Source organism: Maylandia zebra, linkage group LG6 (assembly GCF_041146795.1).
Source record: "Maylandia zebra isolate NMK-2024a linkage group LG6, Mzebra_GT3a, whole genome shotgun sequence".
NCBI lineage: Eukaryota > Metazoa > Chordata > Actinopteri > Cichliformes > Cichlidae > Maylandia > Maylandia zebra.
In genome coordinates, this window is record NC_135172.1 from 7,564,842 (window position 1) to 7,816,750 (window position 251,909).

At 40.3% G+C, this 251,909-nt stretch overlaps 6 protein-coding genes across 10 annotated transcripts; 3 read left to right on the top strand and 3 right to left on the bottom strand.

The window, feature by feature from the left end:
- The first annotated feature begins 16,982 nt into the window (after positions 1-16,982).
- LOC101479044 (aspartate aminotransferase, cytoplasmic) lies at positions 16,983-23,973 on the top strand. The gene is made up of 9 exons (XM_004571787.3): positions 16,983-17,222; positions 19,974-20,155; positions 21,015-21,138; positions 21,274-21,386; positions 21,523-21,627; positions 21,781-21,931; positions 22,070-22,235; positions 22,539-22,681; positions 22,996-23,973. The coding sequence occupies exons 1-9, from the start codon at positions 17,114-17,116 to the stop codon at positions 23,133-23,135; spliced, it is 1,233 nt and encodes a 410-aa protein (XP_004571844.1). The 5' UTR covers positions 16,983-17,113; the 3' UTR covers positions 23,136-23,973.
- A 458-nt stretch (positions 23,974-24,431) lies between these two features.
- LOC101479798 (metal transporter CNNM1) lies at positions 24,432-47,938 on the bottom strand. The gene is made up of 10 exons (XM_004571790.4): positions 46,385-47,938; positions 37,523-37,666; positions 37,284-37,424; positions 36,964-37,133; positions 36,764-36,854; positions 33,623-33,768; positions 31,578-31,860; positions 29,229-29,321; positions 28,720-28,824; positions 24,432-27,276 (listed from the first exon to the last, which is right to left on the bottom strand). The coding sequence occupies exons 1-10, from the start codon at positions 47,811-47,813 to the stop codon at positions 27,197-27,199; spliced, it is 2,682 nt and encodes an 893-aa protein (XP_004571847.1). The 5' UTR covers positions 47,814-47,938; the 3' UTR covers positions 24,432-27,196.
- On the top strand, positions 47,923-109,128 carry hoga1 (4-hydroxy-2-oxoglutarate aldolase 1). 3 transcript variants are annotated; one of them, XM_076884598.1, is made up of 8 exons: positions 47,923-48,786; positions 53,975-54,252; positions 56,603-56,731; positions 58,101-58,228; positions 59,213-59,347; positions 77,090-77,186; positions 96,959-97,092; positions 105,299-109,108. In XM_076884598.1, exons 2-8 carry the CDS (start codon positions 54,039-54,041, stop codon positions 105,446-105,448), a joined length of 987 nt encoding a protein of 328 aa, XP_076740713.1. In that variant the 5' UTR covers positions 47,923-48,786; positions 53,975-54,038; the 3' UTR covers positions 105,449-109,108. The 3 variants fall into 3 exon arrangements, with proteins under 3 accessions (XP_076740713.1, XP_004571846.1, XP_076740712.1); XM_004571789.2 differs by lacking the exon at positions 47,923-48,786 and adding an exon at positions 53,661-53,752; XM_076884597.1 differs by lacking the exons at positions 47,923-48,786; positions 53,975-54,252; positions 56,603-56,731; ... (1 more) ...; positions 59,213-59,347; positions 77,090-77,186 and adding an exon at positions 89,909-94,029 and having other exon boundaries at positions 105,299-109,128.
- LOC143419026 (uncharacterized) lies at positions 65,628-71,570 on the bottom strand. Its single transcript, XM_076885073.1, has one exon. The coding sequence runs from the start codon at positions 71,544-71,546 to the stop codon at positions 65,628-65,630; it is 5,919 nt and encodes a 1,972-aa protein (XP_076741188.1). The 5' UTR covers positions 71,547-71,570.
- Positions 109,129-119,078: 9,950 nt separating the features above from the next.
- Positions 119,079-152,702, bottom strand: LOC101480080 (MORN repeat-containing protein 4). 3 transcript variants are annotated; one of them, XR_013098828.1, is made up of 6 exons: positions 152,568-152,702; positions 150,998-151,072; positions 138,508-138,622; positions 134,254-134,363; positions 131,748-131,965; positions 119,079-119,175 (listed from the first exon to the last, which is right to left on the bottom strand). XR_013098828.1 is itself a non-coding variant. In XM_004571792.3 (5 exons), exons 2-5 carry the CDS (start codon positions 151,062-151,064, stop codon positions 131,817-131,819), a joined length of 441 nt encoding a protein of 146 aa, XP_004571849.1. In that variant the 5' UTR covers positions 151,065-151,069; positions 152,568-152,702; the 3' UTR covers positions 124,092-131,816. The 3 variants fall into 3 exon arrangements, 2 of the variants coding, with proteins under 2 accessions (XP_004571849.1, XP_004571848.1); XM_004571792.3 differs by lacking the exon at positions 119,079-119,175 and having other exon boundaries at positions 124,092-131,965; positions 150,998-151,069; XM_004571791.3 differs by lacking the exon at positions 119,079-119,175 and having other exon boundaries at positions 124,092-131,965.
- Positions 152,703-154,948: 2,246 nt separating this feature from the next.
- lcor (ligand dependent nuclear receptor corepressor) lies at positions 154,949-238,314 on the top strand. The gene is made up of 7 exons (XM_004571793.3): positions 154,949-155,165; positions 197,420-197,485; positions 204,402-204,481; positions 208,523-208,655; positions 219,916-220,395; positions 224,980-225,070; positions 229,633-238,314. Exons 1-7 carry the CDS (start codon positions 155,069-155,071, stop codon positions 230,768-230,770), a joined length of 2,085 nt encoding a protein of 694 aa, XP_004571850.1. The 5' UTR covers positions 154,949-155,068; the 3' UTR covers positions 230,771-238,314.
- The last annotated feature ends 13,595 nt before the right edge of the window (positions 238,315-251,909 follow it).

Consider the following 251,909-nt stretch of genomic DNA (forward strand, 5'->3'; position numbering starts at 1 on the left):
TTTTTGGTTCTGTGCATCTTTTCAGTGAGGCTGTGTATATTTCCCCCCATGCATTGTTTGTCTGCTTAGACTGCCTGCAATCATGCATTCACGGCAGATGCAGTGCAAAGCACAGCAATTACAGCAAAATTGCTGAAACAACTTTTTTTGTGTGTATTTAATTAATTAATTAAAGGAAAACCATCCACCTATAAGTCAGAATCCCCAGCTTCCTGTCTGACACTGCGCAGCCGGAGACTGTCCTTCAGCTGCTTGAGGCCTCCACCCTGCTGTAGTGTCCTTGACCAAAATACCGAACCCCTCACAGTTCCTACACCCTGCTGCTGCCGACTCTCTGAGCGAGTAAATACCAAACAACATTATATATGAACTCACCTCTATCAGGGAATCCTACAGCGCAAAATGAAATGAGTCAGACACTCTCGGGGATTCCTTCTGATCATTTCTTTACTGAGTCTGCAGAAAAAAAAAAAGAAATCACTGAGAAAAACACAGCGACACTTAAGTGCTCTCCTGGACAGAGCTTAAGTACCTGAGAGCTCAGCTGTCGCAGGATGTGGGAAACCGCAAGTCTCCCACAGGACCAACCAGACACCCACAGCCAGCAGGTGTTTTGAAGCAGGAAGGCTGTAGTGTTGATGGTAGTCGCTATGTTTGCTCTGCTGCTCTTGAGATCAAGAACGGAATTTTATTTCTTCCTCCACGTTGAGTTTCACACACTTTATGAGGTGCAAGGTCACGACCATCAAAACTGCAAGCAGCACATGTTTTCTTCATTTTTTTCAATTTGCTTTTGTTCAATTTTCATTGAGAAATTTTACAAAGGCATCAAAGTATTAATAGCTTTAATAAATGTTTTATTTTTATTCAACGTTCATGCTGCAGTGTGAGTTTCGTTATTATTAAGACGTGTATAAATAATATGATCATTCATAATTCTGATATGTTTAAGCTGCATTTGGAATTTTTGCCAGTTTGTTGTATCTTAATGTGGCCTTGCACCAGTTTCTGTACCTTTGTTGTGGGTAACAGTGATGGAAATAGGTAACTTTTCTTTTTTCCCCCAGAAATTTTAATTAAAAAAGGTTATTGTCTTTGTACAGAATTATACATAAAGCATATTGCATTTTGGTTAAAAAAAAAATCGGTCTGTCATGTGAAGCTGTTTTAACTCCTTTGACAAGACTGTAGCCTTGGAGCCAGCATTTAAAAGAATCATGTTTGCTATGTTTTAGGGTTTTGACTACCATTTAGTATATGAATGGTAATGATTAATATCATAAAGAACAGGGGCTTACCTCTTAAAATAATTTTACAAAAGTGCTCATTTTTCCTCTTCCTCTGATCCTTTTCCAAAGCTTCTGAAAAATTAAGACCTGTCATTGGCTCTCTTCCTCACGATTACACTCACTGTGAATGAAATCTGACTAACAATGATTTAATTAAACAACAATAATGCCTTCTAATATGAGGCATCACAGCTAAAGAGTACACTAGGCAAATATGCAATAAATGCATGAATTATTCAGACTTCACGTTGGCTCTCCGACAAATACAACCTAATTAAGGGATTGATGTTATTTGAATACTCCCCATGAGCATCATTATTTGTTGAGTAAACATGCGGCTAATTAACCTGTTTGAAAAGGCTCAAAATATAACAGCATATATGATTATAGCCTTTTGCTATGAGATGCACAAATGGTTTAATTTCATAGTGATAGTGGCAAATTAGGGTTAATTACAGTATGTATCATAGAAAGGTGACTCAGAGTGTATTTTGTGCACATTATGAATTTGAAATGATGAATTTGTTTATGCACACACAAGTCATGCGAGCCGTACTGAAGCAGGGGAAGAAGAGGAGAACCCTGGATGAAGGAGATTCACTGATATAATTAAAGTGCAGACGGGGTGATTTCCACTTGTGGTTTCAGATTAGGCTGTTTGTGGTGAATCCAGCTTCCCTTCCCAAGTTGTACCAAGCTTTGGATATACTAATTATTCCACACAGGCATTTATCTGTGTTACTTTAGTCTTTAATCCCGGATTCACCCTCTTCTGTCAGAGGAGATTTGAATGGAGAATCCACATTAGATATACAGAAACAAACCGAGCTCCACATTCTACTTACCGACTTATTCTCATAAGCAGCAAAGCAGCTACAAAATCTGGGCCTTCTCTCGGCTGTTTTGGGACATGAAACCATAAACACCAGTGATTTGTGGCATGCTCCAGAATGTCTGTTATTATTTGGTGTCCTGGAGCCATTTAGCTTGACACTCATGTATGATTTCATAATTGAGCTATGTGCGTGCTTCCTTTTCTCATCGTGATGAATGTAAGCCTACAATGTGCTGACAGTATGAAAGTATTTAGACATTCATTTGATTATGAGGTAACACTATCTAAAGCTAACACAGCCTAACACAGCATTCATGCAACGATCCCAGCCATCACAAAGGTCAAACTGTCTGATTTTTGGAGGATGTAGTTTGCGGTAACTTGGACTTTATTGCATTCACCCATTAATATGAATTGGGCGCATGAAATAATATGCCTCTGAGCATATATGGAGCGTGTTTATTTAACACAAGAAATGGCTTTGAGCTAAATTTGGTACAACTTATCAGTGGCAACAACCTTTTAATACTTTTAACAATAAAAACACACAAATCAGAAAGCAAGGAATGGCTTATGGTGGCACCAAATGATTTGCATAGTACTCTTTTTTAAGCTGTGCTGCCAGTGTTACTGGTGTGGAGCCAGTTCTGCTTTAGTGTCTTCATTAGAGAGACTAGAGTTTTCAGGCCCCTCTTCGGTGGAACCAGTTTCCAGTTTGGATTTGGGAGACAGACATTATCTCTACTTTTAAGATTAGTCTTAAAACTTTCCTTTTTGCTAAAGCATATAGTTAGGGCTGGACCAGGTGACCCTGAATCCTCCCTTAGTTATGCTTCAATAGGCATAGGCTGCTGGGGGATTCCCAGGAAAGGGAAAAGACTCCCAGTTTTTCCTTTTCAATCACCTTTCTCACTCACTGTGTATTAACAGACCTCTCTGCATTGAATCATACCTGTTATTAATCTCTGTCTCTCTTCCACAGCATGTCTTTATCCTGTCTTCCTTCTCTCACTCCAACTGGTCACAGCAGATGGCCCCGCCCCTCCCTGAGCCTGGTTGTTCCTGTTAAAAGGGAGTTTTTCCTTCCCACTGTCACCAAGTGCTTGCTCATAGGGGGTCATCTGATTGTTGGGCTTTTCTCTGTATGTATTGTTGTAGGGTCTACCTTACAATAGAGAGCGCCTTGAGGCGACTGTTGTTGTGATTTGGCGCTGTATAAATAAAACTGAATTGAATGGAATCACATCGCTGCAAACGAGGCATGAGTGGACCATTTTAGAACAAAAGAATTCTTCTGGTGTTGATTTACAGAGCCGTAAGCTCCTTCTGTGACCAGTATCTTCAGAGTATAAAACCAGTTATTGGTGTTAATAATAATGTGTTAAACACGTGTTTCCCTCCCGTGTCGGACTCTGTCTACGTGGAAACTTTTTTGCGCACATTGAAAAAACAAAAAAGAGAAAAGAATTATATCATGTCAGTATAAGGCCGTACTTGTATATCCATTGCACCAGCATCTTTCCAGTGTTAACATGTTTCTCCGGATTGGTCAGACATAAATCACTCTCTCTCCTCAGCTTCTCAAACAGGTGGCGCCCTGCAACATCAGCCCTGGACAAACACCGTCTGCTCCGGTTTTAAACCTTCTTAGAGCTGTCTATTCACTGCCTCAATGGTATGAATGAAACCAGAAGTTTGTGGTGCATCCCCCCGCCGCCGCCCCCCAACCAGAACTGAAAGGTCAGTGAGGGGTCACCGTTGTCACCAGTGCAGAGATGGGAAACTATTATTGGAGCTATTGTGGAGTGACTATAATTCATGTGAGAGGAAGTTGTCTTGTTGTGTATAAGTGTACATCTGCATGTTCTAATGACTGCACGTTTACACAAATCTATCTTTAGACCCCACGAGGTTTATGATTCATCATCCTGCAGTGGCACTTTAAAAAGTTCCATGTATCCTCACTGCTGAACGCTGAAATACACAGAATAATGAGCTGAGACACCCAGTGATGATAGATAACTGACATTTCCTTTTCAGGCTATTTTACAAACCTGCTTAATAACATTAGGAGCTTTGGCTCTTTATTATTTAAAGAGATAAATGAGCATTTGACTCAAACACTGTGATGAATATTCATATAGAAAATGTAAAGATTTCCCATGACCGTCTTCATAAGTGTGCACATGTCCTAGCGCTCTGATGTGGCCTTGTGACCTTCCAGGAAGTAAACAGTATTTCAGTGGGATGAATTCAGGCTGTTGCGTTCTGTCCGTGTGGCGTCGCCATCAAAATGACAATCTGTTATTGGGATAGACGGCGTGGCTCCTCCATCACACGCCAACGCTGTAAATAAAATGTTTCCAGAGTCAAGCTTTTGGACCTGAGCGCCGGGGTTTTGGTAAAGAAATGCTTTTCCCAATATTGTTTAGGAACACTGAGCTACGCATTAAAATGCGTAAAGGAATTCTGGGCCATAAACACAAAAACACAAACATAGCGGACATATCAGCGAGCGCTGCACAGAGGATATTCACGATTCCTGTGGTAAGCTGACACCAGCAGGGCATTTTCAAGAAAATACTAGATATCAGATAAAGTCTTCCTCTTTCATCCTCACAACTTGTTTTTCAAGTTTGAAGATTTCCGTTGATCTCACCAAGTCTAACAGCATCACAGATCATACACGGTTCTTCAGTTTCTTACAGCACGTCATTCATATTCACATTCACGGTGTTCATACACTTTTATATTCTCAAATATTCAATCACATTTGATCCTTTTAAAATGAAAAAAAAGCAAAAAGAACTGGACAAGTTATGTTAAAGTAGACTAAAAATACAACCAATCCAAAAACTTGCCACTAAATTTTAAAACCAGAAAAACACAGAAACAAAAAAGCTTGCACTGTGACAAATTCACATTCAAAATGACCAAAATGTGATATGTCATCCAAAGAATCAGCTCATGCAAAAAAGGAGACTGAAGATCTTGAAACAAGACCTGAAAGAAAAGACACAAAACTCGATTTGACACATTTGCATTTTGTTTTTTAATCTTGGTGCTTTTTGTAATTTATTTAGTGGCTAAATTTCATCACATTTTATTTTTGTTGTTTCTTTCTTTTCCCATTAGAAAGTATAATAATATATTTTTATTTCTAAAGACTTGTTGAATTTTGAAGTGTTGGAGTGGAGGAGAAGAGGACCTATAACACTAACATGAGAAGTAAGATGGTTTTCCTAAGCTGTGCTAATAAAGATAACGACTAGTGGAAATAATGTAATAGTTCATGTCTATAAACATCCTCATTTTCATACTTTTTTTGCTGCAGAATCCTGCTGCACTACAAAGAGGTGGAGATGACTGGTGCTTTTACTGAAGTTTAAAAGCACACACACACACACACACACACACACACACACACACACACACACACACACACACACACACACACACACACACACACACACACTTTATCCATTTCCCATCAGCTGCTATGCAAGGCCTTGCCTCTAAGAAAGTGGCCCTGAAGACCCCAAAATAGGAGCTGACTGTTCCCAGACTTCAGCCATCTTGCAGCTCAGTAACCTTGACAGCAGCCGGCCGGCAAAGCAACAATGAGGCCGTCAGTCAGCCGAGGCCCGACACCGACCGCCGGACAGTTCAGGGATACGCGCCTGCATCTGCATACCAGGACTTTATGTTCAGCGAACAACTGGCATTTTGTTTGGTCGCACACACACAGATAAGATGACTGAACCGTCAGCACTTTGCTGTTGATGTAAAGCTAAAACCACTGAAACCTGCTGCCAGAAAAAGTCTGAGTAAGAGGAGTCTTAACCATGAAGCCAAATGAGGAACTGATGTGGTGAAGCTGTTAAACTCGCAATGTCTTTTTCCTCATTTGTTCCATTCGGTGATGTTTGAGTCTGTAAACATGATAGCTGGATTTTTTTTTTCCAGATAAAAATTTGTAGGGGTGTAGAGTGCAGTCATTGGAGTAATTATCCATTAAAATCTGGCTGACATCCAAGGTCAGCTTCATGATTTATTGGTCAGAAACGGACAAAAAGTTTTATAATTTAAAAACTGCGGTACTTACAAGTGTGGTGTGTATATTATCAACATATAAAAGTACTGTATAAAAATGCAGAATATAAATGTTAAATTATGTCAGAGGTCACATCTGACCTCTGACCTCTCCTTCAACATCAACAGACTGATCTAAAGGTCAAAGTGATAATAATGGTATACAGAGATATTGAAACTGTGTTTCTTATTGCTATTCTTTGTACTGACATTATATAGGGATAAAGGCAATGATTCTAAATATCACATAATTGTAGTATGACTTTGTTACATGCATTACAGAAACAGGTTCTAAATGTTTAAATACAAAACAATTTGAACAAATGATCCAAAAACCTTCATATTTCTTACAAAACATTTAAACAGATTGTTTTTTTAATGGATACTACACATGTGGCCTTTGCACTTAGTTTAACTGCACTACAAATTGATTAAAGTATGTTTAAGAATAAGAAAACAAAATGACTACAGAGGAAAAAATACAACGCTATTGCGTTAAAATTAATAAAGTGGGAGTGCACTGCCTTGACAGAGGTTTGGAGCACTTCTTGTTAAATTACTGTATTTTTCCATTTGTTTGTAACTTTAAAGTTGCAGTGCTAGAAAAATGGAGACGTAGAGAGAGACTCAGGGAAAAAGCAGCAGGTCATCATTTTAGGAAATGAGAATAGGAGAAGGTTCCTCTCTGATAAAAACTAAAAAGAAAGGAAAAACCTACAAAGAAGACATTTCTCTGACCAAAGTGTCCTTGCCTGACTGAAGTTTCAAGCTGTCAGCCAATCACTGAACAAGACCCCCCACCCCCTTTAAAAAAAAAACTTAAGCAGGATCACCCCCTCCTCCATCCACCCAAAAACCCATCTCTGTCTTGTCTCCTCTTCACTATCAGCCTGAAGCCTGATGACAGGACCGGCCTCTAGTCAAACAAACAGCAGACATGCTCCAAGTAAAGGCCGTCAGTCAACAGTCTCCTCCCACTTTGACCCCTGACTTTGTCCACCACCTCCAACACCACCTTCTCCTCCTTCTTCTCCTTGCAGACCCAGGTCCTGTTTGTTGATGTGTACACAGACACGGATCACTTCCTGTCAGAGATCAGCCAGACTCAACACAGACACGAAAGCAGGGAGTGAGTACTGGCCTTGGTGTTCTTGTACTCAGACATACAGTACACACACACACACACACACACACACACACAGTGTAAATTACTGTGTTGACAAGTTGTTGTGCGCACAAGTTTGACAGAGGAGGAAATGAGACCTATAGTTCACCGACAAACCACACTCCATTAACAGTCAATGGCAAACCACAGACACACAGAAACAGTACAGGAGGTGACGACCAAAGACGCTTCCAGCAACACACGAGGCCCCCGGAGAGGCTGACAGGGTATCCTCAGAAACAGGAGCGGCAATGTTTCCTACACGTGTCAGAAAGGTGCTGTTTGTTGTGCACCTTCAGCAGGACTTGTTGTAGAATTTTCGACACGTTGCTGATGCTTCTGGTTTGTGCTCTTAGTGCAGTGAAGAAATGAAAAAGCTTGCATGAAATTAAGACTGAGAGAAAAGGGATGTGTAATAAAGAGTCTCAGCTGGACAAAGTGAAACTTCTGATTATAACTTGAGTTAAACTGAGGTAAAAGTGAGCTCACATGGGTTTATTTCTGTTTACTGAACTGAACTAAAGTAAACTTAACTGCAAATATGAAGTCGAGTGAATCATTACCTTTTAATTTAATGCAGTGCACTCGATTGCAAACATTTGTTTTTGTCTCATAAAGAAATATTATAACAACATTAAATTAGCTTTATATATTATTTTTATATATTTTACATATTATTAGGTTTATTATGGCAACTTTTTTGAAACTCTGTTAACATAAGTCACAGAAAAGTGCTGCGCAGTACTCATGAGCTTGAACTTTGATTGATGTTTTTTCTGCAAAGCAGACAAAGTGGACCGAGGGTTCTTATAGCTCTTGCACTAAAGCAATAAACAAAAACAAAAAAATGCCAGTTGCAGATTCACTTGTTACAGTTTTTTACAGACGCTAGGACACATTTCTCAATACTTAGGTCACGTTTGCAAAACTCCTCACACAGTGAGCACAACAGAAGTCTATGTGGGCTAAACTGAGGACCAGTTATCATTGTTTTGGCACAAAATGCATTCAATGACTACATCTCTCAAATTTCATGAATTATCTTCTCACTCAGACACAACAACTGCCAAAAATCTTTGTACGGACAGGACATTTTGCATGTGCTTACATACTGTTTTCAAAACTGTTAAACTTATAGCCAAAACAATAACACAATGCAAAACTTGAAAAGACAGCAAAATCCAACAGCAATATTTTATTGAAACATATTTTAAATCTAAAAATGCAGTTTAACCAGCCACAGCTTATTCTCATTGTAGATGAACATCTACACAGGTGTTACTCCTTCAATTTTTCAACTCCTTCAATTCTGGCAGCCAGAAGATTCTTTCCTAGGTGTGTTGCCCTAGATGACATAAGATGTGATGTGGATGAGAACCTGTGGCCAAATGGAGAAGACCGAGTAGATTAGCATTACTATTGTATGTGTATCAGTGGATGGTGTGTATACAAATTCTTGTATTTTGGGATTACTTAGTGCAAAAAAATAAAAATACATAAACAAATATTAACGAATTCTGCATGATGTCTGATTCATTCCAGTAACATATATTGAAATTATAAACAGAGATGTGTCCTTGTTTTACACAAGAAAACACTGTGTAATGCTACATGTTGTTAGTGTTTTTTAGGTCATTGTTTTGTGGGTGACAAAGTGTGTTTGTCGGCTGTCAACCTTTGCTAGTGTTCTGGAAGAATGAGTTTATTTGAGACCTGAATGAAGTGTTTTGGTAGTTGTAGTGCATTTTGAATGTGAAATGAACTGCTTTGCCAAGCTGACGGTCAGTTAGGAGGATTGTGTGAAGAGTTTTGCAAAAGTGACCTAAGTATTGGGAAATGTGTCCTAGCGTCTGTAAAAAACTGTAAATATCATTAGGCTCATCTTCAGAGTGATTTCTTTAACAATGCATGGAAAGTCCTGGAAACTCCAGGCAAGGGCTATAGCAAAGGGTGGATTTTGTCTTTAAAACCAGGCCAGCTATTTGCTTTGCTCCCTGTTGCTTCTGATGGCCTTCAAGTACCCGCGGCACAATCTGGCAAACGACATGAGGGAAAGACGACAGAGTGCTAGCAAACACAGTGTGCTCTGAATCCTTTGTGCATCGTTACCTATGGATTCTGCTCACGTAAAGTTCATTAGTTAATCATATACCCACATGTGTAAATGCTTTCCTGTGCATTGTGTGTGTGTGTGTGTGTGTGTGTGTGTGTGTGTGTGTGTGTGTGTGTGTGTGTGTGTGTGTGTGTGTGTGTGTGTGATGCGTGTGTGTGCGTCTTTGTGTCAGAGTTGGGTTGAGTGTGTGTTTCCGAACATGAGCAGGCAGAACTTAACACTAAGCAGCTGTCAGAGAAGCGCTGGCTATCGTCTTCCCCGGGGGGTCGACCTATCAGCTTCTCCCACTGATGGCTCTCCTCTCTCAGCCTCGCCTGGGCTGGCCCGGGGGTGGTGTAGGTGTGTGTGTGTGCAAGTCCTGCTTCTGCTGGGGCCTCAGCAAATCTGATAATTACTAACCTGACAATGATCTACCTCCCACCCACTGTCTCCCTTCTCCCAGACCTCCCTGATGAACAACTCTAAAAAAGTTGTACAGTGGTTGAACACATGAAAGGTTACATTAGAAATCTCTTTAACATTATCACACACACACACACACACACACACACACACACACACACACACACACACACACACACACACACACACACACACACACACACACACACACAGAGAGAGAGAGAGAGAGAGAGAGAGAGAAAGAGAGTGGAGGGATTTTCCCCATTCCCCACATGAAACACACATGAATGAGAACATCTGAGGCTGATGGTGTGTGTTGGAGAGCTACAGCCTGACAGTGACTGTACAGGTGCTTTGCCCAGGCTGTTAAATACACACACAGCACAGTCCAGTGCTGTTATGTTGGCCTTGATACGATTTACAGTTTTTTACAGCCGCTAGGACACATTTCCCAATACTTAGGTCACTTTTGCAAAACTCTTCACACAATCCTCCTAACTGACCGTCAGCTTGGCAAAGCAGTTCATTTCACATTCAAAATGCACTACAACTACCAAAACACTTCATTCAGGTCTCAAATAAACTCATTCTTCCAGAACACTAGCAAAGGTTGACAGCCGACAAACACACTTTGTCACCCACAAAACAATGACCTAAAAAACACTAACAACATGTAGCATTACACAGTGTTTTCTTGTGTAAAACAAGGACACATCTCTGTTTATAATTTCAATATATGTTACTGGAATGAATCAGACATCATGCAGAATTCGTTAATATTTGTTTATGTATTTTTATTTTTTTGCACTAAGTAATCCCAAAATACAAGAATTTGTATACACATCATCCACTGATACACATACAATAGTAATGCTAATCTACTCGGTCTTCTCCATTTGGCCACAGGTTCTCATCCACATCACATCTTATGTCATCTAGGGCAACACACCTAGGAAAGAATCTTCTGGCTGCCAGAATTGAAGGAGTTGAAAAATTGAAGGAGTAACACCTGTGTAGATGTTCATCTACAATGAGAATAAGCTGTGGCTGGTTAAACTGCATTTTTAGATTTACAGTTTTTTCTGATTGCTTAAGCACATTTATTGTAACTATTGGCTAATTTTGCAAAACTCTTCACACAAATAAGAAAACCTGTCACCCAATAATCAAAACATTGTAGTTCTCTTGCAAAAGCAAACACAGCTAGATTAACTCTTCACACCTTCGTAAAAATGGTGTTTCCGTATCAAACAGTACACACAAGCCATCATCTACTAAGCACACAATGCGCCAACTGCACACTGATGGTATGAATACAAAACACATCTGGCTTTTGCTTTCCCTGTGCACAAGGTAGGCTATGTCAGTTTGAGCTCATACTTCTGTCATAGATCCATAAGCATAGAGGGATCCAAACTTCAAGTACTGGTGTTTATTCAAACACATCAAAACAAACACAAGTGTTTATTTCCAAGTATAGGATTATTTGCAATCGCCATAATGACTATATGGGTTACTTGGTCTGCAGTGAACATGCTTCCTCTGCCCCCAGCATCTGGTCATCTAGCAATTCTGTAAAGTAACAATTTCAGTATTTTTACATCAATGGTATTGGTGTGTTTCTCATTGGCATATGGCAGTGCTACAAATCTTTGTGCAAAGTGACTGTACTAACCGATTCTCACTTCAAGATGTCCTTATGGTACTTGCTACAGTGTAGCGGCTCGAGTTAGGCTGGACCCGTTGGCCAGCTACCCTCAGGGTCATTCCACGGTTGATTACATGGTCCACTATTGTAGCTCTGATGTCATCAGCAATTCTATTTCTTACTCTTCCTACCCTTCCTCTCCCCCCTCCTCGTCTTCCTCTTGCTCCTCCTTGTCCTTGTCGTCCTCTTCATCCTACTTCTTCACCTCCACGTCCTCTTCCTCGGCCTCCTCTACTTCTCACTCTTTCTGCTCCCTCCATTGTACTCCGCACACACAGCTTACCTGTATTATAGTGCTTAGGCTGATTGCAAAGTGAACTAATTATCTAAAAAAGTTTTCACATGTGAAAGTGTGCCAGACAGTTGGCAAATTAGTGTTAATGATAGCCATACATGTGTATACTTTTGCTAGGAGTGTGTTGGAAATTTGGTAATTGAGTGTTGTGCAGTGAATTGTGCCTACAGTTTTGCAAAGTGTGTGTTACAAAATTGCAAACTGAGTGCAAAGCAGTTTTTGTGCTTTTAGTTTTGCAAACTCAGTGAGTGGTTTTGCTATAAGTCTGAATAGTTTTAAAGATTGTGCTACAGGAATCACAGTTAGGGTTTAAGCATTCAGAAAAAACTGTAAAATATGTTTCAATAAAATATTGCTGTTGGATTTTGCTGTCTTTTCAAGTTTTGCATTGTGTTATTGTTTTGGCTATAAGTTTAACAGTTTTGAAAACAGTATGTAAGCACATGCAAAATGTCCTGTACGTACAAAGATTTTTGGCAGTTGTTGTGTCTGAGTGAGAAGATAATTCATGAAATTTGAGAGATGTAGTCATTGAATGCATTTTGTGCCAAAACAATGATAACTGGTCCTCAGTTTAGCCCACATAGACTTCTGTTGTGCTCACTGTGTGAGGAGTTTTGCAAACGTGACCTAAGTATTGAGAAATGTGTCCTAGCGTCTGTAAAAAACTGTAACAGGTACTGAGTGAGAAAATCCAAATGTAGCAGCTTTTCTGGCTGGGAAAATCACATAATCTAACAGGTCTCGTTTGGCTGAATTTTATTATTACCTTTTCCTGGTTAGTATGGATCTAGGTTTTAAGCTGTTTGCAGTTTTAGAATGTAGTTTTAAAACATGATTTATCATCATCACATATCCACTGTAACAAATATCCGAGCTCCCACCAAAGTAGCTATAAAAACTGCTATTCACACATACACAGTATTTCCAAAAGTATTCAGTCAGCATCCCAAATCATTCAGGTGTTCCAATCACTTCCATGGCGACAGGTGTATAAAATAAAGCGCCAAGGTCAGCAAGCATTTATGAAAGAATTAGTTGAACTCAGGAGATCAGAGAATTCCGGCGTCTTACTGTGATGCCAGCTGTGCAACCATTCCAAACATGAAATTTCCCCGCTACTAAATATTCCACAGTCAGCTGTTAGTGGTATTATAATAAAGTGGAAGCAATTGGGAATGACAGAAACTCAACCGTGAAGTGGTAGGCCACAGAAAATCACAGTGTAGGGTCAGCGGATGCAGAGCAGTGTGCAGAGCCAATAGCTACAGAGCTCCAAACTTCATGTAGCCTTCAGATAATCTTACATGTGTACAATGAGAATTCACAGGATGAGTTTCGATGGCCAAGCAGTATCCACGCCTTATATCACCAAGCACGATACATAGTGTCGGATGCAGTGATGTAAAGCATGCTGTAACTGGACTCCAGAACACACTGGACACAGGAAGCCTGCTCTCTGACAAATATCTGGCAATCTGATGGATGAGTCTGGGTTTGGTGGTTGCCAGGAGAATGGTACTGGTCTGACTGCACTGTGCCAAGTGTAAAGTTTGGTGCAGCAGGAATTATGGTGTGAGGTTGTTACTCAGGAGTTGGGCTCCAGATCCACTGGAAGGAACGTTTAAGGCTTCAACATACCAAAACCATTTTGGATGATTTCAGGCTCTCAGCTTTTTGGGAACAGTTTGGAGATGGCCCCTTTTTGTTCCAACATGGTGGGGAACCGGTGCACCAAGCAAGGTCCATAAAGACATGGATGAACGAGTTTGGTGTGGAAGAATTTGATTAGCCTACACAGAGTCCAGACCTCAACCTGACAGAATTCAGACTGTGAGCCAGGTCTTCCTGTCCATCAGCATCTGACCTCACATATGTGATCCAACATTCCCATAAACGCACCAACACTAACCCTAAACCTCGTGCAAAGCTTTCCCAGAAAAGCTGAAGCTGTGGGCTCATCATATTAATGTGTGTGTGTGTGTGTGTGTGTGTGTGTGTGTGTGTGTGTGTGTGTGTGTGTGTGTGTGTCCAAGCTACCTTGATAAGTGAGTTCTTGTGAGTTTTTCTTTTGTCTTTCCCAGGATGTCCTTGTAAATATAATGATAATGTTCAGTGCAGCTGCCATGTTGTTCTCCTAATGCATGTTTATGGATGCGAGTGCTCTGCCCACAATTAAAATCAGTTCAATGTTAAATCAATGATTTAAAATGATTTAAAAGTGATTTTTCTTGTCATTTCTGAGACACCAGGCCTCCACCCTCTAACTGTTTCTTTCCTCTCATGTAAAAGTAGTACTTGATAGTTAGAGAAATTTGTATTCATTGTTTAATTGATGATAGATAGAAGGATCGCGCAGTTTGACTTAGTTCCAGTAAAGACGATCAAGCTGATCTTACAGAGGGTTTTTTTGCCATTTCAACCCTTATTCAGAGTTGATTGTTTATTTTCATGACATATCTGAAATATATAGTTTTCATTTTCATGACCACAATTCACTAAGCATAAAAAAACTACTCTAGTACTGCTTGGCATTCCCCTTCCCATCAGATTCAATAGTAATTACTTGACGCTCAACTTTCCACACAGGGTCCTCATCGGGTGAAAATGACTAATAAATAAAAATTGCAAGCAAACAACAAAGACCAAATGCTGAGTTGTGAGGGTGTTAGCATGCTGCTAATGTTTCTGTAGCCTGTTTGATTTCAGTGGAATTTAAAATGCTAAACTTTTGCACTTTTTCTTTTACTGAAATAGCATTTTTTTATTTTATTTTGCTGACCAGTTGTTGAAGATTGAAAGGGAAAGATACATCAAAGTTGTAAATTATAAATAGCTATGGGTTGTTAATCAATGTGCAAAATGGTTTTAGATTGACTCTAACAACCAAGTGTGTGTGTACATTTAGCTATTGTGAACCTGCTTCACATTCTGACTTGTCAAATTAAGGTTTCATCCAGTGGGTTGTCCCCTCTGCCTCTCAGTAAGACATCTTACTCTTTCTTTTTTTCCTTCCTTTTTAAACCTACCTAAAAAGCCTCTGTGGGCCCTGCAGCCAAGCAGGAAAGCAGGAGCTGAGCTAAGGCCACAAAACGTCCATCATGTCGACAAATTGACTCAGTCAGCTTCATCCAGGAGCATTAGCCCCTCGGCCCTTTGAAATTTTACCCCGTTGATGGTTCAGTGGAGTGCTTTATGGAGAAGCAGAGAGAAAAAGAAAAAAATGGAGGAGAGGAGGAGGCCTCATCATGTCTGGTAATGACAGGATGAGAGAGGAGCAGCAGTGTCTGTGTGTGTGTGCATGTGTGTGCAAACATGTGATGTGACCCGATGTCCATCTAAAAGAAAAAGAAAAAAAAAAAGAAAAATCGATTTTAAGTTTTTGACCTGCAAGTGGAGGCTATACAGGAGTGAAACCGAGGCTATTCATCAGACACTTCAGACCTAACAGGAGAGACTGAGAGAAGAAACACGAGAGAGTGAAGGGAAGAGGTAGGAAGAAGAGAAAAGAAAAACACACCTGGATGTTTACAAAAAGTTTATGAGGAGAGGCCGTGTCTCTGTGTGTAATGATCTATGCTTTAAGTGTGTTGTGATGGACACTTACTACGCAAGTCGGAAGTAAAAATTTTGAAGTGAGACTTGAACATTTTCAATGCATGATTTTTTTTTTAACCTAATACTTTTTATTATAATTTACAAGCAGATGTTACACTTTTTAATGACAGCTAAAGTAACTTGAGACTTCCTATACCTGAAGACACATCAGTGTATGATATTTGAAACAGTGATATAGATTAAACTACACAACAGTATATAAAGGTGGTAAAAGTTGCTCCCACTAGACCATCTCTATCACTCTATAAGAGACTAACAATTATGTTATCAGTTAATTAAAAAGGATATGAATTCATCATTCTAATTATTTATCTAAACAAATTTAAAGAGTGAAAAATAAATTCAAACACTTATCAGTTAAGTTATTCTATATTGATAAGAGTGTAACAAAAACTTAAAAATATTCTGTATATTTTTGCAGGACTACTTGTACTGCTAAATAGTCCAGTACAAACTCCATAAAAGTGAGATGGACAAATTATTTATTTACTTTAAGAAAACTGCCAAAAAGATACTTAATGCTCTATGACGTAAGACAAGTAAAGTGGAAAAATAAATGCAATAAAGGATTTTATTTGCTACCATTAATTAAAATCCTAACTGTTGTAATTTGACAGATTTTACATTTTAATTTGTACTCATTTACTCTTGACAAATGACTGGAGGTTCCCTTAATAATCAAAAAAAGCTACAGACTCAAAAAAGGGGTAAAAAAAGAAGAAGAAGGAAACATGCTTTGGCCAAACCATTCCAGTGTTGTGTGTTGGTATAGTTTTTACTGCTGTGAAATCACAGGTCCAAACTGATGTTTTAGCCCAAGTTTAACTTAAACTACAACAACAATGAGACGCCACTAACTCTGCATATTTCTCTGCAGAGCAACACTGACCCCTTGTGGTAGATTGCAGATCCTACATCAACGCACTATCAGACTTCAATTTCGAAGATGGTTTGATAAGAAAGTCTGATTATCTGAAGCACTTACTCTTATCACGAATTGTTTATGAAAAACATACATGAGTTTATATAGGTTGGATGTAACTACGGAAGAAGAATAGTTATAATATTCTCAATAATGTCATTCACGACAGCTAAAAATGTGCATATAAGGCACACAGCATTGACCCTAAAGATAAGCTAAGTTCATTCTGGTGGTCTGAATTAATGCAGCAAGACTGCACAGCGTCCAGTTGTCGGCAACTATGCGTATGAATTATGTCACATCATTTATCTATTTATAGATTACTTTTAAAATGGGACAAATCCCTGTGGCACGAATATGTCCAGTGAGATGGTCTTATTTAGACTACAAAGACTATAGACTTATTATCACTCGTCACAGGTTTATTATCTTCTTTCTTATGGTATAATTGTAGTTTTTTCTACAAGATATTTCTCCGCTCTCATTGGCTACTTGACAGGCTGCGTCAGTTTTCTGCCCCTTCCTATTGGTAGCTGATCTGATGCCTATTTCTTGCGTCCTGGTCCAGTTTGAGTGAAGGTGAACCTGTGAACCCGGTTAGTCTCTAGAAACACCCATTCCTCATTTGCTCCTCTTGCACAACACCGGGATCATCGTCTATTTCATCCCGAGCCATGTCCCTGTTTAGCGACGTCCCCCAGGCTCCCCCGGTAGCCGTGTTCAAACTGACCGCTGACTTCAGAGAGGACACCCATCCACAGAAGGTGAATCTGGGCGTCGGAGGTAAGAGATGCTAGATGTCAGCTAATGCTAAAGCTAGGTTGGCTTGCTCTCTCTTGTAGTGGCACTGTAAAGCATAAACACATCGCATCAGCTGTGTTTCCTGTCTTTTTGTAGCTTACATTGTTTGGTACATTCGGGCTATGGCGGTGATATCATGTTCGCACGCGTAAGCAGCGTTTGATATATGACCTTCGCTGCAAGCTGCTAGCGGCAAAGCTAGCATTAGCTTCTTCTCATGTTGACAAGTAAATTGCTCGGATTTTTTCATTGTTAGTGCAAATGTTACACCTCTCACTGAAAGAATTGACAATTCCAGGAAGTAGGGCTTCATGTCGTACCACAAAACACTTCTCATTTAAAGACTTTAAAATCATGATGTTAAAACGCATAGCATGGCTGTGACTTGTTTTACTTGTCCATCTGTCCTTGAACTCATCAATCTCCACTTACACACTGACATCCTGTCAAAGCAGGAACTTACAGGCTGAAGTTTTCTTACGTAGTACCATCAAAGTAGTTTACTGTTTTTTAATATGTAATCTTACGAGTCGTGTTTGTTGCGACGTTGTCAATCATTATGTGATACATAATTGGTAAGTCCTTGAAACTGTCATTAGTTTGCTTGGTTGGTTAGGAAAGTTTTGTAAGAAAATGTGTTCAGTTTTTAGAATGAATGCTAAAGCCGTGTGTCATTTGGAAGGTTTTGTGCTAGTTTGGTTTGTGTCCCTTACTTAACGTGCACTGTAGAATATCTCTTTAATGTTATTTTATCCTCATTCTGACTATTTATGCTAAACTGTAATAAACCAGCAGGAACTCTTTAGTCATCTGTAATAGGTTAACAGGTTGACACTTGTATCCCAACAGTTTCAACATTAACCCCAATGTGCCAGATGTGTCATCTCGTATGAGCCTAGTCTATCCTCCTCCTAGCCCAATGCTTCTGGCTAAAGTGAACTAATACTTAGTTACTTCAGGTCAGCCAGAATAAGGCAAACCTCTGATGTAGCTGCTGTTAAATCTATTAACATATTCTGCCTTTAGGATGTAATGTAGAGCTAGCAGTTTGTCACCTTTTCATGTGCACAACCTGCATGTACACTTTATGGCAAGAGTCAGAATGCAAAATATGAATAGTAAGTAAGTAAGTAAAATTTTATTTATATAGCACATTTCTAGATAGAGATCACAAAGTGCTTTACAAGATATAACAGATTAAAAAGACAAAATACAAACAAAGTTAGCAAAAGGCAGTTTTAAAAAGATGTGTTTTTAGCTGTTTTTTAAAAGTAATCAATGAATCAGCGGATCGTAAGTCCTGAGGAAGGGAATTCCACAGTCTGGCGGCCACAGTAGCAAAAGCTCTATCACCCCTAGTTTTCAGTCTCGTATACTGAATGACAAGTAGGCCCTGACTACTCGACCTCAGAGACCTACTAGGGGCATAGGGCTGTAAAAGTTCAATGATATATGGTGGTGCTTGTTGTTGAAGAGCCTTGAAAGTTAAAACCAAAATCTTAAACTGGACTCTAAATTCAACAGGAAGCCAATAAAAGCTAATGGGCAGAATATGCTTTAACGATCAAAGTGGTCCCTACAGGATTATTAAGATTCACTTTCTCTGATGATTCATCGTGGACTGAGACAGTAGTTGCACTTTTTCCGGTCGTTGCCAAAACAAACCTGAGCGCATAAAACCAGTTTGGCCTGGAGAAACCATTCCAGTAGTTTTATATTAACTCTATAATTTAGTGTCTCTCTCTGTGTGAAAATGGATCAGTTAATAATAATGGATTGGATTTATATAGCGCTTTTCAAGGCACCCAAAGCGCTTTACAATGCCACTATTCATTCACTCTCACATTCACACACTGGTGGAGGCAAGCTACGGTTGTAGCTACAGCTGCCCTGGGGCAGACTGACAGAAGCGAGGCTGCCATATCGCGCCATCGGCCCCTCTGGCCGACACCAGAAGGCGGTAGGGTACAGTGTCTTGCCCAAGGACACAACGACCAGGATCGAACCCTAATATGTTAAATTATGTTGAAAGCGAGTCCACAAAAGCAACAGGAAGAGTTTTCTGGGTTCCAGATTTCTCCAGGCCTGTTTGCCACTTGATCTGCGTCTCAGGTAAAGTGATGTCAGATTGGGCTCTATTCAGATTTTGTACTGGCCACACACAGAATTATTTTGCATACCCCAAAGCCACCATAAGCATGTTTGACCTTTTAAGTGTGCTCGCCTTTGGACCCTGAGTGACTGTGTACCGCCGCTGCCAAACCCTGATATGTGATCCTGCTCTGCTCATGCTCCAGACCAGTATGAGGGAGCACAAGTTCCTAAGGAGTCAGATATGTGCTACACACGTTTGCCGGTGACCTTCAAAGTTTATATGGCATCATATGAAGTTAAATGGCAGTTTATTCTTTCCTGTGCGCATTTTCTTCTATTCACTTTACTATTTGCAGACTGCAGTGCTGTGTTATTACCATTTTTATCTTTGAAGTATTATCTAGAATTTTGTAATACTCGGTGATATGGCGCTATACACAGTGACACAAGCAGCAGAAACAAAGTGTTTGTATTTAGTTATGTAGTATATCAGCTGTAAATATCTATCAACGTCATACTAAGCATAAAAAAGCTTTTTTGTGAAGTGCAGGCACGAGTAATAGTCTACACAACCTGTCCCTAAGAAGCAATACCTGTGCCTTCTGGATTAACATTTGCTTTGCTTTGTGTCCCCTCCAGCTTACCGTACTGATGACTGCCAGCCCTGGGTGCTGCCGGTGGTGAAAAAGGTGGAGCGGCTCATCGTGGAGGACGAGAGCCTGAACCACGAGTACCTGCCCATCCTCGGTCTGCCAGAGTTCCGCTCCGCTGCCTCAAAGGTCGCCCTGGGAGACGATAGCCCTGCCATCAAGGAGAACAGGGTGGGACATGCACATTGACACATGGAGGTTTTTGATCAGTTGGAGCAAATGTAATAAATGTTGTTTATTTTTGCAGTGAAATAAAAAGGAAATAAAAGCACATTTTACATTGATTAAAAGTTCTTTCAATTTTAATCTGTACCTCAGCTTTCCATTGATTAATGGACATAACTGGATGAGTATCAGCTGATCAGGTTTGCCTGCGTCTTTAATCTCTTTTAAACATCCTTAGAAACCCTAATTTAAAGCTCCATGTTTTTATTTCTCAGACTCCAGTAGTGGTGGTGTATTAGTTCTGAATACACTGAACCCCTCAGTTTATCGTCTTTCACACCCAAGCACCTTTATTTCCCCTCCTTTTAAGGCAGATTTCTTCTGATTGGCTGCCCCTTGCAAAGTTTGAACAGTAGGTGGGTGGAGCTGTTGTGCTTACGACCATAGCTGTGTGAAGGAGATGGCCTCTCATCTACATGAGGTCAAGGAAGAGTTGAACAAGCAATCTGAAGCCTGAGATTTTGACTCACAGGGAATTCTTGTGCGCACACGTCCCTGCAACCTCATTATTTAAAACTTAATTTATATTAAATATGAGCATTTACCACTGCAACAGTTTAGGTAGAACAGGGAAAAAAGTGAAAAACAAGACAATAAGGGCAGGAAAACCTGTGAAGGCAAGGTCTGAAAGACCAACAAGTCTTGGTGTATTAAGTTGGTGCATATTAACAGCAGTGTTCAGAAGCAGGCATGACCCGCAGCCTTATCACAAAATTCTCTGGCCGAACTGTGAAAAGCAACATGTATTTAATATCATACGTATATTTCTCTGATTGCGTTTCCCACTGCCCGCTTCCTGTCACAGGTTGGAGGAGTCCAGGCTCTGGGTGGGACAGGTGCACTGAGGATTGGGGCAGAGTTCCTGCGGCGGTGGTACAACGGCGTCAACAACGCAGCCACGCCCGTCTACGTCTCGGCACCCACCTGGGGTTAGTGAAAAGTTTTAGGATGCAGGAAATTGTAGTTGAGAAAGTTTGACTGTTTTTCGATAATGAAGTGAACGTCTCAGTGGGTATCAGAGCAGATTTAAGTGGTAAATACCTGCTGAACGTTTCTTCTTCCAGAGAACCACAACGGTGTATTTGCTGATGCTGGCTTCAAAGATATCCGCCCCTACCACTACTGGGATGCTGCCCAGAGGGGCCTGGACCTCACTGGGTTCCTGGATGATTTAGAGGTGAGATTGGAACGATGACTCCTGTTTAGTTACAAGAACCCAACAGACAGTGATATGAAAACAAGAAGACTCTTTGGGAGCATTTTTATTCATTTATTTTGAATATTTTTACTCATTATTTGTCTTCTCTGAGCAGAAAGCTCCAGAGTACTCCATCTTTGTCCTCCATGCCTGCGCACACAACCCCACTGGCACCGACCCGACCCAGGAGGAATGGAAGCAGATTGCAGAAGTGATGAAGGTACAAAGACATTATTTTACCATCATCTGATGGCCTTGGTGGTGTCTAACTCACCATGAATATCTTCTTCTTTTGTAAAATTGCTTTAATGTGTAATTAAAAAAAGAAATGAACTGAATTTTAATGTATGTATTTCGTCTTTTCCTTCTCCAGAGGAGGAAGCTGTATGTGTTCTTTGACTCCGCCTACCAGGGCTTCGCCTCAGGCTCTCTGGAAAAAGACGCCTGGGCCATCCGCTTCTTTGTCTCCGAGGGCTTTGAGCTTTTTATAGCTCAGTCCTTCTCCAAAAACTTTGGCCTGTACAGTGAGTACTCATGGTCCACGTACATTCATGCATACAGTCTTGTGTGTTTTAGCCAAAAATAAGTTTATACTGTTTATACCTCTACTTACCCTCGATTAGTTTTATGTGAAGCCATATTTTGTCTGTCTCTACTTACAGATGAGAGAGTGGGGAACCTGACTGTGGTTTCCAAGGACAACGAGAACCTAACCCGCGTTCTGTCCCAGATGGAGAAGATTGTCAGGACGACCTGGTCCAACCCACCTTCTCAGGGAGCACGCATTGTCAGCAAGACCCTCAACAGCCCTGAGCTGTTTGAAGAATGGTACGCTCCATCAGTCAGCGCTTTAATATTAGCATACTAGCTCCTGCTAACCCTTCATCTTTTACCTGATTATTCAATTAATATTAATAACTTACCTTCCTCGTCGGTGCATGCACATGGATGCTTGTTACCAAATGTGCATGCTAGCATGGTTTTGAAATTTTGGAAACACTTGGCCTTTCTCTCATGTGCTATTACTTTTAGAGGTTCATAGTCTTTGTCAGCTGACTTTTACTCTCATTTCCTGTCTTATGTCCTTTTTTAAATATCCCCACTTGTCTCCATCCCGCCTCCCCACTTTAGGAAGGGTAATGTGAAGACCATGGCAGACAGAGTTCTGTTGATGAGGGATCAGCTGAAGGCCAAGCTGCAAGCTCTGGGCACCCCGGGGACCTGGGACCACATCACTCAGCAGATTGGCATGTTCAGCTTCACCGGCCTAACTCGTGAGTGAAAACACACATACACGCACTAATGTAGAAGCACATCCTGCTTTTAACATACTGGGATTATCAGAGATAAGTGTCACAGTGGTGGAGGGACCTGCAAGATACCCAACACATGCTTAAAGGAGACGTATTAAACTTGATATTTCTGTTCTTGGACTCTGCTCTTCACAGTTAAAGTATCTTTATATGTCTTATACTTGGCTTCTGTGCAGCCCCTCAGTTCATATTCTGTTTGAAACAAGCGGTCTTGGCTCACTTTATCTTCACATCATTTATGAAGTTCACTCACTCTGTTGCAATTTGTGCTACAGCCAAACAGGTGGAGTACATGATCAAAGAGAAGCACGTGTACCTGATGGCTAGCGGCCGCATCAACATGTGCGGCCTGACCAGCAAGAATATCGACTACGTCGCTCAGTCCATCCACGAGGCCGTCACCAAAGTCCAGTAAAGGCCATTTGTGCTCGTCCACTTCCTGCCTCCTGTACGCCACAGGACGTTTCATCGAGTCTGTGCCCCTCTCTTTGCTTATCCTCTCCTCCTATTGGTCAAACTGCGTCCTCACAATTTGCAGTTGAACCAACGGGAGGAAGGATGTGTTTTTGTTCTCACATGACGGCGTCATTTTATGGGAGGTACAGTGGTTTTTGGAAGAGCCAGGTATGATCGAACACGCAGACGTGACAACCCCATCATATGTTTGAATTGTTGCCGCAAGCTTCTGTGCAGTCCAAATCATTCCACTCAAACTGGACACCAGAATGTGGACTGGGAAGATTTGCGATGAAATTATGCTTCCTACACAACAGTAGTACTGAACAAACTGCAGCACAGGAAAAGTTGTGTAAATAGATGTAATTACTGTTAGTCCTGCCATTTCATTTATAAGCACTGAGACCACAACAAATCACTTTCCTGTTTTTAGCCATTAGAATATAAAAGCTGGTACTGTAATCTTGATTTTATTTTGTTGTGTTAAAGTTCAACGGTCATCATCATCTCAAAGGTAAAGCACATGCCTGATGCTGTGTTGCCTTGCTTTAGACATACGGCAGAAGATAATTTGTTTAGCCACTAAGTCAACAAAATCGCCTTCTGTGCCATCATTGAACAAAAGTCACCTTTTTCCTCTCTCTGTTACTTTGTTTCCACCCTGCAGTGCCCTTATGTTGTTACACAAAGCCGCTGTAAGAAGCCACTGATCACACCTCAGAACCTGTTCTATGCCGCAATCACATGTTAACTGGTGTTTGTAATGGCGTTCACACTAAATTAAATTATGAACTCTGTGTATGTGTTTTGTTTTTTCCCATATCTATCATCTTGTGAGACAGTGGATTTAAAATATCTTCATATTTAAAGGCAAAAACAGACATCCAAATATGATATAATCAGCAGTTTAACACCGTACATTGTGTAGAAAGTGTGGAGATGTTGGCGGTAGTGATGTGCGATACCAAGGGTGGTGTCAACGATATTGATCTGATACCGATACAAAAACTTAATGTTTCATTGTATTTCATAATACAATATATAATTGCATTATGTAATTGTAACTGTAATAATAATATAGCTTCATCATAATAATAATAATAATAATAATAATAATGCACCAACGACACTTGTCAATAAGATCATGTTGGTTGGTTTGGTCTTGTGGGAAATGTTTAAAGCAAGAAAAATAAACCATAATATATCATCACCAGATTTGTCTTTAATATAAAATAAACACATCAGACTGTTAAAATTCAGTATTTTGTGGAACTCTGTATTTTTGTATATTCTGATACAAAAAACATCACATAGTTGCTTTTCTATTTTACAAGTACTAAACTCTCATATTTCCAAGGAAATGCTGTCTGTACATGTCTGCAGCTCGGCTCCTTCTGTTAGAAAGTACAGTGAAAACAGCTGAAAACAAATTTGCACTCATCAGCTGACATTACCTTGTCTCATAGCAGAAATAGTGAATATACAGAACTGATCTCAGACATGTTATGAGCGCATCCTGATCTCCGAAGCTCAAATAGATGTACAGCAGGAAGCATGAACCGACCTAACAAATCAACAACGTCCTGCAGCAGAATCTGTTATTGTCTGGATTTGACCTCAAAGGATGCTGCTGATTGGCTGAGGCTGGTGCCCCAATGCAGCAAAATGATTCAGCAGGTTTCATGTATTGTACTCAGGAGGGATGTTTCTCTCTGCCTGGCCTCCTGTTACATTAACCAATGAGCAGAGTTGAAAAGCACCCCTCCCACTAGTTCCTAAATATGTGTTTGTACTGCTGGGCGAGGCTGTTTGATGCTAATGCTTCTCACTAATTTGTTGACTGTCTTTCAAAATTCACTTTAAACAAATCAAGGTCTTTAATCCTCCCCTCCAACCAATTATGCAAGTAGAGTTTTTAAGTGCAGATGACGCAGCACGATAACATTTTACAAAGTAATGCAGCAAAGTGGCTTCAGTCAGGAAACAAAACTGTATCGGCGAGTCAAATTTTAGGCCTTTAAGTGCATTTTCCTTCTTTTCACATTTCTTCCTCCTCCTTCTGCTCCTCCTCCTCCTGCTCCAGGTCTATGCTGCAGTGGCACAAATCTGATCCTGAACCTCAGTGACAGTGCCACACCCTCCCATCCCATCCCTGCTGTACCATGCAGACAAACAGAAAGCGCAGGTTCAGAGGCAGCTCTTCACAGATCACCAAAAACCTGAATGATTTGGGCCGTCAGACATTATTACTGAATCTTTTTCCTACACAATAAGAGTTGCAGGATATTATACTTCACAAAAGTGATCAAAAAAGCGACATGTCTCAACAATCAAAACCGAGAAGGAGCATGATTTCAAGCGATGATGTCATCCACAAACTGGCACTGGGAGTTTTCAGCACTGCTGTCGTATGAACTGTAGGTGGATACATGAAGGAAAAAGAAAAACAAACAGAGCCTTTTAAAGACCGCACCACCACCTCCGCTAACAACGTTTAAGGAGAGTTATATAATCATTACATCCTCTTTGGCTCTGTGGCTCAGCAGCCACAGTTTCTCATACACTCAGCACTGCCTGCAGCACATGTAGCAAATATCAGAGCAGAACAATATTTCAATGCTGGATTATTTCCAAAATAACACTTTCCTGATGTTCTGAGCCATGAGTTTAAAACATGGCATCCATGAAACCCGCATAACCCCCAACAATGAGACTTCTCTAACAAATAGATGACATCATGGTGGCCATTTTTTGGCCGTAGTGTCTACCAACTAAATGCTCACTAGCCCTTTGCTAACACCTCTGCATGGGATGTTTTATTGTTACCACAACAAAACGCTGATTTTAGCCGCTTAAAGCAAATTGCGCCAGACTCCAGGATTTAGGCCAAGCTAAGCTAATCGCTTTCAGCAAGACAGGGAATGACTTTGTGTTTGACATTCAACAGGAGATTTGTCTCCAGCCCACGTTTTACAGACACTTAAATGATTCTCAGACTCAGTGATGAATAAAATGAACAGGAGGTTTAGAGCTCCAATCGTAATACCCACATGCAGTTGAAAAATATATTATCATAACCATATATTTGTCTTCATCTACTGAATCGATTCACCGCATGGGTAGAAACACGTGGGCACATCGAAAGGTTTACATTATATTCGTACATGGCATTCATCCCTATGGATGTGAATTCACTGCTGTAATAGCCTACACCACACAAGCATCAGCAATGCTGGGCACTGATGTTTTCATTTCTTTCTTTCTTTCTTTCTGTTGGCACTTCTAGGCCTCCATACCATCAGGAATCGCTGTATGCTATTTCACTATTTCTCAGTGTGACCACATTTTGTGAGCAACTGGTGGAAAATGCGTGCATATTTCATTTGCAGTATATAAAATGCAGGTGTTAACAAATAGAATGCAAATAGATAGTATTTCTGCACTGTAGGCTGAAACTCTAATTATTATTTAAAGGGTGCTAATCAGGCTGCCTCTAAAAGAACCTTTACTATAATTTCACTTGTGCATTTGGAGCAGTACGTACAAAACAGCAACATCTTTGGTGTCTTCCCTCTGTTTCCCGAGCAACATCAGTGTCTTTAGCTCCATTGAAGAAGTGGTCTTACGTGAGTAAAAAAAACCCCTATTTTTCTATAAATCTTTTACATTCACAGTCTTTTCTTTACACATGTGCATCCACACAAGAACCTGGAGATGAGAAGCCATGGCATAGAGCTGAAGCTTGTGTTCTTTGATACAGTGAATCAAAGAGCGAAGGGTTTGGTGCATGTTGCTAAAGCTGCACCCCCGCTTTTTGTTAGGATGGTGTCTTCCACCCACAGGTTCTGTGCATTCTTGGAAACTGGCCCACTTTACGGTCTCCAACAGTGCGGGCTTTTGGAGTGTGTTTTCAGATAAAACTCTGAGAGCTGTAATTCAGCAGCCACATTTGTCTTTACAAACAGCTTAAAGAACCATCACATGATGGAGTGTATTCTGGGCTGTTTCACACACACTCTGCTAGGTTTTCACCAGCGGCTGCTCTGAAATGTCCTCTGGTGTTTTTTCCCCTTCACGAGATTTTTTCCTCTTCTTGTGGCCTGAGGAAACAAAACACATTAACAGTTAAATGCAGAAGGACCGGTGTACCTGTCATACACCTACTAGAAACTACCATACTGTTGTTAGATTTAAATTTAAAGACAGCATTTATTTTGGCTTCTAACTAAGGTCACATATTATTGCCAGTTACTAGCATTGTAAGGCTTTGGATCTTAATTTAATGTGTAATTTTTACTAGAAACACATTGAAATGTTTCTGTTTATCAATCGCCTGTCTATGTCCAGACTTTCTGATAAATCAACATGGCTGAGGCTTTTGTTGTTGTTGTTTAAAATAAAATTCTTTTCTTTTCTTTTGGGTTTTTAAAATTGTTTTTAGTTTCTCGTAAAAAGATAAAAACACATCATTGCGCTTGAGGATGAAGTATCATAAAGTAACAGGTTTCTATGAACCAAAAAGTAATTTTCTCAACAAAAAGAAGGAAACACTTTGATCTAAACAATCAGTGGAAACCAAAAGCATCAATTCTTTGCAAACTGGAATAAAAATCAGTCAAATTTGTTTTATACACCAGATGGAGATTGTAGTTTTCACTCATATTAAGCATACATATGTGGAGCATTACATTTAGTTCTATTTTACTCAATCAATCAATCTTTCAGTTTCACTCAGTTTCACTTTAAACGTCCTTTACAGGCTTCTGTAAGCATTTGTTAAGCTGTATCCACACAGGCAGCAATCTGCTCATGGTGTATTGCTTTGAATGGTGAGTTCCAGGCTCCAGTTACTTAGGTAACAATCTAATGTATTTACTGCCCTGTGTCATGTCAATTACCCGTATCCTGTGATCTCATTGGAAATCGCCTCAATCGGTTGCCTTGAAGTTGAGAAAGGTTTATCTCAGGACTGATTCACTTCTCATTAACAGTGATTTTTCACCTGTATTCACTTTAAATATTCACCTAAAGTTGTTGATTATCTTTGACTTTCTATTGTCTCTAATTTCTGCAACGCTTTTAATCCTGCGTGCACAAAGCTTTATTTCTTTGAGGTTTTCATTTCAGTTTGAAATGAAGAGAAGTAAACGATTTGCATAGAAATACCCAAATCAACAAAACTCAAATGTCATATGTCGTTGTTTGTGTATAGTTTTACTTTCATGAAGATTTGTTTTTCAAATTCAGCAGCAGCAGCAGCAGCCTCCTACACATCGATCTGACACAAAGCGCTGGAATCATCGTCCAGAAACAGCACGAGAATACAGAGCAGGCAAGTCCAAAACACTAATGTATGTTTAAGTGTGTGTGTGTGTGTGTGTGTGTGTGTGTGTGTGTGTGTGTGTGTGTGTGTGTGTGTGTGAGCGCGCGCGCGTGTGTGTGTGTGTGTGTGTGTTTGAGTTTGCATGTGAATCAAATCCAAGTAGGAAGTGAGTGAAATGAATAGAAAGGGTTGGTGAATAGGTGGCTTGTGTGTGACTGACTTAGTTTGAGCAGCAGTTTCTTGCCCAGTGTGTCCTCTGAACCACTCAGCGACAGGCTGCTGATGAAAGGGGATGTGTCCGTTTCTATGGGAACAGAGGCCATGTCTGAGAGGGAGAGACAGAGAGAAAGAGAGAGAGAGATTATGACCTGTCAGTGATAAATAGCTTTGGTCTCTGCTAGAGGACAGACTAAAGTCCTGTGTGACTCTGTGCTAAGTTTGAGAGCCATGTGCTAAAACTATCTGTTATATTATGTTTGTGTTTGGAGATTTCAAGCTTTTTTCAAGGATTCAAGCTGGTGGTAAACCTGCCTTACATGCATTAATGCAGAAAAAGATTTTCCGTGATGATGTGTAGTGTGACGAGTGTGTTCTTTTGGAATATTTTAGTGTTGTATAGGTTTCATGTCTGCTGTCACCGTTAAAGACATGGACGTGACTTCCTCTCTGTACCCGTGTCTATATTTTGTGTGGAAGCGTTTATTTTTTAACATAAACCGTTAGACTAACCAGGCTCACATCTGTCCTCTCTGATGTAGGGGATCTCATCCATCCTCAGAAACACCGAATCACTCGGACTCTTCTGGCCATCAGACTTGCTACCTGCAGAAGACACATCCACAGAAACATGTACATCAAAAAACACATGATGTAGTTTGTTTTACTGGATTTTTTACTGGATTTACTGGACATTTAAAAGATGTGAAATCTTTTACTGATTAGTGAATAAAACTGTTTTTAGCAGAAATATCATGTTTTTCTTGGTTTTGGGTTTTGAAATGTTTGAATCCCATGTTAGACTCTGAGGAAATCGCATTTTTAAAAAACTGGATAACTTTACAGAGTAGATAATTTAATATACCAAATGTTGAACAATAAACTATACAACATAATTGTTTAGTATAATAATTATGAATGAAAATAAAATAGCAACCACTCACTGAAACTCTAGATTAGATAGTAGGTGACAATGGCTCTAACCTTTCAGTTTCCTGGTACAAAGTCTCTCCAATTTCCTGTTTGCTATATGCTAGTAGAGTTGATAAAGGTCACCAGTTAGCAAGTGAGTGAATCCTACAGACTTTAGGATTCACTGATCCTAAAGCTTTTTGAAGTATTTGAAGTAGTTTCCAGGGAAATACTTCAGCCAAACTGAATATTTCCAGCAATGACAGCAGGTCTGCAGTGGGTTAACTTTGTCCTACATGTGGAACAATGTCCTGACCCTCCAATGGACTCCATTGACTAGAGTCCATTGGCGGCTCTATCACTACAGGTAGGTACCATCTACTCCTTGGGCAAGATACTAACACCATGTCTCTGATGCATCCATCGGACTATGAGTGTATGTGAAAGCACTTATGTAGAAAAGGCAGAGAAAAAGCACGTGTATGAATGGGTGAACGAGCCAAGATGTATAAAGTGCTTTGAGTGCTCAGGTAAAGTAGAAAAGCACTATATATTACCAATTCTAAAAAAAGCTTATGTTAACTATCCTAATATTGGTTTTAACATGACTTCTTAATGGCTCAGTCACACTAGAGGAAAAAAATCAGTGGCTGATGTTTGCATTGAATGTTTTCACATTTGGAGCAAATTTAAAGTAGATGCAGTCACAACTTCAGTGCCCAGAAGTTCAGCGTGCAACGCCACAAACTGCTGTGGTCTGAGCTGCACTGACAGCAATCGGCCTCAGGCAATTTGGCAAAGGTAGGCTAATTTATAAATGCAGACAGATTTCCAACAGGCTTCAATCTGTCTAAGTCAGCATGCACCAAGGCATCTGTTTGCAGTAGGACACTCAACTCAGTTGGTTGTGATGTGGTTATATTCCTGTAAACCGCTGCAGAGCACCTGTGTCATTTTGCAGTTAAATTGTTGTCTTGCAGCAACAGAATTTCTGTTGCTGACCTACCAGGTGGGTAGCCTCTGAACGTAAGTAGTTAGTTTAATGTTCAAGTCGTTTAATATGAATTTCTGTGATTGAAGAATGCAGCACATCGGTACTTTTCACCAATTTATCTCAGTTATACTATCACTATACTAGCTTGCATGTAACTGTCAACCCATTCAATCTCAAACTGATAGCAGACTGATGACGTCCTATTGTTGTTTTATTGCTGTCTCGATGCACTAAAATCACTTTGAAGATGGCAACTGACTGTGAGTGACTGCAGATCTGGTCCCAGCCTTCAAACTGACCATTTCAAAGGCAGAAAGTTCATTTTGGTCGAGCTGCAGTCTTCAACCAAGACTGTAGAGACTCTGTGTCAAAAGCATTTGTCGCGACATGTCAACATACATTAAATAATAAGTCAAAAGAAGCGTTTACTTGAATAATAATGACATTAAAAATTAGAAATGGAATAGTAAATGTGGTCAGTACATGTTTACCTTAATGTTTTACCTCATCTAACCAGAAATCCTTTAAACTTTGATTTGCCATCTAATGTTTAATTTTAATCCAAAAACCAGAAATTAATTACTTAAGGAAATTAATACTTACACAGCTCTCAGGGCCGACCCTACACTTAAACTTTTTCTCAAGTAGAAAAAACGAAGAAACCCACACAGCTCATGTCATTAATATTGTCTCTATCATTTCACTCTGTGGTTTTATCTCTCACTCACTCGTTTTTAAACATGCTGTTTTAGGGAGCTCAGGGTATTCAATTCCAGTCATACTGAATATTACACCCTTATTGATTTAGGAAAAAACTCATTTGCAGGAGTGGCATGGCTTTCTACCTCTGATGGCTCACATAATCTCTTACTGACATCACTGTGACATGAAACCTGCTTCAAGTCATCCCTGTTGTCACGGTATGACTCCATGTCTCTGGAGTCGAGGATACTTACGGACAATGCGGTTCTTCTCATTCAGCAGGGAGGTGCTGTGTGGCACACTGGACTGCTGTCCCCGGGTTCGGGCTGAACTGGGCCGACTTGGCTCCCTGGGTGGGGGCATAAGGGTGGCAGTAGTGTGGTCTGGGGGCATCAGTGTGGTGGTGGTGGGCTCTGGTGCTGGAGGCCCGGGGGTCGGGGAGTTGCTTTCTGTCAGACGGGTGTCAGCATCAGGGGTCTGAGGGGAGCTGTCCATCCGGGTAGCTGTTACTGCATTCTGGTAGTGACTCCGGGTGATCTGATACATAGAAGCAGAGGATTATGGGTATTATTAAGAGTTGAACGTGAACCTATTCTTTTCTAAAAGTTTTTGTGTAATTCGATTTTATTACACCCTGTTATATCTAATAATTAATAGTGTAAAAATCTCTTATTTTTGTCCATTTTTGACTAAATGTTTTTTCCTTATTCAGTGTGATGTAACGCCCATCATATCAGACTTGTCTTTACTTGTCATGGTCAACTTTCTTTTTGTCTTTTGCTACAAGTGAGATGAAATCAAGGACAATGTTAATGAGGACGGTAACGTCTGCTGCTTAGTTCGAGAGATCTCATTAAATATTCATTGTCTCAAGATCATTTGTGTCATCGTTAATGATCCTCAGGCCTTTTGTGTTGCACCATTGTCACAGTATAGCTTTCTTTCAACACTGCGAGAAGTCGTCTGAGAAAACTGAATTTCATCACTAGTACCTCGTCCACTCAGACACCGATGCCCTCTAACCACTGCCAGGAAAGGCAATCATTAAGTTACTGTTTAAAAAAACTGAAGCTTTAAGGACAAGCTCGCTTTAGCACTCAGTGGTGATGTTAAATTTAGGAGTAAGTGATTTGGTTATACAATAATGTCAGTGAATGTTCTGCATCTGATATTTGATATCCAAACAAATATGGCTGTGAGTGTGTGTGTACACTGTAATAGCACTGTACTGCCAAGGTTGAAGGCGACTGGATGATTGTGATGATTGAGATATGTAAAGAACAAAAAGATGGAAATGAAGAGAATTCTCCCGTCATTAGTTACACTGTGACTTTGCATGGTCCTCTGAAGGACTGATCCTAATATTTTTCCTGAAACTTAGTTTCTTCATATTGATCAGAACTCAGTTTGTAGTTTACCATAACAGGGATTTTAATATATCTGAGTCTATCCCAGTAACATTTGTTGTATACTGTGGGGGTGGATTTAATTTTGGGGTTTTTTTTCAATTCAATTCAATTTTATTTATAAAGCGCCAAATCACAAAAACAGACGCCTCAAGGCGCTTTATATTGTAAGGTAGACCCTACAATAATAACACAAGATTGTGGGCAATCTTGTGTTACACTTTCCCCCGTCTGTCTTTTATCTGATTTCATTTTGTTCTGATAGCTGACGCCTAAGTGACCAGAGTTTTTTCAGTCCGAATTTCAGTCAGGGAAATATTTCTTCCAAGGATCTATGAGCAAAAGATTTTGGGAATGTCAGACTTCCTCCAAACATGCTCTTCATTAATACAGTTCTTCAGCAAACTCAGAGCAGTCACATAAGCCTAAGAACAAACCAGAAAACTAAATATTTGTTCCTTGACCAATGTGATGTAAGAGCCCATCATACCAGAATGTATTAATCTAATGTTATATTATGAATGAGATGGAACACAGATGCTGGCAGCACAGTTTTTATTTACTTATGTATTATGGTAGATCTACAATAAGCGTTCAGACATTTCAGTAATTCTGTAATTTTATAAAATAATCCCGTTATGAAGTTCAGTCTCTGGTTTGGTGCCGATAATGGTCCTTCAACAAAATCCCCAAATTAAATGAAGTAAGAAAATTCCAACATGTAGCCTCATATTTAGTCTCAGCAAAAAGTTAATAAATGTAATGAACTTTTTTCAGTCATGGTTATACCGTCTCCCTCTCCATTCAAGTCAGAGTACATGTGCATTGTAAAGCATGTCGTCTTTCCAAATGAAAAGAACGCTTTCAGACACCATGTGAGTTTCAGGTTTTACCTTGATGAGCTGAAGGTGAGTGAGCTGCCTTACAGAGTAGTCTGGCAGGTAGACATTCCCCCCTCCATTCAGCTGGCTCATACTTCCCCCATAGAGCATCGACTCAGAGCGGTCCAAACCGCTGCTACGAGAGGGCGATCTGTGGACTGCAAAGGAGGATATGATATCAAACATGTATCTTTTAACAAGGACAGAAAAATGGTAGAGGAGTGTCAGTCAAATCACGAAAGATCTCAGGGATGTCGCTGCAGCTGCATGGCAGTTAAAAGACTCAGAAGTGTTCACATTACGCCCTGTTATATCTAATATTTAATACTGTTAGACTCCTTACCACACAAATCTTACAATAATATTTAAATATTTAAATGCTGCCACTCAGAGCATTTAAATGCTACAACTGAAGATTTTTGAAGAGTTTCAGAGCATTTTCACAAATACACTATGTGTTTGCACAATTTCACTCAAGCAGTATATTATGCATGTTTAGGGAACTAGTGTTCATTCACTACACAGTGTTTGCTTCATGGTGGAGTCACTAAGGGACACATGCAAATGGCAGATCTCACATTTTACATTTAACCTAATATTTAAATACACCGCGTTCCAAATTATTATGCAAATTATATCTTTCTCTAATTTTTCTAAATAGTTGGTCAAGTGACAGTCAGCATAATTTTCGAGTCATCAACCATTAGAGTATAATTCAAATGTTACTCAACAAAACTGCCAATAAAAACAGTATGTTTTTCAAAAATAAAAAAGTTAAAATGCACTGTTCCAAATTATTACGCACACAGAGTTTCAAAACATTTTATAGGTTGTAGAGAAGTGAAAATGGTCATTTGTTGAATTTGCAGCATTAGTAGATCAATTTTACTGAAATCAAAAGCTATTTCAATCAAAAACATCAGGTCAAGTTACATATTAACATTGGAGCCCTTATTTGATAGCAGTTTTACAATTCTTGCATCCATGGAACTTGTGAATTTTCAGAAAGTTTCTACTTTGTCTTTGCAGGATGTCAGAATAGCCTCGCAGAGCTGCTGTTTGGATCTGAACTGCCTTCCACCCTCATATTTTTTTTTGCTTGAGGATGCTTCAAAGGTTCTCAGTAGGATTGAGGTCAGGGGAGGATGGAGGTCACACCATGAGTTTCTCTCCTTTTATGCCGATAGCAGCCAATGATGCCGAGGTATTCCTTGCAGGAGATGGTTCATTGTCTTGCATGAAGATGGTTTTGTTGCAGAAGGCACAGTTCTTCTCTTTTTACCATGGAAGGAAGTGGTCAGTCAGAAACTCCACATACTTTGCAGGGATCATTTTCACACCTTCAAGGACTCTAAAGAGGCCAACCAGCTCTCTCCCCGTGATTCCGGCTCAAAACATGACTCCACCACCTTCTTGCTGACGTTGCAGCCTTGTTGAGACATGGTGGCTGTCCACCAACCATCCACCACTGCATCCATCTGGACCATCCAGGGTTGCAATGCACTCATCAGGGAACATGACTATTTGAAAATTAGTCTTCTTGTAGTTCTGGGCCCACTGCAGGCATTTCTGCTTGTCAGAATTGGTTAGGGGTGGCCGAATAGAAAGTTTATGCACAACTGCGAGTCTCTGGAGGATCCTACACCTTGATGTTCGCAGGGCTCCAGAGGCACCAGCACCGTTTGCTGCTTTGCTTTGGCCTTTTAGCAGCTGCTCACTTAATCTCATGTATTTGTCTGGCAGAAACCTTCATCATTGTGCCTTTATCTGCACGAACCTGTGTGTGCTGTGAGTCAGCCATACATCTCTTAAAATTATGGTGATCACACTTAAGTTTTCGTGAAATATCAAAGGTTTTCATTACGTGTCCAAGGCATTCAACTATTGCACACGTTTCAGCAGCAGAGAGATCATTTTTCCTTCCTATATTGCTTGAAAATGATGGTCTGCTTAATAATGTGGAACATCCTTCTTTAGTAGTTTTTCCTTTAATTGGGCTCACCTGGCAAACTAATGATCACAGGTGTCCGAGACTGATTTCAGTCATCCAAAGAGCCCTGAGACACAATTCCATCCATGGGTTTAATTGAAAAACAACTTATTTAATCTTTATGACACAATTTGCATAATAATTTGGAACACGGTGTATGTTTTTATTCAATTACAATGAAACAAAAATCTGTGCCTTTAACTTTATGTGCCTAACAAGCATATATAACTGCACAACTGAAAGCATTCTATCATAATCTTTAATGAATAAACTGTGAATTATCACTATACTCTTCAAAGCAGACAAATACAATAAAATACAAATTTTCTTATTATCAGTCTTCTTGTTGCTTTAAAAAAACATTCATCAGCAAACTACTTAAAAACATGCCGAGATTTTTAGAGTTTCAACTAGAACTAAATCTTTCAAATTTGCTTTGATTTTAAAATCCTCTCACTGATCAAGGAAAGGTTTGATATCTGGCAACTCATTTGTTTATATCTGATAGAAAGTGCGTTACAGTCTAGGGTGGAGGTTTTACATCTTCTGTATACTCTTTTTTGGTGTGTCATGATGAATTTGCAGTATTTATATTTATAAATGGTGAAGCTGTTTCAGAGTATGTGGAGTTCTGGCTTCATGCTCGTTGGTTTATAAACTCATTTTTAGTTTTTCTGTGAATTTGTGTTGATTTTTGCTTCTATCATTTTGACAGCAGATACTAAAGGTTAATAATCAGGCCACACACAGTGCTTAACAAGTTTATTAAATCACCTGTGATACAAAAAACAAACCAAACAAGACAAATGTTTTAGAAACTTAAAAATGAAAAATGATTAAATTGATTTGACTGAATTCATATTTTATACCCACGATTTTATGTTATTATGAGGGTAAGTAAGTCCAATTTGGCATGATAATAAAAAAGTGCTTTACTATTTTATTTCTGCTTTTTCTAAAATAGTAAGTTTAATAGACAATAACTATGTTTTAGCATTAAAGAGCGTGGGCATACTAGCGTATTAACCATTATAGAAACATAAAAAAACGATGTTGCAAATTAACAATAATGTTAATCTAAGACTGCTGTGGTATAAACCTTACATTCGGTGGTGGTCTAATATATTTGTAAGTTCAATGATGTTTGGGAAAGTCTTTTGTACCTGCTGGCATGATGGCCGGGACCCCGAAATAAGAGAACGCTCCATTCTCGAACTTCAGTGCCTCCTTACCAAACTCTACTTCAACTCGACCCTGCAAAATAATATTGGAGAAATATAACGTGATCTGACTGACTGGCACACAGGATATCATAGCCATAGCTAATTACTGCCATGGCGGAAGGTCAAATTCTTACAGGTACCTGTAGCACTAGGATGAAATAGTCCACTGGCTTGTTGCGCTGGAACAGGAAATGCTGAGAGGCTCGTTTGTTCTTCTCATCAAACTTGAGTTCTTGAACCACACTGGGGTGTTTGATGAGCCTCAATAAGATCTTCTCTGAGATGTGTGTTGGTTTGAAGGGCTCCACTTCTGAAAAAAAGCAAAAAGATACAGGATTGGGTGAAGACAAACGCTGCAAATATTCTTGTTACAGTTGCTAAAACACTGATGTTCTTGTTGCATATTATGCAGAAATGTAAGCGCTCTGACAGACAGAGAGGCGATTTGATTGGCTGCTACCTGTGGAGAGGAAACGATGTGTTGCCAGGAGAAGCTGGGGGGAAATCTTCACTTTCATCTCATTTTCTGACAGTTTGAAGATGGAGAAGTCCTGCTGCTTTCGCTCATGATGAGAAACACGACGCTTTGTGCGATTATCAGCTTAGACACATAAAAACAGCCTGATTAACTCTTACATTTCCATGTATTTTGACCACGTACGTACATTTGAGCTTATGCACGTGTGTTTGCACACATACTGTAGAGATCTGTCTCATCCAAGATCTCTGACTTGATGATTTCCTCAATGACATCCTCCAGGGTCACGATGCCCATCACCTCGTAGAAAGGGTCACCCTCACCCTCGTTGTTAACACGCTGCACGATGGCGAGGTGGGACTTCCCTGCATGCACAGTGAGTCTCGAATCAGTGTCACTTTTCACTCAAAGCCATTTGCAGTATGTATAAATACAAGGAAATCCATTCAGATTACCCAGCTGTAAATATAACCTTTTTTAATATTTAAAACAATATGCAATATGGTCCTGTTTAACTTTTACACAGCTTCACAAATATCACTAATGGAAAAGAAATTTCAACAGCAGCGTGCAAAGTCATTACCTTTGACTGAACTATTATTTAACAACCTTGTATGAAGATGAGTATCAAAGTGATAGTAGCTTCTATCCCCAGTGTTTCATTTTTTATATGGATGTTCTCCAGTAAGATCCATGACTGGTTGTCACAGTAAACTGTGTGGAGTGTGATGATTGTTAGTGGACCCACATGCAGAACACAGGTGGAATTTAACATATGCATTTAATGCTGGAGCAGTCAAAAAAAGCACAGTCTAAAAACAAAAAATAAAATCCAAGAGTTATGAGGAATTACTACACTGGGGTACACACAGCAATGTGGGACAACTCGACAAAGGCAAGGGGAGACTGAGACAATAAATACCAAAGGTACTGAGGCTTGAAAAAGCAGGTGGGAAACACAGCAGAAACAAATCATGAACAACAAGACAAGGGAAGTAGAACTCAATGTAAAGCACCGGTGACAAAAGACTACCAAAGTAAAAGAGGAAATACACAATCAGTTGACAACAGACTCAAACATATAAACTTTACACAGCAGGGCACAAGGGAAAGAAAATAACAATAGAATATAACAAAATAAACCTAAGGCAGAAAGTTCATGAAAATAACTAGAAAAAAAGGGAAACACAGAACTAGAAGTCAGTGAAGTCAAATGTGACAAACAAGAATACACAATAATGAACAAACAGAGAACCAACAGAACATTAAAGAGCACTTCCCCCTCAAGGGCAACAACTTACAACTTTGCTTTGTTTTTATTACATTTTCTTTTTATTGCAACATGCTGACGTCAGTCTTTTTAAAAAATTACGATACGATGATGTCACAAACAAACAAACACAACTTCGTAATATGGTCATCTCATTCACACTTCTCTGGCTCTAAGCACAGAAGCCTCGCCCACCTGCCGATTAACTCTGTAATGTTTACGAGGAACAGGCAATCAGAACAAAGTAAAGTCAGAAGGAGAGGGGAAGCTCCTAAAAACCCACCTCTTAAGGGAATTATGGGCTGCACAAAGACTCAGTATAAGATAAACAAGGATTATTTTGAAGTATAAGTCATGCAAAGCTACCCTAGTACAGACCCTTAAAATTGAGGCAATCGATTGCTGGAAACAATTTTATAAAATGATGATTGAATTTGTTTAACTTGACTTACTAACAGTAGACCTTTTGATTCTTGAGATGTGAGACTTGGAATACAGTTATCCTGTAAAGTGTTGGTGTGTCAAATAAGATGATTAGATTTCATATTTAGCCTCTGGATTAGATTTAAGTAATGCTCCTTCCCTTTCCACTGCACAGTATGAGGCATAATGACTGAGTGGAGCTGTGCTGTCTGATGTTCAGTAAGTGGAGCGCCAGCGGGAGCTGAATGGAGTGGGTGTAACAGCAGATGGGATTTAATACAAAGGGCGCTCTGGATGCAAAAACACAATCCATCATATGAAAGTCTGCATGCTCCTGCTGTGTTTACTTCCAGGTTGATGAGTGTGCGCTTTTGGAGGTAGCATCTTGTGGCGTTCCCAAAGATAAATGGCATAATTAATAATCCATGCACTGCTGGATGAAAATCTTGTTTGGGAGCATATTTTACAAAGGAGAAAAACAAAACAAAATGATGAAGTGCTTAGTCAGGCTGACAGGATTGTCTTTTGATCTTATTTTGTTTGAGATGTGTAGGAAACATAATGGAAGAGCGAGTTCACCGAGTAAAGAGTGAGCCCTTGTTTGTAGCCCCTCCTATTCTCAGCAGCCTGGCTTCAAATGAACTTCCTCGCTCTCTGTTCTTACACTCTTTGCCTGCCAAATACTACCTCGCACACACTGATGCACAAACACAGACTAACACAAATGCACACGATTCTGGATTCTGGCAGTGTTTCTTGTAGATAAATAGGTCAGGCGTACATCCAAAGTGGACTGAGAGAGGCTCATGTGCAGTGCGTTCTCTCACAGTATTCTGTTTTTTAAAGACGGCAACTATGTCTCAGTGTCTTTCCTTGCACAATTACATCTTTCATTTATTCAAAGCAAGTGTTTTGGAATTTAACATTTTTATTCTTGACTTTTAACAGCTATATTGTAAAGGCATCAATCATATCATTAAAAACGAGCAAAGTGTTATTTCAGGCCAGCCTCAAAACAAAGCTCAACTGCCATCCTGGTGAATAAAAAAAAAGAACGAAAGAAAATGGCTGCCTTCATTTCACTTGGGGAGATGGCGTTGGGTTAGCTTCCTCCGTAAGGTCTCAGGGCAAACTAAAGTAGCTTTAACTGGTCTACATAAGTCAAAATATAGACATATAAAGCATCTTTATACCATATAAAGCATCATAAAAGATAAAACAATAATTTATTGACAATAGAACAGAAACACAGTTGACCTGCGATTATTGTGTTCTTCTTTTGTCTTTCCTTTTCTTCCTCCTATTATTATTGTTATTGTTATTATTATTATTAGTTGTTGGGTTTTAGTTGTAATAGTAGTGGTAGAAGTGTATGTGATAATTAAGTACATTTTAAACAAAACATTTTTTAAACATACTTTACTAATTTATTTATTATTTATTTATTTATTTATTTATTGTCTATAGCCTTGCAACTTTTTTTAGACAAACTAATCTTATCAAAAGTTTAGGATTCCTTTAAACCTTCAACTCCTGGAAACAATGTCTCCTTGCACCAGCTGTTTTAAACTATGTCTTCTTATGGCAGCTGACATGTCTGAACTGAGCTCATCCTACAGGTTTCATTCCTGTAAAGAGGGACTGACTACAGCAAAACCAAGACACAAGAAACGATGCATAGCATTCATAAGGTTCAATTCTTCAGATCTGAAGAAGCCTCATGGATGACAGGTGAAATGTCCTCATGTAACTTGCCTTTCTTCCCAAGCCACTTATGGGGAAGTTCAACATAAGGTCAAAATTACAAGTTTTACATCTGGCTCCTAGCGTTATTTATGTTAGATTTCCCCCGTTTGGAGATATTGGCTGTAGAGATGTCTGCCTAACAAAAAGGCACTCCCCTTGAGAGGATCAAATTGCCAAAAATATGCATTTATTAAACATCTAAGGCTCTTTCCTGAAACCATTACTCTGTTATTTTTTTTAAATCCACAAATGTGGCTGAACAGATTTATGTAGGCACTATTTTCTTTCTGTTTAACTACATTTTCAATCCGAAAAAACAAAACAGAAACCCTGTGCTGCTAGCTAATGTTACAGTTCAGCCATATCAATAACATGAGCCTCTCTTCACAGAAAGATGTACTCGTCTCTCTGCACAGTTTATGGTTGGAGCATTACAGCGCTGTGAATAAATATTTATCCTCTTCCTGATTTTGTAGCTGTTTTTGGATCTTTGTCACCATCAAATCTTTCAAATCACCAAAGAAATGTCCAGTTTTATTATGCTGTTTTTAAATATAGCTTACTTTAAAAAAACATAGCAAAAAGCAGAGAAAGGAAAGAATTATATAGCTGGACCTTGCTATTGTGTTTCACATGATCGTCCTGCCACATAACTCAAGACCTCTTGAGCTTCAACTCACTAACTGATGTCCGGACATTTTCCATTAGGACAGCAGAATTCATGATTCCATCAATTACAGCAAGTCATCCAGCAACAAAGTCCCAGGCTACCTACCACCGCCATGCTTGACCTTTGGTATGAAGTTCTTTTTATGAAGCACTGAACTAGTTTTATACTCGATGTAACAGGATGTAAGCCTTTCACCAAGTTCTGCTTTTGTCTCGTCAGTCCATAAAATATTCTCCCAAAAGACTTGGAGGGCGTCAAGATGTTTTTTTAGCCAATCTAAGATGAGCCTCTGTTTTCTCTTGGTCGACAGTGGTTTTCTCTCCCACGGATGCCATTTTTGTTCACTCACGTTCTCACTGTTGAATCGTAAGCACTGATCTTAACTGAGGCGAGTGTTCTTTTGAGTTCTCTGAGTTCTCGATGTGCTCTTAGAGTAGTGTTGGTAGGCCAGCCACTGTTCCAGATTTTCTCCATTTATGCATAGTTCACTGTAGTCCCACAGCTTTAGAAACTTCTCTGTAACCCTTTCCAGATACAGTTGGCAATTACTTTTCACATAGGGCCAGGTAGCTTTGAATAACTTCTTCCCTTGATATATGAAGTGATAATTTAAAAATGACATTTTGTATTTACTAAAATATTACAATTTGTTTGATGATCTGAAAACAGGCAAGTATGACAAATATGCAAAACTAAGAAATCATATAAAGAAAATAGTTCCTATTTGAAAATGCGTCATTCTAAAATGTCTCTTAAACAGATTATGGACTGAAATGTAAGAAGTGGACATGAGAAAGAACAGATGGCGGAGAGACAAACTAGAAATACAGCACACTGAATATTTTATACTCTCCCTCCTTGGAGACTGCATACTGAGGGGAACTGAGAGAAGGGAGAGGATTCAGAAAAAGAAAAAATAGTGTAAAGGGATGAAGAATTTACACTAGAAGGACAGCATAACTTGATGCCTGTCATTAGATAAAGCTGACCTAAACTAACATTCACTTCTTCTTTTTTTTCACTGCATGTCCATCAGTGAAAACTCATACTGTAGTGTTTTTGGTGGTAGTAATGAAATCTGACTTTCACTGACAAAACTCCTTTCCTAGTTTCAGTTCTCTGTTAAACCCACTTTGATCAAGCTTTCTGTGCAGGGCTCTTATTCAGCTTCCCACCTGTTTAAAGAACCCTATGCCTGGCAAACTAAAGGTCCCCTGTACTGGTGCTGCCGTTGTACACAACAGGAAATGTGTTACTTGGCTGCTTTCATTTGTGCCAGACACACTGCTTAGCATTCCGGCCAAAGAATCCCTGTGCAGTCTCACCAGACCAGCAGACTCTCTGCTGCAGCTCTGACCTGCCTTCAGATGCAGTCACATCAATGTTTTACTTACTTTCAATCAATTATCACCTCTGCTAACCAGCCCTCCTGTTACTCTGTTCTGCACTGCAGCTAATGTGCTGCAGTTCTGCACTGCAGCTAATGTGCTCTCTCTCATTAAACACTGGTTAACTATTTTCCCTGTTATAGTCAGAATTTAGGTCTGAAGTGTAATTTTAGCAATAATTACAATGTTTTAAATGCACTCGAAAGAAAAGGTTGGATGTAAACTGACCTTTCAGCCAGAGCTGAGGTTTAATGTCAACATCTTTTGCGACCAGGCTCTAGCTCCGCTCATATTCATCTTTGGTAACTTCAGTACTTCTACTACTCCTCACAACTGAAAACACAAAAGTAACCGTGAGTGTGTATCTAGAGCTTTACGAGGGATGGCATCTCCTGCTAAAACATTAGAATTACCCAATGATATAATGTATATACCTCTGAAAATGGTCACTGCAAGCATATTAGATACTTTAAGTATATTTTGGTACTAAAACTACTAAAACTGTGCCTTTTACTTCTTTTTTAAAAGAATACATAATACTCAAAAAAGCCAACATAAATCTGGCTCTTATGAAATCCTGCTCTACATATGATACCATCTGCATGACGACAAGGCGGCACATAAGCAAGAAAATTGTACAAAAGGTTTTCTACACCAGATTTCAACACTGTCCTTATTGCTTTGTGCTTATTGCTGAACAAATATGCCTGTGGCCTGCAGACTGCTCTGTTTAATCATCTAAATGCTATGCAAATAAATATGGTATGATCATGCTTTAAGGCTAAAGTGCAAAACTGTGTTTGCATAAAAGATAATCAGCCCTTTATTTGTAGTTATTCCTTAGAATTTCATTTCTTTAGTTTTATGTTCCTTTTTCTTGATGATTGAAAGAGCTCTGGCTCAAATCAGCCCACAAAGCCAGCAGGCATATGTCGAGCAACCACTGATGCATTATACAGTACTGTGCAAAAAGACTTGAGGCACTGCTTATTTTTTAGTATTTTGCTTCCAAGCAGTCAGACTTTCTTGTCATTTTTAAAGCGATAATTCTTCAGGCTTTCTAAAAGATCTTTTAAAGTTTTTATTTGGGATTTTTTCCACTCATTTCCAGTTCAGTCTTTGTACCTAACCGTTTTCAGAGGGATGTTTTTGTTTTTTCCAAGGATGAACCAGGGTGGTGTCTACACAGAACAAATCAATTAATAAAGAACCAGTTTTGAGTTGTACCTTTAGACACTTTGTTACTACCAACCTGCCACAAAAACACATCATTTTCATGTTTTAATGGGATCAATAAAAATGCCAAAAATAGCACAGTTTAACAGGCATAAAATAGTATATTTAAATTAACAAGTTGATTCCCAAAGAGTTATTAGCCAAACACGTCATATCTCATCTCCTCACATATTGTGCAGTGTGTCCTTAAAGAATCCGAGGAAACCTACAAAAGAAGAAGAAGGCCTAGAAATCTATCGACAGTTGATGAACAGTATATGAGAGTCATGTCTATAAGAATTTTTTTTTGGAAAGATTTAACAGGAGAGATCTAACAAATCACACGAGAACTGAAAATGAGCAGAAATCTGGTCTTCTGGAGTGATGAATCCAAATGTGAACCATCATCAATATGCAAGAAGGAAGACAGGAGAGAGGTGCAACAATGCGTGTCTACAGCCATCGGTAAAACATGTTTTGCAGTTGCTTTTCAGCCAATGGTGTTTGCAATTCACAACTGATGGAATTATGAATAAAGACAAAGCACATGATGATTTTGACCCGCTGTGAAATACCATCTGGAAAGTGTCTGAATCCCAACAGCTTCGTATTTCAGCACAAAAATGATCCCAAACACACCGCCAATGCAGTATAAGCATGCCTGGATAGTAAAACCTCAATATTATTGAAGCAGTTTGGGATCATTTTAACAGAGGACAGAGCAAAAGGCAGACCCTGAAGACTACTTAAAGAAATGAGAAGAACATCTGCCTAAGAGAGTTCAGGCTGTGTTAAAGAATAAAGGTGATCATTGACTATTGCTTTTATTACTATTATTTGTTCCCATTTCCTAGAAAGTTTTAAAGAAATGAAGGGTGCCTTAAGACTTTTACACGGTGCCATAGATCACCCTGCAGCTGTGTGTTTCCTGCAGCTCTCTTTGTGAGCACCAGCTACTGCAGGAGTCTCACTGAAATGAATAAAAGGGCCTGAGTTTTTCTGCTGCAGTGCCTACACAGAGACAAGGAGGCACAGGGAGACACACACACACACACACACCAAGGACAGACCTTGTTTATAATCCTCTGACTGTGTAGATTATCTCATCCAGATCCCTTTGTTGCAGAGCGACACAAGAACTATATTTGTGTTCATCCTGCAGCTCTGATGGCATCTGGCTTCATACAGTACAAGCTACTACATAATCCAAATATATGCAGCTCATTTTAAATCCACACACAGGTCTTGCTTGTCTGTTACAGGATGTGTAAGACAAGACAAACTTTTTGTGCTTAAAGCTAAAGAGTCAAACAGCTTACATTTCTGGAAAATTCTACCATTACCAAGTTTATAAAATGTTTCCAAAAGCATTTCACTACAACACGCTTAAAAAGATGTTCAGAATAAATAGAAACCCCTCTGTGACATTTGGCAGTGAAAGCTTTTCGCTGTTTTGTGCCAAAACAGACAGAAATACAAACGTCTCCCGCAAACAGAGTCTGCCTGGGCCAAGGTGTCCTCTATTTATCTTCCTCTCCTCACCACAAACACAGCAGAAAAAAGTGCTGACTTTGCAGGGTCCCTGAGAATGCAGGAAGGCGGTGATAAGCAGCAAGGTCTGTGATTGGCCAATTCGAACCCCACCCATTTAAAACTAGAGTAAGATGGAACAGCCTGCTGCCTGCATGCAGGGTGGAAGACTGCTTCGAATCTGCAGGGGAAGCTGTGCACACTGCAAAAACACAAAAAGGGGGAAAAGAACAGCTCCTTTTCAGCTTCAGATTGCAACAGTGCATATTTGCATTCCATCTGGAGATGAAAGAGGTTTAAGCACTGCTGCTAAAAGATAGGTCAGCTGTCTCAGCTGCAACTTCCAGGGCCCATATCATTCTCGAATTTAAAGGTGGCAGAAAACAAATTATGTGTCAGTACACAAGTTGCCGTCTCAAGTTCATACATTAAATACTAGTTTATTAGAGGGTTTGATTTCCCTGTGTGAATGCCACAAGTGCCGCAGTGAGACATTGAGTCCTTCCTGCTCCCTTTCTCAACTGTAGCACTTCAAAGCGCCGGAAAACATCTGCAAAGCATCACAAGTATGATGAACTGCAGAAAAAACTTTCTTGTTAAAAACAGGACTCATGAGTGCAAAGATAAATCAAGTTCAAGTACACAACAGGAATGTTTCGGGGTTGTTGGGTTTTTTTTTGTTGTTTGTTTGTTTGTTTGTTTGTTTGTTTGTTTTTGCCACCTCTCACCTGCTTTTCTCACCCAGGTTACTTACAGAGTCTGTTACAGCTTAAGTTATAAACTTGAAGCACCAGCAACCTGCTAACATGCCACACCCACTCCCTTCTAACACCCTTCTCACCTTTCTTGAACTCCTCCAGCATGGCGTCCAGTTTAGTGTCGTTAAAGACGCAGTGCAACGGGTGTTTGTAGAACTGGGTGATGGTCTTCAGGGGGGTGCAGTCGTCCGGGTCCACAAACGCCAGGTCCTTCACAAACAGAATGTCCACGATATTGGATCTCTCGTTCTCAAATACCGGAATCCTCGTGTATCCGCTCTGCATGATCTCGGACATGGTGTTGAAGTCCAGCACCGCGTCCGAGGCCAGCATGTAGCAGTCGGTCAGCGGAGTCAGGACGTCCTCAACAGTTTTGGTGCGCAGTTCTAGTGCTCCCTGTATGATGTTGAGCTCTTCTTTTACCAAGTCGTGGTACGGGTCGGTGACTCGCAACATTTCCAAGAGTTTCTCTCTGGTGTAGAAGTTGGAGATCTCCTGGTTTAAGATGAGGTCCAGCAGCTTGCTGATGGGGTATGAGATGGGGAAGGAGAGAACCATGAGCAGCCGTGTCACCCAGATGGTTTTGGATGCGATGGCCAGGCCGTGGCGCGATGCGACCGAGTGTGGAAGAATCTCCCCGATGAAGAAGATCCCGAAGGCGCAAATGACCGTGGAGAGCCAGGTCATGCCCAGGATCTGGCACATCCACACGGCGAGCGAGGCGTTGATGATCGCGTTCCCCAGCAGTAGAGTGCACAGGACATAGTTACCATGCCGACGCACAGACTCGATTTTCCGCGCGTAGTTCTGTTCGGTGTCGGTGCCGCTGTTCTGGAGGACCTGTAGCTCCACTGGATCGAGCGCCAGCAGGCTCAAGTTCAGCCCGCTGAACAGAGCTGACAGCCCGAGCAGGAGGACGGAGACCAGCACTTGCAGCCAGAGCTCCGGCACTGCTGAGCGCTCCTTCACGGCCACCCAAAAATCTTTAGTCCGGTAGTGTTCCCATTTGGATCCGTCAAAGGCGCACATGGAATAATATTTAATCTTCTCCCCTCTCCGCAGGTCTTTGGCCAGCAGCTCCACCAGCACCGAGTTCTGACTGGAAGCAGACTTGAAAGAGCCCAAAACCTCGATGTCGGAGGTGCTGGCGTTCTTGTCCATGCACATGTTTCGCTTCGGGTGAACTTGCCCCTCTCTACCGGGAGTTGGCTCTTCGATGAAGGCGATCCAGGGCGCGGCATTGTTGGCACGAGCACGATTGAGCTTCTGCGAGGAGGTGGAATAGTAGACCCGAAGTATGAAGCGAGTCCCCTCGGTGGCTTTCAGCACCCCGTCCTCCACGGACAGCTCCGTCCCGGTCTCCTCTGGTCGAAAGCCGAGCAACCCGAGCGCCGGGGCTGGCAGCAGCGAGCAGGCGCAGAGGAGCAGAAGCAGCCGGCTCAGGGAGAGCGGAGCCCCGTAGCAGAGCAGGGAGACGGCTCGGTATCGCGCGGCCGCATTGGATGCAGCCATGATGCGGTGTGAGAAGCTCTCTCAGTCCACGGTCTCCGGGTCACGTGCCGCGCGGTTCCGGTCCATGTGGAAGAAGGAGGGACCACCAGCGCTCCGCTGACTGCGGTGCTGACAATGATGTTCGCCAGCACACACACACATACAGAGGGGCGGGGTGAGGGCTCGCCACCTTGCCCTGACGCAACTTTCTAATAATAGCCTCGTGGATTTCACTGTGGAGTTTACATTACATATGTTGCGCTCAGCAAGTCCAAGCATCCTTTTCAACCTTCATCGAGGTTTAAATAATGACTTTATCCTCAGCAACATCACTGGGTATAAAACGAGCATCTCAGACAGGAAGAGTTTCTCAGAAGTCAAAATGGGTCGAGATTCACCAATAAGTAAAAGAACAACAAAAAAGAAGCAGGAAAAAACACATTAACAAATCGTGGAACAATTCAAAAACAATATTCATGTAAAAATGTGTAAAACTGCAAACACTTTGAATATCTCATATTACCAGAAGATTCAGAGAAATCTCAAGAGATCTCTGTGCAAAGGAAAAGACTGAAAATCAGTATTAATTGGCTGTGATCTCCAGGTCATAAGACAGCACTGCTTTAAAAATGGACATGGTTCTGTCATGGAAGTCAGGAAAATATCCAGAAATGACTCTCTGTGGACACAGTTCGTTGTGCTATTCACAAATGCCACCCAAAGCTCCAAGAAGCCAGAAACCCAGTGATTCCAAAAAGACTGAGCTAAATTGTAAAACTGTTCTGTGGTCTGACACATTGAAATTTAAAATTCCTTTTGTTTGGAAAACATGGATACTCTGCAAGCAGAGAGGGACCATCTCTGATACTATGGGAATGCATTCATGTCTGGAAATGACTGGAATTCACAGCATACACACCTGGAGATGAATGCTAAAAGACTTAAACAAGTTGTAGAGCAAGATTTTCTCCAATCCGGATGATGTCATTTGCAGGTGAGGCCTTACATATTTCAGCAAGACAATATTGAACCTTCTGTAATGAAATGAAAAATATAAAGAATACTCAGGACTGTTGAGCAAGCAGAAGCCCATATCATGCACCTTGACTCTGTGTTAGCTAGTTCCCTGATTCCTGAAATAATAACGATTACTCCCTAAACTGCTGCCTTAAAACAAGCCCATTGTCTGCACTATCACTATGTGCTTTTCAGTGAAAATAATGGGATCAAACAGCAAAACAGAACATCACAGCAAAAGAACAACAACACACCCAAGTTTCAGTGTTTAGTCTATTACAAAACAAACAACCTTTTTAGTTTGTTTGTTTTGGGTGAGCGTTAGAGTAATGATCAGCAGTGATGATGACAGACCTCACGGGCTAAAAGGTGCTAACAAAAGTTGGTTCAACAGCTTTCAGCGTGGGCCGATTTTGAAACACTGCTATTATTGCTTATTATTTTATTAATTGTAGTTTCTACATGGAAATAAAAACAACAATGGATGACAAAAAATACCAAAAGTAATCAGACTTTATCAGTCTGTCACATTACTGTGGGGGAATTAAGGCCCCTCGAGGTTTGGACTTTGACTCGTCCATTGCAACAGCTTTATTCGTTCCTTTTTTTGCCTGTTCTGTTGATTTGCTGCTGTGCTTGAGATCATTGTCCTGTTGTAGACCAGGCCTTAGCTTTTGGTGTCATGTTGAGCTGTGTGGCAGGCAGGGGTTGGATCCAAACACAGGACTCCAAGACAAAAACTTGACTGAAAGCAGCAGCTTTTTTTGGAAAAACAAACTAACAACGAAGTACACAAACATAAGAAGAAACAAACAAAAGAACAAACAGACGAAGACTGAAGACTTAAATACACAAGCAGGACAAGCAGGGGATGGGAAACAGGCGGGGACTAATTAGACATAACAAGACAGTGAGGATGCAAAACTGAATACCCTGAATACAGGACAAATGACTATCAAAATAAAACAGGAAACAAGAGACATGACAGGGAAACAGATGAAAGGACACGTGAGGTTGAAGGCAAACAGAAACACACTAAACATGATGAAAGAATGACTAAGAAGCTAACAGAAAACTAAATGATCAAACGAGAACACAAAAGTACAAGAAAATCAAACATAAACCACTCAGAGAGTATAACCCAACTTAGAATATAATCCCACCTGATAAAAACAGTCCATAACATAAACCCTGAGTCAGTTGGACAGATGGCCTCACATATGACTCTAGAATACTTTGACACAAGTTCATAGTCAACTCAGTGACTGCAAGGTCCCCACGTCCTGTGGCTTCAAAACAAGCCAAATCATCAACCTTCCTCCATTGTGCTTGACTGTAGATGTGTTGTGTGTTTGTGCCTTACAATGAAAAATCTCTATTTTAGTCTCAGTGGTCCGAAAGGACATTGTTCCACTAGTCTAGTGGTTTGTTCAAACCTAAACTGAGTGATTTTCTATTTAGAGAGACGAGACCTCTCTTTCAAACAAGCCAAACTAATTCAGTCTCTTTACCTGTAATGTCATGAACTTTAATATTAAACATGATAACTGAGAAATACAGAGTAAATAATGCAGCTATTTTGTTGTTGTTGTAATTTCTCTGACCACTGCATGGTCTGACACTGGGGCCAGTTTTCAGGCACATCCCATCCTGTTTTTAGTGTTTGAATAACCTCTCTCACTAGAATGATGGACTTCAAATTGGTTGGATGACCTTCTGAGATTGAATGGCGGCAACAACTGGTTGTCTAATCATTGCTAATGTCTTTCCTCCCAGACATCATGTTAACACATAGCTGAATGAACCTTCTGCACCTGGCTGATACTTATTGTCCTTCTTTCCATGGAAGCAGTAAGGGCAGACACAGATTTTCTCACACTGTGTCTGCATTTTGGCTTCATTTTTTTTTCTTTTTCATTTTAAAGGGGGTCTTTTTTGTCCACTCCAAGATTCACTCTGTAGTTTCAGTTAACTGGGAGCATCTAGACAGCATGTTTATACCATCTGGTATAAATCAAAGGTAATTAATGGAAAGAACCGCAGAGAATGTTATGATTTGGTCAATTTTGTAAATTGAACGTAATAAGTTGTTTTTTCCACAAGGTGGCAGAAGTGTAAAGGCTATCAGAATCTGGGGGTATTCGTCACATCCACCAGCACAGACAGTAACGTGTCGGATCTGCGTCGCTCAAAGCTGAATCAGATCACTTTGAGTGGCATCTCATATAAGCTTTGCTATAGCGATTAATATACAGTCCATAAAAATGCCCCAATGGTTCCTCTTGTTACTTTTTATTTGTCTGTTGTGTGACGTTTGCTGACTGGAAATGTTCAACAATAGAAGAGCGAATGTCAGGATCAGTCTTATTACAGTTTTGTATTTTCCGCTTCTCTTTATTATTTCATTTCGACTTTTTGTTTTTAATTCTGTTTAGTTTCAGTTAGTTTCCAGAGTGGATTTTCCTTTATGTTTTCACGTGTTTCATTTTCATTTTAGTTCGTTTTTTTTTATTACATACATCGGTGGCAATAATTGTGAAAATCAGTACAGGTATTACAATAAAAACAAATAACTTTCTGAAGGCAGCTGACTCACAGAGTCTCGTAGAAACTCAATAAGCACGTCCACCAAAGCGTATTGAGGCAAGTTCTAATTAAAATAAACCAAATATAACTGTATTTTGATTTTATTTTAGTTAGTTTTCCTTTCAATTGTTTTTAGGAGTTTTTTAAATGATTTTTTTTATTGTAATTAACTAACGTGTTTTTTTCCACTTCCAGTTTTAGTTTTGAATTTAGTTTTAGTGAACTATAATGACCTCTGTTGAGATGTGCTTATTTTTATGATTGCTTAATTAATACATCAAGCAGTGATTTTGGAGAGAGGAGAAACTGGATTTGAGTCTATTGTGCTTTTTTTTTGTTCATTTATGGTTATTAACCCTTGTATGGTGTTCGGGTCCGTGAGACCCGTTTTCAGTTTTTCTCAAGAGAAAAATTAAACAATGAATTATTTTTTCAACCTGAAATTCATTGGCTTTGGCTTATTTTCGGTGAAGAACATAAATCCGAACTAATTTTCAATGACCTCATACTGTACCTCCCCCCACGCATTTACATTACATACAAGGTGTTCGGGTCCACTGGACCCAGGTCTAATAAAAGTGTTGAAAGTGTAGGTCCTGTGTTCCCACACTCTGTCTTCCTCCTTTCTGGTGCTGCTGATAGTGTTTTCTTCCCCTCCTGCTCCGCACAAAGTTGCAACATTGTTGAAAATTCAACTATCGACACGTCTGCTCTTACATTCCCGCACATTTTACCCTCTTTCTTGAGGGATCCAAATTTTATTTTCTCATACCCTGTCCCACCTGCAAATTAGGGGCATAATACTATAAATAAGACTTTGCCAGTGTGGTTCTTTATCACAACTGATCAAGATGGCAAAAGATTATCTGCTGCGAGGGCCATGCAATTGATTTTGGAAGAGAGAGGGGCTTCGGATGATGATGTTGACAAAGAGGTTTCAGAATATTTCACATTTCTGAAAATTCAGAGTCTGACCGTGACTTTGAAGAAGAGGATGTTGAGCACCATTTAGTAACAAAACGAAGACGAGTACCCCATCTGCAGCCAGCTCCAGGACCAGAACAAGCCCACCAGACAGCAAGTGAAGAAATATGGATGTCAGTAACTGGTGACATTGAATGGTCTTCTTGCCCAAGAAATGAGCCACCCTGCAGAGCTGTTACTGTGATCAGCCAGGGCCAACACGGCTGACAGTTACTCATGTGCAGGACATCAAGTCTTCATTTGAGCTTTTCATCCCAGATTCCATCCAGAAATTTTTTCTGCATTGCAGTAATCTAGAAGGAAGGTGTGTTTTTGGAGAGAGGTGGAAGGAGATGGACCAAATTCATCTAAGAACCCCAAAGGCCTACTTTGGGGTTCTTATCCTTGCAGGAGTTTTCAGGTCCGAAGGGGAATCCACAGAATCCCTGTGGGATGCAGAAACCGGCAAGAAACTTTCCGTGCATCAATGTCTCTGGAAAACTTCCACAAAATTTCCAGGATTATTCCTTTTTGATAACCGAGACGACAGACCAGCTCGACGGCAGAGAGACGAGCTAGCTGCCATCAGGACAGTGTGGGATAAGTGGGTGCACCACCTCTCCCTGTTTTACAACCCTGGGCCTAATGTCACCATTGATGAGCAGCTGATCCCATTTAGTTGTGAAACATATTGCTTCACGTGTAAATGTGTTGTGTCTTTCCACTCACTCCACTTGATTATAACTGATTTATTTTTTTTTATAACATTTTATAAAAAAAAAAAACGAGAAGCACATTCATTCATAAATGTGATCTAACAAAGGTAAAGGGAAAAAAATTAATCATGTTTGCTGTTCATATGGCTTGTAATTGGGATGAAGTAAACATCTGTTGAGTAATTTAACATAAAATTGTTTGATAGTGTTAATTTGGAAAGCCAAAACTCTAGCGGGTCCACCAGACCCATGAACACTGGCTGAGTAACAAAAATACGAACACCACACAAGGGTTAAACGATTGTCAGTTTTAACCAGTTAATGTTTGACAAAAACATCTAAATCCCAGTTTCGGTAAAAGTATCAAATAAGCATCTTTCTGTAAGCATGTTTATGTTTCCCCTCTTATGCATCATACTAAAGGGATTACACAGGCCACAACTGTCAGCCTTCCACAAGAAATATTGAAATAAAAGTTTAAAAGACTATTATTGTTTTCTTTTCTTTTTTTAATTTACTTTAATTTATTTGTTTATTTATTTTCTTGGCCACAACATGATCGGTCGTAATTACCCTTTTGCGTTTATTTCAAAACTTGCTTGTGGTTGATGATCCCTTATTGATCCTGGGCTGAGCTGTGGATCAGTGGCTGTGTATTGAACTTCCGCGAGAGTCCATGTAAATCGTGTTACCGTTCTTTTAAAACTGATTCTAAAGTAGTTAATGGTTTCAGTCATGTGGACGTTGTTGTAAAATTATCATAAAACCGTTTTACGCAATTTAGGTGTCCCACTGTTGTGAGATAGAGGTGTTTAGGGTTGAGATTGGGGATTTAGAAATTACTTATTTGTGGTCAATATTTGAAGAAGCAGGTTAGTGATTAACTGTTCTCGGTTGCAGCAGCTGCACAGAGTCCCAGCACACCGCCAGCGAGCACCCCAGTCACTCTGTGTCCGAATTACAAATGCAGTGCGTCCGGGCTTGGAGAAGTCTGAACTACCTGTGCAGGGTAGCTCACCACAGAGCATGGAAACGAACCCAGAGCCACACAACAGCTGCCAGGCTGGACCTCAGCGGGATTTATCCGCCTATTGCCACCCCGTTCACCGCCAAGGAGGATGTAGACTATCAGAAACTGGAGGAAAACCTGCAGAAATACGCCAAGATCCCATTTAAAGGTCAGGCCCGAGGCACGCAAAAGTCAAAGTTATCAAAAACAGTTGTGTGAATAACAAAGAGGTCATTGATGCGCATAGGGTCGATTTTATTTACACAGCTCAGAACATTATGAAGCCATAGTTGAGCTTGGAGCGTAAAACACCAGCTGCATACTGTTTGCACTGCTGCATGCGCTGCAGTCTGATATCCATGGATAATGTCTGTATTTGCTTAGGGACGAGACACACAGGACAAAGTTCAGCACTGAGGCAAAAACGTAAAGGGCCTGATTTGGATTTGTCGCCCCCTGGTGCTCGTTACCTGCTCCTGAGTTTTACTTTCCGTCCACAGCAGGAAATATTTGCACTTCTGCTTCCACAACATGTTACTGTTGTTCACTAAATGATCGTTCTACATGATTATTCTTCATTGACCAGAACATTTATTTTATCAATAATTAAATGATAATTAATTATAATGAAATTGGCAAATAGCAAACCTACACATAATACTGATATTATGTTTTTTTATATAATATTATATATATAATACTGATATTATGTTTTTATATAATATAATATAATATAATATATTATATAATACTGATATTATGTTTTTTATATAATATTATATAATATATAATATAATACTGATATTATGTTTTTTATATCATATTATATATTATAATATATAATATATAATATAATACTGATATTATGTTTTTTATATAATATTATATATTATAATATATAATATATAATATAATACTGATATTATGTTTTTTATATAATATAATATATAATATAATACTGATATTATGTCTGACAGACAGAAGCCGAGAGCTTCTCTATCTGCCCTACATGTCAGTTATTACTTGGGCAATAAGACAAGAGGCTGCTCGCTCTAATGTTGGCACAGAGGAAAGAGAGGATACAACCCCAATTCCAGAAAAAAGTTGGATTAGTTTGTAAAATGTAAATAATAGCTGGATGATTTTCTTAATAAAATAAATAAACGTATATTTTATTCACATACAACACAGAAAACAAAGTGTTTAAACTGAGAAAATATACCAGTTTAAGAAAAATATGAACTCATCTTGAATTTGATGGCTGCAACACATCTAAAAAAAAGTGGGCACGTGGCCCTGTTTACCGCTGCGTAGCATCCACTCTGCTTTTAACTACCGTCTGTAGATGTCGGCCAGCTGAGGAGAGCAGCTGCTCAAATTTTGCAGGTGAATGTTGTCACATTCTTGGCTGATAGAAGATTCTGGCAGAACCACAATCTGGGGTCTTCTTTGTCATATTTTTCATTTCATGCCAAATGTTTTCAATCGGTGGAAAGTGTGGACTGCAGGCAGGGCACGTCAGCACCCAGCCGTGCTGTGGTGCTGCAGTATGCTGTTTAGCATTGTATTGCTGAAATATGCAAGGCCTTCTTCATGTGGATGGGAGCATGTGTTGCTCTAAAACCTGTACATGCCTTTCAGCAGGGATGGCGTCTTTTCAGAAGTGCAAGCTGTGAATTCCATAAGCGCTGATGCATTCCCAAACCTTCAGAGATTCAGGCTTTTGAACTGAGCACAGATAATAAGCCTCATGGTCCCGCTCTTCTTTAGTGCAGAGGATGTGGCATCCGTGTTTTCCAAAAAGAATTTTGATTCGTGTGACCACCGAATACTTTGTTGTTTTAACCTTGCCTCAGTCCTTTTTAAATTAGCTCTGACTCAGAGAGAATACGGCTGTGTTTCTGGATCATGCTCACATGTGGGTTCTTCTTTGCATGATTGAGCTTTAATCTCCATTTGTGGATGGAACAGCAAACTGTGCACGCGTGATTTCTGGAAGTGTTCCTGGGCCCGTGCAGTGACTTCCATGACAGAATGTTTTTAATGAGGCCCCAGAGATCACGGGGTCGAGTATTCATTTTCAGTGTTGTCCTAGACATTTCTCAACATTCCCGAAGTGTTTTTATAATAATATGTTTGGTGATGACGAGGTACTCAAAATTGTCCCAGTTTTACATCAGGGAACATAATTCTGAAACTGTTTTATAGACACAGTTCTGTGTGGATTAGTGAACTTAGGAGAAAAGAGGAACTTTTCTGTTATTTAAAGGAATATTAACAACAGTTTATTTTTTTACTTTGTTGAAGTATGCAGGATTTCAAATGTCTTTGTAAATGAGAAGGGTGTAAAGTCTGACAAACACAGTTAAAAGTCTGACATTTTTAGGGTTTTTTAGGGAGCTGTGGGTCATCTAGAAATGGCTGATACATTTTGAGATCATATAAGCTTCTTTACAGAGCTAACCCCTTCCCCCAAAAAACACCTCAAGTATAAAAAATCATGTGTTTTCTTGTTACAGGCCTGGTGGTTCAGGGCTCCAATGGTGAGTATCCTTATCTGACGGTGGAGGAGCGGGTGGAGGTGGTGAGGACGGTCAAACAATCACTGCCGGCGGGAAGGCTGCTGATAGCCGGATCAGGCTGTGAATGTAAGTCTCTCAGCTTCTTTGAGCTCAGGCTTTAACTTTACAGTGGAGGGTTCAGTGATAAACAATATTAAGTAAACACAATAATTAGCCAGCTTCATGTTTTGTTAAAATAATTCACAATTCAGTTAAAAGAAGTTTCATTTTTAGAAAACAATTAGTGACACTGAACTGAAGCTCATTACAGAGAATGATCGCACTGTGTGGTTATCTTCTCCAAACTTTGCTTATACAGTGAACAAAGCCCCTCAAATGCATCGCGACCACTGAAATGGAAAATTGTAGCATTTATAATGGAAAACATTAAAAAAATTGTTAAACTAGTTAAACTCTGACCTCTTCTAAGTGAATAGAGTTAATTATTTTTGCAGAAAACGCTCTTTGTGAAAGGCACAAAATGATAAAAAAAACATGTAGAAATTTTTTTTTGTTAATCGAGTGTAATTTCATTCTGATCTGCGCACGTTCAGGGAGAAGAAACGGTACAAGTGAAATATTTTGTGAATAATACAGAGTTTTGTACGACGAGTGCTAAAAGTTTAAATTGACTCATTATGTTTTCCATTCTGGATTTTAATGACTGCGATTCGAAGCTTATTATAGAGGCAGCAGTGTCACCGGTCTTGATGGACTGATAATTGGAGTCAAATGGAGTCTGTAAGAGTTTGATAGGCTGTTCATTCTGTAACGTATAATAAACACTCAGAGAGACGAGAGTCTGCATTAACTTCTACTTCCATAGCCTTCCTACGTTCCTTGTGTAAAAACTTCCTGGTTTCTTTTTTCCATCACTTACTTCACATATGATCAGCCACAACATTAAACAATGTAACATACAAACATAACAACATTAAAGCTGGGGTTACTGTACGATGGGCTGGGACAGTTTGCTCAGGAGTGACTCAAGGAACCCTGCAACCCACAGGACCCAAAGCATGCGCAGGATCCAAGTGCCTCAGGACATCCTCAGAGATCTCACGTTCATACCTTCACTGGTTTGGTGCCAAGAGGGGTAAACTAAACGATATTTGGCAGGTGGTTTGTCAGCTGTGGCTAATCAGTGTTTACATCAGATGTTACAGTTACACTCTGCAGGCACATTTACTACGTGAACTGTCCCAGTCAAGCTTCTATAAAATACTGCAAGCAAAGACAAAACGGGTTATTCCAGTGCTCCCCGAGCTTTTTGTGTCATGGACCAGTTTCGTGCCAGACAATTATTCTGTGGACTGAGGGGTGGGGTAATATAATGTAAATGTAACTATTGCAGAGCACAGAGGAGGTTCATGAATCTAGCGATTCTGCTTGATTAAATTAGTCAAAAGTGAAAGTCTGTGTTGAAGTTGTTTCCTTTCCTCCTTTTCCTGTTCAGCCACCAGAGCCACGATCCAGCTCACGCAGAAGATGGCAGCAGCCGGAGCCGACGCTGTGCTTGTGGTAACACCCTGCTTCTACAAGGGGAAGATGGACAGCCGGGCACTGATCCATCACTTCACAAAGGTCAGCGCAAACACACGAAAACAGAGTGCCACGCAAATTTGGGGTTAGGCCTTGATTTGGTGTTTTAAAAAAAAAAGGATGAACTATCAGTGCTTCCCAAAGCGAGGTGCCGCAGCACTCTCAGAGGAGGGTAAAAGATGCAACAGAGATGAATACAAAAACAAAAATTCATTATATTTCCATGTGATCATGTGTGTCAAAACAACTATATAAATGTGTGTGCTTATTAATTCTGAAAATTATGCAGATTTCAGAGTTACTCTAAGAATTCTCTATGAGGAGCTTCTGTGTTTAAAAAAATCTATTAGAATAATATTTCTCCACTTCTCAAGTAAAGCATGTCTGTTTATTACAACAAAGCAGTACGGCCCTTTGGGTTTAAATATTGCATTATATATATATATTATCTACGCTTTGCTGAGCTCGACGTCAGTTAGATTTACGAGTACAAAAAGTGTTTTTAGAAGATAATGAAAGAAGAAGATTAAATGAGCACCACGTGGGAGGAAGTTTTAGTGTGAGTGTTCTTTCATTTTGCTGCTAGTCCAACCGGAGTTTGATAACAAGGAATAAAGTGTCTTTGTTTTTCACCCTCAGACTTGTGATCGGACCTGTGCTGATTATCACAGAATAATTAGAGCCAGCTGTTTTCATTTTCAGGAATCTTTCCATGCATGCAAACATGGCAGAAGCTGTATCAACACTGCACTCTAGACAATGTTTAATTGATTATGTGTGGTGGTCTGCAGTTCTGACTGCAGTACCTGCTCACTGTTGCTTCCACGATTCGCGATCATTATTTGCCCATCGCAGTTTTAATAGTTGCACATAGTTGAATGTCAGCCAGCCAGGCCACCAGGATTTGTCTTCTTATAGTCTGAGCCTGATCCGAGTCACTGTAAATGAAGAAAAGACAGGGAAAGTTTGGGAACCTTCAACAGGTGTTTTATTTGAGGTCTCACCTCTGTTTTTTCTCTATTGCAGCTGGCGGACAGCAGCCCGGTGCCGGTGGTTCTCTACAGCGTGCCGGCAAACACGGGGCTGGAGCTGCCACTGGACGCTGTGGTGGAGCTTTCTCAGCACCCAAACATCCTAGGTGTTAAAGACAGTGGGGGAGATGTAAGAAACACTTAAACTTAAGCTTTTCTTCTTTTTTTCTCTCAATGTAGTCTGTGAGTCATGAAGAAATCGATCAGCGCAATGCAAGTGAAACAGTATCTCTGCGTATGTCAAGCAGCCACTCCAACGCTGCTTGATCTAGCAGAGCCACAGATTTCCATGTAATTTGATTTGAATTCCTTTTACAAGATTATACTTGATAATAAACTGACGGAACCAGACAACATCTCATGAGATGAGACTCTGAAAAGTCGGGAATAAAATTGATTTAGCCAGGCCACGTTTTACCTGGCCAGGAAAGTGAGTGAAACTGGCGAGGAGAAAAGCTTCTTTCAAGAACTAGTGTCGTGATTTCCAGTCGAAAAGGATGTAAGCCACACCACCTAAACCCCAGTGACCTCACCAGCACTAATCTGACTTTTGTTTTTCTTTTCCATCCTCTGCATTTTATCTGGACAGAAAAATCAAACAAAGTGGAAAAAAGTTTGCATTTTGTGCAACTATGCAATCAGACAGCGCACGGTGTTCCTGTTGTTTTTCAGTAATCTAACTGCTGCAAAGAGAAGAGAAAAGAGTGGAGACTCCTGAAGAACCTAAAACTAAAGCGTGTGTAGTTTTATCCCGCAGGGTTGATTGCAGGGTTACGCGTCTGGGAAAAAAAAGGACAGTTTGCTCTTGTCGAGCTCTTAATACCGTTTTGTCTGTGTGGGAAGTGTTTGCAAGAAGTTGCAAATGGATTTCTGATTTGGGAAATAACATGTTTGTCCACTCGCTGGGAGACTGGAGTGTGGGTGTAGTTCAAGTACAGAGCAGCCCTGCTCAGTTGTAGGCGTGATGAGGACAAACACAGAAAACAAGGGGTGATGGGTCAGATTCAGGGAAGCAGACAAGTTGGAGAAAGATTTTTTAGAACTTGAGAGACAAACACATTTGCTGAGCATGCATGAGCCAGCTCTTGTTATTTGGCACAGATTGTTTCAGCTCATTAAACCTCTGTATTTTGTGTTCAAAGAGAATTTGACCAGGGTTCACAGGGAGGGGACAGTTTCTCCCAACCTCCCCCCCCCCAAAGGTGTGTCCACTTGACTGATGTGGAGGGATTTATAATGGAAATTTGGGTCACTGCACAATCATCTCTGATGGGTCTAAAATTGCCCGTATATAATTCTGTCATTACCTACCTTAAAACGTATGCAGGACAATGTCTGGCTGAAACATTTTTACCCACCTAAACGTTAAGTTGTGTGCAATCTAACTTTATCATTGCATAAGACGCCTGCAAGTAAATTGCAACATTTACGGCGTAGCTGCACTGAAAAAGGTCAAGTCAACATCCAAGATGAGATGCTGCTATAAATAAATTATTAAATAAAAAGTATATATGTCTAAAAAGCCACAGTAAGTGTCATAAGTCAGTTTTCAGAAGCTACATCTGACAAATTTGTTTGATATAAAGTGAAATACACAGAGGTCTCTTGGTTGTTCCTTGAAAATGAACAATGGCTGAAACTGCATAAACTAACAGGTGTGAAGTGTGTATATCACAAATCTGTGAATGAAAACCAGGGTTGATTAGAGCCTGACTGATAAAGCATTTCTAACATCACTGCCTGACATTTGCCTATTTAAAAATCTCATATTCTGATATAATGTCCAGTACTCCTTTTTCTTTCAGACACATAAAAGTTAAACAACTGTATAAGAAATTTTAGGTTTAGTTATTTAATGCTTTGGTTGATTCTGCTAACCTCAGCTGACTGTTATGTTTGTTATGTTTTCAAACACGTGTCTAGCTAACAAGAATGTTGCAGAGTGCCCTCTTGTGGGCAAAATATGCAGTATCGGCATCTCTGAAAGTGTGTTTCTCATGTCTGTTCTTTAGTTTTTCAATTTAAATGCATGAGGCATTTAAAAGATTTATACTGATATTAGCTGATACTAGCTTGGCAGATGGCTAATATGAGCCATGCCAATGCATCATACTGACTTTATGGTATGTTTCACATCAACAATTTTAACCTGCAAACTAAATGGTAACTAAAGCGACCAGCTTAAAGGAACCTCATTGCATTTTTTTTATAGAAAATCAAAATTATGCTATTTCTATTCATTGACACTCAGCCAAGAGAAGAAGAAGTATCCAAACCCCTTTTTACCACTCCATCTTTTTATTACAGCTTTATTTCCCTGCAGTCTTCTCTTCCCACATTGCTGTGTATCATTTGATGTAGTGACCACCTGCAGATTAGAAGATGACTGTGAAACCGTTGGCAAGAATGTTTATTGTGTGTGTGTGTGTGTGTGTGTGTGTGTGTGTGTGTGTGTGTGTGTGTGTGTGTGTGTGTGTGTGTGTGTGTGTGTGTGTGAGACACTGTCCTCCTGGGTATAAACAAGATTAACAGGAATGCACTCATCACAGCAAAACACATACATCATGTAGCTGAGTGAAATATACAATATTTTGCTTTGAAATATAACAGAACTTGTTCAGTTAGATCCCTTTTATTTCTATAGCACCACTTCACAAAAACAATTAACTCTGCAAATGGTGCAAACTAGAGGAGAAAGTACACATAAGTTGATGGCATGCAGTAGTGGTACATTTACACATGGGGAGTAAATAGAGGAGAGGGGAGGAGAGGTGCTCAGGTCATAATCCCAGCAGTCTGAGCCTATAGCAGGATAACTACAGAGTGGTTCAGGGTACAGTTCAGTACCATACCATAGCACTTTATTTATAAGGCACTTTTAAAACAATAACAGGGCTGACCAATGTGCTGTACAATAACACAAAATATAAAAGACAAACACATGACAGAAGGTAAAAGATGTAGAAAAACAAAAGAGCTGTTGAAGTTAAACAAGAAACGAGTACATAAATGTAACATAGACATCTCACACTGGGTCGAAGGCCAGGGAGTAAAAGTGTGTATTTAAATGAGATTTCAAAAACGGTGAGCGAAGGAGCATGCTTCACATGCAGTGGAAAATCATTCCACAATTTTGGAGCCACAACTGCAAAAACCCTGTCACCTCTGAGTTTACGTTCCGTCTTTGGAATAAGCAAAAGCATCTGGTCTGCTGACCTGAGAGAACGAGGCGGGACGTAAAGGTGCTCCAGCTCGGACTGATCTAATGGGGCACAACCATTAAGAGACTTAAAGACAAATAAAAGGATTTTAAAATGAATTCATAAACAAATTGGAATCTAGTGAAGGGACGCTAAAATTGGAGTGATGTGCTCTCACTTGCTTGTGCCAGATAAAAAAATTAGCAGTGATGTTTTTTGCACTAGCTGATTACGATGAAAGGTGCATGATAGTAATCGAGACGAGAAGCTATAAACTCATGTATTAATGTTTCAAGGTTGAGTTTGGCTAGAAGAGACTTGACCTTTGACAGTTGCCTCAGTTGGAAAAAGCAGGATTTTAACACTGCATTCACATGAGGATTGAGAAGTAATAAATGCATGAACTAGTTTTTCAGTGTCACTCTGAGACAGGATAGACAGAATTTCAGAGATATTGCACAAATGGAAGAAAGCAGTCCTGTATATTTGTTATAACAATAGTGTATGCTAGTGTAAGTAGCAGAAACTCGAAACTATGTAAACTAATAAATAAAGCACAAGTATCCAAGATTTCTACATGGCAGTAAGTGTTTCGTAACACAAACAAACCTTTAGAGTGAAGTATTACTTCAAAGGCGCTCTTAGACTTGGCCTGGAGATGTCATTAGTGAATAAAATCATTGCTCTTTAATTACTTTCTTTCAGTTCTATTTTAGAAGTAGCTTGATTGCAGCAATTGCATTTTCAAGCAGATGTAGTGATGCTGATGACTGACAGCAGATCTGAGAAGGATGGAAGAAAATAAATACAATATGTTGAAGGTAAAACCCGAGGTTTCAGTACATCTAGTAGTTTAGTAGCTTGTTTGTTCAGTCACAGATGCCCAATTCAATCCTGCTTAAGACATTTCACAGTCTTTCCTGATTGCCAATCTGAAATCTGATTTAAATGTTTGAAAAGGCACTCGACTCTTTCGAAGAGTTTCTGTTATTCTTGTCATGTACTTAAGTTATTTACTGCTTTCACATATCCCCTCACTGGCATTATTAAGGTTTCATTTCATCTTACTTCATCTTCTTTAATCTGATTCCTTCTGCCTACACAGTGGGTGTTTTACTAAGAGTCTGTGTGTCTCCTGTGCATGCAAAATGTGTGAATCTACTGAGCAGTATGATGTCATTGCTATCTTGGCACGACAAACCTGTCTGCGCAGTCCAAACAATTATCTCCTCTAAGTGGAGTAATTAAAACAACAATATTATTATTTATCCCAGTAAGAGAGAGTTGGAGGCAATTAAAGTCACGTCTTAAGAAGCCATGGACACTCAAATAAGACATAATGAGACGTAACAAATCTTTTCATCTGTAGTTATAAAAACGTTTAATGGATTGAAATGGAATCTTGCCATGCTGTCACTGAAATTCAAACTATGTACTGTCAGAAAAGTAACAACTGGATGTGATGAGGGTTTAATGGTTTTTTTTAATACATTTAAGATAGAACCGTCAACAGCTTTAACTTTAAAGCTGATGATAGTCACAAAGTTTCTACATTAAAATTCAATCAAAGTTGCTTGAGTCCTTGTGACCATGTGATTGCTGATAAATCAAAGGGGGTGCACTTCGGGATAGGAAGTAGCTTCTTAGCTTGAGATGAATCTGATACCGTTAAAGAAAGAAAAAAAGAGTAAAAATTTAAATTTTAAAAAAAGCTCTTCTTTGTTTAAATGTATATAACTGACGCAGATAAGCGATAACTTCAACTTGACATGAATTGTGCTTTAGTGGTGTAGCCCTCATTTACTCAATACCATTAAATAAATGGGCTTTGGGTTCTTTTTCTAGTGTACTCTCGTACGATGTTTTAAATTAACTTCTCTTTTGTTTCTGGGATCAATGAAGCTTATTCCTTAACAGTAGCACTACACGCGAAAATTAACACTAGTGTCTATAGTGCAGTAAATCATGTCATACACCATGTAAAGTAGAGCATTGCAACCCTCCTTTAATTTACCAAACAATGAAAACAAGAAAATAATAAAATGGCAGATTTCAGTATTCAGGCAAACCAAAAACACACACAGCAATTTACCCACTGTACACAGAATCTCCACACATACAGTGTAAACCACCAGTGATAAAACAATTATAGTCCCAAACTAAACTTAAAGCCGGCAGAGATAAACCCTACGTTGCAGGCCTGTATTGCTCCAGTATAAATCCAAAACGATCTCCCAACCGGAAGTTCTTCACTCAACGAGCAAAAAATAAATAAATAAACTCAGTACCTTGTGAAACGTGCAATTCCCACCAGCTTAATCCAGGTAACAAGTTGTCTTCAGCTCCGTCAGAAACACTCCGCTCTGAATGCAGTAGCACAAAGATGAGGAAGGTCCGTGATCTCCACGTGCTCCACAAGCTACCTGTTTTAGCTTCCCACGTTGCCAGAGGTACTCTGAGTGACGCGGGCACTCAGAGTGACTATCTGGGGTGTGTCTGTCGTTATCCAGTTCGGTAACGATCCTCTGCAGCTTGTTACGTTCCACAACTATAGCGAAACGGCAGCCTACAGTAGTCCTTATTAGCGAACGGCTGGGTTAGCCTCACTTTAACTTAATGCGTGCACAGCCGCAAGAAACAAAGCACACAGTCCAGCAGACTCACGCTGAAACTTTACGTGTTATGTCACTAGCTTACCGACACTGTGACTTATCTGTCCGAAAAGTCAAAACACACTTACTCTTAGTACATAAAAAAACAAGCTAACTTCTCCGGATGCTCCGTGTAACTCACGCACCACCTCTTCTCGCGCTCTCGTCTCTTTTTCCCTTTTCCTTCTCCACCCTGTGTTACCTTCACCGACCTTATCCCCGTAGGAAATTACAGTTCTCACAAACAATTCACAAGAAAAGAAAGATAACTTATTTTAAACAATGCAAACATGTTTTTAATAATTTTACATGAACTTTTACCTTTTTAATAAACAAGAAAATTTAAATAAATGAACTCTTTGATATTTATATTCTCAGACTTCACTTATCTTTTACTATTTATGCATCTTTTAAACCCGGGTTACACCCTCCCCCCACTAAATGTCTGGTGTCCTCAACAGACTACCAAGGAACTACAAGAACTTGGGAATTAGGGAAGTAGGATGACCTTTTTACATACTCTGGCTCTTAGTCTTTGCCTATAGTGATAACAACCCCTCTATGTAGTGATAGGCTGATCTTTAGCTTTTCCTGGCTCATCATAGGTTAAACGAACTACTGGTTTAATCTGTCTCTTAGGCCTTAGTTTAGGAGTGTCACCCAACAAATTACGGTGTGTATTTGGTTTCTGAGTTTTGGCAGACCGGGCTGTTATGGGATCCAGATCAGGTTCTGGGGCAGAATCTTGATCATCTTCTTCATTTTGGTCAGACTCCTCCTGAATATCCACCATGTGGTCGGGCTCAGTCTCACTGTCCCGATTAACGTCTTCATCCTCCAGTGGCAGTTCCTCCTTTTCACTGCGCTGATCAGAATCCGTTTCATCACTGACGTCATCCTGGTCTCCTGCACAATCCTCTTGTGGCACTGCTTGAGATCTAAGAGCCTGTCTTAATGCTTCTCTCACTCTTTCTTGAGTGTAGTAGTATCTCTGAGGCTCATAGTATTCACTTTCTGAGGACGAATCAGAATCCTGTGACAGCTGAGGGTCAGACGCAACTGTGGCCTGCTTTGGTTTCTTGCCCTTTGGTTTTTGTCTGTCACAACAGTTATTGCCTTCTTCAGGGATTGGCAATTTCACATGTTGGCCAATAGGAAGGATATGGTCTCTGTGGATTGTTTTCAGACGACCACTCCCATTCTCTTTCTCTAGTTGGTAGACAGGAAGGTTGGGCATTTTTCCAACAACTTGGTAAGGTATTGGACTCCATCTTGTTTGCAACTTGTGCTTCCCTTTGAGACCCCAGTTCTTTAGTAGGACTCTGTCTCCTATCTCTAGAGACTGGAAACAAACTCTCTTGTCATAGCCCTTTTTGTTCTTCTGATGGACTTTGTCTGCCGTCTCGGATGCTAGCTTGTAGGCTTGACGGAGATCTTCTTTAAGCTTTGACACATAGCGTGAATGACTTTCCTCAGCTTTGTCAATTGTGGTCCCAAAGCACAAGTCCACTGGCAGTCTGGCTTCACGGCCAAACATTAGGAAGTATGGCGAAAAACCAGTTGCATCACATTTTGTACTGTTGTAAGCATGGACCAAATAAGGGACATGCTGGCTCCACTGACGTTTCTTTTCTGTGCTTAGAGTACCCAACATAGAAAGCAGCGTTCGATTGAACCGCTCTGGCTGAGGGTCTCCTTGCGGACGATACGGAGTAGTGCGCGACTTCCGTATCCCCATGTTCTTCAACAAGTCTTTGATCAGACGACTCTCAAAGTCTCGCCCCTGGTCTGAATGGATACGAGCCGGAAGACCATAGTGGACGAAAAACTTATCCACTAGGATTTTGGCCACTGTTTGAGACGTCTGATTCTTGGTCGGGAATGCCTGGGCGTAGCGCGTGAAGTGATCTGTGACCACTAAAACATTTCTCATGCCCTTGGAATCCGTCTCCATTGAGAGAAAGTCAATGCACACCAGATCCATAGGTCCACTGCTGGAGATCTGGTGAAGCGGTGCGGCTCTCTGGGCAGGAGTCTTGCGTGTTATGCATTCACCACAACTTTTGATATGGTCCTCAGTGTCTTGCAACATTCTGGGCCAGTAGAACCTTCGACGGAGTAAATCCAGAGTTCTCTCTATGCCGAGGTGTCCTGAGTCATTGTGTACTGATCTCAACACAACATCATGATACACCTTTGGCAGGACTAGCTGATGGACCTCCTCCCCTGAGTGACGTTTGGTGATGCGATAGAGCAGACCGTCACTCAGCAGGGTCAGCTTATCTTTCTCTCTTTTTAGGAGCGACAGCTCCGGTGTGTTACCTGTCCATAAATTCTGTTGAACAGCTTTGACCGCTGGACCAATGACTGGATCCTTATTCTGTGCCTTAGCGAGATCAGCTTTTGAGACGTGTTCCAGTGACTGTAACTCCATTGTAAGAGGAAATGCATAGATGTCAGGGATGCATTCCGGGGAAGCCCCGGTTTGGTCGACACATCTGGTGGGACACCCTGGGCTTTCTGAAACTTGTACTCTTTTGCAGATGGATTTAACAGCTGCCTCTGGTATAGTCTCCCATTCAGCATCAGTGTCAAAGTTTCTGGAGAGGATGTCTGCATCTATGTTATGCTTGCCTGGTCTGTAATGGACATCAAAGTCATACGTGGACAAAGCAGCTAACCATCTGTGTCCCACGACATTGAGCTTTGCCGTAGACAGAACATAAGTCAAGGGGTTATTATCTGTTCGCACTGTAAAGCGCGCCCCATACAGATAGTCATGAAAGCGATCAACCACAGCCCACTTTAATGACAGGAACTCCAGCTGATGTATGGGGTACCTCTTCTCAGCCTGACTTAACTTCCTGCTGGCAAATGCAACTGGCCTTAGGTCCCCTTCTTGTAGCTGGTATAGGACAGCCCCCAATCCTTTGAAGCTTGTGTCCACGTGGAGCTCATAGGGCTTGGTAGTATCAGCAAAGGCTAATACCGGTGCATGGGTTAGGCAGTGGATGATCTGCTGAAAGGCTTTGCTGCAGGCGTCATCCCACCGATCTCCAAAGGGTTCTGACTCTTTCAAGTAGGACTTGTTGATGTCTGGACTCTTTTTCTTGCTCTTTTGTGTCGGAGCATAACCTTTGGTCAGTTCAGTGAGAGGTCTCACAATGGCAGCATAGTTAGCAATGAATCGCCTATAGTATCCGCAGAAACCTAAGAACGATCTCAGAGTCTTTAGGTCGTGGGGCTGAGGCCAGGTGGTAACAGCCTCAATCTTCTGCTGATCAGGAGAGACACCTTGGGCAGACACAATATGCCCGAGGTACTTCACCTGTGGCTGACAAAACTGGCATTTGTCCAGGGAGATCTTTAGTCCTGCTTCTCCAAGACGATCTAGGACTTTAATGAGCCGCTCTTCGTGTTCCTCCAGCGACTTTCCGAAAACAATCAGGTCGTCCAAGTAAACCAGGACTTGGAGGAGGTTCATGTCTCCGACTGTTTTTTCCATTAGACGCTGGAACGTCGCAGGTGCTCCTGTTATTCCCTGCGGCATTCTCTCAAATTGGAAAAAGCCTAGGGGACAGATGAACGCCGTCTTCTCTTTATCTTCCTCTGCCATTGGAATCTGGTAGTATCCACTACGCAGATCCAGCACTGTGAACCATTTGCTCCCAGACAAAGAATCCAGTGCTTCGTCAATGCAGGGGGTCGTGTACTGGTCTGGCACGGTCCGACTGTTAAGGAGCCTGTAGTCTATGCACATCCGTATGGTGCCATTTTTCTTTCTAACTATTACAATTGGTGAGGCATAGGGGCTACGGGATTCTTTAATGATGCCGGCACAGAGTAACTCTTGCAGATGTTTTCTTACATCCTCTATGTCTGCAGGTGCCAGTCGACGTGATCTTTGCCGAAAAGGTCTTGTGTCAGCCAGCCGGATGGTGTGCTCCACCTCTTTTGCAAGGCCAACGTCCCATTCATGGACTGAGAGGACGTGGGAGCGTTCCGCTAGTTTCTGTCTAAGCCGGCCCTTCCACTCTTCAGGCACAGGAGAGTCACCAAAGTCGATCTGGCTGCTGTCAAATGCTGTCGTCTCTGGTTCTTTGTTTGGCATGGAGATGACGCTTTCGGTGCGATAAAGGTGACCCATGACGGTTCCAACCGGGATAATGGTTTCCCTGGCGGACTGGTTCTGCACCAGGATCCTGAAGCTGTTAACTTGTACCGCATTGGCGGGCACAACCATGGGTTGAAGCAGGACATCACCCGGCAGAGGAGCTAAGGGAGAAGAGTCAAACATCAAGATCTCTTTGCCAACTGTCTGCTGAAAATGAACTTTGCAGGTTATTTGCAAGTCTTTTCCAGGGGGTAAGGACAAGGGATTTGAACCCTGCCAAGTCACACAGCCAACCTGGTCATCTTGAGAGCCTAGGGTGATGGAGTCTGTGAAAGTGGGTAGCGACTCCCTGTGAATTTGGATGCCCAGGCTTTTGGTTATGTCACGCCCCTCTTTTCTGCATTCCTGCACCAAATTGCGGACATGGCTGGTGTTAGTGCCAACAATGACAGGAATCTGCTCTTCTTTTGGGCTTGGACAGATCAGGGCAAGGACAGGTACTGTGTGTTTGGTGCCAGTCACTTCAGCCGGGTACTCAACATCTACCACAACATAGCCAAGGTAGGGGTAACTGACACTGGACTCACTTAAACCCCAAATGTTGAGACCGGTGACTGGATGCACTGGGGTGGAAGGCAGATGGGCTTTGTACCAGGACTCGAATATTATGGTGACCTGTGATCCACTGTCAAATAAGGCATTACAGGGCTGTCCATTCACTTTAAGTGGCACAATACTTGGGGGCCCAATCAGTCCCTCCGGAATTCCAGCTGGGGTGGGAGAAGTCAGAAGACCCTGCTTGACATGACAGTCAGTGTCAGGGGCATTACTTGTTGAAGTACTTGAACTTTCTTTCAGTGTCTTGACAGTTTGGATGAGCTTTCGAATAACTTTGCTCTGCTTTTCAGGATTTTGACACTTTGCGACAAAATGTCCCTTTTCCCCACAACGGTAACAGAACTGCTCATCCAAAGGCGTTCTGTTCTGGTAAGGGGTCCTTGTCTTTGAGTTAGCCTCTACTGCTGCCATGGTAGCCAGTTTTAAAGAGGAGTCCGGAACAGTATCTCTTTGGGCTACTTTCTGCTGCAGTCTTTTCACTTGTTTTTTCAAAGCAGCCAGTTCCTTGGTGTCACTGGGCTCACTTGACTGCACTGAGGACGGGCCTTTCTCTTTGACATCAGGGGACTTAGTCATGCAGGTGGCTAACTTGGCCTTAAGCTCTTTAACTTCAGCTTTGAGACTTTGTATTTCTGTATTGTCAGTCCCTAAAGGTTTTGTCTGCACATGCTGGACTGAGGTATTGAGTTTCCTCCTTGATGCCTCATACTCTTCCTCTGTGCGAATCTCACTTAAGAGTTGGAGGAAAGTTGGGGGTTTGGACTTTCTCTCTCTCAGGCGCAGATTAATTAGCATGAGATCGGAAACAACAGCCCCTCTCAGGAGTTGTTCTAGGCGAGCTTTGTCTTTGCTAGAAGCTGGAAATCCTCCTCTCTGAACAACTTTACTGAGGGCCCTCTCCAGACGCCTCAGAAAATCAGACAGTTTTTCACTTGATTGTTGCTGCATTAAGCGGAAAGCAAAATAGAGATCATCCCCAGACTCAGCACTGCCAAAGGCGCTTTCCAAAGCCTCCAGGTATTCAACAGGGCCCGCCTCAGGGTCTGACTCACGGACCGATTTGGCAATCTCCAACGCCGGCCCCTTTAAACTTTCCATCAGCCTGCGCCTTTTCTCCTTGTCTGTACAGTCACTTTCCTCTACCATGAGCCATGCCTGCTCAAGCCAATGGTCAAAGGGGTCTTCACTAGGGGGAACTGGTAAGTTCCCTGAAAACAGCCTCAAACGCCGATAACCACCTTCAGCTTGTGGTTTACGTGCCTTCTCCAAAAAATCACCAACCGCTTGCAAGACAGACTCAGTGGAGTTTATGGAAGGATCAGAGCTGCGCTGCGGAGGAGCAAAGCTGCGAAATAAGCTTTGTATGTCTTCCATAGTCCTACCCTCAGTGTCTAAGAGACTCTTCAACTTCACAGCAAAATCGTCACGAGCTGCACATTCATTAAGAGTCACTATCGGCCATCTCTCACCACTGTGCTGGTCCAGCACTTCCTTGGGTGCATTATCTTTAGGTATACTTTGTTTGCACTCGCAGAGAACCATTAGGCAGCTCAAGGGGGTGTGGAACAAGCGCCCTCTAACCCGGACTCGTCCTAGACACTTAATAGTCTCCAAGGTTTCTTCTATCTGGGCTATTTCCACTTCTTCTGGAACCAGAACCAAGAATGCTTTAGCTTCCTCCAAACCTTCACCCCGACACCACCTCTTCAGCTCTGCAGCGAGCCCGGTGTGGTCTGCCATACTCATAATGCGCCAAAAATACTAAGAAGTGTAAACTAGCTACTGTAGGTTAACTTTTAATTTTATTTTTTTTTAGCGTGTGGCTCCTTTAATACTTCTATGAGACCCAAAAACATCCCAGCGGTGCCTCCATTTTATGTAGCCCTCATTTACTCAATACCATTAAATAAATGGGCTTTGGGTTCTTTTTCTAGTGTACTCTCGTACGATGTTTTAAATTAACTTCTCTTTTGTTTCTGGGATCAATGAAGCTTATTCCTTAACAGTAGCACTACACGCGAAAATTAACACTAGTGTCTATAGTGCAGTAAATAATGTCATACACCATGTAAAGTAGAGCATTGCAACCCTCCTTTAATTTACCAAACAATGAAAACAAGAAAATAATAAAATGGCAGATTTCAGTATTCAGGCAAACCAAAAACACACACAGCAATTTACCCACTGTACACAGAATCTCCACACATACAGTGTAAACCACCAGTGATAAAACAATTATAGTCCCAAACTAAACCTAAAGCCGGCAGAGATAAACCCTACGTTGCAGGCCTGTATTGCTCCAGTATAAATCCAAAACGATCTCCCAACCGGAAGTTCTTCACTCAACGAGCAAAAAATAAATAAATAAACTCAGTACCTTGTGAAACGTGCAATTCCCACCAGCTTAATCCAGGTAACAAGTTGTCTTCAGCTCCGTCAGAAACACTCCGCTCTGAATGCAGTAGCACAAAGATGAGGAAGGTCCGTGATCTCCACGTGCTCCACAAGCTACCTGTTTTAGCTTCCCACGTTGCCAGAGGTACTCTGAGTGACGCGGGCACTCAGAGTGACTATCTGGGGTGTGTCCGTCGTTATCCAGTTCGGTAACGATCCTCTGCAGCTTGTTACGTTCCACAACTATAGCGAAACGGCAGCCTACAGTAGTCCTTATTAGCGAACGGCTGGGTTAGCCTCACTTTAACTTAATGCGTGCACAGCCGCAAGAAACAAAGCACACAGTCCAGCAGACTCACGCTGAAACTTTACGTGTTATGTCACTAGCTTACCGACACTGTGACTTATCTGTCCGAAAAGTCAAAACACACTTACTCTTAGTACATAAAAAACAAGCTAACTTCTCCGGATGCTCCGTGTAACTCACGCACCACCTCTTCTCGCGCTCTCGTCTCTTTTTCCCTTTTCCTTCTCCACCCTGTGTTACCTTCACCGACCTTATCCCCGTAGGAAATTACAGTTCTCACAAACAATTCACAAGAAAAGAAAGATAACTTATTTTAAACAATGCAAACATGTTTTTAATAATTTTACATGAACTTTTACCTTTTTAATAAACAAGAAAATTTAAATAAATGAACTCTTTGATATTTATATTCTCAGACTTCACTTATCTTTTACTATTTATGCATCTTTTAAACCCGGGTTACACCGGCAAATCTACGTTGTAACGATGGACACAGAACACACAGCTATGTTTACCACCTATAGGTATTATTAAAATTCAATCTTTCGATGCCTTAATCTTTCTGTACATATTACGTTCTTACAGTCCTTATTTTACAAAGATGGGGTTTGAAAGAAGTACAGTGGAACCCCATTTAACGAAAAATTCAAGTTACGAAGGGACTTAACGGCAATATTTCTGCCCCTGTTACGGCAAAATGCCCGTGTAACAAAATCCTCTGGCTCTGATTGGCTGAGCCCAGAATGCCTACAATGCCCAGAATGCCTTCCGAATCATGTGACAACCCCCTTGGCTTTCGTACTTGCGCTTCGCTGTTCCACTTGAACGACGTATTGTTGTTGCAGTTAGAAATTAGCCTATAGCCTATCGTTCACTCAAAAGGCACGATGGGTGCTTCAGCTTACGAAAATTTTCAACTTACGAATTAATTTCGTAAGTCGGGGTTCTACTGTATCCATGATTGTGTTCTCCGTTTACATGAGTATTTTCAGTATTTTCTATTCGTTCTACATCCTTCTTGCTGCACATGGGCGCATCACTTGGTGTGCTTAACTTTTATACTCTTCTTTTTCTTTTGGAAACAAAATTTAGACATCAGTATTTGATTGTGGCTGTTTCTTCTTTAGTTTGTTAGACCACAAATTATTTTCAGGCTTTGACAAGTACCTATCAATAGTTAGCAACATGGCTAATGCTAGCAGTATTTTCTCTCACCCCAACTGGTCCCAGCAGATGGCCCCGCCCCTCCCTGAGCCTGGTTCTGCCTGAGGTTTCTTCCTGTTAAAAGGGAGTTTTTCCTTCCCACTGTCGCCAAAGTGCTTGCTCATAGGGGGTCATTTGATTGTTGGGTTTCTCCCTGTATGTATTATTGTAGGGTCTACCTTACGATATAAAGTGCCTTGAGGTGACTGTTGTTGTGATTTGGTGCTGTATAAAAAAAAAAAGAAGATAGAATTGAATTGAATTTCTATTTTATAAGCCAATGCAAAATTGAAAGAACCTCAGAGATGTATTCCTGTGGTATGCTGTGGCTGTATGATGATGCTAAGTTGGTTAACAAGCAGATAAGTCTTACTGATGGAGTAAATATAAAGCTAGCTTTCTGTTATGAAGCCCCTTTAAGCCTAAAGATCTCTTCACTGAGTATTTCATAGGTGTCAAACTCTGGCCCGCAGCCTAATTACATTTGGTCCGCGAAGCCATACCAAATTACTATTAGAGCTGGCCTACTGGTATTATACAGCTAATATATATATTTTTTTAGTATTAAGCTTTGCTTGTTCCATATTCAGTTTTTCAGCAAAACATGTTTAAGTCCATAAGAAAAGATTCATTCTGATATCTAGAGAAATAAATATATTTCAATAAATATTAACGTTAGCCCGCGACTTTGTTCCAGTTTTGAATTTTGGCCCACTGTGTATTTGAGTTTGACACCCCTGGAGTATGTACTTGTACCAGATTAACCCTTGATCTGTCCTAACTCCTATTACTCTCTTTTCTTTCTTTTTCTCTTTCCTCTGATAAAGCGGCTTTTTGCATCTGCCATGCCAGGTAATCAAAGATATCAATCAGGGTCTCTGACATTAAAACTACACATATATATAGGCTATATCTATACATAGTTTTTTTACACCCATTATAAAGAAGAAACATAATTAATTTCATAATAAAAGGTTAAATCAAAAAATGCTATAAAATGAGCTGTAAAGTAGTCCAATGTTTGCAATATATATATATCAAAATAAATTGAAAACATTTTTATACATAAAGTACATAAGTACATCCTAGTACATTAGTTTATTTGATTTTTTTACATAACTGACCAAGAACATATTTGATTGTGTTTAAAAAAAAAATGTCTTCATATAAAGCTGATATACAATATATGACCTCATATTTCATAGTCATTTCCATGTTGATAAAAAAACAGAAAAAGGGCGCTTTTATAACACCTGTAAATCCATTCAGTGAGAATCACAGGTACGAGATTAAGAGCCAAGTGTTAATCGGCACAGGGTATGGGGTGAGCTGCTTCATTCAAAGATCTGACATGTATGATCTTGACTTTGTTATTGAAAGCTGTTCTGTCATCATGTTCAGATCTTATGAGAGCTCGAAGGCCTTCAGAATAAAAGGCTATGGATATTTTTTAGTCTGACCCAGGTTTAAAAGATTTCTGAATGATCTGAAATAAAGCATAAAATTATCTACAATTGACATAATTTTCAGATGAAATTAGCGGCAAAGTCAGCCCAAGAGTAGAGTGTTTGATGCAAAAAAAAAAAAATCTCCAGAAACCTTCAAATTGTGTTAAGGCGTCTGCAGGCAACGACTGGAAGAGATGTCAAAGTTCATATATCTGCAATCAGTTTGACCTGCGTGTGAAGCATACCAGAAAAAGTCTTTGCTATCCAAAAAGAACATCAGAGCAAAGCTCTGCTAGTCTGAGGCTTTTTCAAGCAATATGCTTTGAATGGACTGTTAAAGATAGAACTGTTTAATCGACAGGAACAGATTTTATGAGGATGAGAAGAAACTCATGCCAGCTTGTAGCCACTGATTTAAGCATATATTATGCATTCTGTCAAAGACGCTTACTAAAATGTGAAGTTATCTGTGTGAAAGTTGAAGTCGAACCAGAAGTCACTCTTTCAACCACATAACGATCCTGAGCACAATAGAAACACCACCAAGGAATGGCTCAAAGCAAGTAAATTGAGGGTTATGGAATGGCTGATTCGAAGCCCAGATTCAAAGCAGATTGAAACATTGAAGAAAGCAGTGTGTGCATGAAAACTCTCAAACATTTTGCAAGTGAAAGTATTTGCCCTTTTGAACAGCTAAAAGAAGCCATCTATGCTGTCGGCATGACTAATAGCTTGTGAACACAGTTTTTTTTTTCTTTTTCCTCAGAAGAACGTCTGAAAATCTCTACATGTTGATATTTCTATCAAATAAAATATAGAAAAAGCATGACTATTTTGACTATATTAAAGAGACTTTTTTCTGTTATTTTCAATCAGATTCATGGATATGAACCCAAACAACATTGAGCTCTGCACCACATTTAATAAGTTCCCCAGCAAAATGAGCTGAATAAACAATGAGCAGTTGTTAAGCTAGGGGAAAACAAACAAAGTGACAGGCATAGAGATTTCTGACATTAATAAGGTAAGACCTGAACCTTTAACAAAAGCTCCAGCAGATCAGCCACCTGTACAGCTCATACTGCAGAGGGTTAAATCTCCCCATGCCCTCGTGTTAGATCATAGGCTAATGACAATAATAAGAAGGGTTAAAAGAAAAGAAAAGAAAATGACTGTGTTTTAGGGCAGACTGCAGCCTTGCAGCAATTTTGCTTTTCCATTGAGGACCTGCCTCTAAATAGCCAGAGTGCCCGAGCCTTCAGGAGGCCAGCAGGGGCTCCTGCAGCCTGCCTGACTGACTGATCAACTGCAGTCCTCTTGTTTGAAATTAATAATATGGAGAAACTGATTGGCAGTCTCCGGTTAAAAATAGAAGCTCCTTGGTAACACGGATGGAGGGTGTGGGTTTTCCCTGTGGAGCGTTCAGCTTCATGCACAGAGCAACCACAGAGTTGTCTAATGCTCCCTTTGAACACTTCAGGTTATTTGGATTCTGCACTTCATATCTGGATTGACAAAAGAGAATTAAAAGAGGCGAAACAAAATGGGGAGCTCATCAGTTATTCATGAGCTTCTCCCATCTTTCGCCTCCTTCTGCTTCCCATCTTTTGAAGTTCATTCCTCTTTTTTAATTCTCACTTGGGACTTGTCTGTTTCCCTCTCTCTCCTTCTCCTCCCCCTTCTGTTTTGGATCTTCAGCGATCCCCTCCTCTAAAAACCTCGACCATGTGTAGAGACTGTGCTTCTCTCAATTCAAGCGATTTGTTTACCCCTGTGAGATGTTGGGTTTGTCGTCTCTTGTGACAGCCTCCCCTGGGATTAAGAAACTATAACCGATATTAGTCCTGCTGCAAAAAGAGGAGTGATAACAATGAAACCATTCTGATTTTTACTTCCTCTTCCCCTTCTGTTTATTTTTTTTTTAACTTGTTCTGCAGATCACACGGATCGGCCTGATTGTCCATAAAACCAAGGCGCAGGATTTCCAGGTTTTAGCGGGCTCGGCTGGGTTTTTAATGGCAGCCTATTGTGTGGGTAAGAAATCTAATACAAGGACTGCTGTTCCTCACAGAGATGCACTGGCACCATTTACTTGTTAAAGTGAAAATATAGGAAAAAAGTGGATTTTAGGTTCCTTTTTCCACAAGAACAAGTGTAAAAACACTAATAATAATAATCATTTATGAATATTTGTTTCTGATAAAAGATCATCTCTGCTTTCTGGCAGGATTTGACTACATCTCAGGCCACTTAGACTTACTCTATATGTGTTTTTTTCTTTTTAGGACTGTTGCTATATCAGATTATTGGTATGTCGGTAAAAGTATCCATTTCTGAGATTTTGTTACAGCATATGAAATAATATTGTGTTACATAGGATGGTAGCATGTGTTAAGAAAGTGGTAGGAAAGATTTTTAGAAAATGAATTAAAAATGATTGAAGAGATGTGCGAAAAAGAACATTTCTCATCGTTTTCTGTGTTTTTAACACATTTCATGTTTTTTTTTAAACCAGAATTATCTTCTCTACGACATCGTGACTCTTCTGTGGATGAAATTTGCCCATTGTGTTTTTCAGGGAAGAAAGTAATTTATATTTGTGAGAGACATATAAACCTGTCTCAGTCAGAGTTTTCTAGGTTTGTAGAGGCGTAACCTCAAAAACACCGATAGATAGAACTTTATTAATCCCACAAGGGAAATTGTGCAGCAATTAGACCACACGCTAATACAACAGGAGACAAATACAAAACAGTTAACCTATCCTTTTTAATAAGAATGAGCCAACACAAACAGACACTGAAAATACACAGAAGCTGCAACAATACAAAATCACTTGTGCATATTTTAGCTAGTACTTCAGTATTTAGCAGTAGCTCTGTTTCCTTTTGTCTCTCGCATCCATCTTCCCTTTGACCGTGCATTACTCCAGGGACTTGTCTAACATATTGTGCAGAGAGGCAGGTAAGTACTGGATGCCTTGCAGAGTGAGCGGGAGAGAGGGCTATCAGCAGCATGCTGTACAAGTGTCTTTGAGGTGCACACTCACCCGCTACAGATGAGAGCATGAAGTCTACTGCATCATCAGATTAATGACTGATGTGTGGATCCTCAGAGGTCCTTCCACTCATTCCTGCTTTTTAGAAATATGCTGCTCAAATTCAAGACAGATCAAAGGGAGCTCGCCCTGTCTCCCTGATTGTCCTGGAATTACAGTGCTGACGCCATACGTCCTAAACATGCTCATACAATAAATTCCTAAATCACACAGTAATGGCTTAAAATGGGATGTCCTTGTTATTTGTCCTTATTTAACACTTGTTATTGATTTCTAATTGATTTATTCTACTTTCCAGCTAGTACAGCTGCACTTTTCTGCCCTCCCTCAGCATACAGCTGCACAGCCACATAGAATTTGAATAGTTTGTGTCGATTACAACACAGGAAGACGTTTAAAACTGTTGTAAAGGACCATAAATAAGTGGTCAATAATGATTACGGAAAATCACAAAAATAAGATGAGATGCCATATGTGGAGCAACTTCCTGATAAGCAGGTCTGAGGCACACAAGCTCCTTACTACCACAGACCTGGAAAGAGGACGGGCAAACACAAATACACAACCATTCAAGCCCACAGAGAAAAGGAGGCTATCGCACAAAGGAAAGGGAGAGGAATGAGAGGCGAAGCTAGGTCTCTTAGAGCATCTGGATGCAACACATCTGACAGGCAGGGGAGAAAGGCTGCATGATTCATTATACGTGGCTTGCAAAAGTATTCGCCCCCTTTGAATTTTCCCACATTTTGTCACATTACAGCCACAAACATGAATCAATTTTATTGGAATTCCACGTGAAAGACCAACACAAAGTGGTGCACATGTGAGAAGTGGAACGAACATCAAACATGATTCCAAACATTTTTTACAAATAAATAACTGCAAAGTGGGGTGTGCGTAATTATTCAGCCCCCTGAGTCAATACTTTTTAGAACCACCTTTTGCTGCAATTACAGCTGCCAGTCTTTTAGGGTTTGTCTCTACCAGCTTTGCACATCTAGAGACTAAAATCTTTGCCCATTCTTCTTTGCAAAACAGCTCCAGCTCAGTCAGATTAGATGGACAGCGTTTGTGAACAGCAGTTTTCAGATCTTGCCACAGATTCTCCATTGGATTTAGATCTGGACTTTGACTGGGCCATTCTAACACATGGATATGTTTTGTTTTAAACCACTCCATTGTTGCCCTGGCTTTATGTTCAGGGTCGTTGTCCCTGCTGGAGAGAAGCACCCCCAGAGCACGATGCTGCCACCACCATATTTGACAGTGGGGATGGTGTGTTCAGAGTGATGTGCAGTGTTAGTTTTCCGCCACACATAGCGTTTTGCATTTTGGCCAAAAAGTTCCATGTTGGTCTCATCTGACCAGAGCACCTTTTTCCACATGTTTGCTGTGTCCCCCACATGGCTTGTGGCAAACTGCAAACGGGACTTCTTATGGTTTTCTGTTAACAATGGCTTTCTTCTTGCCACTCTTCCATAAAGGCCAACTTTGTGCAGTGCACGACTAATAGTTGTCCTATGGACAGATTCCCCCACCTGAGCTGTAGATCTCTGCAGCTCGTCCAGAGTCACCATGGGCCTCTTGGCTGCATTTCTGATCTGCACTCTCCTTGTTCAGCCTGTGAGTTTAGGTGGACGGCCTTGTCTTGTTATTTTTACAGTTGTGCCATACTCCTTCCATTTCTGAATGATCGCTTGAACAGTGCTCCGTGGGATGTTCAAGGCTTGGGAAATCTTTGTGTAGCCTAAGCCTACTTTAAATTTCTCAGTAACTTTATCCCTTCATGGTGTTGTTGCTCCTAATATTCTCTTAGACAACCTTTGAGGCTGTCACAGAGCAGCTGTATTTGTACTGACATTAGATTACACACAGGTGCACTCTATTTAGTCATTAGCACTCATCAGGCAATGTCTATGGGCAACTGACTGCACTCAGACCAAAGGGGGCTGAATAATTATGCACACCCCACTTTGCAGTTATTTATTTGTAAAAAAAATATTTGGAATCATGTAGGATTTTTGTTCCACTTCTCACGTGTACACCACTTTGTATTAAGATAAGATAAGATAACTCTTTATTGTCATTGCACAGTCATACATAGTACAATAGTACAATGAGATTGAAAAACTGCCCTACGTCGGCACTACATATAACACAACACGACACGATATGACACATCACAACGCAACACAAACAACACAACACAGTATATTAACTTAGTAATAAAAAAAGAAGAAGTGTATGTGTATTGCACACTGTTATTATTGCACATTATTGGTCTTTAACGTGGAATTCCAATAAAATTGATTAATGTTTGTGGCTGTAATGTGACAAAATGTGGGAAAGTTCAAGGGGGCTGAATACTTCTGCAAGCCACTGTATATGTAACAGTTGCAAATTACAGATAGTTAATATAATCAATAATATTGTATTGTAACACTTTGGCTTAAAGCAGATGGTAGCAATGAACTAAAACACTGAATTCATACAGAAACACAAAACAACTGTGAGAAATGTTGCTTGTCAGTGTTGCTTTTCTAACCGATCTCACCAAATGATGGATGTAACAGCTGCTTTGTGTGTAGTACGTACACAGTAAAATGCCCACCATTTTATTGTGTGTCCAGATTCTAAGTGTTCCAAATCTACTTTCACAAACATTCGACAATGTGCCCCAGAGGCATTCGCTACCTTCTGCTTAATAGCCCACAGTATGCTTTAGAGCTGTGAAAATTACAGTTGTTTCACTAATAACACAAAATGACAAATTGCCCCTAGAAAACAGTAAAAGGCACAGGCTTGTGTATTTGACTCGTAAGCTGCGTTTCACATGAACCAACCAATCAGGACTCGAGTAACTGTGCCATTGTTAGCAAGAGTAGGAACAAATCAGCTGGAATCTGATTGGATCATCAGAGGCAGAAGGCAGAAAAGATTTCAGATATTTAAAAACTGAAATAATTGAAATTGAAAATGTCCTATTGTCACACTGTCCAGTAGGGGACACAGTGTTTCTATGTAAAGCCACATTGAGATGAGTTTTTATTTTATGCTTCAGCTTTCACGTTAAACTTTATATCTGACTTTCATGACTCTCACCTTTCCCTCCGTGTAAGGTTGCTCAAAGCCAGTTTCTGAAAAATAACCCTGGACAGCACAGCAAGCAAACACAGGAAACTCAAGGAACCATGCAATCATGTCTATATTTTTCACAAGTTGTTGAGCCTAAATCCATATTTCTTCAGGATCAAAGAGCCTGGAAGCACAGAAGGGTTATCTGCATCCAACATTCAAGACACCAGCCCTGTGGTATCTTCTTATTTATATCTTAGCTGTGTGCAAAACACCTACAAACAACAACAACGTTACTAGTTACTCTCTGCCCCATCAGTTTTTTGACACAACTATTTAAAATAAATCAATTTGGTGTTTTCTCACCCAGTGGAGAGGCACATAAGCTTCACTAAATTGTAAAGCAGCAGCAATATCAAGTAAAGTACCTTCTACCTTTTTCATATGCTGGCCACGTACAGTGTACTGTAAACTCAGATTAGATGACACACCTGGGAATGGACATCAGTATGATGCTCAAGATGCTCAAGAACCTAATGAGTCATGTTCTCCCACCACCAGCCCCGTCAAACACACTAATACACAGACACACACACTCCCTCTCTCCGACGGTTCTCTGATCTTTGGTCCTTGACATGTTGTCATATATACAGAATTTGTCTTGTGAGTAAACGTGTGCGTGAAAGTGATGAAGGCAACACAGAACGAGTTATATGAGAAAGTCTCCGCACAATTTCTTTTTTTTGTCCAAATGAATTCTGTCAGTAACCCTAACAAAGAAGCATGTCGGTCCGTTTTAAACTTTAAAGAGACAGGACTGCTCACATCTAAATCCTCCATGCATGGGTTGCATGCAAACATATTATATGCTCTGCTGGCCATAGTTTCTAATTCTGCTGACTTTTAGCTATAGAGACATAAAGTGAAACCATGTTCAACTGAGTTTGAATCCTCATTAAAAATATTACCTTAGCACAAGTAATAAAAAAAAGGATCCAGCTCCAATTGTGAAGATTTAACCTTCTTTTTTAGCTTCAGCAAACACTTTTCCCACCATCTAGCCTTGATTGCTGAACCCTCTCTAGCTTGATAGAGCGCCGCGCTAAAGAATGGAGAGCACTAAGGTGGAAGAGTTTAGATTTACAGGTCAAAAATCATTAAAGGATAATCTGCATGAATAAGAAAAACACTACTTACAATTTTTAATTGAACATTAATAAAGTCACCATTAATTGAAATGGTGACTTTATTATAGTAAATTTTAATTAGTGTGAAACGCACATTTCATTGTGGATCGTTTTCACTGTGACTTAGTCTGCATCAGTTTAGCCTTCAGTCCTTCGGTGGAGAAGCTTCCCCTCGCAGGCCTGCTTGTCTGTCTGTCAGCAGCCAACAGCAACACTAGACACACAGTTGTTGCCTGGGTTATCTATGTGGAAAAAAAAAAACAACTAATGAAAACAGAAAAGTCAGACAACCATCTCTAAAGTGATCATTGCCTTGTACTGACATACAATTGGAATGGAAAATCAGGACAGCTATACAGTCAGGACAGTGATATATTAAAGTTGATATACTGAATGTTGGGTTTGTTCATTTCCATTTCTTTGAACACTAAATTCTACCCACAGATGCTATATTTAATATTTAAAACCCTCTGAAGGGGAAACAGAAAGAGACACGCGGCGATGTGGTGATGGAGAACACTGTCTCACAACTGATTGGGTGCTAAATATTTATTAGAGCTTTACCTTCACAGTCAGAGCCCAGACTGTCCACTAGCCATCAATCTTCAACCGTCAGCAACACGGAGACGAGCAAATTGCTTTATATGCGGACTAAACGCTGCACCGAGTGACTCCACACACAAAACGTGTCAAACCTCTGCCTTAAACATAGTTTAACAACAAGCTGTCAGCATACCATCTCACTCCTACATCAGGTTAGTTTGCAGAAATCTGAAGTGCCTATTGTTGACAACCTTTAAGGATTATGCTTGCAGCTAAAGACATCATTATGGCCTTAGTGTTTTCTGAGGTCTGAACTAGCGCCCCCCAAAAAGAAGGTTGCTTCTAGACTATTAATGAAAAATGGTTGCAGTGAAAGTATCAAGTAGTCAAAGAGAAAAAGAGAGAAATATCTAAAAAATATCAATTTCGTGTTGGAGATTATTTTTTCTCCCTTCTAATAATCCTGTCACACTTCAGACTTTACTCTGTAACTACTGCAAAAAAAAAAAGGTCTGATATGATAAAACTTGTGGAAGTTGGCAGATCTGCTTTTCTTTGATTTTTGTCATAATTGCAAACAGGAAGTTATATCTGGCAAAAACTATTCTGGTTTCTTCCCTCTTTATAGATGAGGATTTTACAAACTAAGAGTATTTAAACTCAGAGGGTTAAAAAGATATCTCCTTGCATAACAGTTCCTAAAAAAAGAGATGAATGGAAAAGGGAAGAAGAAAAACTAATATATATATATATATATATATATATATATATATATATATATATATATATATATATATATATATATATATATATAGGGGTGCAACGATACACAAAATTCACGGTTCGGTTCGGTTCGATACTTTGGTGTCACGGTTCGATATTTTTTCGATACAAAAAAAATGTTCATGCATTTTTAATTTGTCATTTATTAAAATTAAAAATATATATATTTTAACTCAAAAGTACAGTTTTTAAATTTAACCCTAACCCTTGTGCATGTTTTTTATTTTGACAGCGAATGCGCACCTGCGGACCACTTATGTGCAGCCCTGGTTATTTAGCTCGTCATATCGCAGCCACAGAAATTCTTTTGTCCATGAAACCATAAAGCTGCACTTTCTTTTTGCCTTATAGTCTGATTTGTCATAACTTCTCCGTTTTGTGGTAAGCTTTTCTTTGGCTGTCACTTCTTCACTCTGACCTGTCTTATTTGGCTCAGCAGAACTGAAATGCTTTTACACATGCACTCACATAAGCTCAGCGATTCTCTGCGCGATCAACCTCTCACATGTTTAAGCTGCGGGAGATTTCACTTGTCATGTTTGCATAGTAAGCTAACGATTAATAAGACGATGTCAGAGGAATTGGTGCACAAATTATCATCACTCACAGATCAGTGCTGTCGCTCTCTATACACGATTGCAAAGTGAAAGCAAAAAAACAAGCGCAAATTCAAACGAGACTTCAATATGTCACATATTGACAGTGGCTCACCGATGCCAATGACATAATTACCCAGCTACATTTCTGAAAGAATGCAAAAGCATTGACATATATTTTTCCTACAATAGCCCGACGGGCAGGGAAGAGATAGATTTTGGTAGCCCGACTGAAAAAATCGCTAGCTCCGGGACGTCGGGCTAGCGATATTGCAAGCCCTGTATCTGATTGAGGAATCACTCATCTTTGGAAAAGAGAGTTTATTACAGAGAAATGGCTCTTTCCAAAATAAAAGCTATACTATCCGCTTCTTCTGGGCTATATTCTCAGCAGCATAAGGAGAATCATGTGCTAACAGCTGTCTAAATGACTCGGCTAAAGTTAGTAGCATGCTTGCTTTTTTTTGTCTACTTCCACTTGTCTTTGCACTAGGATGATGTCGGCGTAAATGTGCAGTCATATTCGTTGTGTTCCCACTAGTGCTTTCAGGTTAATCTCGTTGAAATGACCTTAACGCCACAACACGGCAAATCTCCTTAACGAGCTACCGCCGATCGCTCCGTGCATGGGGCTAGACGGCCAACACGTTAACGAGCTAACTGCGCTAACACACTAGTTCACACCAATGTAATTGAGCATTGCATGGCACATCCAACATACTGTTTTACTTTAGTCCATGACTCGCTTACCTTCAGGGTCATACGTCACATGAAAACCAAAATAATTCCAAACGCCAGATCTGAATGAGGTTCAATTTGCCTGTTGCAAGGAGAGCTTAACTTCTGTCTCGCTAGCTTGCCCTGCGATCTTCCTTCTGACGATGCTGTCTGTGTTGAGCGCTCAGTGGATCTGCGCTCGACAGTGCAGCCTAGGCGGAGTAGTCGAACACAGATTCACTGAGCGCTCAACACAGACAGCATCGTCCGAAGGAAAATTGATAAAATAAATTACAAATGTTGTATTGTTCGATACATATGCGTACCGAACCGAAAGCACTGTATCGAACGGTTCAATATCGATACGAATATCGTTGCACCCCTAATATATATATATATATATATATATATATATATATATATATATATATATATATATATATATATATATTGCACCCCTAATATATATATATATATATATATATATAAAAAACACCCAGCACGCCCCTGCGGGCGGTTTATCCTTCAAGCTCGGGTCCTCTACCAGAGGCCTGGGAGCTTGAGGGTCCTGCGCAGTATCTTAGCTGTTCCCAGGACTGCGCTCTTCTGGACAGAGATCTCCGATGTTGTTCCTGGGATCTGCTGGAGCCACTCGCCTAGCTTGGGAGTCACCGCACCTAGTGCTCCGATTACCACGGGGACCACCGTTACCTTCACCCTCCACATCCTCTTGAGCTCTTCTCTGAGCCCTTGGTATTTCTCCAGCTTCTCGTGTTCCTTCTTCCTGATATTGCTGTCATTCGGAACCGCTACATCGATCACTACGGCCATCTTCTTCTGTTTGTTTACCACCACTATGTCCGGTTGGTTAGCCACCACCATTTTGTCCGTCTGTATCTGGAAGTCCCACAGGATCTTAGCTCGGTCATTCTCCACCACCCTTGGGGGCATCTCCCATTTTGACCTCGGGACTTCCAGGTTATACTCGGCACAGATGTTCCTGTACACTATGCCGGCCACTTGGTTATGGCGTTCCATGTATGCCTTGCCTGCTAGCATCTTGCACCCTGCTGTTATGTGCTGGATTGTCTCTGGGGCATCTTTACACAGCCTGCACCTGGGGTCTTGCCTGGTGTGATAGACCCCAGCCTCTATGGATCTTGTGCTCAGAGCTTGTTCTTGTGCTGCCATGATTAGTGCCTCTGTGCTGTCTTTCAGTCCAGCTTTGTCCAGCCACTGGTAGGATTTCTGGATATCAGCCACCTCCTCTATCTGCCGGTGGTACATACCGTGCAGGGGCCTGTCCTTCCATGATGGTTCCTCGTCTCCCTCCTCTTTCTTGGGTTTCTGCTGCCTGAGGTATTCACTGAGCACTCGGTCAGTTGGGGCCATCTTCCTAATGTATTCTTGGATGTTCGTTGTCTCATCCTGGACTGTGGTGCTGACACTCACCAGTCCCCGGCCCCCTTCCTTCCGCTTAGCGTACAGCCTCAGGGTGCTGGATTTGGGGTGAAACCCTCCATGCATGGTAAGGAGCTTTCTTGTCTTTATGTCAGTGGCTTCTATCTCCTCCTTTGGCCAGCCTATTACCCCAGCAGGGTACCTGATCACGGGCAGGGCGTACGTGTTGATGGCCCGGATCTTGTTCTTACCATTCAGCTGACTCCTCAGGACTTGCCTGACCCTCTGCAGGTACTTGGTGGTTGCAGCTTTTCTAGCGGCCTCTTCATGGTTCCCATTCGCCTGTGGGATCCCCAAGTACTTGTAACTGTCCTCTATGTCTGCAATGTTGCCTTCTGGTAGTTCAATCCCCTCAGTTCTGACTACCTTCCCTCTCTTTGTTACCATCCGACTACACTTCTCCAGTCCGACCGACATTCCAATGTCATTGCTGTATAGCCTGGTAGTGTGGATCAGTGAATCGATGTCTCGTTCACTCTTGGCATACAGCTTGATGTCATCCATGTACAGGAGGTGGCTGACAACTGCTCCGTTCTGTAGTCGGTATCCGTAGCCAGTCTTGTTAATGATCTCACTGAGGGGGTTCAGGCCTATGCAGAACAGCAGTGGGGACAGAGCATCTCCTTGGTAGATCCCGCACTTGATGGTGACTTGTGCTATGGGCTTGGAGTTGGCCTCTAGTGTTGTACGCCACATCCCCATTGAGTTCCTGATGAAGGCTCTTAGGGTCCCATTGATCTTGTACAATTCTAGGCATTCCAGTATCCAGCTGTGGGGCATTGAGTCATAGGCCTTCTTGTAATCAATCCAGGCAGTGCACAGGTTGGTCAGTCTGGTCTTGCAGTCTCGGCTGATTGTTCTGTCTACCAGTAGCTGGTGTTTTGCGCCTCTGGTATTCTTGCCAATTCCTTTCTGTGTCCCGCTCATGTATTGACCCATGTGCCTGTTCATCTTAGCCGATATGATGCCTGACAGGAGCTTCCATGTAGTACTGAGGCAGGTTATTGGTCGGTAGTTGGAGGGGACCGGTCCCTTCTTGGGGTCCTTGGGGATCAGGACCGTCCGGCCTTCAGTTAGCCATTCCGGGTGTCTCTCGTTAACTAGCAGCTGGTTCATTTGTGCTGCCAGACGCTCGTGGAGTGCAGTCAGCTTCTTCAGCCAGTAGGCGTGAACCATGTCGGGCCCTGGTGCTGTCCAACTCTTCATACTGGAGACCCTTTCTTGGATATCTGCCACTGTGATGGTTACTGGACCCTGTTCAGGGAGGTCGCTGTGGTCAGCCCTCAGATCCTCTAGCCACTGAGCATTGCCGTTATGGGTTGCATCCTTCTCCCATATGCTCTTCCAGTATTGCTCCGTCTCCAGCCTTGGTGGTGCTGTTCTCTTATTGTTCCCTTGCCACTGAGAGTACACCTTTGCTGGTTCTGTGGAGAACAGCTGGTTTATTTTCCTGCCTTCTATCTCTCTGGTGTACCTCCTCAAGCGGCTGGCCAAGGCTGTGAGTCTTTGCTTGGCAGTTTCCAAGGCCTCAGGTATGGACAGCTTGCTGTATTTCTTAGGCACCTTATTTGTCGCACCTTTCTGCAACTCCGTTAGTTGGCTAACCTCCCTCCGTGCTACTTTGATCTTGCCCTCTAGCCTCCTTCTCCATGGAGGGTACTGCCCCTTGTGGCTGTTCAACTTGTAGCCAAGCATCTCACTGATCACTGTTGCCGTATTGTAGATCAGCTTGTTAGTGTCGGTAATCGTGGTTGTAGGTATTGCCCGTAGTGCTGCATTAACATCATCTAGCAGACCTTCTGAGGGAACTTCACGTAATCTTGGTAACCGGCTACGCGGGATCCAGGTTTCAAGCTTGGCCATGATCCTATTTTTCAGGTCAGTTCCTCTCGCACTCAACGATCCTTCTCCTATCGCACTTGGGGCTATGTACCCAATCTCGGGTGGGGGTGATGATATCTCCCCCCTGACCTGGCGTCCTGACTCCTCCCCCACTCTCATTCAGATCTGGCGTTTGGAATTATTTTGGTTTTCATGTGACGTATGACCCTGAAGGTAAGCGAGTCATGGACTAAAGTAAAACAGTATGTTGGATGTGCCATGCAATGCTCAATTACATTGGTGTGAACTAGTGTGTTAGCGCAGTTAGCTCGTTAACGTGTTGGCCGTCTAGCCCCATGCACGGAGCGATCGGCGGTAGCTCGTTAACGGAGATTTGCCTGTTGTGGCGTTAAGGTCATTTCAACGAGATTAACCTGAAAGCACTAGTGGGAACACAACGAATATGACTGCACATTTACGCCGACATCATCCTAGTGCAAAGACAAGTGGAAGCAGACAAAAAAAAGCAAGCATGCTACTAACTTTAGCCGAGTCATTTAGACAGCTGTTAGCACATGATTCTCCTTATGCTGCTGAGAATATAGCCCAGAAGAAGCGGATAGTATAGCTTTTATTTTGGAAAGAGCCATTTCTCTGTAATAAACTCTCTTTTCCAAAGATGAGTGATTCCTCAATCAGATACAGGGCTTGCAATATCGCTAGCCCGACGTCCCGGAGCTAGCGATTTTTTCAGTCGGGCTACCAAAATCTATCTCTTCCCTGCCCGTCGGGCTATTGTAGGAAAAATATATGTCAATGCTTTTGCATTCTTTCGGAAATGTAGCTGGGTAATTATGTCATTGGCATCGGTGAGCCACTGTCAATATGTGACATATTGAAATCGCGTTTGAATTTGCGCTTGTTTTTTTGCTTTCACTTTGCAATCACGCGAACTGTGTATAGAGAGCGACAGCACTGATCTGTGAGTGATGATAATTTGTGCACCAATTCCTCTGACATCGTCTTATTAATCGTTAGCTTACTATGCAAACATGACAAGTGAAATCTCCCGCAGCTTAAACATGTGAGAGGTTGATCGCGCAGAGAATCGCTTAGCTTATGTGAGTGAGCGTGTAAAAGCATTTCAGTTCTGCTGAGCCAAATAAGACAGGTCAGGGTGAAGAAGTGACAGCCAAAGAAAAGCTTACCACAAAACGGAGAAGTTATGACAAATCAGACTATAAGGCAAAAAGAAAGTGCAGCTTTATGGTTTCATGGACAAAAGAATTTCTGTGGCTGCAATATGATGAGCTAAATAACCAGGGCTGCACATAAGTGGTCCGCAGGTGCGCATTCGCTGTCAAAATAAAAAACACGCACAAGGGTGAGGGTTAAATTTAAAAACTGTACTTTTGAGTTAAAATATATATTTATAATTTTAATAAATGACAAATTAAAAAGGCATGAACATTTTTTTGTATCGAAAAAATATCGAACCGTGACACCAAAGTATCGAACCGAACCGAACCGTGAATTTTGTGTAACGATTTTGTGTATCGTTGCACCCCTAATATATATCAAGAGGGAACCATGCTTTATGCGACGGCGGAGGAAGCAACCGCGGACATGCGGACAAGGGGATTTCAGATTGATAAAGTTGCCCAGAAGCAGACCTTAACGGAACAGCTGTCAAATTTGACGTGGGCGAAGATTGGAAAGTCGCAGCGGTGTGACTCGGAGGGACATAGAGAAAGTCCCAATAGTGAGCAGCTTCAGCTATCTAGAAGGTGCTCTCCCTCTACGACAGGAGACTAATGGAGATATACTGTGCGGCCGCAATGGGTGAGATAACAAATACTTTTCCCTTATTAGATGATTAAGATTGCAGAGAGACTGTGGAGAAATGCACCTTAAAGGAGCTAGCAGGGGCCCTTGCCCTCCAGTCAGGGGAGGTTTCCCCCTGTCTATGGGATATACATGCCAGGGTCTGTTAGGACTGACCCCAACCTTGGAATCACATATTATTTTTGTTTTTTTGTCTTGTTTTGTTTTTTCTTTGTCCGATTCTGGACGATTGTGGTTGTTTATTATTTGGGTTGTTAAAGGGAGTTTACCAGTTGATAAATTAATTAAGTCTGGATATTTTATTTCGGATAAATGACTACTAGAGGAATTAAGGTTATATCTTTTAATGTGAATGGGCTCACGAATCCCATTAAACGAAGTCGAATCTTGAATAAAATGAAGAAAGATCGAGCGCAGATAGTATATTTACAAGAGACACACTTGAATAATAATGAACATGAAAAACTCAGGAGGATGGGTTTTACAAATATGTTCTCCTCAGCGTATGAATCAGGCCGCAGACGGGGCGTGGTAATCTTGATTTCCAGGGCACTGAACTTTGAAAAGTCATTTGAACTTAAAGATAAGGATGGGAGATTTATACTGGTACGGGGAACAGTTGATGGTAATCAGGTTACTCTAATGAATGTGTACGCCCCACCAGGAAGTGACCTAAGTTTTTTTAAGTACATTGTTAACATAATGGTGACAGAAACTCAAGGCCCTTTAATTTGCGGCGGTGATCTGAATATACGCCTACAACCGGACCTAGATAGCTCTAAAAGAAAGAAGCCGGGATCGAGTACATTATATAAAAGAATCTCAGCACTGTTCGATGAGGTGGGTTTAATTGATGTATGGAGAAATCGCTTTCCTACAAGGAGGGATTACTCTCATTTTTCAGCCCCACACTCACTTTACACGAGGATAGATTATTTTTTAATGTTTGGAAGAGATAGGGATAAAATCTTAACATGCGAGATGGGCTTGATAGATATAAGTCATCACGCACCGCTGTACCTAACGATTGATATGAATGTACACCCAAAAGTTTCAATTTGGAGATTGAATTCATCCCTGCTTAAAGATGTAGAATTTAGGAAAGTAATAAAGGCAGAGCTCAAAGATTACCTTGAAATTAATGATAATGGGGAGGTTTTACCCCCGATACTATGGGACGCATTAAAAGCTGTTATGAGGGGGAAGATTATAGCATTTGCCTCCTTCCAAAAAAAAGCAAGAGAGAAAAAAATGGAAGATTTACAAGCGATTCAAAAACAATTAGAAAGTGAGCACAAACATAAGCCTTTAGCGGGCACCTTGCAGAAACTAACAATGATTAGAAATGAAATAAATACGCAGAGTATACAGACGATAAAGAGAAAATTGTTATATTTGAAACAGAAACATTATGATGGAGGATCGCAATCAATGAAAATTTTAGCATGGAAACTTAAGAAGAAGATAGCGGAGAATACTGTAACTAAAATCAAACACCCAGAGACGGGGAATATAATGACTCATCCTTGCAAGATACAAAACGCCTTTGAGTCATTTTATAAAACATTATATGCGGGAGTCCCAGGGGGGGCTGAACAGGAAATGGACAACTTCCTGAACTCTTTATGCCTACCAAGCTTTAACGAGGAACAAAATAAAACGATGATAGCGGAGGTGACGGAAGCTGAACTTATGAATGCCATCAATAGGCTGAAATCAAATAAGTCACCAGGCTCCGATGGTTACACCGCGGAGTGGTATCGGGAATTCAAACAGGACTTGATCCCTACACTACTTACTACTTTTAACTGTGTGTTAAAAACAGCGCAAATTCCACCGAGTTGGAAGGAGGCAATTATTTCGGCTATTCCGAAAGAAGGGAAAGACAAAATGGAGTGTGGCTCATATAGACCTATTTCTGTCCTTAACATAGATTATAGATTGTTTACTTCGATAATGGCCAGGAGAATGGAAGAATTTTTACCTGACTTAATTAGCAATGATCAAACGGGGTTTATAAGACGACGACAGACCCAGGATAATATACGTAGAACTCTTCATGTAATACATCAGATACAGACATCTAAGAGTACAGCCATGCTTATGAGTATTGATGCAGAAAAAGCCTTTGATTCTGTAAATTGGGACTTTCTATATAAAGTCCTGGATAAATTCGGCTTACATAAGGGAATTGTTGATACGGTGAGGGCACTATACACTAACCCCACCGCAAGAATTAAAGTTAATGGTTCTCTCTCAAATAGCTTCGTTCTGCAGAGAGGAAATAAACAAGGCTGTGCTTGGTCCCCGCTCCTGTTTGCATTGTACTTAGAACCCTTGGCACAATCAATTAGACAAAATAAAGACATTAAGGGGATCACTATTGCAGGACAGGAACACAAGCTCGCTTGTTATGCGGATGACATATTGATCTATTTAGATCAGCCCACTAACTCCTTGCCTTCGCTGATGAATCTGTGTCAAAAATTTGGGAAACTCTCTGGATATAAAATTAATATGTCTAAAACTCAAATTCTCAGCTATAACTACAACCCCCCAGCTCACATGGTTGTTCAATATCCAATGAATTGGCAAGCACAATCATTGAAATATCTAGGAGTTGTTATTCCCAAGGATTTAACTAAACTATCTGAGGAGAATTTTGGTTCTCTACAAAGGAGAATAGTGGGTGATATTAGGCGATGGAACATGATCCCCTTTCTTTCTTTACACTCACGAGTTGAATCTATTAAAATGAACATCTTGCCAAGAATATTATATTTATTCCAAACACTACCAATATCCATTGATCCAAGTCGTTTCAATGAATGGGATAAAATAATATCGCGGTTTATATGGGGGGGGGAAGCGGCCGAGGGTTTGTTTTAAAACTTTACAATTACATAAGAAGGTGGGAGGATGGGGGTTGCCATCACTAAAAAATTATTATCGGGCTGCTCAGTTGAAAACGGTGGTTAATTGGTGTGATACAAGCTACCAAGCACACTGGAAGACTATAGAGGAGAATATGTTTTCCTCCCCAATACAAGCTGTCCTGATGGACTCGAATATTCGAAAATATATTGACAAGATTCATAACCCCTGGGTGTCGTGCACACTTAATATATGGAGAAAAGTCGTGAAAGAATTCAAACTTGAACAGGATTTGGCTTTATTCAAATGGTATGCATATGATTCTGACTTTGCCCCGAATAAATTGGACTCACGTTTTAAAAGCTGGCCTGCTAAAGGGTTATCTACATATGATAGTTTGATAAAGGATGGGAACCTTATTAGTTTTGACACGCTGAAACAGAGACACAATCTAGAAAAACAGGATTTTTTTCGATACTTGCAAATAAGACACTATATAAAGACAACAATCGGTCAGATGTCAAATACTAATGTGGAATTGGTAACTTTATTTAGACAGGCGTACAGTGGGGATGTTGACACAAGACTCATTTTTTTTTGGTACAATTTTTTTATGAATAAGCTTCCACACTCAACTGATTATGTGAAGATGTTATGGGAAAAGGAGGGAGGGATGTGTATTTCTAGGGAAGAATGGACTCAGATGTGGGAATGGCAATGGAGGAGTACTTCCTCCAAAAGCTGGAGGGAGTTCGGATGGAAAACTCTGATAAGGTTCTTTATCACTCCATGTCAAAAGGCTCACTATGATGGGAATCCTCCCGTGTGCTGGCGAAACTGTGGATACCAAGGAGCCCATCACACCCATATTATGTGGGACTGTCCTGTGCTACGGACTTACTGGAAAGACATTCATGGTATATTACAAGGCATTTTTAACTGTACATTCCCTCAGGATATGAAGACAATTTTTTTTGGCTGTATACCGCAGAACTGGTCCAAAAATGACATATGTCTGTTAAGAGCTTTATTGGTTGCAAGTAAGAAATGTATAACAAAGAAATGGTCCTCGCAAGACATACCGACTTTGTCATTATGGTGGGAAATTACGTTAGAGATATATAGGATGGAGGAAGTAACAGCTCATGTTAATGACAGGATGGCCTGGTTCCATCTGTGCTGGGATAAGTGGGTCCAATACGTTAATACCTATAAACCGAATTTTCTCTTTAAAGCTTGAAACCACCAATTTAGTTAATTGTTTACTCCCGACAGAGCTTTCTCCTTTTATTTTATATATATATAATTTTTTTTCCTTTTTTTTTTTCTTTCTCTTTCTTTCTATCTGTCTTTCTTCTCGTTTTGTTTCGTTTTTCTCTTGTAAACTGTGTTAATTAATGCCTGTAATCATCTTTATGAGGTAATATTGTAGAAATAAAGAATATAAAAAAAAATATATATATATATATATATATATATATATATTAGGGGTGCAACGATACACAAAATTCACGGTTCGGTTCGGTTCGATACTTTGGTGTCACGGTTCGATATTTTTTCGATACAAAAAAATGTTCATGCCTTTTTAATTTGTCATTTATTAAAATTATAAATATATATTTTAACTCAAAAGTACAGTTTTTAAATTTAACCCTAACCCTTGTGCGTGTTGTTTTTTAGCTCGTCATATTGCAGCCACAGAAATTCTTTTGTCCATGAAACCATAAAGCTGCACTTTCTTTTTGCCTTATAGTCTGATTTGTCATAACTTCTCCGTTTTGTGGTAAGCTTTTCTTTGGCTGTCACTTCTTCACCCTGACCTGTCTTATTTGGCTCAGCAGAACTAAAATATATATCTGTCTGTGAAGGTTCTCAGTCATCCAGGTCATCGTAGTGAAATATATATCCTGCCGCACTCACATAAGCTCAGCGATTCTCTGCGCGATCAACCTCTCACATGTTTAAGCTGCGGGAGATTTCACTTGTCATGTTTGCATAGTAAGCTAACAATTAATAAGACGATGTCAGAGGAATTGGTGCACAAATTATCATCACTCACAGATCAGTGCTGTCGCTCTCTATACACAGTTCGCGCGATTGCAAAGTGCAAGCAAAAAAACAAGCGCAAATTCAAACACGATTTCAATATGTCACATATTGACAGTGGCTCACCCAATGACATAATTACCCAGCTACATTTCTGAAAGAATGCAAAAGCATTGACATATATTTTTCCTTCCTACAATAGCCCGACAGGCAGGGCAGAGATAGCCCCGGGACATCGGGCTAGCGATATTGCGAGCCCTGTATCTGATTGAGGAATTACTCATCTTTGGAAAAGAGAGTTTATTACAGAGAAATGGCTCTTTCCAAAATAAAAGCTATACTATCCGCTTCTTCTGGGCTATATTCTCAGCAGCATATTAAACATATCAGGTCTCCGTAAGGAGAATCCTGTGCTAACAGCTGTCTAAATGACTCGGCTAAAGTTAGTAGCATGCTTGTTGTTTTTGTCTTTGCACTAGGATGATGTCGGTGTAAATGTGCAGTCATATTCGTTGTGTTCCCACTAGTGCTTTCAGGTTAATCTCGTTGAAATAACCTTAACGCCACAACACGGCAAATCTCCGTTAACGAGCTACCCTATACAGAGGGGCTAGACGGCCAACACGTTAACGAGCTAACTGCGCTAACACACTAGCTCCCACCCATGTAATTGAGCATTGCATGGCACATCCAACATACTGTTTTACTTTAGTCCATGACTCGCTTACCTTCAGGGTCATACGTCACATGAAAACCAAAATAATTCCAAACGCCAGATCTGAATGAGGGTGGGGAGGTCCACTTCTGTCTCGCTAGCTTGCCCTGCGCTCTTCCTTCTGACCATGCTGTCTGTGTTGAGTGCTCAGTGAATCTGCGTTCGACTACTCCGCCTAGGCTGCACTCTCGAGCCTAGGCGGAGTAGTCAAATGCAGATTCACTGAGCGCTCAACACAGACAGCATCGTCAGAAGGAAAGTTGATAAAATAAATTACAAATTTTGTATTGTTCTTTTTTTTTTCTCCCCTTTGGTTTTCTTTCTTTCTCTCCCCCTCTTTCTTTCATTCTTTCCCCCTGTCCTATCCCACAGTCATGTCTGTCCCGTTTGCAACTGAAAATAAAATAAATTCATAATTATAATAAAGGTCAATCAAATGGACCAATATGATGATCCACTTAAAATAAATCCTCTTGGCATCTTTCTTGGCCTCAAGACAACAATTCTGATGGCTATAGATCCAAACGGGACACAAAAAAAAAAAAAAAAAAAAATTGAAAAAAATTGTATTGTTCGATACATATGCGTACCGAACCGAAAGCACTGTATCGAACGGTTCAATATCGATACGAATATCGTTGCACCCCTAATATATATATATATATATATATATATATATATATATATATATATATATATATATACAGCAATATCAGGAAGAAGGAACACGAGAAGCTGGAGAAATACCAAGGGCTCAGAGAAGAGCTCGAGAGGATGTGGAGGGTGAAGGTAACGGTGGTCCCCGTGGTAATCGGAGCACTAGGTGCGGTGACTCCCAAGATAGGCGAGTGGCTCCAGCAGATCCCGGGAATAACATCGGAGATCTCTGTCCAGAAGAGCGCAGTCCTGGGAACAGCTAAGATACTGCGCAGGACCCTCAAGCTCCCAGGCCTCTGGTAGAGGACCCGAGCTTGAAGGATAAACCGCCCGCAGGGGCGTGCTGGGTGTTAAGTTATATATATATATATATTATGCCTTTACCAGTGAAACTTGAACTCTCATCGGTCTTTGATTTGTGTCTCTAGGTGCTATCGGTGGAGTGTGTGCGCTGGCTAATGTGCTGGGCCAGGAGCTATGTGAGTTGGAGCGTCTGTGTGTGTCCGGGCGTTGGGAGGAAGCCAGAGTCCTGCAGCAGCGCCTTATCGAGCCCAATGCCGCTGTGAGTACCATCTGCTGCTCATTGCACGCTTTTATCCACCGCAGACATGAACTCCCACAAATGGTGCCAGACTGGAGGTTTAGTCACATTTCTTAAAGGTAAAACTGTTCTGCCTGAAATACTCTTACTGATTGCACTCTGGGCCAAGAAGACAAACCTGATTTTTTTTTCTCTGCTGTATTTATAGATAATCTGATGTTAAACTCAAAACAAATGTTACTTCCTCTATGAACTATTCATGCAAAGTCCAGTGCACTCAGAAAAAAGCCCGCTCATTCTCAGACACAAATGATTCTTTTGTTTTTTTTAGGTTTTTTTTATAAACAACAGACACTGACGGCATAAGCTGCTTAAAGTTAACCTTAGCCTTACCTTTGGTTCGTCTTACGCCTGTTAGCACACAGGGCAGCTTATGATCGCCAAAAAATACGGTCATTCAAAGCCAGCTGATGCCAACAATGTTCAGATCGTCAGTGAACATCCACCTCAAATGAGCTTTTGGTTGGCCTTTCTTATGTCTACCCATTTATGGAGTCCAGGTCATGGTGGTCTTTGCAAATTGTTCAGGAGATGCAGTGGCTTGGAAAAGTATTCGGCCCCCTTGAACTTTCCCACATTTTGTCACATTACAGACACTTCACCCGTTGCCTACTGGTGGTGGTCAGAGGGCCTGGTGGCGCCAGTGTTCGGCAGCCTCGCCTCTGTCAGTGCGCCCCAGGGCAGGTGTGGCTACAATGTAGCTTGCCATCACCAGTGTGTGAATGTGTGTGTGTGAATGGGTGGAAGACTGGATGTGTAAAGCGCTATACAAATACAGGCCATTTACCATTTTACCATTACAAACATGAATCAATGTTATTGGAATTCCACGTGAAAGACCAACACAACGTGGTGTACACGTGAGAAGTGGAACGAAAATCATACATGATTCCAAACATTTTTTACAAATAAATAACTGCAAAGTGGGGTGTGCGTAATTATTCAGCCCCCTGAGTCAATACTTTGTAGAACCACCTTTTGCTGCAATTACAGCTGCCAGTCTTTTAGGGTTTGTCTCTACCAGCTTTGCACATCTAGAGACTAAAATCTTTGCCCATTCTTCTTTGCAAAACAGCTCCAGCTCAGTCAGATTAGATGGAGAGTGTTTGTGAACAGCAGTTTTCAGGTCTTGCCACAGATTCTCCATTGGATTTAGATCTGGACTTTGGGCCATTCTAACACATGGATATGTTTTGTTTTAAACCACTCCATTGTTGCCCTGGCTTTATGTTCAGGGTCGTTGTCCTGCTGGAAGGTGAACCTCTGCTCCAGTCTCAAGTCTTTTGCAGACTCCAAGAGGTTTTCTTCCAAGATTGCCCTGTATTTGGCTCCATCCATCTTCCCATCAACTCTGACCAGCTTCCCTGTCCCTGCTGGAGAGAAGCACCCCCAGAGCATGATGCTGCCACCACCATATTTGACAGTGGGGATGGTGTGTTCAGAGTGATGTGCAGTGTTAGTTTTCCGCCACACATAGCGTTTTGCATTTTGGCCAAAAAGTTCCATTTTGGTCTCATCTGACCAGAGCACCTTTTTCCACATGTTTGCTGTGTCCCCCACATGGCTTGTGGCAAACTGCAAACGGCACTTCTTATGGTTTTCTGTTAACAATGGCTTTCTTCTTGCCACTCTTCCATAAAGGCCAACGTTGTGCAGTGCACGACTAATAGTTGTCCTATGGACAGATTCCCCCACCTGAGCTGTAGATCTCTGCAGCTCGTCCAGAGTCACCATGGGCCTCTTGGCTGCATTTCTGATCTGCACTCTCCTTGTTCGGCCTGTGAGTTTAGGTGGACGGCCTTGTCTTGGTAGGTTTACAGTTGTGCCATACTCCTTCCATTTCTGAATGATCGCTTGAACAGTGCTCCGTGGGATGTTCAAGGCTTGGGAAATCTTTGTGTAGCCTAAGCCTACTTTAAATTTCTCAGTAACTTTATCCCTGACCTGTCTGGTTTGTTCTTTGGACTTCATGGTGTTGTTGCTCCCAATATTCTCTTAGACAACCTCTGAGGCCGTCACAGAGTAGCTGTATTTGTACTGACATTAGATTACACACAAGTGCACTCTATTTAGTCATTAGCACTCATCAGGCAATGTCTATGGGCAACTGACTGCACTCAGACCAAAGGGGGCTGAATAATTATGCACACCCCACTTTGTAGTTATTTATTTGTAAAAAAATATTTGGAATCATGTAGGATTTTTGTTCCACTTCTCACGTGTACACCACTTTGTGTTGGTCTTTCACGTGGAATTCCAATAAAATTGATTCATGTTTGTGGCTGTAATGTGACAAAATATGGGAAGATTCAAGGGGGGCGAATACTTTTGCAAGCCACTGTAGGTGAAGGATGTGTCCTTCTAATTGAAATCACTAAGTAATGGTGTCAGTGTGGTAACTCAGTCCGAGTAAGAGATCTTAAAAATCCTTTGCAGGCTGTGTTGTTGCAGTTTGTTGAGGTTTTGGGAAATGTTTTCCATTGCTCTCCATGTTTCTCATGCATACAGGACAGTGGGCACAGCTACTGAATTGATAAGACATATTTTTGTAGCTGAGTTTAGAGAGGCAGATGCACAGATCAGTTCCAGTCATTATAGTATACTTAAGGCTTTGTCCACTTAGCCGATGACAGTCCAGTCAACCATACTATCAGCAGTGAATAGATTCCAGAGTACTAGAACTTGTTCACCTCTTCTACCTGCCTTTGGTTGATATGAATGAGAATCTGTATATGCACTACCCAGTCTGTAGTCCTCTGATCTGGTTGAGGTCTACAACATGTTTAGCTTCTCTACAAAGCAATCCAACAGTTGACTCACCTCCTTATAACAAAATCAGTAGTGAAGAGGAATAGAAAAGGTGAGAAACACAACCCTGTGGTATTCCAGTTTCAATCTTGTGGAAATCTGTTGTGGCATTTTCCGTGCAGATGCAGCAGCAAGAGCAATGGTAAAGACAGCCTTGTGCTCTTGTAATTCAAGGTTTTATTTGATGATCATTCGCAGGGTAAAGATCTGTTTAGTGCATTAACTGCTTCTGCGAAAGCCAGCTTGTACCTCTTGTAATCGCTGTTATAACTGGACATGATGGAGTAAAAAAATGCTGAGGATTTTTCCAGGGACACAAATGGTACAGCTAACTTAACTAGCTGGCTAACCTTAGCTTGCTACTCTTCTTGCCAGAAAAATGATATCTGAACAGAAACACTGGCTGGCTTACATAAGTCATGAAAGTATCTCAGTCAGTAAAGTAGCAAATGATTTTGTGCAAGAATAAGTGATGTAATTGCCACAAAACACAGGAATGATTAACCATCGTGTTTTGTAATAATCTGCTAGCTGTGACTCCAGGCAGGTACGTTTAGCTTTAACTTGGCTTTGCGCCATGTATATTTATATACATATACAGTGGGGCAAAAAAGTATTTAGTCAGCCACCGATTGTGCAAGTTCCCCCACCTAAAATGATGACAGAGGTCAGTAATTTGCACCAGAGGTACACTTCAACTGTGAGAGACAGAATGTGAAAAAAAAATCCATGAATCCACATGGTAGGATTTGTAAAGAATTTATTCGTAAATCAGGGTGGAAAATAAGTATTTGGTCAATAACAAAAATACAACTCAATACTTTGTAACATAACCTTTGTTGGCAATAACAGAGGTCAAACGTTTACTATAGGTCTTTACCAGGTTTGCACACACAGTAGCTGGTATTTTGGCCCATTCCTCCATGCAGATCTTCTCGAGAGCAGTGATGTTTTGGGGCTGTCGCCGAGCAACATGGACTTTCAACTCCCGCCACAGATTTTCTATGGGGTTGAGCTCTGGAGACTGGCTAGGCCTCTCCAGGACTTTCAAATGCTTCTTACGGAGCCACTCCTTTGTTGCCCGGGCGGTGTGTTTTGGATCATTGTCATGTTGGAAGACCCAGCCTCGTCTCATCTTCAAAGTTCTCACTGATGGAAGGAGGTTTTGGCTCAAAATCTCACGATACATGGCCCCATTCATTCTGTCCTTAACACGGATCAGTCGTCCTGTCCCCTTGGCAGAAAAACAGCCCCATAGCATGAGGCTCTCTTCCCAGTCTGGTGCAGGTCTACAATACTTTTCCTGGTGTCCTTCGAAAGCTCGTTGGTCTTGGCCATGGCGGAGTTTGGAGTCTGACTGTTTGAGGCTGTGGACAGGTGTCTTTTACAGAGGTGTGGACTCGAGTCACATGACTTGGACTCGAGTCAGACTCGAGTCATTAATTTTATGACTTTAGACTTGACTTGAAAAAATGTTCTAAGACTTGTGACTTGACTTGGACTTTTACACCAATGACTTGGGACTTGAATTGGACTTGAACCGGTTTACTTGAAAAGACTTGATATTTTACCCCAAATATAAAATTTAACATGCATATTATATAGAGATTGAAAATGTGACGTCATTCACGGGTAGAACCGCAAAGGATTCTGGGAACTCGTGGCAAGCGGTACTAGCGCACGCAGGCTTTCAATTAAAATCAGTTATACAGCGATAAAAAGAAACACAAAAATGTCAAGAAGCCGTTGTATTATTAACTGCAATAGCCGGTCGCATGACAGCCACGGGAAGCCGACGGGTAAAGAGATCGGTTGTTATCGGATTACGTCGTTGAAGAGAAATTGTTCGAGCCATGTTTCCGAAGTAACAAAGATGCGATGGATGGCCTGGATTGCAGCCATTCAAAGATCAAATATAACGTCCCAGAACCCTCCAGCTCACAGGTTAGTCTGCTCCAAGCATTTACACGAAGGTCAGTGTTTTTTAGTAGTTAATACGTCATTTTCATAACATAATTAGTGACATAGGTTACAAGCAAGTCTGGCGCTGAACAGAAATTGTCGCGCTATGCTCCTTTATTTATTGTGCATAAATAGTGAATTGTCCTGACACAATATTGCGTTTCGCTTCTGTTATTATGGTACATTGACAAAAACATATACTTTTATTCACAGGATAAAACAGGTTTTTTGTATCACTAATTGCCCAGTACGATTACAGCATACAATATTGTTGTCACTGCTACATTTCTGTGATGCTACCAGAAATTATTTCCACTACTAATTAATTACCGTTGAGCTCAAAGGTCCTATTAATAAACGGTTAAGGAATGTGTATTTATGACGACGATTTGTGAGACTGGTAAACTTATGATACGTACGATGGTCTTTCGTTCTACACGGTGCATTTCAAGGTCCTGTACCCATCCGTCGGTAAACTGTACCTGGGCTTATTGCAGTGACCTGAAGTTACTAAACTTCATGAGTGTGTGCACTCACTCCAAGAACCGTATGATTATAAATATGCATATAAATATGCTAAGATGAGATAGCTGACTTCATCTAACTAGCAAATGTTGTCCAGGCTACGTTGGTGATACAGTTTTTTTTAATGTGTATGATATTTTTGTCATGCGATTTTAAAGCTGGTCCTACAACCGCATCCAAGAATAACATGCAGCTTATCTCAGAACTGTCGGTGAAAATTATTCTTGGAGCTAGGTTTAATTGAGCTGCATTTTAAAGAGGTGCAATTTCACAATTTGTGTATATTTTCCAAGTTCACTATTTTGTCATGTGTTGAGAAAAACACAGATTTTAAAATTACATGGTCTAATATTTACATTTAGCATATAACTGCAACATTATTTTTTCGTTGTTTTTTTTTAAAGACTCGAAAGGACTTGAAATTCAAAGTTTCAGACTTGTGACTTGACTCGGACTTTTACACCAGTGACTTGAGACTCGACTCTGACTTGCCTGACATTACTTGAGACTTGACTTGAGACTTGAGGATAAAGACTTGAGACTTACTTGAGACTTGCAAAACAATGACTTGGTCCCACCTCTGGTCTTTTATACAGATGATGAGTTCAAACAGGTGCCATTCATACAGGTAACGAGTGGGGGACAGAAAAGCTTCTTACAGAAGACGTTACAGGTCTGTGAGAGCCAGAGATTTTCCTTGTTTGAGGTGACCAAATACTTATTTTCCACCCTAATTTACGAATAAATTCTTTACAAATCCTACCATGTGAATTCATGGATTTTTTTTTCACATTCTGTCTCTCACAGTTGAAGTGTACCTCTGGTGCAAGTTACTGACCTCTGTCATCATTTTAAGTGGGGGAACTTGCACAATCGGTGGCTGACTAAATACTTTTTTGCCCCACTGTATATCTTTGTAGCATCAGGTTAAATGTCAGTTTTGCACTGTATGTCACTCTGATTTGTTCTGAATTGAAGGCAGGTGCTGTTGAGCATGTCTCAGGCTCTGTAAGTGTGCATTAAGGTAAATGTGGTGGTAAATGTCACTGCTCTACAGTCTAATTCATAAAATCATCTTCACTACAGTATGAAGTGGCATGTGGTACAGGTGGATTTCAGCCGTCAAATATAAATCACGAATAGGGAAAATGTCTAAGTTTAAAGCTTTGCAAAGCACAACATCATCCATATGGGATATGCAGTCAGGTCCATACATATTGGGACATCAACACAATTCTAACATTTTTGGCTCCATACACCACCACAATGGATTCCAAATGAAACGAACGAGATGTGCTTTAACTGCAGACTGTCATCTTTTATTTGAGGGTATTTACATCCAAATCAGGTGAACGGTGTAGGAGTTACAACAGTTTGCATATGTGCCTCCCATTTCTTAAGGGACCAAAAGTAATGGGACAGAATAAGAACCATAAATCAAACTTTCATTTTTTAATACTTGGTTGCAAATCCTTTGCAGTCAATCACAGCCTGAAGTCTGGAACACATAGACATCACCAGATGCTGGGTTTCATCCCTGGTGATACTCTGCCAGACCTCTACTGCAACTGTCTCCAGTTCCTTCTTATTCTTGGGGCATTTTCCCTTCAGTTTTGTCTTCAGCAAGTGAAATGCTTGCTCAATCGGATTCAGATCAGGTGATTGACTTGGCCATTGCAAAACAGTCCACTTCTTTCCCTTCAAAAACTCTTTGGTTGCTTTTGCAGTATGCTTTGGGTAGTTGTCCATCTGCACTGTGAAGCGGCGTCCAATGAGTTTTGAAGCATTTGGCTGAATATGAGCAGATAATATTGCCCGAAACACTTCAGAATTCGTCGTACTGCTTTTGTCAGCAGTCACATCATCAGTAAATACAAGAGAACCAGTTCCACTGGCAGCCATACGTGCCCACGCCATGACACTTCCAGCATGGCGCTGGAAGTGTCATGGCGGTTCACTGATGAGGTGGTATGCTTAGGATCATGAGCACTTCCTTTCCTTCTCCATACTCTTCTCTTCCCATCACTCTGGTACATTGATCTTGGTCTCGTCTGTCCATAGGATGTTGTTCCAGAACTGTGACGGCTTTTTTAGATGTCGTTTGGCAAACTCTAATCTGGCCTTCCTTGTGGTGAACCCTCTGTATTCACACTGGTGGAGTCTTCTCTTGATTGTTGACTTTGACACACATACACCAACCTCCTGGAGAGTGTTCTTGATCTGGCCAACTATTGTGAAGGGTGTTTTCTTCACCAGGGAAAGGATTCTTCGTTCATCCACCACAGTTGTTTTCCATGGTCTTCTGGGTCTTTTGGTGTTGCTGAGCTCACCGGTACGTTCCTTCTTTTTGAAAATGTTCCAAACAGTTGTTTTGGCCACGCCTAATGTTTTTGCTATCTCTCTGATGGGTTTGTTTTGTTTTCTCAGCCTAATGATGGCTTGCTTCACTGATACTGACAGCTCTTTGGATTTCATCTTAGCAGTAGACGGCAACAGGTTCCAAATGCAAACAGCACACTTGAAATTAACTCTGGACCTTTTTTCTGCTCATTGTAATTGGGGTAATGAGGGAATAACACACACCTAGCCATGGAACAGCTGAGAAGCCAATTGTCCCATTACTTTTGGTCCCTTAAGAAGTGGGAGGCGCATTTGCAAACTGTTGTAATTGTCACTGTCCACCGTTCACCTGATTTGGATGTAAATACCCTCAAATAAAAGCTGACAGTCTACAGTTAAAGCAAATCTCGTTCGTTTCATTTGGAATCCATTGTGGTGGTGTATAGAGCCAAAAATGTTAGAATTGTGTCAATGTCCCAATATTTAGGGACCTGACTGTATATGAAGACTGATTAAAGCTCTGTGTTGCTAGGTGACTAGGAAGCTGGGAGTTCCCGCTCTGAAGCAGGCGATGGAGTGGTTTGGTTTCCACGGTGGCTCCTGTCGATCACCTCTTCAGCCGCTCACAGAGGCCGAGAGTCAGCAACTGAGGCGGGACTTCTCCTCCAATGGGTGGCTGTAAAGGGACCTAGGCGGAGCGAGAGTGCATGTGTGAGCGAGGTCACTATGTGTGGACCTATTAGCTGTTGGTGTAATTATATCATAAAGGGAAAACACAGCTGCCCATGAAAATAAATAAATAAATAAATAAATATTCAGTTCTGTCCACTGTTGATATTTATTGAGCCAAATCCAAAAACCTGCAAAAAACTCCCTTACATTAAAATAAATGTATAAATCAATTAATCCAACTTCAAAGTTCTATTTGGTTTTTGTTCTTCTTTTTCTTTGACCTGGACTGACAGAAATTTTCTTGGCCAATTCCAATTTTTCTCCAAGTGCTCTGCGACCAGTACTGCGACTGATTAACTGAAAACGAGTTGCTGTACACCCGCGTGTCCCTGATATATTTTAACTTTCCACGTAATAGCAGGTGCAGAATATATTGTATAACAAAACAATTTTTCAATTATTTTGACTATTTTGAGCCATTACTAATACCGAGGCTGCTAGCTTCTGGCTGATACTGAGCTTTGTTAGCTTCTGTAAAAAAGTTCAACTGGCTGAGGTTGATTTAAGTGTCTGCTTAGGTTTGTTGTAACAAACATTGTCGTGGTGGTCCCCCCGTGGTTTACTTTACCAGACTTTGTGTACATATATATGTACACAATGTTATATAGTCTATAAAATCTACACCATAAAACATGTAGCAGCTGACATTACAGGTAATGGATCAAGCCAGCAGAAGCCAAGCAGACTCAGGAAGAAAAGTGCCTCTGGCAGTGCAAGCCACCACTTTAAGGTGTTTATACATTAAAACACTACAAGTATGACAATGTACACAAACCAGAATAAGAAGCCAGTGACAGGCAATTAGCTGCTGATCTTTCCTGTTGTTTTTATCATGTGATCAGTTATTTATTTTCATATTTTGCTCCACTAAAGCAAGAGGACAAGTGGACGTAATAAGAGATTCCAAACTAAACCTCAGCCTTACACAGGGAAAAATAATACCCTCATATTTTAGCCTGTAACTGTTATTTTTCTTCTTTCAAGGAGGTTTTGTGATTACTCTGTCTGATTTGTTTTTTTGTCCATTTGTTAGAGTTGTTGCACAAAAATTATTTCCATGAAAATCCTGCCAGGGGTCGCTCGATGCAACTTATGGATCCCTTCAAATCTTTACGTATTAAATTGAAATAGGAAATATGTCAGCCATTGTCTTAATGTTCCCAAGATACCAATAACTAACCTGGATTGGTTCATAGCGAGGAGTGGCTTTTCAGCCTAGTGTAAAAAGTAGATGTATAATTGTGTATAATTGGCGTGTAATGCATTTGGCAGATCATGACCTGTTTGACTTAAGCTTTGAAATGTGGGACTTGGACCTGGAACTCTTTAGTCAAGACTCATGTGTAACTTAGGAAACAATTACTTTGTCTAATCGTTAGTGGATGCGTAAAAATACAGAATTTGTAGTCTCACAGCAGTAGACAGTAAATGGAAATCACCTGACAGTGGAGTAAATATGAGTTATTTAATCACAGTATTGTCTGTTTTGTCATTAGAAATACGGTGGTCTCACAGGGCATGCATTTTATACTTTGGACATTTGCACCTACTGCAATGGCAGAAAGTCATTTGTATGCATCAGCCTCATTAGTTTAAGATGCCCTGTAACCTAAAGGTAATTGTCATGTAATTACAGCACAGCTTTGGCATGCTTTGACCTCAGGAGATGTCTTATTATTCAGAATACCTCTGTAGAGCTATTGTATGGAAACTAAAAGTACAGCCAGGCCACTTGTAACCTCAGGCTGAATAACACTGAAGCCTCCCAAGGTCTTTGAAAAATAAAAAATTTGGAACAGAAAAACTATCACATCATTTGCTCTTATTTAAATCAGTCATGTATGTTCAGTGTGTTTGTGTGTGTGTGTGTATAAAATATCTCACTGGGGAATGATGCCCATACTGTTTTTTCACTCATTTCCTGTGCTGATATTTATCTAATATTAGAAAAACAAACAGGCGTTCTAGAGCAAATGTGCCCCGTGCCCTTCCTTGGCCAGACAGCACTGAATGATGTGTTCATGCATGTCTGAGATTAGGTCTGGCCACCAAAAAGCCAAAGAAAAGTTCCTCATCTCAAATATAGATTTGATAAATGTTTTCAGAAAGACCTGAGATCAGCTAGAGTTCAGTGGGAGGCAGAGCTGCAGGTCATGGTCACAGTTTGCTGCAGAATACCAGAGCGCTCTTTGATGTGAAAAAGTTAAAAACCATAATTACTGTAATTAAAGCCGTGTAGCAGGTAGCCATGGCAATGAGAGCCTTTGGCTTTGTCACATAGCACTTTTTTGCTTTTATCATACCATGAGTCCAATTAGCACCTTTCTTAGCAGGAGATATTTTCAGAAATACTTACAGGACCATAAAAAAAGGAGGAGATGTTGTGTTTTCTTCTGTTCCTGTGCGACAAGGACACAGTACAGATGGAAAGCTCTGAGTATAAACAGTTTTGATTAAATCACCTGCCACTCAGTTTTAAGGACATCTGTCTTACAAGCACAGTTGTAGTTTATAAGTAATGTTTAACCCTTGGTCTGAAATTTTTCACTGTTTGAGAAACTTTGAAAATTTTTTTTGAAAATACACTGCTTCACTGTGACAGACCTTTGTTACTGTGATTATTTGGCTTTGTCAAATATTGGAAGCATTCAGAGCTATTGAAGACACCGTGTCCTTTATTTGGGAGAATGTCTCCGCATAATGACATGTGACATTTTTTTGTGTAATACGAGAATGTTCAGTGACTACGTGTGCCTTGTCTGTAAGACTGCAGAAAGTAATTTCCTTTAGAGTACATGGCCTTATAACAAATTCTTTCTTCGTGGCAGGAGTGAAAGATAACAATCCAGATTTTGTGAATAAAAGTGTACTTTAGTGTCACCTTGGTTTTCAGGGGCCTGCTTTCTTTGCTGCAATACACACTTTTTTGTGTCAATTTTACATTCAATTATAAGACCTTTAGTCACTGTTAAACAAAGTATTCAAGGACTGGTGTAAAAAGTGAGTTACTGAGCACCGCGTCTCTAAAAAGTCACTGTGACTTGAAGCTGTGAGGGATAGTTGGCCTCTGCCTAAACTTTTCCTCACCTGCTTGTTTTATCCGGAGGATGAAGGAGAAATATAATATAAGCCAGTGCAACTACATACTTTTGGAGACAAAGCTTCTGCAATCTGATACCCAGACATGCATCCCCCACCCTTGATATTGCTCTGCTAGGTACCAAGATAAGTGCAGTTTTATATGAGGTCACATTTCCTTGAAAAACAAGTTTATAAGTTTATCTTCGGTACCGAAGACAGAAGAGGAGTTTGATATATAATACAAAGAACCCCAAGTTTCTCCCAATGACAAGCCAGCACCTTGCCATACATATGAGGGTGTATGAGTTTTTGTGAGTCAGTGGGTGAATAACAAATACATTATAAAACTCTTTAAGAACTGCCAAAGTTTAAAGAAATGATTTCCTCTGTAAGTGCACATCATTTCCCCTTCACCAGAGACAGCGCTGCAATCAAAGCCCAGCATTATCACAGTAGCAGGAAATAAGTTATCCTTTTAAAAGTGTCATGATGATAACGATAACTGATATTTTGAAATGAATAAAGATGAAGCAAAGCTACAGCGTCAGCAGTGATAATATTATGCAACCGTTCTTTTTTGTGTGCTTCTTTTTGCAGCCATGGTTACCTCCAGGTTCTTGTATTTTGACTCTAATTACCCAAAACCAAGACACACACACAATTATGAATTTGACTGATACTGTCATTGCTTTTATTTTTCTCTCATTTTCTTTTTGCGAAGTAAAAATCAGATGTTATATCACGTGAATACTAATTAATTAGCACTCATATCCAGAAACTGCTTAAATGATTAATAACCATAATAGATGGTATTAGAGAAAATAACATGGGAATACACTGTTAGTGCAAGTTTTACAAATGTGCTGTCAACATCTTGCGCTGTGCCAATTACTAAGTGTTTCCTTATTAGTTTATCGCAGCTTTTAAGCTGAACTCTGCTGCCCAGTGCTGCAGTCAAAGTTGACGAGAGCACAGCGAAGCCTGAACCGCGCTCCACAGAAACAACAGTGTGAGCTAAAAGAGGCAAAAACGTCAGCAGAGCTACAGAGTTGATAATAATCTTTTGTTTTTGCTACTATGAGTGACCTCTTTTCATCCAGCTAATGGAACCAGCCTGAAACACAAAAATTGCAGTAATAATAATAATAATAATAATAATAATAATAATAATACAGTAGTTAGTGGGGCTTTTACATGGTAAGTTAATAGTGGCCTTCTATAAAATAAGGTCTATTCAAAACACAAGTCAACAGTTTTTTTGTGTGTATTTTTAAGTTCATGAAAGCGATTTAAGGCTCTGATCCTGCAGAGTTTGAAAAACATTCAACTAATGAGTTCATATTAATAAACCTGCTCAAGGATTTCTGATAATATGAGGTTTCTTCTTTTTATTTCATCTGTGTTTAACCTCTTTCCAAGGGCGGTCTTGTTACTAAAGATTTTTGCCAAAGAACTAAATAACGGAAAATCTTCAATAGGATCCTTAAATACTTATTCCTGTATGTCTCTTGTTGCTGTGGTACCTTTCAGTCCTTTCAGACACCAGAGGAAAAGTGTCCTAATGTTTGATCAGCTGTGTTCTTAACTGTTGACCCCTGAGGTCTGAAGCCTCGGTATAATTTAAGCATTCACGCTAAGTGTCATCATAACATTTTGAAGTGTTGTCTTCACTTATTTCAAAAACCTTTTGGTAATTGGTTTCCTTTATCATTCTGTGAGGTGCAGTGGCTCTAAGTGACCACATGGAGGCGACACGCCCCACCGCTGCTTCTGCACTGTCAAGGGCATCCCTTTGATATGGTTCGGTTGATGTCTGTGCTCCCAGTGGGCAAACAGTAGGAGGGGGGACTGGCCTCTATCTCACTCCTGCTCCTGGGGTGAGCAAGTGGCGAGTCAGCAAAAGAGGCACAGCATCACCCGGAGGAGCGTGACGATGACACGGCGAGGTCATTGCAATGAAATCTCCCAACAAATACGCTCTCTCTCCCCCCGCTGCCTTCTCTGCACATCATCATCCCTCCACACCTGACGATCTGTCATCTGTCTCCCCCTCCTTTCCTCTCTCGACCCTGCCCTCACTTTTCTTTCTCTTCCCTCTCTCCTCTCTGCATCCCAGTCCCCCCCCAGGCAGTGTGGTAACCTCTCTGCGTAGTGTTGCATGTACAGCCCAATCCCTCTCTCCTTCTGTGCTCCTTTCCTTCTCCATTATCCCCCATCCTGGTCATGCCACAGATTAAAACCAAACTTAAAAGATTCCCCGATCCCTCCCATCCCCTTTTTTTTCCTTTCCCATCTTTCTCTCCTCCCCCATCCTCTCTTCTTCCTTCCCCTGTGATTAGCTACTGCCTGACTCACGCAGCTCTCCCTCCTTCTCCCTCTTCCCGAGAGCGTGGCACAGTTAAGATGGCTAAATATGAAATATCTTTTGCTCTTAATTTTGGCCTTCCACACCGTTTTGTGAGCTTCGTTGTGTAAGAGGAAAGACTCAGTTACAGCCTACCACCATGGTTAATTACAGTGGCTTGCAAAAGTATTCAACCCCCTTGAACTTTTCCACATTTTGTCACATTACAGCCACAAACATGAATCAATTTTATTGGAATTCCACGTGAAAGACCAAAACAAAGTGGTGTACACGTGAGAAGTGGAACGAAAATCATACATGATTCCAAACATTTTTTACAAATAAATAACTGCAAAGTGGGGTGTGCGTAATTATTCAGCCCCCTTTGGTCTGAGTGCAGTCAGTTGCCCATAGACATTGCCTGATGAGTGCCAATGACTAAATAGAGAGCACCTGTGTGTAATCTAATGTCAGTACAAATACAGCTGCTCTGTGACGGCCTCAGAGGTTGTCTAAGAGAATATTGGGAGCAACAACACCATGAAGTCGAAGGACACACCAGAGAGGTCAGGGATAATATGGCTGGGTATCGTCACTGATTTCTAGAATCGATTCGATTCCGATTCACAAGGTCCCGAATCGATTTGATCCACGATTTGATTCAATTCGATTCAATTCGATTTGAATCTGGGAAATTTTGCCTCAGACAGTCAGAAATATTATAATTCAGATAATTTACATATTTTTGTATCTATAAAAAGTAAGCTGACACTCGCAAGTCTTTATCAAAGGTGTGAGCATCACAGCAGATGCCTTTGTGTCAAAGTAGCTGAAGATAAAACACAGAAAAACATGAAGGTGATTTTCCTGGCCTGGGATTTTATAAAAATATTCTGCAGTACATCAAAAACGAAAGAAAACCATTAATCAACTTTAGCACATTACCTCTGAAGTTACAACGGTTTTATTAGAGACACGGCTGCATTTTGCACAATTTTAAAAAGTTTAAATTTGTTCAGTAGCCTATTGAACAGCAGAAATTAGGTTTTCTTTTCGGAAGTAAGTAAAAGGAAAAAAAAACAGCGGCCAACGGCGCTGTAAACAACGGTAGACTTGTGCATAACAAGCAAGCGAATAATGTAGAAAACAGATTTTTAGATGGGAAAACTGGTGTTGAAGTACAGAGAGAGAGAGAGAGAGAGAGAGAGAGCTGTGCATGAAGTGTGATTTCATCGTGTTGGAAGCAAAACAGAGTGAATTCATGACGATGTTTCTGTGAAGCTTAGTTTGGATCTTCTTTTGCTGCTGGTTCGGTCAATATTGTTTGGAGAGAGATAAAACTAACAGCTTTAGAATCAGCGCAAAAAGGGCGTAAACACAAAGTGCGGAGCCCCCGAAACATCGGAATCAGGAGCCCCGACCGTGTAGGGTGAGAAAGGCGACATCTCACTCATTCTGATCCGTCGGCAGGTCCGAGCTTTGTTTTTACGTCTTTGTGCAGAATCCGTGTTACTGCTCTCATTTACTGTTTTAGCTGTTTGGTGGTTGTTGAAATTTTGTGAGGTTTAACCTGAGATTCTGGCGTTTTGGGCAAAATACATTTATATTAAAAAATCGATTCATGATTTTAATGAATCCATATCACGTTATACAAGCCAGAATCGATTTTAATCGATAAATCGCTTATCAAAACCCACCCCTAAGGGAAAAGGTTATTGAGAAATTTAAAGCAGGTTTAGGCTACAAAAAGATTTCCCAAGCCTTGAACATCCCACGGAGCACTGTTCAAGCGATCATTCAGAAATGGTGAATGAAGCTGGTCAGAGTTGATGGGACGATGGATGGAGCCAAATACAGGGCAATCTTGGAAGAAAACCTCTTGGAGTCTGCAAAAGACTTGAGACTGGGGCGGAGGTTCACCTTCCAGCAGGACAACGACCCTGAACATAAAGCCAGGGCAACAATGGAATGGTTTAAAACAAAACATATCCACGTGTTAGAATGGCCCAGTCAAAGTCCAGATCTAAATCCAATGGAGAATCTGTGGCAAGATCTGAAAACTGCTGTTCACAAACGCTGTCCATCTAATCTGACTGAGCTGGAGCTGTTTTGCAAAGAAGAATGGGCAAAGATTTTAGTCTCTAGATGTGCAAAGCTGGTAGAGACAAACCCTAAAAGACTGGCAGCTGTAATTGCAGCAAAAGGTGGTTATTTATTTATAAAATATGTTTGGAATCCTGTATGGTTTTCATTCCACTTCTCACGTGTGCACCACTTTGTGTTGGTGTTTCACATGGAATTCCAATAAAATTGATTCATGTTTGTGGCTGTAATGTGACAAAATGTGGGACAGTTCAAGGGGGCCGAATATTTGTGCAAGCCACTGTATATCAGCGCACAATATGTAGGCAAAGCAGCTCAACATGTATTTGTCTGGTTAACAAGTAGCGTTTATGTAGTCACAGTTTTTCTGCCCCATGAAATTTCTGATCTTACTATTGTTCATACTCTCTGGATAACCACAGAGCTTCATTCATGTACAGAGGCTTTTAAAAAACACCAGTGAGCCGGTTTCTTCACTGTAGTAGTTGATTTTCATTCATGCAGCATTCTGCAACTGTAATATTCTTGACAGGGCCCAGTGCTGATTGATCCTGCCACTAAATCCCATCCCCAACAATTGCTTTATTTGATCCTGTTTGAATCATTTTTGTCAGCTCATCGAGGAATATAAAGAACTTTTGTATTTTATCTTCATTTTGAAGAGTCTCACAGAGCAGGTAGCATTAAAAGAATAATGAATTTTTACTTTTGAAGAGAGCTTTTTGACAAATAAAGAACGGCTGTTTAAACCAGCAGAGACTCTGCAGGGTGGCATTACAGTGTGCCTCGCTTCTAACCAGAATAAAAATAAAACGCTGGTCTGTCGTGAACTTTGCAGGAATTATCAATTAAATGTGTGAGACATTAATTGCTACATGCAATGTTCTATAATTTGTGTCTAAATTGGACAAAAGTAAACGTGGCTCTTCTTGTGTTACTTAAGATTAAGAAGTGACTTTGTATTAATTGTAGTCTACCTTACTAATTATAAGGTGTCTGACATCAATGTGAGAGTTTTAGATCAAACCAAAGTTACAAATGGGGCCCCTAGAGCTCATTTAAGGGTTTTTTTATGCTCAGTATCTTTTAGAATTGGAACATGAAGCACACAGTCAGGAATTATCTAAAGACTAAGTTGAAGTATAAATCTCTGAACATTTTTATAATGAGGTCCCAGCTCACCACTCTTTGACTCCCTGTTTCTGAGCCACATCACTACTACACAAAAAAAGGACGAAAGGAAGGGCAACATGAGGGGGAAGATGAGAGAAAGAGACAGAGAAGTGGGGGGGAATTTGTGAACCAGATGGATGGAGCTCAAAGATTACGAGCATGTGAAAGTCCAGACAAAAGGTACAGAGTGGAATAAATGGAAAGGTAATGGTTGACATGCCTGGTAATAAGTAGAAATAGTATTTAAAGTCACAAAGATTTAAAAACAAAAAAATAAGTTTGATTAGTCTGACAAAGATATACATAGCTGGTTTCACAGTGAGATTTCAGTCCTAATTGGGATTGGCAGCTGGAGGTTGGTACAATAAGGGAGCTTCAGAGAGTGACAAAGGTAGCGACAACCTGATTAATAACTAGTTAAACTGGGCGTTGTAGATCTAAAATTAAGCATAATTGAGCAGCTGCATGACCTATTTCTTTGCCTCAAATGGAGACCGTCCTCAGCAGAGGAACAAAAAAGCAGCACTGATTGCTCGAAAGCTTTGAACAGCCAGCATTTTTGTGGCAAGATTATGAATTAACCTCATTAAAAAGCAAAACTGGAACTTTTTTTTGATGTGCTATAAAAAAATAAAATAAAAGTTAAAACTTCTGCTTACCTGTAAACTTAACTAATGAAGTTTTATTTTATGGACAATGTTGTACAGCTTTGATTCACACATACATTCATGCATACATTTTGGAACAAAATGTGATGAACACTGTTATCTGTACAGTGGGCTCTAGAAGCCTGATCTATGCTGCCTGCTCTCCAGCAGGCTTTGTAAACACGGTGGAAGTAACTGTTTGGCAAGTACAGGGGCAATATTCCTTCAGGAGTTAGTACAGACCATAAACTCTATATAAAAGTAAGACTGTCCTTAGTTTCTAGGCTATCGTACTACCATTTGGTTTTGGGGGCTTTCTGGATTACCGGGCACGAGCTATCGGCTAACGCTTGCCTGGCTTGCTAGCTTCATTACCAACTAACATCCGCAATTCACTGCTATATAAAATGGGATGCTAACATTTCCAGTGAAAATCAGGCTTCAAAGAAAATGTACTCACTGGAACAGTCTCTTTAAGCCCCCCAGTCACAAAACCATAGAGATGGTTGGCAACCATGTTGTAACCACCAGTCACTATGGCTACGTTCACACTGCAGGTCTTAATGCTCAATTCGGATTTTTTGATCAAATCCAATTTTTTTGTCTGTTCGCTCACACTACAAATAAAATGCAACAGCAAACGCGCTCTAGTGTGAACCCTCAAAGTGGCCTGTATGCGCAAAAGAAGACGTCACACACAACGTGCTCTGTTTAGACACAGACCGAACAGTATTGTTCGACTGAACAGTATTGTTTCCCAATTTTTGCTTTAAGTTATTTTGATATCTACATAATAATGTAGATAACCTAATAATGATCCTTATTGCTGTTTTAGAGGAGCGGTGCTTCAAAGGATAGTTGCAGATTTCTGTCAGAATCTGCAGATTATGCAGTACAAATAAAATGTTAACGTTTCTCCAACGTTGTCTTCCCAGCAGTTTCACCGGATGGCCAGGAAGCGTTTGCGATGTCTTATCGGGTGCTTCTCCAGTGCTGAAATTGGCGACTGTCTTGTGTCAGTGACATAAAAGACGGATTTAATGCGACTTGACCATTCACACAGCAGTCGCTTTCTGAAACATCGGATATGTATCGGATTCAGTACCACATACGAAAGTGACCTAGATCGGATTTGAAAATATCGGATTTGTGCCGTTCACACTGTCATACCATGATCGGATATGGGTCGCATAGGGTCAAAAAAATCGGATTTGATGCGCTTTCGCCTGCAGTGTGAACGTAGCCTTTGTCAAAATGAATATTCCCCAACCAGCTGGCGAGGTTGGTTGCTGGAGGTTGCTGGCAGAGACTGTGGAATAAATTGCTAATGACCCATTCACTTAGGCTTAAAGACTGGTCAGTGACCTCCTGGCAACCATCGGTCGCTGACAGTCGGTCCTGGCTTTAGTCACTATCAGGATTCTGTGAGCAGTAGTTTGCATGGAACCTGTTGATTTGTTTGCAAACAAACTACTCTCTAAGCAATAGTGTGAAAAACTGCGAAAATGGTACCACATCTGCCTTCGAACTAAAAGTGATGCCTTTTGAAGCATGTTGGTTTCACAGGTAATGGTACAACTTCGACTTAGATGAGCATTCTCTGTTTCCTGCTTCTATCGCACTTTTTCGAGCTTCACAAACCCCTGGGTGGTTGGTCAGTGTTTCCAGACAAGTTGGTGTCTTTCATGCAGATTACTAGAGACTGTAGCAATCTGCTCATAACCAAAGCAATCACAAGGAGGTTTCTGGTGCAGCCAGCAATATCCATCAATCACATGCCAGCCAGTCAGTGAATGCACATTTTTCCAAACTCATTTGAACTTGCCAGGAGATTGCCAGCAGGTCTGTAATGATGTGTAACTGGGTTCTTAGTCCAATCAAAAAGGGAAAAGGATAAATCAGCACCTTCTTGTCTATTTGACCATGTCCTTAACATTGCTTTAAGCTTTGAAACAGTATAAACCAGTAGGTTAATTGATGAGCACTGACCAAATCACAATTCTGTTTGTCCCCAGCTAAGAGGATGCCACTTGGTAGAGATGGAAAACAAGCAAGTGGACAGTATATTTGCTGGGCTGACATTTACCAGGTAGTCTTAAATCCAACTTTTTAAATATACATAAATTAATAATCCATCCGTCCTCCTCATCCGCTTTATCCGAGGCCGGGTCGCGGGGGCAGCAGCCTAAGCAAAGAGGCCCAGACCTCCCTCTCCCCAGCCACCTCCTCCAGCTTATCCGGGGGAACACCAAGGCGTTCCCAGGCCAGCCGAGAGATATAATCTCTCCAGGAGGCCCTCACCCGATGAAGCCAACAGAACCACATCATCTGCAAAAATCAGAGATGAGATTCTGAGGCCACCAAAGCGAAAGCCCTTCGCCACTTGGCCTGAAATCCTGTCCATAAAAATTATGAACAGAACCGGAGACAAAGGGCAGCCCTGGCGGAACCCATCATCCACCGGTAACGAGTCCGACTTATTGCCGGCAATGCGAACCAAGCTCTTGCAACGGTTGTATAGGGATCGAATGGCCCGTAGCAACGGGCCAGACACCCCATACTCCCGCAACACCTCCCACAGGACACCCCGAGGGACACGGTCGAATGCCTTCTCCAAGTCCACAAAACACATGTAGACTGGTTGGGCAAACTCCCATGCACCCTCAAGTATCCTTGAGAGGATAAAGAGCTGGTTCAGTGTTCCACGACCAGGACAAAAGCCGCATTGTTCCTCCTGTATCCGAGGTTCGACTAGCGGACGAACTCTCCTTTCCAGCACCCTGGCATAGACTTTCCCAGGGAAGCTGAGGAGTGTGATCCCCCTGTAGTTGGAACACACCCTCCGGTCCCCCTTCTTAAAGATGGGAACCACCACCCCGTTCTGCAGTCCATGGGTACTGCCCCTGATCTCCACGCAGCATTGCAGAGGCGTGTCAACCAGGACAGCCCTACAACGTCCAGAGCCTTCAGGAACTTGGGGCGGACCTCATCAACACCAGGGGCTCTGCCACCAAGGAGTTGTTTAACTGCCTCAGTGACCTCGCCCCCGGAAATTGGCGGGTCATTCCCCTCATCCCCAGACTCTGCTTCCTCCTCGGAAGACGTGTCAATGGGATTAAGGAGGTCCTCGAAGTATTCCTTCCACCGCCTGACAATTTTCTCAGTCGACGTCAGCAGCGCTCCGCCAGCACTATACACAGTGCAGGTAGAGCACCGCTTTCCCCTCCTGAGACGCCTGACGGTTTGCCAGAATCTCTTTGAGGCAGTCCGAAAGTCTTTTTCCATGGCCTCTCCGAACTCCTCCCACACCCGAGTTTTTGCTTCAGCCACTGCCCAAGCCGCATTCCGCTTGGCCTGTCGATACCTGTCGGCTGCCTCTGGAGTCCCACAGGCTAACCAAGCCCAATAGGACTCCTTCTTCAGCCTGGTGGCTCCCTTCACCTCTGGTGTCCACCATTTGGTTCGGGGATTACCACCACGGCAGGCACCAACCACCTTGCGGCTGCAGCTCAATGCAGCAGCTTCGGCAATGGATAATGGATAAATTGAATAATCAATTTATATTATGTAAAAAAAGATTGTTTGATCATAAGAGCTCTGGCCCTCCCTATTATTGAATTTGATACATATTGTAGGCTACCGGAACTATATGAACAGTTGGTTCATATTAGCAATTAACATTGTGTTGCAATTGTTTGATTAGAAAGCAACTTCTTTAAGTGAATATGCAACCTGATCATTACCAGAATTAATGTGCATTGATGTGATTTCAGCCTGACTCGGTAACTTTTACTAGGCAACAGTGGTGATAACAACATGATCCTAGTTTTATCTTAAAGTATGCTTTTACTGTTGGTTTGAATGAGGAACCTCTAGCAGCAGAAATCTTATTCTGCACAGTTCGTTTTTAAGTGCGGAGTCAAAAATGACTTCACCAGGACATTCTACTATTGAACCATGTTTTTATATTGATTTATGCTGCTTTAAGACTTAACCTACTTCAGTGATTATATTCATGTGAAATGCATATTTCAGCATTTGTGGAGTTTAAAACAAGCTTTAAGTTAACCATTGGCGGCTAAAAATAGCATGTAATCTGTAGAAAGTAGATTGGAGTGGGACCAGTGGCATACAGGATAGCATCATGAGCGTAAAAACAGAAATTCCAGAAATCAGAATTCAAAGCAGCAATAGTGTGTGTTGGAATTTTAATTCATTGGAACAGCACTCACCTTCTGGAGAGGATAGGCTCTGCTGTCTCTCCCTATCAATCTCCACCTACACTGTGCATTTAGTCTGAATGTCCAAGTTCAAGCACCTTCTTCAGGACTGAAAAAAAAAAAAAAAAAAGGCTATTTGTCGCAGATTACTGCTAGAACCTACTAGAGATGGATTACATCTATCTGACCGTCAGTGTATGGATTTTTTTCCTTGATGGATGTTGAATATGTATATCATGTCTTCATTTCCCTTGGTACTCCCACCCCCTACATCCTCTCCTCTCCTCTGGTGTTTTAGCTAAGCCCAAGTGTTATTCCTCCTCTCCAGCATTTACACATGCAACTCCATCCCTCTCACCCTACTGCAATCTGCTCCACTCCGGTTTTTCTTGTTTCTTGTGCCTGAAGCACCTGCAGGGAGAAGGCGGCGGCATGTTGAATGTGAAAATATCACCATAAAATTAATGTGTCCTGGTCTTAAAATCAAGACGTGCTGTGATGACTAGCCTGAGGAGGAACTGTAATAAAGACTTGATTTCATCATGTAGAGAATGAAATGAATATGAGGCTCAGACTCTTTGAATTTGGGGGAATTTTAATGTATAGTACTTGTAGAATACTTCTGCACAAAAGCCCAGTATGTGTGTTTCTTTGCACATTTTGTAATGTTAATGTCAAAAATCTTACAACATCTTGTTGCCCTTTGCATAAAGTATGCTCATCATCAGCGTTAAGGCACGTACTACTTTTTACACCATACTGGAAAATAAAAATACAGAAGGTCCATTTGTTGTCAGTAGACATCTATGCAACACTCACAGACTGTATATAAAACATCAGCATAGCTTCTGGATGTGAAAAAGGAAGCCAAGGCTTATACTACAGTCAGACCAGGGAAAGCAGTTGGTAGAAACTGCAGAACGAATAAAAGTCTTGCAACCACCTGCAATGAAGTTGTGATCTTGTTGCCTTTCAAATGGTTATTTCAAAGACCCGTACCAGGTTTGCAAACACTTTTCCATCTTCAAAGTGACCTTGTTGTGTCAACACAGTGATAAAACTGAATGACGAAGACATTTTGCCATTAGTTTGTGATTGAATGGGTCCAACTGGGTTTCTAGTTACAAGTTGTCTTATTTTTCCTTCTGTGTCATTGACCCACAAAATCATGCATTTTTTCTACTGCACAGTAGAGCAGGGGTCTCAAACTCAAATGAGCTGCAGGCCACTTCTGGCACCGTCATCTCATTGGAGGCCACTTTAGTGTCCAAGTAGTACAAAAAAACAAACACGAAAACACCCACTAATATTTCCTAAAATGTAGTGTTTTGTTTGTTTTATTTAATTCCAAATATTGTGTAACAAGACAAAATTGCAAACATGAACGGAATTTTTTTCTCACTCTCAGCTATCTGAAGCCTTTCAGTTTCAGTTTCATTTGTCAACATTACAATGAAATGTATTTGATGAGCAGAAAAAAACAGTATAGTACAGTAGTTTCATTCAACTACCAAATAAACAGCTCTTTCTGGCCAGACACGTGGCAGCACTTTTGCTACAATTTTGTTTGTATTTAACAAAATAAAAATGCAGGCATAAGCGTACACTTTAGCTTTTGACTGTAAGTGAAAACTATTTTCTTTCCAAATAAATCTCTCACTGAACTAACACAGCCAATCCCTCAACATGTTTGCATTCTCTTGTTACCTCGGGCAGGTCCGCGGCTCCGAACCGTGGTAAGGAGACCTCTGGCTAATACTTTGGGTTCCGTGTCGGGCTCGTAGCCGGGAACTAGCTTTACTGTCTGGGTCAACTTTGCTAGCGACAGACAGAAAGAGGCATTGAAAGGCTGCTCCAGCAGATCTTTGTTTCGGAGGAAAACACGAACACAGTGTACAGTCGAATCTTAATTTCTTTTTAATTTCTACTCAGTAGCACCTCGTACTTTTCTCCTTTTTCTCCCTCCCTCACGCTCACACACACACAGCGGGAGGGTTGGTCCCACATGTTCTCCCTGCAGCAAGGACTACACCGCCCATGAGGCTACAGTCTTAAAGGGCCATGCCTGTAACACTCTGCCGTCGTATTAAATCATTTTTCATATAATAATAATTAAAAAAATATTTCTTCACATCAATATGCGGGCCGCAAGTAGAGGTGACATGGGCCGCAAATGGCCCGCGGGCCGTGAGTTTGAGACCCCTGCAGTAGAGGGTGACTCTTGCATCTAATTGTATAGTTTGATAAAAATGACTTGTTGGTTCACCTGATCTGTGACCTCACAACCCTTTTCTGAAGAGTTCATGATCTGTGTCCCTAGTTTGAAATCTTACTGAGTAAAACACGACGCTGGTTTTGTAGGTTATGGTTGCTGTTAAGGTGAAAAAGGAGGCTAAACCAGGAGATGCTACCATGCGGCTGACAAGCTGACAAGCTGGGAAAATCATCAAAGACCCCAGTCACCCATCACATGGACTCTTCACCCTCCTGCCCTCTGGGAGGCGCCACAGGAGCCTCCGGACTAAGACCACCAGGTACCGGAACAGCTTCTTCCCCACAGCTGTCAGACTCCTGAACTCTGCCTCCTGACATCTGACCCACGTTAAACTCATGGACTGAACATACACACACCCACAATGGACAACTGTACCCTCAAACACAATAATAACATGGACTGAACCACCACTCACAACCACTAGCACTTTATATAGCCTCTGTAGAAACTATCTACACCCTCACTTATCTTAACTGCACTACTGTATAGCTCTGTGTAAATAATCATTCTGTACATTCGATAATTTTTAATCCTACAACTGTTTACAACTTGCATAGTTCCCATTTCTGTATAGCTGTATATCCCAGATTCTGTAAAGTTATTTATTTCATATTCTGTATAGTTTTTCATATTTATATCCTGTTCATATCCTGTACATAGCTTGTACTCACTACAGCCTGTACATACTTATAGTTATAGAATATTCACAACATACTTCATACCGTGTACATTATAACATACCATAATAGACCCATTTCTGTAATATACTCACATATCTATATTATTGCTAATATATATTGTAATATATCTATATCACTAAAGCACTTCTGGATGGATGCAAACTGCATTTCGTTGCCCTGTACCTGTGCATGTGCAATGACAATAAAGTTGAATTCTATTCTATTCTATTCTATTCTATTAGCCTGTGAGCATACAGCATTACCACTCACAACAGGACAGTAATAGCAAAGATGATAAGCCCGAGGCTTCACAGTGGGTTTTCCGGTGGCTTGGTCCATCGTTTATATACAGGCTATAGCAACACTATGAACGTTAATAGACTCAAACTGATTCTCACAGACTCTAAGTGTATTTGAAAAGCATGGGCATGCAGGTTGATGCGGTGACTTTTAATAAAAGCTCCTGGAACCAACATTCTCGCAGTCAGTGACTTAATTTACCATGTGTGGTAAAGCAAAGTATCCAGAGAATAAAGTGATATTTTGAATATTATTCAACTTTTTTTTTGTTTTTTGGGATTAAACATAGTCGAGTTGAATGATTACGGGGTTTTGTGTTTTTCGCAAGGAAGTTTTATTTTGACATCAAATGCTGTTCGTGAACGTGATGACAAATGGGAAACAGCCCCAGAGGCCCCCCTGATAAATATATACCCTCAGTGTATTTAAGAGTTTCCTGCCCTATCTATTTCATTTGAATACCCTGCGGTTGCTTTTGCAATGACAAGATCACACTGGACTCTCTCCTGGTAAAGCTCTAATGTAAGCCTTCCCCCAACAATACATTTAGTATCTTCAGGTTTCATCATTTAATTCCAAAAATGGACAAATGTCTGTGTGAATTCGGTTCCTCTCAGACTCGTGTTTTCTCTCCTGGCTGGCAGGTCTTAGAATCAGCTGATTTGAATAAGAAGCAGCCAGTATCGGGGTGATGTTTATGTCTAACCTTTCTGCCTATATCGTCTCATCCTTGAGCTGCAGCTTATAGCGGAAGAGTGATGGCTGCTGAAATTTTTATTTAGCAGATGAATATACCTATTATATAACTCCCCCAGCGCACTCAGGCATCCATGCATTGACTCAAACACACATACACAAACTCCCAAAAGTGCCATTGTAGAGCAATTAAAACAGGCAAAATCCACGCTTTGTGTATCTGTGCCCCCCTCTTTCTTCATACACCATTTTTTTTTAAATTTCTCACAGCTATACGTGCAGTGACAGGCCTCTCTTATCAGTATGCTGCGTGCACTTCCTCTCTAAACATGGCCAAAGCTTTTGGGAGCCGTGAAGCTTCACTGATAAGATAAGAGACAAAGCCCCCTCTCTTTAAGGAAAGCATGAAATAGAAAACAGGAGATCCCTCCCTGTGGAATTAGAGGGATAGAATGGAAGAAGAGAAGCGATGATGTTTGGAAAATGAAATTTAAAAACCACGTCAGATGTGATCCACGAGGTTGGGGGGGGGGGGGGGGGGGGGTCACTTTTAGGAACAAAAGAAATGCACACAAACACGCATGTACATCTTCCACTGGTGGTGTGTTACATGAATATGATCTGCAGAGCATATTTAAATACTTTGCCATGGAAACAGGCTCCATGATTAGGGGCAAATAGGCAAAACTGCTGCAGCACTTGGGATTGAGATGATACAAATTAAGGGAACTCTGGACGGTTGCCAAGGAGACGAAACAGGCGGAGGGGTTAAAGTCCAACCTAAACACACCTTAAAGCTATTTTAGTGACAGCAGAGCAGAGAGTGGGTGGGGGGAGGGGAGGATGAAGCAGGGGGAGGGGTGGTGGAGGTGGGCTTCTGACAGCCGAGCTCCACGAATAATCGTTAAACCTGCTGAGATGTGTGATCAGAGTTCAGAATCCTTCCATATGTCTCCGCATGTGTATGCGTGTTGACTTGTGGTTGTGTGCACCTTTCGTTGTGCCGTTCCAGTGTTTCATGTCTCCCGGGGGCCCTCGCACCACAAACACAAAAGGCTCACAATCTGGTTCGGTTTCATGCATTTTCTTTATTGTTTTGTCTGTGGATTCACTTCCATCTAAAATACCAAACACTATTCATCTTTTGTTTCCATGACATCATCATCTTAACAACAAATTCATCAGAAACAACAACACAATGTGACTTTATGGCTTCGTGACATCAGCGAGTCTCAGTTTCCAAATGTTTTTGCAGTGTTTAAAGGTGCTAAAACGGGGACGTGGCCCCACGTGAGACGACATAAAACATGCATCTGTGAAACTTCTGAAAAAGAAAAAAAAGCCCAGTTACTGAGTTTTTATTTACAGAGATAAGTTTTGGTTATCAGTTGTTAAATTTGTCTGCAAGTTTATTTTTAGTCAACAATAGCTTTTGTTTATTTTTCATCAAAATTAATATTTGAGCTCATGACTGAACTTGGACAAATGATTAAATGCCTAAAACGTTAAATTTTTCTCCTTCAGTTTTCATAAAAGACTGAAATGCTGCTCATGTGTAGCATGTGTAAATGTGTACAGTATGGCACCTGAAAAGAGACATGATTAAAGCCTCTGAGAAGCCACAAGTTGACCTTTGATCTGTTTTGAAAACGTAGTTTCACAACAAAAAACGCTCTGTAATAGGAAAACTAAATTCAGTTATGATACAAGAAAAATAAATGCATTATGCAGACTTGTATCTCCTGATAAAGATCACGGGGAGTGTTTACAATTAGAAAAACCATTGAATGGACCTAAAAGGGGACCAATTTTAACCTCTGCATTGTGATTGGACTCTGGATTATTAGCCTGAGCTTTTGGCTCACAAGAATTTTGTGCACAGACTTAATAAAGTGAAACTTTAAACAGCATAATAGTTGACGGGGATACATGGGGAACAACATGCTAGGTCACCTTAGAGATTGTATTTTTGCTTAGAAAGGAAAGGAACCCTGACTATGAAAACATGTATAGATTAAACACTGCAGATTAGTCTGACTTTCAGTTTTACTTCCAGAAAATACTTCAATTAGTCATATTGGTCAGAGACCAATGTGCAAGGTTTACTGGCGCCTTCAGTCATCCTTTAATAACCAGTAATATTTCTGAACACTTTTTGCTTCAAGTGCAAAAAGAGATGGGTTCCTATAACCTAATTGCAGGTCTTTTGCAGAGTGTCTTTTTCCTACCACCTTCCTCCTCTCCAACAGGAAAGCTGGTTTTTTTTTTAACTGGAAATTGCAAACAAAAGCAGCACACTGTGACAATTTTTAAACCTCTGGTTTGTTAGAAATTTGGACCGACTCAGTTTTTAAATCAATAAAAGCAAACTATGTGTTTTGACAGCGTGCTTTAGAAACAGCAGCCACAAGCTGAACTAGTCAGGGTTCTTTTTAACAAGGCTGGTAATCATATTTTAGTGCAACTATTTTCAGTTGACAAATAACTTTTTTTTTTTTACCTTAAACAGTAAATGTCATTTACTTTGTGTTGATTGGCTTCTTTGACCAAACAGTCCTGAAAAAACTCTAATCTGCCTCTAATCTGTGGAGCTTTCCTTTGGCTGAATTAGCAGAAGTGCTCTCATCAGGCTGTCAGCACACAGAACTGAGAGACGTTCAGTCTTTTTAATGGCTCAACAATTATTCCCTCTAAAGGGGTACTGCAGCAATTTCATATTCCACTTAAATGGGTGAAATTCAGTCAGCAGAGGCTGACATATCCTAACTTTAAACTATGTCAACACAGGAGGCATAACATAAGCAGCACAATAGCTGCTCTAGGATTCTCTGTTTCTACACAGTATGGAGGTGCTGGCTTCACCTCATTCACAATGATTTTATTTATGTGCGTGAAATGGAAGAAAATACACTCAAAGTACAAACACACCTTTCTGGCCACCAAATGTGCAATACAAATGAAACACAAACTGCCTTCTAAGCAGAAAGCTGAACTGATTAAAACAGAAGCATATCTGTTCCATCGGAGATCAGATAGACGACTGAAAACCATGCATGAAATATTTCTCTGCAGAACAGCCATGCATCCCTAGTCTGGATCATGCCCCAGTGCCGAATCCTAAATTTCCCATTATGCAGCTTGATAGGCTTTTTTATAACGTAAAGCAAGTTCTGCTTATTTCAAACAAAGTTGCCAGAGAGCCCCTTAAAGACACCAGTTTTACTCCAACAAAAGCTATTGTTGTATATTTTCATGGCGTATTTCAGGATAAAATCTCGACAGCAAGATAATGTAAGACCTGAGCCATTTTTTCCCTTTGTTGCTGAAAACTTTAAAAAAAAAGTCCAAAAAATCTCTAAAATCCAGATATTTGGAAAAACCTTGTGTAATGTTTCAGTTTCCATCTCTCAGGTATTTAAAATACCCAAAACAAATATGAAGGCATACTGTGAGTGAAGGCAGTGAGTTGGTTGTTACTCATCAGGCAATCATCTCACCAGTGTGATAAACTGGTAAACTGCTGCCCTTCAACCCCACACTCATGTTTTCCCTTTATTAAGCACAAACACAAAAACACACAAAAAGACAAAAAGATTTAAGACAAAGTAATAAGAGTAAGTAAAACAGTCAGCCGGTACTCAAAGCACAGTAGAAGAAGGTTTTTGTTCAGGCACTCGATTAAGTAACTGTGTCTCATTTTTCATAAGCAGTGTTGATTCTCTCACTTGTTGAACAACTGTTAAAGAGCCCTGGATTGCTCTCGCCCTATTTTCTCATTACAGTGGTGAATATGGTAATGGGCTTGTTTTTGTTTGTGCCGTACATAAGGACAGTCTAAGCACAAGTGTGTGCGTGTTTGTGTGAAAGAGTGTGAGAAGTAAATACTGTGGAACTAATGAAATTATAGACACTGATTATGTCTCCATTCCTCACACATGTGTGTGAATTAAGTGTCCGTTTCTCTCTATACAGACTCAGGCAATGCCTCTTGAAAGAGAGAGAAAATATTAAAATGTACATGCAGCTCAAGACACCAAGAATAACAACAACAATGGATTCCTGGTGTAAATGAAACAGTCAGAGAGCCTCAGTAAAAAAGAAAGAAAGAAAACTGTCCTCAAAAATGGCATTTCACTGTTAAAATAACCCATTTAAAAGGCATCGAGTCCTCAGACTGTTAGAAATCCCACCTAAAACGGTATTCACTTTATTTCATTCCATCCTTTTGCATAAAAAATTAACTGTTCTTTGTCTTTATGTTTACATTTTGATGAATGATCCTTTTAAGAATATAATAAACCACAGCACTCCCAATTTATAGCTACCACTTGAAGTGAGACTCATGGTGGATTGATGTATGTGACGTAACTACTAATAGATTATAATTAAAGGTTAATCATAGGCTATTAATTTTAATATTCAGTAATTATTTTATTTAATTGATCATAATTTGGGGTTTAATAAGAGAAAGTGCTGCTGAAGCTGGGGAAGGAAAAGAATTAACCATTAAAGACACAATAGTCTCTAGTAAGGACTAATCAGACACAATGTGCTGTTTACACTGCTGACAAAAATAACTGAAGAAAATGAATAAATGTGACTTTGGACATTTTGATATGGATCCTGCTGCTCTTTGATGCTGCTGTGTTTGCAAACAAGCCTAAAGGAAAGACTTCTTAAACAGCTGGAAGCAACTTATATATCAGCTGCAGTTCAAGGTGACTCTTGTTCATTTAACCTGTTACAGTGTTTTTTAAATGCAGTCAGTTTTCAGTTTCTACCTAATAATTTTAAGATTAATCAATGCGGAAAAGCCTAACATGCAAGAAAAAAAAGGAGAACCTTGTTTGAAATGATGCCGAAATGTGCAGAAAGTCATATTTCTAGCCTCTCTCCTGTGTACAGAATGTGTGCACAAAATATTTATTTTTAGGGTTTGAATTATTTCAATCACTATTTTAAACTGAAGAAGAGTCAAATTTGATTAGTAAGACTAATTTCCTAGTGTTAGCGTATCTTTGCACAAAGTTGGGGAATAACATGAAAGAGCAGAATAGCTTTGTCTATAAAATATCACACTTTCAGTTAAATAAAATTTATAGGGTAATCATAAAGAATTATATGAGAACTTAAGAATCACTCACTGCCCACTGCCTAGGAGAAGATTGAACAATGTTAAGTCAATTAAGCTACTTAGCTTAATCTGGCTTTAGCATCATACTTGGCACAGATGTGGACATGGCACCAAAACGTAAAACTATTTCTTAGCGTATTATTATTTATTTTAGTGATCTTAGATAATCTAGTGAGAATTAAGAGTTGAAATGCTTTGTTTTTAAATCAAACAAATAAAAAAAACCCCAAAGAAAACAGTTCAATGTTCCTGTGACTATCAATTTTAATTCAAGACCTCACATTCTCCTTTTAGGGGCAGGGATAGCTCAGTAGGTAAAGTGGTCGCCCCATGATCGGAAGGTCGGCGGTTCGAATCCACTTAACGGCTACCCTGAGGTACCCCTGAGCAAGGTACCGTCCCTACACACTGCTCCCCGGGCGCCTGCTTAGTGGGCTGCCCACTGCTTCACTGAGTGGAAGCAGTGGGTCAAATGCAGAGAAAAACAAGTAATTTCCCCATGGGGATCAATAAAGTATCCATTATTATTATAATGTTCCAACCAGCTCTAAAAGCTATGGCAGATAGCATGTAACCTAATTCTCTCTTTAAGTCCATAAACTGTCTCAAAGCTACATTCTTAGAGATCGTTTGACTTTTTCTGAAATATGTGAATTCTGTTTTAGGGTGGATTTAGATGGCACCCTCATTAATAATTAATACTCATCACAGTGAACCAATGATTTCAGTCATACCCACATTAGAAAGCGTAACTTTGCTAATGCTGAGAGACAGTCATCTGTGTTAATATCACATGGCAACTTTTAAAGTTGAGGTTTTAAGGTGCATTTTAAAGGGTTTCATTATCCTCTTTGTTTTCTAAGACTGTGAAGGAACATGGGATCATTCAGTTAAATACAATACAGGACAAAGTTAAAAGATTCTTTATGAACATAGTCACAACATTTTTGTCTGAAATAATACAGTGAATAAGACTAAAGATTATTCCAGTGGAAACCCAGCCCACGTCATCCCCTAATAACCGCATATGTTTGACAGTTTCTGTTTGGATCCCAAAGCCAATTAAAAGGTGTAAGATGCCTCCATCACTTCAGCTCTTTTAGATGTCGCTGTCAAACTGGTCAGCAGGGAAGACATCGGCCCCCAAACCACATCCCAAATTAATTGCACACTGGAACATTCACGTAACTGACACTTAACTCCATTACACGTTGAATACCCCAACCCCCACCCACAACAGTACGACTACATTCACACACACATATATATATAGCACATCTACACCACCAGTCTCATTACATAGATGGCCACTGATTCCCAGCAGGTATGATACACATAAAGTATGTGCTACTTACTTTTTTCGTTTGTTTGGGGGGGGTAGGATACACAAACTGTAAACATCAGATGAGACTCCAAAGTGACATAATTAAGGGTTGTGAAGAGTAAAAAAGAAAAGTGCATAGAGCACATTACAATATGTTTTACCTTGCTGGAAAACCTTGGCCTATGTGAAGATTTGCACTGCAAAAATACACAATGTTTTTGGTTCATGGATTTTGACATAAATTGAGGTTACATTTTGACATTTAAAAAAAGAGGCATAATCTTAATGCTGTTTCTTAGAAAATGGCTCAAATTTCACGCAGAAAAAGGTGCACATAGTTCTCCCACGAAACCCTTCAAGTCATTTGAGCCTCTCCTTCATCAGATGGCCCTCCCTTTCACCTACAAAGCCTTTCTTTCCTGACAGAGCAGGAAGCTCCTCAACTGCCGGTGGAAGGAAAATCTTGCTTTCAAACATAAATTGCATGCTATTATCAAATTGCACCTCCAAAACAGAAATTGTACTCATTATTGCAGCCTGTGACAATGCTGGCACTCCCATTCTCCTCACTATTAATCCCCATCCTCCCCCCTCCCAGCTTCCTCTCTGATAATAAGCCACTGATTCGGGATCAGCTGCAGCCGCTTGGCACTGTGTGTTTGGCACTGAGGAAGATGTTCCTGCTGTTCTGTAATCAGACTGAGCTGTAACGGCACTGAGTGAAAAGGACCACCAAACGCTGCTCACATCGTCTCTAACCAAGGCCCTCATGACATCTCTCTGACTCAAACTGAACAATCTGTATTCTCCTTAGAGCACCAATAAGAGGTCAGAAAAAAAACACGCATTTTAAAGGGAAGGTAGGAAACCCAGAAAGTACTGATCTGGTGAGCTGATGTTCAAAACAAGTGCTGATATGAAAATAAACATTCCTTTCATTGATTTATTTCAGATTTAGTGGTAAGTAAGAATGAAGCCTGTTGACACCTTTTTGAATAGTTTTCCCTTATATTTAATTTGACTAAAAACAGGCAATCCATTGTTGTGTAAGTTTCCTTAGAGCTGACCTATGTGGACAGTTCTCAAGCAGTAACTCATTTCTCTTTGTAATTGTAAATTTCATTTATACAAACAGTACCTGAAACTGTAAGCTTTGTTTATATATTTGCAGTGTCAGCTGACTTCTGCTACACTGTCTCAAGCAATGAAGTAAATAACAGCGTTCCACTTATTCATGGTCTGTATTTTGACTCTAATTAGAATCACATGGCAGAATTCTTTGAAATCGCTCATTAAAATCTGAGACCTATAAAATAAAGTTTTTAGACATTTTGTTCTAAACGTATATGAATGACTTCATTTCCATGTGAAAGCATGTCAGTGCTGCTGAAACACTAATTCAAGTGACTAGAATTGAGTACTGAATCTACTGTTGCTTTTGTTCCTAAATGAATAATCTCTTATTAAATCAAATACGTTTGTATTTTTTATGTTAGTAATGAAAATGTGCCTGTCCCCTGTTTGTTGGTTGTCTGCTGTGTAATGCAATAAAGTTACTTTTTACCACATTTACGTCCTTTGTTATAGCCATGGTCTGTAGCGCTCTGCTGAATATTTGAAGACAAAACAGCTCTAACACAAGTTTTACATCAATAAATTTGAATAAAACTGTGATTAAAAATTAAAAATGTAATCTTTGGTTTTAAACCAGTTATGACTTTTATATTTGTTAGGCTTGAGAATTCACCAGTAAAAATAAACATTAAATCAAATCAGAATAATTTGTTTTACTTTTGTTTATCTACCATTTGTTAATAGTTAATTTATTCAGAAATATAAAGTCTCACTATTTTTTTGTGCACTTTCACTTTGAAACATAAATATTGTCTTCTTTTTTAAAATAAATTTAGGTCACTTTAAACTCACATGTCAGATATTCTTTTGACATAAAACTCACCAAATCAGTGTTTACTGGAAAACGTCCACATGCACTTCTGTGTTTTGTCAGATTACCTGACCCTGAAACAGATTTAGCACCAGTGTGTGAACTGAACATTAAATCTGCGTTTGGCTCAGCAGATCCTGATTCAGTGGCTGTGTTGACAAAACTTAAGGGAGCCATTCATTTCTTCTCTGCGCATACTGCATGTTACATGAATGAGAGATAGAACAGACGTATAAGAATAAAATCCTAAAAACTAACTTACCAGTCCAACAAAAAGTGGATGAGAAGGAGCCAAAGAGTAATAAAATTAAAGGAAAAATTAAACACCTCAAACCAAGGGGGTAGTGTTGGGAGGATGATTCTGGTACTGGGGCACTGTGGGTGATGTAGTCCACGTCACATGGCCAGAGCTCGGGCCTTGGCAGCTGCCGCCTGCGCCCGCTGCACAGCTCCCTGGCTGTTCTCTCTCTTCATCAGCTGGCTGGTCTCAAACAGACCCTCGTGGGTGCCTCCTCCGGGGCCTCCGTCCACAAACGCCAGCACTCCTGCACCACACAAAATTCTCATCATGCATTTTATCAAAGCAAACAGGTACGGAGGAAACTGACTAACAGCCATACTCGAGACACAACTCACTTCATCAAACAAGTGACACATGGCCAGAAGTGTCAGATCTGGCTGCCTTTATGGACTGTTTTGAATTTTCTGTCTCTGAAAATAACTGTCTGCTTTAGCAGGAAATGTAATTGCTGCCTGGATTAATGTTCACTGGCAGTGTGTCATGTTCTTATGCTTCACAGAAGTCAGAAGGAGGGGGTTCAAAGGGTGGATGGTCCATGTACACAGCACAGACTTTGACTCTGAAGGCTGCTTTCGCATCTTTGGGACAAGTTGCCTGGCAACTACTGGGGAGTCCAGCAGGTTATTTGTAGCCTGTCACATAACAGCCCCTAAAATGACAGACTGTCATCTTTACTCTTGAGCTTTGTACAGATGTAACAAACAAGAAACAAAGTGTTAGCTTTGGCTTGAAATAATGTGGTAGAAAGTTGTTTTTTGCTACCTTTGCACGAGGCCAGGAGAGCAGTGTTTATGCTAAGCTAAGCTAACCAACTACTGGCTTCATCCAACAAGCAAGAGATTAAATCAGTTTAGTTCCCAACATGTTAAAATATTGCCTCAGTGTTTAGGAGATCACATGACAAAAACAACGAAAGTGGATACAATACCAAAAAATTGCTAACAAAATTTAAAGCAGCAAAGAAAACGTATTAAAAGCCTTCATCAAATGAATTTATACAAGAAATGTCCGCTTTCCCTCCTTCTTCATATTTTAAATGTTCTTCCCTACATTACTTGTGCCTGACTAAAATAAAACAATCACACCGACACAATAATTCTGAACAAAAAAATGAAAACTTGTATATCATTTGTATTGTAGTTCATTCATTCAAAAGTCTTTACATTTGCTTAGTAAGCATGTTCATTTAACTGTTATACAACCTTACGTCTGTTCAGCTTCTCGTTAACGCAAACATCTAATCAGCCTATCACTGAGCATCAGACACCGAGCGACAGAATGGGGAAGAAATGTGATTAAAGTGACTTTGAATGTGGCACAGTTGTTGATGACACAAAGAATTAAAGGAGTTCTGAAGGCAAAAAGGGTTCCAATTGGCAAGGTGTACCTAATAACATATCCATTGAATGTATATCATGTAGTCAAAATATCTCAACTTTATTCTCAACCCCTTTTTTTGCCAGTGTTGGGGGGGTGGGGGGTGTTCAGGGTAGCTGAACACCTTTTGTATTGTGGCAGAGCACCCCACCCAAGTATCTGATGTATCATGTTAAGCTGTTAGAACTCAGCAGTGTAGCCAGGAGTTTGAGCAGTCACATGACCTTTGCTCTTTGAATTGGTTCAAGGCTGGTTAGGAACAGGAAAATATGTGACACTGATGTTTGGTGTGCTACTTACACCAAACACAGTATAGAACTGCTACTCAGACTCACAACAACTAAATTCTGGTCCTAAATGTGGCTATAAGAAACCATGTCAATAACTTCAAGTTAATTTTACATTAACTTTTAAATTTTAAGTTAATTTCTTCATTTGAAATACATCATCACCTCAGCTGAGAGTTGGGAACTCGGGATAATAACAATCAACAAAAAATTACATTTAAACCACCGCTCGAACCAGCTCTGATTTCTGGTCTTCAACTGTCAGGAAACTGGAGGAATCTTTATGTTCCATCTCTTTTTTTTACAAGCACAAACAAATCACCACTTGTCACACTGACACACTGATCCGCCCTCTCCACACAACAGCCTTCAAATAAAAAATGTGTTGATTACCTACAGAGACTCTGTGCCCAGACACACGGTAGCTTCAGACCAGACAATTAGCACCTTTCACTGTTTAATATAATTAAAAACACTTAAAGTAGTTGGAACCACAGACAGATAAACCACTGAGACTGGAGGGTTAGTTGAAAACATACATCTGAATTACTACCTTAATTTAATAACTTAAACAATCAAAAAAAAGCATAAACATTAAAGTCCAGCAAGCAACACAAGCCAGAGGTTTCCAAATTTAGATACTTTTAAGCTTTTCAAAATGTTTTTTCATAGACAGCATTGCAATAAAGCAGGCTTCCCTTTTAACTCACATAATACTGAAGAATTCCTCCAAATGAAATCCAAATTACCTGATACATCATATTTAAAGGTAGTAATAGAGTATGCAAAAACTAAGATGCTAGCAATGTCAATCTCATCCAAAATCTCTAAATAATCTAATAGTGAGTATCAGAATATAAGGTCTTACCATAGCCATCCACACAGCCACTTTTAAATTCGCCCTCAAACTTCATGCCATCAAAGCGAGTGAAGACGCCGACACCTTGAAACTTCCCCTGCACAAATTCTCCTTCATACCTAAAAAACATTCACATAAAAATGCATTTACATGAAAGACAGGGGCAAATTCCAGGACTGCAGAAGAGAAAAGGAACAAGTAGGTGAGTAAAGAAGGACATTTTTTTAAAAGTATGATTTTAAACTTACAAAAAATACAAAAGCTTTATTGACTCACTAATTCTGTCCTTGAGCATTTAAATTATGAGCGGTACAGAAGCACAAAAAGCTTTTGGACTAAAATGTAAAGCTGCACTAAAGTACCAAAGCTTTCCGTAAGCGTGTCATCTAAAGTTCATAGAGGCAGTGGAAAAATGTAGTTTTTCAGGGTTTCTTTTAAGAATTTAAAATATGAAATGGTTTTTTTTTGTGGTTTTTAAAAAGCCAAATGTTGGAATCTCAACATTTCTTCCTATGGCAAAAAGAATGTTTTGATTAGAAATTACAACCAAAATAACTCCAGAGAAAAGAAATATGTGAAGGAACACAACAAAATCATGTAGGAAGCAATATGGATCTGTCACTATTGCCTGATGGTGTTGGGCGTAAGGCATTGGAAAGTGATTAGGGATAAGGAGACAGCATTAAATACTTTTTAAAAAATAAAAAACTATAATATGTAACATAAAGGATTAGTTTTACATTTCAGGTAATCAGTTATTCATGCAGTAACCTTTTTCCAATAGGCAGCTTGTTACTTCATTTCTCTTTGCCATTTGCTGTTATGAAAAAATAAATAAATAAATACAAAGATAAATCAAGACTTTTGCTTTTGTCTCTGTTTATCTCCTTGTTACACAGCTAGCTAGCAAGAGCAGAAAGTACAGCTAAAAAGAAAGCTAGTTTATTTTTCCCTATAGATTGAAGTAAATTCAATAATGTACAGTAATCTACACACTCATGGGAAATAGAACTAACACGAACAAGCCAAATGCAGTTGCTACATAATGTAATCTGAAGACATGTGAAAGACTTCAAAATTAATGGTTGAATATACGACACCCCGAGGCAGCTGCTGTTGTCATTTGGCGCTATATAAATAGAAATGAACTGATTTCAATGACAAATTATACCATAACACAGACACAACCACCAAAATGTGAAAATATATATATTAGTGCTGTCGAAATTAACGCGTTAACGCAAATTAATCCGACATCAAGGTCAGCACAATTAAAATTTTTAATACAATTAACGCATCTGGAGTGTAGAATGACTCAGAATCCCCAAAAAGTTTCTGTCAACGCATTTCGGGCAGTTTGTCCAAGTAAAGTTGCCTTCGCACATGTGCAAATGGGCAGTTGATCTGGTAGTGACCAGAACCAATGAACCAATATGGAAGATGATAAAGGCACATTTGCCCTCTCGATGGGAAATTTGAGTATTAAAAAAGTAACAAGATGGAACAGTCGACCCACATAAAGTATTACGCACATTGTGCAAGAAGGAATTTTGTTTTCCCTGAGGCACTTCCAGGTTAAAATATCACATTGACACAAAGCTTACGTTAGTCGCGAATGCTGCTAGGACTTTGGCTAATACGTCGCCCAGCTTGCGACAAACCACTCACGGAGCATCGGGGACTCAATAAATTAAGTTTTTTGTTTTTTAGCCTCATAAACAGACCATGCGAAGTGTGATGTGGAGGACCCAAATGAGACAGATTAATCTTAATAAAAGGTGATTCATTTATTGAGCTAATAATCCACCACCATAAAAGCTAAACATGAAAAAAAAACAAAACTAAAAACATCGAATTACATGAACTAATCCTGGAATGACAATAGGAGGTACAAGAAACTGGGAAATACACACAGAAAGGTGATGAGGGAGTGGAAACAGCTGGGAAACACAGCAGGGAAAAATCAGGCATAACAGGACAGGGAAGGCAATGCTGAACATGAAGCACAGGAGACACGGGATTATCAAAGGAAACGAGGAAGCACAAACACTGAGAGATTAAGTCACATGAGCTTGACACAGACAAAACATAAACTAAAATGGAGACACGACAGACTTGACATGGAAGATACTAAAAGACAAAATAGTAAGTAGACAGGAGGGGGACGATAAAGGGAACTAATAACCTTGAAAACAATATAGTTTTTATGTTAGATGTCAGATATTTTTCATCTTTTTTTAAAAACTGATTGCAAACCTTTTTACGACATATAGTCTATTACTACTAACCCACCCTGTTTAACTAAACCAGACAGTATTTCAGTGAAGGAGCCAGAATCAGATCCATGGCGTATTGTAGTCACTGCTGTACAATAAGCTTAGCATGAATCTAAGTGTAGAGTGTCAGCCTTTTTAACACACAGCATGAACACAATTACTTCAGTGTCAAACAGGCACAAATTAACAAAAGGCTGAACTGCAAGAGAGCAAAGTAGGGTTAAAAAAATCAACAGGATAAGAGGGATGACAATAAAAAGCTGCATGTGAAATCCGTCTCTAACAGTCTCTTGAGCGTTTTTCCTCTGCATTGTTTCTTTAAAGTAATTGCAACGTAGTGCGCAAAACACCGGCAGTGCAACAGGAGATTTGCTCCTTTTTCAAACAACACTGGGCTTCTAATTAAACTTATTGTAACTTCTGTGAATTCAAGCTGAGTACAAAGTTCATCTAAACTAAAAGGCTTCTCAGAACTCGACAGGCAGTAACTGAAAAGATATATGTTCTCTTTATTATTCACGTAACCTTTAAATATTATTCACTTAGCCTGAAATACATGTTTTAGTGTTTCCAAAGAACTTTGAAGGATTAATCAGTTGTTTTTTGTGCAAACAAAAATACAACAGATGGCATTGAACAGGCAATACGTTGCTTCTTTATCCTATGCCGTGCTCTACTTGAACACTTCACCTTCTCTTGAATTAACTGAATCTTTATTGGGCTGACATCTTTTTTTATAAATATCTTGGGTGACAAAGCCAACAGAGAGATACAGATAAAATTCATGTATGAGGAATAAATAAAAGGAAGCAGCCAACAATAAAATACTCAACATATTGAGGCCATGAAAGCACTCAAAGTATTCTGAGGTTAAAAACTTTTTTCTTTCTGGTTTTTCTTTTTCAACTGCACAGGTCATTGTGCTACAATCTGCTTTGTATTTTTTTTCTCTGCTTATTTCTCTTTTTTTCGAGACTGGGAAACTAAATATTCAAATTGTGCATTGACTTATTCATTGTATGTAAGGACACAAAAAAGACTGACCCCTTCAGCCACCTTCCTGCCGTTAATTTTAGTGTCTGAATTTTACAATTTGTGTTGGTGATAAAAGGTATGTGAAGGATAATTTGCAAACAGTCAACAGATCCTTATTAATAAAAAAACACCTCCTTACATACTCTAATTTTAGATGAATTGTTATTCAATCTGCAATAATTTATATTATTCAGTATTGCTCTATTTGGACCTCTCCATGGAAATTCTAAGAGGCAACACGAATAACATGACATAACATATATATATATGTATATATATATATATATATATATATATATATATATATATATATATATATATATATATATAAAATATATATATTATACATATATCTGCAGACAGTTGCTGACGCACACAACCCGCCGCCACCCCAGCTCCTCTATGTCATGTTATTCGTGTTGCCTCTTAGAATTTCCATGGAGAGGTAACATAGTACAGAGTAGGTCTGCACTAGAATATCTTCTCATTGATTTTTCACCTCAGCTTTTGTGTGTGACAGTCCTTTCCTCACAGCAGTGCTCATCATGCTTCATTTAGCTGCATTGTTCTCGATGTCTTTATGATTGGATATTTTTAATCAACAGAAGCAGAGAAAGAAACAAAATCTATCCTTCTTTCAGCTCTGTGCAGAAGCTTTTTCAGTCACATGTACCACCAAAGTTAGACTGTTGAGATACTGTTGTACTCTTCTACTGTTGTATAAATTTCTCACATTGATTATTTCGTATGGAAATAAAGCTGAAAACCAGCACAAGCATTATGTACATTATTTACATGACAGAAGTAATGAAGGAACAAATCAGACAGGTTTCATTCAGGAGGAGGCTGGGGTTGTATCTTCTGTACGACATACTTATTTGCAGGTTTTAAATTTTCAGGTGCAGAGTTTCAAGGTTTAACAACCAGAGTGTGCAAAAAGTGACTGACAAACCTGGAGCCGTCAGGAAAGACCAGCACCCCACAACCATTGAAGAGGCCATTTTCAAACTGTCCAGTGTAGCACGTCCCATCGCTGAAGGTCAACTGACCCAGGCCATGACGAAGACCTGCAAGAGGATAAAAATCACCTCACCAATCACTTCCAGCAAAATAAAAATCTAAGACACGAGCAGAGAGGGTTTTTTTTGTTTTTTTTTTACAAAATCACATAAACCACACAAAAAACCCCCAAACAAAAAAACCCCAAAAAACAGCTAGAAGTATTTGAAATGCCCACTGATTACTACACACTTTTGCACACATTTCGCCCCTTACATCTCCTACTTGAAGTTAAATATACTAATAAGACTCTCTCGGGATTAACTCTTTGCACCACCAGGAGGCTCATGGTCATGAGCTATGGTATTAGCTTTGTTAAAAAAGAACCAAACAGGGCTCATGGATGCCCTCTTCCAACCTCACAACTAAAATGCATTTAGGAAGGCTTAACTAAGCGTCTATGAATTAAAACAGAATGGAAAACTGAAAGCTTTTTCATAAATGAGTGAGTTTGTTGGTCTTCTAAGAGCTTCCAATTTGTTTATGAATGAATGCTACAATGTATGAAATGGCACACAAACCTTCAGGCCATGCTTCCTTCCTCAAGGATAGAAAACAAAATCAGTGTGAAAGGATGTTACTAAGAGGTCACAGACACAGATATTGAAAGGTCCTTTTATCCCTGAAAACAGGACAATTAAGGGCTCATACCACCTACATGAGATGATTGTATCGCGTGTGTTTATATCATCCTGTATTCTCTCTTATAAATGAGAGAAGATGACATTTCTTTAACTAAAGAAATGAATAAGTGGAACCATGACAGACAGGATTAAAGGAAAAGCATGACCATGAACTTCCACCGTGGAACAAAAACAGCATAGTTTCACTCATATCTTCACAGTTCTGGCTGTTAAACATAGTGGCCTTAACAGGATATTGGTTCATTTGTAAAACACTGGTTTGACTTCTGCACATGAAGACCCAGGTCAAGACGAATGTTTTGTTTCCTCTAAAGAAAGACCTAAATTAAATTTCATATTTTCAAATGAGTAGACATAGATATTTAACATTTTCTATCACACATTCCACAATAATCTCTTCTTGAATGAAAATAAGCGGTGATGGGAAATGGGGGACCTCATGACCTGGCACATGGATGCTGTTCTGATACCTGTAGCTAGAATTTCTCAGTGTTGTGTTTGTCTGTTCAAATATTGTTCAAATATTGTTGCAAAAAATCCACATCAAACTTCAAAAGTTGCTGCCCTAATGTAATATGGTTTTATGCATATCCTTATGTATCAATTTTAAATATAAGATTTATATAAGATTTTTACATTTACACCTGCTTCAAATTTCTTTAATAAAATGCAAAAACATTTTGTGGTGATCGTGGCTCAAGAGTTGGGAGTTCGTCTTGGAATCGGAAGGTTGCCGGTTCGAGCCCCGGCTCCGACAGTCTCGGTCGTTGTGTCCTTGGGCAAGACACTTTACCCGTTGCCTACTGGTGGTGGTCAGAGGGCCCGGTGGCGCCAGTGTTCAGCAGCCTCGCCTCTGTCAGTGCGCCCCAGGGTGGCTGTGGCTACAATGTAGCTTGCCATCACCAATGGGTGGATGACTGGATGTGTAAAGCACTTTGGGGTCCTTAGGGACTAGTAAAGCGCTATACAAATACAGGCCATTTACCATTTACTGATTTTCTCTGCTGTGTGTAAAAAGAGGAAGATTTTGGAAGGTTAAACATCATTGCCTTGTTGCACATAGTTAATCTCATCCAAATATGGTCACTTCTCAAAGAAAAAAAAGCAAAAAAATGCCCGGAATGCACTGAACCTTGAAAAGAGAGTGCAGAAACCAAATGGTAATCTCATAGTGGCTGTGCCCATCTTTTAGATCTATGACATTTACTTTAAATCCAAAAGTTAATGAAAGAAATTAGATTGATAGAACTGTCATGTCTATACACTAATCAAAACACTATGTATCCAATTTGTTTAAATAAATGCAACAACAAAAATGTAGTTCATTTTTTTTCCTAAATTAAAATGCTGAGGCAGCATCTCAGCAAATAGTACTGCATTTGTTCACAACTACTGTTTTAAAACTGTTTATAGAACAACATGAAACTCCTCTGATTTTTTGGCACAGTCGCTGCTTTATATTCACTGTTTTCTTTAAGTATTTATGCACTTGGTCTGAATTATCTTGCACAAAACAAAAATATGTATTAAAAGCATTCAGACCCTTTGCACTATGCAACACTGAGGACTCAAAACCTGACTGGTACCTGTATAGTTTTCAGTAGAAGTCACTGAGTGAAGAAAAGAGAGAGAGCGCGAGAGAGATGGCAGATGTGTTATTATACTTTAATTAGATTTTGGAGTTAGCAGATTGGGAGATTCATAATTGGTGCGAGCAGACAAAAAGGTGAGCTGCTAGCTTTCATTTTTCACCTCTTAAAATGTTCCCTGAGAGGTGAGACCCAATTTTCCCTCTAATTCTCAGACTAATTTCCAGCATCAGGAGGATGGCAGTCGATGAAGAAATGGAGGGAAAAGGAGTGAGCATTTCTCCCTGCCAACCTCTATTAGCAAGCACAGCGGGAATTAGCAGAATAACTGGATGCGAGGCACAGTTGGACACGGGCAGAGGAGGTCCCGGTATGCTCATGGCAGAGGAAGAGGATTTAATGGGAGCTCAAGTGGTAAGAAACTGGTGGAGTGGAGAGAAGAGTGGAAGATTGGGGGCTTCATATATTGAAGGGGAAACGAACTGTTGGCAGGGGTGGGGCTAGTGAGTGTTGTCCCTTATTCACAGCTCATGGGTAAATTGGGCAGTCCATCTGTCAGGCCTGCTTAAAGTGCTGCTTTCTGCCTAATCTTAGCAGGGTTTTCATGGGAGATTTGGATGAAACTAAATCTGGAGCTCTGCATTCGATTTTCAAAAACATCCAGAAAGATCCAGAATCCATATATATATGTTGGTGTGTGTGTGCGTGTATTAGCTGGAGATCATAAAGCAAACAGTATGAATACAGAAGACGGCCAGCAGTAGTTTAAATCCAACTCTTCAGCCTCCATGAACCTTGACAAGCGAGTGAGACCCTGAGGCAGAAATTTCACAGACTAGCCGCTGAAATATAACAATCTGTTAGGTGTCAAAGAGGCTGCGGTGTGCCAACAGCAGCATCTCCCACCAAGAATTTCAACAGCTGTGTTATAGAATGAAATTGAGTGGTAGCAGTGTCAGTGTTTTGCTGACCACTATGAAGGTTTCTTTTCTTTCTTTCTTTTTAAATGAAGGTACAGATTATCAGCTGCGGCAAGGGACAGTAATTTCCTCTGTCTCCTCCAATTTGATCCCTCCAGACTCTAATCTGCTGTTCAGCTTCTTTGTAACGCCTTTCTCCAATCTTATGTTGGGTCATGGTCTCCAGCTAATTACGGTTTAGCTGAATTTGTCCGGCTTTTATGTCAATCAATAGCGGTAATGCATAGATGTTAAATGACCACATGGTCAAAGTACAGTAGTAAATGGCTTCTGGCTGTGCCTTGGCTGTTGTGTTGTGGATGCACCCAACCTACTTCCTGTAACCTGATAGCTCCCGGGCCTATGTTCAACCAGCGCACCGCTGAATTATTCATGTGACACCGTAGACCTCTGTCTGACACACGCCTACATGTTTGTGTGCAAACAGTGACTTTGCATGCATGGACGCAGAGACAGGATGCGCAACGTGCATCAGTCTGTGTTTATGACAACACGGCGATCAAAACCCAATTGCATCCTATTGCATCAATTCAGCAGGGTTAATAGAAATTTTCGAGTTAAAATAAATAGAATGCGCAAAGTGTATATGAAGTCTGTTTATGTAACATTGGTAAAGGTACTATCTTCATCTGGCTTATGCTGAAGATAAGAACGAGATGCTTTGGGTATAGTAGAAATATCAATAAAAACAAGGTGCAAGGTAATATTTTACTACAGATAAGGGGTCGAAAGGTCAAGGGTGACCATTCCTCTTATATTTTGCAATATGTTTTTGAATCTGAAGCTAAAAAAGAATGTGGACCTTGTGACCATGACTACATGATTTTCATCACAATCTGTGTTGTAAATATTAACTTTAATATTAACTATATTTTTAAAAGTGACCAGAAACTGAAGTGATTTAACACTCGAGAAGTTCTAAGAAGAACAAACTAGCTTGGGCAAAAATTAAATATTTTTTCAATTCTTGCCTTCCAGTAGAGTAGATTTTCAGGATTTACAGCTCAGATAATCCTTATTTATCCTATACTGGGCCTTGGTGCAGCCCTACATTTCATTCACTGTCTATTTATCTAAACTGTTTTAGCTCCTCCCATTTAGACAACTTTATTCGCATTGGCTGGCACTCACAGATAGAAAGTTTCAACAGCAGCTAGATGGCCCTCCTGTGCTTACAGTTTTAGCTGAGTTGACCATATTAGGAATATCCTCTCTGTGACATCATATATATTAAATAGTAGAAAAAAAATGTCTGAAATTGTAGTGTTTTGAGTTGTCTGGAGCCTGAGCTTTGGGCTCACACATTAATTATGGATGCAACTTTCTATAATGCAGTAATGTAACATATTGCTATACTAAATTCAGTAATTACATTACTACTTGCATTATAATGGTTCTTCAATTATCTGCACATTAGGCAAATAGAAAAAAAGTCATAACACATGCCTTTTTTTTCCTGCATGCTGGCGCTACAATCAACTAAATTTAGTTTCTGCGGTGGAAGAAGGAAAATTCATCTACAATGTATATAATCTCAAAAATGGACACCTGAATTTGTGTTACATGAAAAGACAAATGAAATGTGATAATAAACAGCAAACTGCGCCCAGGACAGCTGCTAATAACAGGTCAGTTGCATAGACTGTGTGCCAAACCAGTGATTTTAAAGCTGAGTGGATGCTGACACCGGCCAAGGAGCCAGAGCCTGATTTTCAACAGGTAACCAAAGCAGAGCTGGCTTGTAGAATTGTAATCCTACAAACCTGTTTCCACAGTAGAAACAGCGATCTCTATGCTGATCGCTGCGGAGTGCTCTTTTGGGCTGGTTTTCAGCTTTGCTTTCAACTTTGTGTTTGTACTTAAACATTAAAAGGAAGATCTCATTGATGTGTTATTCACTAGGATAGGGACATTTCTTCAAAGAAAGGAAAAATAATGTGTAATACATTAACTTATTTTGGTAACAAACCCCAAACCGTATATAACACATACGAGGTCCCTGCTCCAAAGGAGTAGAACTTTTTTGGGTTTTTTTACAGAATCAGCTGCTGCTGCCCTCTTTTTGAAGATTCATATTGAATATATACTTAGATATACATGTAAATAAAATGTCTGGAAGAAATCCGAGCAGTTCTTGCCAACGCAGCACTCCGTCTATTAGTGAACTAATTTTTTCTCACTTTGAAATGTCTGAGCTAAAAAATTTTTTTTAATCCACCCCTGCTGTTTACTAAAACCCGAGCATATCAGTGCATCACAGCCAAAACCAGTTTAACAGTTTATTGCTAATCATACGGAGAACATATGTTTCCTCCCGCAGCCTCATGCACACTTCAGTGCCAAACTTTTGTTCTTTGTTTAACCTTGCCCTAAAGGTTGTCTGACTGTTTTTGTTATAGTACAAGTGCTGGTTTAGGTAGTGTGATATCCTGTCTCTGCAGGCTCACTGGCACCAGATGGTCCATATGTGCATATGTGTGTAGATTACTTACTGACTTTAGCTTGACACCTTTTTCTGTGTTTTTCCCCTATTAGATACAATCTGTTTGGGTGAGAGTGCAGGTTCATTTCAAAAGTACTTTTGCTGTTGTGACTCACTTACAGTACACCCACTTCTTTCCAGACTCTCCATTCTGACATGAAATCCCACATTAATTAAAAGCTGCTGGAGTTAACTTTCTTTTATCATATTTTACTGACATCCCTATTATCCATTTAAGCTAATAGGTATTCTCAGGGGGGGATTCAAACTGAAAACAACAATGCATTAGAACAGCAAATGGGGCTGTGGTGGTGGCGGTGGGGTGTTGTTTAAGAAGCCAGTGAGACGATAAAATGCAATGCAGGAAATCCAGAAGGAGTATAGGAGATTAATGCATTTATGAGCTTATTGAACACCCAAACTCAATGAACACCTGCTCTGTAGCTACACGTTTCATTTGTTCATCCATTACTGTAATGACTGTAAGGTAGTAGTACCCATTCTAGCGGGGCGATCGTGGCTCAAGAGTTAGCAGCTCATCTTGTAATCGGAAGGTTGCCGATTCGAGCCCCGGCTCCAACAGTCTTGGTCGTTGTGTCCTTGGGCAAGACACTTCACCCGTTGCCTACTGGTGGTGGTCAGAGGGCCCGGTGGCGCCGGTAATCGGCTCTGTCAGTGCGCCTCAGGGCAGCTGTGGCTACAACGTAGCTTGCTGTCACCAGTGTGTGAATGGGTGGATGACTGAATGTAGTGTAAAGTGCTTTGGGGTCCTTAGGGACTAAGTAAATACAAATACAGGCCATTTACCATTCTGTTTTTATGTCACACTGGGAACTTTTTAGATGGACAGCTAGGGTGGTAGCCCAGATCAGCGACAAGCAGAGTCTTATTTAGGATACAAGCCTGGAAAGGGAGTTTTTCTTTAAATAAGATACTCATGGGGCCTAGGTATGACTAAACTCAAATATGTGAGGAAAGGCATAAACAATTATGACACCTGAACTTGAAGCAGTTTCAGAACAATCGGGGGTTGGATATTGTCTACTTTGTTCTTTTTCCCATATAGCACACAGCATGAGATGGTTCACTTCCCCAAAAGGAACCGGCCCAATGAGCTGAATGACTTCCGACCGGTGGCACTGACGTCACATCTTATGAAGACTCTTCCTCAACCTCCTCCGACCACAGGTACAACATGCCCAGGACCCACTACAGTTCGCATACAAGGCGGATGTCGGAGTGGAGGATGCCATCCTGTACCTCCTACACAGAGCCCACTCACACCTGGATGGGGGAAAAGGCACGGTCAGGATCCTGTTTCTTGACTTTCCAGTGCCTTTAATACCATCCGGCCCTGTCTGCTTCAGGAAAAACTGAACAGGATGGAGGTGGACCCCTGCCTGGTCGCTTGGATCTCCGACTACCTCACCGACAGGCCACAGTACGTCAGGCTGAAGGACATCACGTCTGACACTGTGGTCAGCAGCACAGGAGCACCACAGGGAACTGTGCTGTCCCCTCTTCTCTTCACCCTGTACACCTCTGACTTCTGCTACAACTCTGAATTATTCCACATTCAGAAGTTTGCAGATGACACAGCCATCATGGGGTATATCTGGGATGATCAGGAAGAGGAGTACAGAAGTCTGGTGAGGAACTTTGTCGCATGGAGTCACACAAACCACCTGCAACTCAACACCTCAAAGACTAAGGAACTGGTTGGGGTCCAGAGAAGGTCCACTGCCGGTTCAGATAGAGGGGGAGGAGGTGGAGGTGGTCAACAAGTACAAGTACCTTGGGCTGTGGGTGGACAATAAACTGGACTGGTCATGCAACACAGAGCACCTGTATAAAAAAGCCCAAAGCTGACTGTACTTCCTCAGGAGGCTGAGGTCTTTTAACATCTGCAGGAAGCTCCTGAGGATGTTTTACCAGTCAGTGGTTGCTGGAGTACTTTTCTATGCTGTGGTGTGCTGGGGGAGCAGCACAGCAAAGAAGGACTCATGCAGGCTGGAAAAACTGATCAGGAAGGCTGGCTCTGTGGTCGGCATGAAGCTGGACACTCTGGTGACAGTGGCAGAGAAAAGGACACTAAAGAAACTGCTGGACATTATGGACAATGCTGGGCATCCTCTGCACACGGCCATAAACAACCAGAAGAGTCTGTTCAGTGACAGGTTGTTTCTCCCAAAGACAAGAACTAACAGACTTAAAAACTCCTTTGTCCCACACGCCATCAGACTGTTTAACTCCTCTCTGGAGGGGAGAGGGAGGGGAAACAGGAGGACAAAGGAGGGGGGAACAACTAAGCTGTAGTGCCTCTTCAACTCACTGTGCAATACCTTTTGTGCAATACTTTTGTTAATAGTCAACGGTGCAATAGACTTCCATACTTGAAATGTGCAATTTCACTTGTATTTTTATTTTTATTTTTATTCCTATTTATTCTATTTATCCCCTTTGTATATTTTATTTATATATGTCTCTGTATTTATATATGTGTGTATATATATATATAATATTCTGTAACTCTGTAACTTCTGTCGGTGCTGTGCTTTTTTGGAAACCGAATTTCCCAGAGGAACCCACCCGAGGGATTAATAAAGTTTTATCTTATCTTATCTTACTTCAATCGTGTTCTTGCTACTGAAAATACTGTTTTGACCAGGGGCGTGCGAGAGGCCTGACATGTGATGCCCACTCAGAGGCTAAGAATTTACCTGAAAGCTATCTGGGCTTACTGTCACATGGCTATAAATCATGTGGACTTTGTATTTGGAGCATTCCAGGTACAAGTTTTGGGCTGCAGTTCATATGTAAACACACTTATACAGTACTGTAACTACGAAGGTAACACTATAAGGTTCAAAGTGCTGTAAGATTTTTAAACAAAAATTCAAAACTGAATATTTGGTGTGATTTAATTTACCTTTAACATAACAACACTAACTATAGATAAAACTTTGCACAGTTTATAATGTAAGTTGTTTAAAGCATCTTTTAAAAACTTGCCACATTTGTAGATGCTGAAATATCACTGCAGATACTTAGCATGCTTGTAAACCATCAAAGTTGTGTTAACAGCATAATGCATTTCTTTCAGTTCTGGGTGCAGTTTTCACTTTACCATCAAGCTCTCGTACTTTTGTGCAATAAAAATAAAAAATTATGTTCATATAGGTGGTGTAGACTGCAACACCTTTTTCCTCCTCTGGCACACGAACTAAAATCAGCTAATTGTAGAGCAAGTGCAAGTGGAACCGATAAACGAGATCGATAGGCAAGCAGACCAACAATTCCAAAGGAACTGAACTGGTTCTTTACAAGAACCAGTACTCATTCCCCATTCCTACCAGCATGGTGGTGGAGAGATGATGATTTGAGTTTGTTTTGCAGCTACACGACTTTTCAGTCATTGACTCAAAATCCACACAATGATGTGACAGCCTCATAAAGTTATACAGAAAATGATTACCTCAAGTTATTGGAGGTAAGGGGAGTTCTATAAGCTACTGAATCATGGAGCGTACCTAAGGTTTCCATACACTGCTTCTGCATTGTGGCTTAGTTTTTTACAGAAATGGTGTCACAGTAAAATATGGTATGTTTTGTAGTTCATTCACCGAAGAACCAGATGACTTTCATTATGTCCTGATATGTAAAATCTTAGAAATGAAAGAGGGTGTACTTTCTTTTTACCATGACTATAAATATCTAAAGAGGCTTAAACCTTTGTGCAGCACTGTGCCTCCACAGGACATCACTTAGACAGTAAAATGCTTCACAGTGGTAAGGCACAGGGGTTGGAAAGTTACCCTGAACTGCTGAAGGCTCTGGTTATTGTTGGGTTGTCATGGTTTCTTTGATGGTGCAGTGCTTTACAGTTTAAAAAGTGAACTGGAGGGAGTGCTCGATTATGTCACACTGTTCAGCCTTTCTACAAGCACATGAATGCTGGAGTGGAGGCTCCAACTGATTATCAAACTAGAGACACATTTTCTTTCTTTCTTTCTGTTTTTTCTGTTTCCTTACCACCACAAGATTTTCACTTTTAAGTCGTGTGCTACTTTTTTTCAACACGCTAGTTCTATAATTTACTTTTTTTTCTTGAATTACTATATTTTGAATTCTGTTCTTGTATTCTAATTAGATTAGATTAGATAGAACTTTATTAATCCCTCGGGTGGGTTCCTCTGGGAAATTCGATTTCCAAAAAAGCACAGCACCGACAGAAGTTACAGAGTTACAGAATATTATATATATATATATATATATATATATATATATATATACACACACACACACACACACACACACACACACACACACACATATATATAAATACAGAGACAATATAAATAAAATATACGAAGGGGATAAATAGAATAAATAGGAATAAAAATAAAAATACAAGTGAATTGCACATTTCAAGTATTGAGTCTATTGCACCGTTGACTATTTACAAAAGTATTGCACAAAAGGTATTGCACAGTGAGGTGAAGAGGCACTACAGCTTAGTTGTTCCCCCCTCCTTTGTCCTCCTGTTTCCCCTCCCTCTCCCCTCCAGGGAGGAGTTAAACAGTCTGATGGCGTGTGGGACAAAGGAGTTTTTAAGTCTGTTAGTTCTTGTCTTTGGGAGAAGCAACCTGTCACTGAACAGACTCTTCTGGTTGTTAATGGCCGTGTGCAGAGGATGTCTGGCATTGTCCATAATGTCCATCAGTTTCTTTAATGTCCTTTTCTCTGCCACTGTCACCAGAGTGTCCAGCTTCATGCTGACCACAGAGCTAGCCCTCCTGATCAGTTTCTCCAGCCTGGATGAGTCCTTCTTTGCTGTGCTGCTCCCCCAGCACACCACAGCATAGAAAAGTACTCCAGCAACCACTGACTGGTAAAACATCCTCAGGAGCTTCCTGCAGATGTTAAAAGACCTCAGCCTCCTGAGGAAGTACAGTCGGCTTTGGGCTTTTTTATACAGGTGCTCTGTGTTGCATGACCAGTCCAGTTTATTGTCCACCCACAGCCCGAGGTACTTGTGCTTGTTGACCACCTCCACCTCCTCCCCCTCTATCTGAACCGGCAGTGGACCTGCTCTAGACCTCCCGAAGTCCACAACCAGTTCCTTAGTCTTTGAGGTGTTGAGTTGCAGGTGGTTTGTGTGACTCCATGCGACAAAGTTCCTCACCAGACTTCTGTACTCCTCTTCCTGATCATCCCAGATACACCCCATGATGGCTGTGTCGTCTGCAAACTTCTGAATGTGGAATAATTCAGAGTTGTAGCAGAAGTCAGAGGTGTACAGGGTGAAGAGAAGAGGGGACAGCACAGTTCCCTGTGGTGCTCCTGTGCTGCTGACCACTGTGTCAGACGTGATGTCCTTCAGCCTGACGTACTGTGGTCTGTCGGTGAGGTAGTCGGAGATCCAAGCCACCAGGCAGGGGTCCACCTCCATCCTGTTCAGTTTTTCTTGAAGCATACAGGGCCGGATGGTATTAAAGGCACTGGAAAAGTCAAGAAACAGGATCCTGACTGTGCCTTTTCCCCCATCCAGGTGTGAGTGGGCTCTGTGTAGGAGGTATTTTGTTTTTTCTACCAACAAAATAAAGTTTCTATACATCCCACGGAAGTACTTTTGATGCTATTGTATATAAATATAATGTGATTTAACAAATAACACATGCATTTTAAGTTATTACCATAATTTTGATTTAGAAAATAGCATATCATTCACATTAAAAAAATAATTACATTCATACCTTTATCATTCATTGAGATGCATAACATTTGCATCAGGCAATGTTAACAACCTCTTTAGGGACAGACAAGTGAAACCTGTGTAATTTAAACTTCTTGCATCTTCAGCCTGCTGTTCCTTTGACATTCAGAAAAAGGGTGTGAATGCATTTTTTTAAAAACTGCTCTAAATTAAATAAATTCCGCTGTAAGAAAAATATGCTGTGGATCCTATCGAAATGGTGTGTGTGTGTGTGTGTGGGGGGGGGGGGGGGGGGGGGGGGGGGGGGGAACAGGCAGTGCATGCAATAAAAGCCTCAAGCATCTTCCAACTGAAGGAATTTTACGCTGAGGAATGGTCAAATATTTCAGCAAGCTGATGTCAGAGACTGATGTACTATTATGCAAAACGCCTACAAGAAGTTATTTCTGCTAAAGGGAGCCAGATAAGCTTCTGAGGCTAAAGGTGTACTTACTTTCCCCACGGAAGCATGTAACATCTGTTAATATTTTTATTGATTAAATGATTGAAAAAGGTAATGTTCCTCCTTTACCTGACAGCAGTGTTTCACTTAGAAACAAAAGCTAGCAATTTCCAAGGGATGTTTTCAAGATATCCACACGTGGGAAAATTGGTCCCCTTGATTTTGGACTCTCTTAAAATTGATGGTAGCGATATCACTGTACAACTGTACAGTGTGTAGAATCAAGAAATGTCCCTGTGCTGGTAAGATGTCAGAATAGATGTCTGTTATTCTGAATAGGGCATAAGTCAAGCACGCCACATATGTTACTGCAGATTATGTATATAATTATTACGAGCATTATCATATTATTATTTGGTTCTTCCCCTGCCTGAGCATCAGTCTTAATCACATTATAACAACACTTGTGCTGTTCATGAAATGTAGTCAGTGGTGGAGGATGGGTGGGTGACTGAGCAGGTGGGTCTTGCCTTCTTTCCATTCCCCGTGGTACTCCTCGCCGTTGGAGTAAGTAAAGGATCCTCGTGTCAGGGTCATGGGTCCTGCTGCCACACATGACACAAGGAAACATTATCAGGAGCTTTGCAACTGTAGTTTTGGCATTCTGATACACACTGAGTTGGGAGTTTATTAAATAATACTACCACCTCTCAGTCTACCATGGGTTAATTGCTAGCATTTGAATACTGCAGCCAGCCTGCAGGGTAATCAAACTCAGATTATGCAGGCAGGAAAACTACACATGCACAACTGCCCCCACTATTAGAAACCTGCTCAATGCTCAATCACTGCTGGCTAAAAATCTGTGGAAACCTTAACTTTACACTCTTATGTAAATAATGAACATCTGATTTCAACCCCCCCCCCCTCCCGTATTAATCTGCTACCATAAGAGCCTTTGTTATTCTGGCATCATGTTTTCCATCAGACTTTGGAATTTGATTACAGGATTTACAGAAGTTAATTAGTTTTACTAAAATCTCACATTCTTTGAATGTCACGTATATCTCATATAGTTTCTAAAGTTGAGGCTGGGGTAAACCAGACCATCTTTTCTACACCATGTTTCTCTTTTTGGGACACACAGCTGTTTGAAAGCAGACAGTTTCTGCATGTTTTTCTTCAATCTATAACAACAAAAAATCTTTATTGCACTTACCTGCCTTAAGGTTTTATAAGAAACAATGGTTGCAACTGGTTTCACAAGATCATACATGCCACAAGTGTTTTTCTCTCTATACATTCTAAATACTTGGGGGTCAGGTGGTCACCATGTGGAAAGAGGTGTCCACTGTCTTCATCTCAAACAACTTGGTACAGGATGTTTCCTTAAATATGAGATTTCCATGCGAGATGACAAAAGTGTTATTTTTGCTAAACATGTTTGATACATTAACTCACACTGCACATTTTGTGGCTTCTCTGCTTACACTGTGTGGGTTAACTGATGGTTACCGCTTAGAGATCTAAAGTAAATGTAAGTTCCGAAATCCTGAACAAGACTATAGTTGTACAATAGGCTAATTTGCTGTTAAAAGTGACCGGTTATATCAGCTGTTATACTCTGTTACCTGTTATATACCTGTTATATTTTTGGATTTCTTTGCTGTGATAAGAGGTATTATTTGTCTACTGGTAGTGTTTAATGTAGCTATATTATTATAACTCTAATTTTACTCAAACACTACTACACGGCTGTGTTTATTGTGGTTCTCAGTGGCATGCTATTTTCTTTTTGCTGCTTCAAAATGAGTATGTAGACAAACGGCCGCTGAAAGGAGCATCAAAGAAACATTTGGGCGACTCCATAAAAGAGAAAACACCCAAGGTCCGTTTATTAAGCAAAACAGGCTAATTGTTCAATGCCAACAGGCAGCTGTCAGCAGGCGGGAGGAGGTGTGCGTATCCCTCCATCTAATGTTGCCACAGTAACGGCGCCCTAATCCCTTTCATCCTGCCGGCATGACGCTGTCAGCCTCCAAAACACACACGCATTCACACGGGGAGCGGGCCTGGAGACAAAAAAAATAAAATTTTTACCTGTTTTATTTAAGAGTAGCTCAGCCTCTTTTCTCTACATCGCTGAAAACAAGAGAGCAGTAGGAGGATAGCGACTATTTAGCCTTTTTTTCGTAGCTGTTTGTTTCCTGGTAGAGCTGCCTCAGCGTCGCTCTAAAGCACCGCTATACGATTGGCTACCTTTGTGTCACCTCGACTCAACGTGTCCTTTTATTGGTTGCTCTTCTGCTCCGGCCAGCCCTCAGCAGGAGACATCTTTGTCGAGGGCAACGGGTTCAACGACTTAATTAGCCGGAGTGCTGCTCCGTTAAAGCATTTGCCCTTGTCGGTTTTTTATGTGCTGCCCGGCGTCTCTGTAGGATTATAAAACGGCAGCGGGGTTCTCCTTAATGATACCCTGTCATTTCATGTTTCAATTTGGTTATTAGACCCGCGTTTTGGCAAGTTTTATGGGACTTGATTTATTGTTTTCTTTATGCCTTAAAACAGCTGCGCTAGGTGACGAGGGTTTGCTAAATGAGGTGATGTAGATTCAAAGCTAATAATAAGAAGAAAAGAAAAACAATCAAGGTGACCCAAATGAAGCAAAACTCCGCTAACCTCATTTTCGATTCCCTGAGGGGAAACCGGGGCTAGGATTAACCCGCTATTGAATATTAATTAGTCATGGCCAACAATGAAGCACGTGTGATTAGAAACTGATTATCATTTATCAATATTAGCCTAATAGAATAAAGAATACAATTATCAAGCCTTCAAACTCTAGACAAATAATGTAGAGCCAAACATGTGTTTTGGGTATATGAAGCTGTTATGGCTATAGAAGGGAAATGGAAGAGCCCAATTTATATTCTGCACAAAGTGTGAGATGAAATTTGTTCTGAAATTTTGGTCAATTTCTGCACAATTTAGACAAGTTAGAGAGACAGGGCAATAGACTTGCCTTAATCTCAGAAGCATGAAGTACACAGTGCCTGTTAAGATACAGACTAATTCAAACTGTGCATAAACAAGGTGCACACGTATATCTTATTTGCATTAATAGGATACCGTGTATTTAATGTAGTAAACCTGACTGTGAATTTTTTTAATTCCCTTCACTGACCACTTACTGGTTTTCTGACATTATAAATTAATACATTACATTCTTTTTTTCTTCAGAGTGACACAAAAAGTGGTGGACAAGATTTTTGAATCTTCTGCTATTTCTATCAGCTTTTGTTTTGGAGATGAAGACAGGCGTTAAGTGTCTAAGTTAGAGAAATAAATGATGTGAGTGAAAAATGAATGCATTTGTCATAAGGACAACAAGATAGAAAGCGTAATGAGCCTGTGGAAAATTACATAAATGCTTGAATCAAATTGTGCCTTGAAAAAAAAGATCATATTAACTTTGGATCATTGACTCAGCTCTTACAAATTCAGCAAGAAAGACTGAGCATGGCCAAGTGTTTGGCAGTATGTGTATGGTTTGTATTTTGTGTGTTTTTTTCCCCTGTCATACAGCATCGGTCCAAAATGCAGCTAACAAAGCGATATTTTGACTCATTTTTGCCTCTGAGCTCGGGTGTTTTGGTGGGAAATAAGCTTTCATTTAAATGAGATTAGTCAGATTTTCAAAATAGTACTGATATCAACATTTTAATACATGTAACTTTCTAATATCCCACAGTTCTTTGCATAATTTACTGCAGTCTGGTAGTTGTCAATTAATTAATTAATTAATATTTATATCTTGAAACAATTATGATACATTTTTTGGGGCCCAGGGAACTTTTAGACTCATTAGTAGATCTGAAGTCTTTGCTCCATCTTACAGAGAACATGAAAAATGCGCTCAAGTTGCAGTAGATGGGTAGGAATAGGCTAATGGTTGAGCCTTTATTAATTTAAGACCACTTAGTAGACTAACAAAAGGCAATACTATCCTTTAAAAGAGAAGTTATAGTAATGAATTTATTAGCTGTATCCTATGAACGTTTAATGTGTAACCTCAATGTTTGACTTGGCGCTGGATGGCCTGAAAGTTCCTTACAGGCACCTTACGGTCTCGTCCCACCAATGCGCTTATAGATGCCTTCAAAAAATAATACTGTATAAGTTTGTTTTTTCCTAAATAACTTCTCTTCTTACCCGTGATAACCCCGTTCCCCGTGTACCGGGGCAGCTGTACGTGTCTCACATCTGTTGATTGAAACAATGCGCATTTTGAAACCCTTTGACACACGTCGCTGTAAGCTATGGCAAATTTGGAGCGCAGGCGCCATGTGCTATGGGCTACTCCACACATTTCATTAAACGGCCAGTGCCAGCAGCACACCCTCGCGCAGAGAGATGCTGGGAGGGATGGGAGGGGGCGCTTTTGGTGGGTGGGACATATGAGCGCTATAGAAAGGGGGATGCTGCAGCCCCGTCCCCCTCATATCGCTCTCCACCCAGCCCTAGAATAAAAACCACCGGTGACGTGCGCGCAGGGAAGCACCCAGCAGTATGTGCGCGCCCACGGGAGGGGCCGATAGAAAATGGCGAGTCTGTGCAAAAGGCAGCAATGCACGATAGAGAGGCGCGGCTTTCGGCAGGAACTTGACTCTTGGAGGCACAAACTCATTCACTGTGTAGGTAAGCTCGCTTGGCATTGTGTGTGTGCGTGTGTGTGCCGCGGTCCGGACGCCCGGCGGGTGCCGGGAACTGTATGTTTTCGTTTTGGCTGAAGTGTGAGGAGCAAAGTGCCGGGTATGTAGGGCCTAATGTCCACTAGTAAGCCTATAGGGTCTCCATGAAGCTGTCATTTTTTTCTTTGCGCACGGCTGTTGCCTGGCGCTGCCCGCCTCCCACCGGACATATCCAAAAACGATTCAGCTCCAACTTTGAGCCGTGTTGTGGGGCCCTCTGTTCCACCTGCAAACTTGTGTGTGCGGATACTTTGCCTGTTATGAGTCTCTTTAACCGGGCTGTGAGCGCTCCGGGGCCATTTGGAGTCGTTTGAAGTATTATTCTATAGCTGTTTATTTATTGTAAGCAGAAGAAGTCACGTGCGCAGATGGAGCTGCTCTTCGGCCAATCGGCTGCCCCGCTATAGGTTGGCCCGTGCCCGAGTGCGCGGCGCCGGATGAGCTTTTTAATAGGGGAGGGTGGCGCGCGCCCTCAGCCTTCAAACATGACACCCCCCACCCCCACCCCCTCAACTGCCCTGGAAATCGGCTTTTGGGAGCGCGCTTTGCTGCATTGAGGGAAATGTCAGTGGGCATAATTTTGTTTTTAGGGGGGAGGAAATCTATAGGCGCGGGGGGGGGGGGGGGGTCGACAGGGACAAACGCCTTAGTGTCCGCCTGTAAATCGGGTTTGAGACTTGTTGAAACGGCGCTCCTGGATGTGGTGGTGGTGGAGAAAGCTCTGTGCTTCAGGGTCGCTGTTTACATTAATAGTTACATTAACATTTTTTTAAATCGTATGATCGCATGTTGTCGCTCCTGCTGGGACAGCGCAAAATTTAGATCTTATCTTATTGAAGAGCCGATAAAAATCAGTTTGAACCTATTCCCTTCTTTGACTTCGTTTCTTCTTTTATTTTGGATTTCATCGTCTATACATCTCTCCCACCCACCATCCCCTCTCCTGCCCCAGTCGTCCATTTGTGGTGTATTTCATTAGCTCCGTTTAATCCGGTTACATCAACCTTTCCCGATGTTACGGCAAGATTATCATCCCCCTCTTCGCCTCTGATCTTCTAACCTCCGCGGGTTTCCTCGAGTCTCTCTGGTTCCCAATCCGGCTTTTATTGGCGATTTATTAAAAAAAAAGAAGAAGAAGAAGAATAAGCATCACGCACAGCGGCAGCGGAGGAGTCGGGGTGTTGCTGCTCCAGTTGTTTTTGGATGCGTTTCGGTGTCCAGATGTTGAGCGTTGACCTGTCACCTACTTACCCGTTCGAGCGCTTTTTAATAGCCTGGCCTGATTCCGAGCAGGCTCTTGGTGCCTTTTAGTGAGAAAAGGTCAAACCGAAGGAGTGCAGCTAGCGGTAAATTAAAAGGCTGGCTAATCTCTGACCTTCAGCTGATGTGTTCGGCGTAAAGCCATAAAGTATCACAGTAAACAGCAGGAAAGAAAAAGCAGAAACAAGACTTGGTTTGCTTTCCATTTGAACTTGGATTTCTCACTGACTTCATGTGTAGCTTTTACTCACAAACTGACTTTCAAAGTTCACACAGTAGGACTGGATTTTATTTATTTGGTTTTGGTGGCCCTTTTACTTTGTATAATGTATAACATTACTGGTTCTGTGGGTTTGGGGATGGTTTTGTCCCCACCCCACTAAGTGTAACACAGTTTGGGGGGGGGGGGGGGGGGGGGGGTGCTTGCAGTTACTTATAATGAAAAGATTTGTGTAACCTATAAAAAACTGGAAAAAAGGCAGTGCAGATAATTCAGTAAGGATTATATAAGGCGCTGTAGGAATTCTGTAATGATACTACATTTGATAGGGATACCTTAAGTATGATAAACACCCTGCAAGCTCCTGTGCATCTAGAATCTGTGTAGTAATATCACAGTGATACCACAGGGGACACAGATACCACAAAGCTCAATAATGAACTCACAGCTGGATATTACAGCATGCTTTAGCTCTGTATGGGGTGCTGTATGTGTGTGTATGTAAGTTCCATATTTCTTCATTTCTGCTTGTTGACATTCACTGGTTTGCAGTGCGTGGTGAGTCGTAGGGCTGGGCCAAGAGGCAGCAGCGGCTTCTCAGCGCTCACATTGAAATCTGCCATGTTCTTATCCATTTTTGAACTATGGGAGGCTGAGAATTAGTTTCAGAAAAATGTGTAAAAGAAAAAAATTAAATCGGGCTACTTTAAATTTATAGCTCATTAACATTTGGGAGTTGGCACTGTTATTATATTGTGTTTGGATATTAAAATGTTACAGAAAGTGTGAGGTTTTCACACTTTCTGTTTGTCTTAGCAACAGTAAAACTGAAAGGTGCCAAACACTAAATGAAAAGCAGTGACTTTAGTGACTTACGGCAGGGTTTTCCAGCACAGAGGAATGTGCTGCTAGAAAAAGAAGAAAAAAAATCAGTAGTGTTGTAATAAAAATCGTTAAACTTGAGTTTCATGTACCCAAGCGTAATCATCAGAAACAACAAGACAAATGCCCAGATTCATAATGTAACACACACTCACTGACTTTACTGTACAACGAACTGCCATGCTTATTGTCATTAAGCCTCTAAGGTGTCATTCTGAACCTGAAAATAAAATCCCAGCTTAAAGGAAACTCAGAACTCTCAACTTGACACCTGAGAAGCCTCCAGGCGTCAGCCTTGTTATAAGGAACGTTTGCCGGCCTGAGAATTTGTACCTTTACGAGGCAGCCTTATTATTAACATATTGTTAACGGTGGCGGGGACATTTGGTTGAAGAGGGTCAGCCAAGAAAGATGGACACCTTACAGTTTATTACATTGCACTGCGACGTGCATGGATGCAACTTGTCGACACAACGAGCCTCATCTTTTTACCCTGTGCTGCACTGATAATAAATTAGGGCCTATATGCCACAGAAAGGTTAACATTATGAGTTGGGAGCAAATATAGCCCAACTGCTGATTCCTTTGACACATATTCTGGGGAAGGGAGTGTAGCTAATTTGATTGCTGAAAGGTTGTGCCAGTGCTGGAGAGAGACAGACTGTGTCGGAGATAGAGAGAGAGGTGTGAGTGTGAGTGGCAGATTGCTTTTTCCCCCCTTAAATCTTCCAACATTTCTAAGCGCGGTACTGATGGCAGCAGAGCAGTTAGTCAGCATAGTTGGTAGTGGTGTACCGATTGTGTCGTTCTGAGCCATTACTGAGGTTCCAAATAACAATTTGGCCAGCACTATTTTTTTGTGGTCATTTTTGATGTAATGTTTTTTCTATATCCTCCTTTCTAATCTACCGATATTGATAATTGATTGCTTTCTTAATTGCTCATACTGATATCAGTCATCAGGGCCAATATTTGTGCATCACTAATATCTAGTTTTTAAACAGTGGCCATTAAAGTAAAAAAAGAATGAGTGATTTCAGACAGGCTTACAACAGGCTTACAGATATACTGTATAAGGAGCACACTTCAGTGAGAGAGTTTGCCTCCTAATATGAACTTTATCAATGCAAAATGTAAGAAAAACTCAAAAAGAGTAAGAGACAACCCAAGGGTGATGTCTGAGTAACCTTTATTTAACCAAGTAAAACCCAATCAAGAGAGGATTGCAGTATAAAACACAAGGCAATCCAAAAGAAACAAGACCAAAAATATTGGTAAAGTATGGAGTAATGTTTGGCAATTTTAAGCTCAAAACAGAAATATTGACAATATTAAGGAAACAAAAAGTTACAGTTCAGCTTTTCCTTTAGGTGAAACCATTGCTGGTTAACATTCTGTGGGTATCTCAGTAGTTCACAGGTCTTTTCCACCTTTAAGTGCTCATCTCTGTCACATGATTCGTAGTCCTTTGAGCTGAGTGTTTCCGGGTAATTTCCTTTTGTTTACTGCTGATTAATGAATGAGTTTGAGGCGAATCGTGCTGATTTTGCAAGAGGATTTGGCAGCATGTGCTATAAAGACAGCAAATGTCTCCTGCAATTACAGTTAAATTGTGATGGGCAAGTTTATCCGTTTTGGTTTAGTGTGTCAATACATGAATAAATCCCAGTGATTTCTATTTATCTATCGTTCTATCACTCTATCTCTCTGCCTTTCCCTTGATTACCCACTGCGCTCCGTCCTTGTCTTATCAAGTCAACAAAATCCCTCCATCCCTCAATCACGCCTCCTTCTTCGAGTGGACAGCTTTTATTTCAGTAATGGACAGATGGACGCCCCAAGAGATCTGCCTGCTACTTTCTCATCTTGCTAATTCTTTTCATGGGCTTCCTGAAAAGGAAAACAAAACATGGCACATTTATCCAGAGCTGTTGGGGGAGAGTGGCAGCGGTCCACACGTTTGACCGGACCGGATGCCAACACTGTAAATCTCTACATGCACTCTTCATTATACATGCGTGCGCTCACACACACACACAAACACACACACACACACACACACCCTCTGCCACTGTAGTATATATGTGGAGCTGCCTTAGGGGCTGATCCATGCCAATCAGGAGTCCCGTGGGAGGAGGGCTGCTCTCTTTGGTGGGGGGTTACCATCGGTGGAAAAACAAAATGCTCCACTGGCACTAAAGAGAGTGTCGACAGAAGGTGCGTATGTGCGTGAGAACCTTTATTTATCCAGAAAACGGTTCAGCGAGCGACGCGCTCTTTTTACAGCGGCGTCCTGCCTCTCGTTCATACACGCCGAACTACCTGAAAGATCCCAGCCACCATCCTTTCTCTTACACGCCTGCGTCTTTTATCCCAGTTTGAGTTTGTTTCCAAGCACCAAAAGTATTTCATCTTGTTGTTGCGGTCTGTTGGAAAGTATGGCAGCTTTCAAGGACAAATTCATTTCACTTCTCAAGAGAGGAGGATGGCAGGTGACTTCCTAAAAAAAAGCCATTTTGCATGGCTGTTGTTGTTGTTGTTATTCTGTTTTTTTTTTTTTTAGTCACTTCTTTGTTGTTTTCCTCCCCTGGGATCTTTGGCACAGAAACATAAAGCGATGGGGAGAGACTAATTATTATCTGTGAGTACTGGACCATCTTCAGCAGAAGTGTTGGTTACTTTGAAAACCACATAAGAGACTGGAATGCTTGTTACTGTAGTCTGTAAGCAGGGCTGGACACTCTGAGCAATTAGATAAAGCTACTGAGGCCATCATATGAACTTTATTTTATTCAGAGCGGTCCTGGTTACATTTAGAGGTTAAACAGTCAATTAATACATGAAGTGAATTTAGCTAATAGTTTAAGCAATGTTTCAATTAAGAAAACAAAACAGATTACCTGCTTTATGCATCTAAACTGTTGTTATGCTAGTTGTTACATCTAGTTCAAGCTGTTTCTTCTTGGTCATGTTAGCCTTCATCCATGGGTGATTAAATGTAGATACTTTTTTCTTTTGTTGTTTCATTATGGAAAAACTGAGCCTGCTGCGGGTTCGGGAGGTTTACACTTATGAACCTCTCTGGAGTTCTGTATATGCTTGAGTTATATCTGAAGCCTCTCAAAAGCACGTTTTCTTTTATTGTCTTCCCTTAATTATATATTGTTTTACTTTCTTAATTTCTTCAAGCTTGCAGATGAAGGTCAGTGTGACAATCCTAAGCTGGAGAGAAAGGAAGCAGCAATTTTGTTCTCTGTCTTTCTCTCTCTTTGTTTTTTCTTCCCTTTCCATCTTAGCAGAGGCCAAAGTCCTCTGCTTCCTTAAACTTTGTACACGGCGTTCGTTACTCAATCCAAAAATTTATGTAAGTGTTCCATTGTGTGTGTTAATGCATGTGAGTTTGTCTTATGTGAACTACCTGACCTCCCTGGTACAGTTCTTTGGATCTCCATGTGGGCTCATGCACTGTTTGGAGCATGTGTTTGGAATACACACGCACACACACACACGCACACACACAGAGCGCTGGCGAGAGGTGCTGAGGCTTTAAAGCAGCAGGAATGTTTACTCGGACCCGCCTTTAGTGAATTCCTTCTGGTGCTTCAATAGTGGCTGCTTTTGTGCGGAAGGTCATATTTGAGCAATGTGTTTTTCAGAGTATTTGATTAATGGTGCGGAGTAGCTTAGGTGTGTGTGCTGTACTTCTGCCTTTGTAAAGGCAACTAAAGACCTTAAAATTGAGGCTATATTTGGGAATTGAGGACATTCTGTTTGTTTCTCACCTCTAAGAAGTGTGTGAGAGTTAAAACCTGCGCTAAATCATACAACTGTGATGATTAACCTTAAGAAATACTTTAATTGTTTTAAATCTCCTCTTCTTTGTAGGAATTCAGCATTAATGGAATGGAAGTGTGTGCCATTCAGACTGTCATTAACAATTAATTAATACAAAGTAGCACCTTGGTATTCCGGAACAAGAGGAACCAGCTAATGAGCTAATAAGTGGGGTGAACAGTCGGTTAAGCAGTAGTAAGCTGCCATGGTTCACAGTTAAAGGGACAGTGCACAGGCAACTGCATGTGCAAGAAAAATCTGCACTTTTTGTCATTTCATTCACAGACTAATATGAAAGAAGATCTTTGTCAAAAACCCTGCAGCAGCAGGATGTCATGTTTATATAATCAACAGTAGAATGTATTTACGGTAAAAAGAAGTGTTAACTCACTTTATGAAGGTTTTTTTAAGTACAGGAAGTTTACGTTTGTTATGGCCCATTAATAAAGGTGACACCACAATCTACAAACCTTAGAGATTATCGCTTATTTTATTTGTCAGTGACATTGAAATGTACAGCACCTAATGATCAAGTATATTAATCAGTAACCGTGGTAAAGTGATAACATATAACGTGGTCTTTTTTTTGCCACATACATTTTTATTGTTAAAAAATGATTTACCTGCCGTACTAACTGAAATACTGCAAAATGAAAGCAAAAGGAGTCCTCCACCTTTACATTTGTGCAGTCACCGCTAAGAACTATAATCAGCTGCTGTCTACCATGTACCACTATGTACTTTGTGTCAGTTTCAGTGTGACGAAGCCAACGTTTTCTGCAGAAGTGGATAAAATGGTGGAGGCAACAGTCAGTCGTCAAACGGCCCTGTTTCAGAATTGTTGAATATATAAATAAAAGCCCTAATGTCTATGATTTGGGACTCAAATTAGCACAGAGACGAAACGTCCGACGCGGGGAGGTACGGCAGTTTAGCATGCAAACTATTTTACAAACATGGCGTTTTGTTTTTTATTGTATAGTTTTGCATTTTCTTCGAGGAAAAAAACAAGATAGTTTTCCATTTGCTTCTGTTTATCTTAAACAAGGTCATACACAGGCAAGGTGGCTGACAAAACAACCAAGAATACATTTTAGTATTTAGTAGAGGTTAGCTGTAGCCCCTCTATAAATTATCTGCTACATGAAATAGTCGGCTACAGCAATGTTTTCTTTTTAAAAGACATTGTTAAAAGTATATATCTTTCTTTCTTTTTCTTTTTTTGTTTGTTTTTGGAATTTAATTTAATTTTAGAATGAACTTTAATTTAGAATGTAATTGCAAAGCCAGTATTGTCAATATGTATTTATTTATTTTCCTTTACCTTGTAATTTTAGTTCTTAAAATTTTTATTTTTATTTTTGCTGGTTTAATACCTTCTGCTCTTAAATGTTTTTGAGATTTAAATTCTTTGCCTTTTTTCATTTTTTTTTAAAGCACAAGTCTATACCTGTATTTATGTAATGTCCTATATAAATATTGCCTCATACAACATCCAACTGTAGCCTATTAGACAGTGATACTGTTATTGCAACTTCTAGTACTGCTAACAATATGAAGATAATAATGGTAGCATGATCGAACAAATTCTGATTTAAGGAAACATTGTAACATTTTTCTGTATGATAATGTAAAGTAATTGTTATAATAAATAATAGTTATTAAATATTACATTACATTATATTATATTATATTATATTATATTGTTGGCTTAAGTGAGCAATAATACATTTTATAACTTAAAAAGTTTTAATTAGGAAAAAGTTGGAACGGGTACAGAAAGATTTAATCACTGCAAACTGAAAAGATGATCATTTGAACTGAACTGCTTCTTGTATGTTTGCTTTCTATACATTGCTTTTAGTACATTGAAGTCAGCACACTGTGTGTGTGGTGTGTGTTTGTTGGGTTTAATCTTGCATGTTTGTTTAAAGACTCTTTACCCACCAGGCATGGCAGCATGCCCAGTGAGGAGAGTGTGCCACTGCCGTGCACGGTTGCATCCTGGGAAATGTAGTTCTTGGTAGAGAGAACAAATGGGAGAGTACGAGAGACACTGAGGGAGAAGGTATGCAGAGGGAGTGTTGCTATGCTATGTCGCTTTTATACAACAAATCCTAGCAGGAGACATGATGGATGAGGTTTGCACAGCAAATGACACAGAAACAATGAGCAGTTATTTGCAATTCAAAGACTGAAAAGGACTTCATTATGATTTTGCGTTGGACATGAGATTGGTCATGGAGACAGACACAGGAAAATCTTCCACTCCTGAAAAGAAAGTGTTGAAGCACAGGGTTTCTTTTCAGGACATCCTCATGAATATGAATCAAAGTGATGTAATCATTCTTAACTTAAACATAAATTTATGCTTAGGATGAGCACTGTTTGGCATTTGGTAGTACTGATATAATAAATAACCTTAGATTTTCACAAAAAAGGCACTCTTTTTATTCTTTTTCAACTTTGACAAAAAAAACAAGTCAAATTTAATCAAAATTAAATTTTAAAAAAGTTTGATTTGGACAGTTTAAACAAAAACAGCTGAATTTCTACACTTGTGTGCATTCCTCGACCAAAACTAACATGCTGGACAACAAAACTGCTTCATTAATATTAGTTGCTTTGTGTTAGATACAAATGATTAACACACAGTCTCTCACCTCAGAACAAAGAAACATTTACAAAGAAAGTCAAGCTACACCATTTAAAAATATATGGATTGAATTCAACATGCAACAATTAGTGAGCAGGGACTGAAATAAGCCAGTTTCCAACGCTATATGCAGATATGTGCTGGTTTGTTTCATGCATGTTCAACACGTGCATGGTTGTGCATGGAAATAGTGGCACGCACTCGAACACAGACACACACGCCAACATGTCATTAGCGTGGAAGCTTTTTGATTTTAGATTGAAAGAAAAAAAATTCACTCAGTGGAGAAATAAGAACTAAAAGTGAAACAAAATAGCATTATTGTAACTTAATGGACACACGCATGCTTCTGTAACACACAAGTCACATGCTGGACCCTGAGAAGGTGCGTTTGTGTGCTAGTGAGCTCAGTTCCTGCTCAGTGTCTGTGAGCAACAGACAATGTCTCAGAGTCTCAACATAACTGCTTCCATGTGCTTTTGTTACTGTAATACTTTTGTGGGAGTGTGTTTTTGTCAAGACAAACACGGGGGACAAAGGCTGGAGAAAAAGTGACTAAACCAACCTGAAGCCACGGTGCCACTCTTATTTTTGAACTCTTTTTTTTGTCTGCATAGCTCACCATTTTTATTCTTACTTAATTGCCGATGCTAATAGGCTTAACCTTTGTGCCGTAATCAAGTGATGACACAGTCCCTGTGTCCTCATCTTCAGAGCTGTCATTGACCACTTTCATCAACCGTGGATGGAGTCTTGGCAATGTCATCGTCATTAAAAGTACATACCAGTCATTGTATGTAAAGCTGAACAGAGGGTCATCCCCTGCAATGGCATCTGAAGCCAGGGGTTTTAGGGTCTGACTCACATTGCTCAAGAAAGTCTGACCTCACTGTCATTCTGTCACACAAAGTGGTAATAGCTGAAGCTTCTCGTACAGGTGTTCTTGTCTGTTGAGCTAACGATGCCGAAGATGAAATGAGATTGTTCTTTGTCCTAAATGTATTTTTATTTTTATTTTTATTTTTTTGGGGGGGGGGGTAGATCTTTCTTATCCATAATGTGAAAACTTAAATTTATAAAGAAGATGTCAGATTTCGAGCCATATTAAATGTTAAATGGCTTAGCCCACTTCCATGTGTTCTCACTTCATTGTAGTACTCAGCACAACCCACGACCCTGTAAACAGCTCAAACTTTTCTTAAAGTTTAATTTAAAATAAAAATATTTGTAGGAAATTACTTACTCACTAATATCACTATTAATACTAATATTCTTTGGCTTCAAAATCTCTAAGCAGCAACAACACTAAAGTACACAATAGCATTATAACTACCTAACTCTTTCCTTTATTTAGTGTCTATAACAATAGGAATGAGCTCTGTGTAGTTTAGATTTATGCATGTTTGTTAAATGTATTGTTTGAGCCGTTAGACCTACGTGATAATTTTGTGAGGATTTTATTGGATAATAAGATTACTTTATAAGCACATTCATAATGTTTAGGGCTGTAGAGCAATTTGAAATAAAAAAAACAAAAAACATGACCTTTCACATACTTAAAGAAACTTGAGATATTTAGTCCATTATTAGCCTGTTACTAAGGAAAGTTAAAGTATTTTCTTTGTTCTGTCAATAGTCTCTGTGCTGTCAGTTGTAATGAGCATTTCAGCCTCTCTCTACTTGTGGGACCATAATTATTATTTTTAATTTTATTTATTTATTTTTTAATTTGAAGCTCACAGTTTTGATGATCATGGTCAGACATGTCTGGGAATCTGAAGGTTCAGAGATTCATTGGGAAACAAACAAAATACTGATAAAGCTATGTTAAAGCTTAATTGCGATAGTTAAGAAAAAACAAAAATATTAGTTGGAAAAAGAAGAAGACACAACAACAAAACACATCAATTTAAAAAAAAAACCACACACACAAAAAGCATAACAGTGTCTCCACAGCCTGAAGGAATTTGTCAGCATCATATAAAATAATGTAAATCTACCAGGAATACAGATGTGGGAGTAATGTTATGTACATGTGGAAGCTTGTCAGCAGTTTCTGGCAGGATGACAAAATTTACATTTTTGTGGCCCAGATGCGAGTTATGAAGAAACAACAAAGCAATGTTATTATTCAAAGGTCAGACTGGTGCTAGTCTATTTTTTATCCAATACTTTGAATAGTAAATCACTGTTAAATCACCAGAACCAACAACACATTAACTGTCTTTCAGTACAGTCTGTCTCCCTGATGCTCCAAGACCATTGGTTCCCAATTTTTAATCTTAAACAATGCAAAAACATTTTTTAAGACTCAGTAATCCCACGAAAACATTTGGACATTAGATTTTTCTGAGCAAATATTACTCCGACAGGAGGAAATGGTGCATTTATTTGGGATTATTTCAGTGGTGGATTAATCCACATTTGGTGCTTTAGTAAGTCTTTTTACAAGCAGCATCTTGTATGTTGGTGTTGTTTATGGAAAGAAAAATAATGTAACCCAATGCAACAGTGTGGAACAATAGTGTGCATAATACTATTGTATATATTCGATATTTGATTTACAGTACCTGTTTTGTAGCTTAAGGTATCTTTAAAAAAACTAATCAGATTTGTTGTTGTTGTTGCTTAAAGCTCGGTCTAGGAATGTATTTGCTCTGTAAATTCTTAACCTGTTCCTAAACTACTCAGATCACTTATTATCTTTCTGGTTAATTATTGATTACGTGGACTCTACAAAATCTGCGAGTTGTAAAAGTACGTTTTAAAGCTTCATTGCAGGGAGCAGGTAATCTTTCCTGTGAATTGATGAACCACTACGCTGATTTTCTGAGACTTGAGTCATTTCTTCAGCAATGCCTTAACTCTCACTTTTATTTGTCTATAGTTTACAGTAACTCGCCCAGTTTTCCCTCCTCTGTTCTCACATGGAGGTGTGCTCTCATGTATGTTTCTCGTTGTTTTTCAGACATGGTTACGTATAGGATGTATTGAGTTATTCATTTCTTTGTGATATTTTCTGGTCAACTGAAAAAAACATGTAGGGTTGGGGAACTGAATATCTTGGCTAAAACAGTTACAATAACACCTTGGACAGTAGCCACTAACAGATTTTTTTAATGTTTATTTTGTTGTTCTTCTATGCCAGCGACACAATAGAATCAACAGAAAGAAGAAGACTTTGCTTTTTTGCCTTTTTGCTGTAAAAAGCAGGAAGAATAGAAAGAGAAATGAATTAAGTGCTGTATATATGGTATTATAAATGGCACTGCTTAATTTAGCTTTATTTGAGTTCTATGTAGCATGTCTAGTGGTTAAGTCGAGGACACAGATTATTCTCAGGAACTGCTAATGGCTGTTTTGGGGGGACTGGGGTTCAGCAGAAGAGCATAAGTATAAGCAGTGTTAGTTAATGGCCTGGAAGTGGGAAATGTATTATAAAAGTGTTACTGCTTCAGCCACCAATGTGTGAAAAGCATGAATGCATGCAGTCTGTGTTTTAAGCTGTGTAAAAACACAGAAAAATATGAGTTCAAAAGGCTTAATTAGCATTAGCAGGTTAATGTAAAAGCAGATGAAAAATACAGAGATGCGTTTTGTTTTTCTAAAATCAAGTTGTTTTCAAGAATATTAAGTTCTGGCTCTAAAAAGGTTTATTATGTCTTCCCATCACTTTTTCCATTTTTCATATCGAGTTCCACAAAGATAGAAATGGTCGATTATTAGATTTAGATTATTATCGCCTCCAAAAATAGCATCTTGCAGGTTTAAGTAAAAATATGTAATTTTTTCATGAAAAAAACTTGTGTTTTGTATTTGCTCTCTGATACTATTTGTCACATAACGCCCATTCATTCATGCATTAATTGCATCCGTTTGGTTGTCTTTACTAAACAAGTAATCCTAATATATTAATTTAGAATTACAATAAAAGTTGCAGTGAATTATTATTGTACGCCAGTCTACCTGCTTAGGTAGTCTAACTAACAACCTATTCAGATAACACTCAGTTGGAAAGCTTTCATATGAATCCATGAATTGAGTGCTCATAATTTATGAAATGATATTAAACCACAGTCCATGTTGCAAGTTCTGATGCTTTGCATAATGATCAGTGTTAAAGCTGCCATCTCAGCTAAAAGTTTAAAAAGATGTCACAGCTTCCCTTCTTGCTTGAACTCCAGCAGCAGCCAGCCTAGTAACCCTGGCTGAAAATGTACAGACACTGTTTCTTTATGGTTGCAGATTACAGGGGGAGAGCAAAAAACCATTTTGTGCACCTTAAAGCGCACAAGCTTTTGCATCTGGCTTTTACTCAGCACTGTACCGGACACACTGACACACAGCCACAGTGTTACTGTACACGTGAACTTGGAGCCTGGCAGGATAAGTGAAAGTGACAGAGCCAGCTGTGCCGTGCGACGACCGGGCAGGCTTGGAGAACTGGGGGCTGTAAGCTCCCCTCTGTGTGACCGTGTCACCCTCAGTTAGGCGTCGAGCCCACCAGGCTGCATAAACACACACACACACACACACACACACACACACACACACACACACACACACACACACACACACACACACTCCAATAAAGCTGAAGGTCAGGCAGAGAACACCACCGCCGTCGCTCCCGTCACCGTCAAGAGAAATGTCACTTGTATTTTTATCTGCTGCTCTCTCTGCATCATCAGCATCATCTCCTCTTTCTCACCACTCAGTACATTTTTGCTTTTGCTCCTTAACTCACATGGTTACTTTGTTTTCTTCTGCTTTGTTCATAGATGTCTTTTCCTCTGCTTCTCTTCAGGCATCATAGCGTACCAGCTTCTCTCTCCTTGCTTTATCTGTCTTTTCAGCTCCTTCCTTCTCTGCATCAGTCTCATTTTCTTTCTCACAATCACTCCTTTGCATTTTCAAACATGTTTTCCCAAGTCTAGCCTGATTTTTATTCTGCCTTCAGTATTTTGACATTTTATCAAGATTATGTCACAAACTGTTGCTACAGGCTGCGCTTTTTCAGAGGTGGGAATAAAGAAATCAGTCATCCATCTGTGCGTCTGCAGCTAGCTGAAGGAGCTCTCATATTCTTTTTTTTTTTTTCATTTCTGCCAAGAGGCACTTATATTCAGCAACTTTTTATTCTGGTAGATTTTCTGACACCCACCCTCAGAATGAGTGCGTGTCTAGACAAACAGTATTAATTGAGGCGTAGGCAGGTGGTTTTTTTTTTCCCTGCATATTTCTTCTTTGTTGGTGTATCTTTTAATGTATCGACGTTATTTTTTCTAATGATGTTTTACTTCTTATTACACGTACACACGGATATCATGGCACTGTGGTCCGTTCATGTAAATGTTTAGATCTCTGTAATATAAATGGGACTGAAGGCTACGCGCTGTTATAAATGTGCACAGAGACGCTCCACAAACATGTGGTTTCATTAGCTAGATGTAAAGTTGCACAATAGAGACAAAAAAAAGTGCAATTTCTTTGCATTTTATATTCTGCTTGGGAGATAAATTGTCATCCGTGTGGAAAAAGTATTTCCAAAGTAATCGCATTTTCATCGCTTAAAAAAAGATACAGAATCTGTTGTGATCAGATTTGAAGCACATGAATGAAGTAAATCTATTTTTTTTTTCACCGTGACTCTAATTTGTGGTTATTTTGCATGCTTTACTCAAATGACTGCATAAAACATATTTCGCTCTGGTTAATTAACTGTGCAGGCTCATTAGATTTCAGCTGCCAGTGTCGCAGTTTTTGACACAACAATAAAAGCTCTGTGACGTGCATCGCTGAGAAACCCAAAGTAATATAGTAATGAATGTAAGGGTCAAAACCAGAAGGACACATTCCTTTCAAAGTTCATCTAAGAGAAAAATGGGGTAGGGGAAGGTGGGATTGTCACAGCCTTTTGCGGCGTAGGCTACGGTTTATCTGAGAACTGTGTTCCCCAATAAGAAACTGAGGCCTGTATAGTTGGTGTAAGAGATCAAAACCACAAGGACAAACTCAGGTGAATCATATGAAAAGAAAAATGTTTATAAAAAGAGGATGCGATTAGTACCTAAGGACTAGTTCTTGTCTGTGACTTTGTGAAGTCTTGAATTTCACTATCTTTTCCTTGGAGAATTAAACTATCAGCAACAAAAGAAAATACGTGTATTTAATTAAATTACTCTGTTAGCTATTAAGTGGAATAGATAAGCCAATAAAACTTAGGTTATGCAAGAATATGAAAGAATGATGTGATTTCTGATATTTATAAAATCCATTTGGGTGAAATTACTTCTGCAAGTTTAGAAGATACAACAAATTCTGCTGCAAATATCTTGAGACTGTTTTAACAGAAAAGCTTTGTGTGAGAAGAAAAAAAGAAATGAAGGCAAGTTAAAAGAAATTGTAATAGTTTTCTGGTGCTTTTCAGTTTGTGCTGGTTGGGGGGAGAAAAACAGCCTGTTCAGATAAGTGAACTTTATCTCGGTCACATTGTTTTGCAATGTGCCAGTTTTGGATACGGTTAATGAGTCGTGAACATTTTTAAACTAAGGTGTGTCGCAGCGTATCAGCAGCTCTTTGGACTGTCCACGTTTAGACTGCGAGTGTAAATTGGGCAAAAAGCTCTTTAAGGAACAGTTCAAGGATAGATATGGCTATAAAACCGTGACAAGGATAACTTCCTGTGTGTCTGTGTGTATGACTTTGTGTGTGTTGATATTCCTCATGTTATTAGGATCTGAATTGATTCACACAGTCAAGATATGGAGACCTGTCCTTTCTTTAAAGGGATAAAAAACAAAACAAAGGTCTTTATTATGTCGGTCAGGACAGATAAGGGTAAGGGGTAACCGTGGTTATGATTACAGGACGTTACAACAAATTATATGTAAGTCAGTGTTATATTCTCTGAAGTCATGAAAACATGAAATCGAGAGGAAGTGTGTGTGTGTGTGTGCTGTATGTAGAGCAAAAGAAGACAACATTCCTCCATATTAGAGATAATATCATCTAATATTAATGTGAGGAGGCTCCATTGCTGCTGTGTCAATATTGAACTGCTGCTCCCCTCTCCTCTCCCTCTTTTCTCTGACTGTGTCACTTACAATCTTACACACACACACACACACACACACACACACACACACACACACACACACACACACACACAGGCAAACTAACAGAGTCCACCAGACCTTTGATTTGCAAAAAGGGAAATATTTATGGCCAGTTGTTAAAGCCCTCCTGAGTACAGCGATGTGTGTGTGTGTGTGTGTGTGTGTGTGTGTGTGTGTGTGCGCTCAATGTGCGCCAGCAGTGACAGACGCATATTTCCATATGCGTCTGTCACTTCGGCGCACTCACAAATGGTAAAATCTCTGTATCTCTGTGCGACAAGTCGACTTAAAAGCAGACATATGGTCATATCGGTGTATGTGTGCATTGAAAAGTCGGTACGTATGTGTGTCAGCAATTATGTGTGTGCGCGTCACGTGGTCGCCCCCTATTAAACTCACTATAGCACTTAGCATCGGCTCCAAATGGCTGCAGTTATCAAGCTCTCAACACGGGGTGCTCCTGTAATGATGGTGTGTGTGTGTGTGTGTGTGTGTGTGTGTGTGTGTGTGTGTGTGTGTGTGTGTGTGTGTGTGTGTGTGTGTGTGCGTGCATGTAGGCAGTGCAGGTGAGGAGTTTTAGCTCTTGCTGTCTGTCTCTCGCTCTGTCTTTCAGAGGAAATAATGTTTTTGCTTGGCTGCTCTCTCAGGTCTGTTGTGCTTTCAGCTTGCAAAGCCTCGATGAGAGCAAATTAAAACTGTTGTACTCACAGCAGTGCTCCATGTATGTTATGGAAAAATGGACCTTTCTTTTTATCGGCAAAGGGCGAGTGATTTTGCTAAGTGACAATATTTTGAAAAACGTTTTTTTTTTCACACATTGAAACTTACTGCATATCACACTTTTGACTTGTGCAAATGTCAAATTCTTAATAAATGCTTCTCACGTGGAAACAAATAGGAGGAAAAAAACATGCAATCTCAACCACTCTGAAGTGAAATTGAAGATGAGAATTTAGGCTTTAACATAATGCGTCACTTTCAAAACTAGAAGTTTACGGTTGACCTGTTTGCGTGCCTGCTGATGTTGACTGGATCATGTGAAGCACTGAGGTACTAAAAATGTGATTTCATGCCCCAGGCTTGACCTGTGTATACAGCCAAACATGCATTAGTAGTTTTGAGCCTGCCAAAAAGGGTTCAGCTTTCCTATTGTTACAATTTACATAAATGAAAACTCCAACTGTAGCAGTGATCTTTTTTCATTTAAAGTGTAATGTAATACGACGCTGAGCAGCTGGGTGTGGTCCAAAGCATTTCTGTTGCACCTGTAGCCACACCCAGCAGTGATATCACAGTGCGCTGAGACAGGTATGCTTTGGGGAGACTTCTGACTTTGAAAACATGCTGTTCAAACAGAAACCCCTCTAAACGTACAAACCAAGTTGCTCCTTTGTTTGCATGTTTTTTGATACTCAAGCAGATGGTTGATCTGTGGTATTTTAGAAAGGCTAATTATGACAGCAGACAACTGTCTTTGTGTGTGTGTGTGTGTGTGTGTGTGTGTGTGTGTGTGTGTGTGTGTGTGTGTGCATTTAGGGGAATTTCCTCTAATAAATGCAGACATTTGCCTTTATTTGTCCTCCTGTCTGTGAATTCTTTCCTTTATCTGTAAAACTGTAAGCATCTCAATGTCATGTGAAAATATAACAAGAAGCCCACACACAACATAGACCACAGACACACAGTTAGCTGTAACAGTTTTTTTTAGTTCCATCAGTTTAATCAGATTTCAGTCACATCTGGCCAAAGTTGAAGTCTTTATTTTTGTGTGTGGGTGTGTGTTTGCAGGCAGCCGAATGCTTGTTCGTGAGCAAACAGCTGTTGTTTGCTATAAATCCATTGATTTTTGCATTGCTGAAATTGAATGCTTGAAGGTGTTACTCGACCGTGCACCTGAGCACATCTGTGTTTTGCTGTAGGTTTAGTAGTTGCGTGCTTCAGCTCAACTTTGAAGCTTAATGATGTTCAGATGAACTGATACATTAAACTCCAGATTATTATCAAGGTGGTGCTTTTCTGTCAAATTAGCAAATTTCAACATGTCTCAGAAATAATTTTCGTTCCGCTTTCATGAAATTTCCCTCAGCATCATTTTTTTTTAATGAGAAAATAGCAATTTCTTTGTAACACATGGATAGTAACACATTTGTTCCTGCTTTATTTTGTCCCGGTGTTACTTCCAGTTGTGTCTTGTTATTTTCCCAGTTTTAAGATGTTCAGTATTAAAATAATTATACCTTTGATAAAGAAAGGAATAAGCAGTTTCACAATAATTTAATGTACCCCCCAAAACGTGTGTGCTAATTCTAGACATTTCTAATGCCCTGGGTAAGATTAGGATGTAGTGACCCCTCCACTGTCTGCAGCTGGGGGCGATTTTAGTTATTTAGTTTAATTGGACGTTAAACATTAGAGAAGGTAACATATTGCAAATCATTTACACAGTTCTGCAACCAAAAAACCTGCATAGGATTTTTTGACTGTTTCTAATAGATTTTACTCACTGAAACCAGGAAAGATATTAAAAAATTCCATCTCGTCAGGTTTTCTTGCAAAACCCATGTTTTTAGCTTAATGAAGCGTACAATTACCCTTTTTAATCTGAAATCTGGTATCCTATACTTGAGTCAAAAAGCCATATCCAATAATGAATTCTTACATGAAGTTAATATTTCTACGAGCAAGAAAATGCGAGTAATTGAGGGGGGTCAGTGGGGGGGGGGGGGGGGGGGGGGGGGGGGGGTGAGGAGCTGAGGTGATCATGTGATCAAGAATTATACATAGTTATTTGTAATAAAATATAGATTTTTATTATCGCTGTTATTCTTTTTTTAATGTAAACTTCTCATGTTTTACGTGATGGAGGGAAATGGAGATCATTTTTGGATTCAGCACCCTAAAAAACATCAAATTAACCAAAAATATCCCATGCAGCTGAAAAATCTTTTCTTTGCAGACCTGTGTAATTATTATCCCAGTAGTATCATCAATGTTGCTCACAAAATCCTTTCATTGGGTTGTTTAAAGTTTCAGAAACGCTTCAGAATCATTCTGTTTGGTGACCAGTTATTTAACAAGAGGAACAATAAAACAATATGTTGCCTGTATTTCACTGTATTTCAGTACAGTGACCATTGCTTTCAAACACTGACACTGAATTTAAGCAGAAAACTGAAGAAAATGAAATCACATTTACTATCCTAGTTCCAGACTGGGGCTCATTTTTCATTTTTAGTTAATCTGTCCTCTTCCTCTTTTGATTTTCTTCTGATGGTCTATTTCAGTGGCTCATTTGACTAATTGTTAACTGGAGAGAAGCTGGTGGATGGTGCACTCCTTGAAGAGACGGGCATATGTGCTCACCATGTACTCGTGCACTGGGGACACTGCTGATGTGTGGAACCTGTCAGCCCATTTCTGTTTGCTATATTACTCTTTTCATCGTGGGTGCTCCCGACGGGCAGTCTGCCACTTCTGACAATACAATAAAAATGTCCTGACAGTTGTGATTGACTTCCTGACTTTTATTGCAAACCTGTAACTGTGTTTGATAATTCAGTGCAGAGAAAGAGACACAGTTATATAAGAATACAACCAGTATCGTGTCTTAATGCGGAGAGTTATTGACAGTGCTGCCACACAGCTCTGTTATGCTGGATGTGACGCGACAGGTGTTTGATAAACTCTGCACACAAGCAGCAAACAAAACTTTATGTCCCTGCACAGTTTATCGAGGCCCAGATTACAGTAATTACATATAACAGTGTGTTGCATTAACAGATTATCAGATAGGTCTTTGCCTTCTCTGCACCGACGTCTCGTGTGCCGGGGTTGCTATTTCTGAGTATTCCTGAAAAACTGCTGGGTGGGGCTTGATGCAAATTTGTGAAACCCGATAAGTTCCAGCAATAAAAATTATTATACGCAAGACCGATAGCAGCCGCTCAAAGAGAAGGAGCAGTCAAGATACGCGCACACACACACTCATCAGCTCCTTCCTGTTGACTGATCGTAAAGTACAATTCATATTCAGCCTTCTCCTCTACTGTGAAATGCTGTTGATAAAAGGCTCAGATAAAGGTGTAATTGAAGCCATTAGAATCTTTTTCTTGTATCCATAAAAGAGCTCACACAGTGTCATGGGATCAGTTCTTGGGGCTGACAGGGCCGCTGCTTTCCAGTTGAGTCAAGCTGCTGTAAAGTGTTTGGGTCTGACCTCAGCGCTGCGTTAAAGTCAAGGACGATTTCCGTACAAATGAGGATCTGATTTGTTAGATCTGTGCGCAGCGTAGTGGTTTTATTTCCTCCTAGTGTTTATGTGTTCATGCACAAGTCCAGTGTTTGGCTTTTAAAAAGCTAAACAGTAACTGTGAACATGAAACAGCAGCTACATGATGTTGTTCCGACCAACACCAAACAGGGCCGGGGGCAGAATTTGTATCAATGAGATGATGATGTCGTTTTCAATATGAAACCTTACTATAAAAATGTTTTTTTGTTTTCCTTTAATGTTTCATGTTCTCTTCACCTGCACATTCTTGTTCAGGCAAGCTTAGCATCGCTACTTAAATACATAAAGACCTTAAATAAGATTTAGAGTTGCGCAGAGTGTACATAAAGCCAGAGTCGGAGATCTGATTCTGTCTATTGAATCAGTGCGGCCTGTGGGCTGTAACGACTCAGTAATAAACTACTGTTTCATATGTGATTATCTCAGACTTTCTAATCTGATTAATTTATTTCCACTTAAGTTATGAAACCTTTATGTGCAAAAAAACATTACTGCATATAGAGTTACATCCAAGAACTCCAGTTTATTTTATTTTCATGGGAGAGACTCAGTCACCGTCAGAAAATCAACAGATAACTGCAGAACTCCATGTTTTGTTTCTTCTCTTTTTGGCATTAAAAAATATATACAAGGGATTATATAATGACATTTATTTTAAGATTTCATTATTTAAGATTGTAATACTAGATTAGGTTAGGTTAAAAAAGGTCAAATAAAATGAAAAAAAGGATAATTTCAACAAAATTGGGGGGGGGGGGGGCAGAAAGAGGGTTTTCTAAATGTAAATGTTAAGCTGGGCAACTGTGGTGTATTTTTAATGTATCAATCTTTTAAAATTATAGAATACACAAAAACGCAAGTACAAAAATGTTAGAAATTATTTAAAGCCAGCAAAGTTCTTTTTTTTTTTTTTAGGTCCAAGATATAATCTGTGAGTCTGGATTACAGAATCTCACAAAATGATTAATTTAAGTGGATCTGAATTCTGTTAAGGACTTTGCTCTGTTTTATACAATTAGAGCAATTATGCTCTAATTAATATTAAATTCATGTGAATCACTGGTTATTTTACCTTCGTCTGATAAAAAGGGTTTTTGCTCGTAGCATGTGCAACAGCTTTATTCTGTGTGGCACAGCTTCAAGTTTTGTTTTCTCTTTAAAACATGAAATGATTTTAATGCTTAAACTGCTCAATTTTTGCTAATTTTTAAATACATAAAAATAGGGCTTTTTCCCCCCTCCATCTACAATTATACACAATTATAGTCATGTAGCTGATCATGTGGCTGTTTATGTTAGAAATATTAATCTAATCTCTTGTTCAGGTGGTTTTTTTTTATAAAGAGAAATACCTGGTTTGTTTTTATTTTGAAATCAAAGTCAAGGGCATGTGCTGCTTAGACTTGTAGCTGGCAAATGTCTGAACACATCTTTTCAGCTTTTTGGGTGGAAGGGCATCTTTTACGTAGCGTTAGCTTAGTGGGACATGGATGACTGCATTAATCAGCCTCTTTGTAGGTTGGGCAAGTTTTTAAGATTTAACTCCATAATGGCTTCAGTGAGTTCCGCTCTTATCCCGGTCCGTCAATAGAGGCACATAAAAATAGAGATAGTCAATCAGCCAGTCAGCATGAGCCCCCAGTAAAAGGCTCCACTGTGTGTTTATGGCGAGCGGGGGAGGAGACCTCGCAGCGGGCAGCTTTTCTCTCTGTGTCTCGCTCCCTCTAGGCTCATGGAGGATCGCTGCTGCTCCGCCAGATCCTTTGTGTCTTATTAAAGAAAGAAGGCTTCTTTTCCCAAATATGTAATGAAATAATTGAATTCGCACTTACCTTATTAAACTGTGAATGTGAAACATGCAGCCGATTGTGCGACTAGAAGCTCGGACTCCATGGACTCTGAGCTCATAGACTATTACGGCATAGGTTTCCACCATAAGTAGCCGTTCCACGTTGGTATTTCAGCAGCAGTTTATTCTGTCACCCAAAGGAGACGAGCAAGACTGAAGAAAATATCCTGACATTTATGTTGTGACAGTGTTGGTATAAAGAGTGGCTTTTAACAGAATTTTCACAAGGTCATCTTTACTCTACCTGAGCTTCCTCTATCTCTTCACCACAAATTAATGCCTTTGTTAAAATTTAATTATGTTTACAAATGTTCTTATATTACTTTGAGCTGTGTTATCATTCTTTGTTAACATTATTTTTTTTAGAGCTTAAGCAATTACACAGTTCATTATTATTGTTGCTATTATTATTGGTAGTAAAAGTAGTAATATTAATTATTGCCATACATGGCTCCCATCTGTGCAGGTTTTCGAAATTACCATCTTATACTTTAACAATAGAAATTGTAATATGAAACAGAATGAAGTGAAATATAAACCACAACTTTAAGAATGTATTTTAAGAAAACTTAACAAAGGAAAAAAAAAACATCCAGTAGAGCGATTCGTCCACACTGTCAGAGACAACAAAGACACGATCACATCTCATCTTTGGTCAGCTAACAGGAACAAGAGGCCTCAGCCAGACGATCTCGTGGTGCTCATAAAACATAGAGCCTCTTTCTCTGTCTTTGGGAATCCCCACGAGGCGCTTTATAAGTAATCAATAACATTATCACTCTACAAAATTTCAGTCAGCGTTTTTTTAGTTTTCAAACATTTTATGGCCTAAATTTGTCATTCATTGTTTTCGCGCAAAGAAAATGTTAAACACCTACATTGAGAGCTTGAGATGAGCTGTTCTGTTATAAAAAACATTATTTTTAATTTGATTAAAAAATATGTAGAGGAGAATAAAAGTCTAAAGCATAGCAGAGAAAGAAGGCAAAAGTTAAAGAACTTCAAATAAATGCCGAATATTAAAGCTAAAAGCAGAGTCTGGGAGAAAAATGCACATTCCTACTTCTTACTTTTAGTTTGTCAGTTTTGTGGATTTTGTACTGAACTGAATTTTGGATCACTGGTTCAGACATTTTATTGAGCAAATATGAATTATGATTACATTAAGGATGAAAAGAAATTGTTATCAGTCTCATTTATTTATTTTTTGTTACTTAAAGAAGCTCTGCGCCCTGCTCATCCCTCTCAGCTCTCAGATTCTCACCCCCTGTGTGTGCGTGGCCTTTGTGTGAGCTAAGTAGGTGTATTGTTGGAGGCAGAATGTCTTGTCTAGTCTCTCATGGCAGATAGAAGAACCAGGGACTCTACAACATGAATAATGAAGGACAGGAGAAACACGACTGTTTTATTGGAGAGAACAAAGAAATAATGAGGGAATAAAATGAGTAAAACCTTTAAGTGAGGGATTAAAACTATAGCACGTTAAAGGAGTTAACAAACGGCAAAAGGTGTGGACGTCTGAAGTGAGGGCTAAAAATGAATAAAGGTTTATTTAGGTTTTAGGTTGTCAAGAAACTGAACAGGAAGCAGGAGGGATGCAACGAAAGAAAATAAATAAATTGAAATAAAGATGAAATTGTGCAAGAGAAGATGAATTTATTTTTTTTTAAATGAAGCGAGATTAAACCAGCCTGGAAATAGAAAATGAGAACAAAACCAGCTTAAAAAATGTAATGGAATGAATTGGAATAAAAAGGTGAGGGACACAGACACAGACAGTAAGCTAATTATAAAGAAGAATAGAAAATATGAGTAAATCGAAGGAAAAAAAAACGAGAACGTGTTTTTCTCCACTTGAGTTATTGCCCATGTTTTGGGGCCTTTGCTGTCTCCAGCTGAAGGTCGCGTTCAATCCATCCCCCTCAGTGTGTTATTGTCTGTGTAAGACTCACACATAGTCAACAAAAATAACACTACAGTGATCACATAAGCCCCGTGTTAGAGCGTGTGTATGTGTGGCCCTCTCGATTTCTTTTCTCTCATTCAATCTTTAAATCTCATAAGGAATTTACCCACGTGCCCCAGTGGGTCAAGAGGAGAGGGCAGGGGTTGGGGCTGCCTAAAGAAATTTAGTCAAACCCAGCAGAAAGTGGGGCAAAATGTTTTAAAGCCATGGGAAATTTGAAAAAAAAAAGGTTTCTTGGGTTGTGGATTTTTTTCAATTTTTAAATAAAGAAAGAGTAGACAAAACAGAAACAAGGCATCCCGATGGCTCAGCAGGCAAACGCTGGCCACACACTACACAGCAAGACAATACAATAGGCGATGGGGCACTGTAGTAGTGTTAAACAATGACGCACACACAGGAAGGGTCGGTTCACTCATTAAGATCCACCGCTCTGTTTGGCTTTTAGGACTGTTGATACCCCGCTGTGTTACCAAAACAAACTGTAAGGACTTTTTGTTTCCCTAGCTTTTATTTTGGCGAGTTTCCTTCACTATAAGAAATTAAATGAAAATGGTGATTGCAAAAGCAAGCAGAGGCTAAAGAAATAAGAAGATCTCAAATTCTACGGCTTTAAGTCCTTTCAAAAGTTCATGTGTTAAATATTATCCTTTTATTTAAATCTAAGTGCATAGATAAAGATAAGATTTAAAAAACGTAAAATGATTTGGCTCTATAGGACACCCAATATGTTCTTTTTCAGCTCTGAGTTTTTAGATTTGGATTCTGCTAGAGTTGTTTTGCATAACACAAAGTTCAAAATAATCCTCTTTTCATACAGGGCCTTGGAACTTAGTGCTCACAGCTGGAGCTATGTGCCTGAGATGACCATATTAGGAACATCCTCTCTCCAGCATCATACGGTTCACAAAACTGTCTGAAAATGAGCATTTGGACTACTTGCTTATATACTCATACTTATATATATATATTTATACACTTATACTGAATTCATTATTTGAAACTTTGGTCATGTTTTAGACCAGTGTGCACAATTGCAATATGAGAAAACATGAGAAAAGTCTTCTTTAATGCATGAACTAGTAAAGGTACGACTAAATTAAATGCATTAAAATTAAATTATATGGTGCCAATACTGCCAGGGATCAATAAAGTTTAATTGTAGCCACTGATAATACACCATCATTTATTTGTGTTAGTAATCCAAAGCTGGAAAATAATTGGTATGTTACTCCCTTGTATTGTAGTTAAATAAGTGGATCTTGTTACACTTCACTACGTTTAGCAGCAGTGTGCGCATACAAGTCTAGGCATGCATTGTACAGTAGATCTTGTCATGTTGTCTGTACTGTTAAAAGACTAGATGAACAAAAGCACCACACATCAGCAGCAACGACAGATACTTCTATTTTTGATTGCACCCTTGTCTTGTTTCTTTTGAGTTTTGAGAGGACAAAAGCCAGAAGAATGTAATTGTGTATAATGAAAAAAAAAATGTGTATAGGGAGAAAAAAAAGCTTTGGCTTTACTAAAACACAGAAGCTGGTACAAAAGAAGATTTTGTATAATAAACACTGCTGGGGGAAAAAACAGTTATTGGAAAGAATGAGTAATTATTGCTGCGGGTACCTGACCTGGTGCAGGGGAATGATAAACGCATATATAGTTTTTCATTGGCAGAAAGCATGTCAGTGTAGCCTAGGGCACAGTTTTCAGACACCTTCTGGTCTCAGCAGTCAGACAGGTCCGAGCATTCCCTGGAAGGAGTGAACGCTCCAAAGATGCTTTGTCCAATTGTGAGTGAATAATTCAAGCCGCCCATTAATATGAGGTATAAACAGGTTTGTGCTGTTTACACTGCGCTTTACCACTATAGTTTCTTTTGTTTGTTTTTAATAGAACCCAACCAGTATAAGAACAGAGACACATTTCTATGATGTTTGTTATGTGTCGTTTTTTATTTACTCGTTTCTAATCTACCCAACTCATCCCAGATCAGCTGGTAGTTGTGCTTGTGACGTTCCAACTCCTCAGTTCCTCCCGTCTCTTCTCTTCTCTACACTTTTTAAATTTTCATCCATCATCCGTTATTAATGCTGATACCAATCAATAGCTGACATCAGCTAAAAATATCAGCCCGCTGATAACTTGTGCAGATGCTCTTTAGCACCACTGTTCAATAATCACACCATTTAAAGTGCAGTAACAATAATACCCTTACCCATTCTGATGTACCTGCAGAAGCACAAAAATAAATAAGTGGAGTAACTTATTTGATTAAAAGACCCCACAGGGGCTCCACACTGTGTTAGTTTTCTACCAGATCTCAATGAAACTTTTCGGGCAGCAAGAGCAGCTTGAAGTCAAGCTGAGTGTTCAGGATCTGTGAAACCAAAGTGGGTTTGATGCTGCCTTTTCTGGGGGCTTTGTTTCATCCTCAACAATGTATGACGTAGAACAAATGTTATATAAAATTATTCGACATGTTTAGGAGGACGCCAGCACTAAGTTGCATTCAGCAGAGATTAAACGTGATGACAGCTGCTCCCGGCATCTGTCCCCTCATCTACGCTCTGCCTTAAAAAGAAAAATCCACACATTGATTTGGTGCTTAGTAAGGAACCTCAAACCTTGCCTCTGGCTTTAATCACTTGTATTAACAGCTTTTAAAATAAATAAATATATCTAACCCGCCCCTCTACTGCTGTGTTTGGATAAGGAAGGTGGAGAAGGGGGAGGGTCAAAGCACGGCGGCAGTCGTTGGAGCTGAAAAGCCCCCTCGGTGTGTTCGCTGGCTGAGGTGCTGCCTGCACAAATGGGATTTTCTGCTCTCCAGTAGCTCAGCTGTTTGCTAAGCATGATGTCACTCCAAATCTGCCCGTCTTTCTCCCTTTCTCTCTTTCACCCCCCCCACCTCCACCCGATCGTCCTGCCTCAGGTCAGAATGAGTTTTAATTCAAGTGAAATGCGGGTCAAGTGGGAACCAGATGAGATTATTTAACATCCTTTTGCTGCACAAAAAAAGAGAGAAATGAAAACAAATAGTATTTAACGCAGCTTGTGTACCCATTTGAGCGCGTGTGTACTCGTGTGTGGCATGCTTGTGCGTTGAAGTGGAGCTTCTTTACTCTGTTGCCTGCCATGGTACAGTGAGTCACCGAATCTCATTAGAGATCTCCGCGTGAGTGAGTCTGTGTCACAGTTACAGTACAGTGAACATTGGTTAAAATTATGAGGTTTTCATGAATGTTTTAAAACGAAACTCAAATTTTTTCTCTGATTTTTTAAAGTATTTACTGAAAAATGAGATCAGTTGTTTAACCTGTGCACTGCCCAGCATTAAAGGAGAATGACCCTTTCCGTCTATTACTGGTTCTGAAACCACTGGATCGTTGTGTAATGAGAAAAAGGTGTGTAGGCTTTAGAGCTTAGTGCAACCTGTTCATATGACATGGTACATGTTGCCTTTTATTTGGCTTTGTAGAAACCTGCTCTGTGTTTGTTTTGTTTTCACCAGTGGAGGAGACTTTATGTTACTTTGGAAACATAAAAATCCATGACAACATATCCTGGGACTGTAGCATGTGGTGAAAATGAATTTGCCTGTGTCCATTCTGGGTATTGGATTAGTTACTGGCGTATAGCGTGAGCGTGGAAGACTTGTGACCAGAATATGTTCTGGTCTGCATTGCTAATTTGAAATTCAGAGGAAAATCTGAGTGGGAAGACTCAAAAAGATGAACTTTTCCAGCTCCCTCAGAAGAATGTTTATGAGGAAGAAAAGGTGAGTGATGCATGTACTGAAAAATCTTGTGGAACACTAAACTCAATATTTCTGGGTTCTGGAATGTTTTCAAACATTGATGGCATTTACTAAATTTCGAGAAAAATCTGATTTTCTTTTTTTTTCTCCCCAAATGATGGTTTTTATGAGGAGTTTTAAGATTTAAGATTCGTGGAACAACAACATCTTTACATTTCTATCCTTGTCCAGCACCTCTAGCATGGCTACTGCTTTTAGATCCAGAAAGTGGGTGAAGTTGCAGGCAAATCTGACAGGATGGGTGGGAAGCTAAGAAAGATGGGGTTGGTGTAGCCTAAAAAGCTCCTGCCTTTTCAGTGCTCTGTGAGCAGCTCACAGTGGCAAGCTTCACAAATATTTCCCCTCAGACACGGCAGGATCTTACAGTGGAACTTGCCGCTGCCAGGCCAACCCTGGGGGAGGACTTCCCAGTGCAAAAAAATGGGGCACGGGCTCTTGGTTCTGTTTCTTCACTGCTGACTATTTCAGGATAAAAACTGCTGTTAACTCTCAGGGTCATAGCTAAAGATGATGCTCTTAAGAGTCAGCTCAGTTTGACACAACAATGAACAGATGAGAAGATTGTCCAGATTTAAGTAAGCTTGTTTTTGGTGCTTTCTCTTCTAATTTATCTGTTTCCACTTTCATTACTGGTAGCTTTGAACAAAAGCACTCCTGAGAAGCTCAGACCAGTGAACCTGCAGGTGATTATGTTTGTTCTGCTGGTCCTGCTAGCCCCAAAAAGTGTCTCATCTGTGAGAAGCTGGTGACAGATGTCATAATGAGGCTGAAGTTATGAATGCTGCAGGACACAGCAGCACACATGGCCAACTACAGCACAGCTAACAAGATTAGATGTCACCCTTGTTTGCTTTCCATTTGAGGCCGGATGTTTCTCATTTGGTAGAACAACTCATTTGTGCTGTTTCTTTTTTTTAAAATTATTATTATTTTTTGTTACACAGCTGAGCTATTACGCTTTTCTCTCTGGAAGAAAAAAACCCATCAAATCACCACCTCCCTTTGCAAAGAACTTGATAGTAATTACCAGTGGAAGATTGGGCTCAGAGGCTTCGTACAAGGAGATAATGAAGCAGACAAAGACCTCAGTTTCACAGCTCTTTGATGCTAACGAGGAGGCACAGCATGTGATTGTTGACTCGTGTGCCACAGCGACAGAACTTTCCCACAGTGCCGCTTTCAGTGCTGAAACTTTGCCACGTGCCAGAACAAACACTTCTCAAACAAAGCTTACGGACCGTCTGCCAAGCTGCCTGAAACCATCGTCTCATCTGCTCTTAGGCTAAAAACCCTTCTGTGACCTACTCTCAGAGCATTAGTGCCAGCATATCTCTTTGAAAGTGATGCATACCATTATATGGTATAAGACATTAAAACATGTGCTTGTTAGAAGCACCAGCGATATTTGTTTTCATACTTAGTTTTAGATTAAATTTTAGTTTTGTTTGTTCCAAAGATTTGAGTTGAGGGTAATCCAACCTGATCCAAAGCATGAACAGTAAGCATGAATAGCGACAGCAACTTGGTGCTTCGCCAATTAACAGGATGGTGCAAAAAGAAAAGTAGGAACACATCATTTTTCCTGCTCTTTAAAGGCCACATAGTGATAATAAAGCACCATTTTATCAGAGCTGTCAGCTGCTTGCTCGCATCCTTTCATTTATAGACAAACTGACACACATGTAAAGCACGTCATATCAAATCTCTGCAAATCACATTTGCAAGGAAATTCCCTTTGCATCTTTTTTAATAGGTTAAAAGAAGAAAAATCACAAAGAAGATGAAATTAAATCTTGCATGGTTGGCATTAATTATAAAGTAAGCAAGTATGTTGTCCTTTGGTTGGACCAATCAGGTTTTAAAAAACAGTAAATCAAATAAAAATAGAGGAAATGTCCCTGTCTTGAAAAGGTTTTAGCTAATAGGTCCTCTCTACATCACTGTTCACTGGACTGCGCTGACCCATATAAAAAATTATACACCAAGCAGTAAATGTCACCAATTAAGCCAAATTACCAAAGGTATAATTATTTTCTGTTGTTGTTGGTTGAGGCTGGTCTCCAGCTCATGGGGGGAAATAATTAGTCAACTTTATTTCTTTGTACAAGTTCTTGTTTTTTGTTGGTTTTTTGTTCTTTGCGATGGAAAAAAAAGTCCAGTTCAAGACAGTTACTGAATACCAACTTATATCTTCAAAATGGGGCTCGACTCATAAATAGGCTGGTTTTAGTTTTATACATTTCTTTCTGGCCCATAAATGAAAATGAACAAAGTAACGAAGAAACGGCCAATTTACGTCTAGTATTGGAGGGTTTGTCCATCAGAGGGCAATTTCCCAACCCAATGAAAACAACTAGACTGATCCAAGCAGTCGGCCAAAGCCTAAACAAGCAGCCCCTCTCAAACAAATGTCGAGGAATTTTTAAATCACAAAATGTTGATCTTAAAAATGAAGTTATAAAAGTAGGTCTTCACAGTGTACACTTTTATACATGTAAATACGAAGAAACACTTAGTCTTTTATTCCTGCGTAAACACTTTTATACACGCATATTGGAGAAAGAAAAGGCCGCAGATACCGGGCAAAAACTAACCTTTAGAAATACTGGTCCTGCTCTATTTCAGAGAGGTGATAGAATATAGAAATAGACCAATATAAAGGGTCTTTGGGAGGAATTGGGCCCCTACTTGCAGCCTTAGTAGCTTCAGTGCCTCTTAGCATTGATTTTTCAAGTCTCTGTTTCTCATTTGGTTGAATGACTCATTTGTGCTGTTGTTGTTGTTGTTTTTTTTGTTTTCAGCTGTTATGCTTTGCTGTCCTGGAAGGGGAAAATGTCATTTAGATCATCAAATCCCAGAAACACCAAACTTCCAAAAAATGCCATTCAGATTTTTTCATTTGCTCCTTGTATGTTGAGAGTGAAGAGCGAACTAACGGGGTCCCAAAATCTCCCAGTAGGTTGGATTCAGATCTGGTGACAGTAAAGGTCGTATCATATGAAACTAGTTGAACTTCACACTCACCAAACCATTCAGTCAGCATTGGTGTCCTTGTACTCGGTGAGACCACTCTGAAAAGTTTTGCATAGATATATAATAGTGGTGTTAATTGTTCAAATTCTAAAATGTAAATGATCAGAAATATTAAAAAGTCACACCTTCCTGTCTGGCATCAGTCGACTCTGTTTTTCCTGAGTCCACTCATCTTCTGCTCCTTCACACCCTCCACAGCATGCGAAACACTCACTGAGCTGTCTTATTTAGCTTTGCGGTCTTCTTTTCCGTGCCGGCGTCTTCCTCTGCTGAGATCTTCGCTTCTGTTCCTGCCTTCCTTCTGGGCCTCGGCACATCACTGATATAGAGGGAGTGATTACTCCAGGCTACAGGTGTGCCACTCATCTCACCTGGGACTAGCCCCCGAGACCATCCAGCCCCACCTCTCCTGTCTGCAGCCGAGGAAAGGTCACATCCCACCACCACCACCGTCGCTCTCTTCTGTTTCCAGCTGATTACTAATAGCTGTCATTTGAAAATTATTTTGAGCACTTGTTTGGGGGCTTTGAGATGACCTTTAAAGGCAAGGTCTCTGTCTCAGTAACAGTTGGAAACATTCTTGTTTCTTCGTCATTCTTTTCCCCACCCAGCTGCAAGCTAACAATTTAGATTCTTTTCATTTCTGCTGTAAATAATTGCTCTGAGAGAGGTTGATAAGCAAGAAAAATGTTACCCATCTCTCCATGCATCACAAAACTAGCTGCATTTCATTTATTTTCATTTTTTTATTGTAGCCACTCTGTGACATTCATTTTCCGTTAGTCCCCCACCTATTCTTTTATGCGACCTTGTACTGTAATGAAAGATACAGTTATAGGAAGAGGAACATGGTATTGGCCATAGAAATGAGAAACTCTTGTCCTTTTCATTGGGAAGGAGAGAAGGATTGCACGTTTGTAGTGTCAGCAGAGTCGATCAAAGGTCTTAAAGTACTTCAGAAATTAATAGGAATTAAATGACTTTCTTTAAAGAAAGCTGAAAGAAGGATCCAGCAGAATGTGGTGAAGGTTTTCATCATTATTTAAGCTTTTGGCTGTATATTGACACAGTTCATGTGTCAGTGTGTTGTTCTTGTGCAGCAGCATTACCAGAGACCACGGTGAAGCGAACTGAGACATTGACCTATTTTACACTTCATCTAGTCACGTCTATAACATTTATTCATTTAGTGCTTTGAGGTGTTTTTTTCTTCACAAAGTGCTTCACATTGCAAGGACATGAGAACATATTAAGAAGACAAAGCAGTGATGAAAAATATGAGCCTCTAAATCCAAAAAGTTGTGAAGAGAAGTTTGTTTAAGATGGCAATAGATTTTTAAATGACTGCACTTCACTGACTTCACAGAATAAAAATACATAAACAAGTTTGAAAATGTTTCTTTTAACCTCCTAGGACCTGGCGTCCACATATGTGGACATCACATTTTGGGTTGTCTAGACCAAAATACTAAATTTTGCTCTACAAGAGCCTGATATCCACTTACGAGGACATTATACTGCCTCTGTTTTATCACAATTTAAAACAAATATCCTCATATATGGATCTCATTTTTCTTAGAAACAAAAATTGGGTAAAAAAAAAATCTGGTGATTCTTTGTTTTTACATTCATCAGGTCCCAATCAGCCCAAATATCAAAGAGAAATTAAAAATACATGCCGTGGAAGAGTTCGGGTCTTAGGAGGTTAAAGGAGAGTCTGCTAAACGGAGCTGGAGTGGTAAGCTGTTCCAGAGCCTTGTTGTCAAAGACTGTGAAAGGCTGTGTTCCCACTAGGTTTCAATCTTGTACCAGGGACAACTAATAGATTTTGAGCTTGTGAGTAAAAACGGCAGCATTTGATTTAACAAGAAGATGAGGTACATGTACCGGTATTCAATCTGATTCTGTAGTTTTCCATAGAGTCAAACTGGCCAAGTGTGAATGCACTGACTACAATCACGTGGAAAAGAAAACTTTGAAGGATTTTATAAAGTCTTGTGAAAAATTAAGTATCCTCTTACTGCTCATCAAATGATCAGCTGATGGTCTCACCAGAAATGGACACTTCAAATTCACCCCAAGGTCAGTGCAATGAGTCTGCATCTCACAGTCAGGCCTCAGTTAGCATTTAAAAGCTAAAGTTCATAACATTCGAATTACAAAAAGACTGTACAAAGAGCTGGAAGGGCTGCTGTTAGTAAGATGTTTTCTTTGAGAAAGAAGATGGCACTATGTAAAGCGGTTGCAAACAGATAAACTAAAAGACTTCTGGAGCAAAGTCCATGGCTGGAGGTTTCTGTTAAGACTATTTCTTTCCCACTGTTGCCAGGCTCTTGCTCACAGAGTATGTTTCTCTAGGGGTTAAATCTAAGATATATAATAGTGGTGTTAATTGTTCAAATTCTAAAATGTAAATGATCAGAAATATTAAAAACTCACACCTTCCTGTTCGGCATCAGTCGACTCTGTTTTTCCTCAGAGTCCACTCATCTTCTGCTCCTTCACACCCTCCACAGTTTATCACGTTAGCAGACAAAGTAACTGGCAGAAAACAAAAGAAAACACACAGTACCAGTCCCATTCTTTAATACATCAGTAATCACCACTATCTGCTTGCCCCCAAGAGGCCCTGCCTTACATAGTCCATAAATTCCCCATTTCTTCTTTAATTGTTTTCAATTAGCTTCTTGTTAGCACTTTCATATGTGGCATCATACGCCTGCACTTCCCTTTCTTCTCACTTTTTTCGCACTCTCGGGGCACACATGCAAAGCCAGAAGAGCTAAAATTCAAGAAGTGTTGAATGTTTGTGTTGGAGGTCAAGAAAACTGAAGATGACAAAAGTGGCTATAAATACTTGACAGCGTGACTAGAAACCATAGCAGAGGGACTGGGCACAGAGGTAATAGTTTCAGGTGTCATCAGCTGAAGATGAAAGGAAACACAGAGAGACATCTTCATCCTCCTTCCTGCTCACCACCACATAATGAAATAATTAGATAGTTAGAGAAGTAATTGGAATTTTTCTTTCCTCCCACTGAGACGTTCGCTCAGCGGCAGAAATGAGCAAAGAGAACAAAAAAGGGAGCACAGATTTGGAGCAGCCTCACCACACCCATCTGAGCCCAAGCCTGCCCCACTGCATTGTGGGGAGACAGGGAGCCAAATTTGCCTTGACCAATCGTTTGCATGTTCAGAGTCAGCTGTGCATATGCACTCGGCATATTTGTCTGTGCATTAGGGGAGGAGACTAATTTCACTGCTCTTGTTCGGTCGTTTGTTGTTTTGCGGCAGGGGGTGATTTGTCAACCAATCCGAGAGCTCGACCTAGTTTTTGTTCTCCTTTCTTTCCCAAAGCTGTGGGCACATTCAGAGGATACAGTCAAAGCACCGAAGCCAAAGTATGGTTCATGTTGTGGTACAGTGCATTGTTGTGTTGAGTCACCTTCTTATGAGACACCAGCGGACTTAAGTTGCTTTTGTAGCGTTCCTGCTGCGTTAACAAGCGTGTGTACGTGTGTGCAGTAGTTCTGGTGTGTTAGTCACAAAAATAGCTGCCAGCGCACATCAGCCTCCTTTCAGCTCATCACCGGATACTTCAGAGAAATGAGATGAGATGAGATTAGGGATTTAGTTTGCTGAGAAGCCGTCAGATTGAATCGGCACACTATGTTTAGGCTGCGTTCTTCCTTGTTTTCTCTAACAGTTTGTTTGACACTCTGTTTGACCACGCCTTTGGCCAGTCGTTGCTCATATTTGCTTTATTCATACTCGTCTTCAGTCTCCTGCACACACACCCACACATGCGCAAACATGCATGCACACGCTGCATGTATATGCATATACATACAACGTGCCGGTGGTGGTTGTGACTCTTAGTAAACACGCTTTTATATTTCTATTTGTTCTCGCACAGAGAAGCACTAAACGCTTCAATTGTTCCGCTGAAATTAGTTCTCCTGCAGAGAAGAAAGGATTTCATGTTTTTTTCCCCTCTGCTGTGATATTTTGTCTCACAGTTCTTTTTGTCATTAGATTTTCCGTGTTTCAAAAGACTTCTCACTTTGCAAGAATGTTTAATTTGTGAACAGCAATCCAGCGCTGGTCTTTTTTTTAAAAACCATGAGTTTATGATCTAAAATGATTTCTTTTAAAAATCTTCACATTCTTATGACTCGTTGATCTTATATTTTCTTCTCCCTTTGACACCATATTTGTAAAAGATTTTGCCATGCTCACTGACTCTTTTTTTTAAAAACCAGATATTGCAAAATTTGCATACTAATGGTATTTAAATCCTAAAATACAAAAAAGTAAGACTATTTTCGTAAGACTGAGCATATACAGTGAAGCCCCTTCAGTAAGTGAACAGTTGAAAGTCAGCTGACCTGGTTCTAACTACCACTAATCCTACATTAACATTTCTACATCCTCAGGTTTGCTTTCAATTTACAAAACGTCATCCTCTACATATGTAATCAAACACACTAAACAGTCTGAGCATGCTAAAGCAGCTGCACAGCCGTGCTGGTGACAGTGATATTAATCCAAATTTTTTCTTTTTGTTAGAGAGGAAAACTATAATATAGTGCCTCATTAAAGCATCCTTTCTTACTTGTGTGTCATCTGCAGCCTTGAAATCAGATGCTCAGTCTTCATTTAGACTCTGTGGCAAGGTCAAACAGAAATGTATTTCTTTGGAGCAGTCATTCAGGCATCATCCAGTCAAAGTAGATAGCTGATCCTAGGGGTGACATTGCTGTGAAGCTCATATTAAAAAACAAAAGACAGAAAAGCTTTTATTTTCTTTTAAATTTCAATAGCTACCAAGGCCAAAACTGTACATTTTATATGAGCGCACAAAGAAAAACACCAACAGTAGCAAAACGCAGTTCATAAAAAATATACAAACTTAATTTATTAGCAGGAAAGTTTTCATACTAATTACTTACAGCTACATCCTAATAGCTCCTATATATTTTAATTATTCTTGTGGCCACCAGTTTAATTTCAAAATAAAATACTTTTATGGTATATTTGACTGCACAGCAGCAACTACACTCTTCTTTTTTTATTGCTAATTTTTGTTTTGTTTTATTTTTCAGTCTCTCTTTATTTTGTTTTGGCTTATCAAGCTGTAGTATGTTAGAAAACTGTGCGTTCAGTATAGAATAGAACAAGAACAAATCCCTTTCAAGCTGTGGTTGTTACTACCTGATAAATGTAAGTGTAGAATTAGTGCTTTTAGAATTAGACCTTTTTATTTTAGACTGGCTAGTGAACTTATCCTAGTGCCTCTAATCTGAAACAGAAAGCAAATGTGTAAAATCAACTGAAAACTGAAATAATAAATGTCTAAAATCTCGGATTTGATGTTTTGAATCTTTTGGGGTGGTGTGTGAAAAATGGCCACCTGTTGTTCCAGATTTCTCACCTATGTGAGATAGGTGAGAAATCTGGAACAACAGGTTATTCTTGCAGTAAATTCAGAGGTTCTGCTCGTTAACTTATAATGTGATGCTCCTGTGTCATTCCAAATCCGTGCGTCCTCACATTATCGCTGGCAGATGATATGTTTTAATCAGGGTCAAAGTGCAAAGAATGACAGAGAATAATGTCACAGAGAATGATGTTATTTTTACCGTTAAACACCAGTCTCTGTTTAAATTGCTGCTGCTATTTAGAACAGCTATATTCAAGAGGGCAGAGATCATAAACACCAGAGCTCTGCTGCACTGCGCTGATCAGACAAAGCTTTTTTTCTTCATTTTTTCAAGACATTTTTGTAATCATTATTGCAACTTTATTTTTTAACAAAATAATAATATCTAACTTAAATAGGCATGCCAATCACCATCCGCCCAATGTGGACAGTTGCGTTCTGGCTAGCTGTCTTGTCCACTAACTAATACTCAGGTTTTGCTGAACTAAAAAAGATGATTGTAACATCTCTGTGTAGTAGTTACTGCTTTACTTAAACTTGCTTCTTAGGACCTTGAACAACACTTTAAACTGACAGTTTGTGGCTGTAATGGCCACTGTGGGCCCTGATTTCATAGGTAACCTTCTGTAGTGTATTTACCACCTCATGATATTTAAAGTAATTCAGGATTTTCTTTTACTACTAATGGTAGTCACTTCTGTTTCTTGCCTTAGAGGTCTGAAATAATGCTGGCTGCTTATAACAAATAGAGAAAAGTGCCCGGTGTTTGGTGCGTCTCAGAGAGTACTGGGTTAGCCACACTTCATGTTGTTTTTAATAACACTTTGCATTTCCATCAGCTATATGTGGAATAGAAATTGTATTTATATATCACCTTTTATTATCTGTAAAGTAAGACTGATTTACAGTGGAAAACAAAAAAATTGAAAATATAGGCATAAACAGAAAAAGAAACAAATATGAGGCAACATAAAAATAGGCGTGAGTGAAAAGTAAAATCTGAATTAATAAAGCAGAATACGTCAAACATGTTACACGGCAATAAAAGCCACAAAGAAATGCAGTACGTGTCTGCATACAGCGACGCACACACACGCACGCACACACGCACGCACGCACGCACGCACGCGCACACACACACACACACACACAGCGATTAGCTACAGGTGTGGGAGAATATGGAAGTTTTTGAGAGTAACAGTTGTCATGGACTTTGAATCATCAAGCAGCTTGTTCCAGAGAACAGGATCAGCGTGACTGAAGACAGCCTCGTCAGAATAATTCTCACAGATTGACTTCTGTACGTTTATTTTACAGGTGTCAACAGGTTATCATCAAAGAGTGTTGGATATGTATTTAGAGGCCAAAAATTAAAGCCAAGCATATTTAATACATGCGTTTTTATGAGTTTTTGAGACTTCTCTTTTACCCTCAAAAAACGATATAAATTGCATGATAGATTTTTAATGACTAAATTGTAAATGTGATACAAATTAAAACTCATATATGCAGATTAAAAATAATATATCTTTTATATATTTTGCTTAAAGGTTCAACAAACACTCCATTATCAAATAATTAAAGATTTCTGGCAGTTATTTCATGTTGCAGGTTTTAAAGGGTTAATAAATACTGAAGGTCCAAGTCAAAACAACTGAAATGGTTTAAAATATGTGTCAGTTAGAAAGATTATTTTCCTTGTTCTTGTTCTTGCTAAGATTTAAGGGGGAAAAGGACATATTCTGATTTTATAGGGTTAAGGTTTGGATGTAATGACCTTGCAGGGATAAAAAAAAAAACTGTAAAGAAATTGAAACCCTAGCTTATTAGAGTGTTAGGAGGAGTAAATGATGCTCAGTTATTCCCTCCAGTTTGCACTCCCATGTATTGTCTCATTTTCATGACCCTGGATTTATTCGACTTGGATTAAGGATTTCTACCAGGACTGTTTTTTTGTAACTTTTGTAAATGTCAACCCTACAACACCACAATTAATGTCTCCTGGAAAGATTGTCTGAAACTGTGTGATATTATTCATGTTTCCTTTTTTTATTCAACCATATCCATCTCTCCTCCTCCCTAACCCTCTCTATTACAGCCAGGCTTTCAGCTATAAACAGTTCTAGGAGACCACATACCTGCACTCCTTACTGCTGTTAGGGTTAATTAGGTATTGATTTGATCAGGACCAGGCAAGGGGCCTTATTCTAAAGGCTTTGGTCACAATGAATTATTAATGTTCATACAGAACTATATATAGTGTGCATCCAGTGGTCACAAGAAAGTCAAGCGTTGGTTCCTCTGTGCTGCTTAACCCAATCCCTGTTTGCTCCCCTCTCTGCTTCCTGCTCAGATTGATTGCACTACTTCCTTCAGGGTCATGTTCATTTTTTTTCCTTTTGGCTGTTGGAAATTTGAGAGATGTTGTTTCTTTACACGTTTGGGTGTGCTTTGATTTGACAAGCACACCCTGAGTGAATTTTTTAGTTGCTTCATTGCTCTTGACAAATACAAAGCAGCGCTGTGAGAGCACCGAGAGGCAGACTTTTACCAATCTGATGTTGATGGTGTTTTCCTAAGAGATATATCCACACAATATTTTTTTTTTAAAAAGGTCCAAATCTGGTTAACGCCAAGCAGAAACATCAGTGAATGAATGCCAAAACTGCAGTTCATCTAATAACCCAAAGTGAGCCTCCTTTCAGCCTTGAGGAAGTCTGTCTGTTACGAACAAAAGCTTTGGTCTCTGCAGAGTTTCCAGCCTTCATAATAACTTGCAGCTAACGAAGCTTGCTAGCATTAGTTGATTAGCATCTTCTAGTCTAAATATGGCAGCTTTTAGCTCCAAGATTCCAAAATGGTGGCAGGCATTATGTGGCTACATCCATCTATTATATAGAGTGTGGGGTTATCATATTTTCTGTCCGCTTTCATTAACTCGTAAACATACCATAAAATGCCAAAGCTTTAATTAAAAAAATAATGGCTCCTAGTGTAAAGTTGCCGAGCATGTATGTCTACATCATCCACTTCTTCTTTATCGTTAAAGTGCTGTGTGTGTTATACCCTGCATGTGCAGCAGCTTCACCGTGATTCACTGCATCGGTCATTTGTTCACATATTTGCCACAATTGCTTGTCATGTGCACCGAAATGCACACCGTTCAGCTTGATGTCTGCTGATTCTGTGCATGTGTGCATTTTTGTGTATGTGCCTCAGTTTTGGTCATGCTCCTCTCAGCTGTGCTGCTGTACAGTGAAGTGAAATGAAGTGGCACAGTGGAGATTTTAAAGATTTGTGTGCGAGAGAAAGAGGAAGAGAGTTTATATTCACATGTATTTTTGCATAACACAATGACACAGTCCCGGATGCCATAGTGTGTGTGTGTGTGTGTCTGTGTGTGTGGTCTCTTTCTACTAAGTCATGTGTGACTGCTTTTGGACCAGCAGTGTGTGTGTTCACTAACTGACCTACATTTCTGGAGCTTTTTGCCAGTGGCTCAAGAGACTTTGTCACCGTTATCTCATCTAGCCAATCACAGCCCCTAATCTCATTTTGCCCAATCGCATCCCCAATCTCATGTGTCCAATCATGGCTTTGGCCTTCGGGGGAGTCATCTTCTACTCTACCCGGGCTTCTGTCAGAGAAGCGTTTGCGGCTGACTGTACCTTTTAAACACTCACCATCTTATGGGCCAAATAGAGCAGCAGCTCAGTAATTTTGACTTTCAGCGCTGATTTCTCATGCAGCGCTGCAACCCTAATTATATCCCCCCAGCTTGAAAGGAGAGCTGTGTTTCTGCACACATTGCCAGCTGGAGAGGAAGGAGAAAAAATTGAAGCTTTTGAAAATTCTTTGAAGCTTCTGTTTTTTTGTTATCAAAGCCGTCTTTGTTGGTTGCATGAATTTTGCATGTGCAGGTTTAAGGGAACTGTGATGTGCGGGTGTGTGGTAAGCTGGGTAGGTGGATGTGTTTTCATACAACATGTTTTGCAAAATATAAAAAAGTGCCCATCACAATAGGTTTAATCAATACCATCCATGTGAATAGCAACTATAAAATACTAACTTCATTAAAAATATTAACTTAAAAATTGAACACATTTGGTTTGATGCTACTTGAATTGTTTCTAATCTAGTGCTGTAATCTATATAGATTATATAAAGTAGCTGTGTATTTATCGATAAGGGAGGACCTGTTAAATAGATGATGCTGGAGTTGTTGCAGTAGTTATCATGTTATTTAATTTTAAACTCAACCTGAGCTGGATTTTGCCAGACAAACGTCCTGAGTAATATTTCTGTATGTGTTGTTGTGTCACCACATGGCAGATGTTTCTGGAAATTAAAACATACGCACAAGTTCATTTGTATCTGGCTGTAGGCCAACACAAGCCTGGAGAGTAAGGGACAGATAATGAGGGATTTCTTTCTGTATCTCTTTCACAAACACACACCATTTCACATACTTTTTTCAGTGTTCCTGCACGTCTAAGCGCATAATCAGTAATCTGCTCATTGTTTTAAAACCAAGCGTATAAAGTCAAATTTTCATGGTGAAAATGAAAAAAAAAAGGGACTTGAAAAGCATCTGGAAATAAATACAGTGTTTGATAGATACACCGTCAGATTAAAGCTGACCGCTATTGTTGCGGTCACAGTTTGAAACCAGTGTGCTCAGATAGTCTAGAAGTTGAAAACCAGCTGTCTCGTGTCGTGTATTAATTACGGCAAAACAAAAATAAGAGCAAAATCAAACCAGATCCATTCCAACTGTGTTTCTTCCACATTGGATTGAAACCTATAAAATGCAGCTGCAATCCTTGAATCTTTGACCTCTTTCCTATATTGGTTGCTTATAGTGTTGGTGCTGTGGGAGCTGAAGTGTTGCTGCTGACTGTAATGATTTTATAACAGAAATACATTTCCATGCAGGCTCTGGTTTTTCAGTCTCTGCTATTCCTGCGAGTAAAGAAGCATGGCCTCACACTGTCATCTTCAGCACCGAGCAAAGTGCCCACACTTGAACTGTGTTCGTGTGTGAGTGCATGCAGCGTCCTGCACGCACCCCTCCAACCCTTCCATCCCCTGCTCAAAATGCACACACATTTAAACACACATATGTCTTTGTCTCCGTTTCTCTCCGTCTGCCTCTGTTTCCATTTAGTGGAGGATGGGTTGGGGGGAGGAAAGAGAGAAGAAAGGTGGAGGTGGTGGTGGGGGGTGGTCAGGTTGAAAATTACAATACGTATTTATGGGTTTTTTTGTGTGCTGTTGCTTGGCAACACCACATCGGGGGTATTTACAGTTAATAAAAAGTGAGTGACATTAGCTTGGTGTATTAGAGGTAAATCGCTCATTTGCTTTAAGAGCTAGAAAGAAAGTGTGTGTGTTTGAGTGTGTGTGTCTTTTCTTTTTATTGTGTGTGTATATGTAATAAGTGCTCACTGAGCCTTATCTTTGTAGATATTTAACTCTTTGTGTGACCGAAAGGCCTTTGTTTTTGTGCTCTAACATCATTCTGTGTGTGTGCGTATACAAATATATTTTCATATTTGTGTGCACACATAAAATAATATATTGCTAAATCTTTACATTTTCATTTAAATAGTTTTTTTTCCCACATTTATTATTATATCGCTTTTTCTTTCTTTTGTGCATCAGCAGAAATCTATCCCAGGAGAAAAGCACGTTGTCATCACATTTCCTCCTTAAAAGAACGATTGTTTTATTCCACGCAGCTGTATTTTTGGTCGCTGCCATTAGTTGTTTCGATGGGAACTGTGTCAGCTGGCATTAACGTCACATCTTGTCTGTCTTTCACAGGCTTTGAAAGCATCTTGGAAGGCTTGTTTGGGCCGGGACTAGTCAAAGACATCACCCTTTTCCAAGGTAAACATGCAAAACAAACAAATCAGCATTTGCAAATACAACTGTATACAAACGCACCGACCATAGTTAGCAACGCAAATGGCAGTCTGTCCTACCGAGTCTTTGGCAGCTGACGTACCAAGTAACACACACGTGATGAAACTGTGAGGGGAAAAAATGGGAACTTTAATAAAATGAAATAAACAAAACAACAAAATGGATATTTATTGAGAGAAAAATAAAATAAATCTTTTTTATCAGTGACAATGTTGTTTGGAAGGACTAAAGTCATTTTCATCTTGTGCTCTGGAGAGCTTTTATATATTTCTGTTTTTAAAAAAAACAATAGACATGTACATACAGCAGGAGCTCAGCTCTCAATTTAGCTTAGTGTTATTCAGCGTGAGAGACACTGTGGACCTTCAATAAATATATACTGACATGACAATGAGCGACACAGCATCTCCCCATTGATCTGACTTTAAAACATTTATTGCCTACAGAAGTGACGCTGCTGCAGAAAGCATTTAGAATACAAAACAATATGATTAATTCATACAATAGCCTTTAATTTATACAGGCCAGATGTCACTAAACAGAGCTGGAGAAGGACAAAAACTGGCAGCCTGGACCAGCTGAGCTTGATGGTTTCTCTGGTAATGAGGCTCTCACTGCTCTCTAATGGTCTGATGCTAGAAGAGCTGGTAAACGGCTAAATACAGTGCAAAAAAATAGTGACTTAAATGCATCTGCTACGACTGCATTCACGGTGAGAGCACGAGCAGCAGAAACAGGGCTCGGTCTGAATCACACAGCTGATGTCACAGATCAGCACCACCCTGCAGATGTGTCTTCATGCTGACTTGAATGTGGATCTGCACATCTGTATTAAAATATAAAAATAATATTATGGTGTATGCAGTCATTCCTCTTTTTCATAAAATCCAACATGCCAGGTCTTTTGACCTTTACTTGAACCTTTATGAGATTTTTCTTCTGTCATCTTAGATGCTTTTAGTTGTAGAATATTCAAATATTCGCCTCTTCAAATTTTGTTAGAAGATTTAGCTATTGTTTATATCCCTTCGGCACAATCTCTTTTTCCCAAATGAATCCATCAAAAAAAAGAAGAGTAGAAAAACTACAGACACAAGAACAGCCCTCCCTCTTTGCTGTGCTTATTTGGTGAGTGATTAGCAAGGCCTCAGAGAGTTCCAGAGAGCAGCGCAGCATCTTCTGTTGCTTTTTCCCTGAGTGATCACTTTGCATATAAATATAGCCCAAGTTACAGCAGAGCCATTGTCTTTATCTCTTATGTATGTTGATTTTTTTATTCACATGTATTACTACCAGCTGAGCATCATTTAAAGGCCACAGTCTACATGAATGTATTTCTCACCATGTCTGTCCCTTTATGTCCTGATGTCTGCTTATAATAATAAAGCACCATGTCACATAGCTCACATAATCTAAAACCAGTTACTTGAATGATCAGAACTACAGTAGAGCCCCTTTGGGATCTGGTAATATTGGATATTTGCATCACGGATGAGCAACCAATAGATCTGCAGATCTGTGTCATGCTGTCAAGTCAAGGTGGACCAAAACATCTGAGGAATCTTTCCGGCACCTTGTCGAATCTATGCCACAAAGAATTAGATGCCATTTTATTAGGTATGCTTTACTAGCACTAGGTTTGACCACCTTTTTCCTTCAGACCTGCCTTGAGTGTACAGGTGTTGAACTCCAGGCCTCGAGGGCCGGTGTCCTGCAGCCTTTAGATGTGTCCTTGATCCATCACAGCTGATTTAAATGGCTAAATTACCTCCTCAACATGTCTTGAAGTTCTCCAGAGGCCTGGTAATGAACTAATCATTTGATTCAGGTCTGTTGACCCAGGGTGATATCTAAAACCTGCAGGCCACCGGCCCTCGAGGCCTGGAGTTTGACACCCCTGCTTTAGTGGAAGAAGCGTTAAACAATCACAGTGTACACATTTTCCAGCGCTCAATCATATGCTGGTTCCCCAGTCTGTCATCCAAACTGGTGAACCCCAGTGCATATGTAAATTTATGAAGTATATTTGTGGTTGCACAGCATTGTCTGTGTGATGACTGCTTTCATTCACATTCTGAAACTCAGGATGCCATAAACACAGGTGGTGTGTTTGCATTCAGGTATTCTATCATCTGTTGCTCTTCCCCCATGCACAACACTCACAGTACTTATAGGAATTACAAAATTAGTTTTTACATCAGCAAAACCCAATTGTTACATGTTCTCATAAATATCACGTGACTAAAGCGAAGGAAGGCTGCCCGGCTCACTCTCTCACATGCACTCTCAGAAAAAACAAGGTCAACATGGCGTTCTGGTGTCATGTGACCCATCCCCCACCAACTTAGAGCATTTTTGGAATATTTCGGGCATGTCATTTTCAATCATGCGTTACACTCGTGCGCAGACATACACACATATATACATTGTCTCCCAAGTAAAGGTGGCACATGAGGCAGCAGTGAAGCCTCCCTCACGTAAAAACACAAACGCCTAGCAAAAGTTAATCTTTGTGACTTGAAGAGGAAAAAAAACCCAAACAAAATGCTGTCTCATGAATTCTTTTCCCTCAAAGGGCCCTCACCCTCCTTTGTGTTTCCCAGACTTTCTGTTTAAAGCTGAAGTCAGCCAGCTCTCAATTTAGAGTTATATATTTACTGATTTGAGTCCTGTGGGCGCAGAAAACTTTCTCAGCCTGCGATCAAAATGTCAGAAATGTTAAAGGTCTGTTTAAGAAAGAAGGCGCTGCTACGTGATTCAGAGCAAGTGAAGCTGAAGTCTGATGATTGCAATAGTTGCCGGTAGCTTCCATGTTTTTTTCCTGTTTTTTGGTCAGTGGTTCGCTGTAATCTTGTCCACAAAACCAAACATATAAACATAATTATGCAGGGTGCTGAGGGGCATACACTAAGATATGCAAAGATATACAAGCTCACGTTAAACAGCATAGATGTACATTACAGAGAAATCACATCTGCGGTAGCTTGGAAACCGTGTATCTCTTAATCTCAAAGAAACCTGCATTTTCTCAGTTGTCACGTTTACGAAAGCAGGCTGCTCAGGCTCAGGTATGCTGAGCTGATTGTGTGCATGTAAACAAGCCGAGAGCTGAGCAGGGCCCCACACACACACACACACACACACACACACACACACACACACACACACACACACACACTGAAAGCTTCCTCTAAACTGTGCCAGTATCGCCTTTGTGTTTACTACTTGCACACACTCACAAATACCTTGAATACTGTTAGGGTGGGGTGGGGGTTAAGCTAGCTGTGGGACTGGAGCTTAATTGGCGCATTCCCAGGGGTACTGTAAGTGGCACAACCATGGGGTTCAAGCACAGCTCACCTTTGACCTTATTCATTCCCGTCCCGGAGACAGAGATGCACAAAGAAAACGAGAGAGTAGTAACTGAATCGTCTGCACGTCTCGCAGGAAAATGATGGGAAGCTGGAGATTTCAGGCACATATCTGCACACACACTTTAAAAAAGGGGAAAACTAGCAGACCCTATTTATAGGATTTGAACAGGTTCTTCTTAAAGAACCATGCTGGTGTTCCTTCTGACCGGATCTTACTTGTGTGTCTTACTCTGGTGTAGGGTGTGATCGCGAGGTGAAGCAGATTAAACTTTTAGCCAGAGGGGACAGAAAAGCAGCGGTTGGGATTTAGTTACTCTTTAACTCCAAATCCTATTGGTTATATTTTCATCTTCAGATATTTCATTTTTGGCAGCCTGTTGTCTTGTTCAGTACAGCGCAGCGTGAAAATCCATTTTTAAACCTTCTTTGTAATCGATTACACCGAGGCATCAAGTGCAAAGGGAGTGCTTTGCGTCGCCTCAAAACAAATAATATAGCTTTTACAAAACTGATTGCAGACTTGATGTTCACTGTAAGGGATTATACAACTCAAACAAATTGGATTATTGATTTTCTAATCTTACAAAGTAATGGAAGGTCATGGTATGGCACAAAGAAACAAACAAAAACTCCTGGAATGTCATCTGCTTGTCACTTGCCATTGCCCGCCTGCCCTCGTGTGCTCTGTTTTGCCCTGCTTTGTTTTTCAGTTATTGTCAAACTATAAATGTGAAAAAAATACAAGTTAATAATATATTCACATTTATAGCTCAAATATTATTGTTTTTCATGTTTGGGATTATTAAATTCCTTGTTCAGAACAAAGGTATCCTGTAAATATCCATATAAATATAAAGATTTTCCTTTCTTTCTTTTATTATTCTTTTCATGCTCATAAATGGCAAACAAGGAAAAAGAAAAAAAAAGATAGAAAGTTAAAGGCATGGATGGACACAGTTGCCGATATTAGCTTGTTGCAGAAACATCTATTCCCAGCACGTATGCCAGCTCACAGTCGACACAAAGAAGGAAATTGAAATAAATACGATTCCTTTAATCAAATTGACCTTACTGTGAATAAAATGTAGATTATCTGTATCAGCAGTGTAAAGAGTGCAAGGATGAGTGGAAATGCATGCAAGCCATAAACCCAACAAATGGAGAAGAGAGATGGATTGTGCAAACCCGGCCCTCTGATAAAGCAGTCACTGGAGCGGTGCCAGGTGTGGCTCCCCTATGGACCCACCTCTGCTACTCTGCCCTCCTCCCACACAGAAACACGAACAAACAGAGTGGGGAGGGGTCATCACAGTAACAAGACGGGACAGGGTAGAATTGCTGAACATGGCTTCAGGTCATGTACAAATGGTTTCTTTATTATGTCAGAGTGGACTGTATATATTTACATTTCTGTATGTGTTAAATGCAGCAGTAAAGATGAGCATCAACATATTTTTTTAATATTCTACTGTTTTTTGATTTGTTTTTGTTTTTAAATGTTGCTCTTCATTTGGACCTAAATAAATCAGGTGGTTCAATCCTGCTATTTTTCTAAAATTGCAAAAGATGAAGGTTTTTTTCTTTCTTTAAGGACAATACTGCACAATAAAGGAAATTACATAAAAACAGAGATTTTACTGCTTTATGTCTTGAAATGACTGGGTAATAGTGACGCGAGAAGAAAAAACCCCAAATGAATCAAGAATCAGAATCAGAATCAGAATCAGAATACTTTATTGATCCCTGGGGGAAAGAACAAGAAATATCGAGTTGTTTGATGAGACCGAGGGCATTCCTATACATATGGAAACAAATGCATTAAAGCAAAGCAGTTTGTGCTACAGATATATCACAGCAGAACTGCAGGCATCCCTGTGTGATGTTAAAATGAACATCATACACCTTACATTTATCAGATTTTCACAGTTTAAGGAATAAATTCTCACAGCGTAACACTTTGTGAAGCACTTTCACCTGAGATTCAGCGTGTTTGCTTAGTTGCTGAAAAGGTGTCATTTTGGAGATGGGAAGTTTTGAATTGGCACACACTTCATGTTCACAGGATGTTCTGATATTGTTCTGTCTCTCTGTGGAGCTGACTCGTCCCTCCTTTTCCCTCCTATATATATATATTGTTTTAAATGGAGGTGTAATACCATGGCAACAGCTCAGCTGTAGCCAGTGTCCTCAGCTCAGAAGGTGCTATGTTGGTAAAAATGTATTTCTGCTGCTGACATCATCTAAATCAATCATCATTTAATCATAAGAGGACAATCACAGGATTATTATTGATATGAGAAACCACTGATCAGAGGTTGTTGTTGTTTTTAATTGGATTATATGGAGCTTTTATGGTTTATGTCATACATGTTTAAAATTACAAAACTTGATATTTTGATTTCAGCTTCCACCTCTCCATCAGCCTGAGATGAGATCAGAACCACACACCCAGTAATATCTGCCCATTCTGTGCACAGAACAACAAAACAACAACAACAAAAAGTAAAACTAGTCAAGCCTCCAACAGCAAATAATTAATTATAAATGTTAAGTGAAAAGTAATAGTAACATGCAGCTAATTTGTTCTGTATAAATATAAGAGTGTTTACACACGTCGCCATTTTTGCAACCAGAATTTTCTGTAAACATAAATTTTTGTGCTGACACATTTGCATTTATAGTAGAGAAATGCATTATATTTCTATACAAGTGTAGAAATATATCTTTAGCTGCTCAGATTTGCTTTAAATGTGATTTTGTGGTTCTCTTAATTGCCCACAATGCTCGTGTGTATTTGATCAGTTACATTCTCTTTTGAAATGTGAATTTAGAGCAGAGTAAAACACCTGCAGAGGCAGAGAGTCTGTCAGGATTTTTGGCTTAATGATTGGAAGCTCATAAAACTACAGGGAGACACCAGTGAACTTTGTCATCCAGAAAAACACATTTAAGAGAAATCAGTTTTGGAAATTGGACATTCTTTGTGAAGACGGCTTCAGGGCGTGAATCTCTCAAACTGACCCAGATATATGCACAAAGACGTCCACGCTGCTTTTGGAGGTTTAAGGCAATAATGTGCCTGATACCTGATTGAGCTTATCTGTCAGTCACAGGTGTGGTTCATTTTTACACGGCATGCTTGTGGACTGAATCGCTGGAATTTAGTCAGTCACTGTAATTAAAAGTGAATCACTTTATTGCTGTTGTTGATCTGGGTGGTGGTCCCTGAGCTGTCAGTCTCTCTCGGCTTATCAGTCTGGATTTCTCCCTCGATTCATATACACCTCGCTAATGATCTGCACCTGGATATTCAAACTGAATAATTGTAGTAGCGCCTCGCAAATCAAGTAAAACACACATTAAACCTTCACCACGTTGTTTTGCTCTTTGTTTCTACTGTTACACTAACAGATTCTGCTCCCGGGTAGCACATCAGTCAACTTATGAGATCCTGAGCATTATGGGAGTTTGAGTTAGTCATTAATTGCATACTTTCTGTCATGCAGACTGCGAGCCAGAGGAGGTGTCTGACTGGTCCTTTGATGAAAACTGTCTCTTCTGCTGCTTAAGACGTGAGAAAGTCAAGGTAGGTGCAGTTCAGTCTCCCTTTTAGATAAGACCCTCTCATTCTAATTACATGGCTGTGATTTCACAACTCTTCAGAAGCTGCTGGGTGGTATCACTTTTACCTCACAACACGAAGGTGCCTGATGTAAATGGAGCAGGGGTTTTTTTTATATAATATGGAGTTACATTAGGTTTTGTTTTCACCTGAATAAACTAATGTTAGCTTTTTAGCAGCACACTCGATTGAACAATTTGTTTCAAAGAATAAGCAGACTACAGAATATGGGGGGTGATGGGTGGGGGCTACATTTTATAATGTGTAACTGTGTAATTGTGCTGTGGCATAGCTGGGTTTATTTATTTCATACTTTGAGTGCAAAGGAAAACATTTTTTTAAGTTTTTATTTGTTTTCATAGATGTGGTTACTGGGAATTAACCACATTAATTATTAGTTAGGAGAGCAAGATACAAATAGATAACTTAATACCCACCCTTTCTCTTCCACATATCCAGTTAAGAGTCAAAGGGATGCTGGAGACTATCCCAGCAGTCATAGTGTGAGAGGCAGGATACATCCTGGACAGGTGTTATAGAGCTAGACGGCTACATTTACACATGGGGGTTAGGTCACCAAGTAACCTAACCCCATGCATTTCTTCGGACTGTGGGAGGAAGCCAGAGTACCTGTAGAGAACCCCAACTCACTGGGTTTCAACCCAGGGTCTTCTTGCTGTGAGGCAAACCACACCACCATCCCTGCACCCAACTTAATAATTGCAGCTTTTGTCCAAAGGAAAAAAACGTTTACATTTTTAAACGGCCCTCAATATAAGATGTGTATTAGAACACACTTTTATTATCTAAGGCTTACAAATAAGATGTAAAGGCCTTGAATAATGTATAACAACATGTTCCACTGAATGCGTGCTGTGAGTGTGGAGAAGGGGAATGTTTCACTGCAGTGTTGTACAAATTTAAAAAAAATAAAACATGATGTGCGTTTCAATTAGCTATTTCCTCGCTAACATTGTCGCTAACAGAGGCGAATACTGCTCTCTGCCTGATACAGCACTTATGTTACTTTCATGAAGCAGCTCATTTTCTTTGTCCACGTGTTCTGTATTTTAGTTCACTGCCAGTTTTAAGTTTTCTATTGAAAAATACCACATCTTTGTCTCTCTCCTCCTCCTGGTGCACTACTTGTTATTTGTGTTGTTTAACCATCTGTGGTCTTGACCCCAATTTAGCCTATAAAAGGACTGTGACATAATGATTTGGAGGTGAGTGAGTGAGTGTGTGTGTGTGGAAGGAGGAGGAGGATGCTGACATGATTGTAAATTAGTTGGTCTCCCACAGTAGCCTAGATGCTGGTACACCCTCACAGTTTCTTAGCCCAACAAAAAGCATCCTGAACAGAATAATAATGAGTTTATTGGACAAGCTTCTATTTAATATATACAAATGCAAGCATGTGTTCATCGTGCTTCTGCTCATTCTGCTGTGCAGAAGGCCTTCGTGTTTTGCGGCCATTCATTGTTACCGCCCTCCGCTGCACTTAAAAATGAGGAACAAAAAGAGCAAGGATGCTACGGGGCCCTCAACAGTCTCTGGATGATTCCAAATGGGCTCCCTTGTTGCATGTGGCCTCCGCTCTCTTATCACCACAGTCGCCATTATAAACACCGTAGGGGGTGATGTGGATGAAAAGAAAAATTCTTTTTTAAATATCAGAAGAAAGTAGAAACGACTTGTTAGTCTGGAGGCTGTAATAAGAGATGAGTCACATATGTTGTGTTAATTAACATATCAATATTATCATATGCTTTTGAATGCATTTCTATGAGGGCAGTTGATTGGGGGAGGGACACTGAAGCCTAAAATATGCACAATAATTTATAAGAAATCATCTTATAGCTTTAATGCCTGTCACAGTGTTCATTAGCAGACTTTTTGTCTTTTCATTTGTTTTTGTTCGTTTTATTTTATTTTTTTTCTTCCTATTTAGCTCAGGGTAAGTACTTTTTGGGATGTTGACCTAATGTATATGTGGACACATGTATGAAAGAAAGGTATGTGAGAATAAACAAGGAAGGGAAGGAAGTTAGGAGGGGGCGTCCTTCTGTCAGACATACATTGTTGCTTGTTTTTCAACTTGACCCTGGTCCGACCCCCAGGGTCGACCATCTGTCTGCTAAAAACATCCCCATTTTTCCACCACTCACTACCATCTCCGAGCCCCCATTGGCCTCTGCCTTTCTCTGCGCATGAAGCCATGTAGCAGTAGCTAACAGTAGCTGCGTTGCCAGAGCTCACTTGTGCATGTAATAGCATAATCACAGATAAGATATGAATAAAAAAACTGAAGCAGTTATCGGAGTAAAATCAATTACACAAAACCTTGCAGGGTTTCCAGAAGGTTTATTTTTTCCACCATATTTTCTAAATACTCAATAACTGTTAGCCGCTCACATAATGCAAACCATGGCACCTCAATTACATTCGTCTTCTACGCTCAAATACAGGTTTTTATTAATATGTTAGGGTTTCAAGTGCTCTCCCTGTCTCGCCATTATTACCCTCTGCTTGTTTGCAAGATGCCAGAGGAGCTTCAGTGGGCGGGAACCATCGATTCATTGATCTGAAGCCATGCAAACCACCAGCAGAAAGAGAGCTGAGGGGTTAAAATAAAGAGAACAGAGACTGGAGAAAGCTTTTCTCATCTAAGTTCCTTTGTTTCCTACCACTCATGCACACAGACGCATACATGCACTCAAATTTCCTCTCTATTGTACTGTAAGGATCTAAAGGCCTCGATATCCTGGAAAAGTTAGTGGTTTGGATTAAAGAGAGCCTCCCTTCAGTCAGACTGGGGAAAACAGTGTTTGTAGATCACATGCAAGATTAGAAATTAGTTTGCTCTCAGTTACAACTAAATGGGGTCAAGCACATGTGATCTGTTTGTGAGAATACACCAATTAACTGATAAATTCTGAAGCAACAGTCACCTCAAGGTGCTTTATATTGTAAGGTAGACCCTACAATAATACATAAAGACAAAAACCCAACAATCATACGACCCCCTATGAGCAAGCACTTTGGCAAGAGTGGGAAGGAAAAACTCCCTTTTAATAGGAAGAAACCTCCAGCAGAACCAGGCTGAGGGAGGGGCGGGGCCATCTGCTGGGACCGGTTGGGGTGAGAGAAGGAAGACAGGATGAAGACATGCTGTGGAAGAGAGACAGAGACTAATAACAAGTATGATTCAAGGGAGAGAGGTCTATTAACACACAGTGAGTGAGAAAGGTGACTGAAGAAGAAATACTCAGTGCGATGTAGATGCTACATGATGGTGATTTAACAGCCACACAGTAACATAGCCACTCTTAAATTAGAGCAAAATTATTTGCAAACATGTTGTAATCTGAGAGTGACGACAGTCACTCCCAAGTCAACCACGGTTGTTTGTTGTTTCGATTGCCTTGGTCACCCAGCATTTAAAGCTACCACACGCTCAACCACTTGCAGTCATTTGTCAAATAAGAAAAATTTGATGCAATCACCCGGCAACCACTGAATTTTTAAATCCTAATTTTACTCCACAGCGGCTGAGCCATTAGTAGTAGTAGTGAGTGAGTGAGTGGGGAAGTGAAGACGTGTCCTGCCACCACTTCTCCCTGTAGTGTTATGTTATTGTCATCTTAATAAAAACGTGTGTGTGTGTGTGTGTGTGTGTGTGTGTGTGTGTGTGTGTGTATGGCTTGCCCTGCAATATTTTCAGTAGTCAATAAGACTAGGAAAATGCAATATAAATGCATACTATGCTTGCCAAGATAAATAAAAAAGGCCAACGTATGGAGAAGTCTGCTTGTCCCCGCTGTGCAACCCATCTTCTGTTGACACAGAACTGTCGGAGAATTGTCGACATTGAGAGCTGGACATGTTTAAACAATCATAATGAAAAAATGCTAGTGGCATAATGTGGTGGTAGTGTGAGGGTATTAGTTTCTTTCACACCAAACCTTTACTCACTCGTTGGTCTCTGCGTGTTTGTCTGTGTAGGAGCACAGCGTGGAGAACGGTGGAGGCAGCCACGTGCTGTCGGAGTGTGAAGACTTCAAACAGGAGCAGTCTCGGATCAGCCGACTGGAGAGACAGGCTCAAGACTTCCTCAATGCTGTGTTCCACAGAAAAGGTACGACATACATACCCTTCATTAGTCATTTCTTCATCAGTCATTATTCATTTATTAAATTCAGTCTAGACATGGATATCCAGAGTAATTTAACATGGGTCTATTTTAGAATTAATATGATACTTTTCCTATATATTTTTATTTAAATTTTCTTTTTTCTGTCATCAATATATGTTACATTGCTGGTTGTTTGTATTAAACATGTTTCAAATAATGATGTTTTAGCTTATATGAAAGTAGTCCATAAATGCATGCTTTAAAACTCTATTTTAGATCATTTTATTCTACTTTTGAGTCGTCATGATGTAATTGATGCCCTTAGTATTGTCCTCTCAAATTCATAAGTTTTGCTGTGAGAACATAAGCTTTAACTGCATGCTTTTTAAACATATTTCTAAGGGGTAGCCAATCAGAGTAAAGTTGGCTTAAATGACAAACTGAGAGTCTGCATCAAGGCCCAGTGTAGTAGAAAAATAAAGAATGTTTGCGTGATGGTTCAAGGCAATGTTAGTCTTTACCCTGTAACACAGAAAGTTGGTCAGTTACCCACTGGTTGCAATACCAAGTTGTATGTAACTCTTTTCCTCAAATGGAAAATAATTTATTCATAAATAGCTAAACTATGTCTTTTGCATTCTGTAGCTCAGCTTTGGGAACTAAAATAAATAGCTCTTGTAGAAATTATCCATCATGCTCAGCATTAGGACTTGAATTGGAGAGGACACAAGTCTATGTTTGGGAGCAATGTGTAATGCCTGAGTGTCATTGATGACATGACAGTACAGCTGGAATAAAAAGGGGCCAGGGATTGATCCCAGAGGGATCCCAGATGTAACTTTGTCAGAGTTTCACATTTGGGACAAAGACATTTCTGCCTTGCAGGTAGACCCTAAACCGGTTGAGAAATGGGCCAGAGAGGCTGACCCACTTTTTCGACCTGTGCTAACAGTGCCATGGTTATTGTGAGAGGCCATGCAGGAAGCTCTGTACAGTGTTACTTTACACATTGGTGTTACAGTGAGAAACTAGTACTGAATTTAGGACGTTGGATACTTTCAAAATAAGATAGGTGAACTCATTAGTGCTGATTGCCACATACATACACCCCTAAGAAAAAGTATCACTATAACAGTCATAACAAAAATGCATGAATTTAGCAATGGACTTTTCACATGGACTTTTGGGGATTCATCTGAATTTGATGTGGTCTTACAATACAGTAGTCCTTCGCTATAACGCGGTTCACCTTTCGCGGCTTCACTGTTTCTATTAGTTTTTTTGTGCAATTTTGCATGCTTTTTTTTGTTTGTTTGGGTTTTTTACATCACATTGTGTTCTGCGTCCTGATTGGCTGTAGACCACTGTCAATCAGTCTCCTTCGTGCCGTGTCTCCTGTACAGTACAGAATGCGTTCAGCTTGTCTAATCGATCACTAGCAGTGTGACTCTGAAGTACTGTACTGTATGTTTGTAAGTTTTCTCCCAACAAACACAACAATGGCCACGAAATGTTTTGCACCGTCAAAGGCACCTGCGGTAGCACCCAAAAGGCAGAGGAAGATGCTAACCATCGCTCACAAAAAGTTTTTCTTCTGGACATGCTAAAGGAAGGTAGAAGTTAACATATTTTTCGGATTATAAGGCGCATTAAGCGAAACAAAACAGTCAGATAAATCAAACTTTACTCAACTCATTCTTCTTGCTTCCTCTGCTTCCGTACCATTGATTCATTAATGTTAAATTCTCTGGCAGCTGCTCTATTCCCATGTTCTTGACCCGAAAACAGGGTTTGATCTTTGGTTTCATTCTACAAGAGAAAAGTGTGAAAATGTTCATGCCTGTCTGAGAAAAGTGTATACAGTGTATAGTGAGAGGTTTGACAGCCTTAAAATATCTATACAGTGGTCCCTTGTTTATCATGGTAGCTACGTTCTAAAAGTAACATGCGATAGGTGGAATCTGCAAAGTAGCCAATTTACAATTACAGTGGAACCCTGACTTACAAATCCCCCGTTTCATGAAAAATTCAAGTTACGGAGGCACTGAATGGCAATATTTTTGCCCGTGTTACAGCAAAATGCCCGAGTAACGAAATAAGCTGGCTCTGATTGGCTGAGCCTACAATGCCTTCCAAATCATGTGACAACCCCTTAGCTTCCGTACTTGCGCTTTGCTGTTCCACTTGAACGACGTATTGTTGTTCTAGTTAGCAGCCTATAGCCTATCGTTCAGCATCGCCTCAGTCAAAACGCGCGATGGGTGCTTCGACTTACGAAAATTTTCGACTTGCAAAAGACCCTCGGGAACGAATTAATTTCGTAAGTCGGGGTTCCACTGTATTATAGATCCTGAGACTGATTATTCTTTAGGCCATTTAGGATTCATCTCTGTCGTCCATGACACTGATTATTAAGCATGGGAGGAGTTCATATAGTCTTTATCACTTTTTTTATTGCACATCTGTTGTATAGTAGCCATATAACAAATGTGAGTAAATTAGTTTTGAATGTAAGTCTGTGTCAAATAAGCTTTTTGAATCACCCAATAATAACAGTAGTTTGCATGATATCAACCATCATAGCCGGTAACACTTGGGATAAAAGTGCAAGATTAAATCCAATTTTTCTTGTGACGTTTAAAATAATTCGTTTCACTCAAAGGGTAATGAAAAGGAAAGAACCCTACGTGTCAAAAAGGTTCAAAAGTAACACTGATGTTTGTTTGGGAGAACTGCTCAGACTGCTGACTTTGCTAAAATGTAAGAATCCACTTGATGACCTTTACACTAAGGCAGATGCAGTGGGATGAAAAACTATCCAAAATGTCGAGGTGCTCGATAGTTGAGGAGTTCAAGCGCTTCGGTTAATCTCAGAAAAGTCACAGCGCAAACTTTCACGTACAAAGAACACAGCTTTATGAGGAGTGAATATGTATTTTTTCTAAAAACAGATCTCAAGTATTTAGCATTTAAAAGGTTAAATATTCTTTGTTCACACTTCAAAGGAGACAGCGCAGATCATATTTTTCACAGATAATAAAATTAATGCAGCCTTTTTGTTGTCAAATCTTTGTCAACACGATGCCAAATATTTGAGGTGTGACACTTGATACTGCAGTGTGAACGCAGAGTTGCTGCTGCTTAAATAGAATATCTGTTAAAATGTTTTGTGCTTTTTGTTACCTTTGAGAGCTTCTATTCTCCATTATCTGACACATGTTAAGCCGGACTCCTCTGTCATTTCCTGTAAAAGGCACTGTTGCAAGAATCCCTGTTTCTTACATTTTCAATTTGACTCTTTCCTCACATCTGATTTAAGTCACTTATTATGCATTAGGGCATATCTGGCATTATGTATGCGCTATTATTCCCCTGTTCCCATTGAGCTAAATGTTCGCCCCAGCACCAGTCTTACAGGTTTAATGTCAAACCAGAAGTGGACATGATTTCATCAATACTTGGACTACCTCCATCAAATTAACTGATCCATATCTGCGGAGCGCTTTGGTCACGCAGTTAGTCTCTCAGTCCAATCAGAGACTTTCTTATTTCTTCACTCTTTCTCTCTCTCTCTACAAAACAGGAATTACTGCTGTAGTGCTGTTGTCTTACACTTTCTTTAAACTCTGTTCACTGCCCGGTGCTATTGTGTCTTCAGTTGTGAATGGAGTCACGCTGAATGATCTGCTAATAATTAACTGAAGCATCGAGCCATTGGATAAACAATTTGGACCCACATCACATGGCCAAAAATTCCTTCAGCACTTCCTAGTTTGACTCCCAGCTGGCCGGCCCTTTGCTCCACGTTTTCCCTCTGCTGCAGCTGTCAGAAATAATAATATCTATATTCAATTGTAACTTAAATTTTTTTTAGTTGACCAAAAATTCTTAAAACAAGTTGAACCAAGCATTGAAGTCGAGCCGTGATTTTACATTTAAGTTGGCTGTTCACCTGTCAGGGACTCCAGATGACCGTTACTATATAGCCGGTATATTTCTATGATGGACTTAAGTGCTCGTTTTAATTAATGTGCATTTCCCCTATAACATAAAAAAACATGAAGAAACTGTAGACAACAAGCTTCAAGCTTGCCTCAAGCTGCTTAGTATTGTAAGGTAAAGACCCTAAAATGATCAGCTTTCAGTCAGTACAATCACCTTCTACTGAATATCTGCATATTTGCTGAATTGCCATAAATCCCCTTTTTATTAAGAAGACATCATGTTCTGTCCTGAGGCAGGTGGATGCTTTGTGACGGAGGTGAACTGAGTCTGGTGGAGACTGTAGCTGTTGTATTTTTAATTTTTTTTCCAGGAGGAAGGAAACAGATGTTTGTCAAGTCAGTGCCCAGCCTCAATCAATCTGGCTTCACTCACACAGGGAGAGATGCCTGTGGAGCTGCTATATTTAGACAGAAAAACAGTCCCACAGGCATAGGCATGATGTGGCGCACACACACACACACACACACACACACACACATATATACATACACACACACACACACACAGTCATTCATACAGTAACAGATCCACAAGCACGGTTAGGCACAGAATCACTGATCTGACAGCGCCTGTGGTCATTTTGTATCATGAGAGAAAATGATGTTTAGCAACAACATGCAGCGCTCTGAGAGTGCAAACCTCCACCCGAGTAGCTTGCTCTCAGGGCAGTATGTACCTTTAAGGGATTAGTGTTGTGTTTGTAGATAGTTTCTTCTTTTTAAATGTACTTTAAGGAGTTTGTAGTGCAGGAAGGTTTCTTTTAAGTTTTTTTATTTGCTCTGTTGAAATCAATGTAATACACTTAACCTAATTTTGTCTGTAATTATTGTTGTTATTTATGTGGATTTACTGCATGTGTTGCATTCATTTCATTGTTTGGTGAAATTTGTTTAAGTCTTTAGTCACAAAAATGTATTTTAAAAAAGTAATATAGTGTATACCATATAGTGTATACCTCTGTATACCATTATTATCACTTTGACCTTCAGATCGATCTGTTGATGTTGAAGCAGAGGTCAGATGTGACATGATGTTTTAAGTCCTTATGCAGTACTTAATCTACGTTGACCATATACACCGCACACTAACTTCTAAAGCTTTTTGTCAACCAATCAAGAAGTTGACCTTGAAGCTCTCGGTGGATGTAAATGTTCACGGATCGTTACCATGAACCCACTCTCATGCCACTCCAACAATGTTTAGCATTTGCACTCCAAACTAGAACTTACACAGCAGAGCTGTATGTAAGAATGAAAATATGTTGAGTTAATTGACCTGGGCATTAGTCACGTTTAGGTAAACAGCTGTACAGTGGCTTCACTTATAAAGCCTTGCAGCTTGTATCAATATAAAAACCTAAGAATTAAAATGTAAGATCAAAGTGTTTACCAGAATGTTTGTTCTGTCAAAAACTGTTTTTAAAAAGCTAATATGGGTGTATCATCCTTTGCACTGAAGTAGTGGAGCCATGTTTGTAGTCTTTAGTGTATCAACAGCTGATAACCTCAGCTCACTGATATCTTTTACCAGAGCCCAACCAAGATGTCAGGGTGCAGCAATTGCTGCTCTTTTATTTGGATCACACAGTGCAGGGAGTTCAAAATCATCTTGTACAAATTAGGGTTAGATTTTGAAAAAGCAAATATCTGATGAATGGCTGGCAATGGCTAGCAGCTGTTGTATACTGGTGCCTTTCTCAATAGGCAGGATTAATAGTTGTGTATCTTGTATGTACGGTGCATGTGATTTCTGGATTATTTCAGCACAGCTTCAGGATTACATTTTTTGGGCTAATGTATTGTTTGAAGGATTTGGGCTCTGACTCAGTGGCATGCGTGAATTTATCTGCATAATAATATATACTTTTTGCTTATAAGGAGTAAGTAGAGCTGACTTATCTGGGACAATGCCAGATTAATGGATTTAATAACAAACGAGTGTTGTCATTGTCACTGCTTTGTTGAGTGTGTATTAACCAGCGAGATCAGTGACCAGTGTTTGATGTGGATTTGTTTGGTCACAGCAGGAGGTCACAGAAAGTTGGATTATGAAATCGTTGGGTTTTTTCCCCCTAATTGCTCTTCTGATAGTTGCTGGACTTTGAAACTGTCATTTTTCTTAATCAGTTTAATTTCATATAAAGTGTCAATTTACAGTGAAACTGCCCTCAAGATGCTTTATATTGAAACATAAAGACCCTGCAATATTAGAAAGAAACCGCTAGGCAATCAAATTAACCCCCTATGAGCAAGCATTGGGCGACAGTAGGGAAGAACTCCCTTTTAACAGAAGTCAGGACTTCTGACATGACCAGGCAGTAGCCGCCTTCCCTGGCTTGGTGTGGGGAAAAGCAAGATAGAAGAGGGCAAAGAGAAACAAGTGCAAAAACAAAACCTATGATAGAAACAAGACAAAATTGAGAGAGTGATCAAGATGGCGCCGAGTATGGCAGCCTCGTCGCGAGCTCCCCCAAGCAACGGCTTTCTTCTGTGTTTAATTTTACTTTTCCTTTATTTTTTCACGAGCAGCACTTGTCTCCTTGTGTACGACCGACAAACCTTACTGGACATAAAAGACGGTCTTTCTTATAACTTTCCGGAGTTCAAGTTTTGCAACACGGACGCTCCGTTTGCAGACCCCCCATTCATCTCACCTGAGACGCCTTTGTTCTCTGGCCCTGGAGGCCGCAAACGCCGACGCAGAGGGAGAAGATCTGGCGTTCTGGTTCGACTGAGACGGCGCACTTACAGACCACCGTTACCCAGTTTATTACTGGCTAATATGCAGTCTCTGGAGAACAAGCTGTGCGAGCTTCGGGCAGGGATCTCATTCCAGCGAGAGATGCGGGACTGCTGCGTGATCTGCCTCACAGAAACCTGGCTATCGGACAAAGTACCGGACTCCGCAATACAACTGCCGGGGTTCTCTGTGCACCGCGCGGACAGGTCACAGGATCTTACTGGGAAAAGCAGAGGCGGTGGTGTGTGTTTCATGATCAACAACAGCTGGTGTGATTATGCGAACGTGCACCCGGTCAAATCCTTCTGCTCACCGGACCTGGAGTACCTGATGATTAAGTGCCGGCCATTCTGGCTACCGAGGGAATTTACAGCAGTGATTATTACGGCTGTTTACATTCCCCCACAAGCCGACACTGACCGTGCACTCAGGGAACTGTACAGCGCGATCAGCAGCGAGGAAACCGCACACCCAGAGGCAGCGTTTATCACAGCCGGAGACTTTAATAAGGGAAACCTGAAGAAAGTCTCACCAAAACTCCATCAACACATCCTTTTCAACACACGTGGAAACCGGCAACTCGACCACTGTTACACCTCTTTCCAGGATGCGTACAAAGCCCTCCCCCGCGCCCCATTCGGCCAATCAGATCACTGCTCCATCCTGCTCCTGCCCGCCTACAGGCAGAAGCTGAAACAGGAAGCTCCAACCCGGAGGGCGGTGCACTGTTGGACGGACCAATCGGAGTCTGCGCTGCGGGACTGTTTTGATCACGCGGACTGGGAAATGTTTCACGTGGCCGCCAGAGACATTGATGATACACAGACTCAGTCTGTGGATTTATCAGGAAATGCGTGGAAGATGTCGTCCCATCCAGAACAGTCAAATCCTTCCCAAATCAAAAACCCTGGATTAACGGAGATGTTCGCGCGGCACTGGCGGCACGGAACACCGCCTTTGCCTCCGCGAACACATCGGACTACAAACACGCACATTACCAACTCCGGAAGACGATCAAAGCAGCCAAACGTGAGTACAGGGACAGGGTGGAACAACAGTTTGACAACCCTCGGAGTATGTGGCAGGGACTAAACACGATCACAGACTTTAGAGGGAAAACCAGCACACCGCAGACCACGGCCTCTCTGTATGAGGATCTAAACGTATTCTACGCTAGATTCGACACAGCGAACACCATGAGACCGGACAGTGTGCGCACCGCGGATGACGTCAGTGCGCACACTGTGTCTGAGGAGGATGTGCGGAAGTGCTTCAGGAAGGTGAACGCACGCAAAGCTACTGGTCCGGACGGGATTCCCGGCCGCGTCCTCAGGTCATGCGCGGCTCAGCTGGCTGGAGTGTTCACGCACATCTTCAACCTTTCCCTCTCTCTGTCTGTAGTCCCAGCCTGCTTCAAAATGGCCACCATCGTCCCTGTACCCAAATCCTCCACCATCTCCTCATTGAACGACTGGCGACCTGTAGCCCTGACCCCCATCGTAAGCAAATGCTTCGAGAAGCTGGTCAGGGACTTCATCTGCTCTGCACTACCCGACTCACTGGACCCTCTACAGTTTGCATACCGCCACAACAGGTCCACTGATGATGCCATAGCCCTGACACTACACACTGCCCTGTCACACCTGGAGAAGAGAGACACGTATGTGAGGATGCTGTTTGTAGATTACAGCTCAGCATTCAATACCATCGTTCCCTCGAAGCTGGACAGGAAACTGCAGGATCTAGGACTGAGCAGCTCCCTCTGCAGCTGGATCCTTAGCTTCCTGTCTGACAGACGCCAGGTGGTCAGACTGGGCAGCATCACCTCACCCCCATCACACTGAACACTGGTGCTCCACAGGGGTGTGTACTGAGCCCTCTCCTGTACTCACTCTACACCTACGACTGCACAGCCACTAACAGCTCCAACATCATTGTGAAGTTTGCGGACGACACTACAGTGGTGGGTCTTATCACCAACAGTGATGAGACGGCTTACAGGGAGGAGGTCAGCGCCCTGACCCACTGGTGTCAAGACAACCATCTCACCCTCAACGTCGCAAAGACAAAGGAGTTGATAGTGGACTTCTGGAGGTGCAGAGAAGTACACACCCCCATCACCATCAACGGCGCTGCTGTGGAGAGAGTGAGCAGCTTCCGGTTCCTTGGCGTACACCTGGCTGAGGATCTTACGTGGTCAGTACACACAAACAAAACAGTGAAGAAGGCGCAGCAGCGCCTCTTCTTTCTCAGGAGACTGAAAAGATTCGGCATGAGCCCCCGCATCCTCAGGACCTTCTATCGCTGTGCCATTGAGAGCATCCTCACTGGATGCATCACCACCTGGTATGGCAACAGCACCGCCTACAACTGCAAAGCTCTCCAGCGAGTAGTGCGGTGCTCTGAACGGATAATTGGAGGTGAGCTTCCCTCCCTCCAAGACATCTACAGGAAGCGGTGCCTGAGGAAAGCGGGGAGGATCATCAAGGACTCCAGTCACCCCAGCCATAAACTGTTCAGACTGCTTCCATCAGGAAGGAGGTTCTGCAGCATCCGGTCCCGTACCAGCAGACTGAGAGACAGCTTTTTCCATCAGGCCATCAGACTGCTGAACACGTCATAGACACCTCAGCTTCACTACTGGAACTTCAACATTATGCACTCCATACTGTACAGTAATGCCACTGTTTTGCACATATTCAACTCTGTATATTTTATATATTTTATTATTATTATTATTATTATTTTATTTTATTTTTTTACTATTTAATTTGTAAAAATGTGTATACACACACACACACACACACACACACACACACGCACACACACACACACACACGTAGGAAAATATTTAGTATACACATCCAGAAATGCATACACTATTATATATTGTACATATATTTATTAGTTTCAGGTTGGCCATTCTTGTATTTTGCTTGTTTGTGTTGTTGTGTTTGCACATCTCTGTTGCTTGTGGGGCTCGCACACAAGAATTTCACTCGCATGTGCTGTGCCAGTGTGCCTGCACATGTGATGTGACAATAAAAAGTGATTTGATTTGATTTTGATTTGAAATTTAATAATAAGCAGTACTGACATAAAAGTGGACAAGGAATGCCCAGTGCACCATGGGAAGTCCCCAGCACAACTAAGGGCCAATGAGCATTATCAAAAAGGAAAGTTTGAAGCCTAATCCCAAAAGTATCCAGGCTGCCAGGAGAGGAGGGAGAAGTGCTGTGTTGGGATAATGTGGTACTATTTGTTCTTTAAGATGTGACGGGACTGATCTCTCAGGACATTCAGTTCTAAATTTAACATGGAGCCAATGATGAGAAACTAATATGGTAGAAATATGACTTCTGTTTCTAGTTTCTTTCATTACCTGGATTTTTTTATTTATTTATTTTTTACTCGTGTCTCAAGTATTTTTGTATTTTTAAAAAATGTGGAAGCCAAAATGCCCTTATTTATGAAACAAAAAGAAACTCAAGCAGATGATTTAGTTTGCTTTAGTGTTGCTTAATCTTACAGAAACCAGTAACAGGAGGTGAAACCCAAGCATGTAATAATTTCGACTACCCTTAAGTACAATTTGACTAATTTTTGTCAAACACAGTTGTAAAGTTGTAGATGACAGGAGTTGTTGTCTGGGGGATAAATGTTGCTTCAGATTTTCAGAATATTAAATCATTCCTCCTATTTGCCAAACCTGGAACATTTGCAGAATACTTTGTAGTAAGTAAAGTAAAAACTTGTCATGCTGATTGGGATGGGGTCAATTTTTTTTTCATTTTAATAAATGAACTAATAATTTAAACACTGCATTTTGTATTTTCACACATTATGTTTGAAGATTATTATTATGTATAAAGATTGTAGGAGCTCCAACCAATATCTTCAGATTGCTAATTTTATCTAAAATCAGAAAACGCAAAAATATTCAGTTTTGATCTAAAATGGAGAAAAAGAGCAAATGTTAAACGATGCTGAAAATCCAAATCATTCAAAATATGGGTTTGATGAAAAACTACACAAAAAATAAAAACTGCTGATTTTATGTTGTTGTCAAAGTGACAGATCAAATACTTGTTGGTATTGTGAATAGAGAGGCTGTGGTGTCTGCACCATGTGGGCTGTTTGCCTGCGCAAATATATTCAAGTGAACACACTGCTGCAAGATCAAATCCTGGACAAACTGCTCTGAAATACAGTGTTTAGAGATGACATAGTGTGGAGCGTAAGACTGAAAACAAGAAGGAATCCTGGGGAAGGGAATTGTTATGGAAGCCCCAGCTGAATAATGGCAAGCAGTAATCTGTTGCACAAACTGATATCATGGTGTTTCCAACATCGATAGGCAGGTTTAAGCCCTTATTCCAAGTGATTATTTGAGCAAAGCATCAGGATTACATTTTCGGATGAAATGGTATAAATAAGCTGCTGAGAGCAGCATCGGCTGAGCAGACTCCTGGAGGACGGGACGCTAACATGTTTGCTCTCCTGTTTTGTTCCTCTCCAGACCTCCCAAGTTTCTCAGACCCTCACATTCCTCTAGTGGCTCGTGAGATCATGCAGCGAATGATCCGCCAGTTCGCTGCTGAATATACCTCAAAAACTACTCAGGACGACCCGCCCCTGCCCAACGGCACCATGAAGGACCAAAGCCTGCCAAAAGCGGTGTCTCTGGCCCCGGCCCCCAGCTCTCCGCCCGGGCCACTGGCTGCGCCAAACTCTCCTCCATCATCTGCCTCCTCCTCTCCATCCCCGACCCCGGGACAATGCTTCAGCCCCACCTCCGCTGCTGCTGCCTCAGCACTCGCCTGCACCCAGAGCAGCAACAGTACGGGAGCCAGTAATGGTGGGGGGGGAGGAGGAGGAGGTACGGCTGCTGCCTCTGCACAGAATCCCGTCCTCAGTAAGCTTCTCATGGCCGACCAGGACGGCCCGTTGGACCTCACCGTTAAGAAGAACCAGGCTGATCCAGAGCCCAGCCAGCAGGGTGAGAGCAACGCACACACACACACACACACACACACACACACACACACACACACGTTTCTGACCAACATGTGGGCTTTTTTTTTTTTTTGCGCCTTTTACCAACCAAAAATATGAAAGCCTCAAATTTGGCTCAGTGTTTGTTTTAAACAGGCAGGTCTGCTGTGCAAAAATACTTCCTGCTCCATATTTAATACCAGTGTGCACAGACGACAAAAAGAATCAGACAAGAGTGTTTAAACAAAAATTGTAATTAATGTATAATTCTTTATTAGTGCACTGGTAATTCAAATTTAGAGTTGGCTGCCATTATTAAAATAATTAAAATGTAGATATATATAAAAAAATGAAAATAGAGCGGAAATGTGAAAAAAATAAATGTAAAAACACATTTCAAATTTTAACTAATAAGTATGACACTTTGTGTTTGTTCTAGTCTTTCCCAAAGTATTAACCACACACTGGGTTGATTGCCTGGCTCAGGTCCATGATTAATGTTCTCATTTCTCACACTGACAGCAAACATTTGAAGCAGACTTGCACATCAGATTCGCATCAATTCATTTTTAGTTGTCGTCACTTGCTGCGAATAATTGTTCATCTTCAACTTTAAAAGTGTGCACACGGTTTTCCTGACCGCGATCTCTGAAAAGACATGCTTCGAATCAAGCCTGCATGTGCAGTGCTTTACCAAGTCTGGAATTGTAGCTCAGGGCTCAATCTCTGTTTAATCAAACTGACCCAGCAGGGTGTCTGCAGTTTGATCAGCGAGCAGGCTGCTGGGGTGAACCAACAGCTCACTGCCTCAACCCTCACAGTGTGACCGATGATCCACTTTAATACCAGCTTTTTTAGAATCTGCTTACAGTAAGCTTACTTAATTTTTACAACAGAGAGACGTAGGCATTTAGATCCACCTCATGGTCACGAGCTATCTCTCTCCCACACGCACAAACAAGAAACGCCTTTTAAAGTGATTCTGACTCAATGTGGGCTCAGGAATCGTTTCAGTTACACAGCAAATGTAATTTCCGGAGAAGAAAAAGAGACACATTTTATTTGCTTCACTAATCAGTGTTATGTTACATCTGTGTGATGGCTGATTGTCAGCTGAAGCACACGGCAGGCATAAATTCTACAGAGAAAATCATGTTTTCATTTAAAGGTGCATCACTTTTTTTATCCATTAATATCTGTGCTAGCTAATTGTGCCGCTATTAGAGCATTACATGTCCACAGAACACGTTTTTACCCAATCTGCTGATTACGCACCAAATGTCATCAGCAAAATATCTTAATATTAAAATAGAAAATTGTCTCTAATACTTATCAAGGTATCATTATTGAAGAGCCCATACTACTACTAGTAATAAAGAAAAAAATGTCTTAGAGCAATCTTAACTTAAGCGCAGTCTTTTGGCTCACTTTGATTACTTTTAAATATACTGACAGCATCATTTGAAACTGTGTCCATGTTTATCGTGAGCATGCACATGTGTAATTAGGATTGCCATAATACTAGAATTTCAAACTCGGTGTAGACACCTAGGAAAACGTTGGTCGCTCCCTTCCATTGTTGATGCTTATTTCCTGTGCTTGTGGTGACTTGGCAACGTATGTCATTGCTAATCAAATAGAGTCGGTACATTATGCTGCGCTGTCTCTGTCTACTTGCTGGCAGACTTTTCTCAGTTTCAATCTGACAATCTGGCATAATACTATGTAGACTCAAAGAATTGTGTTATCCTGTTAAATCAAGACTGCCCATCATTGTTTCAGACTGGTAGGACAGCTCCAATGTTAACATCATGGTTTTATCATTGGGTGCAACCCACTACCTTAATCGTATCACCTAATGTGGTGATCAGGTGCTAATAGTTAAACTGCTAACAGGACAATGCACACCTCCCAGGTTAACAATTATGATAGCTGTGTTGTTGAAATGGGAGCTTTACTGCCCCCAGGAAACGTCTCATAAAGATCGCTGTCTCAGTCTTTAGGATGCTTCCGCAAGTTGTGCTGCTTGTCAGCTATTAGTGAGGGCAGGGCCTTTTGTGCCTGTCTGTCACCAGCAGTGCTGTGTGGGGTTGGGTGTCAGCTGAAGGAAGTGAAGACAGCACTGTTGGTATCAGTACTTCTGTGAATGGGTATTTAATTCAACACTAATTTTACTTATCAATAAATATCAGAACTTCTTTTCTTTTTAACAACCCTAAGTGTAATTTAACATTTGCTTAAAGGTTTGTCAGAAATTCATTATTGTACTGAATTTACTAGAAGCTTATGTTTTTGACCAGAGTGTTAATGTAACAATTTAAATAAATGCAATGGCTATTAAATGCATTTAAGGGTGAAACATAGAAGAGAAATCTGAAGGGTTTGTAACCTTAGTCGTTTTAATGTCTTCCTATTTGTCAGCCCCAGCCCTACTCTGTCCATCTGACATTGAAACAAAGTACAGATTCTCAGCAGGATTTTTTGTTTTGATTCCCGACTAATTTAGACAACCTTCTGAGAGTCACTCAAACAAAAAAATCTGCCCGGCATTTGACGCTCGCTGGGTGTTAATATCATAACATACGAGTAACAGTTCGTAATCTGATTAGAACTGCTGCATAAATATTCATGTTGATGAGGTAACTTTTTTTGTCTTATGACAGTTTAATACAGGAACACGGGGGAGCTCGTAATACCACCATCAATGCATCCTGTAAAAACAAGGCATGCTAATGTAGAGGTCGATGATAATTAAAATGTTCATTAGCTTGGAGAAGGACCTCATTAGTGTTACTTGTTATGTGTAATTTATCATGGTTGTTATCCCTGGGCGTTTTCTTACTTCAGTGCATTTTCTTAAAGATTAATTTAGGAGCCAAAATGTGTACACGTACAGAGTTTGCTTCCTTGTTAAAAACTTGTCATGCCAATGCTGTATAAAATATGCATATGCAAGAATTACAGTATGTGTGCATGTGTGCATACTGTAATTGTCACAGTCAGTCTGGACTCTTTTTATATATGGGTAGCACGGTGGCACGGTGATTGGGTGGCCGAGGCATTTCTTTTCCAGCTTCCCCACACAGTCCAGAAACATGCAGTTAGTGGGGTTAGGTTAATTGGTAGCTGTAAATTGGCCATAGGTGTGAATGTGAGTGTGAATGTTTGTCTGTCTGTATGTGCTAGCCCTGCGACAGACTGGAGACCTGTCCAGGGTGTACTCTGCTTCTCGCCCTGTGGTAGCTGGGATAGACTCCAGATCCCCCTCGACCCTGACAAGGCTCCCCTGGATGGATGGATATGTTTATAGATAGATAGATAGATAGATAGATAGATAGATAGATAGATAGATAGATAGATAGATAGATAGATAGATAGATAGATAGATAGATAGATAGATAGATAGATAGATAGATAGATAGATAGATAGATCATGTAATCAGTCTGTCTTTGTCATTAAAAGGATCAGAATTACATATTTTTTTTTACCATTTTCTGCTTTGAAGATGAACAGATTTTCTTGAAAATAAAATAAAAAAATAACAGAATGTGCCAGCTTACACTTTTTTCTGCTTACTTTATGTCACTACATAGGATGATCAGTTTTTTCTCCACGTGTGTGTCAACTAAACATATTGACAAATAAACTGAGATTTCACACTCAGCATGTAGCCACAGTATTTCCAGGACTTCACTGCGAGTGTCACACAGATTCCACCTGTTCTGATGCACACAGAACATCTTTTTTTTTCTTTTTTTCTTTTTTTGGTATTTAACGAAAAAAATGGGGGAAAAACGGGTGGTTTTATATACAGACACAAGCAGATGCCAAAGCTTTTAACATTCATGCCGATCGATCAAACAGTGATGGAATATTTTATGAATGTATAAAATGCAAAACCGTGATATGCAGTGTGAAGAGGCTCATTTATAAGACACATCCAACCTTCCAAATAATGTTGGCTGTTTCATATATACATATATATATGTATATATATATACACACACGCACATAGCATATATACTTAGTGATTTCTCATATTCACTCTGGAATATGGTATGGTCGTCATGGCAACTGCCTTCCTGCTCAGGTTAATCAAATCTTGATTGCAATCCAAAACCTTCTATAGGAGGGCATTAAACATGTCTGATGAAAATCAAACTGGACTGAAGAGGAGAAAATATAAATGCATAGTATACTAAAAGAAAATGGATCGTGCAAGGTCTGAAAATATCACGATTTCATATGCAGGTAACAAATTTGTCCTGCTTTTTACATTTTCAAATGCTCGGTGGTTGTGTATGTGGGAATCCTAATAGATTCAATTTCAGTCACAGGTGGATTCCTTTCTTTGTTTTTACTTTGTGTTTTGCATTACAGACAAATTAATAATCGGAAATAGAGAAAATAATATAAAAAAACACTGTTGTCTCCCTCTGAAATAGTTTCTTCGAGGATGTAATTGTAGACATATACAGACATTTACAGTAAGGGTTACATCTCTTTCCAAAGAAAAGCAGTGTATTGAATAGAGCTGGAGGTCAGTTGTGTTTAATCTTTTTTTCTCTCCTCTTTGTTTATTCTCAGATGGCGTCCTAGACCTCTCCACAAAGAAGAACCACAGTGCAGGCAGCCCCAAAGCTTTGCTCAACTTCACCCCCAAACCTGGACTCAAAGGGTAAGAAAGCAAACTAGTCTATTTAACCAAAGCAGCTCAGTTATTTGCCTGAAACAGCACTGGTGAAAGAAATAAAGCAGTGTTGTAATTTTGCACTACACTTCACAGACAAAACTTGGCAGTCTCTTTATGGCTGTCAACCATATTGATTACCAAATACTTATTAATTAATGAATATTTGATTTAACTTAAATAACCCTATTAAACTCAATTACAGCTCCATATTTTTTCTTGATCTCTGCTAAAGTGGCTTTAGGCTCCAGTCACACATGCCTAGAGACTGGTTGCCAAACATCTGACAACCTCCAGGTGCTAAGGAAAAGTGCGGATTCTGTGACCGGTTGATGATCTCCAGCGTAGAAATTAGTGCAAATACCCACAAGCTATTCAACCAGCAGTGAAACAGCATCTTTTGAAATGTGTGGGTTGCAGTGATAAAGAAAAACGTTACTTTTAAAGCAAATGTTTCTGGTTTCCATCGTGATTTTTCAAGTTTCACTGCAGCTCCGAGGGTAAGTGGCGAGTGTTTCCAGACTGGTCAGTCTCTTCCATACAAACTATGAGCAATCGCAGCAAACGGCTGTCAACCAAAGTAATCACAGGGAAGTTTGTGGTGCAGCACCCTCTCTGTGGCAGATATAATGAGCTCTCATTTCACTTTATGTGAGATAAGAAATTTTAGCTCCTCTCCATGATGCCAGCTTTCTTCTGATTGGCTGCTACTGCAAACAGAAGGTTGGAAGATCAAATGCTTGGGAACGCTGCGGTCTCAGCCAAAGCTGTCTGGCTGAGATCAGAATATTAGGGAATTGACATCACACAGAGCCCAAAGACCCCAAACTGTCTGAAATTTAGAGAGACAAACTGAGCTCTTGGATCATAGAGATTATTTGTAAATAAACTGTACTGGCCTCATTATTCAACCTATAGCAATATTTAATATAGACCTTCACCACTATATGAAACACATCTAAATAAAAAGCATAATCTCTCCTCTGTTTTGTACAGTCAATATTTGCACCATCAGTATATACTGCATGCATTCACAATAGATTATTTTCGTGAAAAGGAGCTGCAGAGTAGATCTGTCAGTTTATGAACCTGTATTCACTTTGGGTTGAAAGTGGGGAGCTGTTAACAGGTAAATTATAGGTCATCAGATTTTGTTATGACTGCACTACTCTATCTTGTTATGCATACTCGATATGGCTGTCATCACTAAATAGTGCCTTTTTTAAATAAATAAAAAGTGACTGAGAAAGAGCTGTGTGATGCTCCCATACTGTTAGTTCAGCTAGGCCACAGAGTCAGGCTCAACCTTAAGCCTGGCAGATTCACTTTTCCTTGGCTGGCACTTAGCTGACACCCTTCCACTCATCAGCTGCCCACAGTTGCTGCACATCTGCAAGCCACTTTTCAACCCACATCCACCCCAAGCCCTCCTCCCTTCTGTGACATAACTGTTGTCATTGATTCCTGGTCTGTGTCTCTGTTGGGGTCTTGCTGCTCCCACCACCATTAAGTGTAATTCATGGAACCACGTATGTGTCAGTTTTGCGTAGGTTTTTTGGCTACGCAGGATTTTTGGGTATGCAACCAACACAGACGTGCTTGCATGCGGTACTTCAAAAAAGCAACGGCGTGTAGGCTGACAGTGATGATGCTCTGTGTAGGAAGAATGCTGACTGGTTGAAAAGTAGGTTTAAACAGGAAGGAGAAAAAGTGTGAAAAAATAATCAGAAATTTAAAGAAGCCCACAGAAGAAGCAAAGCAAATATTTTGCACAGTTTTTAACACTCAGTTTCAGTCCACTGCAAAAATCTCTTTGTCTGTTATGACTGCTGTGTTCTCCGTGGCAGGGGCTAAGCTAAAAGATTAACAGCAGCCCACAAACACTGATCTGTAGGCTACTTCGCAAGAGTAGTCCATAGTTGTTCCACATGTTTTGACACTGCCCCCAGGTGACAGTGCACAGCTACAACATGTAGATGATCAAGAAAGTGTGTTTCTTTCATCGAGAATCTAGTAAATCTTTCTCAGATGTTAAAGATTTTAAATCATGTAGACAATAAAAAGAGTTTGTGTTTATATTCGGTACTATGCTATTCGTTCATCCAGCCAAAGGATTCATAAGGGTATGTTGTGGCGAGGCATAATCTCTCTGTCTACAGTTCACAAAAATCACTCCACCTCCTGGAGTGTTGGTCAGAATTTAACCGAACTTCACCACAATGAAAGCCTAATGGGAAAAAGGTCACATTTGTTAATTTGTGGGCGAGAATTGCGATGGATCTTGAACTGGATGAATTATTACATTGTTCTGATGATAAATGTATTAATTAGTTATTATTAATCTCTGACTCTCTTTTAAACTGTGTTTTTTGTCCCTTGGTCATGGCAGATGTTTGCCACTTCCAGATCCTGGTTCTGTTCAAGCTTTCTTCCTATTAAAAGGGAGTTTTTCCTTCCCACTGTCGCCATTTGATTGTTCAAAGGGGGATGTTTGATTGTTATAATTTTCCTCCGTATATAAAGCGCCTTGAGGTGACTGCAGTTGGGATTTGACGCTATATAAATAAAACTGAATTCAGTTGAATTAAAGTCAGTTAGATTCTTGATTTTACAGAAAATACACTTTCTTTGTAAAGCTGAGCACAGGACTGCAGGTCTTGAAGAGATTGTGTCCATATTCAGTTTCTCCACATTTCTCCACTTTTATTCTTCACTTATTGATTTTACTCTAATGAACTATCATTAGTTTAATGGTAAGTTTATATAGATTTGTTTCATCAACCCAACAGTGTTACAATAGCAATATCAACATGACTTTGTCCTGCAGAAAAGAAGCCTTTGTCAGTGTCTTAGTGAACTTTCTTTGCATTGCATTCTGTTAACTATTGATGAACATAATTTTCCTTGAGGTTGTGTTAAGAATCATGTGTGTACATGTGTGCGTCAGGAGGGAATAAACAATTTATGCTAATTGCGGTGGTCATTTTCATGAAAACCTTTGATCTGTACTGTAGGTCAAATATGGATTGAAACAGGTTCGATTCAGAGAGCATATGCGACTGCAACTGCTGCACTGAGATGTTATGTTAAATTTGGGCATGATGTAGTGGTGTGCAGGTTTTAGTTTAGTTTACGGCTTCCTCATTTTACCCCAAATACTCTGTGATAGTCTTGGTTCCTGTCTGATCACCTGTGTTTGTTGCTAATATGAATGATATTGCGATCAAGGTTACCATAACAGAAAAATATTAGGTGAAAACTGACAGACACTCAGATGCTTTTTTTCTTACCCTAACATAGCAACAGATTTCCTGCTGACAAACAAGGCTATAGCCCAGCAGGTAAACCTTGGTGAAGTATTTGCACAACACGATTAAAACACAGTTAGAAACAGCACCTTAAGCCTATGAGGATAGGTCTTCCTTCTAAGGATTGAAATGTCTCAAAAGTCCTGAGGCACCAGGCCTATGAGCCTCACTACCAGTGGATTGCTGTTATCCTGAAATGTATCTGGACAAATCTTCTATTTGTGAATAGTGCTTCTAATTGATAACGCACTCATATGGACTTTGAAGTTTGATGACAACCAATGATTGTGGCTGATACCTGTAATATTCTTTGGCATCTGTTGGTGTTCTCCTACTCAAAAAGTGCAGTCACAGCCGTATCCTTTATTTGGGCACATCGTCCAGGTACGTTAACAACCAACCTAACATTGGGCAGCTCATTTTGGCATGTTTATTATTTTTAATTATTTCTTCATATATTTGAAACAATTTTGGAGGTCATGTTCAGGCCAGTCAGCCCTTCCTGCCCCGTGTTTATCAGAAGGCTTAGCCTGTTTCTATTGTGACAGTCTTTGATATCATTCAACTTCCCCTCTAGAGAACCTCTTGCCCTGTGGTCCAGACTTACTCCACCTTCACTGCAGCTGGCAGTAATACTTAAATAATAATGATTAGAACAAGGATTTCCATCACAGCAACTATTTACCAACCCTGGCATCTGTTAGTTAACATCTGACTACCATGTCTCATGCAAGGAGAGACTATGGAAGGCAACTGGTTATTGCTGTAGAAATATAAATACAATTCAGTTCTGTTGGTAACGGCAAAATTAAACCACCTTCATGCAGTGGGTTACATAAAAAAGCAGCAATTGAGATTTATTTAGACCAAAGAAAAAACTATAATGCCATGCATCCTTGTGCTACATTATATTAAATGCAGCTGCAGAAACTGCAAATAGCTAATTGATGCTCAGTAATAATGTGGGAAACAGCAAATGTTCTGCTTAAAAAGAAAACGTGTTGCATAAAAGATGTGAAAGATTTGTTTTATTAGGTTGTCAGTTTTAGCTTTAATTAATCACTCAATACTGTATGTATTAAAGCATCAGTTCATATAAGTGCAAGATACGGTCTGTTGCTCTTTTCTCTTTTTGTAATTACCTCAGTTGTTTCAAATCTACCCCTGTCTTAAAAATAACTTTGATCTTATATGAAGAACTGTGTTCCTGAAGTTCTTTTCTTCGTCTTCTTCTCCATCCAGACTTTCAATCAAAGCAGATCATACCCTGCCAGAGGCGGAAGAGGAGGATGGGCTGCTGCAGAAAAGTTTGCAGGACGCAATGAGGGAGAACTACGTCAACTCTAACTCCTTCAAGCCCCCACTGGCCCGCTCGCTGCGTATTAAGGAAGAGCTTCTCAGCCAGAAGCATCGCCTTCTGAGTCAACCTCCTGCTCTTTCACTGTCTAATCTAGAGTCAGCTGGCTTGCTCAGTCATAGCCAGTCCCATTCCTTGCTTGGCCAAAAGGGTTCTTCTTCATTTTGGGGAAGTAAGGCTCACCTTGAAAGCCTAATGAAGCTGAAGCAGGCCAGTGGAGCTTTGAGCGACCTCAAAGACCTGCCTACATTCCTGGAGCATCAACACCACAACCACCACGGAGCCTTCACCTTTAAGAGTTCCCTTCATCATCACCACCACAATCAGGTTTCCAAGGCCCAACATCATCACATTGAAGGAAAGAGAGACCAAGGCCACTCTCCGCCTGTTGACCTGAAAATCCCCCAGGTTCGGGGCATGGATCTTTCCTGGGATTCCCATTCCTCTGAGCTTTATGGCTACGGTGCAATGGGGGTCGGGGGTGGTGGCCATGGGGACAACACTCTGAGCCGGAAGCTAAGAGCCATTCTGCCAAAGCAGAACCGCCGAGGAGGAAGCCTTGGGAGCCTCTTGGATGGGGCTGCTGAATATTGGAACTCAGACTTGGACCACTCAAGTTCTGGGCCGGCGTACTCCATCTCAGATGTGGAAGGGGACCCAAGCTCCAAGCAGCCAAGGAAGAAGAGAGGCCGATATCGCCAGTACAACAGTGAGATTCTGGAGGAGGCCATAGCTGTAGTGATGAGCGGGAAGATGAGCGTGTCCAAGGCACAGAACATGTATGGGATCCCACACAGCACCCTGGAGTACAAGGTCAAGGAGCGCATGGGGACCCTGAAGAACCCCCCAAAGAAGAAGCTCAAGCTGATGATGAAGATGGAAGCAGGAAGCCAGGAGTTTCCCAACGAGTCAGAGAACACGCCCACTGCAACCCCACGAGGCGACGGTGCATCGCTAGCAGCTGCCGAGCTCAAGGACAATGTAAAAGAAGAAATCGATGATGATTTCAAACCGATCGACTAAACGACTTACACATGTAAACCTCAACTGACTTAAGTAATTTGAAAATGGATGGGGCTTTATTTGTGCCAATTTACTTTGCAGTATCTGGGTGAGCACAAATGCAGGGATTATATGAGGAGGATTCTTAAACTGGAGAGACACAACTAATCGGATGGTTCTTAACTAGTGTCATTTGAGCGATGCTATAGAAGCATTTGTTCAGCTTTTCTATTCAGGGGCTTAACAAATGCAGCTAAAGACATTAGGTAAATGACAATTATTTACGCATGCTGATAATCCCCAACCCCCAAAAATTCTCTCCCGTCTTTTATGAACTTGATACACTGAAGCATTGCTGCTTATAAATGCAGTCTGCTTTGGATTAATATGATAATGATGGGGAAAAATAAGGGGAAGGTTGAAAATTAACTCCTTAGAAGAAGTGACAAATTGGTCCCTTTATCACTCCCCTCTTGCTCATCAAGTACTAGCTCAAAATTGCAACTGTAAGGTTTAATTGTACCATTGATATTCCTCAGTTAGGGTTCGGAATCAAACCCACTCTCTTATTGCCAGGTAGCCATGACGCTTTAACTGAAAATCCTTTTCTTTCCTCCTTCAAATATTCTGCTAATTTCCGTGCGGACGAAAAGCAAGAATAACCCATCCTTTTTATGAACGAGAAGACACAAAAGTCATTCAGGGATGCATGTTTGTGAGTTTCGTGGACACTACTGACTTCTGTAATCGAATTCTTTTCCTCTATCTTTTCGTTTGATTTGTTTTGCTTTCTTTTGCACTACATTTTGAGTCTGGCGCTTACAGACCAGGTTACCTCGGCATTGTTGCCCATGCATCATGCACTTATTATGGTCTGTCTCTGAAGCCCAGTCACAACTTTGCAAAGGGTCAGAGGTGCACATCGCCTGCATACGCTGATTCATATTCAGATGCAGGAGGCTTCTTTAACCCTCTTTTTTGCCAAGGGACAATTTAAGGGGTGATCTGCTTATGGATCAGCGGGGGGGTTTTAAGGCGGAATGCTACCTCACGGACCTCCATCAGTCTCTCACTGCTGATCCTGGAAAGCCGGAGCCACCCGCAAACGGTGACTAAAGTGAGCTCACCCTCTCATGAAGATCGTTACTGGACAAATGCCTTTTAGGATCAGAATGTGAAACTGTGCTGCTACCCAGTTCATTATCCAGTTCCTATAGAGGCTTTAGTTAACCTAAGCTAATGGATTTTGGCTTCTTAGCTAATGACACCATATTGCTGATGTTGTTTTTTCTTTCCTTTTTCTAATCAAAACCAAGCAGAAGCAACTCACATGAGTTTTAAAAGAAATTCTTCTCCCTAAAACTTCAAAGATGGTTTTAAAGGCAGTTTACTACAACAATGTGCATTTATTGTGGGGTGTTCAGTTTGGGGTGGTGGGTGGGTAATATGCAGTGGGCAGGGGTAGTTGGTAGGTGGGGGAAAGGCAGATTTTAATATATTATAACTTATTATGACTGAATATGTAAAAGCCAATCCATGATTCTGGGTGTTTTTTCTCTCTCCTCATTTTTAACTCAGGGTAACTGAGACAGATGTGGATTACAAATATGGTAATTTCCTGTTGGACCTAATAGTAGATGAAAAGAGGACACGGCAAGCTTCTCACCAGTGCTTTGACTCTGGGAGGGCCATATGGATAATATGGCGGTGCCATAGCAGCAGATAGACCTTTGTGGATTTGTGGATTTATGGCGCTGAACCTCTAAGATAGCACTTTTTAAACACAAGAAGAAAAACAAAGGAGAAAGAAAGTTTAAGGTTATGCATGCAGTGTAGCTCTTTTCTGAGGAATACAACAGAGGAGGCAATGAGGAGGTCAGAGAGATGGCATAAAAAAAGCTTTAGTGTTTCTGAAAGGTGCAGCTTGGATCCAAACCACTTATTTTCCTCTCAATTACCTCCACCATTTAAAAAGAAAAGAAAAAAAGTTTGACAGCTTGAACAAGTTCAGTTTTGTGTAGTGTTGTCTCGTTGTTTTCCCCTCCCCTTCTTCGCTAAATGTCGCTCTTCGCTCCTGACACTGCCTGGTGCTCACCCAGTCTGTGAGATTTTTGACATGAGAATTGTAACTCTCTGCTCAGATGAAATGACGATGATTCACTCCTTTTGAAATGTATTGTACATTTTATTTATTTGATTTGATTTTGTTTATTCTCTTTTAACAAATGGCATGCACCACTATTTTTGGCTGATTTTGGGTTTGGGCCAATTCAGAATATTAATCTTGAGAGTAATAATAATCCAACACAGTTAAGTATTGAATCAATCACAATCTAGTTATGATTAGAATAATTTACTACCTGTTGCAATCTTCTCCCACCCCTGGGGTTACTGGTTGTCCACTTTGTGTGACTGCCAGGCATGCAAAGCTAACTGAAGTAACTAAAAAAAACAACAACAACAACAACAACAATAAAAAGTAGTAATCCTGGGACAACATAGCCAGGAATCAATATGCATGAAATGCGTCCAACACTTTGCCAATGCTGAGCATTTGAAGTGTCTAAAAGGTTGCCGCGTGCATCAAGTTGGACCCAGCGAAAGACAATGCACTGATCTGATAGTTAAAACAGGATCAAAGCCTGAGTGGTGATAGTAAAGCACTTGTTATGAACCTGCCTTTGATAAAAGGCACCAAAGCTGTGAATGAAAGTAGGAACAAAACACATCTCACATTGTGTTCTCTCACACCAATCTCCCTGGTCATGTAATATGTTTTTTTTTTAAAAAAACAAAACCCATTTATGCATTATGTAATTGGCGTCATGTGTGCATAAATTAACTCAATTGGCACTTTGACTGAAATCCCCTGAGAGAGGCGATTCCTTGAGGGCCAAACAATATCTGCTGTATAATTTATTCAAGTGACTAAATCATCTACAAAACTTTCCTCTCGACCTTTCTTGAACCTGTTATGTTACAGCTGGCTTTGGCTCTGTATTTGTCATTGCTTTCTAAAAGTACAAGTCCCATTTTCAGCCTGAACTTATCTACTGAGGTGCATGCCATTTATATATACACATATATTTATTTTGTTTCTTTTTCTCTTGGGTTTCGTTGATTGTTTATAGTCATGTGGTTAACCGCTCCCCCTGTCCGAAAATGTCCTCCTCCTTGCAACCGAGTCTCACTTACGTGTCTATCTATTTATATTCTGACAGAATAACAAACGAATGTAGTGACATGAATCCGTCGAACAGCAGTCTGCAGATGCTTGATTTTTTTTTTAACAGACTGTTGCTTTCTCTCCTTTTGCTTTCTGCTGCTGTCATTGGAAACACAGTCGTTTTCAGTAGCCTTTAATACCACAAATGTCTCAGGATCGAGCCAGTGGGATGGGCAGCAATATTTGTCAGTCGGAAAATGGCGCATGACTTAACTACCTGTACTGAATTAGTAGACGTGTGTACGCACGCACGCGCTCACACACAACATGCTAACTTGGTCAGTAGAGACCAAGTGCTATACCTCATTCTCAGAACTCCTTTCCGTGCCTCGTACTTTCACGTATCCCTTACCTGGGAGCTTGGCAAAGGTGTAGTTGATACTCTGGGAAATACAGTATCCTCCACTGTTTCTACGCTTTTATAAGCTTTTCTTCTTTGTTTTGCCTTCACATTGCAAAAAAAGACACGTCAAGTGTCTGACTGACCAATACTTGCCACCCACCGCTTTTAAGGTATTTTTTTATTTGCGAAAAAACATTATAGCATAGGGGACTATACAGCTATCCCAGGTTTAGGTTGGTCTTATATGGGGAGAGTGAAACCCTCTTCCTACTAAAATTCTAAACATTTACAGATTCAGTCATCTGGTTTCACCCTGGAGGCAGTGAGTCAGGTTGGTCCCACCCTGGTTTGAGAAGGAATACGTGTTTTTAAATATACATATGTTTGTTTCCAAGTGTAACAGAACTCCAGGATGAAACCTGACCAGGGTACATTTTGTCCTTTTTCTTTCTCAAACCCAGAGAAATCAGAGACCCAGCAGTGGAGATTGGGGGACAGGTGGACAAGTTAACCTTCCTTTATGAGCTGTGATTTTTTTCCTAAACATTTGACACTGTATTCCCAAACAAAACAAAAAAAACGCAGCACGCACAGGAAAATGTCCTTAATGATGTTCAAAATGAAAAAAAGCTATATCTTATGAATATGTATGTATTTATTTTTACTGTTTTTTGCATCTTCATGTGAGCTAATCAGTTTCTCTTTGTTTGTTTTTTTTAGGTCGGTTGTAATTCAATTTGGGTTTTTTTTCTTCTGAGAGAAAGACTGACAAAGATATAAAAAAGAGAAAAAAATGTCAAAAAAACAAACAAAACAACTACTGTAACCTCACTTATTAGACGACACGGGATGCGCCGTTCTGTCACTGGGCGGTGCACGATGTGGTGGGATACCAGGAAGGAAAGAATTGTATACGATTGCCGTGCACCTCTCCGCAGAGAAGTTGCGTCTGTTTCTTATTCTGTCACGCTGCATATCTGGTTGTCATTTATACCTCAGGTCTGACCACTTCAAAGCAGCTGATTGTATATTAGAAACACACAAACCAGAAGAATCAGGATTTTTAGTGCGGCTCGTTTCCAGATTTTTAGATGTAACTGACATACGCAGATTTTGAAATTTTTTTTCTTGTGATTGTTTGTACTGTTGTTCTTCAAATGGCATATTTGTTTGTTAAACAAAAAAGAAAAATGAATTCTTTAAAAGCCAGAAGCCAGGTTTCCATGAATACAGTTCTGTATTCTTGTTAGCACAGAGCGCGCGCATGCACACAAACCAACAGAGACGTGACGCACCCACAGCAACACACATTCTCGCTCCTCATCAGGTAGCCACACTTTGTGTGGGCGGATTATATGTATAATTATGAAGCTGGAGTCTGCCGTGTCTCTTTTAGAAGCAGGTGGGTGTGTTTTGTCCACAGCCTGCAGAACATCAGCCCTGCTGGCTGATTTTGATCTGGCACACTGGGGCACTGCAGGCACTGCCTCTGTGAAAATCACTTTGTTTGTTTCTTGCCTTTCAACAAAGACTCCTTTTCCTTTTTTCTGGTAAAGGAAAAATCCTCCCTACAGTTGTTCTCTTCTAAGTGGCCAGTCTGTGGTGCTTTGTGCATTCCTGCAGTCTTTTTTAGAACATTTCCTTCAAGCTACCTAGTCTATTTTTGCTGCTGTAAGTGACAACCCTCAATTCCCAGGACTTCTTTTCACGGGGCCTGGAGGATGGGGATGAATTTATTGGGTGGTGAGGCAATAGAAATGGAACAATTTAGAGTCGAGGGCTGCATTTGGTTTTGGTTGGATGTGGGGAAATCAATAGCAGAACGTGCTGTTTATTTGATATAGAAAGAACGTAAAGCGTTGTATCTGCTTGCCAAAAAGCACAAACATGAAGGATGACTTCTCGTCAATAAATCATTCAAGTCTTATTTAGAAGGCATGTTCGAAGGAGCATTTTCTTTATCTGTTTTTAAATAAAATCCCACATTTGACCTATAGCGAGACACTTCAAATCATATAAAGGTAAAGTAAGCATTGCTCCTCGACTGTCTCTTGCAGGATTGCACGCTGGTCTCTTGAGACAATTTGAGCTTTAGGCTTGGATTTATCTACTTAAAGACAAAAATGATTCTGGAGTCTAAGAACCAGCTGCAGGAATGCACAGCATATCACCAGTAGTTAAAATGATGGATTAAGTCCCCAGTCCACAATTAATCCCAGTTTTGGACACATGTCTGAGAAAAATATGCCCAGTGTGCTTTGGGGTGGATTTTTCTTTTAACCACATATCCAACTGCATATCCAAGAATCATTTTTGCTCTCTTGCAACAGAATCTACTGCACTCGGAACGCAGTTTTCCAAAGTAAGAATCGGCATCAACTAACAGTTACAGTTCTCCTCGTCCATCGTAAGCTGTGCTGTTTCTTCTCGACACATTTGTACAAGCGCTGCTAAGAGGTCTGTTGAAATGTGCATTTCCTCTGACGTGGAGCGTGATGCCAAGTTTTTTAAATGTCAAAGTGTTTGTGACAAGCAGTCACTCAGGAGCAGGTTGGCTTTGAAAGCAGAGCTGAGTACAGGTCTTAAAGGCCAGACACGCCTCTGGAATGATGCTGATCTGCAGCAATCAACACAACAGACTCCTTCACTCGCTGCTGTTTAACAGCATTAAAGAAATGTGGACGTGCCAGGGTATTTTGGCACAAATCACAAACTAATAATGCCCTCCAAGGATAAAAAGTTATTTGAACATTTTTCCAGTAGGCTTTGATTATTTTTACGGGGCCGAATAAGTGATTACATAAAGTTGTTCAATCAGTGGAATCAAGAGTGCCTTTTTGAAGACTCTAATCTTGAATTTGAAGACACAATCTCAAATCTAGTGCTCAAGGGTTGGTTTCTTAATCAAGTATAATCTAACAACCTGGTTGAAATTACAAAGTAGCTTGAAGAGTGGCATTTTTCCTTCAAAGAAAACGTTGTGAGATTCGGGTCAAATTTGTAGGTTTAAAATTCACAGCCCCACCCTCCTGTTACCTTGCTTGATTAGGTTACACCGTGAGAGGCACACAGGCACACGTTTTTTTATTTTCCTTACCCAGCAGGCCCTCTTTGCTGGTGTGCATCTCAGCCCTCCTTACAGACAGATAGATTTCACCGTTGCACTCCCATCCACCTCCTCAGACCACTGCATCTAAGTGAAGTGGAGAAGAATAAAGGCCGCCGAAGGTCGCCTTCCCCACCCCCACGATACGGTTAAACATGAGGCTTTTATTGAGATGATGCTGAAATTCACTTCAGAACTCTACATTACTTTACTGCTGATCTGAAGCTTTTAGGTACAATTGGGGGGGGATGAAAATGCAATTTCGGGCTTTGTGAAGGAACTCTGAGGTGCTCTTGTGTGTTGCCATGACAATCTTGCAGCATCGTTCCCGTGTGGAGGTGTGTCTGGCCCTTTACAGCCACTTACATGGACCAGCTGGTCTCTGTTCCTCTGAACTCAGAACCAACTCTGCTGACACCTGTTCACAAAGATTTAGGGTCTAATTTGGATATTTTAGTAGAACTTAAGCAGTGCGGCAGATTCATTTGCTTTTGTCTAGTGTACTTTGTGTTGAGGGAAATGCTACTGGACTAAGACACGATGCTACAGACCACAAAGATTGAAATTGTTGCTACCTCAGTCTGTCATGTCTGTAGCAAACTATTCAGATGCAGAGAAGTCTGCTGCACAAGGCTGACTTGAAAACTGAAGCGTATTTCCTCTTAGGTAGTTAAACTCATTTTTCATTCGTTCCCAGGCTGTACATCCATGTGAATCTTCATCAGCCCTTTTCAGGGACCTCTGGTGAAGTTAAATGCTGCATAGAGGATTTTATCAGGCTGTTGGTTTTTTCCTTACAGAAAATGTGTCAGATTTTGACTTTCCTATCTATAAAAAGTTTCCAGTGATGCTCTGTCATGCCGGCGCGTCTCTTTACACACTTCTCAGAAGACTAATCATCAACTTCTTGATACCGTCACTTTTTGTCCCGTGGTTATGTGTCATTCTCACAGCATCTTTGGTCATTGGAGCGTGAGCGGTGCAGGGCTGACAGGGCCTCATTTGTTCCCAGAGAGATGGGGCGTTCCTGGGCCACTGCAGGTCTGTCACCTTTCTTCAGGCCTTTTCATAAACGTCATTTCCTTCTTCTTCTTCTGGTGTTCTGTTTTTATTCTGGTAACTCTTCACAGAAGCTTTTCTTTTCTTGGGTTAACTGTGTACATATTTGTTTTTTAAAGACAGGGCTTGAGGCTCTTTTAGCAACAAGGAGATCACTATCCTCTGGAATACTGAGTCTTTCTAGAAGGAAAGAAAACCCACTGAAATTCTACGTATGGGATTTGGTTAACATTTCAGCTGTAGTGTAAATTTTATGAACTCTCCCCAAAATATACTCCGTGTTTTAAAGGTTTGATCTCTTGTTTTGATGGTTCAGGGTAATGAGCTCGGGCTTGGCTATTGGTTTCTACGTTTAAAAAAGAGAGAGAGAGAGGGAGCAAGAAAAACAAGAAAAAAAAGTGAGCAGGTGTTGTGTTTTGTTGAAATCGCCCGTGTGTTTTCCGTGATCCTCTTGTAGCTTGTTTTTGCCGTCCTTCACGTTATGACGTTCGCTTAATTTGCCGTCTTTGACAGCCACGTACCTCCTCTGTTACTTTCGAGTTATGAAGTCTACACTTCATGCAGATAACCACTGCATTTTTAGTCAAGCTGAAGAACAACACTGGCTCATGAGATCGATTGTCAGGTCAGACAGACTGGCACTTGCTGAGTGGATATTGGAGGTCAGTCGTCAGACAGGAAGTTTGGTGGGTGAGATACAAATTCCCAAACTGTAAAGAAGATTAAATGTCACGAGACCTCACACTCATCTGGAAGCAAGAACATCACTTGAAAGGGTATTTTATTGTTTTTGATGAATTCTGTACTTTGTTTTTTAGCCAAATACTTTTCCAGTGCTTTATAAACAGCAAGGATTGTAAATCTGAATAACTCATAGCAGGGGAGGCTCATGCAGAGCTCGTTTAACAGCCCAGCTCGTTGGTTCTCTGGAGATCTAACAAGACTCAGGCTGTTGCCTTCCCAAATGTAAAAATTACAGGACGCTGCTCCATTAAAAACAAGAAGAGAAAAAAATAAAACCGAACGAGCGCTTTGAATCCACGTGCGGGAAAAAATAACGCTGTGTTTGTTCTTTCAGTCTTTGATGATGCTCTTTTTTTTCATCTTGGTGTTTTTGGTGAGCAAAAATGTAAAAAAGAAAAAAACTTACAACACAGAATACCTCAGACAAGAAATCCATGTAACCTTGACGACCTCCTTATATTGTCAGACCCTGTCCATCAACACTCATCTCTGGACACTTTCATCTCCATTTTTGTCATTTTTCTTTGTTCCTCCTGCCAAATGTAGTGCGTCGTAGCCGGTAAAGGTTCCACAACTTTGCTTTGTCTATTTTTTTAAACACTAATTTAGCTTCACATTCCCACATGTTCTATTTTCTAATTTGTCGACATTCTTGGTCTTAATCCTTTCACAGCCCACACTGCATTGAGCTGTTGTTTTCAAGACGATTTTAAACACTGCTATTTCCCAGTGGTTCAGAAAGATTCACAGAAGACATTCTTTGAATCCCCGTAAAAGATGGAAGTTTAAAAAAACAGACTCTCCAGTCTTTTGTTTCTCCAAGTGGGTTTGCTGATAGAATGAAGGCCAATGCTGTATGTGAAACACTTGAAACCACACATTCCCCACCTTGTTCCCTTTGCATACCTCTTTATCAACTTTTTATTGTTGTTAAAACTGAATGTAAGAAAAAAAACACAAACACAACAAACCTCTAATTTAACTATACATATTTAAGAATAAAAGAATACTCTATATGTGCACATAGATATACCTATACAAGCCCCACACAGACATAAACACAAATGCATATGTATATAAAAATCTCTAATGTCATATACTTTTATCTTGAAAAGGAAGAGGATGAGCCTTTTCCATTGATGATTCAGGGAAACAATACAGAAGTCCAGTGCAGTATGTTAGGTGAAATCGCTCCCACTCTGTCGCTTTTGGTGTTTGTTTTCTTACTCTGTTCTTGCTTGCTATTTTCCCATGATGTAGCATAGGGCAAAGGGGCAGGGCGGCTCGAGGTTGTTTTTGGTTTTTTTGTTAACAGACAATGTAGTGAAACTAGAATCTTGTGTAGTTGTAGTCTTTTTAGGCCTGATTCTGTGAAATGGGGGGATGGGTGGGTAAGCGGATGGGTCTCTTTTTTCTTTTTTTCCTGAAGCGGACACTGTAAAGACAGTATATGTATGAAGATGACTTAGATATGAAGTCACACTGGGTGGGTTGAAGGGCTGCAGGGAGGGTGATGGCTTATCTTCAGGATGGTCGTGTATATAGATCGGCTTTACCCATCAGTCCTCGCCTGGTTTTTCACAGGTGGGTTGGAATTGTATACTGAAGGCACTGAGAATGAACGCTTTTGCGTGTTTTTATGTCTAGAAAAGAAAAGACTGTTTTAAATGAAGGAAGTGGAGGGGTGATGAACCCTGTTCAGGTTCTCCACAGAAGCCAACAGACAGCGAAGTTGTTAGAAAAAGCGGCTCCCTCGAAACACCGCTTTGCTGGGAGTGACGGATGATTTCGTGGACGTTGACGCTCTTGATATTTTTGCATGCTGGTGTACATACCCCTCAGTCCTTTTGTTTGAAGAGGCTGGTTAATCCAAAAGCTCTCCTTTTCCTTTGGATGTTGTCCGCAGGACAGATTCGGATGTTTTGAATATAAAATATAGCCCCCCGAGGGAAAAAAAAATCGCCTTTCATAAGAAGGTGCACCTAAGGTGTTTGTTTGTCACTGCAACAGCTTTCGTAGTAGTTTTTGGCTAAAGCTCTTTTGCAATCATTCTGTTTTCCTTGTGTAAAGTAATTTTTTTCAAGTGTATGAGTGTGAATGTGTGTGCCTATGTAAGAAACGATGTGCAAAGCTTGCTTCTTTCGATTTCTTTTTTCCCCCTCAGTTCAACCATGTTTTCGTCTCAGAGTTGTTTTTAAGGAACATTAATCTTTTTGTGCTCTTATGGAAACTCAATGAAACAGTGTGCAAGTTTGAAGAACTGCATCTCTGTCTGTAAAAGATGCTTCTCTCTGGGCACCTTACAGACCTAAATTGCATTACCCAGACACCCTCAGGGACCCTTGACAACACTGCTCTCACTCTTATTCAGGTACTTAATCTATATCGAGGCCTAGCAGTGATCAACTTTAACTATAGTTTATTTCATTAGCCTGTTCCTATGAAAACGAATTACAGCCAAAATTTGATCCGAAACAGTCTGTCTTGCCCTCTACTCATGGAATTACATCTCGTTTTCTAGCCTTACATGTCTCTTTTTGTAACCTCTGGATAGGTTTAGTATGTTCTGAATGTTAGCTGTCTTCTCAGTTCATAACTACTGAGTCTTTGTAAGCACCCTGTTCTCTCTCTGACTTGCGTTAAGTGCCATGGCTTTTTCTCTGTGCAGTAATCAGGAATTGATTATTGTGTTGCTACGAAGCACCAACCTAACAGTGACTTACACCAAGCTAACCTCTTAAAATAAACACGTCAGACAAGTGCACACAACAGTGGTTTGGCTTTAAAATTGTCTTTAAAGCCGTCCACGGTCCTTTACAAATGCTGGTTTAAAAACCAGAGAAGATACAGTAAGCCATCTTCAGGTATCCCTCTGGTTTAAGTGCTAACTTTGTTTTTTTTCTCCACCAACTGTGGAGCCACACACAACAGAGAAATGTGATGGATCTGCCTTCAGTTCTTCTAAAGCTTCAGGGAAAACCTAGTAACCCTCTCTACAAAGCTAAGCTGACTCTTATGTCACCAAACCTGCGGCTGTGTTCAGGAACGAGGCGAGTCTAACTTGGGTACAAATATCTGCTGGGCAGTTTTCAGTGATGTTGTGCACATTTGTTCTGTGATTTTGTTTTTTAATTTCTGGGTTTTTTTAAGACAGCCACTCATCTCTGCTGTGATTGGTTGATGCCTCTGCTGGATGTTAAGTGTTTGTGTTGCTTCGCACAGCTTGGCAGATTCCAATGTCTGTTTTATGCTAAGAACTAGTCATGCAAAGCAGTTATTTATTGGCCTGGTCTTGATGACAGGAGTGTAGTATACATATTGCCTAAATTTTGTACCTCTTACAACAATCACATCACTGATGTTTGGTGAGAACTATGTAAAGCTGTATTTCATGTTAGAGCTCTTGCAATTACTTTCTACATTCCTAATGTTGGTTTTGGTAGTAACCTGATTTTGTTGTGATAGAAATAAATCTGATTGGTTTGGGAAAAGGCTTGTAATATTTGGTAGATGCAAGAAGTGTTGTCCAGGGGTTTAGACTTTAGTTTGGAGAGAACAAAAAACCTCTTTTCTTGTTCTTGGTTTTTGTCCTGCTGAGGTTTCTAAGATTTCGTAATCTCACCTCGCTTCTTAACGGGTGGCTGGACGCCCCGAGACGGGGTCTGCTGGGCTTCTTTTTTTGTTTTCCTCTTTTCCACTGAGATTTTGTTTTTTGGTTTGACGATATACCTCATTCCTTCAGTCCAGCGGGCCCTCGGGGGGTGGGGGGGCGCTGTGCCGATGCTCAGGATGCTCAAGCCCCCTTTCACGGTTTGGTCCCACCTGGACTGTACCTCTCATAAACACACATACACACATGCATGCACACTTACATACAGGTTCTCCAAATACCCCGATGGACCTCATTTTTCAATATCTACTGTTTACAGTTTGACTAAGAAACTAATTTAAAATATTTTCTCATATTGTAGTTTAATTTATGTACAATGTACAATTTGTTTTTCATTTGTTTTCATTCTATTTTGTACGTTGTGAGTTGGACTTTTATTCTTCTAGATTTCTGTTATTAATGTCCATGTAAATGAGCACTTAACAAGGATCACAATAATCGGTTTTAGTTTGACTGACACTTTTATTTCCCCCCTTTCTTCCTGTTTTGAATTCAAAATCTGATTTTTTGTTTGGGCTAATGAATAAAAAATCATCTCATAATGTCTGTGATTTTTTTTTTATATAAAAAGATTAAAGATGATGATTTGAGTTCCTTTGTTTTTTTGTTTGTTTTTTTACTTTATTTTGCATTGAATATCAGGCGACGCTGATTATATCTGTCTTTGTGCATGTGTAAAATATTTTACTGGTTATGTTATATTCAATTTGGTAAAAAAGGAAGAAAAAAAAGAAAAAAGAAAATTGCCATTTTTGCCACACATTTCAGCTGTAATGTTGTGTAAGGTAGTATTCACTGGATGCTAGAACCTTCTTTTCAAAACCACTATTCTTCTAATAAATTTTGTTGTGAAAATACCTCGAGTCTTGTCTGAGTTTGTGTTTTGTTTCATAGGAACACCATAACCTGCCCGTATGCAAAGTACTGATTCGATGCAACAAGTACCAAGGCTGAGCTTTGATCAATGGACTGTCTTTAAAAATTGCATCACTCTTTTTACAGTTTCAGTATCACAAGTCAGCATCATGCAAATACTGGGAACCACCGTAACCTGCTAGTGACAAAATCCAACACAAGGTTTTCAATGTAGCATCTCATTTCTTTGAAATCCAGTTTCACGACTGTCAACAACTTCCAGCGACCACTCACCAACTGGTAGCAGAACACACACTTTTCCCTAGTGATGAGTGATTGCCAGGGGCCCACTGACCAGTCTCTAGCCCTGCACGAATGGGGCTTTAGCATTCGAGAGCAAGCGTTCACCAACCAGTCAGGAAAACACAGTTTTCCCTCATGACCGGTGGTTACCACAGGTAACTGAAAGGTTTGTAGGCCAGATACTTGAAACGAGCAACTGGGGACATAAATACATCAGGAAACTCGAATAAAGACAAAACAATTTTCTCATAGGCTTTTGTACAACCTGGATTACTTTTGCAACCCCAGGGAGGAGAGTCTGACCCCTCATCCCTTCCTGGGTTTCAAAGATATTAAAGGTCAAGCACTGCCCCAATGAGAGGAACATTGAGGCACTTGAACATTGGGGTGTAGATATTACTATACACCATTCATCAGGATGTAATATCATGATGTATGGCAATAAAAAAAAAAAGAATAAAGTCATGGAGCCATGCATTTTAAGTTTGTCCAACGAAACAAACGTAGGATTTGCAGATGCAAAATTATATAATGGGGACTCATCTGGGGCATAATTTGGTCCCGTTGGCACTTCATTTCAATTTGTATTTATACAGTGCCAAATCACAACAACAGTCACCTCAAGGTGCTTTATATTGTAAGGTAGACCCTACAATCACATGACCCCCTATGAGCAAACACTTTGGCAACAGTGGGAAGGAAAAACTCCCTATTAACAGGAAGAAACCTCCAGCAGAACCAGGCTTAGGGAGGGGCACTCTCTCATAATGTACACAGGCAATGTGTCTGTAAGTTATCAAATGTCAACCTTAAACACATCTTACAAAAAAAACAAAAAAAACATAACCTGCATGATATCAAGTAAAACTCCAGCATACTATTAGACATATTTTCTGATTACTCTCACACTTGATATATCTACTTGAGGGTTTTACATCAGTGTTATTTTGTTGTATTAGCCAGCAGCCCTGAAGTAGTGAGATGTTAATTCAACCAATAACATTACTTGTATGAATGGGCTCTCTAGCTGCCTCCAGCAGCTGAACAATTACCACCTCTCCGCTTCACATCTTAATCTGCTCTCTAATTCTTTGGCCATGCCCACCTCTTTCTCCTTTTCTACTTTCATTTCAAATGTGACTATCCCCATCTTTATCTCTGGCCTTCTCTGCTGCAGGGCCTAAGAATAGAGGCCTTAGAGGTGGTGGGAGGCAGGAAAAGACAAATAACTTTTCAGGGCACATGAAGTAGGTCACTCTCCTATCAAATATTTATTTCTCACACTATGCCTAAGGCTCCAAAAAGACTCCCTCTTTAAATACTTTATCTGTGTGTGCAAGTGTGTTTTCCTATTTCACTCATGAACACATATATGCCAGCCCTTTATCTGTGGCTCACTGAATCAATATTGTGAAAATTTGGAGGTTCCACTCACTTTAGGAGGTCTGACCTCGTTTTGTTTTGTTCCAGCCTTTATTAAATAGATATTGAAAAATCTTTTCGCCACAGCACCATGCATTGATCAATTTTGGTGTATTTTGCAGTGCACAGGAACTAGGTGTTCAAAATAGGAATAATGAAATAGAAAATAGGGGTAAAATTTTAATTAAACCCCTAACCTCAAGACCGAGTTTATAGCCCTCTATGGATTATTATTCAGATCTTCCAATAAAAGCATTTTGTGTGACCTTCTATCATGAAAATATATAACACATACTTTCAGCTCAAATTACCGCATGCATTGCCTCCATCAATAAGTCAAGCTGAAATTTACACCCATGGTTTTCAAACAGCAGTGACTTTACAGGTGGGTGCCAAAGATTCATGTCACCAAATCATATGTTCACTTCTTTTCATTGAGCAATGCTGCTGTGTAACGGACAGAAATGTGTTGTTGTAGAACATCATGATGTCACAGTTAGTTTATTTTTGATATACTGGCGATGTGGTACTGTGCAAAAGTCTTGTGCGAGCACCCAGACTTACTTGTGATTGTAAAAAAGTGAAAATCTTTCAGAAGGTCTTTTTCTGTAAGATTGGATCCCTTTTCACTCATATTCAGTCCAGTCCTTGTAGCTGACCATTTTTGGTTATTACATTACGTAACACCAAACATTCAGGCAAAAAAAGACAATCAAGGAATGAACTAGTGTGGTGTCTGCACATACCAGACAACGTAGAGGAGAAGACACTTTTCTATGTATATGTAACAGTGACAGTTGTGTGGTGTCTCTTGAAGACAACCTAAGTTAATATTTAGTGATGTCACAAGTATGCGCCACTCAGGCCTCATATCTTTACCTCCTTAATTCAAGGTAACGTTACGGGTTGTATGAACACTGCTCGCTTCATGTATACTAAGACAGCAGCCGTTCAAATGAGCCTGGTAAGGTATTCAAGATATTCAAGAAATATTCCATTAATGAAAATGGGACAGACCGACGGCCAACCTGACAACAACTGCTGCAGGGAAATATAAAGATCAGCTTGAAGATGTTTTTCCCCTTATAGTAGGCACTGTCATTTAATATATGTGTGTGTGTATATATATAGTAGAGAGAGAGAGAGAGAGAGAGAGAGAGGATTTATAGAATGATAGATTTTTGCTTACAGTTGATTAATTTGCGGGAAAGCAGCCTCAGTTTGAAAACTTGTATCATGAACTGAGTGACTAACTTTATTTCACCTATTTTCCTTCATTCAAACCTCAGCAAATTCCCAGACTAAGCTGTTAGCAAATGAAGAAGATGAATACAAAGACAAATGTTCTTATTCAGATTAACACAAAAGTCTGTCTAGAAGAAAAGGTCAGAAAGTTTTCAACCCAAACTAGTTCAGTCTAAAGATATCTATATATCTTAGACACCTCTTAGAATGTGTATGCAAAGGATACGGTTTTGGGTACTAGAAGCTTCCAGATTTCTGATTAGCATCTACGTTGGTACTACATGGGTTAGGGTACTACTGACTGATCACAATAAAGGAGGTTTTACCATCATTACTTAAAACCCCAACTACACGCAGCTAAAGAGTCCATGAGAGGGATGAAATTTGATGAAGTCATTGAGAAGCTTGAAGCCATTAGCAATCATGATGCTTTTTGAATTTATCTGCAGTTGACAACAATGGCCTGCAAATAGACATGGAAGTCTTGACCAGGTTATCTGCCAGCTACACTATAAGGCTTGAAAATAACTGAACAGTTCACTCATTTCATCCCTACATTGTTAGTATTAAGGTTGTCCAAGAGTCCCAAGTTTACGTGTAGTTCACTGCAAAACATTATAAAGTAGGGATTAAAAGAAAAAAATGTGGATAAAAATAAATGTTTCGGTTCCTTTGCACAGCTTGGATGATACTAATGTCTTTTTGACATGAGGAACTAGTCATGCAAAGCAGTTTTTTTTATTATTATGTACTTCTTACACCAATGAAACCAACCAGATGTTTGGTGAAAACTATGTAAATATATATTTTGTGCCATATAAGTTCTTCAAATTACTTTCTACATTCCGGTTGTTGGTTTTGTTGTGATAAAAATAGATGTGATTGGTTTTCTGCCTCTGGTTAGCATTGTCACGTGCTTGGAGCTTACGTGTTCTCCGCGTACCTGCATGATTTCTCTGCCAGTACTACAGTTTCCTTCCACTGTTCAACGACACGTTTGGTCATTCTAAACTGGCCGTAGCTGTGAGTGTGAGTGGTTGTTCCCCTCTATTGGTTAGTTCACGATAGACTGGTGACCTGGGTGCACCGTTCACCAGTGACAAACTGGAACAGGCTATGGCCAGGCTTGGGAAAAAGTGATGTCTTTGTTTTGTTTTTTTGCTTGTTTTCTTGTTTTTAAATTATTGTGTTCTTATAGACTAAAAATAAATAAATCAAGATTTATTTAACTGATTGGATCCTGATGAAATGACAATGTTCCTTGAATGTATTTAGGAAATTGCAAACATTTAGAAATAAAATCACTGATATATCTGTTGATTTATTTATTTTTAATTTAAGACAGTTAAAAATGTTAAGTTGCCCAGCCAGAGTTCTTTGCTTACATGTCTTGAATTTTTCTGGTTTCTCACTGACTCTAAGTTTGAAATGCCAACTATTTCATTTAGACTGATATGGCAAAGCAAATTCTGCAAATGATTACACTTGAGAAGCGAAAACTAAGAAAGCTTCTTTTCCAGCAACAAATTACTCGATTGCTAAGCTTGTCTGTTGATATACATACATGAAAAGAAGCACATATTTTATTTCGTACATTTAAACCAGCTGAACTGCCTGCTGTTGCTGGTCTTCCTATTATAAGATGATGGAGCAAAAGTGCAGCAGCAGCAACCTTGTAATAAAAAGCTTTAATGGTTCCTATTGTGTCCTTCACCTCAGAGCATGGCAGAAATGTTCGCTAAAGAAATGTACAAGTAGAAACATTTGATATAAAATATTCTCCTCATTCCGACCTTTACTCCTGAGACATGAACACATTTCCCTCCTCTCGGTCTGTTTTTCATATACACACTGACTGCTGTGAAAATGTCAGAGCCCCCCATCAGAAGCCCCTCCTGCTGTGGTGTGTGGTGGCTGTGCCCAGCAAGGCTCCCCATTACTGATTAATGGAACCACATCAGCACCGTTCAATTAAGACTCAGCACCAGCCCCATGCGGTCGTCTCCCCAGGCCTGTCTGAGCCGCGTTTAGCTGTGACACACCAAGGATGGCGGCTCCTAACAAGCTCCATACAGAAACTGATGTGCAGCGGAGGGTGAAGAGCCATAACTTACATTACTGTTAACCTACTTTTCAAAATGTTGTTTTATGCCTGTGTGCAGTTCCTTGGCTTGCCTTTGTGTATGAAAGATGATATACAAATAAACTTGCCAGGTTTCCCACAAACCATACATGTGGCATGAATTATCGATATAAATTTCGGCTAGTCGTTGCAAAAACATCTGATCATGTGATCAAATAACTCATGTGACGGAAAATGTTTGTTGGCACCAGATGTAAGAAACTCGTCCTTTTCTGAGTCTTTAATGATAATTTGAATATGTTAGTGATTATTAGATACAATAGATTTAAACAATCATTATGACATCACCACTGGTTCAGGGGGACAGTGAGACAATGGTAATTTTGACTACAGTGACTGAGGGTTGATGCACTTAACTGGGGATAACATTTATTGGATAACCTCAGATCTAATTAATTAATTGTGCAACTGTCACAGCTTTATTCAAAAATTAAAATCTGTGCTGGATTATTTTGTGTTTCACAGACATGGCTTTTAGGTTTTGTTGATCTGCTGCAGCAATGTTTTCTCTGGCCTGCCACTTATGGTTTTGCTCAGTTCTTCAAACCTTTTAAAGACACAATGCACACCTGAGATATGCCAAGTTTTTGTCTAATAGCTCTTTGGGAATCACATTATTGGTGCAGAAATATAATTTGATATCTGTCAAACTGTGGTCTTTTCCTAGATTCAACTAAAGAAATGGAAACAAATTATGTTTTTTAACAAAGTGCTTAAAGGCACAATTTAACATTGTTTTTTTTTTTTTTGCTAAACTGTCTGTTACGTGCTCCTCAGCTGTCTGTAAAAAAGAGGCCAGCCACCCTTTAGCAAAAGCTCATTTTCGCCTCTTGTATCCACGATCTCGTGTTTTTGGTCACTACCCAAAGCTTGTGGCTATAGGTGAGGGTAGAGAGGGTAGAAGTAGAGCTTTGCTTTTATGCTCAGCTCTCTCTTCACTATGATGGACCAGTACAGCATCTGCATGACTGCAGCCACTGCTAACCCTAACCATAGAGATAGCGTGAGGAGTTCAGTCATCTGAGAGAGGTGCAGAGCAGGGCCACCGCTAGTTTTAGCATCTGACCAGGATGCCTCCTGGATATCTCCTGGGTGTTCTGGGCATGTCTTACTGGAAAGACCCAGGACCAAGGTCTTTCCTCATCCAGCTCATCTGGAGTTGGCTGGGGAGAGGGAGTCCTGAGCTATTCTGCTCTGGACCCGGAGCATGGATAAGGGCAGAAAATGGATGAATGGATGGTCTGTTATGTGTAGACAAAACACTGGTCCATCCCTTGATATAGGCAGATGTTTTATGCTTGAGTGATTCATAGTTGGTTAACACTGTTGCCTCATAGCAAGAAGGTTCTGGATTTGAATCCTCCATCTGGCCATGGCCTCTGTCTGCATGTTCTCCCACAGTCCAAAGACATTCAGTTGGTAGGGTTAGCTTAATTGGTCATTCTAAATTGCACATAGGTGGGAATGTGAGTGCGAAAGGTTGTCTGAATCTCTGTGTTAGACCTGGGGCTTGTCCAGGGTGTACCCCACCTGTTGCCCTATGGCAGCTGGGATAGACTCCAGCCATCCTGAGACTCTAAATTGGATAAGTAGAACAAAATGATAGGATGTGCGATTGATAAGGCAGTTTTAAATGGTTTAACAAACCAACAAAAAAAAGCCTAGAGAACCATTTGTTCTCCAAGACCACTTCAAAAAATATAAGAAATTCTGGCTTCCTGGAAGCAGATGGATATAAAGATATGAAGGCTCAGACATTCTCGGACGTAAGTTATTTTAGACTGTGCTTGTGGCTTTCTTTATGCAGCTGTAAACAGTATAACTACATGAAAAAAGCAAAGCATCATAGATCAACTTTAATTAAGAGAAAAACACCAAACATCTTTCTATAAGTCACACAAAGACCAGACATAGAGGTTACTGCTTTCACGTGTGCTAGACACTTATTCATATTCACCCAGAAAGTACATCATTGTTTGCATGGCGTCTTTCAGCAGATTTCCTTGTCCTCCATAATAAACCTTTTTATGCAATTTGCCCGTTGCATTTACAGTATAACAGCACTTCAGCAACATGCAGGATAAGCTCACAAAGCTAACAACAGATAACAAAGCTCCCACAAGTCACACAAGGACTATAATTATAGTTGGTTTGTTTCTTTATTTATTTATTAATCAGCACAGCATAAGGATCATCTCCAACTGCAGTGAACCGATTATTTTTTTTCATTAAGTACTACTGCTCTATATTAATAAAAAATATGCTGATAAAAAAAGTCTGCTGTCCACCTCCTCTCAACATCGCGACAGTCTCTGTCAGCATAAAGATACAAAAAGAAGAAGCTCCCCGCCACAACAGAGGAGACCAGCCTTTACTGCTATTACGGTATCATACACTGTATAACCCATCAGACACAACAGCACAACACTTTGGCCTTGTAGATGGTTGCAATGGCTGTTGGCATATAAGTCTCAATACAGGATTTAATCAACCCAGTGAACACAGTGAAGTACAATTTAATGCTTCTTTGTACGGAAGGACAGATTTAAAACACACTGCAAAAGCAGCCCATGTGGTTTTAAAGGTAAAGGTATTCTGCAGAGGCTGAGATTTCAGTCTGACTGAAGCTCACATTTAATTTTTGAAAACCACAAAAGAAAAAAAATCGTGGGTAAAAAAACCTTCAAATGATTATTGAACAAGTATTTCAAAAGAAAGACAAAAAGTGTTTTCTGCATTTTCTGTATGATTATGTTCTTTCTCCAATCATATTCAAGCCCCTGAAAACAGGAGTTAGCTCTGTGTTAAGAAATGCACTCATTCCTTTAAATGGGAGCAGGATTTAGTTTTTATGTCACAGTAAAAACGTGTTTATTTTGCTGCTGCTGACCATGTTTTAGTCATGTTTTCACTGTTTTATTCTGTGTTCATTAATGTAAGAATCAGTTCAAAATGATCAGGAAAGAAGAAGAAAATTGATCCGCATCCCACCCTAAACCCACACCTACATTCACACAGACAGTTTGCGTCAAAGTCATGCAAAC

Coding starts and splice junctions, on each gene's coding strand:
- LOC101479044 (XM_004571787.3), top strand. CDS start 17,114: ATGTCCCTGTTTAGCGACGTCCCCCAGGCTCCCCCGGTAGCCGTGTTC. Junction 21,139..21,273: donor CGTCTCGGCACCCACCTGGG/GTTAGTGAAAAG, acceptor TTCTTCTTCCAG/AGAACCACAACGGTGTATTT. Junction 21,387..21,522: donor GGTTCCTGGATGATTTAGAG/GTGAGATTGGAA, acceptor TTCTCTGAGCAG/AAAGCTCCAGAGTACTCCAT.
- LOC101479798 (XM_004571790.4), bottom strand. CDS start 47,813: ATGGCTGCATCCAATGCGGCCGCGCGATACCGAGCCGTCTCCCTGCTC. Junction 37,425..37,522: donor GGATGAGACAGATCTCTACA/GTATGTGTGCAA, acceptor TATGTGTCTAAG/CTGATAATCGCACAAAGCGT. Junction 33,769..36,763: donor CCCGGCCATCATGCCAGCAG/GTACAAAAGACT, acceptor CCTCCTTTGCAG/TCCACAGATCGCCCTCTCGT.
- LOC143419026 (XM_076885073.1), bottom strand. CDS start 71,546: ATGAGTATGGCAGACCACACCGGGCTCGCTGCAGAGCTGAAGAGGTGG.
- hoga1 (XM_076884597.1), top strand. CDS start 93,267: ATGTTTTCCTCCCCAATACAAGCTGTCCTGATGGACTCGAATATTCGA. Junction 94,030..96,958: donor TTACTGGAAAGACATTCATG/GTATATTACAAG, acceptor TTGTGTCTCTAG/GTGCTATCGGTGGAGTGTGT. Junction 97,093..105,298: donor TTATCGAGCCCAATGCCGCT/GTGAGTACCATC, acceptor CTGTGTTGCTAG/GTGACTAGGAAGCTGGGAGT.
- LOC101480080 (XM_004571792.3), bottom strand. CDS start 151,064: ATGACCCTGACACGAGGATCCTTTACTTACTCCAACGGCGAGGAGTAC. Junction 138,623..150,997: donor CCACGGGGAATGGAAAGAAG/GCAAGACCCACC, acceptor ATCCTCTTGCAG/GTCTTCGTCATGGCCTGGGT. Junction 134,364..138,507: donor GTCTTTCCTGACGGCTCCAG/GTTTGTCAGTCA, acceptor AATGTTTTTTAG/GTATGAAGGAGAATTTGTGC.
- lcor (XM_004571793.3), top strand. CDS start 155,069: ATGGCGAGTCTGTGCAAAAGGCAGCAATGCACGATAGAGAGGCGCGGC. Junction 155,166..197,419: donor CAAACTCATTCACTGTGTAG/GTAAGCTCGCTT, acceptor TGTCTTTCACAG/GCTTTGAAAGCATCTTGGAA. Junction 208,656..219,915: donor TGCTGTGTTCCACAGAAAAG/GTACGACATACA, acceptor GTTCCTCTCCAG/ACCTCCCAAGTTTCTCAGAC.